Source organism: Tripterygium wilfordii, chromosome 11, assembly GCF_013401445.1.
Source record: "Tripterygium wilfordii isolate XIE 37 chromosome 11, ASM1340144v1, whole genome shotgun sequence".
NCBI lineage: Eukaryota > Viridiplantae > Streptophyta > Magnoliopsida > Celastrales > Celastraceae > Tripterygium > Tripterygium wilfordii.
Window position 1 is genome coordinate 13982462 of NC_052242.1, and position 229595 is coordinate 14212056.

The 229595-nt window shown below is 37.5% G+C and overlaps 37 protein-coding genes, 2 long non-coding RNA genes, 1 other non-coding gene and 5 pseudogenes across 59 annotated transcripts; 24 read left to right on the top strand and 21 right to left on the bottom strand.

Moving 5' to 3' along the window:
- Positions 1–1615: 1615 nt before the first annotated feature.
- On the top strand, positions 1616–4803 carry LOC120009093 (annotated as a pseudogene).
- A 4475-nt stretch (positions 4804–9278) lies between these two features.
- LOC120009088 (alcohol dehydrogenase-like 7) lies at positions 9279–12978 on the top strand. 2 transcript variants are annotated; one of them, XM_038859540.1, is made up of 12 exons: positions 9279–9492; positions 9571–9707; positions 9853–9899; positions 10043–10368; positions 10465–10547; positions 10652–10727; positions 10800–10867; positions 10958–11053; positions 11255–11419; positions 11503–11640; positions 11817–11841; positions 12931–12978. In XM_038859540.1, exons 1-10 carry the CDS (start codon positions 9450–9452, stop codon positions 11617–11619), a joined length of 1158 nt encoding a protein of 385 aa, XP_038715468.1. In that variant the 5' UTR covers positions 9279–9449; the 3' UTR covers positions 11620–11640; positions 11817–11841; positions 12931–12978. The 2 variants fall into 2 exon arrangements, with proteins under 2 accessions (XP_038715468.1, XP_038715467.1); XM_038859539.1 differs by lacking the exons at positions 11817–11841; positions 12931–12978 and having other exon boundaries at positions 9308–9492; positions 11503–11800.
- A 2134-nt stretch (positions 12979–15112) lies between these two features.
- Positions 15113–19545, top strand: LOC120009087 (annotated as a pseudogene).
- Positions 19546–22374: 2829 nt separating this feature from the next.
- Positions 22375–25324, top strand: LOC120009091 (alcohol dehydrogenase-like 7). Of its 3 annotated transcripts, XM_038859545.1 has the most exons (11): positions 22375–22393; positions 22966–23057; positions 23136–23272; positions 23417–23463; positions 23607–23932; positions 24029–24111; positions 24216–24291; positions 24364–24431; positions 24522–24617; positions 24819–24983; positions 25067–25324. In XM_038859545.1, the coding sequence occupies exons 2-11, from the start codon at positions 23015–23017 to the stop codon at positions 25181–25183; spliced, it is 1158 nt and encodes a 385-aa protein (XP_038715473.1). In that variant the 5' UTR covers positions 22375–22393; positions 22966–23014; the 3' UTR covers positions 25184–25324. The 3 variants fall into 3 exon arrangements, with proteins under 3 accessions (XP_038715473.1, XP_038715472.1, XP_038715474.1); XM_038859544.1 differs by lacking the exon at positions 22375–22393 and having other exon boundaries at positions 22825–23057; XM_038859546.1 differs by lacking the exon at positions 22375–22393 and having other exon boundaries at positions 22825–23057; positions 24364–24422.
- A 145-nt stretch (positions 25325–25469) lies between these two features.
- LOC120009098 lies at positions 25470–29094 on the top strand. Of its 3 annotated transcripts, XR_005470597.1 has the most exons (8): positions 25470–25763; positions 25879–26002; positions 26313–26387; positions 26729–26947; positions 27214–27288; positions 27376–27485; positions 27626–27765; positions 27845–29094. It is a non-coding gene; the product is annotated as an uncharacterized LOC120009098 (long non-coding RNA). The 3 variants fall into 3 exon arrangements; XR_005470598.1 differs by lacking the exon at positions 26313–26387 and having other exon boundaries at positions 25476–25763; positions 27380–27485; XR_005470596.1 differs by lacking the exon at positions 26313–26387 and having other exon boundaries at positions 25478–25763.
- A 2535-nt stretch (positions 29095–31629) lies between these two features.
- Positions 31630–36103, top strand: LOC120009086 (alcohol dehydrogenase-like 7). Its single transcript, XM_038859537.1, has 10 exons — positions 31630–31849; positions 31982–32118; positions 32407–32453; positions 32960–33285; positions 33412–33494; positions 33585–33660; positions 34089–34153; positions 34584–34679; positions 35331–35495; positions 35752–36103. Exons 1-10 carry the CDS (start codon positions 31795–31797, stop codon positions 35866–35868), a joined length of 1167 nt encoding a protein of 388 aa, XP_038715465.1. The 5' UTR covers positions 31630–31794; the 3' UTR covers positions 35869–36103.
- On the bottom strand, positions 36091–40421 carry LOC120009097 (neutral ceramidase 2-like). Its single transcript, XM_038859553.1, has 7 exons — positions 39485–40421; positions 38927–39135; positions 38292–38838; positions 37722–38214; positions 37392–37455; positions 37115–37284; positions 36091–36749 (listed from the first exon to the last, which is right to left on the bottom strand). The coding sequence occupies exons 1-7, from the start codon at positions 39871–39873 to the stop codon at positions 36195–36197; spliced, it is 2427 nt and encodes an 808-aa protein (XP_038715481.1). The 5' UTR covers positions 39874–40421; the 3' UTR covers positions 36091–36194.
- Positions 38658–39253, top strand: LOC120009099. The gene is made up of 2 exons (XR_005470599.1): positions 38658–38794; positions 38951–39253. It is a non-coding gene; the product is annotated as an uncharacterized LOC120009099 (long non-coding RNA).
- A 1293-nt stretch (positions 40422–41714) lies between the features above and the next one.
- LOC120009095 (dehydrin ERD14-like) lies at positions 41715–42817 on the bottom strand. Its single transcript, XM_038859551.1, has 2 exons — positions 42463–42817; positions 41715–42362 (listed from the first exon to the last, which is right to left on the bottom strand). Exons 1-2 carry the CDS (start codon positions 42706–42708, stop codon positions 41991–41993), a joined length of 618 nt encoding a protein of 205 aa, XP_038715479.1. The 5' UTR covers positions 42709–42817; the 3' UTR covers positions 41715–41990.
- A 133-nt stretch (positions 42818–42950) lies between these two features.
- Positions 42951–46499, top strand: LOC120009084 (pentatricopeptide repeat-containing protein At1g14470-like). Its single transcript, XM_038859535.1, is given in 3 exon segments — positions 42951–44131; positions 44133–44367; positions 44370–46499. Coding segments are annotated over 3 exon segments (1986 nt in total). The 5' UTR covers positions 42951–43918; the 3' UTR covers positions 45908–46499.
- A 469-nt stretch (positions 46500–46968) lies between these two features.
- LOC120009096 (indole-3-acetic acid-induced protein ARG7) lies at positions 46969–47884 on the top strand. The gene has a single exon (XM_038859552.1). The coding sequence runs from the start codon at positions 47397–47399 to the stop codon at positions 47757–47759; it is 363 nt and encodes a 120-aa protein (XP_038715480.1). The 5' UTR covers positions 46969–47396; the 3' UTR covers positions 47760–47884.
- A 145-nt stretch (positions 47885–48029) lies between these two features.
- On the bottom strand, positions 48030–50775 carry LOC120009085 (4-coumarate--CoA ligase-like 5). The gene is made up of 5 exons (XM_038859536.1): positions 49513–50775; positions 49053–49198; positions 48779–48846; positions 48449–48551; positions 48030–48336 (listed from the first exon to the last, which is right to left on the bottom strand). Exons 1-5 carry the CDS (start codon positions 50723–50725, stop codon positions 48223–48225), a joined length of 1644 nt encoding a protein of 547 aa, XP_038715464.1. The 5' UTR covers positions 50726–50775; the 3' UTR covers positions 48030–48222.
- A 1749-nt stretch (positions 50776–52524) lies between these two features.
- LOC120008964 (NADH dehydrogenase [ubiquinone] 1 beta subcomplex subunit 2) lies at positions 52525–54435 on the top strand. 3 transcript variants are annotated; one of them, XM_038859373.1, is made up of 4 exons: positions 52525–52736; positions 53195–53240; positions 53325–53366; positions 53920–54138. In XM_038859373.1, the coding sequence occupies exons 1-3, from the start codon at positions 52630–52632 to the stop codon at positions 53364–53366; spliced, it is 195 nt and encodes a 64-aa protein (XP_038715301.1). In that variant the 5' UTR covers positions 52525–52629; the 3' UTR covers positions 53920–54138. The 3 variants fall into 3 exon arrangements, with proteins under 3 accessions (XP_038715301.1, XP_038715300.1, XP_038715299.1); XM_038859372.1 differs by lacking the exon at positions 53920–54138 and adding an exon at positions 53584–53608; XM_038859371.1 differs by lacking the exon at positions 53920–54138 and adding an exon at positions 54178–54435 and having other exon boundaries at positions 52528–52736.
- A 5118-nt stretch (positions 54436–59553) lies between these two features.
- Positions 59554–62115, bottom strand: LOC120009882 (4-coumarate--CoA ligase-like 5). Its single transcript, XM_038860609.1, has 5 exons — positions 60812–62115; positions 60499–60644; positions 60345–60412; positions 60108–60210; positions 59554–60006 (listed from the first exon to the last, which is right to left on the bottom strand). The coding sequence occupies exons 1-5, from the start codon at positions 62034–62036 to the stop codon at positions 59893–59895; spliced, it is 1656 nt and encodes a 551-aa protein (XP_038716537.1). The 5' UTR covers positions 62037–62115; the 3' UTR covers positions 59554–59892.
- A 948-nt stretch (positions 62116–63063) lies between these two features.
- LOC120009121 (cytochrome P450 734A6-like) lies at positions 63064–65511 on the top strand. Its single transcript, XM_038859583.1, has 4 exons — positions 63064–63569; positions 63866–64110; positions 64385–64748; positions 65020–65511. Exons 1-4 carry the CDS (start codon positions 63078–63080, stop codon positions 65437–65439), a joined length of 1521 nt encoding a protein of 506 aa, XP_038715511.1. The 5' UTR covers positions 63064–63077; the 3' UTR covers positions 65440–65511.
- A 3631-nt stretch (positions 65512–69142) lies between these two features.
- Positions 69143–71505, top strand: LOC120009122 (annotated as a pseudogene).
- A 1794-nt stretch (positions 71506–73299) lies between these two features.
- On the bottom strand, positions 73300–76721 carry LOC120008844 (annotated as a pseudogene).
- Positions 76722–77644: 923 nt separating this feature from the next.
- Positions 77645–78316, bottom strand: LOC120008845. The gene has a single exon (XM_038859202.1). The coding sequence runs from the start codon at positions 78314–78316 to the stop codon at positions 77645–77647; it is 672 nt and encodes a 223-aa protein (XP_038715130.1).
- Positions 78317–80161: 1845 nt separating this feature from the next.
- Positions 80162–86427, bottom strand: LOC120009584 (serine/threonine-protein kinase BSK1-like). Its single transcript, XM_038860231.1, has 9 exons — positions 85801–86427; positions 85563–85698; positions 84761–84894; positions 84480–84585; positions 83370–83455; positions 82299–82487; positions 81563–81727; positions 81364–81477; positions 80162–80685 (listed from the first exon to the last, which is right to left on the bottom strand). Exons 1-9 carry the CDS (start codon positions 86143–86145, stop codon positions 80428–80430), a joined length of 1533 nt encoding a protein of 510 aa, XP_038716159.1. The 5' UTR covers positions 86146–86427; the 3' UTR covers positions 80162–80427.
- Positions 86428–92846: 6419 nt separating this feature from the next.
- LOC120009604 lies at positions 92847–94075 on the bottom strand. Its single transcript, XM_038860257.1, has one exon. It carries the CDS (start codon positions 93899–93901, stop codon positions 93011–93013), a length of 891 nt encoding a protein of 296 aa, XP_038716185.1. The 5' UTR covers positions 93902–94075; the 3' UTR covers positions 92847–93010.
- Positions 94076–97401: 3326 nt separating this feature from the next.
- LOC120008988 lies at positions 97402–97674 on the top strand. Its single transcript, XM_038859407.1, has one exon. It carries the CDS (start codon positions 97402–97404, stop codon positions 97672–97674), a length of 273 nt encoding a protein of 90 aa, XP_038715335.1.
- A 1960-nt stretch (positions 97675–99634) lies between these two features.
- Positions 99635–101856, bottom strand: LOC120009767. Its single transcript, XM_038860463.1, has 2 exons — positions 101172–101856; positions 99635–100653 (listed from the first exon to the last, which is right to left on the bottom strand). Exons 1-2 carry the CDS (start codon positions 101727–101729, stop codon positions 99880–99882), a joined length of 1332 nt encoding a protein of 443 aa, XP_038716391.1. The 5' UTR covers positions 101730–101856; the 3' UTR covers positions 99635–99879.
- A 3369-nt stretch (positions 101857–105225) lies between these two features.
- Positions 105226–110567, top strand: LOC120008846 (annotated as a pseudogene).
- A 2474-nt stretch (positions 110568–113041) lies between these two features.
- On the top strand, positions 113042–118995 carry LOC120008421. Of its 2 annotated transcripts, XM_038858733.1 has the most exons (11): positions 113042–113657; positions 114283–114374; positions 114471–114664; positions 115174–115213; positions 116347–116428; positions 116569–116646; positions 116755–116880; positions 117532–117653; positions 118250–118289; positions 118418–118492; positions 118652–118995. In XM_038858733.1, exons 1-11 carry the CDS (start codon positions 113377–113379, stop codon positions 118815–118817), a joined length of 1296 nt encoding a protein of 431 aa, XP_038714661.1. In that variant the 5' UTR covers positions 113042–113376; the 3' UTR covers positions 118818–118995. The 2 variants fall into 2 exon arrangements, with proteins under 2 accessions (XP_038714661.1, XP_038714662.1); XM_038858734.1 differs by lacking the exons at positions 118250–118289; positions 118418–118492; positions 118652–118995 and adding an exon at positions 117865–118235.
- A 772-nt stretch (positions 118996–119767) lies between these two features.
- On the bottom strand, positions 119768–125554 carry LOC120009580 (O-fucosyltransferase 16). The gene is made up of 10 exons (XM_038860223.1): positions 125114–125554; positions 124980–125030; positions 124759–124849; positions 124440–124516; positions 123581–123669; positions 123252–123435; positions 122395–122576; positions 121511–121613; positions 120836–121167; positions 119768–120747 (listed from the first exon to the last, which is right to left on the bottom strand). Exons 1-10 carry the CDS (start codon positions 125288–125290, stop codon positions 120306–120308), a joined length of 1728 nt encoding a protein of 575 aa, XP_038716151.1. The 5' UTR covers positions 125291–125554; the 3' UTR covers positions 119768–120305.
- A 1206-nt stretch (positions 125555–126760) lies between these two features.
- TRNAL-UAG lies at positions 126761–126840 on the bottom strand. Its single transcript has one exon. It is a non-coding gene; the product is annotated as a tRNA-Leu (tRNA).
- A 1237-nt stretch (positions 126841–128077) lies between these two features.
- On the top strand, positions 128078–132274 carry LOC120009619. The gene is made up of 7 exons (XM_038860271.1): positions 128078–128465; positions 128745–128834; positions 128974–129054; positions 129164–129295; positions 129989–130207; positions 131476–131568; positions 131836–132274. The coding sequence occupies exons 1-7, from the start codon at positions 128223–128225 to the stop codon at positions 131995–131997; spliced, it is 1020 nt and encodes a 339-aa protein (XP_038716199.1). The 5' UTR covers positions 128078–128222; the 3' UTR covers positions 131998–132274.
- A 1800-nt stretch (positions 132275–134074) lies between these two features.
- Positions 134075–136868, top strand: LOC120008847 (stemmadenine O-acetyltransferase-like). The gene is made up of 4 exons (XM_038859203.1): positions 134075–134199; positions 135382–135406; positions 135597–136364; positions 136446–136868. The coding sequence occupies exons 1-4, from the start codon at positions 134075–134077 to the stop codon at positions 136866–136868; spliced, it is 1341 nt and encodes a 446-aa protein (XP_038715131.1).
- A 4173-nt stretch (positions 136869–141041) lies between these two features.
- On the top strand, positions 141042–142645 carry LOC120009620 (stemmadenine O-acetyltransferase-like). Its single transcript, XM_038860273.1, has one exon. It carries the CDS (start codon positions 141113–141115, stop codon positions 142475–142477), a length of 1365 nt encoding a protein of 454 aa, XP_038716201.1. The 5' UTR covers positions 141042–141112; the 3' UTR covers positions 142478–142645.
- A 1293-nt stretch (positions 142646–143938) lies between these two features.
- On the bottom strand, positions 143939–145450 carry LOC120009621 (stemmadenine O-acetyltransferase-like). The gene has a single exon (XM_038860274.1). The coding sequence runs from the start codon at positions 145448–145450 to the stop codon at positions 144092–144094; it is 1359 nt and encodes a 452-aa protein (XP_038716202.1). The 3' UTR covers positions 143939–144091.
- Positions 145451–148864: 3414 nt separating this feature from the next.
- LOC120009622 (DNAJ protein JJJ1 homolog) lies at positions 148865–151027 on the bottom strand. The gene is made up of 2 exons (XM_038860275.1): positions 149717–151027; positions 148865–149273 (listed from the first exon to the last, which is right to left on the bottom strand). The coding sequence occupies exons 1-2, from the start codon at positions 150894–150896 to the stop codon at positions 149251–149253; spliced, it is 1203 nt and encodes a 400-aa protein (XP_038716203.1). The 5' UTR covers positions 150897–151027; the 3' UTR covers positions 148865–149250.
- A 564-nt stretch (positions 151028–151591) lies between these two features.
- LOC120009624 (carboxypeptidase A6) lies at positions 151592–156595 on the bottom strand. The gene is made up of 11 exons (XM_038860277.1): positions 156366–156595; positions 155866–155923; positions 155674–155784; positions 155391–155528; positions 154838–154907; positions 154706–154761; positions 154312–154437; positions 153438–153577; positions 152424–152496; positions 152274–152348; positions 151592–152118 (listed from the first exon to the last, which is right to left on the bottom strand). Exons 1-11 carry the CDS (start codon positions 156509–156511, stop codon positions 151804–151806), a joined length of 1308 nt encoding a protein of 435 aa, XP_038716205.1. The 5' UTR covers positions 156512–156595; the 3' UTR covers positions 151592–151803.
- Positions 156596–157316: 721 nt separating this feature from the next.
- LOC120009623 (stemmadenine O-acetyltransferase-like) lies at positions 157317–158907 on the bottom strand. The gene has a single exon (XM_038860276.1). The coding sequence runs from the start codon at positions 158843–158845 to the stop codon at positions 157532–157534; it is 1314 nt and encodes a 437-aa protein (XP_038716204.1). The 5' UTR covers positions 158846–158907; the 3' UTR covers positions 157317–157531.
- A 3485-nt stretch (positions 158908–162392) lies between these two features.
- LOC120008848 (stemmadenine O-acetyltransferase-like) lies at positions 162393–163763 on the bottom strand. Its single transcript, XM_038859204.1, has one exon. The coding sequence runs from the start codon at positions 163761–163763 to the stop codon at positions 162393–162395; it is 1371 nt and encodes a 456-aa protein (XP_038715132.1).
- A 2269-nt stretch (positions 163764–166032) lies between these two features.
- Positions 166033–170031, bottom strand: LOC120008850 (stemmadenine O-acetyltransferase-like). Its single transcript, XM_038859205.1, has 5 exons — positions 169920–170031; positions 168751–169724; positions 167161–167288; positions 167047–167104; positions 166033–166110 (listed from the first exon to the last, which is right to left on the bottom strand). Exons 1-5 carry the CDS (start codon positions 170029–170031, stop codon positions 166033–166035), a joined length of 1350 nt encoding a protein of 449 aa, XP_038715133.1.
- Positions 170032–170661: 630 nt separating this feature from the next.
- LOC120009898 (probable acyl-activating enzyme 1, peroxisomal) lies at positions 170662–173019 on the bottom strand. The gene is made up of 2 exons (XM_038860625.1): positions 172697–173019; positions 170662–172381 (listed from the first exon to the last, which is right to left on the bottom strand). Exons 1-2 carry the CDS (start codon positions 172892–172894, stop codon positions 170918–170920), a joined length of 1662 nt encoding a protein of 553 aa, XP_038716553.1. The 5' UTR covers positions 172895–173019; the 3' UTR covers positions 170662–170917.
- A 1608-nt stretch (positions 173020–174627) lies between these two features.
- LOC120009214 lies at positions 174628–175659 on the top strand. The gene is made up of 2 exons (XM_038859686.1): positions 174628–174904; positions 175002–175659. The coding sequence occupies exons 1-2, from the start codon at positions 174796–174798 to the stop codon at positions 175508–175510; spliced, it is 618 nt and encodes a 205-aa protein (XP_038715614.1). The 5' UTR covers positions 174628–174795; the 3' UTR covers positions 175511–175659.
- A 77-nt stretch (positions 175660–175736) lies between these two features.
- Positions 175737–178805, bottom strand: LOC120009213 (dolichol-phosphate mannosyltransferase subunit 1-like). Of its 2 annotated transcripts, XR_005470650.1 has the most exons (9): positions 178599–178805; positions 177715–177814; positions 177572–177605; positions 177401–177477; positions 176903–176928; positions 176634–176798; positions 176436–176550; positions 175907–176072; positions 175737–175873 (listed from the first exon to the last, which is right to left on the bottom strand). XR_005470650.1 is itself a non-coding variant. In XM_038859685.1 (8 exons), exons 1-8 carry the CDS (start codon positions 178694–178696, stop codon positions 175968–175970), a joined length of 720 nt encoding a protein of 239 aa, XP_038715613.1. In that variant the 5' UTR covers positions 178697–178805; the 3' UTR covers positions 175748–175967. The 2 variants fall into 2 exon arrangements, 1 of the variants encoding a protein (XP_038715613.1); XM_038859685.1 differs by having other exon boundaries at positions 175748–176072.
- A 146-nt stretch (positions 178806–178951) lies between these two features.
- Positions 178952–181598, top strand: LOC120009215 (small nuclear ribonucleoprotein SmD3b-like). Its single transcript, XM_038859688.1, has 5 exons — positions 178952–179187; positions 180533–180585; positions 180672–180738; positions 180829–180885; positions 181175–181598. Exons 1-5 carry the CDS (start codon positions 179029–179031, stop codon positions 181235–181237), a joined length of 399 nt encoding a protein of 132 aa, XP_038715616.1. The 5' UTR covers positions 178952–179028; the 3' UTR covers positions 181238–181598.
- Positions 181599–182149: 551 nt separating this feature from the next.
- LOC120009216 lies at positions 182150–184940 on the top strand. Its single transcript, XM_038859689.1, has 3 exons — positions 182150–182360; positions 182485–182603; positions 184577–184940. Exons 1-3 carry the CDS (start codon positions 182279–182281, stop codon positions 184688–184690), a joined length of 315 nt encoding a protein of 104 aa, XP_038715617.1. The 5' UTR covers positions 182150–182278; the 3' UTR covers positions 184691–184940.
- A 40-nt stretch (positions 184941–184980) lies between these two features.
- On the bottom strand, positions 184981–188689 carry LOC120009212 (cyclin-B2-4-like). 2 transcript variants are annotated; one of them, XM_038859683.1, is made up of 12 exons: positions 188431–188689; positions 188218–188283; positions 187995–188130; positions 187657–187716; positions 187510–187555; positions 187276–187401; positions 187055–187180; positions 186245–186334; positions 185920–186141; positions 185724–185822; positions 185453–185631; positions 184981–185358 (listed from the first exon to the last, which is right to left on the bottom strand). In XM_038859683.1, the coding sequence occupies exons 2-12, from the start codon at positions 188270–188272 to the stop codon at positions 185214–185216; spliced, it is 1284 nt and encodes a 427-aa protein (XP_038715611.1). In that variant the 5' UTR covers positions 188273–188283; positions 188431–188689; the 3' UTR covers positions 184981–185213. The 2 variants fall into 2 exon arrangements, with proteins under 2 accessions (XP_038715611.1, XP_038715612.1); XM_038859684.1 differs by having other exon boundaries at positions 187657–187713; positions 188431–188688.
- Positions 188690–193435: 4746 nt separating this feature from the next.
- On the top strand, positions 193436–197543 carry LOC120009036 (catalase isozyme 1-like). The gene is made up of 8 exons (XM_038859476.1): positions 193436–193544; positions 193927–194023; positions 194573–194850; positions 195296–196072; positions 196245–196334; positions 196762–196829; positions 196930–197023; positions 197271–197543. Exons 1-8 carry the CDS (start codon positions 193530–193532, stop codon positions 197328–197330), a joined length of 1479 nt encoding a protein of 492 aa, XP_038715404.1. The 5' UTR covers positions 193436–193529; the 3' UTR covers positions 197331–197543.
- A 132-nt stretch (positions 197544–197675) lies between these two features.
- LOC120009035 (protein NLP4-like) lies at positions 197676–204312 on the top strand. Its single transcript, XM_038859475.1, has 5 exons — positions 197676–198657; positions 199404–200417; positions 201374–201421; positions 201511–202471; positions 202565–204312. Exons 2-5 carry the CDS (start codon positions 199968–199970, stop codon positions 203452–203454), a joined length of 2349 nt encoding a protein of 782 aa, XP_038715403.1. The 5' UTR covers positions 197676–198657; positions 199404–199967; the 3' UTR covers positions 203455–204312.
- On the bottom strand, positions 204158–223619 carry LOC120009033 (NPC intracellular cholesterol transporter 1). Of its 10 annotated transcripts, none has more exons than XM_038859466.1 (39): positions 223395–223616; positions 222530–222582; positions 222144–222243; positions 221854–221961; positions 220905–221021; positions 220227–220377; positions 219414–219661; positions 219077–219265; positions 218782–218855; positions 218585–218702; positions 217392–217475; positions 216956–217051; positions 216693–216794; positions 216148–216216; positions 215044–215139; positions 214858–214965; positions 214283–214396; positions 213841–213924; positions 213612–213740; positions 212332–212590; positions 212058–212201; positions 211895–211941; positions 211391–211474; positions 211207–211275; positions 211054–211130; positions 210513–210582; positions 208966–209115; positions 208181–208249; positions 207781–207925; positions 207566–207630; positions 206982–207047; positions 206496–206589; positions 206345–206381; positions 206135–206192; positions 205899–206009; positions 205314–205381; positions 204831–204897; positions 204676–204744; positions 204158–204424 (listed from the first exon to the last, which is right to left on the bottom strand). In XM_038859466.1, exons 1-39 carry the CDS (start codon positions 223461–223463, stop codon positions 204344–204346), a joined length of 3939 nt encoding a protein of 1312 aa, XP_038715394.1. In that variant the 5' UTR covers positions 223464–223616; the 3' UTR covers positions 204158–204343. The 10 variants fall into 10 exon arrangements, with proteins under 10 accessions (XP_038715394.1, XP_038715393.1, XP_038715398.1 ...); XM_038859469.1 differs by having other exon boundaries at positions 204159–204424; positions 212332–212530; positions 223395–223614; XM_038859465.1 differs by having other exon boundaries at positions 212332–212530; positions 214858–215139; positions 222144–222237; positions 223395–223617.
- Positions 223620–228525: 4906 nt separating this feature from the next.
- Positions 228526–229392, top strand: LOC120008851 (DNAJ protein JJJ1 homolog). The gene has a single exon (XM_038859206.1). The coding sequence runs from the start codon at positions 228526–228528 to the stop codon at positions 229390–229392; it is 867 nt and encodes a 288-aa protein (XP_038715134.1).
- Positions 229393–229595: the final 203 nt, after the last annotated feature.

Genomic DNA, 229595 nt, shown 5'->3' on the forward strand with positions numbered 1-229595 from the left:
CATGTCAAATGTGAATCTAGGCATGTGATTAGACCATGCGCATTTAATACGCGACCAGAATCCCCACCATGTGATTAGATCATATGATCCTAAAAATCTCTCAAATCTATGTGGTATTAAAATAATCATTGATTAAAAATACATATATAAGATTCACTTCACATCCAACACTCCACATTTAAGTGAGGGTCTTTTGTGGGTCATTTTTTTAGAATCTCTAGCATTATTCTTTTGAAAGTAGCAGATATGCCGAACAATTTAAATAGCAGAATGTTGCATGAATGTTTGGAAGGGTTTGGTTTTACTGATAAATTTATGTTGTATAACATTGTGCGACAAATTACGTGCAGGGATATTATGCAGATATAAATGTAAAAAAATAATAATAAATTTATAAAATAAAGCTAAATAAAGATTATTATTTGTAAATAAATTTACTCCATTTATAATAAGTATCATAAACGTTTTAATGTCCATAAAAGTTAAAGATTATTATTTAAAACATCATACTATATAAGAGAAAAAAGAAGATAAACCCAAACAAAAAAGAGCAAAGAGGAGACCCATTTCACCAATTGGTTCGACTAAATTGTCCCATTTCATCGGGCCTTGTGGACAATCTTCTCAGTGTCCTCTTCGACTTGCTTGTCTCATTTCACTAGCTGGTTCGCGAAAACCGACCCACATCCCATTGCAATTTGGTGCCATTTTCCATTTCGCGTCGGGGAGGAAGTGGAGGAAGTCGGGGTGATGCAGCGATGGGAGTAGGCGGTGGTGACTGGTTGCTCATCCATATGGCGGTGGGAGTAGCACCAGCTGTGGTGATTGGTCGCTCATCCAGATGGCGGTGGGATAGCTTGCAGGGTATTTTCGGAATTCCATTAATTTGGTGAGGATAATATGAGGATAAATGTGAAAATGTTAGTAAAATTGTTCCGAGAGGGAGCATTTTGAAAAGTCTTTAAAATGCTAGAGTCTCAGAATTGATGCTCGAAAATGGTTGTTTGGTAAGCCCAAATCATTTATACTAGAAAGTGGTAGAAATGCTACCCAAAAAATTTTACCAAACTGGCCCTTACCATATGCAGAGAAATTGATTAATTTGGAATTTATGATATTTGACCTTTTTTAAGAAATGCAAAATAATAAATATGTAGAATAAATATGTTACTAATTTCCACATCCTAGAGATGTAATACATGCGCTTGGCCAGGAACAACGCCGCTTGTTGATCAAGATCAACAATCATACTATGTTCGGCCCAATAGTTTCTAACAAGTTGGGTCGGAGTTTTTGACTCACAAGATTTGATCCTTTAGCGATGAGCCCGGACCTTCACATGTCGGCCCGTCCGATTTTTTTAAAAAAAAAGATTTGAAGGTAGAACGAGGAGTGAATGTGGCAAAAACTCTGGTGGTTTAGTGGTTATGTTTGCATGAGACCTTTCTTCAACAACAAAAAAATCTTTAATTAAAAGAAAGTTGGCCCCGTTGGACCCTAAGCCCTATGGTATTTGTGATTCATGGTCCGATTTAAAAAAAAAAAGATTTGAAGGTAGAACGAGGAATAAATGTGGCAAAGACTCTGGTGGTTTGGTATTTATGTTTGCATGAGACCTTTCTTCAACAACAAAAAAATCTTTGATTAAAAGAAAGTTGGCCCCGCTGGGCCCTAAGCCCTATGGTATTTGTGATTCACGGGTCGGTGCGCCGGGCCCTAAGCGCCATGGCATCTCAGTGTTTGTCTATCTTCGTATTGAAGCACTATCAGAGAAATACATGGTGTACTGATTGAACATATATATATGTCGCATGGTTGTGGAAAGCGTGGGAGAATATGTGAATGATTTTACCGAAGGCGATGTTGTCATACCAGTATCTATGTCAGATTGCGGAGAATGTGAGGATTGCAGATCCCCAAAGAGCAACTTGTGTTCAAATTATCCATTTAAGTTCTCTCCTTGGACACCTAGGTACGAGACGAGCAGATTTACAGACCTCAAGGGACAGGTTTTATACCATTTCCTATTTGTGTCAAGTTTCAGTGAGTATACCGTGGTCGATGGGGTTAATGTTGTAAAAATCGATCCTGCCATCCCGCCGAATCGGGCTTGCTTCCTGGTTTGCAGAGTGTCCACAGGTATATTCAGTTTGACCTTCTAAGTAATGAGTGTTTCTGTCTGGTCACTGTACTTTGAAAATCTTAGATTGGAATGTGGAATTGTTACCGGGTGATCACGTTGATTATGGTTCTCGTTTTAGGCATTGGTGCTGCTTGGAGAGCTGCAAATGTTGAGGTAGGATCAACTGTGGCTGTATTTGGGTTGGGAATTTGGGATCAATTGGATTAGCAGTATGTTCATGCAAATATTTGATTGTTTTCTGTTTCATTATCTCGTCATTAGGTTGCTGAAAAAGACAATGGTTGTTGGTTCTTATTTAGGCTGCAGAGGGAGCAAGGCTTTGTGGTGCTGCCAGAATTATAGGAGTTGACGTAAATCCTGAGAAGTTTGAAGTTGGTGAGTAAATTCGATGTAGGTTAGCCTCAGAATGAGGAAGCAATACTTACTTTCTCTTATGAGAACTACCACTGTGATCTGCAATGCTAAAAGACCCATTTGAGGCCCTATATAGTGGAATTAGCCAAAAATAGGGTGGGGCTAGTGGCATAACACTATCTTGATCACCACGTCGAAACGACTACAACGTGACTTCTCAATCCTACTAGCTGGTTTTCTTGGTAATTATTTGCCACTAATCCTACATCGAACGAGGTGAACTAACAAGTCAGTACTAGCACAGTAGGGATAGCATTACAATGAGCATTTAACTCCTTCTCTGAAGCATGACCTGAATACTTTTCTAACAAAAAGGGCCTCTGCATTCCAGTGTATTGTTCATGTAATGTAAAGCCTTCTCCTGATAGATCGGTTTCTTGTGCATACAGGGAAAAAATTTGGTGTCACCGACTTTGTCAATCCTAAAAGCTCTGGGGATAAAGCCGTGAGCCAGGTCATCTTCTCTACCCATGGTGTTTGTGTTTGTTCTTTTCTCTGTCAAACGATAAACGTCGTGCTTTCGGTGGATAAAGTTCATCTGCACAATCAAATGATTATAAGTGCTTATATATAGAAGCAAAGTTTATCAGTATCTCTTCATCTAAATTTAAAAAATTGAGCGTGGGTTTACGATTGGTTTAAACTCTATAAGACCATGTGGCTTCATAGATTTGAGATGTGATCATGATAAAAAAAAAGTAATACATTTTTCTATATGATTTCCTAATAATTTGGGTTCTCTCAAAGCATCCTGCCTTTCTTGGAGGGTGGGAGATTATTTTTCATGCAGTTTGGTGAGGCTTAAATGTTGGTGTTCATTTTACCCTGTTTCTCAGTTATTTTTTTTTGTTTTCTTTTATCACACAAAGCAGGTGATTAAGGAAATGACTGGTGGGGGTGCAGACTATTGCTTCGAATGTGTTGGTTCGGCATCCTTGGTGCAGGAAGCATATGCATCGTCCCGAAAGGTCTGGCTCTTTCTCTCAGCCACAAGCAAACACAAGCACATTTTTGAAGTTGATAAAATAAAACATGATGAGTTTCTTAACTAGTGTGTTTGAAGTTGATTGTTTTAATCCAGGAAATTTCAGTAGGAAAGCTGCGCATAGTATAAGACCAACGTGAATGATCTTAAGTAATATTTAATTTATGGTAGCTGGAACTATTTCATCATCACTGGTTTCATGTATGTTTATAAGAGAATCAGCTAAGAAACAAGTAAGTTTTGGTTAGGATGGTGATGTTGACTGTGGTAACTCCTCGCAAATGCGGAAGGTCGCAAGTTCTACTCTTACACCTAGCAGTTTTGGCATTATTTCCTGCACCGTTATTGGGTGACTATTCACTGCTGCTTTTTTTTTTTTTTGAATGGTGATCAATAACTGTACTAAACATCCTTCTCCTTCATTTTGCACATGTGTTATGAGGCGATGCTTACTCTGTGGTGAATGATTAATTTAACTTCAGGGCTGGGGAAAGACAGTCATTTTAGGTTTGGACAAGCCGGGGTCACAGATATGCCTTAACTCTAATGGCGTCCTTCAGGATGGGAAGATCATCACTGGATCCTTGTATGGAGGCCTGAAACCAAAAAGGGATGTTCCCATACTCGCACAACCTTAAATGGACAAGGTACCTGTAACCACTCTTACTTTTCCTTTTATTTATTTCCTATCTTAAACCTAGTGGAAATAACTTTTGAGTTGCCGGTTGCGTCAGTTGACCTCTTACTTGCTCTTCATCTTGCCAGTAGCATAATCTTAACGGTTGTTCTGCATAATGAACTGATAACTCGTTGTAGTGAGAGGAATGAAATGCTTGGAGAAATTTAATCGAAGACGGGGTTTATTGATAGATGATCATATATGTGCCACTTTTCTTCTCAGGAATTGCAACTTGATAAGTTTGTCACACACGAGGTGAAGTTTGAAGGCATAAACAAAGCTTTTGATATGCTTCTTAAAGGAGAGTCTCTCCGATGTGTGATTTGGATGAACAAATGACACGTTTTTAGAATTGTGCGTAATTTGATCATGTGACTCGTTTTGACGTGGTGATCAAGCCCCACTCTTATTTTGGCAAATTCCATTATTTAGAGCCTCAAATGAGCATTTTAATGTTTTATAGATATTTTCGTAATTTGATGTTTTTTCGTTACTTTAATGTTGTAGCCGATCCTAGTGGTCTATCGTCTTTTGATCTTTTAGAATTCCATTGTATATTTCCTCCATGAAATGATGATTTAATCTTTTTCGCTGTTTTCGTCCACGTCAAAAATAGTATTATAATAAATTACACCTGGCAATTTCACATTATTTGCATTCCAAGGAAATGCCGTTGGCACTCATTTTGCATCTATGACACTTTAAATGCACTGGATACACAGTAAAGTATTCAATAAGAGAGACCACTGTTTCTTTGGATGAACCAAAGTGCCTCAGCCGGTAAAGCCCGGGCTGGCATCATCAATCTTGTCACTCAGTTGTTCTTTAGCAGACTCGAATAGTTCAATTGCCTTTCTGCTGTGATCTTTGTGCTTACTAATTCATCTGGATAATTGTCGATTAAAAGCCCATGTACGCCCATTCATATATTAGTCCATATTCTAAAAGCCCATTAGAGTATCAATGGTCAAAGTTGATACCCAGGCCCATGGCCCACACAAAGGTGGTCATTGCCGTTGCAAGAGGAGCGGTTGAAGTCGCAAGGTTTTCCACTGTCAGTGCAAAACGCTCCGAGCACATTTGGCGTCACATCGCCAACATTCGACTGGCAAAATGCACCAACAAATGGAGATTTATCAGTCTTCCTCACTTTGAAGCTTTGGCTCGCTGTTTTCTCGCACTTTTGCCCTCCAGTGGCTCTTATAGTCTCCGCTTTCTCCTGCAACTTGACAATGTCTTTATTGATTGATGTAGAGGAAGGTTTAGTTGTAGAGGGGAACCAGTCCTCAAAGAATCTAGCAGCAGCGCCTTTGTTGTCTCCACTGATGAGCTTGTTGTCTCTGCTCATGGAGGTTCCATGAGTTGCATACCAACTGAAGGCTCCAGTGCTATTCCGACTACCTCGATCAACAAATTTCAGAAGGGTCATTCCTTATCGACATTATCTTGATATCGAGCTCTCTCCTCTGCTGGATTAAACAGGTACGCGCTGGGACTTCTGTTTATTCCTGCGTTCTCTACGTCCCCTACAAAAGGCGCACACAAGGTGTTTGATATTTGGTTTGTCTGAAGAACTTTAGGGGGAAGTGGGTCTTGTGAAATGAAAAGCTTACCATTGTTGATGAAAATTGAGCCAGGCTCGAACCTGAAATGGACACCAGCAGTCACCTGGTCCATGTTGGCATAACCCATCATGTTACCCCGGCAGCGGGTCCGGTCATGTCATAGCTACCAACTCCGATCAGGTAATCGCGGTTGGCTCTTAGAAAAGCAGAGAATAATAACAAATGAAAGTACTAATTGGGGGTCTCTGTGCATTTTGCTATTATTCATGTTTTGGCATTGGACATCTTGATCTGCCACCAAGTTATTTATAGTGTGAGTATAGTCCATAGCTTTTGAGTTTCTTAGTTCTTTGTGATAAGAAGATTATAAAGGACAAGAAAAGTTGGAAATTGTTTTGTGAGCCAGCAAGTAGCATCTCTGTTCTTGGGTAACTCCGTATGAAGTTGGATCGACAAGGCATTGGCCTTGTCCAATATGGCAATATCATACAAATTATGTGATTTCAACAAAGCTTTTGAGCAAATCAGTCAACACAAACTAAGCATTTTTGTCTACTAATTCTGGACTTCTTGCTGTTAATTTGAAGGGGGGGCATGGTACAAGCCAGTGCTCTTTACAGTCATGTAATGGGTGTAATATTAATTAGTTTATAGTTATAGGATTTTTTACATTGCACTAGAAACAACTCTTATTGTTGCATATACCCTGGTGTTACTAAGATCCAATGGCTAAAATTGACGTCGCGTCATCTACAAATTTTAACAAAACAGAACAGAACCAGCCAGGACCATAAGAGAGGTGATGATATAAGTGTATTTGAACATTGTTCAAATTAATTTCCAAACCATATATTGTAGGTGCTCCAACAAAGGTGGGCCATCAACAACCTGTCAGACATGTGAGCATAGATGATTGGAATTTGGAAATCTCTTAGACATTGGGGGTGCTGGCCAAGAGGCTCCAACGGTTAAATAAGTAAAATAGAAAGCCAAGAGATGTGTGAATGCATGTGTGAGGATTTGATTGTGGTAGAAGACTTGGCGAAGAATAGTGTTTGGGGATCGAAGGTCCAATGAGGATTGCGTCGATCAAGTTTATTTCAGGGAGGGGTGATAGCATGAGCTTGATATTTTGCTAGAATAACGAACTTGGCTCTTCTAGGAAGGAGGTGAGCAAGGTTAGTGATGTAAGGTCAAGTGAAGATCAGTTTCGACTTTCGAGAGTGCTAGGGAGAAATGATTTGCAGGTGGTGTATGTTAGAAGAGAGGCCTGACATGATTGGATACTATGGAATAAGTCCATAAATACGACTCATCTTTTGAGATGGGACGGATATGAGTCTCGAGGCAAATTTAAGTTATGTGACAAGGCAAATAGGTGGTTGAAGGCTGACTTGTGATTGGTTATACGTAAGGTTGGGACCAAGGTCGAGGTCAAAACAAATGATGAGGGCGAAACGGATTCGAAACAACAAATCATCCACAAATTCCAAAACTAATCAAAACAACATTCGAAACTATTCCAACCTACGTCTCAATTTCGTGCCAATGGACATCAAATGGCTGCATATATCACTTTCCACATGCCCTTTTCATTCCCATTTTCTCCACATTTTTAATGGGTTCTGATGCCAAGCTATCTGTTATTTACAAATGTAACCATTAGCATAAAACTGCTGCTGAAACTATTACTATCAAACCATCGATTCTTAAGATTTCAAACCATTATAGAATGATCCTTGATTGGAGAAACTAAGAGAAAACCTTGAACTCCAAATAATATAACAATTTAAAGTGAACTCCAAATGATTGGCGTATATGTATAAATGTTTCTACATATACGCCTGTGCGCACGCGTAGAAACATTTATTAGCAAATAAATATAGATAAAAACACACAAATCAACCTTAGTTGACAGCCATAGCCGAGCAATAAAAGGGAGACCGTGATATTATATTTTAAACATGTTTTTTTTGGGGTAATGGGTACATGAATTAGAGATGGGAGTATAGGACTTTTAACTGTTATCCTGAATAGAACGTGAAACGGTGAAAGCATTGGTAATGCAAGTTTTGGTCACGAAAAGAGTTATCAAGTCTAATTCAATCATCGAATATTCAAATGTTCTGACTTATGAACTCAAATTTGAAAATTATCTCAATATGCACACCTAGACAAATTTTTGACAATTCAATGAATCAAACTGTTGATCTTCTTCTTCTTTCGAGCCTTCATCCCAATAGTTTGGGGTCGGCTACACAAGTTTATGAGAAAATTTCATTGGCTCATGCATAGGTTTGGCAAAGTTTTATGTCGACTGTCGATCTAACACAACGCTCCTCCTTTATCCGGGTTTGGGACCGGCTTTAAGAGTATGTAGGATAAGTTTGGCAAAATTTTAGGCTGATCTATCACAATCCTTCTCCTTTATCCAAGAGTCGAATCAAACCATGGTATAAAAATCAATATAAGAAATCTATCCATGAGAAATATGCCTTGAAACAAATTTTGAATTCCCAAAATGAAACTTATGAACATTGATGATTGAGTTAGAAATTGACAACTCTTTCTTTAACTAAAAGTTTCATTACCCCATGAAAGTACAATACAATAAACCATTCCACAAGTAGGGATGAAAATGAACCGGGCCGAGCCAGGCTTTGACAGGCCCTAAGCTCGGCCCCTTCCATTTAAAGGAGGCCCGAGTCCTATAGGGCTCCAAAAAGTAGAGCTCAGGCTCCTCCACAAGTGTCATGATACGAGCTGCTGTGATTGCAAGTTGCAACAGCCTTTTTGAATTCCTTTTAGCTCCACTTCATTCGAGTCGCATTCACCAATGCTGCAAGAAAATTTACATTCAAAATCGCGATATGCATCTCTCACTACTCCACCAATGCCTGCAGGACCTAGTTTCCGCAAAGCTGATGCATCAACATTCCCACTTCAACTCGATCTCCAGGCAGTGGTGTCTCCCAACACAGCGTTTGTCCACTACTCCTTCGTACCCGATTTGTCCAAATAAGAATTACATTCAAGGACTCTGTAAGTTAATATTCTGCTTTATTGATCAAGGATTTAACTGTGAAAACACCACTAGTTCCAGCTTTTTGAAAAGGAAAGGAGATAAAGGATCTCCTTGCCTTACACCTCTTTGCCTTTGCGTTTGCGGGTTTTTTTTTTTTACCTTTTTACAATGCTATCATCATGTTTTTGTAATAAAATTTATCTTTTCACATAAATGGGAAATCAGTTTTTGTTGTTTATGCTACAAGGTCCTTGATTTCAATCAATGTGAAGAAAGGACAACGCATATATGAGTCGAATTAGCCGACCATGACAATAAGGCGCATCTTTAAATAAGTTTGATGTATACTTTCATAGAGTTTGATTTAATAATATGTTTGATGTATACTTTTATATAGTTTGATTTGATTAACCCTCCATATCCACCATTGATTCCCATAATATTGGCATCTTGTGTTTGGTAATAAAGGTGGAACTTAAACGTTCACATCACATTCGTCAAATTCATTGAATCCGGTGTCCTCTTTAATTATTACAGATTAAATATAATCTCCATATATGAACCTGCACCTAACATTCAGCAAGTGCAGGAGTACTCAACCCCAACAGCTTGTTCAATCGTGTGCTTGATCGTCGGACATGGCTGACAAGGGGACTGCAGGGAACCCTATTCGGTGCAGAGGTACTTCTTAAAAACATATTTTTGGTGTTTTTGAGTTTATTATGAAATTAAATGGCGTGTGTTTATGATGATGTGCAGCTGCGGTTGCTCGCGAACCGGGGAAACCTCTGGTGATAGAGGAGATAATGGTGGCTCCACCAAGTCCTCATGAAGTCAGGATTAAGATCATATGCACTTCTCTCTGTCACTCTGATCTCTACTTTTGGCGATTGCCGGTAGTTGACTATAAATCAATCTCTCTAGCTAGTACATACATAACAGGCAGATTTAAAAGAAAAAAAAAAACAACGTTGACTTTCTTATAAATTTTGATATCATGCCATTCGATTTTTGATTTTGATATAATATTTGTTCATGAAGGTACTTCCTCATACGTTTCCAAGAATTTTGGGTCATGAGGCAGTCGGGTAAACTCCTTGAATCCCTTTTTTCATATTTTTTGGAGATCTTTCCAGTTTGCGCATTTGATTTAGGGTAAAATTTGATGTTTGGTTAGCAAGAAAGTTTGACACAGAGTTTCTGTTGATTGATTTAACTTATTATGTTATAGGATTGTGGAGAGTGTAGGAGAGTATGTGGAGGAAGTGACTCAAGGGGACATGGTTATACCAACGTTCTTGTCCGAATGTAAAGATTGTGCAGATTGCAAATCAGAAGAGAGCAACCTATGTTCAAAAATCCCTTTCAAGATCTCTCCCTGGATGCCTAGATATGACACCAGCAGATTCACAGACATCAACGGCGAAGTTTTGTACCATATGGTGCATGTATCAAGTTTCAGTGAGTATACTGTAGTTGATGTTGCCAATATTTGCAAGATTGATCCTACAATCCCTCCGAACCGGGCTTGCCTCCTCAGTTGTGGAGTGTCAACAGGTAATGATATGATATCAACTAGAAAATGATTAGTAGAATCATATGAATGAGGAGTGAATGGAGAAAGATAATTCGATTTTACGGTATTGGCTCTAGGATTTGGGGCTGCTTGGAAAACTGCAAATGTGAAGGCAGGATCTACCGTCGCGATATTCGGGCTGGGATCAATTGGATTAGCAGTATGGTCTAGCCTATGTTTTCAATAACTTCTCAATTTCATGTTTTATCACATTGACATTTGATAGGTTGCTGGAGAAGAACAAATTTTTGGTTGGTTTTTTAGGTTGCAGAGGGAGCAAGATTATGCGGTGCTGCCAGAATCATAGGAGTAGATATAAATCCTAAAAAATTTGAAGTTGGTGAGTGAATAAAACTATGAGTTTTCATTAAGCAAGATGAGATGGTTTATATTTTCTCATACTTCTTAACAGGAAAAGTCTTTGGACTAACTGATTTTATCAGTGCTGAAAAATCTGAGAACAGTAAACCAGTAAGCCAGGTATAATTCTTCCTTTTGAATCCAAGAGAAGGCTAGCTAATATGCCTTTTCTTTTGGCTTTGATCTTATTGTTTATGACATTTGGAGCAGGTAATCAAAGAGATGACTGATGGAGGTGCGGACTATTGCTTTGAATGTGTTGGTTTCTCACCGTTGGTGCGTGAAGCTTATGCATCCTGCCGAAAGGTCTGACTCTGTGTAACATTTGCATGCACACACGATATATAATGTTCTTGTAGTGAATTATTGCAGTTAGAAGTGACTATGTTGGTGTGATTGCCTTATGCGCACGGCCTTGATGGACCTTATTTAGGCTCATATGAGATGTTCAAAACGCGGTTAGCAAAAAATTTGTGTGTGTCTAATGTTTCTGCTATGTGATTGCAGGGTTGGGGGAAGACAGTTGTATTAGGTTTGGGCAAGCCGGGGGCAGAGATAAGCCTGGACTCTCTTGATTTTATTCTAGAGAAAAAGAGCCTCATTGGATGCTTGTATGGAGGTCTGAAAATTAAAACTGATATACCTACTCTTGTAAAGCTTTACATGGACAAGGTAATTAACGCATACAATACTTGGGTTTTTCTTATTTTCTTTTCCTCGTAATTACGTTAATTTTTGTGTTTTTTTCTCTTCAGGAATTGAATCTGGATGAGTTTGTAACTCACGAGATCAAATTTGAAGACATTAACAAAGCATTTGATCTACTCATTGAAGGGAAGTGTCTCAGATGCGTGATTTGGATGGACAAATGAAATGAGTTTCTTCTTCACCTGTTTTATATATATCTGTTTAATTAGCTGCACTGCTGACAGCTCTACGTCTTGTTCTAGCATGTGCAATGCTTGTTAGGCACATGTGTTATAAACGATGTGTACAAACAATGCTTGGTGTATAATCTGGTTATAAACAATGTGTAAAAACATCAACAGCACATAGCCACAGATAATATATATATATATATATATATATATATGTATGTATATATACGCGGCTGCTCACACACGGGATCCCTCATTTTCATTAATTTGCGGGATATGGTTTTTAATCACACGATTCATCCAACGCTCACAGGAGAGCATACCTCTGTACCCATTTTGAGACCCACTTCCATGCTTCTAACCCGTTTTCATGCCCATGCGATAACCTACGCCACAACTCTCACTTGAATCCTCACCCATTGAATCTCCATTTCCACTTTGATCTCGATCTGGTATGCCCACCTTGACTATCGATAGTGGGTACCGAAGTTGTACATTGGGTACCAAAGTTGCTCACAACAACCAATCTTGGTTAGCGTCGACGGCACTGCTAGGAACACACCCACGAACTAGGTATATCTGGACTTGATTTGTACTCATGGTATTTGACATAGGAAAAGCAAAACAACTAATATTCAATTCCAAAACAACTACAGCTCATGGAATTGCAGATGGAACCCCAAAATCTAAAGCTCATGGAATTGTAGAATTGGCAAAGTTCTCAAACCAACGTAGTTTGCATTTGAAGGAAGTTGCGTTACAAATTGAACTAAGAAATTATCATAAGACTTCGATTTCGACCCATGATGATCCCAAAAATCTAAACTAGGTAAGAATTGCATATTTGCACAATACCCATTTCTGAATTTCACAAAAATCCCCAATGATCCATAGGTTATCGCATGGGCAAGATTCATATGGATGACGTCGATTCGGCTTATCCGCAAGGGAAAGAGGAGGAACCAGATGAATAACAATGTCAAGGTGGGCACGATCTACCAGGTGGAGATTAAAGTGGAACGGGATGGAGATTCGCACGGGCAGCTGTGATGAAAACGGGTTAGAGTCATGGAAGTGGGTCTGAAAATAGGTACAGAGGTATGCTCTCCTGTGAGCGTTGGATGAATCTTGTGGTTAAAAATCATATCCCGCAAATTAATGAAAATGAGGGATCCCGCGTGTGAGCAGCCGTATGTATATATATATATATATATGTATATATATATAAGAGCATCTATAATCTGGTATTAAATAGAACAATATGCCAACATATATATATATATACCAATATCAAACCAAAAACAAATTGGAATAAATTTAAAAACTAAGTTATTTGTGTGGTAATGCGTATGAATTAGAGAAATTTGATTGAGGTAAGAAATTCTTGAGTATTAAAACGATTAATTGTCTGCCTCTCGTGTTTATAATTTGTTTGCAATATTGTCTCACAGGACTACTCAATCTCTTATTTTCAGTAAACAATCAATATATCAATCAAGTATCCAATTAGTAAGAAAATCAAACCCACTTGTTGATTTTTGGTGAGCTCGATCTGATTCATGATAAGATATGGAGATTGGAGGTTGCTTGTGTTCAAAAAATGTGAAGCAAATGTGAGATGAAAATGATTTTGCATACGTGAAGCTGGAGAAAATGTCAAATGATTCAAAAAAGGGAAGGCTGACTTTTCAACTCCATGTTACTTGCTGAGAAGGTGTTCCCACTTTTATGAGACACTTAATAATAATAGCGGGACCCATCAAAATATGGTCCCATTAAACCTCATCCTAGTAATTGCAGAATACGGGACCAGAATCCCCACCACGTGATTAGACCAGGCGCATTTAATAGGTGACCAGAATCCCCACCATGTGATTAGACCACGAGAAAATATTCAGTGGTTGCCGCACACCACGTCATTATGCTGACGTGGTGCGCATGCACCACTGAATAATTGACATGTGGAGGGATGAATCCTAGTCAATTATTTTTTCACTTTTTTTCCCTTGTCTTTTCTCTTACTTTCATCCTTATCTTCCTGTCAAGGGAAACAAAGCCTTCTTTTACTTTCATCCTTCTACGAAATGAATTTAAAAGTGACAAGAGGGTTCTATTGACTTGTTTGCTATGGTTCTTTTTCTTAGATTTTGCTCATGGCGACTAATTAATCTCGAATAAACAATAATTAATTAACCGGATAGAAATATTATAGTTGAGAGGCGGTGGTGTGAAATCTAGCGTTCTCTTGCTCTCGTTACTTCAATTTTTCACCAAATGGGTTTGGAAGAGGTTTTGGATTTGGATCTAGATCTAGATCTGGTAATGGCTCAGGATATGGTTAGAAGAGAGAGAACTGGGTTTGGATTTGGAACTCGAAATACTTCATAAGTTGAAAGCCGGAAAAAAAAAAGTGTAAAGGGTGCATGAATTCAACCATGGACTTGAAAATTGAGACTGGAAAAATGGATCTGAGGTTGAGTTGATAAGAGAGAGAGGAAAGAGATGGAGAGAGGAAAGAGAGGGAGAGGAGAGGTGTTGTGGATATGAGATTGAAGTGATAAGAGAGAGAGGAAAGAGGGGAGAGAAATCGTGCAGAGTAAAATTAGATTTTAAGTCATGTACATGTGTCAATCATTCAGTGGTGCATGCGCACCACGTCAGCATAATGACGTGGTGTGCGGCAACCACTGAATATTTTCTCTTAGAGCAGTGCCCATGTTGATGCACATCCCCACCATATGCATAGAAATTGATTAATTTAGAATTTATGATTTTTGACCTTTTTTTAAGAAATGGAAATGATAAAGATGCTAATAGTTTGTATCTCATTTATCTCAACTGTTGAGTTATACTTACATGATTTAATCATTCAAAGAATTCATGGACTCCACATATCTTATATGATGCACATGAAATCATGTGAGTATAACTCAGCCCAGTTGCTAGGATGTCTATCATAATTGTTTAAAAAAAAAACATAATTCATAGAAATCCTCCTTTTACCAAATAATGTAACTATATAAAATACAAATATACATGCATTAAATATATTACAACAGTTTGTATTTGGGCATATCGTCGACTCCATCAATGAACTAGTGTCTTTCTTAGAGAATACAAGCTTTCATTATGTATCTCGAATTTTTAATCAAGTTGTCCATACTCTTGTTAGATGGTCACAAGAGTTTGTCAAGGGATATCGAGTCTGGATAGAGGATTTCTCAACTTTTGTTGCTCCTCTCATTTCTAATGAGTATGTAATCCATGTTGATGTTCCATCTTAATGAAAGGATGTCTTTTTATCAAAACAATGTGTGTGTATATATATATATAATTTGATGTACATTTTAAATATAAAAAAATGTACGTTTAGGCAACAGGGCCTGATTTAGTAGGTAAACGGCCCATTGAAAGAGCAAGGACTTCGGCCCATGAAATGTCGGACTTTCTGAAATGGAAATTAACTAAAATTAAGATTATCCTTCTGCATCCGAAATTGTAGCTATAAAAACACAGAGGGATTTGCGAGCGGCATACCAATTTGGACTGCCTAGTTTTATCATACGAAACACATGCAGATATTTTCCCGACACAAAATTTTTAATTCCGACCCTCAACAACTATAAATAGCCAGCCAGAGAGTTTCAAAGCGACAAATAACAAGAGAAAAGCGAAAGAGGGAATTGATCGATCGAGAACACAACAGCGACTCTTCGCCATGGATAGTGGAAAGTCGACTAGCAAAACTGCAGGGAAGCCGATTCGATGCAGAGGTACGGACTGTTCATTTTCATGATTACCACTATGTTCTTATTGCATCTGTTCCGCTCCGTTTTCATGGCGGATTATGTATGTATGTATGTATGTGTAAGTATATGAGAATGTTGTAAAAGAACTAGCTGTATGTAGCTGCGGTTGCTCGCGAGCCGGGGAAGCCTCTGGTCATAGAGGAGGTTATGGTTGCTCCTCCAGAGGCTCATGAAGTCAGGATAAAGATTATTTGCTCGCCTCTCTGTCACAGCGATATTGTCTTTTGGAAATTGAAGGTATATTCTCTTATCAGTTACCGAAAATTCCTGGAAGTTGCGATCGAGTTATCCCAATTGCTAGATTTGATGCACAGGAAATTTGCGAGTTCTACATGTCCCGCATGATGCACATTAAATTCTATGTATACAACTCAACCACTCGGATAATTGAGATACTAGTTGCTGGGATCCCTATCATAATTGCATCAGTTACTGATATGTAATTCCTCTAGATAACATACGTTGATGAAACCATTTTGCAATTTTTACATGTCATGATTATCGGTTTTGTTTTTTCTTGAAGGAATTTCCGGGAATCTTTCCAAGAGTTTTAGGTCACGAGGCCATTGGGTAAGTTTGAAATTCCATCTTTTCACGATAAATTACAGATGTAAAATGGTAATTTGTATGATAAATATGTTACTAATTTCCACATCCTAGAGATGTAATACACGCCCTTGCCCCGAAACAACCTAACTTGTTGATCAAGGTCAACAATCATGCTATGTTCGGCCCAATAGTTTATAACAAGTTAGGTCGGAGTTTTAGACCCACAAGATTCGATCCTTTAGCGATGGGCCCGGACCTTCACCGGTCGGCCCGTCTGATTTTAAAAAAAAAAGATTTGAAGGTAGAACGAGGAATAAATGTGGCAAAAGACGGGTGGTTTAGTGGCTAGTGTTTATGTTTGCATGAGACCTTTCTTCAACAACAAAAAAATTCTTTGATTAAAAGAAAGCTGGCCCCGCTGGGCCCTAAGCCCTATGGTATTTGTGATTCACGGGCCGGCGCCCCGGGCCCTAAGTGCCATGGCATCTCAGTGTTCGTCTATCTTCGTATTGAAGCATTATCAGAGAAATAAATGATGTACTGATTGAACATCTATATATGTCGCAGGGTTGTGGAGAGCGTGGGAGAATATGTGAATGATTTTACCGAAGGCGATGTTGTCATACCAGTATTTATGTCAGATTGTGGAGAATGTGAGGATTGCAGATCCCCGAAGAGCAACTTGTGTTCAAATTATCCATTTAAGTTCTCTCCTTGGACACCTAGGTACTAGACGAGCAGATTTACAGACCTCAAGGGAGAGGTTTTATACCATTTCCTATTTGTGTCAAGTTTCAGTGAGTATACCGTGGTCGATGGGGCTAATGTTGTAAAGATCGATCCTGCCGTCCCTCCGAATCGGGCTTGCCTCCTGGGTTGTGGAGTGTCCACAGGTATGTAATCAATGATTGTTTTTGTTTGATCACTGTTATTTGATTAGTGATACATACTTTGAAAACTTAAATTGGAATTTGGAATTGATACTGGGTGATCACGCTGATTATGATTCTGGTTTTAGGCGTTCGTGCTGCTTGGAGAGCTGCAAATGTTGAGGCAGGATCAACTGTGGCTGTATTTGGGCTGGGATCAATTGGATTAGCAGTATGTTCATGCAAATACTTGATTGTTTTTTGTTTCATTATCTCGTCGTAGGTTGCTGAAAAAGACAATGGCTGTTGGTTCTTATTTAGGTTGCAGAGGGAGCAAGGCTTTGTGGTGCTGCCAGAATTATAGGAGTTGACGTAAATCCTGAGAAGTTTGAAGTTGGTGAGGAAATTCGATAGGCTACCCTGAGAATGAGGAAGCAATACTTACTTTCTCTTATGAGAATCACCATTGTGATTTGCAATGCTAAAAGACCCATTTAAGGCCCTAAATAGTGGAATTAGCCAAAAATAGGGTGGGGCTAGTGGCATAACACTATCTTGATCACCATGTCGAAACAACTACAATGTGACTTCTCAATCCTACTAGTTGGTTTCTTGATAATTATTTGCCACTAGCCCTACATCGAACGAGGTGAACTAACAAGTCAGTACTAGCACAGTAGGGATAGCATTACAATGAGCATTACACTCCTTCTCTGAAGCATGAGCTGAATACTTTTCTAACAAAAAGGGCCTCTGCATTCCAGTGTATTGTTCATGTAATGTAAAGCCTTCTCCTGATAGTTCGGTTTCTTGTGCATACAGGGAAAAAATTTGGTGTCACCGACTTTGTCAATCCTAAAAGCTCTGGGGATAAAGCCGTGAGCCAGGTCATCTTCTCTACCCATGGTGTTTGTGTTTGTTCTTTTCTCTGTCAGACGATAAACGTCGTGCTTTCGGTGGATAAAGTTCATCTGCACAATCAAATGATTATAAGTGCTTATATATAGAAGCAAAGTTTATCAGTATCTCTCCATCTAAATTTAAAAAATTGAGCGTGGATTTACCGATTGGTTTAAACTCCATAAGACCATGTGGCTTCATAGATTTGAGATGTGATCATGATAAAAAAAAAGTAGTACATTTTTCTATATGATTTCCTAATAATTTGGGTTCTCTCAAAGCATCCTGCCTTTCTTGGAGGGTGGGAGCTTATTTTTCATGCAGTTTGGTGAGGCTTAAATGTTGGTGTTCATTTTACCCTGTTTCTCAGTTATGTTTTTTTGTTTTCTTTTATCACACAAAGCAGGTGATTAAGGAAATGACTGGTGGGGGTGCAGACTATTGCTTCGAATGTGTTGGTTCGGCATCCTTGGTGCAGGAAGCATATGCATCGTCCTGAAAGGTCTGGCTCTTTCTCTCAGCCACAAGCAAACACAAGCACATTTTTGAAGTTGATAAAATAAAACATGATGAGTTTGTTAACTACTGTGTTTGAAGTTGATTGTTTTAATCCAGGAAATTTCAGTAGGAAAGCTGCGCATAGTATAAGACCAACGTGAATGATCTTAAGTAATATTTAATTTATAGTAGCTGGAACTATTTCATCATCACTGGTTTCATGTATGTTTATAAGAGAATCAACTAAGAAACAAGTAAGTTTTGGTTATGATGGTGATGTTGACTGTGGTAACTCCTTGCATATGCGGAAGGTCGCAAGTTCTACTCTTACACCTAGCAGTTTTGGCATTATTTCCTGCACCGGTATTGGGTGACTATTCACTGCTGCTTATTTTTTTTTGAATGGTGATCAATAACTGTACTAAACATCCTTCTCCTTCATTTTGCACATGTGTTATGAGGCGATGCTTACTCTGTGGTGAATGATTAATTTGACTTCAGGGCTGGGGAAAGACAGTCATTTTAGGTTTGGACAAGCCGGGGTCACAGATATGCCTTAACTCTAATGACGTCCTTCAGGATGGGAAGATCATCACTGGATCCTTGTATGGAGGCCTGAAACCTAAAAGGGATGTTCCCATACTCGCACAACCTTACATGGACAAGGTACCTGAAACCACTCTTACTTTTCCTTTTATTTATTTCCTATCTTAAACCTAGTGGAAATAACTTTTGAGTTGCCGGTTGAGTCAGTTGGCCTCTTACTTGCTCTTCATCTTGCCAGTAGCATAATCTTAACGGCTGTTCTGCATAATGAACTGATAACTCGTTGTAGTCAGAGGAATGAAATGCTTGGAGAAATTTAATCGAAGACGGGTTTATTGATAGATGATCATATATGTGCCACTTTTCTTCTCAGGAATTGCAACTTGATAAGTTTGTCACACACGAGGTGAAGTTTGAAGGCATAAACAAAGCTTTTGATATGCTTCTTAAAGGAGAGTCTCTCCTATGTGTGATTTGGATGAACAAATGACACGTTTTTAGAATTGTGCGTAATTTGATCAGGTGACTCGTTTCGACGTGGTGATCAAGCCCCACTCTTATTTTGGCAAATTTCATTATTTAGGGCCTCAAATGAGCATTTTAATGTTTTATGAATATTTTCGTAATTTAGTGTTTTTTCGTTACTTTAATGTTGTAGCCGATCCTAGTGATCTATCATCTTTTGATCTTTTAGAATTCCATTGTATATTTCCTCCATGAAATGATGATTTAATCTTTTTCGTTGTTTTCGTCCGCGTCAAAAATAGTATTATAATAAATTACACCTGGCAATTTCACATTATTTGCATTCCAAGGAAATGCCGTTGGCACTCATTTTGCATCTATGACACTGTAAATGCACTAGATGCACCAATAAAGTATTCAATAGGAGAGACTACTGTTTGTTTGGATGAACCAAAGTGCCTCAGCCGGTAAACCCCAGGGCTGGCATTATCAATCTTGCCACTCAGTTGTTCTTTAGCAGACTCGAATAGTTCAATTGCCTTCTTCAACTGCCTTTCTGCCATCATCTTTGTGCTTATTACTTCATCTGGATAACTGTCAATTAAAAGCCCATGTAAGCCCATTCATATATTAGTCCATATTCTAAAAAAGCCCATTAGAGTATTAATGGTCAAAGTTGATACCCAGGCCCACGGCCCACACAAAGCTGGTCATTGCCGTCGCAAGAGGAGCGGTTGAAGTCGCAGGGTTTTCCACTGTCAGTGCAAAAGGCTCCGAGCACATTTGGCGTCACATCGCCAACATTCGACTGGCAAAATGCACCAACAAATGGAGATTTTATCAGTCTTCCTCACTTTGAAGCTTTGGCTCGCTGTTTTCTCGCACTTTTGCCCTCCAGTGGCTCTTATAGTCTCCGCTTTCTCCTGCAACTTGACAATGTCTTTATTGATTGATGTAGAGGAAGGTTTAGTTGTAGAGGGGAACCAGTCCTCAAAGAATCTAGCAGCAGCGCCTTTGTTGTCTCCACTGATGAGCTTGTTGTCTCTGCTCATGGAGGTTCCATGAGTTGCATACCAACTGAAGGCTCCAGTGCTATTCCGACTACCTCCATCAACAAATTTCAGAAGGGTCATTTCCTTATCGACATTATCTTGATATCGAGCTCTCTCCTCTGCTGGATTAAACAGGTACGCGCTGGGACTTCTGTTTATTCCTGCGTTCTCTGCGTCCCCTACAAAAGTCGCACACAAGGTGTTTGATATTTGGTTTGTCTGAAGAACTTTAGGGGGAAGTGGGTCTTGTGAAATGAAAAGCTTACCATTGTTGATGAAAATTGAGCCAGGCTTGAACCTGAAATGGACACCAGCAGTCACCTGGTCCATGTTGGCATAACTCATCATGTTGACTCATCTTTTGAGATGGGACGGATATGAGTTTCGAGGCAAATTTAAGTTATGTGACAAGGCAAATAGGTGGTTGAAGGCTGACTTGTGATTGGTTATACGTAAGGTCGGGACCAAGGTCGAGGTCAAAACAAATGATGAGGGCGAAACGCATTCGAAACAACAAATCATCCACAAATTCCAAAACTAATCAAAACAACATTCGAAACTATTCCAACCTACGTCTCAATTTCGTGCCAATGGACATCAAATGGCTGCATATATCACTTTCCACATGCCCTTTTCATTCCCATTTTCTCCACATTTTTTATGGGTTCTGATGCCAAGCTATCTGTTATTTACAAATGTAACCATTAGCATAAAACTGCTTCTGAAACTATTACTATCAAACCATCGATTCTTAAGATTTCAAACCATTATAGAATGATCCTTGATTGGAGAAACTAAGAGAAAACCTTGAACTCCAAATAATATAACAATTTAAAGTGAACTCCAAATGATTGGCGTATATGTATAAATGTTTTTACATATACGCCTGTGCGCACGCGTAGAAACATTTATTAGCAAATAAATATAGATAAAAACACACAAATCAACCTTAGTTGACAGCCATAGCCGAGCAATAAAAGGGAGACCGTGATATTATATTTTAAACATGTTTTTTTTGGGGTAATGGGTACATGAATTAGAGATGGGAGTATAGGACTTTTAACTGTTATCCTGAATAGAACGTGAAACGGTGAAAGCATTGGTAATGCAAGTTTTGGTCACGAAAAGAGTTATCAAGTCTAATTCAATTATCGAATATTCAAATGTTCTGACTTGTGAACTCAAATTTGAAAATTATCTCAATATGCACACCTAGACAAATTTTTGACAATTCAATGAATCAAACTGTTGATCTTCTTCTTCTTTCAAGCCTTCATCCCAATAGTTTGGGGTCGGCTACACAAGTCTATGAGAAAATTTCATTGGCTCATGCATAGGTTTGGCAAAGTTTTATGTCGACTGTAGATCGAACACAACCCTCCTTCTTTATCCGGGTTTGGGACCGGCTTTAAGAGTACGTAGGATAAGTTTGGCAAAATTTTAGGCTGATCTATCACAATCCTTCTCCTTTATCCAAGAGTCGAATCAAACTATGGCATAAAAATCAATATAAGAAATCTATCCATGAGAAATATGCCTTGAAACAAATTTTGAATTCCCAAAATGAAACTTATGAACATTGATGATTGAGTTAGAAATTGACAACTCTTTCTTTAACTAAAAGTTTCATTACCCCATGAAAGTACAATACAATAAACCATCCCACAAGTAGGGATGAAAATGAACCGGGCCGAGCCAGGCTTTGACAGGCCCTAAGCTCGGCCCCTTCCATTTAAAGGAGGCCCGAGTCCTATAGGGCTCCAAAAAGTAGAGCTTAGGCTCCTCCACAAGTGTCATGATACGAGCTGCTGTGATTGCAAGTTGCAACAGCCTTTTTGAATTCCTTTTAGCTCCACTTCATTCAAGTCGCATTCACCAATGCTGCAAGAAAATTTACATTCAAAATCGCCATATGCATCTCTCACTACTCCACCAATGCCTGCAGGACCTAGTTTCCGCAAAGCTGATGCATCAACATTCCCACTTCAACTCTCCAGGAAGTGGTTTCTCCCAACACAGCGTTTGTCCACTACTCCTTCGTACCCGATTTGTCCACATAAGAATTCCATTCAAGGACCCTGTAAGTTAATATTCTGCTTTATTAATCAAGGATTTAACTGTGAAAACACCACTAGTTCCAGCTTTTTGAAAAGGAAAGGAGATAAAGGATCTCCTTGCCTTACACCTCTTTGCATTTGCGTTTGCGGGTTTTTTTTTTTTACCTTTTTACAATGCTATCATCATGTTTTTGTAATAAAATTTATCTTTTCACATAAATGGGAAATCAGTTTTTGTTGTTTATGCTACAAGGTCCTTGATTTCAATCAATGTGAAGAAAGGACAACGCATATATGAGTCGAATTAGCCGACCATGACAATAAGGCGCATCTTTAAATAAGTTTGATGTATACTTTCATAGAGTTTGATTTAATAATATGTTTGATGTATACTTTTATATAGTTTGATTTGATTAACCCTCCATATCCACCATTGATTCCCATAATATTGGCATCTTGTGTTTGGTAATAAAGGTGGAACTTAAACGTTCACATCACATTCGTCAAATTCATTGAATCCGGTGTCCTCTTTAATTATTACAGATTAAATATAATCTCCATATATGAACCTGCACCTAACATTCAGCAAGTGCAGGAGTATTGAACCCCAACAGCTTGTTCAATCGTGTGCTTGATCGTCGGACATGGCTGACAAGGGGACTGCAGGGAACCCTATTCGGTGCAGAGGTACTTCTTAAAAACATATTTTTGGTGTTTTTGAGTTTATTATGAAATTAAATGGCGTGTGTTTATGATGATGTGCAGCTGCGGTTGCTCGCGAACCGGGGAAGCCTCTGGTGATAGAGGAGATAATGGTGGCTCCACCAAGTCCTCATGAAGTCAGGATTAAGATCATATGCACTTCTCTCTGTCACTCTGATCTCTACTTTTGGCGATTGCCGGTAGTTGACTATAAATCAATCTCTCTAGCTAGTACATACATAACAGGCAAATTTAAAAGAAAAAAAAAACAACGTTGACTTTCTTATAAATTTTGATATCATGCCATTCGATTTTTGATTTTGATATAATATTTGTTCATGAAGGTACTTCCTCATACGTTTCCAAGAATTTTGGGTCATGAGGCAGTCGGGTAAACTCCTTGAATCCCTTTTTTCATATTTTTTGGATATCTTTCCAGTTTGCGCATTTGATTTAGGGTAAAATTTGATGTTTGGTTAACAAGAAAGTTTGACACAGAGTTTCTGTTGATTGATTTAACTTATTATGTTATAGGATTGTGGAGAGTGTAGGAGGGTATGTGGAGGAAGTGACTCAAGGGGACATGGTTATACCAACGTTCTTGTCCGAATGTAAAGAATGTGTAGATTGCAAATCAGAAGAGAGCAACCTATGTTCAAAAATCCCTTTCAAGATCTCTCCCTGGATGCCTAGATATGATACCAGCAGATTCACAGACATTAACGGCGAAGTTTTGTACCATATGGTGCATGTATCAAGTTTCAGTGAGTATACTGTAGTTGATGTTGCCAATATTTGCAAGATTGATCCTACAATCCCTCCGAACCGGGCTTGCCTCCTCAGTTGTGGAGTGTCAACAGGTAATGATATGATATCAACTAGAAAATGATTAGTAGAATCATATGAATGAGGAGTGAATGGAGAAAGATAATTCGATTTTATGGTATTGGCTCTAGGATTTGGGGCTGCTTGGAAAACTGCAAATGTGAAGGCAGGATCTACCGTCGCGATATTCGGGCTGGGATCAATTGGATTAGCAGTATGGTCTAGCCTATATTTTCAATAACTTCTCAATTTCATGTTTTATCACATTGACATTTGATAGGTTGCTGAAGAATAACAAATTTTTGGTTGGTTTTTTAGGTTGCAGAGGGAGCAAGATTATGCGGTGCTGCCAGAATCATAGGAGTAGATATAAATCCTAAAAAATTTGAAGTTGGTGAGTGAATAAAACTATGAGTTTTCATTAACCAAGATGAGAGGGTTTATATTTTCTCATACTTCTTAACAGGAAAAGTTTTTGGACTAACTGATTTTATCAATGCCGAAAAATCTGAGAACAGTAAACCAGTAAGCCAGGTATAATTCTTCCTTTTGAATCCAAGAGAAGGCAAGCTAATATGCCTTTTCTTTTGGCTTTGATCTTATTGTTTATGACATTTGGAGCAGGTAATCAAAGAGATGACTGATGGAGGTACGGACTATTGCTTTGAATGTGTTGGTTTCTCACCGTTGGTGCGTGAAGCTTATGCATCCTGCGGAAAGGTCTGACTCTGTGTAACATTTGCATGCACACACGATATATAATGTTCTTGTAGTGAATTGTTGCGGTTAGAAGTGACTATGTTGGTGTGATTGCCTTATGCGCATGGCCCTGACGGACCTTATTTAGGCTCATATGGGATGTTCAAAACTCGGTTAGCAAAAAATTTGTGTGTGTCTAATGTTTCTGCTATGTGATTGCAGGGTTGGGGGAAGACAGTTGTATTAGGTTTGGGCAAGCCGGGGGCAGAGATAAGCCTGGACTCTCTTGATTTTATTCAAGAGAAAAAGAGCCTCGTTGGATGCTTATATGGAGGTCTGAAAATTAAAACTGATATACCTACTCTTGTAAAGCTTTACATGGACAAGGTAATTAACACATACAATACTTGGGTTTTTCTTATTTTCTTTTCCTGGTAATTACGTTAATTTTTGTGTTTTTTTCTCTTCAGGAATTGAATCTGGATGAGTTTGTAACTCACGAGATCAAATTTGAAGACATTAACAAAGCATTTGATCTACTCATTGAAGGGAAGTGTCTCAGATGCGTGATTTGGATGGACAAATGAAATGAGTTTCTTCTTCACCTGTTTTATATATATATCTGTTTAGCTGCACTGCAGCCAGCTCTACCTCTTGTTCTAGCATGTGCAATGCTTGTTAGGCACATGTGTTAAGCCACTCTTGGTATATAATCCGTTTATAAACAATGTGTAAAAACATCAACAGCACAGAGCCACAAATAATCTATACCTATATATTAGGGAGAGGCTCTAACAACCCCTGCTATTATTTTGACACCTAAGCTTCTAAAACTCCCTCTTTCTTCCTACGTGACTCTCTATTCTTCTTTTATCCCTATTTCAGATGCTGACAAATTCTCTAATAAAATACCTACCAAGTAAAAAAAAAAACACTAAATACAAAAAACGAAACGTCTTCTACCTATCATGTCATCGTCGGTTCACTGATTCTCTCTCTATGTTATTATTCTCAAACATGGCCTCCGACAATTTGATCAACAACAACGCTGTCTTGAAAAAGCTTAAAGCCAATGAGGACTGCCGACGCATTCGATTTTGGTACAGATGGCTGGCGTGCTCCTCAATTTCGCGTGATTCATAGCTTGGTTGCGATCAGCCGGCTCAGGTTAGTGTAATAGTAATGTTTTGTGGGTCTTTGCCCTGTTTCCTCGATTAATTGATGTTTAATCATAATTTTGTGTCTAAAATTATTGAATCCTGAGTCTTTGATTTTGGTACAGATGGTTGGCGTGCTCCTCAATTTGGTGGGGGATGGAGTCTTTGATTTGCTGTGGGGGATGGAGTCTTCGATTTGCTATGGGTGTTTGGCCTGATTCATAGCTTGGTTACGATCGGTCGGCTCAGGTTAGTGGTAATCGCAATGTTTTGTGGGTCTTTGCCCTGCTTCCTCGATTAATTGATGTTTAATTATAATTTTGTGTCTAAAATTATTGAATCCTGAGTGTGTTCCACAACAAGCGAGAGGTATAGAAAGATTTTGTTTTTTGCTTTCTTTTATTGTTAATCGTTATTAGGTGATTGTTGATGTTTTCTTTTACATGGGTTTTATCTAATATGATTATCTATTTATTGGCCAAGAGATTTTATGAGTTCTGTTTTCTCTTCGATTGAGTTATGGGGTTTATTATGGGTTTGTCATCGATGTGTGTCATAGGTGAGGGAGTAGTGGGGGTTGGTCGACATAAGAAGAATGCAGAGGCCTGCGATGGAAGAAACCACCGCGCACTTGGTGATATCGATAATCTTCTTTGAAGTAGTTAAATCTAGAGTTTTTAACAGATTATTTGAATTTTGTGGGTATTAAGGGTTGCTGCCACTCACTTTCCTTAGTTTTCTTGTCTCTCTTCGTGTGATGGATTTAATTTTACAATTAAGCAAATAATCTTTTACTTTGCAGAAATGGATTAGCTCAACAACCTATTGTACAACAATAGTTATAATTAAACATGGCAATGCTGTGTGTATAGCCCTTTTTTTGGTTGCATGGCTATTTTTTTTTTTGGAAAAAAATAAATTTGTTGAGAAAAGCGGTAGATATGTTATAATTTTGAAGAAATTTTTATTTTTCAGGATGGTGTTAGGCTGTCAGATCAGAGTGTGTTTGATCTTGGCTAAAACCATTATATCAAATGCTACTACCCTTTCATTCATGCCTCTTCGACGATACATTTTTTTATCCGAGCAAGGGGATTAAAAACTAGGTCAACAATGAATTGCAGATGGCCAGATGATCATGCGCCATGACTCATGCCAATGGTGCTTAACTCTTGCTTTCTGGGAAAGTTCTAGGTTGCTGCTCCTCTCTTTCCTTTATTTAATTTTCTAGCGTCTTTTCCTGAGAGAGATTTTATTTTGAGATAAAGCAAATAATCTTTTCCTAGGCAGATTTGGATTAGTTAAACAAGCTATTGTACAACAATAGTTATAATTGAGCATGGCTGTGAGTCTAGCCTTACTTTTGGTTTCATGATGCTAATTCTTTTTGGTGAATTTATATATGTTAAGAAAATAGACTGATCTGTTTTAATTTTAATTAATTTCAATTTTGCAAGTAGGAGTGAAGCTGTCAGATGGAAGGGAGTTCTTGACCAAAACCATAATATGAAATGTTACTAGATCGGCTACCTTTGGTTAGTTGAGGATGCTTCTTAAAGCTTTTTTTGTTTATTTAACATTTTATCTAAACAAGTTCAACAATGCTTTGTTTGTGCTACAAGGAAGATTAATTTCAAGAGTATGTTAAGGCCCCATCCTTTCTTTCTACTCACATGTGTGTTAAAGCTGATGTTTTGGCTCCAGCTACAGGTTGTCACCATTTTCTCTGGAGGTAATTACTTTTTTTTATCATATGCTTCATCTATTAAGCACTTGATGATGCATTTTATCAGGGTAGGATTTGGATTTCAATTTTCCCTATGTGATATTCATTGAAAATTGTAGGTGATTTATGGTTTTTCATTTTGGCAGCTTATTTGGCCTTTGATGGTTTAGGTTCGAGCAACTGGAGGTGCCTGGCATAAGGTCCTTTTTTACCATGATAGTTACCTCAATCTCGGATATAAATTTTTCCAAGAATGGAAGACATATATTTAATCGTGACTATCAAGGTAGACTCTTTTAATATTGTGTTTGATCTGTTACTATTTTTTAATTGACTGTTGATTTCCTATATTGTTTCCTGGCTAGGTTCTACTGGCAGAGGAACATAATACCCTTGCAGCAAGTCCATCCAATCCACCGGAATTATGTGGTAATGCCTCCTTTTGTCTAAGTTAATTGTTATGATATTTTGAGGGATTATATCGTCCCTACACGAGCCCTAATGTTCAGAATTATTTTGATGTTCTGGCATAGTAGGTTTGTTTTATTCTCCTTCTCCTCTTTAATTTTTTTTTTAAAAATATTTTGTTTACCTAGAATTGATTTTAGGTTCAGTTCATCGGCTGGAGCATTCATTGTATAATATCTTCTTCTATTGACATACTACTATTATATAATATATACATCCAATGTATATATTCGTGGAGTGAATTTTGGATTGATTTCTTTTTCTTATGTTGTTTGGTTATATGATCTTTAATCTGATATGAGTTTGGTCATGTTTTGACATTTAAGGTATGATTGTTGGTTGTTTTTTTTTTTCTTGATCTTTCTGTCTTTAAATTGAATTGTTTAAATTGGGAAGTCATTGCATATGACAAACTTTGTGTAGGAGAAAAAAAAGTTGGTGTAGTAATTGAGGTCTTACTGAAAGAAATATTGGTATTGTGCTTCTAATCTGTTGGATGTTACAGATTTTACAACACAAAAAAATGAAGGGTCAAGAAAAGGCTCTGAGTCCTTAATATGAGTTTTGTAGTTGTCTTTGTTGTTGGTAACTCTGCAACCGACTCTCAATTAATATAATTGGTTTATGTTTCTGAGTTGGTGCTGATTGTCAATGGGAGATCAAAGGTGTAATCATGGTCCTCTATGGAGAAAAAAAAACAGGAGCCGAAGAGAGGAGGTTAAGGGGCCCGTGAGTCCCAGATTACAAATGGCCCAAGTCCTAGATAAATCTATACTTCCTCCTGGAGAAAGAAGACTAATTTCATCTCTGTTATCCAAGTCTTTCTCCTCTACTTGACTTGGTTAATCACCAAGTATGTCAAGTATGATTAGCCTCTTCGTGGTGATACAGATTTCTATTTGGTCCATTTTATAAGCAATTATGACCGAAACACTCTGATACTTGCATAAACCCGTTTGTTTTCTTTTTGTTAAGAGGTTCCTTTTTAATTTCCACAGCTTTAAAAATGCGTTTGTGTGCATACAAATTTGTGGGGCGATCAAACTCTATTCACGGAAAGTACCGGTGATGCTTAACTTTGGTTGCTGGGATTGTAAAATTACAATAAATTTTTGATGTGGTCATTGTAAATTTACCTTTAAAAAAAGCTGGAAGAATAGTTTTATTTTATTTTTATTTTAAAATTAACAATTAATTATTTATTACAATACACTTCTAATGTGTTTAACATCCTATAGTTTTACAATTTAATTTTTTACGACTGCACTTAATTGTTTTAAATAATTGTAGTCTTTTTTCATTTAACGTGGCCTTCAATTAAATAGCATGTCATTTAAAAAATTAGCTTATTATTGAAAATCATATGTATTACAATAAAAATAATAAAATCTAATCAAATTCAATTATGAAAAGTAATAGATTGTAAAATATTTGAATTAGTATAATACCAATTCATATAAATAATATTAACAATCAAATTCGACACTCACAATAATTATTTTTTTCCATATCATAATTATTATTTTTTTCATATCATAGTGTGTGAAAGTTGACCAAAGAAATTGAAATAAAATTTATAACATCTACAAAAACTAAGAAATAAATTCAAATAATATCTAATAAAATTTATAACATCTATAAAAACTAAGAAACAATTTCAAATAATATCTATATACTACATATAAAAACAGAGGCTCTAACAATTGCCCTCTTCAAAACCAATAATATAAATTGCTCTTTATAAATATGCGTATTATAAAATTTTTAAAACATATTTTTTTAATCTCATTTTATAAAAAAGAATAACAATTTTGGTATGAATACTTTTAACATTTTACTTTAATATAAAATAGAATCAACACTAGCCTCTTTATAGAACAACAATAAAAATGTAAAATACAATAAAATCAATAAAAACCAAGATAGATATATTGAAGGGTTATAACTTTTGGCCAACTAAAGACGACAAAATGACAATGAAATGTGATTAAAAATATTAAAAACTCAAAGAGGATTTAATAAAAATAAATAAAATTTAAAAAATAGTACAGTCTGGAACAGATAATTGGATGACTTCAATTATATTTGATACAATTTCTCATAAATAATTACTAAAAATCAAATCGACAATCAAAATAATTACTGTCTCCTATAAAAAAAATTTTGAATAAAGAATTGACACAAAACATAAAATATGAAATGCAAAATCTAAAAAATATGAGTTAAAATAAAAAAAAATCGAGCATCGCGCGGGATTTCGACTAGTATATATATAAAAGCATGTATAATCTGGTATTAAATAGAACAATATGCAAACATATATATATATATATATATATATATATATATATATATACACACTATAATATCAAACCAAAAACAAATTGGAATAAATTTAAAAACTAACTTATTTGTGTGGTAATGCGTATGAATTAGAGAAAATTGATTGAGGTAAGGACTACTCAATCTCTTATTTTCGGTAAACAATCAATATCAATCAAGTATCCAATTACTTAGAAAATCAAACCCACTTCTTGATTTTTGGTGAGCTCGATCTGATTCATGAAATGTGAGATGAAAATGATTTTCATACGTGAAGCTGGAGAAAATGTCAAATGATTGAAAAAAAAGGGTGGTTGACTTTTCAACTTCATATTACTTGCTGAGAAGGTTGTTCCGAACTTTATGAGACACTTAACAATAATAGCGGGACCCATCAAAATGTGGTCCCATTAAACCTTGTCCTAGTAAATCCCGAATACGGGACCAGAATCCCCACCATGTGATTAGACCATGCGCATTTACTAGCTGACCAGAATCCCCACCATGTGAATAGACCATTGCGCATTTACTAGCTGACCAGAATCCCCACCATGTGCATAGAAATTGATTGATTTAGAATTTATGATTTTTGACCTTTTTTTAAGAAACGGAAATGATAAAGATGCTAATAGTTGGTATCTCATTTATCTCTATTGCTGAGTTATACGCACATGATTGAATCATTCACAAAAAATTTATGGACTCCACATATCTCATATGACGCACATGAAATCATGTGAGTACAACTCAGACCAATTGCTAGGATGTCTATCATAATTGTTTAAAGAGAAAAAAAAAACATAATTCATAGAAATCCTCCTTTTGCCAAATATAATGTAACTATATAAAATACAAATATGCATGCATTAAATATATTACAACAGTCTGTATTTGGGCATATCATCGACTCCATCAATGAACTAGTGCTTTTCTTAGAGAATGCAAGCTTTCATTATGTATCTCGAATTTGTAATCAGGTTGTCCATACTCTTGTTAGAAGGCCACGAGAGTTTGTTGAGGGATATCGAGTTTCCAAACTTTTGTTGCTCCTCTCCTTTCTAATGAGTATGTAGTCCATGTTGATGTTCCTTCTTATTGAAAGTATATCTTTTTATCAAAAAAATATATATATACAATTTGATTTACATTTTAAATATAAAAAATGTACGTTTAGGCAACATGGACTGATTTAGTAGGTAACCAGCCCATTGAAAGAGCAAGGACTTCGGCCCTTGGAATGTCGGACTTTCTGAAATGGAAATTAACTAAAATTAAGATTATCCTTCTGCATCCGAAATTGTGGCTATAAAAAAGCAGAGAGATATTTGCGAGCGGCAAACCAATTTGGACTGCCCAGTTTTATCATACGAAACACATGCAGATATTTTCCCGACAGAAATTTTTTAATTCCGACCCTCAACAACCATAAATAGCCAGCCAGAGTGGGAGAGTTGCAAAGCGACAAATAACGAGAAAAGCGAAAGAGGGAATTGATAGATCGAAAACACAACAGCGAGTCTTCGCCATGGATAGTGGAAAGTCGACTAACAAAAGTGCAGGGAAGCCGATTCGATGCAGAGGTACGGACTGTTCATTTTCATGATTACCACTATGTTCTTATTGGATTTGTTTGGTTCCGTTTTCATGGCGGATTATGTATGTATGTATTTGTATGTGTATGAGAATGTTGTAAAAGAACTAGCTGTATGTAGCTGCGGTTGCTCGCGAGCCGGGGAAGCCTCTGGTCATAGAGGAGGTTATGGTTGCTCCTCCAGAGGCTCATGAAGTCAGGATCAAGATTATTTGCTCTTCTCTCTGTCACAGCGATATTGTCTTTTGGAAATTGAAGGTATATTCTCTTATCAGTTACCGAAAATTCCTGGAAGTTGCGATCGAGTTAGCCCTGGGTTTGATGCACAGGATTTAAGTGAATTCGCGAGTTCTACATGTCCCACATGATGCATATGAAATTCTGTGCATACAACTCAACAACTCGGATAACTAGGATACCAGGTCTTAGGATCTCTATCATAACTGCATCAGTTACTGATATGCAATTCCTCTATATAACGTACATTGATGAAACCATTTTACAATTTTTACATGTCATGATGATCAATTTTGTTTTTTCTTGAAGGAATTTCCGGGAATCTTTCCAAGAGTTTTAGGTCACGAAGCCATTGGGTAAGTTTGAAATTCCATCTTTTCACGATAAGTTGCAGATGTAAAATGGTAATTTGTATGATAAATATGTTACTAATTTCCACATCCTAGAGATGTAATACATGTCCTTGCCCCGGAACAACCTGGCTTGTTGATTAAGGTCAACAATCATGCTATGTTCGGCCCAATAGTTTATAACAAGTTGGGTTGGAGTTTTCGACCCACAAGATTCGATCCTTTAGCGATGGGACCGGACCTCTATCGGTCGGCCCGTCCGATTTAAAAAAAAAAACGATTTGAAGGTAGAACGAGGAATAAATGTGGCAAAGACACCCTTAGTGGTTAGTGTTTATTGTTTTTGTTTGCATGAGACCTTTCTTCAACAACAAAAAAAATTCTTTGATTGAAAGAAAGCTGGCCTCGTTGGGCCCTAAGCGCCATGGCATCTCAGTGTTCGTCTATCTTCGTATTGAAGCATTATCAGAGAAATAAATTATGTACTGATTGAACATCTATATATGTCGCAGGGTTGTGGAGAGCGTGGGAGAATATGTGAATGATTTTACCGAAGGCGATGTTGTCATACCAGTATTTATGTCAGATTGTGGAGAATGTGAGGATTGCAGATCCCCGAAGAGCAACTTGTGTTCAAATTATCCATTTAAGTTCTCTCCTTGGACACCTAGGTACGAGACGAGCAGATTTACAGACCTCAAGGGAGAGGTTTTATACCATTTCCTATTTGTGTCAAGTTTCAGTGAGTATACCGTGGTCGATGGGGCTAATGTTGTAAAGATCGATCCTGCCGTCCCTCCGAATCGGGCTTGCCTCCTGGGTTGCGGAGTGTCCACAGGTATGTAATCAATGATTGTTTTTGTCTGGTCACTGTTATTTGATTAGTGATACATACTTTGAAAATCTTAAATTGGAATTTGGAATTGATACTGGGTGATCACGCTGATTATGATTCTCGTTTTAGGCGTTGGTGCTGCTTGGAGAGCTGCAAATGTTGAGGCAGGATCAACTGTGGCTGTATTTGGGCTGGGATCAATTGGATTAGCAGTATGTTCATGCAAATACTTGATTGTTTTTTGTTTCATTATCTCGTCGTTAGGTTGCTGAAAAAGACAATGGTTGTTGGTTCTTATTTAGGCTGCAGAGGGAGCAAGGCTTTGTGGTGCTGCCAGAATTATAGGAGTTGACGTAAATCCTGAGAAGTTTGAAGTTGGTGAGTAAATTCGAGATAGGCTACCCTGAGAATGAGGAAGCAATACTTACTTTCTCTTATGAGAATCACCATTGTGATTTGCAATGCTAAAAGACCCATTTAAGGCCCTGAATAGTGGAATTAGCCAAAAATAGGGTGGGGCTAGTGGCATAACACTATCTTGATCACCATGTCGAAACAACTACAACGTGACTTCTCAATCCTACTAGCCGATTTTCTTGGTAATTATGTGCCACTAGTCCTACATCAAACGAGGTGAACTAACAAATCAGTACTAGCACAGTAGGGATAGCATTACAGTGAGCATTACACTTCTTCTCTGAACCATGAGCTGAATACTTTTCTAACAAAAAGGACCTCTGCATTCCAGTTTATTGTTCATGTAATGTAAAGCCTTCTCCTGATAGTTCGGTTTCTTGTGCATACAGGGAAAAAATTTGGTGTCACTGACTTTGTCAATCCTAAAAGCTCTGGGGATAAAGCCGTGAGCCAGGTCATCTTCTCTACCCATGGTGTTTGTGTTTGTTCTTTTCTCTGTCAGATGTTAAACGTACATGCTCTTGGTGGATAAAGTTCATCTGCACAATCAAATGATTATAATTGCTTATATATAGAAGCAAAGTTTATCAGTATCTCTCCATCTAAATTTTTTAAAAATTGAGTGTGGATTTACCGATTGGTTTAAAACCTATAAGACCATGTGGCTTCATAGATTTGAGATGTGATCATGATAAAAAAAAAGAAAAAAAAAAAGAAGAAGTAGTGCATTATTTCCTAATAATTTGGGTTCTCTCAAAGCATCCTGCCTTTCTTGGAGGGTGGGAGATTATTTTTCATGCAGTTTGGTGAGGCTTAAATTTTGGTTTTCATTTTATCCTGTTTCTCAGTTATGTTTTTTTGTTTTCTTTTATCACACAAAGCAGGTGATTAAGGAAATGACTGGTGGGGGTGCAGACTATTGCTTCGAATGTGTTGGTTTGGCATCCTTGGTTGAGGAAGCATATGCATCGTCCCGAAAGGTCTGGCTCTTTCTCTCAGCCACAAGCAAACACAAGCACATTTTTGAAGTTGATAAAATAAAACATGATGAGTTTGTTAACTAGCGTGTTTGAAGTTGATTCTTATAAAAAAAAGTGTTTGAAGTTGATTGTTTTAATCGAGGAAATTTCAGCAGGAAAGCTGCGCATGCCGCATAGTATAAGACCAACGTGAATGATCTTATGTAATATTTAATTTATAGTAGCTGGAACTATTTCGTTATCACTGGTTTCATGTATGTTTATAAGAGAATCAGTTAAGAAACAAATAAGTTTTGGTTAGGATGGTGATGTTGATTATGGTAACTCCTTGCAAATGCGGGAGGTCGCAAGTTCTACTCTCACACCTAGCAGTTTTGACATTATTTCCCACACGGGTATTGGGTCGGTCTGTTGGCCTAACTATTAAGTATGTATGTTGGGTTGAGAAATTCTCGGTTATCAAAAAAAACAGAGAGAGAACTAGCTAAGAAAGCATATCGGTATCACAAACGTATGATTGGATGACTATTCACTGCTGCTTTTTTTTTTTTTGAATGGTGATCAATAACTGTACTAAACATCCTTCTCCTTCATTTTGCACATGTGTTATGAGGCGATGCTTACTCTGGTGAATGATTAATTTGACTTCAGGGCTGGGGAAAGACAATAGTTTTAGGTTTGGACAAGCCGGGGTCACAGATATGCCTTAACTCTAATGGGGTCCTTCAGGATGGGAAGATCATCACTGGATCCTTGTATGGAGGCCTGAAACCTAAAAGGGATGTTCCCATACTCGCACAACGTTACATGGACAAGGTACCTATAACCACCCTTACTTTTCCTTTTCTTTATTTCCAATCTTAAACCTAGTGGAAATAACTTTTTGAGTTGCCGGTTGCGTAGTTGGCCTCTTACTTGCTCTTCATCTTGCCAGTAGCATAATCTTAACGGTTGTTCTGCATAATGAACTGATAAATTGTTGTAGCGAGAGGAATGAAATGCTTAGACAAATTTAATCGAAGATGGGGTTTATTGATAGATGATCATATATGTGCGCTACTTTTCTTCTCAGGAATTGCAACTTGATGAGTTTGTCACACACGAGGTGAAGTTTGAAGACATAAACAAAGCTTTTGATCTGCTTCTTAAAGGAGAGTCTCTCCGATGTGTGATTTGGATGAACAAATGACACGTTTTTAGAATTGTGCGTAATTTGATCAGGTGACTCGTTTCGACGTGGTGATCAAGCTCCACCCTTATTTTGGCAAATTCCATTGTTTAGGGCCTCAAATGACCATTTTAATGTTTTATGGATATTTTTATAATTTGGTGTTTTTGTGTTTTTTCGTCAATGTCCTGTCAAACGACAGTGTCCTGTGAGATGTGACCGTGAAATGTTGATTTAATCTTTTTCGTTGTTTTCATCCGCGTCAAAAATAGTACTATAATAATTTACACCTGGCAATTTCACATTATTTGCATTCCTAGGAAATGCCGTTGGCACTCATTTTGCATCTATGACACTGTAAATGCACTAGATGCACCAGTAAAGTATTCAATAGGAGAGACCACTGTTTGTTTGGATGAACCAAAGTGCCTCAGCCGGTAAACCCCAGGGCTGGCATTATCTGGCACTTGCCATTCAATGGTTGCAGTGCCATAGAAAGTAATATCTTCTACCCTCCACTTGAAATATAGACTGAAATCATCGTCATCATATACTGGAATCCACCTTTGTTCTTGAAGAATCTCCACCCCTGCAAATGTACCTTCTGTCAATAGGTCATATCTGGGGTTAGCACTCCAAAACGTGGCACTCGGCCTATCACCCTTCTTAAACGAGCCTCCCTTTGGTGGAATGACATCCTGTGCTATGTCGCCGAACTTTTTTCCGGGCGGTGGTGAGTCTCCAAAAGGGGGAAGTACTAAGCTGAGTTGGTTGGAGGAAAGATCTGGTGGTGAGATTCCGCTTGGTGTGTTCTTTTCTCCTTTTGCCATTGTTGTTGCTAGTTTCCTGAATTCTTGGATGTATGCTGATAGTGTATGAGGACCGTAGAGTGTCGAAGCTGCCTAAAGATTTCATTGCAAAGCACCAGCTCAAATCTAATGGTTAAACCGAACACACTTTTTGCAGCATTGAAAATCGATGAACTAGGGCCTGTCAAGACTACATCCCACATTGGATTGACATAACTTAACCGAATAGTATATAACTAAAGTGATGGAACCTCTCACACAAAAACAAGTTTCCTGGCTTAAGAAACAATAACATCAACTCAATAAATCTGTGCGGGCCCGTGACCTAGAGCGGATAAAATCCTTGATATATTTTGGGTTTGGATTTCTAACATAATCCATTTCATGTTCCTATATATGATGGATACTTGAAGTCTGAATGATGATGAGCATGATAAGTGAGGTTGTAGAATGCATACCTCGTAACGTTGTTGCTTATATTCTTCAAAGGTTGTGACATACTGTGAGTATGTGTTCGTGAGACCTGCGATAACAACGTGGGTTTCATTATCGAACTCTCCACCTCCATTGCTAATCAGAGTTTCTTTAACTGCATCCCTTAGTCGCCGGCCAGCCATTGTAGTGAACTCTGCAAATTTTCACCCAAAAAAAGTAAGGAAGTAGCTTAGAGATTTTTGCATACCAATATATAGGTCCTCTACTGTAGTGTTTTTTGCAAAGACTTGAGAGACAAACCTCCTGGTACGGAAAGTATGACAAAATTTCCCAATCTCAGCATTTGAATGGGAAGAATTGCTGGCTGCATTAATAGTCAAATACAACCTAATAAGAATTAGAAAATGTTAAACATTTCAATGTTTTTTTGTCCCAGCCACTCAAATGCTGAGATAGAATCGCGTGATCCATGTGAAATTATATGCGTCCATTTCAGTATTTGGGATAGTTGAGACGAAAAACAGTGGGATCCGTAAGTCTTATGAATGTCTTTGGTCAACATTTTTAAATAACGACACATATTATTGTAAATATATGGACAAAAAAAAAATATTTTGGGTCAGTCCTTACCGCCCATGCATAAGGCTCAAACATTTCCCCCGTGGAGAGTAAAACAAGCTTGGGCTTTTGGCAGTCCACTTGATATGGGCTTGGTTCTTTCAATAAGTCTCTTACTTGTTTCCACAAATTGTTGATCTGCAAGCAAGGGGAATTTCCAAGTAAACAGTCAGCAACTGGGCCATTGAATGTCAAATTTGATCCTAATTCAATATTGGGCCAAAGAGAACTATGACATACGGCCCATACCTCTGTATCACCTTGTTGAAACCCAAATGCACCAGGCCCATCAGTAGTTCCAGCCGCAAAGCCCGGTCCAAGAGCTGCGGGACATGTTGTGACCATGTTGTTTCCCAAGTCCACCGTGAGATCGGTAAAATTTAGATAAACGTGTCGATAATCAATCTTGCCACTCAGTTGTTCTTTAGCAGACTCGAATAGTTCAATTGCCTTCTTCAACTGCCTTTCTGCTATCATCTTTGTGCTTATTACTTCATCTGGATAACTGTCAATTAAAAGCCCATTCATATATTAGTCCATATTCTAAAAGCCCATTAGAGTACTAATGGTCAAAGTTGATACCCAGGCCCACGGCCCACACAAAGCTGGTCATTGCCGTTGCAAGAGGAGCGGTTGAAGTCACAGGGTTTTCCACTGTCAGTGCAAAACGCTCCGAGCACATTTGGCGACACATCGCCAACATTCGACTGGCAAAATGCACCAACAAATGGACATTTATCAGTCTTCCTCACTTTGAAGCTTTGGCTCGCTGTTTTCTCGCACTTTTGCCCTCCAGTGCCTCTTATAGTCTCTGCTTTCTCCTGCAACTTGACAATGTCTTTATTGATTGATGTAGAGGAAGGTTTAGTTGTAGAGGGGAACCAGTCCTCAAAGAATCTAGCAGCAGCGCCTTTGTTGTCTCCACTGATGAGCTTGTTGTCTCTGCTCATGGAGGTTCCATGAGTTGCATGCCAACTGAAGGCTCCAATGCTATTCCGACTACCTCCATCAACAAATTTCAGAAGGGTCATTTCCTTATCGACATTATCTTTATATCGAGCTCTCTCCTCTGCTGGATTAAACAGGTACGCGCTGGGACTTCTGTTTATTCCTGCGTTCTCTACGTCCCCTACAAAAGTCGCACACAAGGTGTTTGATATTTGGTTTAAGTGAAGAAATTTAGGGGGGAAGTGGGTCTTGTGAAATAAAAAGCTTACCTTTGTTGATGAAAATTGAGCCAGGCTTGAGGTTTTCATGTGCCTGAACAATGCTTTGCTCAATTGCACTGACAATGGCATCAAATGATTGCTGGACAAAGCCTAAAGAAGTAACAGAGTAAACCATATACTGTAAGTAACCACCTGGTCCGGCGTGAGTGTGGATGCCACTTATTGCCACATTTTCTTCTGTATACAAATCTCCAAACCTATATAATACACAAATTTCGGAAATTTGAGATACCTCGCATTTTTCTTAACATATAAGTGTATTGAATGTATATCTTGATGTGTAACTGAAGCACTTGGTAATAGTTTAGTTGGTTATCTCTCTAAACTTATGGTGTAAAGAGTCTCGCCCGAGATCGAGAGTTCGATTCGTAGCTGGCGCAGTTATTTCCAAGTGATTTGCGTGGCACGCCTGCCGAGTTGTTCTCGGTTAAAAAAATAATAATTTGATGTTTAACTTAGAGTTTTAACAAGTTTGGTTCAAAATGCTTTATTTGATCTGAACTTGAGTGCACAGTCAAGCCAAAAATATACATATATAGATAGTACCTTGATTTGATTCTCTCAAGCACTTTAATGGTGACAAGCTGAGAAGCCATGCCTGCGTCGAGGTTGACAAAGGCGAACCTTGCACCACCTTGGGCATTCTCTGCCACAATGAAGGTTCTTGCTCTGAGCCTGAAATGGATACCAGCAGTCACCTGGTCCATGTTGGCATAACCCATCATGTTCACCCCAGCAGCAGGTCCGGTCATGTCATAGCTACCAACTCCGATCAGGTAATAGCCGTTGGCTCTTAGAAAAGCAAAAGAAAAGCAGAGAATAATAACAAATGAAAGCACTAATTGGGGGTCTCTGTGCATTTTGCTATTATTCATGTTTTGGCATTGGACATGTTGATCAGCCACCAAGTTATTTATAGTGTGAGTATGGTCCATAGCTTTTGAGTTTCTTAGTTCTTAGTGATAAGAAGATTATAAAGGACAAGAATAGTTGGAAATTGTTTTGTGAGCCAGCAAGTAGCATCTCTGTTCTTGGGTAACTCCGTATGAAGTTGGATCGACAAGGCATTGGCCTTGTCCAATATGGCAATATCATACAAATTATGTGATTTCAACAAAGCTTTTGAGCAAATCAGTCAACACAAACTAAGCATTTTTGTCTACTAATTCTGGACTTCTTGCTGTTAATTGGAAGGAGGAGCATGGTACAAGCCAGTGCTCTTTACAGTCATGTAATGGGTGTAATATTAATTAGTTTATAGTCACAGGATTTTTTACATTGCATTAAAAACAACTCTTATTGTTGCATATACCCTGGCGTTAACTAAACAGAACCAGCCAGGACCATAAGAGAGGTGATGATGTAAGTGTATTTGAACATTGTTCAAATTAATTTCCAAACCATATATTGTAGATGCTCCAACAAAGGTGGGCCATCAACAACCTATTAGACACGTGAGTAGAGATGATCGGAATTTATTCTCTTGACGGCGGGTGCTGGCCAAGAGGCTCCAACGGTTAAATCAGTAAAATAGAAAGCCAAGAGATGTGGTGTGAATGCACGTGTGAGGATTTGATCGTGGTAGAAGACTCGGCGAAGAATAGTGTTTGGGGATCGAAGGTCCAATGAGGATTTCGTCGATCAAGTTTATTTCAGTGAGGGGTGATAGCAAGAGCTTGGTATTTTGCTAGAGTAACGAACTTGGCTCTTCCAGAAAGAAGGTGAGCTATTTATAGGTTATGTGGAACAAGGTTAGTGATGTAAGGTCATGTGAAGATGAGTTTCGACTTTCGAGAGCGTTAGGGAGAAATTATTTGCAGGTGGTGTATGTTAGAAGAGAGGTCTGACATGATTGGATACTATTGAATAAGTCCATAAATACGACTCATCTTTTGAGATGGGACGGATATGAGTCTCGAGACAAATTTAAGTTATGTGACAAGACAAATAGGTGGTTGAAGGTCAATTTGTGATTGGTTATACGGAAGGTTGGGGATCAAGGTCGAGGGAGAGATGAGAGAAGCAAGTAAAGTAACCCAAGTGACAGAAGCCGGCATTCTTGGCCGGAAGGCTCATGCATGTGAATTATTCAAAAGGGCGGGAACTGAGTTGTCATACCTGAGATGAACCTTGGGCTTAGCCTGTGGTCGTGACATGCCGTCAAGGTGGGCTATAATCTTGCATAATTGGCCAAATTGCTGTGCACAAATACTGGGCCATTGGCTGATTGGTCAAAAAAATATCCGGTTTAGTCATATCTGATAAAGTGGGTCATGACCCATATATATACATATCAGATCCGATCTCAGTAGAGCCCAAAATAGCGTCATTTTCCAATAGCCAGTTTAATAATTGCGGCCAAATGCTTTCTTATCACGAATTATATTTCTTAACCCATTATGAGATGTGACCCCCACTCTGCAGTCCGGAACCACAAGTCTTTAAAGACCAGTAGGTCATGGATAACTTTTTCTTTAATGCCATTTTTCCTCTCTTTCCCATGCTCATTTGAATCATTTCAGTTTAAAGCAATGATTGTGGTCACAGAATTGGAGTTGTATTCGAGTGTTTCTGGAGGACTCCATGCACAGGCATGATTTACATCCAAATGTCTTGACGACCCCACAGACATGAGTCATATGACACTCAAATACCAACCGAAATGGCATTTTATTCTTAGATTAGAACTCAATGTTGCATTATCTGATAAAGTTGGATCTTGACATTGGAAGGCCATCTCTGTTAGGTAAGTCATTATCCCAAGTTACTCACACCATTGACACCAATCCATACTAGTCCATTAAATGTCGAGAAGAAGTTCACAAAACATTTTAGGAAACTTGCATACACACACACACACATGTATATATATATGCACACGTACAACCATGTGAGTATTCAAACCAAAACAAGTAACAAGATCATGAATGAAAAACCAAGACTTTGAAATAAAACAATCTACCCAAAAAAAAGGAAGAAAGAAAACAACAGAACAAAGCAGACAGGGACGACCATGATCATCATTTCACAAAAAAACATAGGCGCTGTATTCTTAATGGGAAGCACTTTCTTTTTCTTTTTGCTTCTCTTCCTCAGTCTTGGCATGATACCCAGGAAGCTTTCCCTTGATCTTGTCAAGGAATCCTTTTTTCTCCTTGGCCTCTCCTTCATGAGCTGCCTCAGTAGTTGCTGCAGACTCCGTTGCTGGAGGTGGAGGAGGAGAAGGAGGGACCTCTTCAGTCTTCTTGTGCTGACCTGGTAGCTTCTCCTTGATTTTCTCAAGGAATCCCTTCTTCTCTTCAGAAGCAGCTGGCTCCTCAATTTTCTCAACAGGGACAGTAAAGTCTCCTTCATCAGGCTTCTTCTTCTTCTCCTTCTTTTTCTTCTTTTTCTCCTCTCCTTCGCCTTCTTCCTCATCACTTGACTGCGTCATTTGATCGAACAGTTAGTAAACAAGAAATAAAATTACATAAATAATTCCAACAAAAATGAAGTTTCACAAGGTCAATTCTTAAAGAACTCACAGAGCTAGAGCTGCTGCTGGTACGGTGTAGCTTCTCAAGGAGACTACCGTGCTTCTTCTCCTTCTCTTCCTCCTCTGGTTTATGCTCTGTTTCAGAAACCTTGACCTTCTCCCCAAACTCAGAAGCCACCGCCTCCTCCTCTTTCTTCCCCCCAAAACCGAAAAGCCCTCGGTCCTTGGCCTCAACGCCCTCATCACCAACAACAGGGCTGGTGGTCTCGATCTTCTGCTGGTTTTCTTCAGCCATTTTGATCAAAATCTAAACACAGAGACTAGTCTATTCCCAAGATTTGTTTAATAGAGAATACGTAGAAACGAACACTGAAAAGTAAAATGCTTTGTGGAGTGAGTGAGCTTTGAGACCAGAATGCCACGGCTTTTATAGCATCAAAACGACGCGGATCTGACGCGTTTAAGAGAAAAAATTAAAGCGAATGGGTACCCAATCAACCACTCACTGTAACTGACGTGCTCGTTGGACTGCTTCCCACATTCGTGAGCGTGTTAAAATATACCTACTCGCCTAATACTTCATCAGGTTTGTGCCACATAGTATGGCGAGTGTGTGTGTGTTAAACACGCTACCGACGCGGGCAAAACTCACAGTCAAAAGCTTAAAGAAGAAAGTAGAAAAGCTGAGGCCAGTAAAATCGAGAAACGTGTAGAACTACGTGAAGAGTTGTCTTGCGTAGGGCCAGGGAAGCGTTGGCCTGCGCTGGATAAATGTGGACGGTTGGTGTTAGGGACCCAGGCCACGATGGACTGAATGGGACACGTGGCTGGCCTTGAGAATTGTAGGTGACTGTGCGCCAACGACGACGTTTAAGTTGTTTTAAAACCAGTGTCGATGTCTTGTCGCAGATGGATACGTTACTTGGCAGGAGTCCACAAGGGTCGTGAAGTCATGAACAGATGGTCGGTTTAGTGTCGCTAATTACTTTGAAAGAATATCATTAATGATAATCCACGCTTAAAGGCTCTTGTCCTACTCCTTGTTATTTCACGTGAGTGAGTCCACGTGATGAGTACGATTTGCCTACCCATGATTTCCTTGGGTTGCGTGCAATATCGGTTATGAAGACCCATTGGGTAATACCTGGCTTCTAATCATGATGGACATCTTACCAGTTTATGGGCCATTTGGGTCAGGCCTGGTGATGTGAATTCTATTGTTGACTCACATGGGTTTTAATAGCCCAGCTCTTAATCAGGCCCATCATAGGTTCAAACCAATGACCATGTTTGATCTGATGCAAGCACAACTTCTTTTATTTTACTTGATGGATAGCTTTGCAGTCGCAGTCCAGGCCCAGCCCATTGTACATGGTTCGTGCCATTTTTCAATCACCATGGAACTCCTCATCAACCTATGGCTCGTCTCAGCTACCGGAGCGACGTGTTCGAAACTTTCTTTCCACTTCCCTCCATGGTGTTCGTTTCTTCACTTCGATACTTAGATGCACCACCAAATGGGTGCCCCTACCGAAGTTCTATCTCTGTATAAGCAGGTGCGATATTGTAGTTTAAGACACGATGTGTCTGTGTATCCAAGGTTGATCAGATCGGCCGGTGCGGGCGGCATTTTCTTCCATGCTCATGTTGTAAAATTGGGTCATTTGCGTGATCGTTATGTTCGCAACGTGATATTGGTTGTATATGGGAAATATGGTCCTATTGAGCTTTGCCAGGAGACTGTTCGATGAAATGTCTGAGAGAAGTCTTGTTGAGTGGAATACCATGATTTCTGGCTACTGGAAGTGGGGAATTGAAACAGAGGCGTGTAGACTCTTTTCTCTGATGCCCAAGACGAATGTTATTACTTGGACAACAATGGTAACTGGGTATTCAAAGATGAAAGATTTGAGTACTGCAAGGAGGTATTTTGATGAAATGCCTGAGAGAAGTGTCGTGATATGATCAGTGCTGGGATTCAACCTAATGAAACAACGTGGGCCGTTGTTGTCTCATCTTGTTCGTCTCTTGGTGATCATTGCTATGCAGATTCTCTTGTGAAAATGCTGGAAAATTATAAGATACGTTCGAACTGCTTTGTTAACACTGCATTGCTCGATTTGTATGCAAAGTTCAGGGGCATTGAGATTGCTAGAAATTTTTTTAATGATTTGAGGGTTAGAAATGCTGGTACATGGAATACCATGATTTCTTCTTATGCAAGGGTCGGTGACATAAGTTCGGCCAAAGAGCTCTTTGATCAGATGCCTAAAAGGAATGTGTTTACATGGAATTCAATGATTGCTGGGTATGCACAAAATGGGCAATCAACTATGGCAATTCGACTTTTTAAAGAAATGATTGCCACTAAAGAATTGAAGCCGGATGAGGTGACAATGGTGAGTGTTATCGCTGCTTGTGGACATCTTGGAGCTCTAGAATTGGGCAATTGGGTGGTTAAGTTTGTCACTGAAAGGAAGATCAAGTTAAGCATTTCCGGGTACAATTCATTGATTTCCATGTATTCAAAATGTGGGAGCATACATGACGCTGAGAGGATTTTCAGAGAAATGAATTCAAGAAACGTGGTTTCATACAACACGTTGGTTGCAGGATTTGCTGCTCACGGACATGGGGTTGAAGCAACCAAACTGATATCAAGAATGAAAGAAGAAGGTATTGAACCTGATCGTGTAACTTATATCGGTGTTCTAACGGCTTGCAGTCATTCAGGATTATTGAAAGAAGGCTGGAAAGTTTTTAATTCGATCAAAACTCCATCTGTTGACCATTATGCCTGCATGGTTGATTTGCTGGGTCGAGTTGGTAAACTAGGTGAAGCAAAGGGATTAATAGATGGCATGCCAATGAAGCCACACACAGGAGTATACGGCTCTCTTCTAAATGCTAGCCGGATTCATAAAAACCTTGAACTTGGAGAACTAGCTGCAAACAAACTCTTTGAGCTCGAGCCAAGTAATTCAGGAAACTTTGTTTTGCTATCCAATATCTATGCTTCCGTAGGGAGGTGGGAAGATGTTGACAGAATCAGAGAACAAATGAAGAAACAAGGATTGAAAAAGGTACCCGGTTGGAGTCGTGTGGAATATAAAGGTAAAATACACTTGTTCATCGTAGGAGACAGGTCACATGAAAGATCGGATGAAATCTATGAGCTACTAGCAAAGCTGAAAAAGAAGATGATAGCGGTTGGCTTCATGGCTGATAAAAGCTGTGTTCTGAAAGACGTGGAGGAGGAAGAGAAGGAAGAGATGGTTGGAATCCACAGCGAGAAATTGGCCATTTGTTTTGCTCTTCTTGTTAGCGAAGAAGGCGAGGCGATTAGGGTGGTGAAGAATATGAGAATCTTCTGGGATTGCCATTATGTAATAAAAATAATTTCAGAATTGGAGAGAAGGGAGGTAGTTGTGAGAGATAATAACAGGTTCCACCATTTCATTAATGGCCAATGTTCTTGCAAGGATTATTGGTAACCAGATGGAGGATCTAAGTAAATTATGAAACTCTACCTGCTCGGGAGGTCCCCTCGGCCTTAGATCGTGATCCTTCTCTCTTAGATACGGATATTCAGATTTTAACTGGGTCAGGAACTCGGAAGATTTGTACCTCTGACGTGTGTCAGATACAAGCCATGGAGTTTACATTTTGTCAGAAGGAATTAAATCTAATCTTCTGGTTTATCCACACTGATGATGTAAGTGTAAGTCTCCTGGCTTTTATTTTAGTATGCATCACAATGCTTTTGCTTCTATGCATGAAAATTACAAAGCAAGTGAGACTGGCTAGGAAAGAGAAACGAAGAATGCTTCTTCCTTTATCCATGTATACGAGGTCAAGAACTTTAGTATAGTGACTCCAACCATGTGGTTTAAATCGCAAGAGTTATTGGGCATTTGGGTCCGTTGGCTTCAGTTTATTGAATTTGTGACTGCACACGGGATATAATACGATTTGATTAATGAAAAATGGTGTGATTAGTGATTAATATTAGCAGGCAGTGATTATTGAAACACATGAGCCATTAGTTGGAGTGGTAAGAATAGTGTATATCACTTTAATAATAAGGGTTTGAATCCCTCTTTTCCAGAAGAAAAAATAGTGATTATTGAAATTTTTGGTTATTAAATCTAAAAAGAAATACTGTAATAGTTCCTACATATAAAGCCTCTTGTAAGGGTAAGCCATTAACATCGAACCACTAGTTGCAGGATAAAGGAATGTGTGTGTTTGAATCCTCTCCCCATTTTAGGAAAAAAAAAATCATTAAATAACCCACTTCAAAGAACTCACGGTCTTCACTCTTCGCCACAAGATAACTAAAAGTGAAAAACAATAAGGGCCCAATAACTAGACTAGCCCATTTTCTTGATCCGTATGGTGGCCCACCCATAGGTAGTTAATGGCCCATTTGATCCATCACTTAGCCCAGTAATCTACTAGAAACGGATTTTTCGTTGTCTTTGAACACTAAATAATTTTAAATCCAAAAGAAAAAAATTAGCATTTTCCTCTCTCAAGAAAAATGGATTCCCAGACCGAACCCAAACTTTGATGATGGTGAAGAAAAATGGGTCAAAATTTGTTGATCTTTCCGTCTGGGCTGTGGCATTACAATATTTAAAGAACTGTTTTTTTTGTATATTTCCTTCTAATCACTAGAAAGTAGAGAGCGGGTGCAACCACGTCAGTGAATCTTCACTCCTTTGAGTTCAGACAAAACTGATCCATGATCTTCATTTAAGGCAATTTTTGGCTCTTCCCACAATTTCAGAAGCATCTCACTCCCTCCACACATTACCAATCACCAACTTTATCACCTCCTCTCCCAGTCTCTTTCCAACTGCCTACAAATATCATATTAATTCAACTGAAACAACCCACCTACCTAATCTCTCAAAATCTTCATCTCTAACACTTGAACAAAGAAGGGTTTTTAAGATTTGTAATAAAAAACAAATTACTATGAAGAGTTCTAAGAAGCTGAGTGTGGTGATGGAGAAATGGAGAAAAGAAAAGAAGGGGCATTTTGCTGTGTATAGCAGGGAAGGGAAGAGGTTTGTTGTGCCTTTGTATCATCTGAATCACCCATTATTCAGAGTTCTATTGGAGATAGCAGAGGAGCAGTTTGGAACAAGAGTCACTGGGCCAATACAAGTTCCTTGTGAGGAGGAGTTTATGGACTACATCCTGTCTGTATTAAGGAAGAATCATTCAGAGGACGAAGAGAACTTTCCAGTATCCATGACTACCTGCCATTTTTTCTCTTTTCCCTCTCTTTGGGGCTCACAATCACCGGGAACGGGGAACCTTAGTTCTGTAAGTTGAGAATGGCGAGTGATTTTGACGGTCCTGGTGAGGAAGATTGACCATACCAAGGCCAGACTCTTGAACATGACTGAGAGTTTAGCCTAGTCTGTTCTGTTTTCTTTGTGCTACAGGATATCTATCACTATCTTTGAAATTTTCCTTGAGATTATATAAGGTAGTTTTTCTAATTCTGTGTCGGAAACTATGATGTAGATCAACATAAATTCATCCTGCTATCCAGTGGTTCAGCAAGATTAAGAAAAAGCATGACCAAACAATATAGTCACATTGGAAAAGAAAAAAAATTATATAGACCAAGGCGTCCTATAGCGTTATAACATTCGCATAATAACCATCTCAAACAAGGAAGTTAAGAGTCTAAATCCAAGATAAAGTAGGCAAGAAAAGAAGAGTTATGGCCTATGGGCATATAATACAAGGAATACTGAGTTAACGTACATGCTTCTGGGATAGTTCTTATTCAGAGTTTGGAGGTTGCAAGCTGTATCAGATCCTTCCTGAGGATCTTGCCGGATGCATTCTTAGGTATTGATGTTATAAATGCAACTCTCCGAATTCTCTTGTACGGGGCAACCTGCATACAACCAAGATTATGAATACAATAACCATCAAACAAAAGGGCTAAACTGGAGCACGGCCATTATATGAAAGGCCGTAATAACAACTTGTAATTCACAAAGGCACACCTGTCTTGCTACAAAATCCATGATTGCGCTGTCCGTCAAATTACTCCCGGATTTTCTTACCACGTATGCCATGGGATATTGCCCAACTTCCCTATCAGGAAATCTGTAAAAACAAGATACTACCTACACTCAGGCTAAACTTTTTCTCAAGAAAAAAATGAAAAAATGAAACAACAATTCATTAACAAGGAAAACAATTTTCTAGGAATCATTGTGCAAATTGTTAACAACCATGCCCTGGCTACGGAATTCAAACCAGGTATAGGAGTACAAGAACAAGAAGGGAGTGATTTCATGCTCCAAGCTGTATGTGTTAGAGCGAAGACTTACGGTATTACAGCAGCATCAGAAATTTCTGGATGAGTGAGTAACAAGGCCTCAAGTTCGGCAGGAGGGACCTAGCAATTCAAAATGTAAAAAATCAACACCCATCAAGCCAAATTCACGTGAGAGAACACGTGAAGACATACGGAGAACAACCATTTGCATGCAACATTGGCTTCACAATTGCATCCTTAATGTTCAAAAGGGGAAAGAAAAATTATTTTCAATAATTAAGCAGATTGAGGGATTCAAGGAAGGAACCAAGGAGCGGGTCATTCACCTGATATCCCTTGTACTTAATAAGCTCCTTTAACCTATCAACCACAAAAATGAAGCCATCATCATCAATGTAGCAGAGATCTCCAGTTCTTAACCATCCCTGTGAATCGAGGGTAGATGCAGTAGCTTCTACGTTACTAAAATAACCTGCAACACCAACCACCAAAGCAATCAATCAATCCTATCAGCAATGTTTCTAATGAAGGCAGAGTAATTACAATATGCATATCATGCCATTCATGATGGCAACGACCATGGTGATGATTACCAAGTTTTTTTTTAATCAAGGAGCATTTTTCAGGTTTACATGATATGAAGGTCATCAGGAATTCAGGAAAAAGTTAGAAGTCCCGGTTAACATGCGTTAATTTAAAATGTTATACAAAATCCCTGTTCTAATTTGACCCATCTAGAAAACAGACAACTTTTTAATGTTAATATATTTGAGCAAACAACTTTACCTTTCATAATGGTGGGACCTCCGAGCCAAAGCTCGCCTGTCCGATTCACTGGTAAAGCCTTACCACTCTCCGGGTCCACTATCTTCGCCTCCATAGACGTTGACAACATCCCAGCCGTACCGTACCGCCGGCTCTCCTCCAGCGAGTCCGTTGATGCTCCGACCCCTGTTGATTCCGTCAATCCGTATCCCTGTAGAATCGTCACCGTTGGATACTGCTCCACAAACCCCTCTATAACCTCCTTGCTCAATGGTGCTCCGCCCGATAAGACCCAGTTCAGCGAACTTAAATCGTACTTAGCCTTCACCTGATTGGCGCCGTTGATTAGCGCCACCAGTATCGGCGGCACCAAAGGGAGATATGTCGCTCTGTACTTCTGGATCGAAGATAGCATCTCGTGCATCTCGAATTTGGAAAGCACGACAATCGTCGATCCTGATGCCAGAAGGCCAGTAGCAAATGCTACTAAGCCGTAGATGTGGAACATAGGAACTGTGCAAATAAACGTTTGTTCTCCGTCTTCGAGATTGAATCTACTCAGAACGGTCTGTACCATAGCGATTAGATTACGATGAGAAGACACAACGCCTTTGCTTGCACCGGTTGTTCCAGAAGAGTAAAGCAGAGTGGCCGTGTCGTCCTGGTTGACTCGGTCCTTGACTCGGCTTCCACTGGGCTCCTTCTTCATCATCTCACTCAAATTATTCACTATTTTTACATTAGAAGTCGATTGGCTGCTCGTCCCGTCGATGAGGATGATCGGAAGAGAAGAAGCCGCGGCGAGCTTGGGGACGAGTTCCAGAGTCGTGAAGGCGAGTGACGCTTTCGAATCGGAGATCTGCTTGGAGATTTCGCGCGGCGTGTTGAGTGGATTAGTAGTTGTGATGATGGCACCGAGGGACATGACTGCAAGACAAACAACAGGGAAGAAGATGGAGTTCGGAGAGAGTAGCAGAATGACGTGGCCCTTGCGTACGCCCATCTCGGCCAGACACGACGCGACGGACTCCACAGCTCTCCATAGTTCAGCGAAGCTGAGTTTGCTGCCGGTGGCAGCATCGATGAAGGCGGTTCTGCCATGGTGGGCCCTAGACGCGATGAAAGTGGTGACGTCTAGAGACTGGTTCGGCGGGAGTGGAATTGGCTTGCGTTTGCTGTAGAAGACGGAGTTTGATTTGCAGAAGCCGCTCCTTGGATCGATCGTTTGCGCCATTGGTTCTCACAGGTTCTGTTTGTGCTGCTTCACTAAGTCATCGTTCCCTTTTTAAGTGCGCCTACTCGGGGGGACCAATTTGAACTTGTTGTTGACTCTGACTGAAATATTCACATGGCTTTCATGGCTGAATTCTGGCGATATGATGGAGATAATCTTTGGACAGGTGTACGGAGGAGAATGTGTGTTGACCTGCTGAAAGCCGCCGACAGTCAAATGAATTGTCCTGGACTCTATCAGTCGATTTTTTTCTTTTCATTTTTTACATGAATTTAACCAATCAATCAATTAATTATTTATGAATATTATGATTTTTCAATAATTATCAACTGATTTTATGTAATTTTTTTAAAAAAATAACCGATCTATTCATCTGTTTGATTAGTTATTTACGAATATTATGATTTTTCAATAAATATCAATTGATTTTATGTAATTTTTTTAAAAAATATCCGATCCATTCATTTGTTTGACAATCCGTTTTGTTTGTTTTTTTAACACCCGTGTTCTATGACATGAGTTTTCAATGGAAATACCCATTAGTCTATGTGTCTGTTTGGGCGTACTGTGAACTGTTGTACGGTGTAATGAGGTCTAAAACTATGACGTTGTGAGGTTAGTTCAAACGTTAATATGTTTGGCGCATCACTTTTAAAATTGTGATTCGGTGTTGTGAGGTATGTTTGACATATCTAAATTACAGTTATATTAGATTACTAATAATATTAATATAAAATCACTTAACGTTTACATTGTACATTAATTTAAAATAAAATAATTGACCTAATTTGATTATGTGAGACAATTCAACATAATTGTGTCCATTTGGGAGTGCTGTGAGGTGAGGTGCACCTAAAGGCAGTGCAAACACAATGTCAAACCTCACCTATATGATGGGTTGCAGCCAATAGTCTCTCCCATGAGCTCATGGTCTCGAACGTTTGAATTATAAAGTCATACTAGGGGTCGACATTGGCCCGACCTGGTTTTTTCGGGCCCAAGCCTGAGAATCTGTCTTTGGACCGAGCTTGGCTCTCAAAATGAGGCTCAGGCCCTGCTCGGGCCTTTTGGCTGAGTTGTACCCGACTTTTGACTATATAATATTTATATATGTATCTTTTTTTTTAGGGAAATGTATCATATATATGCATATGTATAATCTATATGTATTATATATATATAAACATATAGGACCCAAAACAATGAACCCCATTTGTCATCTCACTCGTCCACACCATTAAAAAGTTACCCTTATTTTACACCTATTACTTTAAACCATTATGTGAAAATTCTTCTATATATATATATATGTATATATATGTGCAGATAGTGCACAACTACACTGTCTGCATATATATATATATATATACACATATACAGATAGTGCACATTACACTGTTTGCATATGTATGTATATAATATATGTAGATATATACATATTATATATATATATATATATATATATATATATATATATAATGTACGTTGTCGAGTCGGGTTTGGGCAGGACTAAAATTGGTCCGAGATGTCGGGCTTTGAGCCTAATTGGACCCCATAAATCAAGTTCAGACCCGCCCAAGACGTCAGGCCTGGTATAATTTCAGGCCGAGCCTAGGCTCGCGGGCCAAATGGTGAACCCTAAGTCAGATACTCAGACCCTCATCAGAAGTCTTGGACGAAAACATGTTAGGCCCATTGATAGGCTGCTATTTATCATCACTCAATGGACTTTTGCCAAAAGCCCGGCCCACTAAGGGTTTCTTTAAGGCTTTTAGCCCAATATGAAACAAAATCAAAAAGGAAGATCGATTGGCACCACAATTTCACAAACAGTTGCTCTTCACTTGGCATCCGGTAACATATCGATCGTCACAGTCAGAGCTGAGAGAGCGAGAAGGAGAGAGATGGCAGGAGGCCACCACGGAGAGGGCGTCACGTATAAGGGCGTAACGTTGCATAAGCCAAAGCGTTGGCATACGGTCACCGGCAAGGGCATGTGCGCTGTCATGTGGTAATGCCAATCTATCAAATCCCTAAACCTACTTTCGATTTGTTTGTTCGAATTGGAAGTTTCGATCACTTTGACTGAATTTTATCGGTATTTTGGTTTTTTTTTTGTTGTGATCTGTGTATTCTGCTTGGTTTGGGTCTCTATTTCAGATTCTTGTTTGTTTTTTTTATGAGCAGATTCTTGTTGTTTTTGAGCTGTTTTTTTCTTTACTAGAACATTGTTGCCCCAATCGGAAATTTTCTAATGCAAAACAGTACCCTAGTTTATAACATCTGTTGATTGTTAGGTCGTGTTCTGTTGGTTTGAAAATGGGTTCATGGAAGTCCTCTTCGAGTTAATTATTGTCAATAAACTGATAGCAACACATATCTCCTGCTTTGTAATGAATTTATAATTTTATAGGTCATAGTTGAGATTGGGAATTAATATGGAATTATCTAATGTTTCCATTGTTTCAGGTTTTGGATCCTCTACAGGGCCAAGCAAGATGGTCCTGTAGTACTGGTAAGAGTTGAATTTTCTTTAATCTTTTCTGAAGTTGAGCTCTCTTTTCTATGACTTGATTTCACTTTCATGACTTCTTTTTAGGGTTGGAGGCACCCTTGGGAGGGCCATGGGCATGACCACTAGGTAACTTTTCTGCTTAATTACTTACCAGTCGATAGATTGGATATCGCGCATTTCTTGTTAGTTATCCTTGTTAGTGTAGAACAACTCTGTGAATGTTTGGCTCACTGGTTTGAACAAATAGTGATGCTCTTATTGCTTTTAATTGTTTGTTATTCCAAGGAGCATGATTTTTTTTTCATGGCAAATAGTTATGAAGAAACACGTTCTGGCCTTGCAGTTTAGAAGTATGGTCCGTGAGTTTTGGGCCAAATCTGGCTTTAATATATGTATCTGGTCGTGCAACAAGCAGTGTAAAGTATTTATTCTTTATGCATATATGTGCTGGGTGTGAAAGCCGTGACTCGGTTTGGTTTACTGCAGATTACTTATTTATGCCTAATGACCTCATTCACTATTGTGCTAATTATTGTTTGTCGGCAGTCGTTGGTGCAAATCTTTGGAACCCTATTCCTAAATGCAATTTTCATTTCACTCTTCCAAATCTCCTAATTCCTCTCATAACAAAAGTAAAAAACTTTCTTAGGTATGCTAATTATTGATTGCCAATGGCCAGATTGGGAATGAATTCACTCCTGTTCCATACACCGACTCTATGGACTATGAAGATGTGTGTGAGAAAGAGGAATGGAGATAGAAAAGAATTAGCAGAGGCTAAGAAATATGAAATCTAGGCCAGGAATATCGTGATTTCTTATTATTTTACTACAATATTTTACTAGAGATAGGTTCTTAATCATCATGCACTTTTTTTCCCGTATCATTAGCAAGAATTTAAAGGAGGTGATGCATTCTTTTGTTGTCTTGGTTGCAGGTACCCATTAAAAGAATGAAGTGAACAGCATATATGGTTATTTTCGTGGGTTGCTGGTACGGATTGTATGTGGAATGTGTTTGTTAGTTTCTCCCATTCAATAAAACGACTAAGATATGTTAACAGCTGTGTTGGTCAGACTGATAACTCCAATTGCATTATCTTAAGTTTGTAATCATGGATGCATGTTTGTTTTTTAAAGCTTTTGAAGATGTGCACTTCTATCGAGATTGGAAAATCATTTTGCACTTGCGTACAGATTTGTTTGTAAGGTAGTTAAAATCGCAATTTTGATCATAAAATCGTACGATTTTACGATCCTACCTATAGAAACCTGGTTAAATAGCAGTGGAATCGTAAGGGTTGTAAAATCGTACAAAATCACATAAATCGTGAGTAAAATTGTTAAAATCGGTAAAATAACATAAAATCGCGAGTAAAATCATTAAAATCTGTTGCAATTGTTTGTATTTCTTTTTTTCCTTTTTGTTAATTTTAATGTAGTTTTAGATATGTATTTGGGTGTAAAGGGACTCTGTCGGACCAAAATAAAACAAAAATATATCCAATAAATTTTATGGTTTTTTGGATCATTATTGAGAATTATTCTTAATTTTACATGGTATGTAAAATCCTATGATTTTATGATTCGGATTTTACACCCCTTCTCCGATTCCGATTCGATTTTACGATTTAACTACCTTGTTTGTTTGATACTTGATTTGCTCTATCCTTCCTGCCACACTTTGTGCTTCAAACTATCCTAAATGTTATGAGTATATGTGCCATGATTCGTTTGGCGCATGGTCATGGGAAAATATGGTTCTTTGCAATCCACAGTACATTCTGGGTGTGATTTATGTGCCACTCACATGTTTTAATTCCAATTTAAATTTCCTATTTTAGTAACATTTTTTTTCCGGTGTCTGATGATTTTTTACTTAATTTTCTTGCAAAACATTTATGAAGATCAAATTAATTCAAACAAGATTTTTGAGGCTTCAAGCTGATTTTTAAAATCCATTTATTAATGTACGTAAATTAGGTCGCAATATGTATATATTTATTTACTACAATGTAATGTTAGTGGAAGACTTATTGCATATTGGAGAGCTTGATGCATGGGTTAAAACTTTTTCATGACCTGTTATGTTATTGAATTTTCAACTGTTGTGGATAAAAGAGAGAATCATAGATGTCAGACACTCATGGACGAAACCCCTAATATTCTCATAGTGATCCCCTCAATTGAGCCACGGTTCCTTCATCTCCTCTTACTATTTTTATTGGTGTTTTTTCCTTTGATCTCACTAGAATTGGGGGTGAATATGAGTTTGTGGACCATTTGAATGTGACCATTTCTGTAGTTTGAAAGAAATGCGTGATTCATACATAAGAAAATCACACACTACAACTGCCTCAGTCTGATTTACAACATAAAACAACCCTTCATAGTGTATTATATACTCGCAATAAGAAAAGTGATCATTCATGATTCTTCATGGACTCAAGACCACCGCTTCCAGTATAAACCAACCTTCGAGTTTCATCATAGATTGCATCAACTATAAAATCCCAATGCTCAAAAGGATTCGATGAAAGAACAATTTTTTTAATGTATGAATCACGCGTTTCTTTCATACTACAGGAATTGTTATATCCGAATTGGTCCACAAACTCATATTTACCTCCAATTTTGGTGAGATCAAATGAAAGAACACCAATAAGACGAGGTAAGGAACCGTGGCTCGGTTGAGGGGAAAGGTTTAACAAGAGAAGTATAGAAGAGGAATTGGAGGTTGTTAGGAGAAAGCTTTCACGACTTATTACAGAGGGTTGGTTCTATTTAAGAGGGCCGCAGTGGGAGCAGATGGATGGTAAAAGCACCACATTTTTTTTAAGAGTGTGCAAATGCCATCTTGATTTATGTGTAAGAGAGAGAGAGGTGGTTTTGAAAAATGAAACTCTATGTACTTCACATCATTGCATTACCAAGACGCTGAAGCTCGGTGACACCAGAAAGCAAGACGGCTAATGGCCGGTCACCGAGATGACCGGCCATTATCATTGAAATAACTTGCAACAGGAGCAGCGGCAGATTCACAGCAACCATTGGTGCAGCTATCCGGCCCAATCTCTTCACTTCTTCAAAGAACACCTCCTCTCTTCACTTCTTGCTTGCTCCGCTTTATGTATAAACGCGGGCTGAATGAAAGCGGACCGGCTAGGGCAGATCGTATCCAAGGCGGTTAAGAAGCATATATTTGGGATCGGGAGCAACGGCATCAAGGATTTGGTGAAGAAGTTGGTCTGGGGATTGGTCACTGATTTTATGGCCGTAGTTGCCGCAGCAAACTGAACTTACCTTTGTCTGTCATGCCATGGGAGAGGGACGAAAGAAAGGTAGGAGAAAATGGACAAAACAAGTAATTTTGCGATGTTGATCGAGTTGTCACATTGCCTAATCATAGGATTTATTTCAACAACTTTGGATTCCAGCCCCCATCCCCTTGAATTGGAGCATTTCTTCGAAATGTGTGGAAGGTGGTCTTGGGAGGGAGAGGTGGTATTGCACATACAGTAAATAAGAGAGGGAGAGAGTAATTAATGAGCAACAGTGGTAAAATTTAATGAAGATAGTAACGTTTAACTGTAAAAAATATGATCGGATTTATCAGACTGATTTGTTTTTTACTCTCTCTCCACATGTCGCTTCTGCTTCTTTACGCTATCATCAGTAACAAAAACTCTTTTCATATTTTAATTAATAATTTAAATCAAATTTAAACTCTTTTAATTATCTTACTGTCTTCCTCTCAATATTCTTTTCTTACATCAGCATTTAATAATTTAAATATGTTTTGGTTTGAAGTGAAAATTGCACAAGTAAAAGCCCCTCAAAAATGATATATGTTTCGTGGACTTTTGAGTCTAGTGATATGTCGCACTTATCATTCCTACAACCCTCTCTCCTTAAAAGTTAAATCTTGTGAATGTTTTTTTTTTAAAAAATTATTTTTCAGAATATTGCGTATTTTAGTAACATTTTTTTTTCTATGTGTCTAATGAATTTTTAGCTAATTTTACTGTCAAACATTAATGAAGAACAAATTAATTCCAGCTCGATTTTTGAGACTTCAAGCTGATTCTTAAAACCCATTTATTAATGTACGTAAATTAGGCCACAACATGTATATACCATATATTTACTACAATGTATTTAATGTTAGTGGTTGTGGAAGACTTATTGCATATTGAAGAGCCTCGATGCATGGAAAATTTTAAAATCCCTCAACTTTTTCATGACCTGTTATGTTATTTGATTTTCAACTTTAAAATTCTCCATGATCTGCCTGGCTCAACTGGGCCCGATCCAACTTCAACTTATTAGTAACGACGAGTCCGGTAGCAGGGGAGGAGGGAAGGGGAGCTACAGCCTAATTTTGTTAAAGAAAAAATATACCACTTCATAATTCATGTGTGCATATATATATATATATGAAAGATCTGAAAGCTTTCTGGAGGTTTCTTCGTCTCTATGTTTTTTGTTCAAGACCTAACATTGGGTCTTTCTCTTGAAGACAGATGCTTTGTAGATGGGCTTAGTTGTCTGAGCCCTTCTCTAATTGGGCCTTTACTTTTTCTCTTTGGGCCTCTCTTTAGTTATATCCTTTTGGGCTTTCTTATCTTGAAAGCTCAAAATGTGTTACGAGCCCATGTGCTTATTTGGATTGAAGAACTTCCACAAGAGCTTCAAGCAGTTGTCTTCTTTAATGGTCTAGTGTAGTATGGTTTTTTCTAGATGTATTTTGTTTTGCTTTGTTTGGCTTTAGGTGTTTGGTTTTCGTCTGCCCAATAGACAGAAAAAGTAATCACGACAAGTGATTTCTGTATTGGATTGTATTCTATTAGGAGTAGGTCATCGACCTTTTTTCAAAAAAAAAAAAAAAACTCCCTACAAGCAGTTTCACTCTTTACTTTTACATGAATGAAATTATTCACTTATCTCTGTCCTCTTCCTCTCTAATTATTCTTCTTCAATCTTAAGATCTTGAATCTTCAAAACATATCAATATATCTTTTTATATGTATTTTTTAACATTATTGACATTGTTGTAAAATAGTCCAAAAAAAAAATTCAGGGACGTTGCGAAAGCCCATTCAATTTTTCTGGGCAAATTAAGATGCAATAACCCATCCCATCATCATTTCCTGACTCTGCGGCCTTTGTCCGGTTGTACACATTTTTGAGCTTGCGACCTTTATCCTCATTAGGCGGCTGATGATGGTATGATACAGTGAGAGATTGATGTTTTAATAATCAAACTAGACACAATCGGGTCATGAAAAAGTGGGTTCAAACCGGTTCACACTACACAAATGCATAACTTTTTTTTATTTTTTATTGTTGTTGTCACCAATCAAGTCCCTCCACACGTGCTAGAAATATGTTGGTTACTTTTAATCTTTGTCCCATACCCATACTCGTCGGGGCGTGATAAGCCCCGTCCTCATCAACGTTAACCGTGGCAACTCTAGAACTATATGTAAAAATCAATAAATTGAAGAAAAAAAAAATGAACGTATGAATCTCACAAATAAAGTTTTAAAGTAACATATCTATGACTTCATACTAATACAAAATGAACCTAGGAGGAAGTGTTGGGCTGATGGGCCTAGTTTCACAGGAGGTTCACCGTGGTGGTGGACACGTGATAGGGTATATATGTTTTTCTGTACTTCAAACTGAATTTTTATTTCCCAATTATTTCATATTCATTTTGGGATTTTTGTGGTAATTCAGGATCATCCCATGCAAAACCTATGATGAGTAAAGAGGAAATCAACGAGCTAGGCTCGGTCTTACTCATTAATCGTGATTTTAATTAGTGATTAGTGAAGATGTAAGCTTGTTTTGTGCATTTTAAGAAGATTACAGGAGAAACAGTAGGAGAGGTAAGAGCATTAGCAGACATGCATGCAAGTTCTTGGAAGATGACTAAGTCTAGTTTCTGAGTGGGCCCTTGTAAATGCTCATGCTTTTGGGGCAACTTTTTGACCTTTCAGGCCCAGTGCCGCTGCCAACCCAAAAGGCTTTTCTTATTTTGTGTGGCCCAAACATCGGGACCCGACCCGTCATGGTGTGAGAAATTGACCGGGCCAATTACGCGGATTGCAGTCCTAGGAAGCCCATGAAACTTGCCTCTTGTGGGCCTCATGTCATTTGCATTATCAATCAAGACAACCAAACCATATCGCATCATTATTTACTAAACTCTTATCAATTTCAACAAGTCATGATCTCTTCTTTCATTTGTTACGGGGAGTGTGAGGGTCCATAATGAACAAAGTCGCATGAACTTGATATATCCAAAGTAACCGAACAATTCAAAACGCATAATATTGTTAATGTGAGTGACTGTTTCTTCTCATTTTTCTCTATAAATTCACACTCCAACGTATTGATTCCATGGAGAACTCAACAACGCTACGAAAGGCAAGGCAAAGAGGCCGTGCCTACCTACCGTATGATCTTCGGAAACACGGCTGAGATCAGGCGTATGAATGAAGAAACAATATCAAAGTCAACTTCGTTGAACCACGATATCCTTCACAAAGTGGTTCCATTTTATTATTTGCGCTCATGAGTGTACGAGAAGACTTTCCCCTATTGGTTTGAGCCCAGGCCCATGTTGGATGTAGCGGTGCACTAATTCACAGCTTGGAGGTTGAAAGCTGAATCAGGTTCTTCCTGAGGATCTTCCCAGACGGATTCTTTGGTATTGATGTTATGAATGCAACTCTTCGGATTTTCTTATATGGCGCAACCTGTACATATTATCATCCACATCTTACACATATAGATCATCTTATGGAACACAACACAATACACACACACACACACGAATTTGCAATGGATAAAAACATACCTGCCTTGCCACGAAATCCATGATCGCACTCGCAGATAAATCACTTCCCATTTTTCTTACCACATATGCCATGGGATACTGCCCAACTTTCTCATCAGGAAATCTGGGAGACAAAGAGAAAGTGTGTTCATGTTCCTTTAGAATACTATATATATGTTTACGATTGGGAGCCCGCAGAAGTGTAAGAAAAATTAGAACACAAACAATTCAGATTAACGCGATAAAAAATAAGCTTACGGAATTACTGCAGCATCAGAAATTTCCAGATGAGAAAGTAATAAGGCCTCTAGTTCGGCCGGAGGGACCTGCAGCCACATAAGAGGAAATATATACCATTAACACAGAGCCATTTGCAAGTAATATTGGCTTTGACGATTGCAGGCGAGGTCACCTGATATCCCTTGTACTTAATAAGCTCTTTTAACCTATCAACCACAAAAAGGTAGCCATCCTCATCGATGTAGCAGAGATCTCCACTTCTCAACCATCCCTCTGAATCAAGAGTAGTTGCCGTAGCTTCTGGATTTCCAAAATAACCTACAGTACATCATAGCCAGACCCTCGGCATCAATTCTCACAAAAGAATATGTTAAGTTGTTTGGGAGGGCTGCAATACAGTCAGGGACAGGGAGGATTGCTATCACAGAGAATCCCCTAAAAGAAAGCACAATTGAAATAGACGATGAGGACAGCATGCACTTTACCTTTCATGATGGAGGGACCTCTGAGCCATAGCTCGCCTCTCCGATTAACGGACAAGGCCTCGCCGGTTTCAGGGTCTACAATCTTTGCCTCGAGACGCGAAGACAACAGCCCCGCTGTACCGTACCTCCGGCTCTCCTCCAGGGAGTCTGTAGATGCCCCAGTTCCCGATTCTGTCGATGCATACCCCTGCATAATACCCACCGTCGGATACCTCTCCACGAAATCCTCTATCATTTCCTTGCTCAAGGGCGCACCTCCTGATATAACCCCTTGCAGCGAACTCAAATCGTAATTCGCTCTCACCTGTTTCGCGCCGTTGATGAGCGCTACCAGAATTGGCGGCACCAATGGAAGAAAAGTAACATGAAACTTCTCGATTGCGGAAAGCATGTCGTGCAAATCAAACTTCGGCAGAATCACGAGAGTTAATCCTGATGCGAACATGGCAAGCGATGCTAGACCGTAGATGTGGAACATAGGAATGGTCAAGAGGAACTTCTGCTCTCGCTCTTCACGGACGATTCGAGCTACAAAGTTTTGTATCAGGGCGATTAGGCTTCCATGTGAAGACACCACGCCTTTGCTTGGACCTGTCGTACCGGAAGAGTAAAGAAGAGTGGCCGTGTCGTCCTGGTTGACTCGTTCCCTGACTCGGTTCTCGCTCGGCTCCTTCTTTATCATTTCATCCAATGTAGCAACGACTTTAACCTTCAATGAAGTCGACTGATAGCTACTATCGTCTATGAGGATGATCGGAAGAAGCGGCACCGTGGCGAGATTGGGAACGAGATCTTTGGTGGTGAAGGCGAGTGAAACTTTAGAATCGGCAACTTGTTTGGCGATCTCCTGTGGAGTGTTGAGCGGATTTGCGGTGGTGATGATTGCGCCGAGAGACATGATAGCGAGACAGATAACAGGGAAGAATATGGAGTTCCGGGAGAGGATGAGGATGACGTGACCCTTGCGAACTCCAATTTCTGCCAGACACGTTGAAATTGAATCGACCGCTTTCCATAACTCGACGTAGCTTAGGCTGCGGCCAGTGGCGGCGTCGATCAATGCGATCCGGCCGTGATGGGCCTGCGAGGCTATGAACGTGGTGACGTCTAGAGACTGGTTGGGTGGGAGTGGATACGGCTTCCGCTTGCTGTAGAAGATGGAGTTGGACTTGCAGAAGCCGCTCCTTGAATCAATCATGGAGGAATCGTCAACTTTCGACATCATCTGCTCTGCGAATTACTCTGCTCCATTGGATGGTATTGGTAGCAGTTGAAACAAGTTGTAATTCAAAATTTGATGAAATATGGCTAAGCACAGGGAAACTCAATCATTCAATCAAAGTTTTGGGTTTTTTTCTTTTAAATTTTTAATCCCAAGCATCTTCTGCGTTGGAACCCACTAGCCACTACACAGTTGCTCTGCAAATCGCTGGTTCGGTGGCTGTAGCCTCGGGTCACACGTTGTGAGCTTTTTGCTTACATAGTGCTTCCGCTTTAATTTATTTTATTTCTAATGCATCATAACCCGATAAATTAAACATCAAACTTTCAAATAATGAATCATATCCATCTGATGGGAATCAAAACCAATACGACAAAGAAAAAAAATTAGAATAATAACTAGATCTATCAGTGACACCAATCTTGACCTAAATCACAAGCAAGCCAACAAATAACAAATCAAATAATCAACAAAAATAAAACACAAAGAACGCAAAGATTTAGAATGGTTTATCCGATTAATTCGACCTAATAAGCTAGGTCCACTATGGTTGTTCAATTTTCACTATTGACAAGAATTAAGAATACAAATTGTGTCTCACTCCTCTATTGAAATCCCCGCACTCTCCGTTTTTCGCCCCTGGAATACGTACAAAGACTGCCCATGCATGCTCCTGGACTACGTACAAAGCATGCCCCGCTGGAGCGACTAAGGCACAGGTCTGAAGAGCATGACTGTCCAGGTCTTCTCGCAACTGCATCCTATTTATTTTATTTTATAATAAATATTGATGTGCTACTTGTATTATTAGTTTCAGAAAGAAATATTCTACATACATTGGATACCCATTTGAAGCCATAACATATTCATTTTTGTCCCTACACTGATCTGTTCCACTGTCCACTACAAGCAAAACTGATATCTATTATATTTCAACTTGTATATTTGGACATCCCCTATAAAAATATGATAAACCATAGCAACATGCCAACATCCCTATACCATTCTTGCATATCTCTCTCTCCCTCTCTGATTTCATCAAACATGCAGTTTCTCCTTTGGTATGCCGCTTTATACCTTCTCATGTTTTTGCTAGTTCGATTCATGCACTTATACATATGGACTCCACTGAGAATTCAGCACCATTTCAAGAAACAAGGCATAACAGGTCCTGGCTACCGTGTGCTGATTGGTAGCACCGGTGAGATCAAGCGTATGTACGCAGAAGCGCAGTCAAAGCCAACTAGTTTTCATCCCAATGCGGTCCTTCAGAAAGCGATTCCATATTACTATCAGTGGTCACGCATGTATGGGAAGACGTTCCTCTACTGGTTTGGATCGAAGCCCAGGTTGGCCGTGTCGGATCCGTACATAATTAGGGAGGCACTCGTCAAGACAAATTCGTCGTTTGAGAAGATTGAATTCTCTCCCATTGCAAAGCTGCTCTTTGCTCAGGGACTTACTGGGCTTAAAGGTGTTAAATGGGCTATTCATAGAAGGATGGCAAACGAGGCCTTTTACATGGAGAGAATTAAGGTAACCATTCTCACAAGTGAAAACTCATTTTTCTTTTCCTTTTTCTTTTTTTCTAATATGATTTTTCATAGTCTGTCAAAACTTAAAAAATCTCAAATCGATCTGACATAGCCAAGTTGAGTGATTTATAAGTAAAAACAAACTCCTATAACAATGTAAACACGTTTTTCTGAGCCTAAGTATATATCATTGACGAGGGCACACGAAAAACAAATCTATGTAGATTGTAGCCCAGATCAGACAATATCTTTAATGTATTTGGCATGAGAATTTTAACAAGTCTTGTCTCCTTACAGGGTGGTGTGCTGGAAGTTGCAGCTAGTACCACCAAAATGTTGGAGAAGTGGGAGGAAAGTAGAGGAAGAAAAGAAGAATTTGAAGTAGAAGTAAACAAAGACCTTCATGATCTCTTGGCTGATGTCTTGTCCAAAACAATTTTTGGAGGAAGTTTTGAAGAAAGGAAGCGAATTTGGGTATTACAAGATCAACACCTAGATTTATTCACCCAGGCTGCAAGAAGTGTTTACATTCCAGGGTTCAGGTCACGTCAACAAGCATTTCAACATTCTTACGGATTCCAACATTTTTTTGTTCCAATTATCTTAAATGCTAAGATAAACGGACACGATTTCATAAGGATCATGTGGGACATATGAGATCCATGATTTCATATGGATCATGTGTGTTCATCTCAGCATTTGGGATAACTGGAACAAAAAACACTGAGATCCTTAGCATTTTCACATTCATTTTACCTTGATCTTGTTATTCCTTTTCTATGCAAATCAATAGCTGTACACACTTGTTGCAAACAGGTTTTTGCCTACAAGGAACAATAGATTGAGGTGGAGATTGGAGAAGGAAACTCGCGAATTAATACGGGCACTAGTAAAAACAAATACTAAACTGGAAACAAGTTCAATGAGTTTGCTAAGTTTTCTGACGTCTTCATATAAGAATCACAACGGAGAAGAAGCAGCGTTGCCCGTTGAGGAAGTTGTGGATGAATGCAAGTCATTCTACTTTGTAGGGAAGGAAACAACTGCTAATCTAATTACTTGGGCATTGCTCCTTTTGGCATCGAATCAGGATTGGCAAAACAATGCGCGAGAAGAAATAATCGACGTTTGTTGTGTCAGTGGGATTCCAAGTGCAGCAAACTTGAAAGATCTTAAGATTGTAAGTTCATTTTCGATCATTGCTAATGACATATGTTTTAACGAAAAATGATAAATCTCAGTAGTTGGTATCCAGTTATCTCAGCTGCTGATCTGTTGGATACACAAGATCTAAGTGAATTCATTGGCTCCACATGATGCACATGAATTCTTATGCATACAACTCAATATATAGTTGGGATAATTGGGGTACCAATTGCTGAAATATCTATCAATATTACTATGTGTTTAAAACTGTACTAATTCTGTTTTGCATATTTATCATTGAATAGATGAACATGATACTGAATGAAACGCTTCGATTGTACTCGCCGATTGTGTTGCTGCAAAGGGAAACAACTCAGAAAATGAAGATAGGAGATCTTGACGTCCCTGCTAACACAGAATTGTTTTTGGCCGTGGCCGCTGCGCATCATGACACTGAAACATGGGGAGAAGATGCGGACAAGTTCAATCCGCTAAGGTTTCAAGCGTCTCAGAAAGGCATACCTCCGATCTTCCCATTTGGCTTAGGTCCCAGAAATTGCATAGGCCAAAATCAAGCTATTTATGTTGCAAAGCATGTTCTAGCTATGATCATCAAGGACTATTCATTTGCAACATCACCCACATATGTTCATTCTCCACATCTGCTTATAAGCATCCGCCCTCAATTTGGAGCTCCCATCCTCTTTACCAAGATTCAAAAATGAGGATTAATTTATATGTTGTTCTTCTGTTTGGTTTTCTAATGTAATGTTGAATAATAAGTTTGTTGAATGACTGCGTTTATGGAACTGCAATTATATCTACATTAATGATTCTGTCTTGCATAGGGAAGATCATAGAAAATTACAACCCTTTTGCATGATTGTCTTGTACATTACTTTGGTGGGGCTGTGGTGACGCACTTGCCCTTCAGACAATAACTACGACTCAAACCGAACATTTTACTATAGATCGATATGATATGATTTAGGAGTGACATGTTTGTAGCTTGGTTAGAATGATTGCTTTGGTGTTTTAGGGCTCTGTTATACTTGGTTGTATTATTTTTGTGTCATGCTTATCAATAAAATCAATCATTCTATCAAAAAAAAAAAAAATCGATATGATATCCTCACGCCCATGTATAGTGATGAATTTTAGAATGATTTATTTAATCTTAAAATTTTACTTTGAGTTATATATAAATGGATGTGAACTTTAAATTCATTTTCATCAAAAAAAAAAAATGTAAATCGAGAAATACGCAAATTTATCTAAGGTGCGACAAGTCTTTACAAACAAATCTCAAATAGTCTTTATTCAAATTTAAGACAGAAATATTTACAATTTTTTTTACAGATTTACTTAAATATTTGTAAGTATTTAATAATGATTCTTCAATAACTTCTCTTTATGTGAAGTAAAATAACTAATTTTTATTCAACTATAGAAATTTACATGAGTTTTCAAAAGTTTTCATTAATTTATCTTTTTTATATAAAAGTTTACTCGTACCTATGAAAGTATTTATATAAAAAACTTTAAATGGTTAAGAATTTTAAGTAAAAATCTAGATTTACTTATGATTCTGAAGATTTACCAACAAATATTGAAGTCTACGTGTGACTCTTAACTAATTAATTAAATGGTTAATTTATCTTAAAATAAAGGTATTTAATTAAATTTATGATTGCTTTTATCGTTTAGTTTTTAGTGCATTGTAATCGTAAGTATCACGTACGGTTTTACCGATTCTATGCTTAAATTCTCAACTCACTCGTTTATATCCTTCATGTTTCATTTGAGTACTCAATTATGTCCCGAGTCAAACTTCTTATGAGGATTCTTACGAAATTTGTTGATGTGGAATCCCGCCTCGGGTGACATGTACAACTCGTTAAAGTTTTTACAAAAATTTAATCAATATTTTACACCAGTGAAATTAAACAAAAAATATTTAAAAAAAATTGGTTCCCTGACCCAGCAACAGCAATGATTCCTAAATAATTATTCTTTAAACAAAGGTTAATAATTATTTATGCCTATGATAATTGTTTATAAAAATTTAACACTTATTGTTTCTAATATTTTTATAATTGTTTATAAAAATATTTATCCCTGACGCACATGATCGTACCAAAAACTACTCCTGCATCTGGCAATAACACTGTTTTTATAAAAATATTAATTTTTCCTTCTTAATAATCGCCCAATTGAAGAAAAGACAATCTACCACCCCATATGGGATGAGACATGTATATTCCAGATGCACCAGATCCATTATACATTAACTAGTTATTAAAAGATTAATCAGATATTATCCTAAAATATTTTGAATATAATTTGTCTTCTCAATCTCAAGTTAAGAGGTTGTGAGATCCATTACTATTTAAAATTCGTATATGAAAATTTTATAATGTTGGTCTGCTTTTATTTCACCAGATCTAATATACATTAAATAAGTATTAGGGTGACATAATCGAAGAAAGTCTCAAGGTGAATGAAAAGGGGGTCGTGATATTTGATGGAATTTCAATCGAAGTGTGAAAATAAGTAAGAGATGTGTAGGTATAATATGAGTAACTAAGGTGAGGTATATTATGGAATTTCAATTGAAGTGTGAAAATACGTAGGAGATATGTAGGTATAATATGAGTAACTAAGGTGAGGTACATTGTTGAATATTATTTGCGGATGATATGCTTCGAGTGAAAGAGATAAGTTTTGAGTTAATTTAAATTTCGAGATTTGGAGGCAAACCTTAAAGCCTAAACACAATTTAAATGAGCCTAAACATTCCACAACACTCCGCAGCCCTGGCGAATCGGTGTCACCACCGTTGTGGCTTGGCTCTAACTAGTCCCGGACTACCACTGCTATGCCAATATCACCACCTGCATCGCACAATTGCAACTAAAAGAAGTGGTGTACGCTCTAGTACCAATTGATATGAACCTTGGGTTCACATCCCAAAAACTAACTTGTGAGATTGGAGAGTCCAATGTCCATATAAACCCAGAACATAATCTCATATATACTTCTGATGTAGGACTCAAGTATCATACCTTGCAACTGAGATGTTAACAGGGTGAAGGTTAGGTTTGGATTGTGAATTATGGTAGGGCTGTTACTCTGTTGCCGAGTATTGGGCTGTGTGAAGCAGTACAAGTGTTGCATTGCATGCCAAGAATCATTTTGGGCTTTTGGGTGCAAAAAATTGGGCTTTTTCCCCTTATGGCGGTGGGCTCAAGTAAATTAAGGAGGCGGCTCCGTTTTTTTTAGGGATGGGCTCATGAAATTTTGGGCAAATTTTGACGGTATTGAGCTGCATGTGCTTGGTTTGCGGCCGGCTACAGTTTCGGACCAGGTAATGCGCTTAATTCCCATTATATTATTGCTTAAATTATGACATCACAATTAATTAAATTATAGATACGGACAAGATTTCCTGACTCGGCAACAGCAGTGATTCATCACTAATTATTTTTTTCAACATCAGCTGATAATTATTTATGCCTATGATAATTGTTTTTATAAAGATTATGCCTATTATAATTGGTTCATCTACCCCGCAAATGATTCCCCTCTATATTTTAAAGAAAATTTGTTAATATTAATTTTAATAAAAGCCAAAAATAACACAATATTGGCGCACACCAAACACTACTAGAGCCAATAACACACTTATGGTTCATAAAAATACTAATTTTCCTTCTCAAAAATCATGCAATTGCAAAACAAAAAAAAAAGACAAACTAACACACTCTAGGGGGCATGTATACAACAGGCGCACTATGACTACTTTTATTTCGCTAGATCTGATGTACATTAAATCATTATATTAAAAGAATCAGCTATTTTCATAAAAAATATTATCTCAATCTCAAGGTAAGAGGCTGTGAGTTGGATTGCTGTTTCAAATTCTTATATATCTATATGCATTCAAAGGATGGTGATTCATGAAATAGGGAATTGTTGCAAATGTGATGGCTGGGCCCATGAAGAATGCAAAAATCCGTCAATGAATCAACCTCATCAAGACAATTAATCTGGACCTTGTGCTGATCATTAGTGGCTTGATTCTAGGACAAAGATGGTGGAGAAACTATGGCAATCAGACGTGATTTCAACAGCTCATCTCATTCTTTTATAGTTTAATGTGAAACTTTGGCAAACTCATATGAATGCAATGATTATTAAATTTGATAAATTAAACCTCACCCATTCTTTTATACTTTGTTGGCAGGTGTGCCATTTGGCTTTTGCTTTCTTTTTTGGACTTTGCCTACGTATTTTTTCTTAGGCCATCCCTCCTAGTTGCCCTAATTGTATCTATATATACTGTTGCTTATATATATATAAATCAAACTGCATCCCACGAATCTACTATTGCATCTCCACGCTCCCTCTATCACTCTGATTTCATAAAATGTGCTGCTTCTTTGGTTCTTGGTCTTCTACGTCCTCCTCTTTTTGCTCTTTAGATTCATACACTCCAACATATGGATTCCGTTGAGAATCCAACACCACTTCCAAAGGCAAGGCATAGGAGGCCCTGGCTACCGTCCGATGTTCGGTAACACGGCTGAGATCAATCGTATGTACACGAAAGCACAATCAATATCAACTTGTTTTACTCACGATGGTGTGGTTCAAAGAGTGCTACCCTACTATTACGAGTGGTCAAGCATGTACGGGAAGACGTTCCTTTACTGGTTTGGGCCGAAGCCCAGGTTGGCTGTATCGGATCCACAAAATGATTAAGGAGGCCCTCATGAAAACTAATGAGTCTTTCGAGAAGGTTGGGTTCACTCCACTCACGAAGATGTTGTCCGGTCAGGGGCTTACTGGGCTTAAAGGTGCTAAATGGGCTTTTCATATAAGGATAACCAAACAGGCCTTTTACACCCTCACAAAGTCTTGAAAAAAAATCTACTAGATTCATTGAAATTATTTGGTATTAACGCTACTAAATATGAAATTAAGTGAAGAAATTAAAATTGAACCATGATCAATGGTGAATCTAGAAAATAGATTGAGGGGGGTTTGGTCAGTAGTGGAGCGAGGAATTTATACGAGGGAGAGAATGGTTGGCGGGATTCATGTTGTCACGAAATTTTTTTTAGGTCTATCTATCTATTGAAAAGTGACCGAGAATAAGCAAATATGAAATATATATATATATATATGATGGGTTTAAGAATTAGGATTTTAGGACTAAATCTATATGAAATGAGTTTTAGTTTTAACTTTTGAGGGGCTTTCACTTTTTGAGTGTTCGATCCTTAAAAGTTGATTTTAAAAAAAATTTGGGGACTTCAGACCCTTCAATACACATAAATCCGCCTGAACATGATTTATTGTAGAAAGAAACTACTTAATGCACATGAAGTTTCCTTCTTCTTTGACAGGGTTGGGAGCCAGAAATTGTGGCTAGTACCACAAAAATATTGGACAATTGGGAGGAAATTAGAGGAGAAAGAGAAGAATTTGAAGTAGAAGTGAACAAAGAACTACATGATCTCTCAGCTGACATAATGTCTAAGACAGTTTTTGGAGGAAGTTATGAAGAAAGGAAGCGAATTTTCTGAATTACAAGATCAACAATTGCATCTATTCACTCGAGCTATAAGAAGTGTCTACATTCAAGGATTCAGGTTCTTACAGTTTCTTCCATTTCAATACATTGTTAATGAACCAAATGTAGAATGCAAGCAAATATAAATTAAGACATTTATTTCATAACATGAACAGGTTTTTACCTACCGAAAACAACAGACGGAGGTGGAGATTGGAGAAGGAAACTCGTGAATCAATACGGAAGCTAATTGAAACAAACAGCAAAGTCGAAGAAAACTCGAAGAATCTGCTTAGTTTACTATCTTCCTCGCATAAGAATGAAGAGGATGAAGATGAGAGATTGTCTGTGGATGAAGTTATTTTGTAGGAAAGGAAACAACTGCAAATCTTATTACTGGGGCGCTTCTCCTTTTAGCATTGCATCAGGAATGGCAGATTAAGGTACGAGAAGAAGTAGTTCGCGTTTGTGGAGGCAATGGGGTTCCAGTAGCAGAGAATGTGAAAGATTTTAAGATTGTAAGTTAACTAACTTGTTTGCTAAGTCATCCCTCCTGCTTCGATACCATGTTAGTATTAGTTATTTTGACATTCAACCTAATAAATTAAGTTGTTGAGCATGATATTAAACGAAACACTTCGGCTTTACCCACCAATTGTGCTGCTGGTGAGAGAAACATAAGAGAAAGTTAAGATAGGAAGCATTGACATCCCTCCTAAAACACAACTGCTTCTAGCCGTGACTGCTACACATCATGAAACTGATATATGGGGAAAAGACGCTGATGAGTTCAATCCGTCGAGGTTAAAGAGTCTCGGAGCGCGCCGTGCAGCTTCACTTTTCCCATTTGGGTTAGGTCCCAGAGGTTGCCTATCTCAAAATCAAGCCATTTATGAGGCAAAGATCGTCCTAACTATGATCGTGCGACAATATTCATTCGTGGTATCACCAACATATGTTCATTCTCCAATGCTGCTGATAACCATGCGCCCTCAGTATGGAGCACACGTCCTCTTTAGCAAGATTCAAAAGTGAGGGATATGTCACTAACGGCTTCGTTTGGTAGAGCCTATAAGCTCTGAAAATAAAGTTAATAAACTCGTTTTGAGTTGCGAAAAATAAGCTATAAATTGTCACGTGTTTTGTGAAATTTATAAGTTGTGAAAAAGTCTATCATGCAATTTAAAAGATAGAATAAAAAAGTGTACAAAAATATGAGAACTATATAAAATAGTATTTATGATATCTTTTTTTTTTTGGTAAATTTCGTTCACCTTTATTATAATATACTTATTATGAAATTTCATTTTAAATTCAAATTTATAAATAACTAGATATTTTTATAAATTACTAGATATTTTTATTAAAACAAAAAACTGTACCAAACAGGCTAGTTGTTTGGTTTTATTAGCAGATGAAGGTATTGAATGACTTGTTAATATTAATTTTAATAAAAAAGAAAAAAGGACACAATAGGTGACGCACATGGTCCTTCAAAACATTACTCCTGCTCCTGCATCTGGCAATAACACTGATTGTTCATAAAAATATTAATTTTCCTTCTCAATAATTGTCCAATTGAAGAAAAAAAGAAAAACCACCACACTATATATAGTTTGCAAAAGGGGGCATGTATAATACAACAGGCGCACAAAAAGTGTTGATGGCACACTATAACTACTTTTATTTCATCAGATGCTGATATACAATAAACATTTGTTAAAAAAATCAGCAGTTATCCTAAAATATTTAGAAGATAATTTGTAATCTCAATCTCAAGTTAAGAGGTCGTGAGTTCGATTACCATTTCAAATTCCTATATAAAATTATGTTAACAATTTATGAACAATCTGTCAAGACTAGTCTCATATATGATTGACACGATCAACTGTGAATCTAAATACTTTGAAAACGGCCCAAGAAAACAAACATGTGTTGGCCTTTTGCATTGAGCAGACAATATCAACTATTTTGCGTCAACTATCATTTTTTACTTTTATTGAAAAGATTATCATTTGCATAATTGCCAACCTCTATTTAAAATAATTAATTATGAATTATTGTTCTTGCTGGGGCAGGAAATCTTGTGCATATCTATAATCTAATTTTGATGTGATATTTAAGCAAATAATAATGGAAAGCAAGTAGATTTTTTTACCCAGACAAAAAAAGTAGATTTTTTTTACACAAGTATATATGATATATTTTATAATGCGACACTTTAAAATAATGTATAATAAATAAATAATTGTGCATTGACGGCAATTTACACAAAATGTTTAAGGAGAAACAATAACGTTTTAATTGGAAATATTAGCAGGCCAATACCATTCCGTTATTTTTTCCCTTTTTTAATGGAGAATGCTATTATATAAGTTTATCTTTTAAACATTCAATACAAGCCTAATGTTGGTTCGTCAAGCTCGCATGTATAAAAATTTTCCTCATGACGACAAGGTAAATTGGACCAAAATTCGGTGCATGGCTAGAAATTGCATCTAATTGTTCAAGGCTTTTAAGAAAATAAGGGTATTTGTAAAAAAGGAAAAAAAATTGAAAGATGATTTTGACTTGTGAAAGTAATTTACAGGCCATCATGCAAAAGTATTTAATTTTATATGATCTTCCCCATGCAAGATAGAATCATTCTTATAGATATCATTGCAATTTCATATATGCAGTCACTCAATAATCTTAATGTTCAATATTATATTAGAAAACCAAACACAAGAAAAACTTGTAAATAGATACAAGGCCACCGGAAAATGGAGAGCACGAAAATGAAAGAACCCAATTACCGAGGTACAGCAACATACGTGCCTTGTAGTGGCGCTTACACAGGGACGAGTTCAGAGATGAAGAGCCCGTACAAGGTCAATCTCCGGTAAGACGGTGCTACGGTCCCAGTAAGACGGTGATAGTAGCAGAAAGCAAGGAAAAAATGAAAAAAGAAAAAGAACTTAATTTCATACAGATATAATTGCAATTCCATATATATACGCAATCATTCAACAATCTTATTGTTCGATATTATATTAGAAACCCAAACACAAGAAAACACATAAATTAATCCTCATTTTTGAATCTTGGTAAAGATGATAGGAGCTCCAAATTGAGGACGTATGCTTATAAGCAGCTGTGGAGAATGAACATACGTGGGTGATGTTGCAAATGAATACTCCTTGATGATCATAGCTAGGACATGCTTTGCAACATAAATAGCTTGATTTTGGCCTATGCAGTTTCTGGGACCTAAGCCAAATGGGAAGATTGGAGGTATGCCTTTCTGAGACTCTTGGAACCTTAGCGGATTGAACTTGTCTGCATCTTCTCCCCATGTTTCACTGTCATGATGCGCAGCAGCCACGGCCAAAAACATTTCTGTGTTAGCGGGGATGTCAAGACCTCCTATCTTCATTTTCTGAGTTGTTTTCCTCTGTAGCAACACAATCGGCGGGTACAATCGAAGCGTTTCATTCAATATCATACTCATCTGTTCAACGATAAATATGCAAACCAGAATTAGTACAACCAAAAACATATGGCACTGGAAATGATCGAAAATGAACTTACGATCTTAAGATCTTTCAAATTTGCTGCACTTGGTATCCCACTGGCAGCACAGACGTCGATTATTTCTTCTCGCGCTTTGTTTTGCCAACCCTGATTCGATGCCAAAAGAAGCAGTGCCCAAGTAATCAGATTAGCAGTTGTTTCCTTTCCTACAAATTAGATCGACTTGCATTCATCCACAACTTCTGTTTCTTCTCCGTTGTGATTCTTATATGAAGACGTCAGAAAACTTAGCAAACTCTTTGAACTTGATTCCAGTTTAGTGTTTGTTTTTACTAGTGTCCGTATTAATTCACGAGTTTCTTTCTCCAATCTCCACCTCAGTCTACCTCAGTCTGTTGTTCCTTGTAGGCAAAAACCTGTTTGCAACAAGTGTTTACAACTATCGAGTTGCACACACAGAAAAGGAATGACAAGATCAAGCTAAAATGAATGTTGACAAGTGTTGTAACTAGTAACCTGAAGCCTGGAACGTAAACACTTCTTGCAGCCTGGGTGAATAAATCCAGGTGTTGATCTTGTAATGCCCAAATTCGCTTCCTTTCTTCAAAACTTCCTCCAAAAATTGTTTTGGACAAGACATCAACCAAGAGATCATGAAGGTCTTTGTTTACTTCTACTGCAAATTTCTCCTTTCCTCCCACTTCTCCAGCATTTTGGTGGTACTAACCGCAACTTCCGGCACACAACCCTGTAAGGAGGCAAGAAAACCTTCATGTATGTAACTCTGAAATTGTAACTTCAAAATAATTGAAGGTAAACTTGTTGAAATTCTCGGTCTAAACACATAGTTCTTCATGGGTCGTCATCAATGTCACTTAGACCAAGAAAATAAGTTTACAATGTGAGAAGAGCTGAATTTTGCTAATAAAATACTCGGCTTGGTTATGGCGGACCCAAATGTGAATTATAGTCGTGAGAAACTGTGTAAATTCATTAAAAAAGAGGTATCACTTGTGAGAATGGTTACCTTAATTCTTTCCATGTAAAATGCCTCGTTTGCCATCCTTCTATGAATGGCCCATTTAACACCTTTAAGCCCAGTAAGTCCCTGAGCAAAGAGCAGCCTTGCAATGGGAGAGAATTCAATCTTCTCAAACGACGAATTTGTCTTGACGAGTGCCTCCCTAATTATGTACGGATCCGACACGGCCAACCTGGGTTTCGATCCAAACCAGTAAAGGAACGTCTTCCCATAAATGCGTGACCACTGATAGTAATATGGAATCGCTTTCTGAAGGACAGCATCGGGATGAAAACTAGTTGGCTTTGACTGTGCTTCTGCGTACATACGCTTGATCTCACCGGTGCTACCGATCATCAGACGGTAGCCAGGACGTGTTATGCCTTGTTTCTTGAAATGGTGCTGGATTCTCAGTGGAGTCCATATGTGTAAGTGTATGAATCTAACTAGCAAAACCAGAAGAAGGTATAAAGCGGCATACCAAAGGAGAAGCTGCATGTTTAATGAGATCAGAGAGGGAGCAAGAGAGCAGATGCAAGAATTGTTTAGGGATGTTGGTTGCTTTGGTTGATCAGATTTTTATAGAGGATGTCCAAATATACAAGTTGCAATATAATAGCTTTGTTTTGCTTTCGGTGTGGAAAGTAGAACAAATCAGTGTAGGGAAAATATATGTATTAATATATTATGGCTTGAAATGTGGATGAGGCTACAATTTTTTTAGTCAGAATTGCTATAATTCTCCCCCAAAATCATATTAAATCTTGGTTTAAAATATTTTTATTTAATATTTTGGATGCTCATAATATTATAATATAATAGATTTTGAAAGAAAATCTCGACCTTAAATCTAAATTTTTTTATGATGACTTGAGTACATTAAAATAAAAAACTATACAGAAATAAGGAGAGCAATCAAGGATGTAACAGACACTAAAAAACAAGCCAAAGAAATCAACAAAAGTCCAAAGAGGGAAAAGGAAAAGCAATGAATAATAGCCCCATTGGGGAAAAAAAGTCGCCTTGCAAACCAAACACATGGAGCTCAATGTCATTATTATGCTATGTTTGGTTAGTTGTGGGAACAATAATGAGAATTGGAACGAGAACATGAACGGAAATGGAAACGAGAATGAAAATGAAAATGAGAACAGGAATGAGAATTTCAAGAATTCCCATGTTTGGTTGGTGAAGGAATTGCGACAGTAACACTATATTCCAATTAGAATGCATTACAAAGGAACCATCAATTCCGGACTGGAACGGAATTGAGACTTCCGTTCCGGCATCAATATGTAAACCAAACATTGGAACCATGTTTGACTCGAAATTGACCGTTCCCATTCTGGCCGAAATGGTGGTACGAAACATAGCTCATTCCACCTTCATAGCAAAATTAGCCCAAAATTTCATATCTATAAGCAAACGGAACCCGTCTCCATAATTAATAAGGGGAGCCCACCATCATAAGCAAAAGAAGCCCAACTTCTTGGGCTTTATTGGGCCTCGGGCCTTTCTTCTGTGCCAGACTGCCATCTTACTGCTTCCGAAATATATAATTTTTTTTTTCATTCCAATTGAGATTTTCAACCCAATATACCTGATATTGAAGGAGTTGTTGCATCGGATGCCCTCAACCTGTTCAGCTGCTCCTCGATACTTACTGTCCTTGGATGTGATCTGGATAGCAAGCTGATGGAACGAAAATGGCAAGAAGGTTTAGAGGTTTCAACTTTCAATGAAGGCATCCATCTTCTTCTTTAACAAAAAAACTTATTCTCTCTCTTTGATCTGGTTATAAACTTGTTTGTTGCCGTTCAAGGCAAAGCGAAGACTGCAAAATTTATATACAAGAGAGTTAACATAGAGCTTCTCATTATACATACCTGCATTTGCTGTCATGTGAAGAGCCTTCCGACACCCTACCAACTACGTCTGGTCATTGTTGTACCTAATTAGAGCATCATTTGATCATTAATACATATTCAAAATGATAAATACATACTGCATAATTCAGAGCAAAAGCTTATAATCTAGACTAACCATGTGATTTTATAAGTAAGGTCTGAGAACACTGTTTCCAACTACATTAGCATGATCCTTGACAGAAGGCTAACAACTCCATTAACAATGACTTTACACAAGTGTGCGTGCGTGTGTGCATTTTCAAAAATGCTGCCATGTCTCTTAGCAGAAGAGGAATCAACAGCACAGATTGATCATGTAGCAGGGGAACATACCGAATCTTGACAAGAAAGGCTATGCATCGATCTTATTAGCTTAATCGATGCTATTTAGATCGAGATCTCATTCAATGATCATACTTTCGGGAAACTAAGTAATTATCATATTTAGAAGGCAGCCTGCAGCATAATCACATAATCATATATTGAAAAAAGAGAATGCAGTTTGAGAAGAATATCAATATTGGTTTGTGTATTTTTACTTGCTGTATGTACAATGAGGTCAAAATTTTGAGATGTAAGATTCCCACTGAAGGGTTGATGGTTATATCAACTACTGGTTGAGAATGTTGAGAAGGGAAACTCTAGTTTTCATTAGTCTTCTACAGACACAGTCCAACTCCTCCTCTACTTCTCGGATGCTCGATTCAAGTGCTTCCAATCCTTTTAATACATTTTGCACCAGTGAAGAATTTATAGTCTTAGCTGAAGTTAGAACAAGCAGATCCGCTTCAATTTTCTCCACTTCACTGGCATCAACTCCATCACAAGTTACACGTTTGGAACGCATCAATTTGGAGAAAATAGACGTCGACCAGGCCTTTGGACTAGCAATGAGAGATGATAGAAACTTAAAACACAGCAAGACTAATTTCTTCTACTTCTCTTAATGTCTTGATCGGGCCTGTTGCATTTACTATAGTGCACTTCTTTTCCAACTTCAGGTTCCTGAGGGACACCTCAATGACTTTGTTAAGCTTCTTCTTGGACATCATATAGGCCCTAACTTCATTTGCCAAGCTAGAATCTCCTCCTTTTCTTCTTCTCAATGATGATTCAAGCTCTTTCACGTATTCCCTCATCCGTGAGAAGATATCTCTGGTAATATCACAACTGTCAAGTAGTCTTAGAGATCCATGCAGTACCTCTTCTACATTTTGATTGCTTCGTTCTTGGTTGAGAGTTTGTTGGGTGAGTGGCAGTTGAAGCAAATCATCGATGGAGTCATATAGATCCTTCAGGCCTCTGAATTTGTGGCGTACTGATGTAGATGCTTCCTTTGATGCCTTCAACCTGTTCAAGTGCTCCTCAAAACTGAGAGTCAGAGGATGCGAGCTAGAGGGCATGCTGTTAGAGCGAACATGGCAAGAACCTTCCATCTTCTCTTTAGCACGAGAAATCTCCAATTGCAGATGTATTGTTGTTGTGAGAAGATGCTGGCTAAACCTACTTGTGCCTGTTATATATAGAAGAGCAAGAGAACACACAGAATCACGCAGCTCCAGGCTAGCATTTGCTGTCATGTCCTTGAATTTTCGACAGTCCTTGAAAATCTCTCATCATTGCTTCAATAAATGGAATATCCAGTGGCATACAAAAATATCTTGTCTTACTGCTTCCAGACAGTGAATCATCACTGATCAATATTACCAATAACTATGTGCAATGCACAGACACCACAGCAGACAATGCTGATCTTCCCTGAGCTCTCCTACACAAATCGATCATGTGGGTCTTGCCACAGCCTGAGAACCAGCAGACAATGCTCAACTTTCATACAATAGATCATGTAGCTCACAAACCACATGCAGCATTATGCCGGGTGTCATGTGAGCAAGAGGAATCTTTGCAGAATTGGTTCGACAAACCAAAGTTAGACGTGCGGGTGAAAGGAATGCATTTAATCAATCAACTTAGCTCAAACAGAAAGTTGACCATCTAACCATAGATGATAGAACAATTAAATATAAGCTAAGCATGTGAATGTACACAACCCCAATTCAGAAACCATAATGATGCACAGCATAATTTATTGTTTCAAACCACATTGGCATCAAATACGACAAGTGATATCATACAAAATACATTATTGATGAGCAAAGGTGGGATGCATTAGTTCATATCACGCTATAAACATGTTGATGAATCAGTTGAAAAATAGAGAAACAACCATAAAACAAAGGGAGGTCGTATGCATTAGTTTCACATTGTTCAAAAGTTCCAATAAAATAAGTAGAATCCAAACGAAAAAATTGCACATGAAGGTGTGTTTTTACCAAACAGAGTGATTGAAAACTATACTGGAGCGGCCATGGATGCATTGGTTGTCTCCACTTCTTTGGCATCACCTTGTTCTGTTCATTTGCTACACGTTTGGATCGTAAAAATTGAAGACAATAGACCAGCCACTAGAATTCTTTCTCAAATTTCTCAGTCGCGGAGATATGGAGATGAAAGAGATTCGTTCAAAGGAAAGAGTCATTTATTATTCTTCTCTGTCGTCTCGAGTTATCGACAATGGCGACGCAGTTGGAGTTTTCAGATAGCAACGCTGTATCCGCAGTTGTGCAGTCCATTTTCAACAGGCAGTATTCGCGGCCCAATAAATTTTTAATGGGTCAGGCCCAAGACATTGGAAATGGATCGAAGACAGACTGCGTAGAGTAGTCCATAAATAATGGGCCTTTATTGGGCTTTTCCAATGAGCGGGCTTCTCGGATCGAAGCACTTCAGAAGAGGATGGACTGTTTGGGCCTTTCACCTTGAGCAAACTGAGCAAGTAGAGACCATCAGTTGGCCTAATTAATCCATTCGGTTGATCACTAAGCTTCTGTTAAGCTCCACATGCCATCAGAACAAAGACCGAAGAGAGACTTCTTCTAACTGATATGGCATCAATAAGAACTCGGTTTCATTGTTTCTATTAATTGATTCGGGTTCATAGCCTTAAATGAAGCACATGTTGGATTAAAAGAAAAAAAATCACATTAGTATCATCACTTGAATCATGGAATCACTTGGACATAGCCTAACCCGTTCAACCCGAGTTCAGAAGTTTGATTCTAAATTGGAATAGCTATTCCAAGTGGTTTGCATTAGACCGCGGCTCAACTAACCCGTCAGACAGACTTGTACATGGCTAACCTTACCCAAGTTTAAACTCAATGGATTGTTCAAATGGCATGTCTACTGAAGTGTTCCGATTTTAAAAGTCACTCGACTTGATTTTATTTTTTTTAAACGAGGAAACGGGATTCGAATCTAGTCACTAGAGTGATACCACCATCCAGTCCTTACCATTCCAACCAATGACGTGAGTGTAAAAAAAAAGTCACTTGAATTATGGATAACTAAGTTATGACAAAAGCTGCCTAAGCGTTGCTTTGTTCCACCCATGAAAGTATCATCTGTTTCAGATGGCACGTCCACATTAAGAAACCAATTGATTATTTCAATAATCAGAAGAAAAAAATATCACAGCAGTGACCTTGGAAGAACGGTTAGCTCCCTCCCTCTACTTTACACGACATAAAACCACATTCCCAGCTTTCATTTTACATAGACCGCACCTTTTTCGTTACAACCATCACAATTGATCAGAACCCAAGTCACAAAAAGAATACTACAGATCTGCTTAAGAAGGTCCTCTCCCACCTCTTTGCTTCTTTTCTTCTAATGCAGCAGCCTCGTTCAACATATCGGCTGCATCCTTGTGCATGTCCAGCTTCGCAAGGGCGACAGCTTGCATATAAAATGCCGTGGACCAATCAGGGTAAACATATTGTGCTTGCATTGCATCACGAAGAGCAGCATCCGGCTGATCACAAAGGAGATGGCAAAGACTTCTCCGCGCATAAACAGTTGGAGAAACCATTGTTCCCACATCTATAAACTGCACATATACAACAATGACATAAGATGAGCACCGACAAGAATGGAATGTAATTCTTCCGCTCTTTTATCTTGGATCATAATTGATGAACTTCAATATGCAGGACATGTTTTGAGTCGATACCTACTCTTATCGGTGTGGAGCAAAAAATACTTAACCCTAGGACATCCATAAGACTTCACAATCCGATGCGATCAAAATCATTAGAAAACTTATGATACACCCACAGCCTACTACTGGTATGATGGCATTCAAAAACACAAACAAATACCCATTAACATGTCCAAACATTGCACTTTGATCCTTTAAATAATTGGCCTGTTTCTCACAGGTTTAACGATTTACCATCATATCGCTTCCCTCCATTTTAAACGGTGATCCTTTCGATCCCAACATAATTTTTTTTTTCATTTTTCTTTTTCCACTCATATAAAAGGAGGTAACTTAGTTTTTAACGAACACCAATTCAGACCAGCGACCTATATGCCAACCACCCAAAGCATATGCCACAGAATCCACGCTATGGGCCGCTAACTAAATAACAAGCACCACGGCCATCATGCACACACCGTGTCATGCAAACTTAACAATTGGCATCAGCAACAGAGATTCCATCACAACAAAGAACCTCCAAAAAATAACACCAACTCATCAAGAAGAGGGTGAAAAATTCCACACCTGAGAATAACATTCTATAGCAGTTTTGGAATCTTTGTCACGAAATGCAACATCCCCACGCTTCCTTGCCTCTAACATGTCTCTCATTTGTTGTGTCCACTCTTGAAAAGATAACTGAAGAAATTTGTAGAGAATCAAAAAATTCAGGATAGAATGAAAAAAACCACCCATTGCTCCAGTTTTCAACAGTTCAGATTACCTCATTGGTCCCTTCATCATCCTTGTAGTGTGTCATTACCAATATCTGATGGATAGCTGTGAGGTCCATTCGCGAACAGGCATCTCCCATCGGAGAAAGAGGATGTTGTGGAGTAGGAGGTGCTTCCTCATGCTTTTGGATTCCCAACATTACATGGGATGGAACCTGCAAGCAAAGAGTTATCATCTCAATACTACCAATAGTGTTACTCACATAACCATCAAACTAAAATGAGTTAAAACGATGTAGAGGGGCAACTGAAAATAAGCCCAGCAAATAATGATGACGTTTTCAAAAAAATAAATAGCAGTAAAACTGCTTTTGGCTTAAGTTATATCCTCGCCATTTCACAAAGTTACTTATTGCAAAATGCACACACATAAAGGAAATGCAAAATCCATCAAAAGCTTGCAAAGTCGGTGTCTTCTTCCGATTATATCCTTGTCCTTAACAGCAGAGACTGACTAGAAAAGGGAAAAAAAACTAACATAGGAAGATTGCATAATGAACATATCTTGTGATAATGGAGATTTCGAATTTCACAAGTGATTATACATTCTTCATGATAAAAGAATATGAGAAAATCTACTCAACATGGATAAAACAATGCATTTGCTTCGGAATCCATAACTTAAAAGTAGTCACAAAGTGAAACACAAAAATGAGAAGGAGACAAGAATGAAAAGCATCAAATGAAACAAGTCAAAGGAAGTATAGAGTCCAGAAGATAGATTACTTCTGGTTTATTTTGCAGTGGGGCAAGTGTTTCAACAAGATCTTTGGTATTTGGCCGCTCCCTAGGTTCATACTGCAAGCATCTTGAGGCAAGATCAAAGACCACAGTTGCCTCTTCGTTTGAAAAGTTCCCCTCCAAATGTGAATCCATTAAGTGAAGAATGTTTTTGCCCCTTATCATATCAAGAGCCTTCAAACAGACAAAGCATAAAATCAGCATACATAATGATTTGAAAGTATCCCTAATGTTACAAGGTGATCATCCCAACATGAACCAACGAAAATAAATTGGTTTTTCTTTTCCTTTTTCAAAGAAGACAGAAATTAATGTTAACAAATCCAACTTGAACACCAAAATCGCTCATCATCATCATCCAAGCCTTTATCCCAAAAGTTTGGGGTTGGCTGCGGAGTATATGAGAAAATCAAAGGGAATCTACTACGTGTATTCGTTTCCACCATTTATTTCTATTTAGGATCATACTTTCATCAACTCATATTGATTACTACTTCAAGCCATGTCTTTTTAAATCTTCCTCTACTTAGTCAAATTTAGTGAATTCATTTTAAATCTGGGACATCCTGAAACGATGAGTGTATTTCCAAACTATTCCCACAAACATATCGAATTATTGGTAAAGAAACTGAAATTAATTGAAAATCAAAAGATTCGTTTAAGTATATAAGAATTTAGAAAGTGATGAGACAAATTCTGAATCTTGGTAGAATCCCTGCCCTAGATAGCTACTGACAAGGATTAGCATAATAGCCAAAATACCACAGTTCAGAAATAACAACATAATTAATCTAATATTTAAAGCTGTCCCCTATATATGCTTTTAATAGCGTAAAATACTTGAGCCAGATCATGATTTGAAGTCGACGCACAAACGTCCAAGAATTGGAGACAATGTAGATCAACACAATTAACCAAATATAGTCAGTGTAATTATCTTAGCCCGTAGTCAAAGAAAGTAAATATTAACTCCATGTCCAACATTTCTATGAAGCTCAATTGTGAAACAATAAAATTGTTCGTTACAGCTGCCCAGCAGAGCAGCTGTATACTTACATGACTAGGAGGGATATGTTTTCCACTGAGAAGATCTAAAAGAACAGTCCCAAAGCTGAATGTAACACTTTCAGGAGTAACCCTTCCTACAAGGAAGATATGATTAACGTTTAAAATGTAGTAAAAAATATTAGTAACTGAAGCAAGCAAACAAAAATTGCAAATCACATAACCATGAGTGCTCTATGTCAAGAAAAGTAATGAACAACATAACTTATTTGGAAAACAAACACGAGAAAATAGTGCATCCCAACTATTTCGACAATAATCAGGGTGGTGTCATATTGTAATCAATAATCATTTCGTCTCCTTCTTTCTCAATTATAATTAATCGGGAGTTCCTTTGCAAATCTTTGCCCGACATATTCGTTTCTCTAGTCTGGAATGATATTTTCCTGTATTTCAAATTATTGTCTACCATAAAAGCCTTGAATTGAAAGAGGAAATTTATGAGCATATATAATGCAATCCATGCAAATTCAAATTCCAAAAAAAATCTTGTCCGAATTACCTTGCGCAATTCCAAAGGCATTTCAAGTTTCGCAAAAAATATTTTTTTCCAGGTAAATGATAAGCCAGTTGTAATAATCATCACAAAATCCCATCCAAAGGTCAGCTACTTTATCCCATCCAAAGGTCGGCAAAGTTGAAGCACTTATGCAAAGCTCTATCCAGCCTTGAACTTTTGTGTTATGTAATACACTAATACTCTTACTCTTCAGGAGCCAAAAGGTTTGATCATTGAGCGCTCCCTTCCAGTTCTTTCAATGCAAATGAACTTTCCCCATTTTAAGACATAACAGATGTTGAAAATAATGTTAATAAATTGGATATATAAAAGTAGAGTTTCAATGATTTGCGATCACATTAAGGAAACAAGGACAAGAAAGAAGAAGACAAAAGTATGAGGAGTCGAGATGGTTTCATATGGCCTCTTTCACTATAACTTTTGCGTTCCAGGGGCTTTACTTATCATTTAGAAGTTTCTCACATCAGGAAAGCAGCTATGCAGATTTTCCAAATCAAAATATTGGGAAAAGAAATCTGTCTAAGCATTTAATATTTAGAAATTATGCAAACAAAACTTAAGAGTGAAATGAAAAATTATACCATTTCTTAAATACTCAGGTGGTGTATAAGCAAGGTTGGTGCTGTAACTTTTTCCATCCCTACTATTTTTCATCAAGCCAAAACACGAAAGCCGCGGATCTCCACTCTGCAGAGAAAACAACAAAGGTTGGCTCCAAAAGACCCTCCAAATGACATCTTGAGAATACCAAAAATGTTCAAGTATGCAAAAGTAGAAAGAAAAACCCCAGGCATAGAATCATGCCAATAGGCCCAACGTACAAATCAAATTCAAACTAAATAAAACAGAATTGTTACAAGACCTCGTCAAAGAGAACCCTGTATGCATTCAAGTCATGGTACAACGGACGACCTTCGGAACTACAATAGTCCAGAGCCTCAGCAATATACAGAGCAACTCTCAAACGCATGGCCCACTCTATTGTTTGATTTTCCCCTGCAAAAGAAAAATGTAAAAGTGAAATATAATTTACGACCAAGGTCGAGCATGTAAGGAAGAACTCATGGAAACATTTGTTCACAATCTTTGAAAACAATTGATTGAAAGATGGATACAAATATGAAATGAGTCTTCATGCGGAATATTCAGTGAGTAAGGGATTTGTCAGTCAATCTTAAAGTAACTTGCGTAAATAACCCTCGAAGAAAAAACTTAATTGCAACAGTAAATAACTGCTACCTTCCAATCATATTTCACTTCACATGTTACCAATGTTTCCTCTCAATCCATAGGACTATCAGGCAAGATTGCCCCATCTAAAAAAGGATTAGATGGCTTTAGTGGGGAAGCCAGTAGTATTATCCTACAAATGCAAAAGGGATATCTATGAACCCAAATCTAACTAAGAATTTTGAAAAGTTTCCAACAATTCCACGGCTTCGAAGTTTGAAAAAATGTTTTGGCTCATTATACATACAACTGTAATATTGATAACCAGGACTTCAAAACTGCAGAAGCACAATTCATGATCATAATAATAAAGTACACGCTGGAGATTCTTTCCATATTACCTCAATTATTTTGAAATAAACAATTAATATCTACCAATGCCTCCCAGATTGGTCATATATTGAATAATCAAAAATGAGAAATTCCAAACATACAGTGGAAAAGGTGTTTCGCAAGGGTATCGTTGGGCATGTACTCCGCCACCAGCAGCCTCTCGTCGCCATCACAGCAGTAACCTATCAAATTTGCAAGCCACTTATGCCGCAACTGCCCGACGCCCCACGCCTCATCCTACGTATGGAACAAAACATCAAATAGAATCAGAAACCCTAGAAATCCAAACTCATAACAGGCATAAGAACCCCAAAAGAAAATTGAAGAAACGACGATTACAACGAACTGCTTGGGATCGGGCCAAGCCAATTTTGTGAATTTCTTGACGGCAATCCAGCGCCGATTGTTCTGGTTCTGTAGACGCCCCTTGTAGACGACATTGGGGGCTTTCTCACCGCTCTCAGAAACAATAAAGTCAGGGCTGAAATTATTAGTGGCCGCCTTCAAATCCGCGAGCGAGAACTCGGCGAATGCGGGCACACCGCCGGGACCGACGCCTCCGGTGTCACCACCGTTTGCCGGCGGAATAACGTTGCTGTTATTGCCGTAGGTCTGGCTCTTTCGTTGGTGAACTTTGTCTTCCGTGATTGATTTCCTTAACAAGGACGACCCGCAACAACCCATAACTCGTCCAGAGTCAACTCAGCTACCCCAAAACCTCCACCAGCACTCTGAAACCAGATAATGAAGATCAACGACGTCGTTTTATTATCACACACAGAGGAACAGAGAGCTGGAAGAAGAGGACGGGAGGGTTTGTTTGCGAGTAATGAGTAGGAGACAGAGATCTTTTTTCAAAGAGCGACGACGAGCTTGTTTTGCTTTCTCATCGCTTCCTTTACAATCTCTCTCCCTCTTTCTTCATTTTTTCCTGCGCACACTGACAAAACCCTCTGTCTCCTTCTCTGTTTCCTACTGTTGAAGATTGTCCCTTTTTACCTGTTGAAGGGTAATTTAGTAACTAAACAACCCGCGAACTTGTTGTCTGCCTCTTTAACATCTCGCGATATTCTCGCATTAACTTCGAATGTTAGTTACGTTATTACAACATATCAACTTTCTTTAACAACTTCAATTAAGGTCATCGAAATCATTTTATCATTTCACCTTACATTTTTTTTATTTTCCATTCAATTTAATTTGTTGTTCAATTACCAATCTTCAATATTTTGCTTCTTTGATACATAAGAATATAAAATCCGAGTGGGAATTGAATTTTAATTTATTGTTGGGTTACTAATCTTCAATATTTTCCTTTTGGTACATAAGATTATTAATTAGAAGCACATAGGTTCACTTAGAAATCACTTCATGCATTAGATACACCACGTGATGTTGGTGTTGACTTACAATTAAAACTATTACCAATTTTTTTTTTGTGGTTTGTTCAAATCAGTGTTATTAGGATCGACTCAGCTCAACGATCGAACTGATTCAATTAACATTTTTAATAAAGTCAGCCTATAAAATATGTACAGCCCAACTCATTTATTTTATCATGAAAAAATTTAAATATGTAAGATTTGAATAACTTATCAAATATTTAATAGCTCAAATAATTTTTCATTTTTCTGATAATTTATACTATATTATTAATATATATCAAATATTATGTTGTTATTATTATTTATAAAAAATATATATATATGGGCCAATTAGTTGGGACCAATCAATTGAATGCACGGGTCGATTTTAATGATACTAGTTCAAATAGGGTTTTTCTTTCTACTTTTACTCAAATTTCTTGACACCGATCACATTTGTTTTGTACATCTCTCATCAAATAGCTTCATTTCCTTCCCTATCCTACTCTAAAATAAATTCATTTTATTGCCGTAAATCCACCGCAACAACAGCAAGTCGGCAACATGTCAAACAATAACAATTTAGCTTACTTTTCAAATAATTTTTTTTTGTTGGCAAAAATCTTACAATATTAATTCACCTATTATATATTATTATTTAGTAATATGCATGGGGCATGAGTTGAACGAGAAAATGCTTGTATGTTAATCTCGTTTGTGACTTCTGAATCAAGGGCTTGCGTGTCCTTCCGACATTTGCTGCCTTCACTCACCACGTACGGCGGCTTCTTGTGTCGTATATATATCCTCATTAAGTTAGCATAAAAAGCTTGTAATAAAAAAAATAACAAAAAAAAAAAAGTAAACGTAAGAAGGACCTTATTCTTTTTCTTTTCTTTTTTTTATGGAAGGAGGACCTTATTCAGTGTATAAGGAAATATACTCTCTTTGATTTGGACACTCGTAATTGGCATCATAGGATCCAAGAAATATTACACAATAACGTGGATTAAATCAAGTAATTAATTAATTATAGGCAGCTCAAGTCAATGTTCAGTTTACTATTTAGATAATATCATAATGCATATTAGAGCATTTAATTATTAAATATTAAATAATATTTCATGTAATATTACCTACGAGGGTCGTGTGTGCTTCCACTTCTGCGTATTTTCTAGTAAGTCATTGATTGAATTGAACTTTATGAACCATATGTTACCACGCCACAGAGCTTCTCCCTAAAAATAATAATAATAAGAATTTGCAGCGGTTGAATACTCTCATACTAATCGTTAGATCCCGACCGACTAGTAATTTAGACAAAAAGAAAAAAAAAATTGTGCGGCCTAACTCTTTTACAAAATGCCATTTTTGTCGAAACTAAACTAAAAGTCATATAGTCCGTGATACAAATGTCCCACATTGATTAGATAGAGGACTTGTGATTTATTTATAAAGAGGACAAATTCCTTCTTTAATCAGCCAACAAGTTTTATAGGTAGTGACATATTGGACTTGTTGGTTACAACCAACCCATATGTGGATAGTGGCTGGGCTTGTGTGGTTGGTTAATGAATGTATGGGCCTGCTAGGTGTGGGTATTAGAGTGCACCTGACCTGGTTCTTATCAATGGTATAAGAGGTGTTCGGTCTCTGCACATGTGGGTGTTTGGATCTCCCTTCGTCTTATGGGACTGGACTGGACAGCCACAGAAAGGGCTACCAGTGGATCTGGTGATACGGGTAAGGACCCCAGCCCAGTGAAAGACCCCCATACCCCAGCCCAGTGAAAGACCCCCATTGAGTGCAGCTGACGTGGGCGTCTGCTCAGTAAAGCGGGGAGTATTGATACGAATGTCCCACATTGCTTAGATAGGAATGTCCCACATTGCTTAGATAGGAGACTTATGTGGGTGTTTGGATCTCCCTTCGTCTTATGGGACTGGACTGGGCCGCCATGGAAAGGGCTACCAGTGGATCTGGTGATAAGGGTAAGGACCCCAGCCCAGTGAAAGACCCTCATTGAGTGCAGTTGACGTGGGCGTCTGCTCAGTAAAGCGGGGAGTATTGATACGAATGTCCCACATTGCTTAGATAGGAGACTTATGTGGGTGTTTGAATCTCTCTTTGTCGTATGGGACTGGACTGGGCCGCCACGGAAAGGGCTATCAGTGGATCTGATAATACAAGTAAGGACCCCAGCCCAGTGAAAGACTCCCATTGAGTGCAGCTGACGTGGGCGTCGGCTTAGTAAAACGGGGTGTATTGATACGAATGTCCCACATTGCTTAGATAGGGGACTTGTGATCTATTTATAAGGAGGGCAAATGTCTTATTTAATCAGCCAACAAGTTTTCTAGGTAGTGACCTATTGGGCTAGCTTGTTGGTTACAACCAGCCCATATGTGGATAGTGGTTGGACTTGTGTGGTTGGTTAATGAATGTATGGGCCTGCTAAGTGTGTGTATGGACGTGCACCTGGCCTGGTTCTTATCAGTTCGATAATAATTACTCAAATCAAATGTGTTGGGAGTTAATAGGCTGCCATTGGAGGTTAGGCGATCCTTTGAAAAAAAACTATCAATTTTCTCGGAAAGTGACCACTCTGTCCAATGCCAATGAACCACAAAACTGATCAGAATGTGCCAATCTTCATACATTGACTATTATGATAAGGTTAATCATATTTTAATTAAAAGAAGATGGTACTGTATTAAACAAACAAAAAAGGCATTTAGGATTACATGAAATGGGCCTGACACGTCAAAAGATATTTTAAAGTTAGTATCAACACCTTGCAATCACTGAAGTTTCACAATCAGAACAGCAAATTTGATGCAGATACCACATTCTATGGCTAGGGTGGCATCATCCAACATCCCAACTTTTTTTTTTTTTATTTATCTGATAACAAGCTTTAATGTGAAGGCAAACTACGGACAAGCCGTTAAAAATGTAGGCGGTACGTCCTCTTAAGTATCGACTAATTGGTTACTTGAGTACTCACTCTACTATCACTAAGAAGTCATGGATTCGAGAGAGAGAGGTGATCATTTCCTGAAATAAAATACTTGTTTAAAATACATGCGGACATCGCCCAAAGCGTACAATACCTTAGTGGGAGTACATGAAGTCCTCGTCCATATTTTGCCTCCACCCTTAATATGTTAAGAAGGTGACACTAATTAAGAATTGAACACGACTTCCTAACGGGGAAGACTCCCTCAACAGCTAAGGAGTTGATACTTGAGGGAGGGCTGGATTGGTGATTTGTATGGACGTTAAACACATGCATGCTTTAAATGGGCCCAGTAAGCACATGCATGGTTTAAATGTGCCCATTTAGTTGTCATTACTGGGCCTATGGATTTGATATTGGACCAAGAGAGCCTGTGTTATTCTAGAGCTTTAGGGGCCTGAATTCCATTAATTAGTTTAGTACAGAGGCCCATTATCGAGCCAGCACTCAAGACTGAAGAGAATGAAAATATACTTTGGAAATACATTTCGGCCCAATCGCTTGAAGGGTGCCCATTTGGGTAATTTATCGGCCCAGTGATGGCTGCAGAATAATAATGCACTAATACCATCTTGTTTTGCAATCAAATTAGCTTCATTATAACATACTCAAATGTCCCACATCATAAAGTTAAGTGTTTTATAAGTCAAAGATCTAACACCTTCCAATTGAATATGATCCTTTTAAAGGACAAACCGCGCAGGCATTAGGTACAGTGTAGACAATACACCTACAAATTGTTTGGGTTGCATTTTCTTATATGGTATCTGAAAGAGATCCAACTACGATTTCATATTCACTTACCTCTCTTGTTTAGGTGGGGTACCAATACCATAAAGATCCTAACACATATAACATATTTGTTGGGTCACGCTGCAGGGGTGGAAGTTCGGTTTGAAACCGGAAACCACGAAACCGAATATTTTCGGTTTGCTCTTTTTATAAATCGGATCAGACCGTTTAATCTGTACAATCCATTTTAAACCGGACCGAAAAATTCGGTTTGGTTTTCGGTTTTTTCGGTTTAAACCGGATAATTATTTAGTTATTTAGTCATTTAGATATTAGACTATTAGTTATTTAGTTATGTACTTACGTGACTTATGTCTAGATTAGATGATGGTTAATTACTTAATTAGATTATATTAGCATATAAAAGTATATTACATACTAATTTGTATATATTATTACTTATATAAAACTATAAAAGTATTATTAAACCTAAAATACTATTCGGTTTTCGGTTTGAGACCGAATTATAATTTTTGAGACCGGACCGTAAACCGTAAACCGAAAACCGATTAACTTGTATTTTCTAACCCGAAACCGGACTGTAAACCGAGAAACCGGAACAAATGATTATTTTCGGTTTGGTTTACGGTATGGATTGCGGTGTGGTTTGGTTTTTTACACCCCTAGTTACGCATAACTGAGTCTACAAGTGTGGGGACTGTGAAAGTTGAGGGAAAATAAATTGTTTTATAAATCAAGGTGCAATACTTCTACAAGTTGTTTCGGCCTTTGGGTTGACCCAAGCACGTTTTCCTAATTATCACACAATGTTTTAATACAGAACTAAACTCTCAACCATGGACCTTAGAGACCCACAACTGGCACAACAGTTACTAGTTAGATCTACATATTTGTTGTAGTTGTCATTTTTGTATTGAACTGCAAAGACATGCTTCAAAGTTATGAGCTGAAATTGGTTGTCAATGCCGGTGGAGAATATATATATATATATCCACTGCTTAGAACAAAGTTCAAAGGAAGCTAACTCCAATAATAGCAACCCATTAATATATGGTGTCTCTCATTCAATTGCATGCCTTTACAAAACTGCAACAGATGATCATGGCTTAATGATGAAGAAATGATTTGACTATATATAGTCATTTATATATGTGCTTTTTCCAGTAAAATATAAATCATATAGGTCTTGTTTGGGAGTGCTGTCAACTGCTGTGAGGTGCTGTGCGGCGCTGTGAGTTATAAAACTGTGGTGCTGTGAGGTGAGTTGGAACGCAAAAAACTGTTTGGCGCGTCACTTTTAAAACTGTGGTGCGGTGCTGTGAGGTGCGTTTGAGGTATCTAAATTACGGTTATATTAGATGACTAATAATATTAATATAAAATCACTTAACGTTTACATTGTACATTAATCAAAAATAAAATAATTGACCTAATTTGATTACATAGGACAATTCAACATATATTGTAAGCGTTTGGGAGTGTTATGAGGTGTGGTGAGATGCTGTGAGGTAAAAGTCTGTGGTGCTGTGAGGTGAGTTGGAACGCAAAAACTGTTTAGCGTGTCACAAAAAACTGTGGTGCTGTGAGGTGCGGTACACTTGAACACAGTTGAAACACACTGCCAAACCCTACCATAATTGATCAGTTGCGTCCAACAAGCCCATGTGATGCTTTGTTGCAACTTATCATGCTCCACAACGTGCCGGCTTTACACCTATATGAGTTACATCTCACACACGTTTTTAAAATTTGTTGCTTAGACTATATCACTAGAATTGTTTTTAAGTTACCAAAACGATCCATGCAAATTTAGTGTTTGGACATATAATATGGACCTAAATTTGGGCATTCAGACCCACACAAATCGAAATTTTTTACTTGACAATATGATAAGTTTGGTCAAAATTCATCACATTATCAGAAAAATATTACTCCTAATGAGAATCAAATTTGCAAGATCCAAAAACAAAAAAATTGGTATTTGCTAGGAACAACATAATGGATGCAATTAATCAATCTACCAGGACTTTATGAGTCCATAGGATTTGATCACAAATAGATTATTTATTAGGTTATCACTCAAGTGGTTACCTTACTAGATCATTATAACGCTACAACCTATATAAATTAGAATATGGGTTAACTTCATCTTCCATACATACATACACATATATTATGATGATTGAGTGTACTTTTGGTTGAAATATTTACCCCATATATTGTCTTAAGAATATGTAATTCATTTCAAATTGATCGAAAAGATAGCAAAATATTATTTTTTCCTTAATGTGTACCCAGTCATTAATATTTTACAATAACTCAAGAATATACACTATTTCAGTATTTTGCTCATATTTAAATAAATAAAAGAAAAAAAACTGAAACAAAATTACACCTCTAATTGTATCGGGTTTTATCTGTCCGTAAGTGTATTGAGTAGTGAAACCTTAGACTTTATCAAACCTCTAAACACTCTTTCACTACAACTCTCAATCCTTCCAATGCAACTCTCTAACTCTTGCATTCTCTTCAAAACCATCTTGATTTCTTCATCTTTCTTCTTCTTCAATTCCAACAAACTCTCCGCTCCAATTTTTTCAAACTCTTCAATCCCTCCTTCAACCTTCACCTTCTTCGACAATCCTAGTCCAGAACGCCACGACTTCCTCGCCCCGAACGACGACGAGATTCCGTTAAAAAGCGTCGTCGATACCAATGCTGTCACTTCAACTACGTCTCCGGTAACACCGGCGACTTCAGCATCACCGACGGTGATCAAAGCCGGTGCAGGAACCGATATGGATCGGACGGTGGACACGAGTTTGTTCATTTCTATAATCAATCTCTTACGGGCTTTGATGTACAACGCCGCTTTTAAATCGTCTCTTTTTCTTATACCCACCTGAGACGCCGTTACTTCTTCGTTGAATGATAAAACGGAAGTTCGGAAAATGCCGTAAACGTCGACGAATTTGAGAAAGTCTTCTAGAAGGTTCTCGACTAAATATGGCTGGCGGCGGAGGGACTCTTGAGTTTGAGGGATTTGGAGGAGATCGTCGAGTGAGTCGTGGAGGTCTTTGAGCCGGCTCAAGCCGTCGCAGATCCAAGCCGAATTACGGGTTTCTGGCTTGGAATTAGACCAGGATTTCAAGTCGTTGATCTCATCTTTGAGGTGGGAGATCAACGGGTGTGATCTGCATGGGAGACTGACGCATCTGGTGTGGTGAGAGATTGGGGGTTTTGATGGACGGTTGGGATTGATTTTGTTTGGGAAAGAAAATGAGCGACTGAATACGCCTACCATTTTTGTTTACACTCTCTCTATGGAGTTCTCTGGTGAAGAGAAACAATGGAGCTGCTGGTGCATATAAAGGCCTGGAAAAATAATTATTAATTTATTAAAAAATAATTTCATAGATAGAGAAGCACACGAGGGGGTGAGGTGAGAGAGTCCATGAAGGGGGGACTGGATCCGCTAATAACTACAGAAGTAGAGTTAAACGAGGCGTCTTGGTTGTTTTTTGTTTCATTTCGTGGAGAGGAGACAAGTCTGATTTTGACACTCTGGCGGCTGTTTAACGTATAGTCTGGAAACAACTAGAGTGCAATTTGTTTGAACATTGGGAAAAAACAACAGAGTTAGAAATTCTAAGTAAAAACACATCAATAAATATTTTTCTTTTTGAGTCACAAGTTTACACCGATATATTTTCTTAGACCGTCTTCGTGATACTTAGACTTATAAAATATGTTTGTTGTGTAAGGGGTTGTACTTTGCTTATACTCGGTTAAATATGACCAATCCGACTTGTGATTACACATACGTATTGACAAAGAATAAACTCATCGAGCAACTTGTATTTGTAAAAGCGCGTTATTGCTGGATCAGGCATTAATCTCTGTTCAGCTCAATCTAGATAAAACAAAAAAAAAAAAATAGTATTGCTTAGACCATCCACAGCAAATACTCTAAACAAAAACTCTAAATTTACAGTAAAAGTACACTTTCCACAGATTTACAGTTTATCTAATAATATCACCACTCAACAGATACTCTAAACCATACTCTAAATTATTTAAATATTCTTTTATACTTTCAATTTTTATTATTTAAACTCAATTTCTTTTACATTTAAATCAATTGACATAATAATAAATCAATTGATATTTCTTTTACATTTATATATTATACTTTTATTCCTCAAATTCTTTTATTTGTGATATTAATAATTCTTTTTTTTTCTCTTCATCGATATTTATTAATGATTAATGAATTTAATATGCAATTGGTTGAAAACATAAAATAAAAAATTAATTGTGTGCGCTACAAAAGCTGGAAATTTTAAAAGCATAAAGAATTTAGAAAGTATAAAAAAACAAAAGAAAACTAATATAATACTTAAAGAAATGGGACCCACACCAATTAAAAACAATTTCAAGGATTTCCAGTTTGCTACAGTAGCCTGTGCATTTGCAGTGTTACTGTGCAATATGCAGTTTTACCGTTTTGTTTACCGTATCTGCTGCATACCACTTTTTTTATAAATAGTAGACAAAAAACTGGGAAATTGCAGTCGCGTATCTGTTTAGCGTCTCTGCTGGAGATGCCCTTACCGCGTGATTTCTCAGAAGCCAATGCATTGTTCATGTGGGACTTTATTTTGTTGGGATTTTCAATTTGACAATATATTGTTAATTCATTAATTACTCAAACCTGGAACTAAATTGGTCGAATGATGAATACCCGCCACACGGGATGGGTGCCCAAGTCTAGCATCACAAGTTTGGGCCTAACTCTCTATTGAAAACCCAGGTTGACAATAGGAGGTTTGTCCTCCCTTATAAGCTAGACTCCAAACCCACCATCTTCCGATGTGGGATTCTCATCATCGTGTTAGGACCTCAATGAAGATTACGCGGTTATATAACCTATAATATGATTGATTGATTACCTTTGTACTATGTTGAATTTGAAAATTTCGTGATTTAATATTGATAATCTGATGTTGCAACGTATATACGTTCAAAATTGTGTAGAAAATTATGATTAATTATAAAGTGGTTGAAGCTATAATTATATGCTTAAATAGTATGCTGCAATACTAGGAGTGTACGATTATCATCTAATGGTTTGGGAGGTACCAAAAAGAGGTCACTTAGTTCGTACTTGACCGGGTTAGGCATAATTACGCTTAAAGTTTGATTCCAACTTTTAACATATTTCTTTACGATATTTCTTCACAGTATTTCGGCCCAGTTAGACACTTTTGCACAGTGGAGTGCAAACCGGGGATTGAATTTAATATTAGGAATACAATTTGAGGTGGCATACCTAGCTAGCTATATGCTAGTTCAAAGGTGCTCGTTCAAATATTCAAACTTGCACTTGTAAAACAAATGGCCAAGCTGTCGTTTTCTTTATTTCAAATTGTATTGCAATTGGAGTAGTAGTTAATAAAGATCTATCTAATTAAAGCCGAAATGCAAGTCAAATTGGAGCTTAAATTAATGGATCCCAACCGTGTTAAGTACTAATCGTTGGCCATCTGACCTTCCAAGCTGGCCATGCACGTTGTGTATTCCTGTTTAGCTTCCCTTAGTTTTGGAACTAGGAGGGAGACAAGCATGCTCGGCAGCCAGACATGACAGATTGGCTTCTTAACAACTTGTTTCTCAAATTAATATTAACATCCCACTCTAGTTGGGGTCGTTTTGAAGATGAGGTTCTCATTAATGAATTCACAGATTCTTTTGTGCTAATCACGTTTTTGTATTTCCAAAAGGGAGGATAAAACAGTTCATGAATCCTAGCTCTTGTATTGGCAATGACTCATCCCACGTGGACATGACATGATTATAAGGCATCTTCATCAATTAGAAACACTCAAAATGCATGCAAATTAGTCTCAGGCACACTTTAATTATCAACTCCTCTTTATAATGCATGAATAATTAGAAATGTTACTCGATTAGGTACATAGTCTGGCGCAAAAGATGGATTAGAGAACTCTCAAGTAATACGGATCGCGTTTAGAATTTCCATCTAATGATGAAAAAGTATGATAAATTTTAAAAATGAAATAATAAAATTATGTGTGATGTGAAACACCTACCATTTCATTATATGAGAATTGTAAACTCTGGAGAATTGGATAGGCCCAAATCCTCAATAGAGACTTTAAGGGACCAAGACGTGTGTAGAGGCAAGCTCACGCATTTATTTCAAGATGGATCACGGCTCCCCCACTCGAATGTATGACCTTGGTGGGAGAGTGAGTAGCCATATGACCTACTAGTTATTAACAGTCACTACATGACTAATTAATTCGTGGTCGTTACAAGGATAAGTGGTGGTTACATGCCGACCACATGGGATGTTGCCATATGAATGGGTTGTTACACGAGAGGTCACTTGATGGTTGGTTACAATCCCTCGTTGTTCTGGCGGCCTTCATCACGATCTCGTCTTTGCCTCGAACCTTGATCCCAAGCTCGAACCCATCTGGCCGAACTCTCTATACGTTGCAAACACATGGAGCTTGACTGCTTGACCATTTCTTGGCTATAATTATTCTGCCATAATTAGGCCAAATTAGTTGGTGGGCTTTCACATTGTGGGTCCTCATGTACTATACCATCAGCCCGGCCCATGCCAGTATGCATGCAACGCATTACGTGGAAAGCGTAGAAAGAGCCACCTCACATCACCCTGAACGTACGTGTCTTCGGGTTTCGAAAACCGAAACGTTTTACGAAGGCCAATATAACACTCGAGCACGAAGAATCAAATAATCGTTGAAGAAAATGGAGAAAGAACGTGAAAAGAAAGAAATAGAGGAGGGCCAGAGGCACCAACTTCCTCAAATGTCACCGATAAAACCGGTGATTAGTGAAGCATATGGCGGCGGTATGTACGGGAAGGAGCCTGGAGAACCGGTAAAAGAAGGGCAGCCACCAGCGAGCGACACTCAAAGTGCTGATGGGCCGGTTGAGGAAACCACCGAGCCGAAGCACAAACCTCCGCCTTCTACTGGTGACCGAGATCTCGATATCACTGGCCAATCTTATATTCAGTGACTAATCGTCGTTGATTTGTTTTGAGTTTTTATCTTCTGCTTTTACTTTTATTTTTGAACTTGTCATTGTAAGAATGTATAGAGAGAATTTAAAAATAATAAAAAAAAAGAAAATTTTCATTTTAGTTTGATATTTGTTCAGTCGAGGGCCTCGAGCGGCTGTGGACTGGTGTGGTGTGTTGTGAATTATGTTGGGCCTGAGGCTTGAAATCTTCTGAAAATGGGCCTAAACAAGACCATCCCAATACAGGAATAGACTCACTTGTTGGGCTTGAGTTTTAAACTAAATTGCCCAAACCTAATTTCACATGTTGTAGGCCCAATAGGAGTAACTTCTTATTTGAGACTTTGAGAGTGGCTGATAGGAAAAACCCACATGAGAAAATGACTAGAATTAGGCACTTTGCACAAGAAGCACCAACCAAACAAATGATAGCTGGTGGAAACCAAGTCTCCGCAGAACAGTGGAGGATAATATGGGTTCTACATAGGATCTGGGCTGGGCTCTGCAATTCCTAGAGTTTGGAATTCGTATCCAGTGAGGAATTCCTAGAGCCGTGAATTCATATTCAATGTGGAATTCGTATCCAGTGTCGCACATTAATATGTCTTTTTCTTTTGCACCACATCACTCTTTCAAAAAATTTTGACACTGTTAGATGCGAATTTCAATCTCTGCTGAATTGTAGAGTTCCCTCATCTAACAACGGAAAGACAGATTTCATACTTTCTGTTCTATGAATCATAGGCGTTCAATAGTCCGCAGCCTCTGTTTGGTTAAAACCGGATTACCGAACCATTTTTTAAAATTTAGTCGGTTATTTAGGTTATATGGTTTAGTTCGGTTATTAATTTTGTAAATTTCGGTTTTCGGTTATGAATATGGAATATAAGTTTTACTATTAAATCGAACCAATTTAATCGAAATATATAGAATTAATAATTTTTCTTATATTTTATATATGTTTTAGATATATATATATATATGTACATATGTGAACTTTTATTTAGATATATACATGTTATAATTTTTCATAACTTCCTCCTAACTGTATGTCACCATGATGCCTCTCGAAGACTTATAGATCACACTGTCCAAAAGGTAAATGATAGCAACCAACAAACGCATCAGGGTGGTGGGGGAAAATAGTCATGGAGGAAGCGGTTGTTGGTGCTAATAATGACGTGAAGTTAATTGAAAAAAAAAATGTAATTAATTAGAGTACAGGAGTTGTTAACTTGAAATATAAACAAAGGGCATTGTCAGCGCCTTAACTGAAGTTTGGTGACTTCGGTCGCACTCTTGCATGATTATGATTCAAATCTGTTACGTTACCTTACGTTACGTACGTTTTTCTAATGAAAGGTTCAATAGACTTTTTGTTGACATATAAATATATTATAATAAATATAATGATGAGATTTATCTTAGACTTATAATCCCATGTCTCTTGGTATTTTCTATGGATAGAAATAAAGTCGTTCGGGCCTGATGTATCCACAGTAAACCGATAAACCTAAAGAGGACCATATTTGTTGATTTTAGTGGCATAAGATTTCTGATATGATATCCAAACAAAGTCTTGATCGTGTTAGACAAGCCTATCCAATTCACAAATGCATGGAGTGTTATACTTATAATCTCGCATCATTTGGAGAACACCAAACAATGTGGTTTATAAGAAAAACTTATATTCCTCTCAATCAACAAAGGCCTTTTAATAGGTTCAAGTACCGTTAAGTGAGACGGTCCATAAAAATAAAGTTGTACGTACTAATCAGTAAATTCAAAACCAACAATATTTTACAATATTTGTTGTTCGTTTAATTTTTTTTTAGTAAAAGGTAGATGATTAAAATTGTTTAAGCATTCAACGTGATTGATGACTCCTCTCACACCCTAATTTGGTCCTCTCACACGCTAATTTTTGATAATATTGATTTAGAAAACTCTATTAGCTTCAAGAATTTCAATTAAGTTTTCAAATTATCCTCAACTAAAACGTCTAATATTCTACTAGTATCCAAGATTGGATCGGTTGAACTACACCCTATCTACTTGAAAAAAAGGAAAAAAAAAAAACAAAACAAAGTATTTGGTATAGTTGCACAAAAAAAATTGGTAATTACTGTAAATCCAGAAGTGACCACCTTACTTCTCTATTTTTACACAAAACCCCAAACCCTTCACTTGCCCTCTCTGCGTTTACGTTGTTTCCAGACCAAGCTTGCATATCTCCTCCGCAGACGGCGCCTCCCAGTTCAAAGCCCGCCTCTTCATCTCCTCAAAATCACTCACACACTCTTTCAATTTCATCTCCTTCACCCTCTTCCGCTCTGCGGCTAGTCTGTCCCCGGCGACCATATCAAAAACCCTCTCCCAACCTCTCTCCCACTCTCCATGGGCATCGCATAAATGTAGAGTCCCGTTCTCCCAATTCGTCCAGCTCCAACTTCTATCAAGCCCTGACATGACAGCCTCCACACAAGGCCCTTCACACACCGGCTTGCATGGCCTACATTTGGCCCCGCTTAACGGACCCGGACTCGACAATGCCGCTACGGGCACGCCGAATCGGTTTGGAGGGAAGTGGTATTCACGGTCCGTGACGATGCAGAAGGGGAGGCGTTTGCTGAGGTAAGGTATGCCGTGTGTAGTGAGCTGGGCTTTAAAGGCGGTCTCCGAGTTGAGTTGCCGGAACCCGGCCGAATCCAGCTCTGGGACAAAGGAGAGGCGGGAGAGTGCTACGGAGGTGGTGTTGAGGTCGCCGACGCCTAACCGGTCGTTGAGACCGCCGTAACTGGATCCCGGCGGGACAACGTACTGAGCTGGGATGAAGTTCTCGGGGGTTAATGGTGCGTTCCAGTAACCGTCTACTCGGGTTCGGACTATCCAGTCGTACGTGAAGTTTTTCTGTTTCTGGTAAGACTGAATCAACGTGAGGCATCCTTCCACCAGATTAAAGTACTGCAACAGTCCCTGAACAGAAACCAGAGCGACAAAAAACTCTGAATTTACGTTCATACCCACAATTCTCTGGTCGTACAATTGGAAAGGAACAACTGTAACATTAATGTTCGTTGATATTAGTTGTTGTAACAAACTAGATTGGTTTTCATAATAAGTTGTATCAATCAGCTAAACTACCGTAAAGTTATCTTCAGGAATTAGATAGGAACGAAGATCAATATGGTTGTAACCATGCTGTATTTATACAGAGAATTGAATACCAAGCCGTGCGGCAAAATGAGCTCCATGATCATGACTTTCCCGTGATGCATTCAGTAATTAATTAAGAAATTTTCTCGAGAAATTTTGGAAAATTAAAGAGGGAGGAAATTCTATTAGGGCTCAATTTACTTCAACGTATTGCCTACTTTTCACTGTTACATCACAAAAACTAGATGAATCATGATTATACTAAGGTGATATCAGAATAAAAAATCTGTTTGTTTTCCAGGAAAAAAAAACAGAGAGAAGGAAGAGGAGAAATAAACCTGGATGCCATTGGGCGAGTCGGCGGAGGTGAGGACTCGGACTTCCGAGTCGGTTTCTGAAATCGGCTTCGGCTCAAAGATTTTGATCGACGCTAGCCGGGGAGCGGCTTTCAAGAGAGAGAACTTGAAGGCATTCTTGTCTAACGGACTGTGCAAGAACAGGTCCGCATTAGGGTACACCTCAAGCACATTTTGTATAATCGACGGCCCGGTAAGTTCGAACCTCCGAGCGCCACCAACCAAACACACCGCCGTTTTTGACATATCCAAATCCAACGGCCTAGCCTCTGTGGATAGACTCAAATTCGCTGGCGCAATAACCGGAACAGAACTCAGATCATCATTAGCGGTCGAATTATCCGTGACATTGCGATTGAAGAGGAAGAAGTATTGAATGGGAGAGAAGGAGGAGAAAGGATTTACAGGGGTAGAAATAAAAACGAGAAGAAACAGAGAAAGTACGATCAGGAAGAGAAGACGCCAATCGAGATCCGCAAACCATTTCGTTAGAGACAGTTTGGTTTCGCAATCGATCTTCTGTGGGCTTATTCCTGCCATGGCTTTCTTCTTCGTGATAGCCTAATGAAGTCAACTGTTGGCTTCATCCATGGAAGAGAGATGGAAATTTACAGGAGTCTTGAGATTCTAATGGCCTCTGTGAGAAGAAAGGTGACGTTTGGTTTGGTATGATTTGGTGATGTTTGGTTTTGGCGTGAGAGGATGATCCCAATATGGTAATTATGCTGTAATTGAGGGGCAAATGTTCCTAACATGGCTTGATATATGGCTAGATTATTATTTTGTTCCTAACATATATGCGTTAATTTCCTCGGTGGCGGATTCAAACTGGAAAGCATTCAAAATTTTACCAAAACAAAAAATGGAGAAAATTCAAAAGCTTTCTGGAAATATATCCGACTATATGGAATTGTTCCAGTGCGACTTATTTGGATTTCAAAAAGCTATTTGTCACAGTAATTAGGATATCAATGATCTCAGTTACTGAGGTGTATGGAGGAGATTAAAAATGCAAGTGATGGACCCCACTTGTACTTTTAATCTCCTTCGTACACCTCAATAACTGAGATCCCAGTTGCTAGGACAAGTAACAGAGCTGTTTGGATTTTCACGATAAATGTCAATAAGCCTATTACATTTTCTTTTTTTTTAATCAAGAATGGTATAATACGAGTTTACTCTTTGGACACCCGATATGACCTAAACTCATATCGTCATGCCCACATGTTCAAAAGTTTCCCACATAAAAACCTGATAAAATTTGATCAAAACTCAATGGGTGGCTAGAATGGTATTGTTTACGGTAGGAATTGAACTCCAAACCTCCTGAGTGCATACGATTAAGCATGAGATACATTTATCAACTAGATTATCATCCAAATAGTTATATCGTGAGAACCACGAATAGCTCAGATGTCACTCATGTGTATGATATCTCATAAAGATCTCGAGTTTGAACCTCCCAATCCCCTTCCCTTAAAAAAAAAAGAAATTATATCGCATTTTCCTTCTTCATCTCCCAACTATGACAACCTTCTAGTCTTTGTTTTCAGGCCACAAATACTGGGAAATAATTTGAACAACTTCCATTCTTCTTCATTTTGCTTTATAACAACTAATCAACAGAAACAATAGTCACCTAAGAAAGTTATTGCTTTTAATTAGTTTTCAAGGAAGTTACTTTTAGTGGGCCGTGAGCTATCCTAATAATGCCTATTTTGAGCCTTGGATTATTTGGGCCTTAAACTGATTTAGTTTTTATAATGGACCTGTGGACATCTCAGAAAAAGCCCATATCATCCGGCCCACATGCATGTAGTAAGATATCTGCCGGTGACTCGATGGAGTAGACCGAAGAAACCGAGCTTCCATTAATCGTCATACCGATGGTGCAAGCAATGCATGGAGGATCGTTGGGCGTTGGTTATGGCTTAAAGTATCAGGTTATCACAGAAAACCTAGCCATTCGCTCTCTCAACTCTCTAAGATCTATTTGAATATCCTAATTTTGTATATTAATACAATCTGCTGTTTAGGCTCGGTGCTTATCAGACGTCAAAGCAGACACAGATCACACCAGCTTCATTGCTGGAACTCTCAGTCTAAGAGAGGAAAATTGATAGATTTAGGCGTACACAAGAGGGAGGTGAATTGTGTCCCCAAATTCCAAGTTAGGAATCCCCTTTAAAAATTCAATCAAATTAATGCCAATTTAACAAATAGCACATAATTTGTACTCTAATGATTATCCTAATCAAGATTCAATCCAATGCACAATGTGAATCATTGAATATCAAATAATCAAGAATTACAAAACCAGATTTTTCAAACAACACCTTGCACACAGATTTTGCAACACAGATTTCACTTATCAAACGATGTCGAAATGCAACGAAATTTTATGTGAAATATCACAACACCTTGATAAATACTATATCAAAAATTCAGATTAAAATTCAAAGTCTAGCTATGTGAACAGTGCACGGATAGATTAGTGTTCCAGAAAATTCTGTAATCAAAACACTTAACCTAATGGTTTAGGGAAACCTTCACTACTACAATTAACAACCTTAAACAAATGATCACCACACAAGGGCAGAAAATCAGTTTTAAAGCAAGGTCTTGCAATGACCAAGAATAGTTTAGAAAGCAATTAAACACTTAATCAATCAACAAGCAAACAATGCAATCAAGAAAGTTGACACAACAATTTATAGTAGTTCAGAGACCCTTCTCCTACGTCTACTATCTAGGTTCACCAACCTAGGATTTTCCAACTTCCACTAAAGTTGTGGTTTTCACAAGAGCTCCACAAAAACTCACAAGGGTTTTAAGGTCACCATTGAAACTGAAGATTTCAAGACAATCCTCAAACTTTACAACTAAGGGTTTCAAGTACTCTCTCAAACTCAACCTCAACAAGGTTTGTGCCCAATGAAGGGATACAAGTGTTTGGTACAAATGGTTCACTCAAGGTTTATACTAAGCAAATAGGGTTGAGGAACACTCAAGAATCACAATATCACCTCACGGATTGGATAGAAAATGAAGAATAATGAGGACTTTCGAATATGAAAATACAAAGATAAATGAGAAGCACTCCCTCTTTGCAAAAGCAAAATAATGAGGAAACCTTTAGAGTGGCTTGGGTAGAAGCTTGGATTCAATAGCACAAAGTAACTTGAAAGCTTGATTGTAGATGTGAGTAAAGCAGGTTCTTTCTTGCACAAAACTTCTCCAAAAGTGAATATCGGGCAAACTCTTTCTTTGATAGAAATGGGGCTTTCATTTACAGCCCTTGGATCTTCTTTGAAAAGCTGATCTTAACTGTCCATATAAGCTAGCATCCATAGCCCTTAGATGAGACTCAAAATTGATCTCAACCTTACATATTTTAGCCGTTGCATTTGTCCTTTAGCTTCATCAGTTGTCTTGTCACAAAGTTGTACTTTCTCATCTTAGCCCTTCAATATACAACTGGTCATTGGATCAAAGAGATATAGACTGTAAGCCTTGTAAAATCTGATCATTGACCTCAATAAAGGAATCAGGTGCAAGACCTTGTTTGACGAAGACAAGAGATCCTTCACTTCAGCACATATGTTCTCCTTCACGTGACCAAACATGTCCCAATAGCAAGGCTGACCCTTCACACGTGCTTGTAATAACATTCTTGAAAAGACCTTGTTGGCAACTTCATAGCCAAGCAAATTTAAATATGTATCTCTCTTGAATTCAAATGGGCTCTTTAACATTCCCTCCAATCTTTAAGCAAGCTTCTATGCAACTTTGTACAGACTACAAACCTAAGATCAAGACCATTCTTGGGTAGCTGGAATACATTACTCCTCAGAACTGAGCTCTAGACATAACTGAACTCCCAATTGATTGTACCTATAAAGAATTTTGGTGTATAGACACCTCATTTGGCTTGTAAGCTTGTAAAAGCTTCATGCCTTGCACTTAGGTCAATCAATAGAAATAGGATTCAATAAATTCTAATTTATGTATGATAAATCATACTGAGCACTTTAGAATGTACATGTCAAATTTCAAAGCAATATTCCTTCATATGGTCATTCAATATAGAAGAGAAAGCTCAAGTGCTCAACTAGCACAGTTTCAGGTTTTCACAGATGCAACAACTTCGAACATAAAATTGAACAGTAAGAAAGTGAAATTTGATCATTTACTCTGCATATGATGTGTTCATTTATGTCTTAACTAAATTTTAGTTCAAGAAACACATTAATCAGAATTCATATGGCTAAGTTATGGCATTTAGAAGTTAGCTTGTGCAGACTGACTTTTCAACAGTTTTAAATGCACAAGACATATCAGGTTCCAAGTCACTCAAGTCACTTAAAATATGATGAATTATGATTATAAATGTATGTTATGATGTTCAAATATGATTTCATGACTATCTTAATCCAATAGTATATTCTCAGAAGTTAAGCTTGATTATCAATACATATCAATTCACTTACTTGACATATTTACAAATTCATTAAATAATCAAATAGCATGAGATGGTGAATCATCAAAACTATACATGCAAGACCTATGGTCCAACAAGGAGGTTTGGATTGCTTAGTTTATGAAGTTTTTTTTTTCTAACTGATTTAGTTATTTTTCTGAGAATTGGATCTAATCAGGTTGAGTTTTATCAGGTGCATTTGATTCGGCTTTCTTCAGGTGGAACCGAGCTCGTATGCGAGGGTTTGTTTTCCCATCCGAATGAGATTTGGGATCTCGCTTCGTGTCCCTTCGATCAACGCATTTTCTCTACTGTTTTCTCCACGGGTAACTGGTTATCTTCATCCGTATTTTCTGGCATTTTTCTTTTCTCAGAAATGTATTCGAGTGATAATCAAATATGTATGGTGTTGGATATGCATGTTTAAGTGCTTGATTGTGATGCTGCGTGTTGTAGATGTATATTTTATTTTAGAATGGCTTGTGAACTCTTAGAGTGTGTTTGGATTGAGGGATTTGGAGGGAAAGGAAGAGAAGGGAGGGGAGGGGAGGGGGAGAGAAGGGAAGGAAGGGGAAGAGGGATTATTTTTCCCTTCCCATGTTTGGATAGATAAAAAAAGAAGGAAAGAAAATTTGTTTAATTTACTAATTTATCCTTATTTTTATATTAAAATATTATGTACAAGGGTAAAATAGATATTTAACTTACAAATGACTTAATTGGTAATCCCTTCCCTCCAAATGACTCCATTTTGGAGAGAAAGAATTTTAACAAAAATTTAATGAAATCTTCCTCCCAAATCCCTCCCCTTAATTTTTAATAAACTATCCAAACAAGGGAATTGGAAGGAAACTCTATTTCTCTTCCTTTCCCTTCCCTCCAAATTCCTCAATCCAAACATACTCTTAAACTGGTTTAATTTGTCATCACATTTCCATGGGAACTACTTCGTTGTATGATTATGTGATTTTACTTGGCTCTGGAAGGTACTTCTTTCTTTTACCCAGTTTTGACAATATAATTTGTTATTTCAAAAATGATTTTCTGGACTTATAAACTCTAGTGCCTTCTGAGTTTTTCCTTGCCTACAATTCTCTTTAAAGTACGTGGTTCTGAAGTAGAGATGAGTTTGAACTTCAACGTGCTTCCATGTTATTGAAGGTGAGTCATATGGAGCAGCAATATGCCAAATTCCTGAATTGTATGGTCAGCTCAGTTCCCCTCAGTTGGAAAGAATTGCCTCCCTTGATGCACATGTTGGTAAGATTAATTGGTGAGTGTATTTTCGTTTTGATTGCATACATCTTATCCTCTGCTGCATATACTTTCTCATTGCATACATTGCAGTTTCAAATTTTACTGTCATTTGTTTGGCACATTGTAGTCTCTGGTATAGCACAATTCTTCAATTCTTACAAAAAAAGTTTGAAATACAGTATATGAAATGGTCATAAAAAATTATCTAATCCTGTATTCAACTCTCAAGGATTCCCCGTTCATGCTTCTGGTTATCTGGTATCATTTAGTGCCATTGGTTCGTGGGTGCGCTCATGTGGTGGTAACTGATACCTTGTATGTTGTTTTGCACTTGCAGTATCACTGAGAATGTCCGTTTATTAGTCCTTCACTTCTTGTAGATTATTGCCTGTCTTTTGTGAGTTGCAGGACATTATTTACTTACTAGTCGAATGAACCTTATAGTTCATTACGGATTGCTGTAACAATTCCATCACGTATAATTTTTCTTTCACATGCTGTGTAATTGCTCACAGCATCCTTTGGTGGACTTCTGGAAGACATGATAAGTTGATCAGCGTTGATGAGGAAAATGTTGTCTTATGGGGGTTGGACTGTTCAAAGAAGTCAGCTCAGGTGTATTTCCTACCACAGTTACTAAGCTTTGGCTATTTATTTGGAAAAACAGACAAAGTGGTGTAGAGGAAGACCTTCCTCCCTTTTTCAGGGCTTGCGAGTTTGGATGGGGAAAGATGGGGAGTTTGGGATATCAAGATATATTCATTATTATATGCCTAATGCAGAGCAATAATGATTTTAGTTTTCTAAACGCATGCTGATACTTATTTAGATCTTGCTAATTTAGGTGCAATTGAAGGAGTCAGCTGGTATGCTGCACTCCTTATCTGGCGGAGCATGGGATCCACATGATGTTAACATGGTTGCTACAACTTGTGAATCCTTGATACAGTTTTGGGATCTTCGGACAGTGAAGTATGCTCTTTTATCATTTTTGTACGATAGGTTTGTTTATGGATAAACTATTATCCTACCAGCTTTTTTTCTATAAATGTCTTCGTTTTATAATACATATGTTGTAGTTTTAGTCCTTTTACTTGATTTGGAAAACCGTTACTTCTGATTAAAAAGATTTGTTACTGCCAGATGAAATTATTAAAAGAGAGATGGGGTGGTGAGGAGTTGGGTGCGGGTAGAGTTTCTAAAATGAATGTTTCTTACTTCGTAACCAAAGAATGGGATTAATGCTTACAAGAGAAGTTCTTTATTTGATAGTTTTTTGGAAAGCTACTGACTTGGTGCTTGTATTTTTGTGCTCTGTGTATTGCATTATCTTCTTTGGCTAACAGCAGGATGTATGCTTTTACAGGAAGACAAATTCAATTGAGCGTGGCCATGTCTGAAATGTTGACTACAATGAAAAGAAGGAGCATATACTTGTAAGGTGTTAGACTGCTGCTTTGGCCTACCTTAGGCATGCTTTTTCTTAAAACTATATGTCATCATCCCAGTATTGAAAACTTTGATTGGTTGTTTAATATGTAGTAAACCAGGTCACTCGTATAATTTTCAGTTGTACTTATTTGGGAGACGGATGACCGTATTTTGCAAGCCAAATATCTTACCGTGTTTAAAAATTATCCTTCTCCAATTCTACGATGAATTAATTGCAGGTTACTGCAGAGGATGAATCTGGGATATACATCTGGGATCTTAGGACGCTAAAGGCTCCTGTCCAAGAACTCCTTGGTCATACACACTGGTATTTTACTCGCATACTCTTGCAGTTTTGATCTCTTTCAACACGTTTATGCCTGTAAAAACCTGCTGTTTGTGCCTTATGTGCAACTTCTCTGTGCATTTGTTAATTTATCCATTTGGATGTCCTTTTTCCAACGTGGATAGCTTGTAGTCAAGTACTTGCAGTTCTTTGACTCGACCTATTTACATTGATGGCAGGACGTGGGCTGTCAGGAGTAATCCTGAGTATGATGGGATGATTTTGGTACTTATTCTCGCTCCATCTCTCTCTCTCACACACACACGCGCGCGCACAAAAACACCCACACAGAGAGAGAATGCACTTAAAAACGATCATGCTTGCACATATTCAAATCTTCACCCGTGAAGGGTGCATCACTATGCACATGTAATAGAAAACATTAGGCATCTGTTGATTGTTTAGCAGCTTGTATTGTAGGTTGGATTATGTGGGTCAACCATTTCTCATATCCTTCATTCGTGTCTTTCGGATACAGCATTGTGATAGGAATTACCTTAGTGATGTGGAATCTGGATCAATAAGACAATTTATCATTTCTTTGTTGCTATGATATTGATATCTCTATGACCAATAGTGATGTACTAATGTGTTGCAGAGTGCTGGTTCAGACTCGACTGTCAATCTCTGGCTAGCTTCTTCATTTAGTAGCAGCACAGAGCTGATGTCTGAAAGGTCTTACTTTCAACTAACTGTCTTTTCTTTTTCTTTTTCCTTTTTATTCCATCGCCGACTTGTTTCCATATGGGATTAAACCTGATACTCTTCTCTCTTTGTGATAATTATAGCCGAGTTGAGTCACGTACAAGGAAAATGGATCCGTTACTTAATTCATACAATGGCTATGAAGACAGTGTATATGGTACTATCTGATGTCGTTTGAATATATATGACTGTAAATCTTAGACTTGATTTTACCAGCATGTTATTGCAATAATAGGCCTTGCTTGGAGTTTGCGGGAGCCTTGGATTTTTGCATCATTATCGTATGATGGGAGGGTAAGAACATCTAGAACCTGTGTTAAAGAACAAATTATTGTCCCTTGAAAAAAACATTGAACTTTGCAACATTGCATAGCTTTAAACTTATTATTATAGGAGTTTTAGGGCAAGAAAAAAATTCTGCCCTTGCTCTTAAAAGGCTAAAACAAAAAACAATGTTATTTTTAACCTTCATATGGGAAGCATAAGCTGTATTGAATGACTGCCAGAGCCAGACAGGCATATGTTGTTTTACTTGTTTTCCCATCTCGTTTAATATCTGTTCTTATCAGTTTAACATCTCATTAGTTTGAAATTTGAATGATTTTCTTGCCATACAGGTAGTCGTGGAATCTGTAAAGCCCTTCCTCTCCATAAAATAGATTAAAAAGTGACTCTGCATGTTCTTTTCGGTGGGTTTCCACTAATTAGACAGTGCCTGGGTGGAGACCTCCTTTGAAGCACCAGATCTTATCATGGTCAACAATGTTGTTGCTAGGTTGATATGGTTAACAACATTGCAAATCAAAATAATTTTCCTAGTCAGAAACAGGGTGCCGTCAAGACATTTAACATCGGTTTCTTGTTTAGTCTCCATTCTGAGAGTCCAGATTGTTACCTATCGTTTAACACAACTACACAAGTTGTAAGGTTCTTTCTGTGCAAATTATCGTTTACCAGCCCGTGCTTTTGTTTCTTACTCAACATGTGTCACCTTACAGCTGCCAAAACATATTCATCTGTGTAACCTAATATTTTATTTTCCCTTTATGTGCTTCCCTTGATTGTTTCTGGTGAATCCAGTGAATAAACAGGATAGTAAGCTGCTATATTTTGTAGCTAATTTGATGTCTGTCACAGCAAGAAAGAGCTTTTGTACATATATCTCCCCTTCTCGGGTTTAAATTAGGTTAGCAAGATTCGGCTATAATTCATTTGAGCAAAACTAGGGGCTCTCAGCGCTTATAGAAGTTTTATGGATCCAGTGTGTTTTGTCTGAGCTATTTCAAATGTTGAGATAGACGTTCCAGTTATCTCAAATATTGCGATGGACGCATATGATTTTCTACATGACTCTTGGTTATCTTTGCTAGCATTATGGACTAGTTAGGTAGAGCATTTGTAAAGTATAGATATATCAATAGAAATTGTGGTGGTAGAAATGTAGGACAATTTTAGTTGCAGATATGTTGTTTGAATGTTAGATAGTGTTTGGTTGAACTTTTACTGTTAACATTTGTGTTGTGTTGCATATTAGATAAATTACGTGCAGGGGTAACATACATTTTAGTTGTATAGCTGTATCGAAACATACAAATTTTATAAAATAAATAAATGTATTTTAATTAATTGAAGATGATAATAAATTATAAAATAATTAATAAATTATCAAGATAATTAAATTTAATTAATAAATTATTTATTAATTAAATGAGAAGGATTTTATTAATAACACTATTCACACATATGTGGAACATATTTCACGTGCTCGTTTTTTCTTTTCAAACATCACATTTATTGGATGTGCATCACATGCAATACGAGCAAGACGGTTAGGGGAGGTGAGAGTGGATTTCGTACATTTAGGTCATATAAGGATATATATGGTAAATCATTAATATACATGGGGCAAGATTGAAAAAAATTGGGTAAAAAATGTAAAATTGTTCCCAGATGGAACATTTCAAAAAGTAGTAGAAATGTTTGAATAAAATGTCTCGGAGTATGTGTTGTAAAATTATTGTTTGGCAAGCCTGGAACTAGATATTAGTATAAAAGCTTGTGAAAATATCTAGCTTGTGAAAAGCTAGATATTTGTTATCGTTTACATGAGCTTTTGTTGTCGATGGTAAAGTTGTTAAAAAAATTATGTTAAATTGAATCGATTGTCAAATTGATCGTTTGATCAATTATTGTCAAATGTATATTAATGAAGATCGACTAAAAAATCGATAAAACTGTCAATAATCAATCGATCGGTTGATTAAATTTATGTAAAAATCGATCGAGTTGAGGGGACATTGAGCTTATCCAAACAAACAGGACCCAGACGAATCAGATTACGTCTTCTGTTTCCTTGTTCAACAACAGGGGCCCAAGTGCTCTCGACCTGTCTTGCTCTATTGACACGTGGTGGTACATGATACCATTCATCCTCCCTGCCACGTAGTGCAAGACACGCAAGCTTCCACATTTTCTAACTTATCGTGAATCATAAAAGCTCTTGGTCAACAGGTACTTGCCATGTCATCCCCTCGTACGGTTATGACACGCGGATGACATAAAAGATAGAAACTCCACGTTGGAAACTTGAAAAATGATCCTTTGGATAAGATGAAAGATTGAGGCTTGCTTTCAAACACGGCGAAGAAAGGTCAATTTTTGAATCCTTGTAGCAAAGATTGCCTCTTGAGAGATTCCAGAAGTTTTTTTGAGTGTTTGAAACTTTGAATAGTTAGCAGCAATGAAAGGTAGATTGATTTATACGTTATAACATGTGGTCAATCTCCGTTTTGAATTTTTTGGCCAACAAAAATGCCCTACTTCAATTATAGCATTCTTTATTGAATATATGCTTATAACAAATCATTTTCAATATATATTCACTATATTTATTAGTTGGCAAATTGCAACTTATCAATACTAGGACACAAGACGAAATCTGAATTTTTTTTAATATATCGTGGTGATCCCTTTCGACTCATTCAACAGAGTAAACTCTCAGACTGGTCCACAACACCTTCAAAAGTTTTTCTATATGAGATCAGTCCGTTGGTATTTTATTAGAGACTGTGACTCCAAAGTGTTTATGAGAGCAGAGCTATAAAAAAATAACCGACAAAATCAAATCAAACAGTCGATTATTTTCTAAGACATATTTAGTGAATGGTTAACCATTGAAAGACCGAAATAACTCCCCAAAATCAATCGAACTATTGGATAAATTATTTTCAAAAACAGGAAAAAAAAATCGACTAAAGTCAACCATTTACACCCCTAGACGAGAGGTTTTGAACTTAAGACACATGGATTTCATGGAATATCATGAATCAAATCGGCCATTCCTTTGGTGTTAAGACGAAATCAACCTTTGAATATTTAATCTTTAACTCTTAATTATGATATTTGCAAGGTTTCATATATTTGAAGTCTAAAATCATATATGTTTTCGTCGGAGAATCAAAATGGTCATATATAAGGCAACATTCCAAACGAAAAAGAAGTAACAACTGACGGTTCAGGACACGCCACGTGGTAAGTCCAGTGTGGCATAGATACAAAACCGGATAGTGGGGTCCGCACTGCTCACGTGTATGATTAATTAAATCTCGAGATTCGCAGCTGCCATGGCCGCACTACAACAAGAGGAGCCCAAGCCCACCGATCTAAATCTCTCTCAACTCTCAAACCTCCATTTCTCACTCCTCTTCAAATTTTCCAAGACAAAGATTCGACCGATATTCTCTCGTGCTTTCTAATCTATTTGGCTTCTCATTTCTTTCAAATTCAAACTATTCTGTTAAGCAACTACTCTGGAAGTCTCCTTCTCCAACTCTACTTCCACTTCTTCGGTTCTTCTTCTCTGCACGAACTTTTTTGTATATCAGACCATCTCTGAGCTTCGTTAGGGTTTTTGTAGTTTTATTTATAGTTCTTGTTTGTTGCATACTGCAATGGCGTTTTACTAATTTATGGCGGCGTGTTCTAGAGGTTTCGCGAATTTCAAACTCGGGAGATTCGAGGTGTCGGTATCTTCTTCTCCTTTGCGTTCTGCTGATGGAATAGTGTTGAGGAATAGGAAGAAGAGGAAGGATCGAGTTGCGACGAGTCGGATTAGTTGCTGCTGCTCTGAATCGGCGGTTCCGATTGGGAGAAGCGCCGGACCATGTAATAGCGTAGAGAAGGTCGAGGAAAAGAGGCATCACCGCGTCCGAATCCAAGCCAATGCTGCATTGCCCTTTGCTTCTCCTCCGTAAGTTACTGTATCTCTGATGACCTTAATTTTTTGGTTTGTATGTCACTGAATTTTCAGTTAATTTACTTGTTTTGCATATTGTTCCTGTCAATTTTTCTTTATCGCAGTGGAAGAGCGTGAAATCTGACGTTCTTAAATTATTGAATTGATAAATTTGAAAATAGGAGACGCTCTTTAGAGGGAAATATGTTGGATTGAATCATTACTAGCGTAAAATTAAGGGATTAATACATACTGATATTTCATGAGATCATTTGAAACAGCGGAGTTAATTTCATATAAAAGCACATTCAGTGATCCAACTGTGTACAATCGGTGTCAGTTCTTTATGGAAATTCTAAATTTACGCTTGTGTAATTTCATTTATCATGTTTCCTTTGTCTGTTGGAAGTGGACAAATCATTATAAGTTCAATGAGTCACAGTTTTTTTTTAAGCAAGTTGAATGATTCATATTTTATTTGAGCTGTAGGAAATGGTATAGTAGATATTCTCTAAGTCTGTAATGTTTTTGTATTATAAATATTGCAGGCTTGAATGATTCATAGTTTATTTGAGCTGTAGGAAATGGTATAGTAGATATTCTCCAAGTCTGTAATGTTCTTGTATTATAAATATTGCAGGCCTTATTTTGCTTCCAAACAAGACAAGTTCAACCCTCGTTGCACCCCTAGAAATTCTGGCCCACAGTCCCGTGACACTCCACCTAAAAGAGGTAATTCCAACGATACACTTGTTTTGATTGACGATGTTCAATGGTGTTCGTATAGCCTACTAAAGGATGTTGAGTTTGTTTGCTCCTTTGCTGTAGACACTGGTATTGCCAATGAGAAAGACTGGGGAATCAGCTTGTTAAACGAAAACGTCAATGAGACTGGCACCAGTGAAGATGGCTGTACCTGGTATCGAGAAGGTGGGGAAGACCTGGGTGAAAATGGATACCGATGTAGATGGACAAGGATGGGTGGGCGATCCCATGATGGTTCCTCGGAATGGAAAGAAACGGTAAAATATTGTTTTGACTATTTTTCTCTGTTTTCTTTGGAATGTTGTAAGGATTTACGATTAACTGTCAAATTCTTCTAGCAGCGTCTAAGGTCGTTTGCACAAATATTTCGGTTGACATACTTCTTAGTATTTTACATTTTCCAATGTCAACATTGCTTGGGACTTGGGATACAGGATTTGATGAAAGGAAAAACAATTGTATATATGTTGACTGTATTCCTCTATTGATGCTTTAAATTTTTGCAGATGACTAAATATGTTTATGAGTATGAATTTTCCACCTCTGCCAATAGTAATAAAAATTGATGGGTGAGCATGTTCATGGTTTTGATTTTTGTCCCAAGAAGTGTAAAGGCTATGCTTTAACTTTCTGAAAAGAGATCTCAACTGCAAATCAACTGTCATGGCGTTATTTACATTCCATGACATCAATATTATTTTTATAACTCAGTTAAGTATCATCCCAGGTGGATGCATTTAATTGGGTTTATTGATCTCCTTGACAGTGGTGGGAGAAAAGTGACTGGAGCGGATACAAAGAGCTAGGTATGTTATTTCTCATTTCCCAGCCATTTTGATTTTTATGTTGAGTAATTGATGTTAACTAAAGACAGCTGTTACATCTAGTTTAGATAGATGGTGCATATACTGGACTGATTGAATTTGTATGGTATCGAGGCTTTTGAACTAATTTTGCTTAAGTTAACCCTTATAGCTTCTACTTCAATTGATAGCCACGGGCATGAAATGACGTATTCCTTGCCACAATGAGATGAAGATTTAAAAATATAATTGAATGTTTTTTTTATGCACCTTCCTTGATTATTTGTAAAACCAAGTTATCGGTGAAAGGATTAATGCATGATTCTAAAGTATCCACCAGTGAGCTTCTTCTTGTTTTCACCCATAAATTATGTTATTTACAATTAGTATCAGCATGATAGAGGACTCGAACCTAGAACATTAGCATGACTTTTAAGTCTTTAAGGACTAGGCTACCATTAGGCCAACAAGTCGTTGGTAATTATCTAGTGAGTTTAACTTACCTTTCTGAACTCTTTGGCTCCTTTAAGTGTTATGTCTGCATGCATTATCATTCACTAGTTTTGGAGATATTTCGGCTCTTGTTGATTTAGAAGAAACTTTGTGAAAGGAAATTGTCGAGAGGTATTTTCTATGACATTCAGAAGTGTAGTTATGTTTTTGAGTGAACCATTACTCAAGTCTTTTAGCACATTATCTTGAATGCACAAACCTCTCTCATAAGAATCTCTATGCCCTTGGTTCTTTTGTTTTAGTAACCTGCTAAGTTGCTAACTATGCCATAGGTAAAGCACTTGTAATCGTTTGAATGTTGAATGTGTCGTTATGCATGTCCTGTCTTATTATGATATTTCACATTAACATGTATTCAGTGTTTGCTAATTGGCAAGTGAAATGTCCCTTTTGAAGTATAGTGTGCATGATACAGCTCTCATTAGCATGGCTCCGTCTACTGCCTTTCTTTAACATTGGTAAAATTCATCTTTATATACATCATCTGTTTGGCTGCACCCTCTGTTTTTTGCCTTTGATATGGACAATATTACTCTATTCTAGTCCTCCAATTGTTTTTGTATATAGTCGAGTTTCTGAAACTTTATATACTAATTTTCTAATTCAAAGTATATGTTCAATAGGTGTGGAGAAATCTGGACGCAATGCTGAGGGTGATTCATGGTGGGAAACATGGAAAGAGGTCCTCTATCAAGATGAATGGAGGTTTGATATTTACCGTTCAGTGTCACTATATCAACAACAATAACAGTTTTAAGTCCTAATCTGCCACTTCTACCACAAATTGAATAGCTACAGTTATCATGGATAGAAAAATCCATTAATCCATGTTCCTGTTCTTCCAGTAATTTAGCAAGAATAGAGAGGAGTGCACAGAAACAAGCAAAATCTGGCACTGAAAATGCTGGATGGTATGAGAAATGGTAAGCTAATGTTATGATCCATGACAACTATTGTAAATATGTTTTATGTACTTATTTGAGCAGCTAAAGGTCTCTATTGTTTGTTGAGATACATTCATTTGGACCCAGGTGGGAAAAGTATGATGCTAAGGGCTGGACCGAGAAAGGGGCACATAAGTATGGTAGACTAAATGAGCAGTCATGGTGGGAAAAGTGGGGAGAGCATTATGACGGAGGAGGATCAGTTCTCAAATGGTTTTCTCTAACTCTATTTAAATAGTTATTTGCAAATTTGTATCACTCTTGTCATGTGTGTACTAAGTTGCCATTTGTCTGAAGTCAGCAAGTGAGGCATACAACTTTTCTTCAGTCACTTACAATGCTGTAGCAAGCAATAGGTCAGCATGTTAGTAGATAGGCAAGCCACAGTCTAATTATAAAATATTTAAAGCCAATAAACTTTGATGTATGATTGGTTCTATGCCTTTGAGGACCATAATAGTTATAATATAAATGGTGCTTGAAAATTTCGCATTTTACTCAAGTTTTTAAATAGTAGAAAGAAGAAACATATCATATGGTTGAAACCATGGAAAGAGCCTTCCCAAATTTCTGCGGCATGGTGCGTTTGTTTTCTCCCCAGACCTCATACTGGTGGGAGCCTTGTGCAACGGCAACCATTTTTAGTACTCATGCAGGAATGGATTAAGGTTGAGTTTAGCATTAATTATTCTTAGCTCAAACTTTATTGGAATGTAGAAATGAATAGATGGAACTAAAAATAAAGAATTTCAAGTTCTGCCTAAATTGATTTTTGTTTGTTCTCCTGTTCTTTTATATTTCAGACTCCCAAGTTGAAGAACTCTCCTTTTGTCATATTGAATTTCCTTTTTCTGGACTCCTCAGGACTGACAAATGGGCTGAGACTGAATTGGGAACCAAATGGGGAGATAAGTGGGAAGAGAAGTTCTTTGCTGGCATAGGTTCTCGTCAAGGGGAGACGTGGCATGTGTCCCCCAGTGATGAACGTAAGTGAAATCTTACACCGTATCACCTTGTTATACACATTTTTCCTTTTAACTAATTATTGAATTTCATTCTTCTGCTTGTTTCTCTATTGCTGAAGCCAATATTTATTGTTATTATAGTGATCTAAGAAGTAAATTGCTTGCAGATTCCAAAGTTTACTATTGAGTATTTGTTGTATTTTATCTCAAGTAACTTGATACTGTGTCACAGTCATACAAAAGTCATTCATATCCGTACCAGGAAATGCACGACTAACATTAAATGGTCTAAGAGCTCAGCCACAATCACCATTCCAGGTTTCTTACTATGTCAAAGAAACATTAAGCCAGTGCAGATTCAGACGTAATTGTGTATCATTTTCTTTGGAGGATAAATTTTATGAATCCTGTGCAATCATTTGTTTTCTGATACCTCCTGGAGAAGAGCATTAATGGAAAAAGGTTTTTATCTTGCTGAAAAATATAGATAGAGAACCTTCTTGCTCAGAAATAAATTAGATACATGTTCATCTATTGAGTTGCTCATGTTTGTTCTTACATTTTTACTCTCTAAGTGCTTCCGTGTACTAATGATTTTTGCATTTTCTTACGTCTAGGTTGGTCAAGGACGTGGGGGGAGGAACATTTCGGAAATGGGTATGGAATTGAAATTAATTCTTTATATTCGATACATATTTCCTACATATTGAGGCAGGCAATATACTCTTGCACATGTGCTGCTGCTTTTGACAACTACTAACACATAACTTCTCTTTCTCTGCCAGTAAAGTTCACAAGTACGGGAAGAGCACAACAGGTGAAAGCTGGGATATTGTTGTGGATGAAGAAACGTATTATGAGTAAGAATATGCATTTTTATTACGTTATCTGGACATTTTACATGAAGAAAACGAATATTTGCTATTCAATTAAGATAGCCTATACCTTCAGAATAAGTTATAGAATGTGTTATCTGCATTGTGCCAAGTGCCATTTACTAGGTTTTACTTTGCATGAAGGGCTGAACCTCATTACGGATGGGCCGATGTCGTGGGTGATTCAAGCCAATTACTATCCATTCAACCCCGTGAGAGGCCACCCGGTGTCTTCCCAAATCTTGATTTCAGGTCATCTCCTCCATCTCCCAACAACGATGATCCGCCGGGCACGCTTCCCCCTGCTTAATGAAGGTCTGATTTTCACTTTCCTCTATTTTGTTTTGGCAGTTTTTAATATTATCTTGTCCAATTGCTTTGGTTTCAAAGATGTATTTCCACTTGTTGTTGGAACAATTCTGAATTATTGTTTGATTTATTCATTCTTTCCATATTCATTGCATATGATGTGGAGCTTGGACTATATTCTTGACATCAATTTTGCGTATGATCTGAATTGACCATTTTTCACTTCAAAAGTTAATAGTTCGCTCAAGCCACCTAAATAATCAACAGCAGCATTGTTGGAAATGGCAAACCATTGTGTTCGCAGTTCTACGAAGAATTTTAGTGTATACTTGACTTCGTTTGATAGTTTGGCACGGGCTTCGGAATATGTAGTATCATTTAGTCTCTTGAAATCTAGTTGGATGTGAATATGCCACGAACTGCTTTGTCAAAAAAATTGATGTCGACAATGCTGCAATTAATCCGTGGGCGCCTGGCATGATTTCACAACCCCACCCCACCCCACCCCCAAGAGTAGCAGAAGGCGTAGCATAACCAATGCAATGCGAATCGTGGATCCCGGCGGTGCGCTTTTACTGCCGGGCTGGATTTGGATGGGCTGGGTTGAGCTTGGGCCTGGACTGTCTGGGATGGGTTGGACTTGGATGGGCCGGGGTGGTTGGGCTGGGCTTGTATTGGGTGGACTTGGATGTGCCGGACTGGGTTGGGCTGGATTTGGATGGAATGGGCTGGGCTTGGATGGGCTGGAATGGATGGGGTGGGTTGGGTTGGTATTGGATTTGATGGAGTGGGCTGGGCTTGGATGGGCTAGGCCAGGCCGGGACGGGCTTGGATTGGCCGAGCTGGGCTTGGATGGGCTGGCATCATATATATTTTGTCGTAATAATTACTTCATTACTTAAAATCAAGAATAAACCCGAAAACCCATTGCAGCGGGTAAGAAACCAGCTATTTTTGAAAATGTCTAGTGCATTAACCGTTGTCCAGGCTATCTGCAATCACAAACAGCATTAGCGTATAACGATCTAGAAAAATTCTATGCAAAGCACTGGATTACAATACATCAAAAGACCAAAAGAAAATCCCACCTAGAAAGAATTTCTAGAAGCCAATTGGAGTGATTTATCAATTCTCCAAAGTTTCTAGCAGCTTACAGTAATCAAACTCACTATATTTCAAAAGAGACAAAAAGACGAGCAGACTAATTGATTCAGCAGTAAGATTACCAGCCTTAAGGGAAGGAGCACAAAATCGTTCCTCTCCTTCAACTGTAACAACACTCAGCTCCTCTTCGCAACCTCTGTTTTTTCTTCCCAATAGAGACTCACCAAACAATCTGTCTTCAGCAACTTGCCAATGTCAATATCAGCTATCACTATTTATTCTCCCAGTCTTGTCCGTCCTTGATCCCCTCTTCTTCAATATACGAAAATGTAAGAGATATGACTGTCGACACAGAATTCTTATGAAACTATTTTACAAGGTTTGTTTAGTCTGAAAGCAACTCTTCCAACTCAGGTTCTTCAGAGGTATCTGTGTCATAATCAAAATTTGTAAAATTTAATGGAGCTAGATCTTGAAGGCCACCCTGATCATCTTCATCTGTATCGGGCGATTCTGGCTCGTCATCCACATTCTGAGCCTGACTCATTACATAATCTTTTCTCGAGGCTTCAGATTCTTTAACAAACTTCCTAGGTCCTGAATTTCTTTGTGCCATGGCATCAGGATCTTCACATATGCATGTGGATGGGTTCTCATGAAATTCACCCCTGCCAGGTCTCACCTCTTTAGGCTCTCCGATGAAGCCCCTCTGATCCCTACGAACTTTAGAAGCAAATGCTTCCCATGTCATGTTTTCTTGGTTCAGAAACGATCTATAAAGTTTTTTAGCATTTGGACGAATTGTAGGTTTGTGGCCAAAATACCTCCTGCAAATTGAAGGCATGAAAATCAAGTCAGAGGTTGCAGGGAACAATCATCTGAAGTACAGAAAGAACGAAATGGAGAAATAAATACCTTCGTCCCGCTAATATTCTAGCCATGTTACCATTGTTATTCGTAACAAATACGTCACTTTCATCACATACAATGAAGTCTAGTGCAGCCATTCGAGAAGAAAACAAAGAAAATGGTTGCAACTCCTCCTTGCTGGCTAGAGTTTCCTTTGTATAGAAATTTGGGAACAGTACTTTTAGGGGTGCCAGCGTCTCTTCCCCTCCATATACCTCTCCAGATGCCACATACAAATGGACCTCACTACCATATCCCAGTGCTCTAAGCATCAGACCAACTTCTTTAGGAGTGAGTGGACATTTTCCATGCCTTCTTTCCTTATCAGGATTGCTCGTCTGTCAATCAAACAGAAACAAATCAAGAATAAAGACTCAAGTTTACATCCAATGTGTATGTCATCAATCCTCTCCATAGTAGAGAGAGCTCGCCTTATTTTGCATCTTAATTATGGAAGTAACACTCCAATTTTGCAAAACGCTCAACTGACATTTCCATATTGTCCCTTCTGTTTATCACCTGCACCTACTTTGTGAATTGAATAACTAAAGAAGAGCCCTCTAACGCAAAATTAATGATAATTTTATTTTAATAAAGCTCAAGTTCCCAATCTTGGATTGTAACAAAGATTTAAAACAGGATCTATACTGGACAAATTTTACAGGCATACTTGAACCTTACATGTAAAGTCTTCCACCTCTTTCGTATTGCAGCAAGTTCTTTCCTTTCCTTTTCACCTCCACCATAATAGCACCCTGAGAATGCTAACATATCAGGCTCAAACCTGTACCAAGAAAGATTTAGTTGCATGACAGTGATAGTCAGCATAAACATGAATTCTGAATGGAAAAGCAACAGATATTACACACTAGCCCTTAAACATGAACCATGTGCACCCTAGTTGGCATTCTTCACAATTGTTTCTATACATACATACATAAGCAATTACCGGATAAACAAAAGATTCAAAGAGAAAGGATATAGTATATGTAAACATTCCATTAATCTAAAGTTCTAAACATATGGCAAGATTCTTCTAAAACGAGTTGCCCTTTGATCATTTAAACATTCCGTTAATTTAAAGTTCTAAACATATGGCAAGATTCTTCTAAAACCAGAGTTGCCCTTTGATCATTTACATATACTCACTTCATGTCATCGACCTTTCTTTTGAAGTGGCAAAAGCAGGGTTGTTTGTACATAACTACATATCCATGTATATAGCATATTCATTTTTCCAACTGTGAAATCTGTCAGATGCCAGACAACCCCCGAGTTATATATGCACTGTAACGCATGCATATGTACATATACATGTAAACATATTGAAGTAATAAAAATATTTCCATGAATTTAAGCAGCCAAAATTAACTTCATAGTTTCAATTTCCACTCGAGTTTGACATATGTTACAACTTACATATTATCCATAGGATCTAAGAAACACACGACAGTCATATTGTCACAAAGATTGAAATATAATAAACTGCACGAAGGTACCCAAGCAGTCAAGTGACTGTCATGGAGTAACCAGAGAAATATGGAAGACCAAAGATCATAAAGTACCTCAGGTGCAAGGCAATATAATGCTTGCTTTTCCTTCTCATCCGGTTAACCAACTTTTCCCCCATTTCAAGGATAGGATCCGTAAACTTCAGAGCATGATAGTTGACTCTACATCTCAACTTCTGAAAATCTGTATCTAATTTGTTCGAAAGCCTGTAATCAAACTTATTGAGCTGGATAGCCTGTCACATACAAAAATAATTATAATGCAATCAATAAGTTATGGTGTCTAATTATCAAGTGATTAAGTAATTAATAAATGGATAGTCTAGAAGACAGGATATAACTCAAGCTAGTATAGATTAGCTGCATGAAACCATGGTTCTATAGAAAGATGTTGTGATTAAAATGCATGTCGAAATCAATACAATAATGAGTGCCGATTTTGAAAATAGGAGAACAAGTTACGGGAATAAAGAAGTATAGAATATTATCCCAATCCCATGGCAGGACATTTATACAAACTAAATATGAACTAAACTAACAAAAAAGACGCTATTTACTAATAAAAATAGAACAATGGAAGAAAAATGATATTTTTTTTAAAAAAAAGACAAAACGAAACAAAAGGAAAAGCAATAAAATTGTTAGCAGAATCACAATGAAACCCTGCTCTTTTGAAGAAACAAGCCTTGATAATAACTGAAGTACATGTAGAAATGCCAATTAAAAAAAGTAAAAAGCAAGAACTACTTCCTTTTAAAGTAAGTATCAAAGAGAGAGTTGAACTTACATACTTTAAGAAAGAACAAGTAAAACACAATTCTAATCACATCTCACCATTCTATCACCTCTCTCTCCCTTAAAACTATAGTTGAGAAAGCAACCAGGAAAGTTTGGATGGAATTTGAACTTACATGCCTTTTCAAAAGAACAGGTAACACACGATTGTAATAACATCTCTCGTTACACTTCCTTGGAACACGCATTGAATGTGGAGTCCAAATTTTCCCTCCCTTTCTAGGGAGATTCTTTACAACTTTAACATCTTTTGACAGAAATGATATAAACCAATCAACATCAAAAATCTCCGGAAAATTACTGCACATCATCACAAAATAAGTATTAGTCACTTGACAATTTACATTGTATATTTGTATGATTGTAATAGATGAATACATAGAGAAAAAGGATTACAGTTTCTAAAGATTATCACATTTATTTATATATATGATCACTGGCAAACCTTGTGTCTTTCCAGAAAGATTTCTGGTCCAGCTTTGGTATAACCAGAGTAGCATTCAAAATTCGGGCAGCAACAACAGCATCCGTTATCTGCAATAAGGAGAAATTTTCAATAGTGACTCTATGGATGTGAGCACTCCATTTTTTTCGTCCTTTTCCCTCTTTGTTAACATCATGGACGCAAGTGCAACATCACACAAATGTCATGACTTTTAGCTTTCCAATGATTTATGAAGGTTTAGTGTCAGTAAGCTCAAATTGCCAGAAACTACTTTGCAAAAGTAAGGGAAACATGTACTAACGAAGATAATTGAGATTATTTTTCTTTTGTTTCATAAAGCTTGATAAAATGTTAAACACTTTGATATCATGTTCTTGAGTAAAATAATATGAAACATGCCATTAGGACCTCCACAGGAATGAAGGAGAAAATTGCACTGGATAAATTTAAAATAATACATAATAACGAGTAATCACTGATGTTAAAAAGCATCCTGAAAATTTTAGGAATTTCAATAATCATGGTGACTATAAGGTTAACACATAATTTATTAATTAATGTGAGCATCTCATATGTAAATTATGTTCAGTATTCATATGCTTGCTTAAATAAAAAATATAAATCAACAGAACCACACTGTTTTTGGTTTGTCAACCAACAGCAGGGATTTCAGCATCAGATCAGTTGGTACAAAAAAAAGTTTTCAAATATCATAACTTAGATTTTTAGCAGCCTAATCGAAATGAACCTGTCACTTGTAAAGAATTCAACGCTATTTCAAAATTCAAACATACAATCACAAAATCTGAACTAATAATAGTCTAAGTTACAATAAATTTACAGGACAGAGGAAAATTACCCCAGTTCTTTGTTGATTTAAGCCTCCACTAGTTGCAATCAGCAAATATCGGTTTGGATGTGTAATAGCATCAGCATCTGTCATAGGAATGGACTAAGTTTAAACATGGCCATGTGGTAAGATCAAACATAGAAAAACCTTAAACAAAAACATTAACACACTCGAGTTTTCTAGTTTTAGGCCTATTTACAATATGTAAAATCAGAATCAGTCAGGTTTCAACATAACCTTTGGAGACGCACAGTGTATAGCAAATAAGCTTAGGAATATTGAATAAACAAATTAATTAACAACCAAAAGATGTAATCGACACACTAACTTGCAAACTTGCGGCTCGCATTACTGCATCCATAGAAGAATTTTGAATTTCTCGAACTCCACATACTGCGATTCAATTTTCCCCCACCGGTCTGGTGCACAAAATCGAAAAGGAAAAAAGAATCTCATTAAGTAGAACAAGATCCAATGAAACCTAATACTAAGTGATAAACGTAATTGCAATCTAACTAAAACAAAAAACTAAATAATTGAAACCCTAACCGGAACAAGAAACAGCGGAGCTCCAATCACGTCCTCGTTCACAATGTCGAACTGAACAAACAAGTAACAAAACACGATGAGAAATCCCGAACAAATGCACAAAGATTCATCAACACAGATATAATCATACATACGGAGGATTGATAACCGCCGCCGTGGCGTTGGTTCTGACGGAGACGATCGACGGGAGAGGGAGCGAGGAAGGAAAGGAGTCCGAAGAAAATCAAAAGCATGAGTAAGATAGCGGAGATCACCGGGATCAGAGAACGGAGGCGGTGGTAGTAGCACTGTCGCCGCCTCGGCAACGCCATTCTCTGACGGTCTCCGCGCGCCCTCTCTGGTTGTTTCTATAAATTGAAAAAATGAACGAAAATATTGCTCTTATATAGAGAAGAAAAAACGATGAAATCTGCTCGATAACTAGGACAGCGCCCTATTAGGGCGTGAGGAGATAAGGACAAAGGAGTCATGGCACAAGGCCGTAAAGAAATCATAAACGGCGGGAGGGAGGTTCCAGATAGAGGTTTTAGGGGTCGAGAAGGAAATGACAGTGCAATCCAGAAAGAAACGAACGTCCGCTTGACTTGAGATGGCTCTTTCCGATTCTTTTTTTTCTCTCTCTTTTTTTTTATTATTTTCCTTTAACCTCTCTTTTTTTTTGTTCCGAGCCGAGCTTCACTGCATCTAGTCACGTACTCGTCACGTGATTTCTAATCGCCTTGACAATCTTTTTCTTAAAAAATTTTTGGTTCGAATTTTACTTATTTTTTAAAAAAATTTTAATTTTTTTTAAAAATGAGTTAGTTTAATACTTTAATTGATGACATAAAATTTTAAGGAAATCAATTATATATACACACACATATAAACAAGGTCCATTGGGCGTATGGGGGAAGGTGGGAATCCAACTAAGATAGTAGATATCAAAGAGAGGTGATTGGGTTGACAATTGATTGGATTAAGAATATGTATGCTCAATATTAGATTTCAATAAGAAACAATTCTCAATGGTATTTCAAAAAAAAAAAAACTAAGATGGTAAGTGTTGTATTTTTATTATATGTTATCGAACAAACTCGTAAAAGTTTTACTCAAATAATTATGAGTGGTAAAATTATGTCCGGTTCGGAAAATCGAATTTGTTCTATTCGGATTAAATCAAGTTTGAACAAAAAAAATTGTCCGAGTACAAACACATAAATCTTGTCCAGATCCTAACCTGAATTAAGTTATTGTCCGATTTACTTGTCTAAATTTAAACCAATCTGTATGCAGTCAATTAAGTACACCCGAAATGAAATTCAATCTAGGTTAGGGTCCGAACATGTCCGACTCCTACGCACAAGTGGCTTAAAAATAATAAAAATTTGATAATTGGTACGTCCAAAATCCAATCCGGATTAAGGTTCGGACATGTCCGACTCCTACTCACAAGTAGCTTGGTCCGGACATGTCCGACTCATACCCACAAGTAGCTTAAAAATATTAAAATCCAATCCGAATTAAGGTTCGGACATGTCCGACTCGTACCCACAAGTTAGGGTTCGGACATGTCCGACTCCTACTCACAAGTGGCTTGGTCCGGACATGTCCGACTCATACCCACAAGTAGCTTAAAAATAGGGTCCGGACATGTCCCACTCCTACTCACAAGTAGCTTGGTCCGAACATGTCCGACTCATACCCACAAGTAGCTTAAAAATATTAAAATCCAATCCGAATTAAGGTCCGGACATGTCCGACTCGTACCCACAAACAAGTTAGGGTCCGGAAAAAAAAATTGACAGCTGTGGGATTTGAACCCACGCCCTTTCGGACCAGAGCCTAAATCTGGCGCCTTAGACCACTCGGCCAAACTGTCTTCCACCGGTTAGGCTTCACAAGTTTAGTAACTAATTGTGTATTGCTGAACCCTACAGTGAAAGAATATGAATTTTGTACTTGTGCAAATTTTAGATATTCGAATTGTCTCATTATGTTTACACATTTTGATAACTCACTAGGTGTGTTAATATGAAATATCAAATTTTGATCTCCTAACTAGAAATATTCATTTTCTTACTAACTCCACAACTCCTGAATAGGTGGTGTTTTTTTCAATTACAGGGAGATGGAATGGGAATGTCAGAATTCGAGATCTCTATGAAATATCATATACATGAATATTATATCAACTACTCGTCATTCTCCTCCTTAATAATGATTGTAAACTACATTTCTGATACAAAAACATTAATATACTATCTAATTAGCACTAGTATATTGTGTTCTTTTGAGATGTCACCTTCAATCATACGTGGACTCCATTGCCGCCTCATGCTAATATCAAAAAAGTTCCAGGTTCTTTCATCTGCTGCAAATGTTTTTAACCATAAAAATGTGGAATAATTGATAATTGAAGCTTCATTCATAATACACGACAAGCTGCCTTTTGAAAATACAGAAAACCAAGATCATCCGATCCCTTTTCAATTGCTATCTGTTGAGAGATTTCTCATGTCTTTCGTCAAATGACAAATCAATGTTCATATGAAAAATCTTGTTTTACAAGCAAGGGATCGACATTATTTTGAAAGCAATAGATTATTTCGTTAAAAAAATAGCCACGCTCACTGAATCATACAAAAAAATCTGATAATCTCACAAAAAATTATCACAAATTTTAGTATTTTATCACACGTAAAATTATAGACAAATTTTTATGATAAAATATTCGTCGGCCTCTATAAACTTATGTAGTGTCAAGATTGTTGGTGTTGGGTGACTATTGAGTGGTGATGGACGGTTAAGTATTTGTCATATATCGTCAAGTGAAAAAATGTGAAGTATATAATATAATAGACTAAATTTTCTAACTTGTAACGTGTTTTTCCTTATTCAAATTAGTATGGGCTTTGTTATTGGGTATAGGAAGAGAAAGTCGTACGGATTCGTATGTGTGAGTGCAAAGCAGACAAAGGGTAAAGAAATAAAAACCGATAATTAAAAATTCTAAGTCATTAAATCATTTAGAGGATCATAGAATCTTCACAGCCGTAGGATTTTGAGGAATCCTAGGCACTGTATGTTGACACATGTTCACAACGAACACAGCTTGACTTTCTTAGGCGACAGACAAATAGACCCTCGCCATCTCTGTAATTCTCGCTATCTAAAATGGCAAAGCTTCACTAAATTGTATGAACTAGGGTTTATAGCAGGTTTTACCTTCTCTTCCGAATTTTTTCGGAAGGCCAAGGCTAGATGAATTCCCTTTCACTGAGATCCTCCTTCTTTGTGCCCAAATTTGCATCATTTCCTTCCTGTATTTGTTCTTCTTCATTTGCAATTCCTGTAACCGGTCGGTCTGCTTCTTCGATAAGCTACCCGATAAAGTGGAAGATTGAAGGAAGATTTGCATTGAGAGTTCAAGCGTACGATTCTTCCAAGGAAGACTCTTCTGACGGCAACAACAATGGTGATTCCAAGCCCTCTAATGGCACTCTGGTAAGGGATTTACTTATTTGGTTCGTATATGCGAGCTATTTCACTCTATCTTGAAGTAATGATATTTTATCGAGTTTAATTGAGTGTACATTGATTGAGCCCCCTATTTGACTATGGGTGGTGATATTGAAATGGGAAGGTGCTTAAGCTGCTTGGTTGTGCTTCGGTTACTTTAATGATAGAAATCATATAATATTTGAATAGGGAATTACAAATATGGCTTTGTTGTGAAGAAATGAAGTTTCAATGGGATTTGAATTGCGTTCTTTAAACCGACAGCCTAGGAGCAGGAGAGACATTCTGTTAGAATACGTGAACAATGTCCAGCCAGAATTTATGGAGTTGTTTGTAAAGAGAGCACCTCCACAGGTTGGTATCATCTTCATTCACCATCTATAATGTGATACTAATATAAATATAGAGATTTGCATTCAAATACCTTGTTTTCATAGCTTTCCTAGTTAATTAAATCAGAAAATGAGATATTCGAAGTGGCTACTTGTTACAGGTAGTTGAAGCAATGCGCCAAACAGTGACCAATATGATTGGAACACTACCCCCGCAGTTTTTTACTGTAACGGTCACCACTGTAAGTATGATTGAATTTGGACTTGCATATTAGAGCTGGTTTTGTCTTTTAACAGACACTCTAGTGATTCACGTATGTTTCATTGTCCAATTGGATGGATCTTTTGTAGGTTGCAGAGAATCTTGCGCTGCTCATGTATAGTGTCATGATGACTGGATATATGTTCAGGAATGCCCAGTATCGCTTCGAGTTGCAAGAAAGTCTGGAACAGGTTGCTCTACCTGAAATGCAAGATAAAAAGGTTTTCATGCTCTCTCTTCTCATGGCAGGTTCCTTAAAAAAATTGACTTTCTAAATGTTTGCTGATGCTCTCAACTGTTTGGCATAATATCGGTGCCAAAAAATGCTACAAAAGGAAAGGCACTGGGCATCTTGTCTTCAAAGCAATCCATGTTTGACCGCCCCTGGATTTTGTACGATTTGGGCCTAGGATTGCAATGGTGCAAAAATAGATGTCAGTATGTCACAAGTTCAATTCCTAGAAATAACCTCTCCACATATCAACCCTTCAGCCTCGTACGGAATTGCCATTGTTTTTACGATCGGTTGTTGAGTACTTTAAAACCAATGCATTTACATTTTACAGTGTACTATTTTGTGGCCTCAGAGGATTATTTGGTATAGTTTTCCAAAAACATCATAGCTCACTAGCTTTTTTTAGATGAAATGAATTTCATTTTCCTAAGTCAATGGAAACTGATTATTTCAGACGGTTGTGATGATTATTTGGTACTCAAGCATGCAGCTCCAATTGCATCGTGCTTAGAATTTTTTTTTCTAACCATGATTATCTCAGAAAGTTGTGTACTGTTTTCTAACATTTAGATAATTCCCAATGACTGGAAATCATTTGGAACCTTCAACTGTCTGAATCATGATATTTAATCAAAATTCATATATTGCAGCTGATAACTTGTTCCCGTCGCTGTTATAGGATGAGCTTGATTATGCACCTGCTACGCAGAAGAATGTAACTGGCGAAGTTATCAGGTGGAATAATGTTTCTGGTCCTGAGAGAATGGATGCTAAAAAGTACATTGAAATACTTGAAGCAGAAATCGAAGAATTGAATCATCAAGTTGGTAGAACATCTTCAAATGGACAAAATGAGCTATTGGACTATCTTAAGACTCTTGAGCCCCATAATTTAAAGGTAAGAGATTTTTTTGAAAATTATTTATCTTAATTGTCTTTAGTTCTGTAAAGTGATGGCGCGCTGCACTGGAATTCCCACTTGCTGATATTACTCTGGCTGGTTATGCGGAGAGGTCAATCATTATTGGATAATCCAGATCGTTATCGTAATTATTAGATATTTTATATATGATATATAATCAAGGTAGTTAAATCGTAAAATCGAATCGGAATCGGAGAAGGGGTGTAAAATCGGAATCGTAAACTCGAATCGTAAAATCGTAAGATTTTACATACCTTGTAACATTAAGAATAATTCTCAATAATGTTCCAAAAATAACATAAAATTTATTGGATATATTTCTGAACCATATTTTTGTTTTATTTTGGTCCGACAGGGTCCCTTTACACTCCTTTTACACCCAAATATGTATCTAAAACTACATTAAAATTAAAAAAAGGAAAAAAGAAATACAAACAATTGCAACAGATTTTAACGATTTTACCGATTTTAACGATTTTACTAGCGATTTTATGTGATTTTGTGCGATTTTACAACCCTTACGATTCCACTGCTATTTAACTAGGTTTCTATAGGTATGATCGTAAAATCACGATCAAAATCGCGATTTTACTACCTTGTATATAATAAACAACTTAAAGCCCACATTATAATTTCTGCTATACCAACTACAAAATCTTATTAGCCTTCCATCCTTGATAAATCCTATTGTCTTTTTTTCTCGCTCTAAAAGCCCTTTTATCTAAGCAATCCAACAAATAGTCAATCAAATAAAAGCAACTAATCCATACCATTACTAGTTATTTCAATTTCTGTTAAGTGACTTAGAGTTTACTCCAGTGAGGACGACATTGTATTAAAATGTTGAAATATTGTTGGTTGCCAAATAATTAACCCCATACTTGTTTCCGGCTCCTGTTCTACCTGTTAAGATTGGATGTGCTCTATGCTGCTACATTATCGATTTATCGTTATTATTATGCAGATTTATCTTATCTATGAATTTGTTACTATTACTTTAAGTAAAAAGAAACATCATCTGTGCACATGGCTCCCACAGTGGACGCGGGGGGGGGGGGTGGTAAGGGACTGACAAGATGTACAAAGACCTTATCCCACATAATATGTGAAGAGCCTGTTTCCAAAATTGAACTTGTTATCTCTAGGTTATACCCTAGCATCTCTACCACTGTATTACATGTTTGCATGTGATCCTCAATTTTATTGGCTCATTTTACTTCTAATTAAATTCTAACATTTTGTAGGATCTGACAAATAGTGCTGGAGAGGATGTTGTGCTTGCGATGAACACATTCATTAAGCGTCTTTTAGCTGTTTCAGATCCCGGACAAATGAAGGTTTGCTGCTTTATTTAACTCAGCTGTTCTCCATTACCACCCTGAATGCAATATCATTGGTGGTTAACAAATTTTGATGCATTGGATGGATAAAATATGCTCTGGCTTCCCCAAAATTTGTCACGGGAACAAACATTTAATCTTGGGCGAATTTAATGTATTGGGCCTTTGAGCAAGGTTCAACATTCTAGATATTTTGTCATGTTCTTTTGTGTAAACTCTTGGAGATCATCTTTTAACCTTCCAAACTCTGGTATCTGATTACAGACTAGTGTGACGGAAACGAGTGTTCAAGAACTTGGCAAGCTGATGTATTGGCTGATGATGGTTGGATACAGCGTTCGCAACATTGAAGTTCGTTTTGACATGGAAAGGGTGCTTGACACTACACCGAAGCTTGCCGAGTTACCCCCAGGAGAAAACATCTGATACTGGTATAAAACTGCGAACACTAGATGTTATGGTAAAGCTATAGCACATAATTGTCACTGCTGCACTAGCACCTGACAATTTTGGTGTTTTTATGGTTGGACGGCTGCAAGCAGTGCCTACACAAGCCAAAGATGACCGACCACTTGACAGCGCTGATTTTGCCTGCTGCAAGGATGTTGGTTTTAACTAGTTCAATAATTTATTGATGTTCTGTTCAGAAATGAGCTCTTCCATTTGAGTACACCGGTGACAGCATAAAGGTTCCATTTAAGAATCTCGTCCTTTAAGCGACATTCAACTTAGAACTTTTCGCTACCCGTAGGGCTTTCTTGTGAGGGTGTTGGAAACTCCATGCAAGTATTTTAGAAGGCAAGAAATGAAGAAATTTAATAAATTCCCCCGAAATAAAATGACTCGAGCGATGGTCTTCAAAGTTCTTTTTTCTTTTTTCTCGTTAATCGGTCTTTTTCATATGAATCGTTTTTTTTTAATCTTTATTTTCAGCTATACATCCTTGATTAATAATATTTTCGTCATTTTTGTGATACTAATCTAGATCGTCTATTTGACAACCGAAAGTATAGTCCACTCTCTCACCCCTCAATAGTAAATTCACATGGTCACATAAAATATCCACAAAACACATGAATCTGATAAATCCTGAATCGAAGCCCGGTGTAAAAATAATGTTAAGAAAGTCTAACTACTAACTTAATTATTTTAACCAATGATTTTTTATTCATAAACTCTATAACCTAAACATTAAACAATTATTTCTAATTCTAAAATTTTAATATTATATTTTTTAAAAAAAAATCATGATTTAACATGATTTTGAGAGGGAGTTATAGTTAAAAATTGGAGCAACTCCTAACTCGTAGTGTGGACAAGTGTTTTGCCAAGTCGTAAGTGGTTAGAGAAGTGTATAACAAATATGAATGACAGCTGTCTTGCCAAGTGTCAAGAGAGTGGCAAGAGTGTTAAGTGTATGATTGAAACAAAATAAAAATAAAAATGAATGACAAGTGTATGATCGAATAAAAAATAGGTTTAAGTTGTTATAATTGTCTGTATATGAGTTCCACCAAAATTATGGTACGCAATTTTCCGAAAATTGCTTTTCCTAATATTTTGCATGTTTTAAGGAAAAAAGATAAAATCTAGGTATTTCCATTCACATTCAATTATTTAAAATACCACTCGGTTTGTTTTCGTTTGTTTTTGTAATTTTAAGAAGCTCGTCATAAATCAACTACAAGATTTTTTTTTTATTATGAATGTTTTGATATGGTTTAGGAGTTCAATGATATTTTTTTTCTTCTATCCGAAACAAAAATTAAATTGAATCTAAAAAAAATGAAAACTAAGGATCGTTACACATAAACACAAAACATTCTATGTATGTATTGTGATGAATTCAATTTCAGAAGTGATAGGGATCCCAATAAAAAGCATATCAGTCATCCCAATAATGGATGTGTCATTCTCTGATTCAATCACAAAGTTTTGTGGGTTCCTACACTTACATCAATCAAGGAAGAAGCTCTACTACTGGGATAACCAAGTTTTGTGGGTCCGCTATTTACACTCGAATTTGGACTCTTTACACAATTTTTTTTAAAAAAATTAAGTTTATCAATTTATCCTTATATGAAAATACCTTAAAACCTATTAACTGTTTGCTACTTCCAAAAACTCTGTAAATTCATGGCAGCAAGAAGAAGGAGAGATAGGGACAAAACATGCTATATATGGTTGCCAAATTGACCAAGCAAACAAGCTTGTCCTGTATATTAAACCCATCTCTCTAATTTTGTTTTCGATTGGCAGTAACGCTGGCATTGGAGGTGTGCATCGGGATAGCATTGGCAACTTTGTTTCATCTTCTCTGGTCCAATCGGCTGTGCTGACTCTACCGCTGTTGAACTTCAGGCAATACCAATAGCTCTCCAACTCTGTGTCGATCGCGACTCAAATGAATCTTGTAGTTTCCTAGTGGAGTCGGACTCTTTAAACGCCATCACCTGGATCTCAAAGAAGCCTTCTATCCCTTGACGATTAGACTAGGATTTACATGCCATCTTCAATCTGCAAAATCGCGTTACCTGTCTCCTTTCAACATGTTTTGAGAAAGGCAAACAGCGTGGTTGATTCCTTGGATAAAAAGGGTGTTGACATGCCTATAATGCTTATTTCCCGGTTAGATATGTAGCCTAGTTGCGTTCGTCCTTCTCCTTAATCCGTTTCTCTTTCCTTTCTAATCAAAGTCTGCGCCTTTTATCAAAAAACATAATGGAGATGAGAGACTAACCCAAATTCTGTTGTGGGTTTGATTTGATGATCAATTATTTTATACTCAAAACATGTCCGGTTTGAATTTTTTCGGAACTACTAATCTTTCTAAAATGTGAATGAGGTTATGTAATTAATATGTAGGAAAGGTAATTTGAGAAATTTAATGTGTGTATTGAGAAAAAAAATTGGGTGTATTAAACAAGTGTGTATAAAGACTCCAAATCTGTGTGTAAATAACGGCTCCCCATTTTTAATTCAATTTTTGTTTAAGACAAAAATATTATTAGATTCGTAAATCCGATTAACACACATTCATTGTTTTATTTTTAAATTTAAGTATCTCATTATCATTACAGCAGGATCTGTCATAAAACAATAAAGTGAGACTCCCGGGCACCCCAATTCCAGAGAACAAGCACATGGAATTATTATTTTCTGCTAACCGTGTATTATTCTGAACATATGACCATATGGAAACAACAATTGAAAACAGTTTTTGTCAGGTAGTTAAAGGATCCATTAAATTGTCACGAGGACCAAGATTTTATCATTATTTTATTTACATAATAAAGTAGCACATGAACAGCCAAAAAGAAGCTGATTTTATCGCTTCAACCAAATAACAACAAAATCCCGAGGAACCACAACCCCCACACACACCCCACCACCTCAAGGTCAACAAACGTAGCCCAAGACATCATTAACTCCCATATAACACCAAGTCAAATTCACCGGTGCAATAACGGATCGTTAATTGAGATGGTGAGTATTTTTATAATTATAATTTTAGGGATGAATCATTATTCAGTCTAATGTGTGTTAATGTCATCTTATATTATCTCCCGTATTGAGTCTCGGTCCAAATGTCAACTTATCAATGGGATTGTAGGGTCTTTCATGTAGTTCGAAATTCATAAGTCAATTGTTTGATGGACAATTGAGTTGATTTCACGTTTACAAAAAAACCAACGGGGCAATGCATGATTGATCAATTTAAATTTAGTTCCCAATTCCACATTTAGCATGTGCACAGGTTCCCCAACATGTCTCTTATAGTCTTATTTTCTGTCAAACTGTGTGTCCTAGCTATGAGAGCTCCCCAGCTTTTTTTGTAAGTTTATTATATATTTGTGTTCCAAAGTGAAATCTGGGTGAAATCAAATAAGCCATAGCCAATAGAGAGCTTCGCACGAGAAGAGTAGGCATCAATGGAGGTGGAGAGAATATCCAAAGCTCTTATCAAACCCTCTTCTCCAACACCCAATCACCTAAAAAACCATAACATCTCTCTCCTGGATCAGTTTGGCCCTCCCGTATTTGCTCCTGTAGTCGTCTTCTATTCTGCCAACCAAGAATTCCGCACTGTTGTCGACTGTGCCAATGGTGTAGCTTCAAATGCCATATCCAAGAGATCGCAAGGGTTGAAACAATCTCTGTCAGAGGCATTATCTCGTTATTATATCCTCGCCGGTAAGGTTAACGATGATCTTTCTATTGATTGTAACGATGAGGGTGTTCCTTACATTGAGGCTAGAGTTAATTGTCGTTTGGATGATTATCTTAGCCAACTTGATGTATCAACGCTCCTCAAATTTCTTCCTGAAGAGGTACCAAAGCTTGTAATTTCTGGATGTGAGCTGGTTTTGGTACAGGAAACTGTGTTTGATTGTGGTGGTCTTGCGTTGGGTTTACTTCTTGCACACACCATTTTTGATGCAGCTACCATTAGTGCATTTCTTAGAACTTGGTCTGCATTTGCTCGAAGGTCCATTGAAGAAGCTTTTACCCCTAATTTCATTGCCTCATCGATCTTTCCTTCAAATAATTCATTCCCAAAAGATGCAAACAGTTCTGCTTGGGCTGCTGTGCTCCTTAAACCGGGCAAATGTGCTACTAGAAGATTTATATTTGGTGGGTCGGCCATAGCCAATCTGAAAAAGCAAGCAACAAGCTTGGCCGTGCAGAACCCTTCACGCGTAGAGGTCGTGTCTGCTCTCATCGTTAAAGGTTCCATGGCTGCATTGAAGGAGGTATCAGGAACCCAGAAGTCAATTTTGAGGACTTGTCCAGTGAACTTGCGGCGAAAGGCTACACCACCATTACCAGAAACCTGTGTGGGTAATTTACTTCTGTTTGCAGCCCCATTGTAGAAAGGAAATGAAGATCTGGCTGATTTGGTGTGCCAGATGAGGGAAGCCATATCGACAATCGATGATGATCTTCTGAACAGCCTTAAAGGAGAAGGAGGGTTGTCGAAACTTCTTGAAATTGTACAAGAGCTTCGTGAATTAGGATCCGAATCTCTTTCCAATGGAGCAGAACATATTGGGATCAATAGCTGGTGTAACTTTGGGTTCTACAATGTTGATTTTGGGTGGGGAAAGCCCTTGTGGTTTCCATTTCCTGCTTTATCAGTCAAGAATTATATATTTCTGATGGATACGAGACAAGGCGATGGAGTTGAAGCGTGGGTGTCGCTGGATGAAGAAGTCATGGCGGTCCTTGAACAAGACAAGGAGCTCCTCTCTCTAGCCTCCATGGATCCTAATCCTGCAGTGCTAGCCAAACCTTGACCTTTGATCAATGCCTTCCCTTTGTCGTTGTTTCTAATTTCTTTTTCCAGTTCTCCTTTAGATACTCTGTTCAATGCCTTGTGTTGTTGCCTGTTAAGAGACATTTTAGTTCTCAAGTGTTTGTATTTACTTAAGAAATGCATTTCACAATCCAATATTGGTCTTTTATATAGATAAAATCAATGACCATATCAGGAAAGTTGCATAGGAGAAACAGAAACAGAATTTGCACAGCTTGATGAGCCTAATAAACAAAATATACCAAGAACTCAAGGTGATTTTGGCAAAGAGCCTACGTAGATGCGAGAAGTTCTAACGGTCAAGTAAGTGGAATTGCTAAGGCTAAGGTGATTTTACATCTTTTCATGACATAAATAACGTCCTTTTTACATCTTTTCATGTTTATGTTTGTTTTGGACTTCTAGAATAATATATATGTCCATAATTTTCTCATCCATAAATTTACATATTCTATGTGACATTCTACATAGACATGCCACATAAATTAATACAAAAATAAACTAACTTTAGTAAAGAAGTCATAACATGTATGTTTCTCTCTCCTCTAATAATTTTCATCTATCTTTCTTCTCTCCTTCATTCTCTCTCCTTCTTCTCGATTCTCTCTCCTCTAAAATCTCTCATTTTCTTCTCTCTCCTTCTTCCTGATTCTCTCTCCTCTAAAATTTCAAACTCAATGCCGCTTGTCATTCGTAGTAAACATAATCCCCTTATCATTCCGCCTACTTCAGACACTTATAATCAATGACTCAGATTCAAACGAAGTTGGCTTTGTTTTGTCTATTTACATAAGAAAAAAAACAACGTAGAATTGAGAGCCATTAATATTTGAGTAGGCCCACTCAAAAACACATAACATAGGCCTATCATGGATGTATTAAAGGATGTAGATATATCCAGGTAAAGGGTCTGTGGATAAACCCTTTATGGATGTATTATGGGAGTTAAAGTTATTAGATCTACATCTTCAAGGTGGGGTCCATGGGGATCATGAACAAATACGGTTCTATACGACTAACGTTGAGACTTACTATGTCTAAATCTTATGGGTGAATTCATAAAGCATGATGTTTTTGAGTGGTCCAAGGCGATAATCAAAATTTCTTAAACTTGCTTATTACATTGACAGTGTAATTAATTACATTCAAAGTGTAATAAGACCCTGTCAAGCTTATTAAGTCATTAATGTCAAGTTTAATAGTGTCTTATTACATTGACAGAGTAACATTTACATATAAAGTGTAATAAGCCTCTGTCAAACTAAATAAGTCAACACTCTCAAGTTTACTCACCAGTGGCTTATTACATTGACAGTGTAACTAATTATATTGACAGTGTAATAAGAACTAACCAAGTTTAATAAGCCACTACTATATGTTTAATAAGCACCTACTAAATTTAAATGGGTCTAACTTATTATTTACATTACATTAATAACTAGTTATGAAGTAACAAGATATTGAGGTCACAAGTTGTTTTGCAGATGAGTTACAGAACCTAATTACATTGTCCTACACACTAATTAAAATTACGCACTGACAATGTAGTTAACTCTGTACATACCCATGATTTGAACTAACAACTCTCCCCTAAATCATAGAAGAAATAAGCCCAAAACCCATAATATACCCACAATATAGCCATTGACAACCCTCAGATTAGCACTAACAAGCCAGATTACCATAAGCAAATCCATAGTTACAATGTCCCATTTGTAGCCTCTGATGACAAAGCCCTTGTGGTAGCATGAATTCACAGACCGTAGACACTCTCAACGAAAATCATCAAGAGATAATCCAAGTGAATGGCATGTCGATTTTCTAGGCTGATCACCAAAGGCAAAATCTGTACCTCTACGAATCTGACTAGAGAAGAAATAGTTATATTTAATTGCAAAGGACAAATGGACTAGCTAAGGTTCATCAAAACCAGATTTTTACAGCTTGCATATGTCAAGAAGATTTTTATTCGCGAACCATGGATTTTTGGTCTGCGCGGTGGATTTCGAGCTTCGTCAAGAAGATTTGGGAGGTGAGGGTTCCTGAAATTCGACATTATGTCTGTTGCGCCTAGTTACAAGTGAAATTAGGTTTTGTTTCTCTTTTTTTGAAATTGTCATGTCAACTTGCATATGTGGCATGGCATATCAGTTATGTAAATTTATGAATGTATTATTTATGGACGTGTTGTGTTTCGTTTGGATTTTTATTTTGAGCTTTTAGTCTTCGTGATTTGACTATTCTTTTTTGGGCTTTTAATCTTTATGTTTGAGCTTATTTTGTGTTGGACTTATTCCTTTTGCTTTTGAATGTCATTGAATACAAAGGGGAGAAAAAATCCTATGAAAACTCTTCACTTCATCTATTCCAAACTCTTGGCATTCCATTGGAATCAACAAGGTTTGAGATTATCTTCTGCATCAGTTGGTATTAGAGTGAGGCCTAGGTGTGACGTATGTAGGGGGTCACACGAGAACATGTGTCTTTGAGAAGGGGAGAATGATGTGGTCATTCCTAAATCTCTCATCGTCTAGATAGGTCCTTACGAAGTACTTTATATAGACAAACCCATATTCCTTAACTAGCATGAGGCATTTTAACATCGTACAGGTTGAAACCTAAAGCAAATAATATTGTGTTAGTGGGTTGTGCGTCTGCCTCACGTGACTTACCAATGGCATATGGGTGCTAAGCTGTATAGGGCTTTGGGCCTACACCTATCCCTTGAGGTCATGGACCTGTTGGAGAAGTTGAGAATGCCACGGGCCTATATTGGGCCGTTGGTCTCCCAAGCTGTGGGTTTATTGGACTCTTGAAGAGGGCATGCGCCTGTTGAGTGACTGCTTGGACAATGGGCTTTTGTTGAGTCGTCGATCTCGCAGATCGTGGATCCGTTGGGCTCTAGAGGAGGCTTTGGACCTGTAGAGTGACGGCTTAGGCCGTAGATCTATGTTGAAAAGAAGGTTGTTTATCGGTTGACCTATGGGTTAGTTACTTCCACAGTTAAAAAACTGGCTCACTATGAGATAAACTTCCTCACAGAATGAGCTTTCAATACGATCTTTTATGATAAGGCTACAAAAAAAGAGCAACAAAAAGCTCAATAATAGCTGGTCCTACCCTGCAGCATTAACTGCTCTCCCAGTCCACATTTTTTTGTTCGCGCACATGCATCACATCATTGAAAAGACCACCTCAAGAGCTTTGTGGAGGGCCAGCACACCGACGGCCCATGCCAACAGTCTCAACTACATTTTTAAGGAGTAGTAGTGCGGAGAATCAGGAGTGACTCATATGATACATATATGTGATATTTCATAGAGATTTCAAATTCGGACCTCCTCCATCCCCGTATTAAAAAAAAAAAAAAAAAGCAGTGCCTTACCTCGCTAGCATGACCCTCAAACTCAGTTTCCTCCAAGTTAAATTTCTCTTTGCTTAATTCACTGCTTGAAGGTATTGGAACATCCAATCTTGAAGAATACAACCTTCATTCAACAGTCCTCTTCATAAAAACATTCCCATTGGGTTCCATGTCCACATGTGATCCTCAATTTTATTAGCTTATTTTACTTCTAATTAAATTCTAACATTTTGTAGGATTTGACAAGTAGTGCTGGAGAGGATGTTGTGCTTGCGATGAACACATTCTTAAGCGCCTTTTAACTGTTTGAGACCCCAGACAAATGAAGGTTTGCTGCTTTATTTAACTCAGCTGTTCTCCATTACCACCCTGAATGCAATAATATCATTGGTGGTTAACAAATTTTAATGCATTGGATGGATAAAATATGCTCTGGTTTTTCCAAAATTTGTAAGGATAGGGGGCTCTGAGTCCTTGTTAACTCTAATTTTCTCTCCAAAAATATGTTAAATCACGAATTAAATTGTGTTATTGAATATTTTAGTACTCATAATGTTATAATATAATTGATTTTTTTTAAAAAGAAAAAAATTCTAAATCTTATACACCATCGACAAAATTGTCTACCAGAAGCCTAAATTTAGGCCTCCAATTCCACAATTAGTATGTGCGCATGTTTATCAACATGTTTATCTTATTTACTTAAAATAAGAGTCAAAAGGTGTGTCCTAGCTAACGAGAGCCCGCCAATTCTTTTGTTTTATTTGTTTTGTAATGCATTTAAGTTCCAAAGTGAGATCTGGAACCAATCAAATAGGCGATAGCCGATAGGGAGTTGATCAAGAGAAGAGTGGCCATTAATGGAGGTGGAGAGAATATCCAAAGCTCTTATCAAACCCTCTTCTCCAACACCCAATCACCTCAAAAACCATAAAATCTCATTCCTGGATCAGTTTGGCCCTCCCGGATTTGCTCCTGTAGTCGTCTTCTATTCTGCCAACCAAGAATTCAGTACTATTGTCGACTGTGCCAATGGTGTAGCTTCAAATGCCATATCCAAGAGATCGCAAGCGTTGAAACAATCTCTGTCAGAGGCATTAGCTCGTTATTATATCCTCGCTGGTAAAGTTAATGATGATCTTTCTATTGATTGTAACGATGAGGGTGTTCCTTACATTGAGGCCAGAGCGAATTGTCGTCTAGATGATTATCTCAGCCAAATTGATGTATCAACGCTCCTCAAATTTCTTCCTGAAGGGGTTCCAAAGCTTGTAATTCCAGGGTGTGAGCTTGTTTTGGTACAGGAAACTGTGTTTGATTGTGGTGGTATTGCGTTGGGATTTCTTCTTTCGCACACCATTTTTGATGCAGCTACCATTAGTACATTTCTTAGAACTTGGTCTGCATTGGCTCGAAGGTCGATTGAAGAAGCTTTTACCCCTAATTTCATTGCATCCTCTATCTTTCCTTCAAATAATTCATTCCCAGAAGATGCAAACGGTTTTGCTTTGGTAGGTATGCTCTTTAAAACGGGCAAGTTTGCTACTAGAAGATTTATATTTGATGGGTCGGCCATAGCCAATCTTAAAAAGCAAGCAACAAGCTCGGCTGTGCAGAACCCTTCACGTGTAGAGGTCGTGTCTTCTCTCATCATTAAACGATGCATGGATGCATTGAAGGACATATCAGGAACCCAGAAATCAATTTTGAGGACTTATCCAGTGAACTTGCGGCGAAAGGCTACACCACCATTACCAGAAACCTGTGTGGGTAATTTACTTCTGTTGGCGACCTCATTGTCGAAAGGAGAAGAAGAGCTGGATGATTTGGTATGCCAGATGAGGGAAGCCACATCGACAATCGATGATGATCTTCTGAACAGCCTTCAAGGAGATGGAGGATTGTCGAAATTTCTTGATTTGATACAAGAGCTTCGTGAATTATTTTCCGAATCTATCTCCAGTGGAGCAGAACATATTGGGATCAACAGCTGGTGCAACTTTGGTTTCTACAATGTTGATTTTGGGTGGGGAAAGCCCTTGTGGTTTCCAGTTTCTGGTTTATCAGTCAAGAATTATATATTTCTGATGGATACAAGACACGGAAATGGAGTTGAAGCGTGGGTGTCGCTGGATGAAGAAGTCATGGCAGTCCTTGAACAAGACAAGGAGCTCCTCTCTCTAGCCTCCATGGATCCTAATCCTGCTGTAATAGCCAAACCTTGACCATTGATCAATGCCTTCCCTTTGTTGTTGTTTCTAATTTCTTTTTCCAGTTCTCCTTTAGATACTCTGTTCAATGCCTTGTGTTGTTGCCTGTTAAGAGACATTTTAGTTCTCAAGTGTTTGTATTTACTTAAGAAATGCATTTCACAATCCAATATTGGTCTTTTATATCGATAAATCAATGACCATATCAGGAAAAGTTGCAGAGAAGAAACAGAGTTTGCACAGCTTGATGAGCCTAGTAAGCAAAATATACCAAAAATTCATGGTGATTTTGGCAAAGAGCCCATGTTCATCAGAATATGTTCATCGATCTCATCATGAACAGAAGGCATGCAGAGGCATTGTTTCTATAAATAGAAAGCCATCAGTACCCCTTTTTTTCTTCTCCACTCCATCATGTCAATTACTCTGTTGTCCTGCTGCTTCACCATCAGTGCCAGTGCCAGTTTCCTCACACTCTTGTTGTACTCCTTCCTCGATTTCGACTCCATCTTCTCATCATCAAACCCCAATTTCATGACCGTACTGAACCCTAGCCAATGGTCATAAAACCTCCTAACTTGCCCAATCGGACTATCCATGCACCCTATCGCTGGAGGGACCGCAACCGAATCCCCCAACCAGAAAATTCCGCCTCTATATCGCATATCCTGTTGAATTGATCGGAGTAGAAACCCGTGCAACAATCGCCGTAACCCGAAAAGTCGGCCTTGGACATGGAGGAGATAGTTGCCTGCTAGCGCTCGAAGATGTAAAGAGGCGCTTATTCGGGTCCTTAGGGAACCTGCCTCATGGGCCACTCGTGGAATTGGGCCTTAGATGATGCCCCCTTATCCAGTCCAGGTTCAGAATCTCATTTCACATTTGCAGACATATTTTATAGTAGCCTTTTTGAAAATTTTTAAGTTAATTATAAATTTTGGAGATGAAGAATTTTGACAAAAATTTAATTAAATAATCCTCCCAAATCCATTCAAATCCCTTCCTTTAATTTTTTTATAAACTATAATTAAAAAGAAAGTACATTTTCTTTCTCTTCTCTTTTCTTACTCTAAATCTCTCAATCCAAATACGCTCTAAAAGTGATAAAAACCATGAGATCCTTAGGCCATTTAAAATTGTGTCTACATCAATGGAATTACAAATTTCACCCATAGCTATCACTCACACAATACAACAATTGTATAACTTCAATTTGTGGATATGCCTCACAAATTACTTCACTCTTCTATGTTTTCATGCAATAAATTTTCTTACATGCATGTGGACCCATGAGGCACGCAAATGAAATAAATTGATACTTTGTCTTTCTTGGTGACTAATTAGATAGAGAGACTTTGTTCTTTGTGTGGAAAGTTGAGACATTAGTGTATCATTATCCCTTGTGGAATATCTATGAAATTTGTTTTCATCTTCAATTGGAGTACTGAAGACCAACACATGTAAGGACACAGATACTCATCTTGATTTTTTTTATCTCTTCGATCTCTTAAATACCAACTAACAGACTTGAGCATGAACAACACTACCAGGAACCGAAAGGAAATACATAGTTGTAGTAGAAAGACAAAACATCAAACACAAAACACAAACAAACGAAAGGAATTGAGATCAAAGGTTTGATACCAGGGAAATGGGTTTTCCTAGATCTAATGGAGTTGGGTCGATGGATGCAAAAGAGAGAAGCTCTTGATCTTGCTCAACCACTGCCATTACTTCTTTATCCAATGAAACCCAAGCTTCAATTCCATTTCCATGTCTTGTATCCATCAGAAATATATAATTCTTGAACATGGAACCCATGAATGGAATCCACAAAGGCTTCCCCCATCCATAATCAACATCGTAGAAGCCAAAGTTACACCAGCTATTAAGCCCAATATGCTCTGTTCCAGAGGCAGACAATGATTCGCGAAGCTCTGTTATAATCTCGAGAAACTTCGTCAACCCTCCTTCACCTTGAAAGCTCTTTAAGAGATCCCCATTGATTTTTGATCTCGCTTCCCTTATCTTCCGCACCAAACTATCCAACTCTTCCTCCCCTTCTGATAATACAGTCGCGAAAAACAGTAAATTTCCCAGACAATTTTCAGGTAATGGAGGCGTCATCCTTCTTCGCAAGTTCACTGGGAAATTCATCAAAGTTGGCCTATGGACTTGATGTTTTACCTTCATGGCAGCAGCCATGAAGGATTTAAAGATGAGCGCGGAAACCACCTCTGCCCGCGTTGGGTTTTGCATGCCTGCGCTCGTTGCTTTGGCCTTAAGATTCACCATGACCGATCCATCGAAGAGAAACCTTCTTGCAGCAGAATTGCCTACTGTAAACAAAATAGACGCCAAAGAAGAACTATTTGCGTCTTGTGGAAATGATTCATTTGGGGGAAACAGAGATGAAGCAATGAAGTTAGGAAAAACAGCTTGGTCGCTCGAGCGCCGAGCAAGAGCACTCCAAGTTTTAAGAAATGAACTTAAAGTGGCTGCATCGCAAATACTGTGCCACATGATAAAGCCTAAGGCAATGCCGCCACAAGCGAACACATTCTCCTTCACAATAACAACACGAGTCCCTGGAGTCGCCAATTTAAAAGACTCATCTGGAGCTAATTTGTCGAGCGATAATACATCAAGTTGGCCAAGATAGTATTTTAAAGAACAATTAATTCTCGTCTCAATGTAAAGAGCTCCTTCGTCGTCACAATCAATGGAAAGACTATCCCTAACTTTTCCTGCGGCGGGATAATAACGAGCTAATGTTTCAGACAGAGATTGCTTTAAGATTAGCGATCTCTTGGAGATGGAATTGGCTTGGAAGGTGTGGTGGTTTGCAGAATAAAAGAGGAGTATGGGGGCATACCCGGATGGGCCGAATTGATCAACGAGAGAGATCTTGTGGGTTTTCAGGTGATGTGGGGTTGGAGAAGCAGGCTTAATGGACTCTTTGGAAATTATCTCAATCTCCATTGTCATTCTCGGAGCTTTTTTGCTTAATCTGCTCAGTTTTTGCATTATATATAGTGGCACGGCGACTCGATGCTTTTTTAAAACTAATTAGAAAATAAAAACAAAATATAACGAGAAATGATAAAAATCCCAACAATTGGTATATCTGTTATCTCATTCGTTGATTTGGAGCAGATAATATAAATGAATTTATGAGTCCCACATGATATGACGCACATTAAATCCCGTGCATATAATTTAACAGATAATTGAGATGTCAGCTATCATTTTGTAATTTGGATAAAATGTTCATTAATCATAGAAATACACGTAAAACATTCAGTTTCTATTTTACCCATCGGAAACTTCCAATCTATTTTTTTTTTGGGTGCTGTTTTAACTAAATTTGACCCATGAAGCCGTGGTGTAGTAAAAAAAAAATGTTTATAGTTTTATGTCTGGATCCTTAAAATTACGAAAACAAACCGAGTGGTATTTTATGTCCTCTTTAAACAATCGGATGTGAACAGAATAGAAATTCTCCTATGAGGTACTAAAGTGAGGTTCTAAAATGAGGTTTTAATTTTTAGAGTTTAAAATGCTTTTGCTAAAATTTAGAAAAAATATATTTGTATTTTAGACGGTATTCAAATTCAACATGAAAAGTGAATTATAATTCTGAATCATTGGATATAAAATAAAAGACATTTCATACACTTTTCAGGTTGCATTTTATTTTTGTTTTGAATAAAAAATATATCGTTGGATTCATAAGACCGATCAAAATACAAATATATTTTTTCAAATTTTTAAAAAATATTTTGAACCATAAAAATGAATTCCAAAAATTAGAACTTCATTTTAGGACATCACTTTATGAGTTACAAGGATACCTAGATTTTATCTTTTTTCCCTTAGAACATTCAAAAACATTTGTCTTTTCTCCTTAAAACATGCAAAAATTTTTGTTCTAAAGAGAATCAAAACAAAATAGTGGCATGCACAACACGATAATCTTGATTGTACCTATATGGAAAGTTTATCTTTTTTCCTTAAAAGATGCAAAATTTTCGGAAAATTGCGTACCATAATTTTTGTGGAAGTTATATACAAGCAACTGTGACAACTTAAGCCTATGTTTTTGTTCGACCATACACTTGTCATTCATTTTTTTTGTGTCAATTATACACTTGTCTACACTCTTGCTACTTGGCAAGACAGCTATCATTCATATTGGTTTTAATTATACACTTGTCTAGCCACTTGCTACTCGGCAAGATACCTGCCCAGACTACTACAAGATAGGAGGTGCTACAATTTTAGTTATAATTTTTTCAAAAATCATGTTAAATCATAATTTTTTTAAAAAAAATATAATATTAAAGTTTAGGAGTTAGAAATAACTGTTTAAGATTTATATTCTAGGGTTTATGAATAAAAAGTGGTTGGTTCGGATTATTAAGTTAGTTATTTGAACCTTTTAACGCATGTGCATGGGAAGTTGCAGGTTCTAATTATAACATTCACTTTGGTGCTATTTTGAGTTATTTTCGCATTAGGCTTCGACTCAGGACTTATCATACTCATGTGGTTTGTGAATATTACATGTGGCCCGTGAATTTACTATTGAAATGGAGTCCAGTGGGTTCCCTCGTCACTCAAAAAAAAAGTTTAGGATTTTTTTTTTTGGATTTACTATATTTTAATATTATAAATATCAAAATATTCAATAACACATTTTAATTTATGATTTAATGTATTTCTGAGGGAGAATTGTAATTAAAATTGGAGCACATTAGTGGAGCCCCTATCCCCCAAACTACTCAGCAAGAAACTTGTCGTTGATTGAGATGGTGAACTTGACCTGTTATTTAAAATTGTGCAACTTCCAAAATTTAAAATGATAACACATTTGTGATTCGAAGATATAACCACTGATCCACACATGTTTCATGAGTTCAAAGATGCAAAACTAAACTTATATCTCGATTAACATCAAAGACACGTTTCAATACTGATATGCCAATTATATTCATATAATTGTGCATCATTTTACATGAAATCTTGCATTGTTTTAGAGTTGTCTTGGATTAATTCTGCCTAAAGAGTGTTTAATTTTGTAATTCAGGTGTAAGGGCAATCATGGAAGAAAATGAGCAAATTGGAGAGAAAGAACCAGGAAGAAGGGACACTGAAGAAATCCGATCGATCGGAATTGTGCCCGATCGATCGGACCCTGCTGAATCAGAAATGAGTCAGAGAGAAAATCCGATCGATCGGGCATTCTTCCGATCGATCGGCCAGAGTAGCCTCGTGATTTTTGGGGCCTTTAATTGTCCGAAATTAACCTAAAGTCAAAAAAGACCAACTCAAAACGACAGAGAAGTGTGAGATAAACGACTCTGGGGTCGTGGGGAGTATAAGAGGAGAAGTTTTTAGGTTTTGAGGGGTCGGCACTTTGAAGGGAGTTCTCTCAAGCTTGGAGGCAGCTTTGGACAGCAGCCTTGGGAGTTCAAGCAGGAATTTCAGGGGTTTCCTTTAATTTCTTCTCATTTCTTGTATTAAATGACTGCTAGTGTGGATTTCAAGTTGTATTTCGTGATTGTGAGGAACTAATCCTCTCACTAGGGGTCCTAATGGAACCCCTCTTTGAATGTTGAATGAACTTGGTTATTAGTCTTTAATCTCTCTTATTGTTGTTGATTTTCTATGGATACACTTATTGCTTTCAAATGCTTGATCACCATTTGAATGATTTTTAGCTTGGGTTGAGACCGAAAGGATAGGCCTAAGGTTGCAAGAATCCACAGAAAACATAAGTTGAATGAACCATAGAAATATAGGTTTATGACTTATGCAATTGTTAAGTGATTTCCATTGTTCTTAATGGGTTTACAATATACTAATCCGAGTGTTAGGAATAACACGGATTTATATTGAAAACACATTCGATGTATCTAGGAATAGAACATTGAATAGAGTGGGAAATTGATTGTTAACAACTAAATTGAGAATTGGGAATCAATGAATCAATGGAATTCAATTGGATGAGAGGTGGTGAAATTAAGAACCCTAGTGTTTAATTTTCTTGGGAACTAAATTGTTACTTGTGGTTGGTTAATTGTTCAGATTGTTACTTACTTAGTCGTCTTTTAATTACTTATTAGCATTACATAAACTATAATCAACATTTCACATTGCCAATTAGTGTACTAATTATTTGAATTGACTTTGAATTTGAATTTGCCAAAATATCTTCGTGGGAACGATACTCTACTCATTCTTTATTATTTGTGCGATTTGTCCGCTTGCGAATAATTTTACAACAAATACTCAAACCAAAAAAGATATTCATCCCAAAAATTAATATCCCAGTGATCTCAGTTGTTGAGGTGTATGGATCAAAATTAAAATGCATGATATGAGCTCCACACACATTTTAAATATTATCTATACACCTCGACAATAGGGATTATTAGGATCAAGCATTTCTCTACCCAAGGTTCCGAACCAACCCCTAGACTTTAACATGTAAAGATAGTTGACTATCAATCACCAATAAAAGAAAAATCTTTAAATGCACAAACCAGCCCTGAACACACTCCATCTTACTCTTTATCTTTGTATCAACAGTATTCAACTGTACGTCTTCCCATACTCACAAATTTTTTGAAAATTTCCATCATTAATTTCTTCTGAAAATGGAACCAACCATACCAAACAAAGTGTCGGCCGGTGTGAGGCTCGGAAGATCTACTCACGACTACAAGTTACATTATTCATGGTGAGGCATATGTCCTGAATGTAGTCCCAAGAACCAGGACAGATCAGAGTAGAGTATCCAATTTCACTAAAACATATGAAAACAGAACAGTATAAGTAGTTAGCTACTCAAAAGACTTCTATCAAAAAGTACTCTCTTTTATCAAACCGAACAGTATAAAGATTAATGTTGTCAAGTTCATCATCTCAACCAATGACATATTGTTTGTTGAGTTTGTGATACTTAAGATAAGATCATAGAAACTTGGACAGAATCAATGCAAGTTTAAAAAACAAAAAATCTCTGTTATAACAAGCAAATGCATGAGAAGAACAATTAATATGGTATTTAATCATTGAACATTATCCTGCTACTTTTAATAGTGACATATGACCCATCCTTGGCAGAACAATCTCATCTTATCTTTTATCCCAACCAAAGGTTGATTCATTCACACATTCACTTAATTTCTTAATCTGCATACCCATCACTTAAAGAAAACCAAAATTTCTAAGAAGCAAGAAACTCACATGACATGCTCCTCCATTTGTCACTTGTCATTTTCTTAACAAATTGTTGGCCTAGTTCTCCCACACCATCTTCTAATTCAGCATCATCATCTTCCCCAAAAGACAATATTCCCAATGTTCCTGTAACCCTAATCCTATGCTCCTTGGACTTCTTATGATAGTTCCATTGCTTCTTACTCTTGAAACTCCTCTCACACACTATACACAACAACTTACCACTCCCCTCATCATCATCACCACCCATCTCTTCTTCATTCTCTTCAATTCTACTACTCTTTTTTGCCTCCTCCATTTTCTTTAGTCTCTCCATCTTTTTCTCTACCATTCTCTCCCTAAATTTCCTCAACTCCTGCTTCTTCTTTGTACCCATCTCGCTCTCTTTTTCACTTATCTCCATCTTCTCCACCAATTGCTTTATCTCCTCCTCCTTTTTCTTCCTCTCCTTCTCCTTCTTCTCCATCTCCAATTTCTCCCTCAATTGCCTTGTCTCCTCTTTCCTCCTCTCCCTCTCGCTCACTTTTCTCTCAATCTCGTCAATTACTCTTTTGTCCTTGTACTTCACCATTCGCGCCAATCTCCTCACACTCTCATTGTACCTCTGTTTCTCCTTCTTTTTGGTTCGCCCAAATTCAATGACCGTACAGAATCGGAACCAGTAGTCGTAGAACTCCATAACTTGCTCATACCGAGTACCGAGATTCCCTATATCCGGAGGCTCCAGCACCTCCAACGCCGGGTCACAATCAGGCCCGAACTTCTCCACAAAATCCAGCTCTGTCTGGTAAATTTTGTTAAACACACCTGCGTAAACCCTGTAGAAGCCCCTCCCGGTGTGGCCGTAACCGGTAAAGACGGAGTCTAATGGAAAGGAAAAGAAGTCGGGGACTTCGAATCCGGGCTCATTGGCGCCGTATTCGACGGTCTGTCCAGTGAAAGGATCTCCGTAACCGCCTCCCGAGTTGTAGACCGCGCGGGAGTTGTCGTTGGAGAGGATCTCGTAAGCTCGTATCAGTTTTTGAAATTGGGCAGTGGCTTCCTCCGACTCCACCCCGGAATTCACCGATTTGTCCGGGTGGAGCTGCAAGGCAAGTTTCTTGTAGGCTGAGCGGATTTCCTCCGCCGTACTGTCGATCGGAATGCCGAGGACGTGGTAGGGGCATCTGTCTTCCTCTAACGCCATTGTGATTCGTAAGAGGGAGGAATAAACCCTAAATTGAGTGGAATTTATGACTGAATTGAGAATATTTATAGTAGACACTGTTGAGGATTCCTAATTCTTCCATACAATTTAACAAAAACAAGGATTTCTAATTCTTGTGACACAAGCAACCACCTTTTTGTTAACCTTCAGAAATCGGAAATTAAACTCGAATCAAATGCATAAACACCGAAACCTTGGACTTGAATGGGCTGATGGGCTTATAGAGGTTTACTCCTTTGAATGGCCTTTGGGCTTTTAGTTGTGGCCTTTGGGCTTTAAAACCATGTACGACCTTTGCAATTTAACCAACTCTAGTCTTTACTGCGATGCAGCACTGAACCTTTCTAGCTTAAACTTGTAATTAGGACAAATTATTTTTTTATTTTGCTGAAATTAATAAATTATAACTCCCTTGCTCACTACTTCTGGTTATTTAATATTCAAATTACTTTATGCACCATCTCTCGGTAATGAAGATTCGGTATGCTCTGTTAAATTATTTGCTGTTCTGACATTTGATTACTAACATTTAGGTCTGTTAAGAAATACCGTCAAAATCAAAACCGATTAGCCGGTTTTTTTAAGAAAAAATTATAAATTTTTTGACTATAAACAAGACAGAACAAAATGACCAAAAATTGAAAAAATAGACAAAAACCTACCGTTCGTATAAATTTATCGGTTAAATTTATGTAAAAAAAATTGAAAAATAATGACTCCAGAATATCAAATGTCATTGGGGTCTTAAACGATTGAAATATATGCAGGTCTATAACTAAAAAGGAAATCTATTTTACACCGTGGGCTAAAAAATACATGAACGAGCAATTCTTTCAAAAGAATGTAACTAAAATCTCTTGTATGCCTTTCTTCAGGATAAAATTCGTCAGAGAGGCATTGCTGGAACAGTTGGTCTACCCTTGCTTTTTGAAATTTTTGAACAGAACATGAACATCAACAAAACTGAAGATAACAAAAACAACCTGAAATACGTTCTTATCTCTTGCATTCCAAGGTCAAGAACCTCCATCTTCTTTCCATATCTACTACTCCTCTCCATTAAGTAGCCATCAAGATATTCATCGATGGGTATCGATTTGTCCAAATTGGATGCGAAGTTCTTCGGTCGTGTTTCATCCAGTTGGTGTGGTCCCAACTTAAAAATTGTGAAAAAAGCAGCTGACCACTCATTCAGAACTCTCTGAACCCAAAATGGATAATGTGTGTTAAAGGGATTTTTTCACACGGTTCAACATTAATCAACTGTAAAATCTCACGAGACCAACTGTGATGATGATGAGGAAGGAATAGAATTAAAACAAAGAGCAGTCAAGTTTTAAAACCAAGATAACATACATTGAAAGTGGAAAGGTCAACAGGATTGAACATCTTAAAGCAGTCCTTTGATGAGGCCGTGCTGTCTCCATAGATCTACAAGCCATTGCATAAGATTAGATATACCTCAAAGTTAAACAATTATCTGAAAAGGGTTCACGTGTTACAGACCTCAAAAGTGAAAGCCATGGGCACCCCGATCACATCATACATGTAATCTGTTGCAGTCCCATGTGCCAGATACCTAAAATTATTCAAGTTTTAGAACTTCGGAACAAAAATAGGCAAAATGGAGCTATACAGTTATACACTCAACCCAGCGAAATTCTAGTTTATGTTTCAGAAACATGCATTGGTTGTAATTTGTAAGTACAATGCTTTTCAACAGTTGTGTCCCTCTTGTTCCTTCTCTCTCTTCATTCTGGCCCTAAGATTGCATTCCAACTTAAGGGAAAGAATCAAAAAGTTATGCCAAGAGAACAATAAAAACACCTACCTAAAAAACCTACTACTAAGCACTTTTAAGTTCTGACAAAGGAAAATATCCTAACAAACCAAAATTAACCCCCAAAATGTTGTGCACTGCTTCATAGTCTCATAACCGCATATCAAAGTATTGCAAATGCTTTATTGGATGTAAAAAAAATCTTTTGTTATGCTAGGGCATTAAAGAAGAAAACCAGACGTTATGACCAGCAGCCATAGTGAAGCTTGTGGCACATCGCAAACATAGGGAAGGAGCAAGAACTTTATGCTTGTGTAAGGTAATTAATAGCAGTTTGCAACAGAGTATCAAGCAAGAAAGGCCTGGCTTGAATCAAGTGAAATAAGTTCTTGCCAAACCCTCTATCTAAGCTTCAAATAACGGTAATTATATAAGTATGAAAGTGATATAGATAATGGCGAAGTCAAACGTCAAGAATAGCAGCATAACAGTGAAAATTGTGAAAATAGGCCATTATCGGAAGTCGAGGTTGGATGGATTCCTAACATATAGGATTTTGTTTTTTATTCAACATAGACTCCCAACAAGTTTTCTTAATTTCCAGAATGGTGACTTCTAATACATTTTTTGGACTTAAAATGAACTTGGCCCTGAAGCAACCAGTCATTATGTTTAGCTGATCTAGAGACATGCTTTCAAAATAATATTAGGTTCTGTTATGAATTATAAGTAAAACAAACCCGACGGAGCCTCCACCGGACCCAATCATGCAACGCTTATGACAATGAACTTGGTTCAGCTCATCCAGTAAAAACCTCATCCGCTGTGAAGGCAGTCCTTCGGGGGTAGTGTTCTTGTGGTCATATGGCATAAACAAAGCCTGTACAGAAATCGAAAAGCAGCTTATATATATTTCTTAAAAACCTAAAAGCAGAACATATAGTACAAGAGAGAAACTCTGGACAAAAGCATGGCAGAGCCAAGCTCGGTCCAGTTGGTGATTCAATAGACCATCTAAATAAAGCTCAGTTAAACTCGAAGCAAACAATGCAACTACTAAGAGCTCAATTAGGAAACCAACCGACTGAATTTAACCAGGACAAAGCTAGTTGACAAGCCTCATTGATTATGCTTTCATTCTAATCCACCCTCATTATTGTATCAACTCAGTGAGAAAAGTCCCTTTAATATACACACTTACAAACCAAACCTGTAAAGTAGGGAACTCCTAGAACAAGTTATATGCAAATAAAACAATTATTCGTACACTAAACATCACCTACGATTACAAATGCTAAACAAATTTTAGTCAACTATGGCTAAGTCGCCCATGAAGCATAAAAAATGATTTATCTAAATTTAAGTTCAAGTAAGTTACTGCACTTATGACCCCAACCATTAATTGAATCCCCCTGAAAAATGGTAAAAGGTCATAAAGTTATTCATACAACTAGAAAACTTCAAAATTAATAAACCACAAGTGATTTCCAAGATTGAAAATTTGCACTATTGCTGCACTCAAGGGTGAATTGTATTACCGCAAAAAGATTAAAACTTCTAAATCATTTCAACAATCAGAAACAGGCAACATGAAAGAAGAAATTCTATACTAACCTCCATTCCAGAGTGCACGTTAACCCAAATGTGAGGATCAAATGATAAGGCAAGTTTCCGCATAATTTGTGTTTCAGGCTCACTAAAAGGAGCAGTTCCAGGATTCTCTTCATATGGATCATAATCCTATAATTGGACAAGAACAAAAAATGAGATAAAAGCATCCTCATCTTTTATTACTTTCTTATCTTTCTGTTTTTTGGAGAGAATGACAAATATTGTAGTATGGTACAGAAAGAAAGTTCAACCGAAGAAGTCAAAAATTAGTACAGAGATAAAAGCAACTTCATCTTAGAAGGTCCTCTTATGCATAAGTAGCCAAAGGAATAATCACTAAGAGACTCGAGGATTAAAAATTGTTTATGTAGTGCACAAAACAAAGAGGTACATGAACCTTTTCCTTTTTGCCCCAGTCTACACCCCAATTACGATTAAGATCAACTCCCCTTCCTGCAAAAATGAAATAAACATAAGCACTTCTAGGTCTCTTTGGGAATAATATAAAAGAACAAATCAATTACATCACCATTTCTCCTCTCACAAAAATCTCCCACTTCGACAATTTTGCGACCATTTAGATTTTCCATTGCCACCACCTGAAATGAAGTTAAATTTCAGCATTCTAAAAAATATGATGGTCAATAACATGGATCCTCAAAAGTGAGAAAAAAAATTCATCAGATATTTCTTATTGAGTACATCATGCATCCTTTTAACTTCGCTAGTGTCCACACCGCAAATGAAAAAACTTGGGAGTGCCCTTTCTGATAAAATTATTTTGTCCTTTCATAGTATTTGGTTCTTATACACATAAAATAGGGCTACAATGTCTTCACCACAAAAATCAGTCCAGAGCAAATAAATTTTAAACATATCCAAACCATTAGGAATTTTAAAAATAGTCTTTTAACTAAGTCACAAGTTTAAGTAGAAGTTTTCTTAGTTGGTCCCATGATAATAAGATGCTTATGAGAATAGAACCAAATCCACAATGATAGTGCAAACATGCAACATTGATGTTGCAGCTACCTTAATGAATACTATAAAAGAGCTGCTCCACATTTAGAAATGAAAGTCACCTTAATGACCAGATTGTCGAGAGTCATGTTTAAGGAAGATGGATCCATGTTCGGGAGAAACTGTTCTTCGCTTAAGATTGACAGCATCCTCAAGGCAAGCTCAGATGTAATGAGCTCCCTTCCATGCTGCCCAAAACTCTGGAAGACAAGGAATCATCTGTCAAAAAAACCAGCTAAGAAACTGAGATTATCTATCCACTAAACGTAAATACGTAGATACGCTACCATTTTTTTCCTGGGGCCTATTTTCTTATATAAGAAAAGTCGTACACAGAAAACTTACAAGGAGGATCCGAAACTTTGATCTGTCATCAGATTCCCTCCCACTCTGGCAATATGTAACTACTGTAATCTCTGCATTATAACCTTTATTTCCAGTTTTAAAGGTGTTTACCTATTGAAATCAAGAACACTAAGAAGTTTAGTAATAATAAGAGTGATAGCCAAGCTGAATAAGATTGTCTAGACAGCATACAGATAGTTTATCTGGATGACGATGGACCAAAGTTGTTATTTGCTCCATCAAATCACTACTGCAAAATCACAATGAACAAAATAAATGAGAAAAAAGATTCTTGTGACTCTATAAACTATAAAGGATTTATTCCTGTCTTTTCCCACAATACACTAGCTTATAGAAAGTCCAGCAATAAAACAAATTAACTTTCTCAATTTCTAATTATAGAAGAAATACAACAACACGGGCAAAATCCGTTTCAGGTTACTTCCTGTACTCTAAAGCTTATAGAAGAATCCATATATATATCCACTAAAATCAACATTCAAATGTTCAAATCAAGGTGTAAACTAAGACGATTCAACAGCAATAATTATTTCCAAACTTTCAATCTAATACACCAAATCCTCGGATTCAACTGAGATACAAAGAATTACTCAAATCCTCCGTGAATACAAGTAGAAAACTTAAAATAAAGACAGACAAGTAAAGCGGCTGAAAAAGTCGAAGGAATTTGCCTGGAATGGTAGAGATCGTGATTGATGGGCGTTAACGGATGTCCGGTGAGATTGCCTTCCACAGCATCGCCATTAGCAGCAGCGAAACCTCGATTACAAGAAAAGAGGATCCAAAACAAATGGAGAACAGAGAGGAATCGCGCCATGAAAGAAAAGCAAAATCAATCGACTTTCGTTCTAGGGGGGAAGAGAGAGGTTTTGTCAGTTTGTCTCTGGAATTTGGTTTTTCCACGTTCAACGTACAATTTGTTTTATTTAATTTTATTTTCTCTTATTTTCACCGTCAGCAAATCCAACGGTGGTGTAGGCTTCTGTAACTTTAGTGGAAAAACCCCAATCCATTTGTAGGGACCCACCACTACGCCACTAAAACCAGTGGCAGTGATTGTGATTTGTGAATTGTGATTGAGTTGGATCCTTGATGCCGTTAATGCTTAATGATGGACTATCATGGTGCTGCAGCCCATACTCGCCATGTCAGTTGTGTTCAACAGTTCAATTTGATTGCCAGACAAAAAAAAAAAAAAAGGTCCATTCGATTACTCTCAAATCTTGTCATACATGGGCCAGAAAGCCCATTTGATTACAGTCATGACATAACCCAACTAGGCCTGGGCCATTCCATTTTGGATTTTTAATTCAAGGAGGCCTATGCTGAAATAGCCATGACCCAATTCAAAACATCATGACCTTTTTTGGCAATTTGGTATCAATAAAAAAAATAGTCGAGACCTCCAATTTATGACCCTCATTAGATGTGGAGCGTTGACAGTTAAATGTTAAGTTAAATGGACCCTATATTAATAACTATAGGCCATGCCACATAAAATTGTGGGTAAAATGTGAATCATAAAGTGAGGGTATTATCATTGCTCATCAATAAATTGCATTTTTTTTTCCTTTCTTATAAACAAGGCCAAAATGGTTGCTTCCTTTTAGCCAAAAATCATGTAAAGTAAAAGATCAAGAGAAACCACTAGCTTTCAATAACATCAAATTTACGTAGTTATACTTGTTCTGAAGATAAGGATTGGGCACGTAATTAGCATTACAATGCTAGATGAACTAGCTATGACCCTAAAGTTGTAAGATTATTACAAGTTCTTTTTGGCTTCTAAGTGAAAAGTTGAGCAGTTAAAGCTCACACCTCATTAACTTGGCTTTGACTAACGAATATGTAGAGGACTTGTGTCCAAGGATGCAAACTCCATGAGCTCTGGATTGTGTTCCAAAATCTCCATCTCCTCTTCATCCAATGTCACCCAAGCTTCAATTCCATCACCAGACCTTGTATCATTCAACATGATTAAGTTCATGAACACTGAACCATCCATGCCAAAACTGCTGACCCAAACAGGTTTTCCCCACCCAAAATCAGCATCATAGAACCCAAGCTTACACCAACTTGAAAACCCAAAAATGTCTACTCCTTGTCTTCCCAATTCACCTATTTCTTTAAAGGAATCCGATATCACAGAATTCCCCTCATCACTTCTTAGCTTCTTAACAAACTCACCGTCGATTTTCGATATCGCCGCCTTTACTTCACCAACAAAATGATTCAGTCCAGGCGGCTTGTGCTCGTCCATGCATCGAGTGGCTGCTATCCAGAGGAGATTCCCCATCGAATTCTCCAATGTGGGATGTGGTATTCTTCTGCGCAAATTCACTAAGTGAGTCAACAGAGAAGGCCTTGGAGAACCATGTTTTTTCTCAGAGGCATTCATCAAACACTTCCACAAGAAACCCGAAACTGCCTCGATACGAGTACAACAGAATTTCAGATCAACTTTGGCCTTAAGAGAGGTTATTGCCGAGGAATCAAACACAAACCTTCGAGTCCTACACTTGCCTAGTCGGAACAATGAACCCCACATGACTATCGACGAGTCTCGGAGCCATAAATCGCTTGCAGGAAACACAGAACTGGCAACAAAGTTAGGCAATAGTGCTTCATCGCATCCACGAGCAGCGCCAGACCATGCCTTGATGAAGGTGCTTAGCGCAGCACCGTCGAGCACCTTGTGTGATATACATATGCCAATCGCAATGCCACCGCATTCAAAAACATTCACTTGAAAATTACTCACAAAAGTCCCTGCAGATTCCTTCAATATCAGATCACAGGGAAGGAATCTATGTATTAACAAGAGATCTGGATTGGTAAGGAAGTGATCAAGAGTACAATTCACTTTTGTTTCAACATAATAAGCTCCTTCGTCGCTGCAATCGATAGAGAGGTCATCGTTGATCGTCCCGGCGAGTGGGTAAAAGTGAGTTAGTGTTTTCGACAAAGATTGCTTTAGCAAGTCTAGACTAATTACAGAGTCGCTATTCGAGTGATAGAAGAGCACAATTGGTGCATATGGAGATGGGATAAGGTGATCAAGAAGTGAGAGCTTGTAGTTTCTAAGTTGTTGAGGTGTTGGAGAGGATGGTTTTATGGTTTCTTTGGATATAATCTTTGCCTCCATTTTCATCGTTGGATCAAAGGCAACTACAACTTGGACTTAATTTATAGAAAGACTAATTGGGTATTGATAGATGAAACTTTTGCATAAAATGTTAAGAAACACCAATAGACTCAATTGTTCAAACTTGATCATTATTGTAAGATATATTATTTTAGTGCACGTCCAATCCATCCTCGCTTGATACCACTTGTTGGAAAATATCAATGGATTCACTTGTCAAAACTTGACTATTATTGTAAAATATTGTTTGTCTTCCCAAGTTCGAGTCCTACACATCACAGGATGTTTTAGGATGCATGGCTTTAAAACACATCTTATTAAGTCAAAGAAATCACGAACTTATAACTTGTTATTAGATCTTATTTTAACGATATGAGACTTTTTTTTAGCATAGAATAGGTGTATGTATGGTGCTTTGTTTTGTCTTGTTCTTAGTTCTTGAAGGAGCGAATATTCCAACCATTGGTGCGACTCCTACTTTGAAATTTACAGATAAACTGTGTGTCATTTTCACTCTTACGATTATTCCACTGGAGTAAACTGTTTTCCGTCAACGGAGCATTAAAGAAACAAGTGGTTGAGAGAACTCTCATAATCTTGATCCTCTTACGTGCCACAAATCACAATCATCCATTAATATGGCATGAATATTCAACAGACAAGTGTGGGTTGACCGATTGAGAGTGTTAAGTAGTGTGGATTGACCAGTCCAATAGATAAAAATAGGAAGCATCGACATGACACCTCGAGAATTAATGCCGCTTGGACACGGCAAAACCCTTCACGACTCCACTCAAAAGCTCACGTCTGCTATACTTTCTCTAGAAACGATGGTGACATTTTTTAAGTCGATAGTCTAGTTGGAGAATTTCTCTTTGTGCACATCTTATGGATTTGGGAAGTCATGAATTCGATTTTCACTTGTGAGCAATACTCATTTGGTCACGTCTTGGGTTTTGGTCAAATTTATCATGTCGTCAAGTGGAGAGCTTACACCCACATCGAATGTTAGAAGGATAAATTTATGTGATGTCATTCTCGGTTAAGGGAAAAAAAAGAAGGGGAAGAAGATGGTGACATTTTATATTATCATAAACAATCATGGTCATCATTGAATCTCTTGCCGTAAACCTGTTTAGGTTGTTTTATATGACCAATGTGCCGCCTACATTGTCTGTACAAAGTTACTTATACTTTGGGACCTAACTTCTGCTGCAACTTCTGTTTTTTGTGCTGTTCACATAAATTATTTATGTTAGTTACAGTACTGGCTTAGGCATTAAGATATTGATTAAAAAAATTCTGTGGTCCGCCGGTTGCGGATCAAGTGTCAATTATTCTGTATAGATATATACAGAATATATATATATATACACACACACACACACACATATATGTAACAAGATAGATTTGTGTATCTTTGATAATTTCGCCAACTGTGAGTCATTTTTTTGAGTCTTTGACCATGATGTGCCAATAATGAAAGATGAAGCCATAAGCTCATCTCTATTCTCCATTTGCCTGTGCTTATTTTGGGGTCAACAAAAGTGGCGACTGACAGTTGGAATTTTTTGAGTTGGATTCCGACTGGTAAGTGGTAACAATATCAGAATATCTATGGGGTCACGAGGATGGGGGCTGAAATCTCTATTTGCTGGAATGCTTAGAATTTTTTGTAAATCTGAGTCATTGCTTCAATCATATGGTCATGAGATGAACAACTCAGCATAATAAAATTATTTTTTTTGTACATATTGTTTTTTCATCTTCGGTGATGCTACATATCCCAACAAAATATTGTACCAAAAGCATTTCAATCTATGTGGCAATGACACATCACCATGTAACATGAAAAGTAAATGATTTGTAATTTTTGTAGACAAAAGTTTAATTTCTTTTCTTACATATGCTGACATCACTGATTTTTTTTTTTGTTAAACTAAAATTCAAAACGTTTTATCTCTCAAAATACATGTTAGCATTCGAAAAAATTAGATATTTAGAATCAACATGTCAAACTCTTTCCAACAAGATCCATTGTCGACATGTTTTAACGGGTCATTCTTAATTACATTGTTTTTTTAAAATAGTGTAATAACAAACTAAATACTGAAAAATAATGTAATAAAATATGAAAATTTAAAAAAATGTAATAAAAATCTGGAATACTTAAAAAAACAATTTCAATGTTTTTAAAAAATAATGAAAAATTATTAAAAGATTAAAATTAGGCAATTAAAGGTGAAATTTAGACAAAATTCATGTTCCAAAGAAACATAAAGTCTTGTTTCTATAATCTTACCGAAATTACATTATTCTTGAAAACAATGTAATTATATGTATATCATGATAAATTCCATTGTTTATTTTAAAGATATTGAAATTTAATAGTTTAACATATATATTATTCACAAACAATTAGAATTGATCAATTGTATTATATAATGCATTGTGTCATATGTTCTTTTTGTAGTTACATCATTTTTAAAAATAATGTAATAACAATTTGGAACATTAAAAAACAATGTAATAACGATTTAAAATACTTAAAGACAATGTAATAACATCTACAAAACTCGAGAAACAATGTAATAAATCGAAATAAAGACAACACCAGAGCTGCCAGACCCAAAATAACCCCATCAACAAAGAGTCAATACGGTTGTACACCCATAAAAATCCATAAATCTATGCATATACGTACACTCTTAACATATCCACTTGTCCAGCTCCATATGCTTGGCCATACAGTCTCTAAAGCACTCCCCATGCCAAGCTAATCGATGGAACAACAAGATTTGGTTAGTTTCGATTCCAATTTCTAATTACTTTATGCTTTTCTATCAAAAAATTGAAGAAATGAAATCGATGCACCATGAAGCCGAAGGAAAGTCTGGCAATGATGGAGTTCTCAATGGAGACCGCAATAAGTTGGAATGTGCCGACTTGGCCAACAAAGAAGAGGACAATCGATTGCTAGGGCGACGGAAGCGAAATATTGGTCGTCGAGAGAGTAAAGCGAGAGAGGTCTATTGAGCAGGGTAGAAATAATGGTGCACAGTAGGGTCTCAACTACCTAGAGTGACGGGAATGCATGCCGTGGACTGGTTTCAAAAACATTTCCAGATTAGCAATCCTAGTCAATTAGCCATGTAGACTGGGAAGCTGCTAGGATGAAATTTGCTGGGATATTTACACTTCTCGTTTCATCTTTCATCCTTTCTTCTACCTTCTCTTGCTTCTCCAGTACTCCTCCCATGGCGGTCAGATGAATCAGGGCTTACCTTCTGCCAAAAAATAATAATTCCAAAACCATAAAAAGAACGATGGACAAATTAAGAGTCGGCTAAGATGAATCAGGGCTTTGCCACAATAAAAATAAAAAAAAAAAAAAAAGTCTCGTAGTTACTTTAAAATATTTTCACTCAACTAAAATCAGCAGCTAACTTAATCACAAGATAAGACTCTCATGTCTCAACAAAATCAACAACACCACCACAATACATTGAATAGAAACGTCCATTATAACAGCAAATCAAATGTAAGGCATTAGTCAAAATTTTGACATGGACGAAATGATTTTCTTGGGCAAGCTAGGGTTGGGATTGCCTAGTTCTAAAGGACTTGCGTCTATAGAAACCAGAGACATGAGTTTGTTATCTTGTTCAAGCACTGCCATCACTTGTTCGTCCAATGACACCCACGCTTCAATTCCATCACCATGTTTTGTATCCGTCAGAAACATATAATTCTTGATGCCGAAACCAGAAGCCGGAATCCACAGAGGCTTCCCGAACCCAAAATCAACACTGTATAACCCCATGTTACACCAGCTATTGAGCCCAATATGGACAATTCCAGAGTCGGAAAATAATTCATCATGAAGCTTTCCAATAATCTCAACAAGCTTCAACCACCCTCCATCACCTTGAAGACTCTTCATAACGTTACCGTTGAGTTTCGACAAACTTTCCCTCATCTTCCACACCAACCCATCAAACTCTTCCCCACCTTTTGCCATTAGAGTTGCGAAAAAAAGTAAATTTCCCACACAAGTTTCAGGTATCTGCGGAGTAGCCCTTCGTCGCAAGTTGACTGGAAAATTCATCACAATTGGGATTTGGGTTCGCAGTTTCACCTTCAATAATGCAGCCGTAAAGCTTTTCAAGAGGAGTGCTGAGACAACCTCTGCTCGAGTCGGGTTCTGAAGGCTAGAAGATCTTGTTGCTTGGGCCTTAAGATTGGCTATAACCGATCCATCGAAGAAAAACCTTCTTGTAACAACGGAGGGGCTCCATTCGAACAAACGAGATGCCATAGCTAATGAATCTAGATTAAAAGAAATATTTGGAGGAAAAATAGTTGAGGCTGTAAAATTAGGGAACAAAGCTTCTTCAACAGAGTTTCTAGCAAAAGCAGACCAAGTCTTAAGAAATGCACTTAGAGTACTGGCATCAAAGATAACGTGCCATGGAAAACACCCTAAGGCCATTCCACCACAAGTGAAAACATTTTCTTGCACAATAGCAACAGGAGCTCCTGAAGAGACTACATTCGAAACCGCATCTGGAAATAATTTGAAGATCGAAGAGACCTCAAGATTGCTGAGATAGTCATCTAAACAACAATTCAATATTCTTGTCTCAATATAAAGAACCCCTTCATCGTTACAATCAATTGAAAGATTGTCCCTAATCTTTCCGGCGACTGGATAATAACGGGTTAGTGTTTGTGAAAGAGATTGTTTTAGGATTTGTGATCTGTTGGGGATGGAGTAGTCTTGGTTTGCAGAGTAGAAAAGGAGTACTCGACCATAACCAGAAGGTCCGTACTGATCAAGGAGGGAGATTTGATAGGTTTTGAGATGAGAAGGTGTTGGAGAAGAAGGTTTGATGTACTGTTTGGATATGATCTCAATCTCCATTATTTCTTACTCTTTTGGAGCTCGAATATCGATCTCTCTTGCTTTGTTTATTTTGCTCCAAACCAATTTTGTGACTTGTATTTATATTTGCATATGTATGTAGTGGGCCTGCAGGTTGCCTATGCATTAAGTCCAGTTCATACTGGATGTCGACTCCGCAATTCATTTAAAATTATAGAATCTGTACAATTTGAATCTAATAGTTTGTGAGGATGTCGACTCCGCAATTCATTTAAAATTATAGAATCTGTACAATTTGAATCTAATAGTTTGCGAGGTGTATAACATTTTTGTTTTTTCATTTTTAAAACTCATCTGATTTTTTCTCCATCATTAAACGTGAATTGTAAATTCTAGAGAATTGCGGAGCCGCCAAATCCATTCATACCACCCAGATGCTCACTTTGGTTGTTGTGAGACGTGAACAATATATATAACAAATTTGTATCGAATCCTTCAATGTTGCTACTCTCTTTTTTATATTCATGCCACCCACATGCTCACATGCTACTGTCTTTTTATGTTCATCAAGAGCTTCCTTCAATTATAATATCCGGCCTCAACTTCTTGACCTAATAATTTTTTTTTTTAATTCCTTCATTTTTTATTTCTTGACTCGCACGCCTCTTCTTCCTTAATTCACCCACATCTTTTGTCTCTTTTCTCTCGTTCTTTCACATGCATCTTGTTTTTCTTCCTTCCAAGTGTGCAACCCTTAGACGTTTATTCCAAACCCTACCCTAGCTACCAAAATTACTTTCTTGATCCTATATAATTTGATTAAGGCTTAATTGTGATTTTTAATCTCCAAGCTTCTCTTTCTTGTGATTAATTAAGGCTTAATTGTGATTAAGTCTGAAATTTCACAACTTTTTTGCAGTAATGTTTTTGAATATCAAAATCAAGAAAAAGTGCCATAATATATATCCATGACTATTTCAATAAAAGGAGACAAGATCACCTCAAATTTGAGGTATAAAACTAAGTGAAATGTCGGACTCATTCATTCCACACTTCAACCCGTCGGATACGACAATTACCTTTAATCAATATGTAGTGTTGGATATTAAGTGAGCTCAGAACCTCAAGATAATAATAAAACTCTTACTTATGGCGGAGATAAATAACGAGATTTAATTCAACGAGTAATCACCTCTTAATCTATCACAACAAATTTGGACCTACCCTTGCTGTATGTTGAGGCAAACCCTATTAGGCTATGCTGTAACTCCAATTCATGCCAACCCTATGCAGTTATGCACGATTCTCACTACGATTTGGTGGTTGTGAGAAAATATTCAATCATCTCGGTGTATCAGAACCCATAAAATAATGAAAATTCATGAGTTGTATACCAAATCATGAGTGATTAATGGGATGATAGTTAGTTTATATATAACTCAAATTTCAAATCATTCTCAACCACTCATGAATTGATATCAATCTCCTATGAAGCTCACATAACTATATAAAGGTCACATAACACTTGACGACTAAAACAACTTCATCACTAATTAGCTAATCTAAAATTGACTTCATGGCCTCTTATGGGTACCTACAAAAACAAGAACAGGTGGCCCTTCGTGACAACTTCTGTTTTGGGATCTAACTTCTGCAGCAACTTCTGTTTTTTGCGCTGTTCACATAAATTATTTATGTTAATTACAGTACTGGCTTAGGCACCAAGATAATGATTAAAAAAACTCTGTGGTCCGTCGGTTGTGGATCAAGTATCAATTATTCTGTCTAGATATATATCTATATACATATATATATATACACACACACACATATATGTCATCTTCAATGTGTCATTTTATGATTAAGGCATGTATAATATGATTAACAAGATAGATTTGTGTATCTTTGATAATTTCGCCAACTGTGAGTCATTTTTTTGAGTCTTCGACCATGATGTGCCAATAATGAAAGATGAAGCCATAAAGCTCATCTCTATGGGATAGGGGGGGCTGGAATTATTCCAGCAATTTCACCCCATCTCCACCATCCAATGTAAAAATACATTGATTTGACAACACTACACTTAATACATTCAATGGTGGAGATGAGGTGGAATTGCTGGAATAATTCCAGCAAATCCTTTTCCCATCTCTATTCTCCATTTGCGTGTGCTTATTTTGGGGTCAACAAAAGTGGCGACTGACAGTTGGAATTTTTAATTTGAAATCTGAGTCATTGCTTCAATCATATGGTCATGAGATGAACAACTCAGCATAATAAAATTGTTTTTTTTGTACATATTGTTTTCTCATCTTTCATCCTTTCTTCTACCTTCTCGTGCTTCTCCAGTACTCCTTCCATGGCGGTCAGATGAATCAAGGCTTACCTTTTGCCAAAAAATAATAATTCCTAAACCATAAAAAGAACGATGGACAAATTAAGAGTCGGCTAAGATGAATCAGGGCTTTGCCACATTAAAAAAAAAAGAAAAAAAAAAGTCTTGTAGTTACTTTAATGTTGGACCTAGGTTACACAAGAGGAGGGGTGAATTGTGTCCCCAAATTCCGAATAGGAATCCCCTTATATCAATTTCACAAATCAAGCACCACACTAAGCACACAAAGTGAGTCTTACTAATACAATTGTCCTAATTTATTTCCAAGCAAATCAAATCTTCTCTTTAGACTTGTAACTTACGTATATAAGGCGTCTAGATGCAAAATCTTATCAATTTAATCAATGGCAAAGTATAATTGCACACAAATGAGTCTATATGAGCAATATGAATAAATTGCACAATAGGAACCAATTGAAGCAAAGCTTCTAACAAGATAAGCACTAGAAAGTACTTAACTTGCAATTTTACAGAATAATAACAATATGAATAGAATAAACAATAATATAAAGTAAATACAGATTAAATATAATTATGGTTAGAGTATATTAGAAAAATAAGAATACAATAAATAAATAATACTTGGTTAGATTAGTGTTATGTTAGATTAGAAGAGTTAATGAAAGCTGTAAAAGTAAAGCAAGTAAAGAGCACACAAGTAATTTATAGTAGTTCGGAGACCCTTCTCCTATGTCTACTACCTAGGTTCACCACCTAGGATTTTCCAACCTTCACTAAGGTGTGGCTTTTCAAGAGCTCCACAAAACTCTTACACAAAGGTTTCAAAATTACCCCAACTCTTCCACAATCTCACAAATATAGTACCCGGTTTGGGTTTTACAAAGATAGGCTCAATGATTCACTCACTCAGTGTTTGCACTCAACAAACTAGGAGGAACTCTCAAGAGATTTTAAAGTGAGGCTCACGAATAGAGAATCGGATTTGAGTTTAGAAGAGCTCACAAGAAGAGAAGATTCTTCACACCTGAAATTGCAACAGCAATCGGTGAAGATGAACAATAAAGATTTAGTTGTGCACACCTGTGTTTGCACTCAGCAAACGGTGAAGCAAGATAGAAGAATATTATATGAGCTTGGGTGAGAAATTGAGAGCAAATAGCTTTGATAATTCTAACATTTTCTTGTATCTTCTCTCTTGTGCCGAGCAGCTACTTATATAGGCCAAGAAAAATCATGTTCCCATGATTTTAGCTCTTGAGAGAATCATCCATAAAGTCGACAATAATGTCTTGATTCTTCTCTTTCAATTTTGAAATTTTGCCTTGCAAATATCTTTGGAACATGTGACAGAATCAACTTCTCTTGACTTGTATAAAAAGAAAGCTCCATGATCTTCTCTCAATTAGACGCACGAATTTGAAACGTCATAGTATGAATTCAGCTTTGAATTTTGCACTTGTAATTATGGTAACATAATCAACTTCAAATGGACAAAGTCTTCTCTTCAATTTTGGAAACCTCCTTGAATTTGGCCCTTCTTTATTCATAGAAGAATCAGCTGCAAAATCTTCTCAATAAATTTCTTGTGATTTTGGTAAGTCAATAAGAGAACTCCTTGATTTGATTTCCTTCATTTTCTGGCCTTGAATTGCATTTAATTTCAGAAAATAAACTCTTGATATCAGCTTCATATAAAGAATATTCCTCCATATGGTCTCCGTTGAATGAATGAGAAGTCCTTCTCCATTGATTTCGGATAACAAGTAAGGAAAGTAAACCTTTTGCTTTTAATCTCCAAAATATCACCAAGTCAAAAAATTTCTCATGGAAACTGAATCCTCCTCTTTAATATAGATCACGCGTCTTGCATATGTAATGAAACATTTTATATTTGAACTCTTGATGAAGTCCCTCTCAACTTTCCTAAAAATTTGCTTGTAAACTCATTTGAGTTTCATGCTTGAACCATAGGTTAATTGAGATTAAATAATTAAAATATAAGCATATAATATCATAACATATATAGACTAATGTGCATGTAAGTTTCCAGCTCAAATAAATATCATATAGTCATATAATAAGTCACATAAATCAATCGGATAATAACATTGCGCAACAATTTCAGACAGATATTTGGGCAACGATTTTGAGCAAAAAGAAGTCAAAATTTCTTAATCATGTCTTCATAAAAAATGTTTATTATGATGTAAATAATGTCTCTACCAAATTTCAGTTTAATCCGAATTCATTTGATATAAAAATGATCAGTGAGTTCACAAGTAGGTTTAAGCCGTAGCAATAAAAACCAATTTCAAATTCAATCACTTTGCAATTAAATTCATCACATAGTGCATGTAATCAAATAGCATAATAATATTGGATCACCAAAATTAAAATGTAGGACCTTTGGTCCAACACAGCTAACCTAATCACAAGATAAGACTTTCATGTCTCAACAAAATCAACACCACCACCACAATACATTGAACAGCCACATCAGCAAAAGACAACATCTTTGTTGGCCCAATAACATTTTACCATTGCATTTGCCCTTATGGCAGCAAATCAAATGTAAGGCATTAATCAAAGTTTTGAAATGGACGAAACGATTTTCTTGGGCAAGCTAGGGTTGGGATTGCCTAGTTCTAAAGGACTTGCGTCTAAAGAAACCAGAGACATGAGTTTGTTATCTTGTTCAAGCACTACCATCACTTGTTCATCCAATGACACCCACGCTTCAATTCCATCACCATGTTTTGTATCCGTCAGAAACATATAATTCTTGATGCCGAAACCAGAAGCCGGAATCCACAGAGGCTTCCCGAACCCAAAATCAACACTGTATAACCCCATGTTACACCAGCTATTGAGCCCAATATGGACAATTCCAGAGTCGGAAAATAATTCATCATGAAGCTTTCCAATAATCTCAACAAGCTTCAACCACCCTCCATCACCTTGAAGACTCTTCACAACGTCACCGTCGAGTTTCGACAAACTTTCCCTCATCTTCCACACCAACCCATCAAACTCTTCCCCACCTTTTGCCATTAGAGTTGCGAAAAAAAGTAAATTTCCCACACAAGTTTCAGGTATCTGCGGAGTAGCCCTTCGTCGCAAGTTGACTGGAAAATTCATCAAAATAGGCATTTGGGTTCCCAGATTCACTTTCAATAATGCATCCGTAAAGCTTTTCAAGAGTGCAGACACAACCTCCGCTCGCGTTGGGTTCTGAAGGCTAGAAGATCTTGTTGCTTGGGCCTTGAGATTGGCTATAACTGATCCATCGAAGAAAAACCTTCTTGTAACAACATAGGGGCTCCATTCGAACAAACGAGATGCCATAGCTAATGAATCTAGATTAAAAGGAATATTTGGAGGAAAAATAGTTGAGGCTGTAAAATTAGGGAACATAGCTTCTTCAACAGAGTTTCTAGCAAAAGCAGACCAAGTCTTAAGAAATGCACTTAGAGTACTGGCATCAAAGATAACGTGCCATGGAAAAAACCCTAAGGCCATTCCACCACAAGTGAAAACATTTTCTTGCACAATAGCAACAGGAGCTCCTGAAGAGACTACATTCGAAACCGCATCTGGAAATAATTTGAAGATCGAAGAGACCTCAAGATTGCTGAGATAGTCATCTAAACAACAATTCAATATTCTTGTCTCAATACAAAGGACCCCTTCATCGTTACAATCAATTGAAAGATTGTCCCTAATCTTTCCGGCGACTGGATAATAACGGTTTAGTGTTTGTGAAAGAGATTGTTTTAGGATTTATGATCTGTTGGGGATGGAGTAGTCTTGGTTTGCATAGTAGAAAAGGAGTACTCGACCATAACCAGAAGGTCCGTACTGATCAAGGAGGGAGATTTGATAGGTTTTGAGATGAGAAGGTGTTGGAGAAGAAGGTTTGATGCACTGTTTGGATATGATCTCAATCTCCATTATTTCCTACTCTTGTGGAGCTCGAATATCGATCTCTCTTGCTTTGTTTATCTTGCTCCAAACCAATTTTGTGACTTGTATTTATATTTGCATATGTATGTAGTGGGCCTGAAGGTCCGTACTGATCAAGGAGGGAGATTTTATAGGTTTTGAGATGAGAAGGTGTTGGAGAAGAAGGTTTGATGCATTGTTTGGATATGATGTCAATCTCCATTATTTCTTACTGTTGTGGAGCTCGATCGATCTCTCTTGCTTTGTTTTGACTACAGAAACTCCAGCACTGGCAGAAATAGACCACAATGATGTTTCCATATGCAGTATGCCCACCTTGCTATTGAGTTGCCTATGCATTAAGTCCAGTTCATGCCACCCACACCACATGCTCATTTCTTATCATCATCGGGTGGTTGACTTGTGAGATGTGGATAACAAATTTTTGAAAATTTAGCAATTTTATTTATTTATTAGTTGGTTTTGGATCAAAGGAAGATCATGTTCAAAAGGAAAAGGTTAATTTGTGTTGTCCTCAATAAAATAATAATTTTCTCAAAAAAAAAAAAATAATAGTTAACATCCTATCTTTAACATGGGAAATTTTCGATCAAACGAAAACATAGGAGGCTAGTCCAATAAAAAAAGTTCATTCCTTAGAATGATGGGCACCACAGTTTATGAACAATATCCATTGATTTACAATCATATAATAATAATAATAATCAATACTATTCTAAAAGAAATTCAAACTCAGAAATTGAGGTTGAATCAATTTACAAGCAGGAATCAAGGAAGGAGAAAGCATGTAAAGTGTTCCACTCGAATAGAATACATTAGCCATTAAGAGAGAACCATACTTCAAGCAAGTTCAGGTAATTATCCGAAATAATCTTTACAATTTGCTGGCGGTTCTTTTTGAAATGCTTCCCATGGCTTTGGCCTTCTCTTTTAGAACATATTTTTGAGTCTTTCCAGTTGAAGTCTTTGGCAAATCCTCGAAAACGACAGTCTGGGGGGCCATATAATGAGGCAAGCGATTTCGACAGTACCCAATGAGTTCCTCAGGACTAGCACTACATCCATCCTTCAACTTCACAAATGCACAAGGAGTTTCCCCCCAGTGATCATCAGGTCTTCCAACAACAGCTGCTTCAAGAACTGCTGGATGACTAAATAGCACAGCTTCCACTTCAATTGTGCTTATATTTTCTCCCCCAGAAATGATAATGTCCTTTGAACGATCCTTCAGTTCTATGTACCCATCCGGGTGTTTCACTCCCAAATCCCCACTCCTAAACCATCCACCTTTGAATGCTTCTTGGGTTGCTTTTAGATTCTTTAGATATCCATTCATTACAGTGTTGCCTCTGAACATAACCTCTCCAATCGTTTTCGCATCAGGAGGTATACTTTTCATGGTAATCGGGTCTTTTATATCAAGTTCTTCCATACCTAGATGGTGCAAACCCTGCCGAGCCTTGATCTTTGCTTTGGCCTCTCGAGGCAGCGAGTCCCATTCAGGTTTCCAAGTACAAACAGTTCCAGGACCATATGTTTCGGTCAAGCCATAAGAGTGTGTAACAGCAAATCCTATTTCTTCCATATTGAAAAGTACTCTGGGAGGTGGTGGTGCACCACCTGTCATAACGGACACCTTCCCCGGAAGAGGCTTTTTCTCATTGTTTGGCGCATTGATTATCATATTCAGCACTGTCGGTGCACCACCCATGTGAGTCACTTTGTGCTGAACAATGTTGCTGAAAATGTCTTTAGCATTGACATTCCTCAAGCAGATGTTTGTGCCTCCCTGTGCGGCCACTGCCCAAGTGAGGCACCACCCATTGCAATGAAACATCGGAACACACCATAGGTACACAGGCATTGAGTTCATCTCATTGAGAAGGACAGCAGCCAAAGAATTTAGATATGCACCTCTATGACTATAGATAACGCCTTTTGGACTCGAAGTAGTTCCGGAAGTGTAATTGAGAGAGATTGGATCCCATTCATCTTTTGGCCATCTGATCTCAAAATCCAGCTTTCCCATCGCCAACACATTCTCATATTCTAAAGCAACTTGAGATGTGGAAATGGTGCTAGCTGGCCGATTGTATTCTGTGATTAATATGATACGGGGAAGCTTAGTCGCGGTTTTGGATAGGATTTCAAGTGCTCCCCGAGCAATATTGAGAAATTGGTAATCTACAAAAATGATTTTGGCCTCTGAATGTTTCAATAAAACAGACACCATTGCCGAATCCTGGCGTATGTTGAGTGTGCAAAGAACTGCCCCGGCCATGGGAGCTCCAAAATGCAGCTCATACAATGCTGGAACATTTGGGGCTAAAGCAGCAACCTAATTCGATGAATAAAAATCAAACTGAATATATATGCCAATTAAAACAAAAACCTCTACATACATCAGGTAATCATATATTATGACCATAAAGTATTCACTTTTATTCAATGAGAAACAGATCAACCAGAAAATTAACAAGATTTAACAGGAACCCATTTCAGCAAATAAATAAATAAATTCAATACCAAATAATCGCTACAATATATCATTAAAATAAGCATTTAATAAACAAATATCAAAATTACCATAAAAAAAATATTTGTCAAAGGATTAGAAAGAAGGAGGAGGAGGAGGAGGAGGTGAGGGGCATACGACATCTCCAGGAGAAATTCCGAGTTGATCGAGAGCTGAAGCAAGTCTGATGCACCGCTGGTGGGTCTCCCTCCATGTGTACTTAACGTCCTCATACACAACGGAGACTCTGTCTCTGTAGACGATCGCGGATCGTTCAAGGAAGCTGATTGGAGTCAGAGGGACGTAGTTCGCCGAACACCGGCTCATACCCTCCATCTCTCTCTCTCGCTCTCTGTGTACGAAGCTGATCAAAGATAGAGCCTCGAGGCTACCTACTACGGAAAGGTCAGCCCGTGTTTATTTTATAGGAGTAGCAACTTTTGGGCAAATATAACCTTTTATTTGGCAGACCCAAAGAATACTCCAAATTCTTCCACTACAGTTGGATATGAAAAAACAAATGTATACGCAGTGGACAAAATATACCATTTGACTGGCTAGACCCAAAGATATCTAGATCATTTTTTTTTGTTTTTGTGAGAAGGAAACAACGGAAAGCATAGCTCACCGGACTCCACCTGGATGAAAATCCATAAACTACATATAATACTCACAAATCACATGAGTTGGTTAAATCTTAGACCGAAACTGAGTACAAAAATAACATCAAATTACATTAGAATGAGTGTTAGAACATGTCATCTCTTACGCAAATACGATAAGAGGTTCAAACAACTAATTTAACCATATCAACCAACCTTTTTCTTCTTCTTTTTGTTAGCTAGATCATGCAACACAAACATTACCACATGCCCTCACTTTCGGTTTTCATGCTTTAGTTGTGAATAAAAGTAAAGAATATTTTGAAAATTGAGTGGGTTCTCTTGCAAAAGCTGATTCCAATTTGTAAGTAATGGAAACTGCTTTTGGTGTGAAGATGTTTACTTTACTTTTTTACGCTCCATATTCCCCTGCTTTTTTTACTTTACAAAGTTTGGAAACGAACAAAAGAGGCCTAGTTTTGGATGAGATGCGTTAAGGGTGGTTGCCATTGTACTGTCCATTCCAATGCCTGATGCCTCCAACAATGAACAAAATGAATTGGTATTTGTGCCTCATCCTAACTCTTATCATTAAAAAAAAAAACACTCTCATTAAAATTGGGCTTGGGCTTGGGCCCATTTAATCATCTCACCCCTTAGTTAGGACATACTAAATTTTGGTCCATTATGTTTTTTTGTTGTTCAGAAATAAGCGCACTTGAACATGTTCAAACAACTTTTAAATCCGCAGTTTTAAGGCTCCAATTCCTCTTTTTGGGTATGAAATGACACTGTGTGAATCAGCCGTACCCATATGTGTTGAAAAGGATCACAACGGGGTATTCAATTTTCTGCGACCATTTTGGGTCGGCGAAGGGATGAGTTTTGAAGTTCTCTAGGCGATCTACCTATTGTGGTGTTAATTGTCAGGAACAACGGCTCGGTTGATTGGATCTAGGCGATTTTTGTCCGAGTGATTTGCAACTTCTAAGCAATTTTCCTACTAAACTAATGATCATTGGTGGTCGGATTTTGCCTAACCTAATCGATCATTAACCGAGTCACCTCTCGTTAGTACCACAAAATAGTAATTAGAGTTGAATTAATACTTAATTCTAATTATTTTTGTCGGCTATAACCATAATGCAAATTCATGTTGAATAATGAATTTTTATGACAACTTGAAAGGTCCATCTCTAATTATATTTCTTCCTTGCCAGCCAGGTCTCATACTTTTCGATTATAGTTTACAACTTTATATTTTTTTAATATCTATTATTTGGAATTTCTAAGCTTTCAAAATCACTATAATCACATCTTTCCCCTTTTTTTTGCCTTTCAATATAGAAAGCTAATCACATGATTGCGTATTGACCCCTCACCTAACACCTTATACAAATCTCAAAAAATTCTAGACAGTTGGATCAAAAATATGACCGTTGAGGCGCTCCCATTCTCTCTCTTTCTTCAAATTTAAACCGACGCCTTGTCCCTAATAAAAGCCAGAAACAGAGAGAAACAAAAGTTGAAAAGCAACAAAATCGGTCAGAGAATTCTTCTGGCGTTCGCAGTTCAAATCCTCCATCGTCGGCTACCTCTCTCTCTCTGTAGACAGTTTTCTCTGAATCTGATCGGATGTCGAGGATGAAAATCGATCGCAAGCCACCACTGGCCAAATCGCCGATTCGACTCAGGCCTAGACGCTCCGTTCTATCAAACTCAAGCTCTCTGCAAACCCCACCCGGTATAGCTGATCAAAAACATTAGATCATACACTATATTTGCACTAATTTCTTCTCTCTTTTTTTATGGGTTTTAATTAACTTTTTTATTTCGATTAGGTTCGTTGACGAAATCACAGAAACCAAGCCGGGTTTACGACATGGAAGAACCAGATCTCCGACCCGAATACAGCACCATATCGTGCGAGTTACAGGCTCTGGCGAAGAAGGTCCAGAACGAACTGGGAGGCATCGCCGCTGGGAGAAACACCGACACATCTCCGTTGTTCGAGCGAGGCAGGTTCTATGAAGAGTACTCCGCGAGGAGGAACGAGAGGTTGAGGAGAAAGAAAGGCGAAGTAGGGAAGGAAGCGAAAATCAGTGCTCCATACAATCTTGGAGTTACGGTGGAATCTTCGAAGAGAAGGGACACGAAGAAGATTGAGAGCTTGAGAAAGTCGGTATCTGCTGCATTCTCTGTGGAGAGGACCATGGAGACGCCGAGGTATATGCTGAGAAGTATGACCAAAGAGAACAAGAAGCCTCCTCTGCCTTTGGCTACCTCTGAGAGGTCTTTGTTTGGTGCAGAGAAGAAACTGGGTACTGCTCGTAGGGTCAGGAAACTATGAAAACTTTTGTCACCAACGAAGCAACAGAAACAAGATTGAATCTTTTGTTTTTCAATCTAGCTTTGGGGAAAAGAAAACTTGTTGATTTGGGGTTCAAATCTGGTTCAATAGCCGTGGTAAATATTATGGAGCAATTTTTTTCTCTGGTTTTTGATAGAGTCTTCAGTTTTATCGACACAAGGGTGAAATGGCTTCATTGTAATGACAGACTCTTTGTTAAGAGTTGTTATGGAAATGCAATTTACGACTCGTCAATGTGTTGTAACATATACTTTCCATGCTCGAAAGGTCAGAGAGCGGGAGGAAGAACCCCCCAGATGATAACATAGGTTTCGGAGTCACAGTTTACTAAACCAAAAAACCAAGATTAAGAAAATAAGGGTAAGACCTAATTTATAAATTAGGGTAGAACCCGGATCTCCGACCCAAACACTGCACCATATTCACCGATGCATCTTCAAGTTGTGACCAGAAGATATGCAAGCCCTTTCAGATATTCAACAATTTCAGATCCTCCAAGCTTTGAACTTCCAAATACTCTATCAACAAAGGTAATTGGAACCTACAAGTGCGTGCCAAATGCAAGTCAACTAACTGGTTTAAGATTAAAAAGTTATTCTACTTGATGAGCTGAAAAGGAACTTTCTAAACAATCTTAAAAAAAGAAAAGAAAAGAAAAGAAAGGAGGGTGAGGAAGAAGATGTTGTGATAGTCAATCACTCATCATAGACACCCATTGTATTTTACATCAGGTCTCAATTCCTGATTTCCAAACAGAAAATTGATTATAAACCCAAAAAATCTTCTAAATGCACTCCACTTGAAGTCCCAAGGGCCAACTTGTATAATTAACAAATTCATGAGACCTAACATCATGAATTCAAGGAGGATATAAACGTTAACCATGGTGTTGCAAATTAATTACCTCTTCAACGTGGTAGCCCTTCCTACAAGCCCGGACAATCATCTCCATTTGAAAGACATATCCTTTACTGACACAGGAACTGATAACATCTTCAAGTACTGACTTCCGGTAAAGCCTTCAACAACCAAGACAACATGTTTTAATAGAGAGGATAAAGCAAAACATCACGGGCTTAATCCTGTAAAATTGTTAATATACCGGAAAGATCCAGTCAAATCAGATACACCAGGCCATAAAAGCGTGTGTGCAAGAACATTGGCTCCTCTACTTGTCAATTTGCGCATGAGATTCCATCCATGTACACCACCACCCTTAACGTACCGAGTCCCCATAACTATATCAGCATGAGTCTCTAACTGTTTCCTAACGCATTTGAAAGAAGATTACCACCAGAACCTCTTCAAGGAATCATGTGTCTACAGTATAATAAAAGCAGGTTGAAAGAAAAAGGCACAAAAGTTTCTTACTTGATGAAGCTAGGCAAGTACTTTGGCTGCACATGTCATCAAATAGGCATATTAGATCATTACAACTTCAAAAACGGCTAACGCAGAAAGGATAAGTAATGCAAGGATGGATTCAATGGGCAGAGAGCATAACACATTCTTTTAGACTACTTCGTTTTTTTAATTCTATTTCAGGCATGCTCAAATCACAAGCACAATATGCTAAAAAAAAAAAGAGATGTTTATACCCATAAAATCTGAGCTGCATTAGATGCTCTCAACCATTAAAAAGGAAACTAGTAGACATTTGGGGAATGGAAAACATGGGTTGAATCCCAGCCTGGAAGCAGGTACTAGAAATGAAAGATCATGTGTTGAATTCCAGACTGAATACATGCCCTAGAACCTGTCACCATCCTAGGTAAGCAAGACACTCAGCTGACCAGATGAATTGATCATCTCGAAGCAAGCAGTTCAACTTGAGTCCAAAACTATCATTTGCATGGCAAGTAACCTTACATGGTGGGATAAATCAGCATCCATGATCACAATGAAATTTCCAGACACATGCTTCAAACCATGGATGTAAGCTGTTCCTGAATAAATGTGCAAATAGGATTCAAATGCCAGCCTTCTGTTACGTAAACTTACTAAAAATGAAAGAAAAACCAGAAAATTATAATTTCATACCTAGCCCGAGCTTCCTAGGTCTAGGTCTTAGTAGCTGCATAATCAAATAGACTGACATGAGGGTTGTTACATGAAGATAGAAAGAAGTGTTAGAACAGATCTATCATTGTGAAGTTTCTTTTAGTAAAGGCGACTCCACTCACAATGCGATCTTCTCCATAAACATGTTGTAATTGTTTTACCACTTCTTGTGTACCATCAGGACTTCCATCATCGACAACAATAACTTCAAAATCCACCTCCCTAAAAGCAGGTAGAAAAAGTTATGTGGTGTCACTGATTCAGTATTTTTTTAATATCAAAATGAATAAATTATAAATACCTTAAACACATATCATTGGCAATTTCAGAGTCTTAGAGGAAAAAAATGAATCTTTGCCAAATCCCTCTTTTTTTAAAGGATATTGCCAAAGTGACTCAAGTAAGTCAATCATGTGGAAAATTAACAACAAACAGTGAAACGTATCAAGCCATTCTCATTGCACTCACCACCTCTTACCATCTTCTTTTGCTCATTATCAAGCAACTTGCCGTTCACATTGCAATCCATACACATTAAAAACCTCATCCCAGTACATCCCCCCCCCCCCCCCTCCCGTCACCCCTGTGGCAATGAAACACCCACCAAGAAGAATTCCCAATTTGCCTAACTCGTCCAACTTAACTCCACCTTGAACCCTGAACTCATTCATCTATCACAATCATACCACTTAATTCGACGAGATTCAATGATATAATCCTCAAAAGTTCTTCTAATTCCCCTCAATGTGGTAGTGTACATCTCACAACTGCAGTTTCTCACCAGTGAACAGCTAATTAACTATACAGTTACTCTCCAACGACCAAATACATCTTGGGTTTACTGTGAAACTACACCCAGAACCTTTAGTTTAGTTTGAGATCTAATTTAAAAGAATCAAATCCCTTTTCGGCCAGAAAATTATTATCAAGAACCCAATAACCTAAAATCAAAATCAAAAGAGTCACACACGTCAAAAAAGGGATGATGAGGGTGAAAATTATGGACCTGAGATGCTTGAGGATGAGGTAAACGATGAGGGCAATATTGAAGCGTTCGTTATAGGTTGGGACTATTATGCTGTACTTATTCTTCTCTTTCTCCATGATCTTTCTTCCCTAATTGAGAGACCCCGAAGAATAACCAGTTCGTTCTTTTTCTCAGAGAATTCACCTTATGACATGAGTGCCTTTTGAGCTCTTGAAGGAGACGACTCCAAACCAAAGCCCACTATTTTCTGTCATTGGGTTGGGTTTTCTAATGGGCCTAAGGAACTACAGTGAAGATGAAGACCTTGAAAAAGACACAAATACCCCGTAGGTCTGTGTACGGCGCGGTGACTATATAGCAAACGGTCCCGGCGCAGTGTAACAGACAGCGAAGAGTCTGGGCTTAATTAGGGTTTTGGTGTAGAGAGAGACGAAAAGAGAGAGAAGCCATGAGCAGAAGCTTGGGGATTCCAGTGAAGCTACTGCACGAGGCTTCAGGGCACGTGGTAACGGTGGAGCTGAAGAGCGGAGAGCTTTACAGAGGGAGCATGGTCGAGTGTGAAGATAACTGGAATTGCCAGCTCGAGAACATCACCTATACTGCGAAGGTACATTTTTAACTGTAAATTATCTGGTCCATAGCCTTTTCCTTCGATTCTGTTTTTCTGCTTTCTAGTTTCCATAAAACCCTAGGTTTCTAAGATTGCTTGATCATTAGCTTCTTGAAATGGGATTCAGTAGGTTTGATTTGGTAGACGAGTGAAATTGATTCAACATTGAAAGCTGTTAGTAGACCCTAATAGTTGATTTCTGAGAACGGCTTGAACCATGAGTATTGGATGGACCGGGTTGCTAGATTTGCACTGTGTTTGTAGTATTATAAAATATAAAACCCTAGTTAATTTGGCATGTGATGGTTTCGAGATGCGATGATAGTCAAGAAATTATGGATTGTAGTCGACCTCTGAACGGCCCATGATGAATTCTGAAATACTGCAATGCCACTTTCTTTGCTGCCTTTAGAAAGGAATTATTAATGTTTGAGGATATGGGTTCGAAGAGAGTTTAACGCTCGAGTACATGGCTGCATCTGGCATATTAGATATTCATTTTGTTTGTCATGAATCTCTTATAGATTGAAAAGCCTTCCTGTCCTGTATTGATATGCACAAGAATTAGGATATAAATGCTGGCTATTAAAGTTTTACTCTGAGTTGAAAATTGATATAATAAACCTCCTACACTAGCGGATGTGGTTAATAAGTCACATAAGTTCCCGGCTTCCCAAAGGTATTATACCCAAATGAAAGATTGTTAATTTTGATAACATTAATAGTGCAGATGTAGAGATTTCAAATTAATTTTTTGGGCTTTCAACCCTTTATTGGGCTACATTACTAATTGAGGATTATCATAAGGAAAGCACTTCAAGTTATGTGCATTATCATGGTTGAATAAGCCTAGGCGTGATGATTCTTTATAACAGTTATTTTTATAAATGTGAATGTGGTTTTCATACATTTTAGGATGATGGTTGTTCTTGATTAGTGAGCCTATTTCACTTTGATATTTTGGAAGGTATATTGTTATCTTTCTTTTGTTTATGGTACGATGGATCGTGCAACATAGATGAACACACTATCCTTGCTTTGATAATACCGTGTTTCTTGTAAATGATTATGTGTGGGTTCCCCCTCCTCTCCCCTCTGTGTCATTTAGTTCTCTCTTGAAGAAAAAGTGCTCCTGATTCGTGCTCCTATTTAGTTTCTTCTGCATTAAAAAGAGTAAGTGATTTTCATCATAGTCATAGCAACTTATATGTGACTCCACAATTGGCTAGAGTGTTTCAATTGATTTTGATGTTCCAAACTTCAGCTTGAGTGATTATTATTTTTCCTTTCAATCCATATTCCCGAGATCTTTTTGATTGACTTTTTGTTGGCCCCTTCACAGGATGGGAAGGTGTCACAGCTTGAGCATGTCTTTATTCGAGGCAGTAAAGTCAGGTATCTAAATTATTGTTTTTTCCCCCCTTTTCTTGCTTTAAGAACCTAGCTGGCATCCTTTTGACAACAATTTTCATTTTCAACAGGTTCATGGTCATACCGGACATGCTGAAGAATGCTCCGATGTTCAAGCGTTTGGATGCCAGAATCAAGGTTTGCTACCGCTTCAATGTTTTCAGATGCCCTCTGTAGTGTACAATTGACATATTGTTTATGACTCATGACAATTCTTTATTTTCAAAGGGTAAGGGCTCATCACTTGGAGTTGGTAGGGGCAGAGCTATTGCCATGCGAGCTAAAGTGAGTTCTATATTTCTTTTATATCTTACTTCAGGTTTTTTTTTCTCGTTCTTTATCACTGGGTATGCTTCGGGGTATAATTGAAAGGATAATGAATTAATGATACAGTACATGCACTTGGTTTGCAAGTATGCAAAATGTTCCAAATAAATGGACTAGATTGGTGGTGTTCAATACTTCAATTGTGTATCAGATAACCAAAACTAGGGGTCCATGCTGTGGGTCAGAGTTTGAAAGTTTGTATGGATGAAAGTTGCCTGAACTCTAATCTGTCTGTTTTGCTTTTCAGGCTCAAGCTGCTGGACGTGGTGCAGCACCTGGTAGAGGTGCAGCGCCTCCTGTTCGAAGGTAGTTTCCCTCCTATGGCTCTTCTCCCCCCTTCTGTTGGGAGCAATCATTCCAATCTATCGACTTGAGTAGTCTCTAACCTACGGAAGGTGCAAGAGGAATGGCTCTCGTTATGCTTTGAGAAGGAAAAAATGTAAACATGGTACTGGATCATGGAAAATTGCTAGGCTTCTTGTGTTTGTATTAAAATGTCAAATTGCTTTGCTGCCATCATTTGGATTTTGGATCGATTTTGCTACAATATGATGGTATAGTCTTCTCTAGGTGCTTTTTTATGAAAGCACGGGCTCTTGTGCAGCCCCAACTTTATGAAAATAAGTTTTCCCTAAAGCCTATTTGCTTGACCTTCCAAAGGCAATTTAGTATTGGAGAAGGAATCCAGGAGGCTGCAGTACTCGGCAAATAAAAAATATGTATATATATATTATATACATGTTATATTTGGGCATAAGAAATTTTGTCTCAAAAACTTGTTAGAAGACCCATTGGAAATATATACATATTTTATCCCCGATCAATGTGAATAGTTGAATGTTAAAGTGGGTTTTATATATATGTTTATAATCAATGATTATTTCACATGCTGCATAAATTTGGGATAAAATGCGGATCATATTTTGAGTCTCTAGACTAACGAGAGTTGGCTTGGTTGACAATCAATTAGATTAAGCATATGTGTGACCACCCAAGATTCGATTTCAACTATAAACATAATTCTCTTTGTTATTTCAAAAATATTTTGAGTCTTAGCATTATTAGTGATAAAATAATTTATTGATATTTTGTACAAAGGTTGAATGGGCTTAAATGAAGATTTGCTGACCAGGACACCAACAAGGCCCAAAGTTCCAAGACAATAAACCGGCCCAAGGATGAAGAATACCAGCCCGTATTAGGGCACTGAAGATTTGATAGACCAAGGCATCAGGAAGCTTTGAGGGGACAGAGAACACAACGAAGAAGACGAGGCCAGCAAGCACTGCAGGCAGGAGTGAGGGCGCGAAGACGTCACTGGAGCTTTATTGGGGTCGGCAGGTAGCATAGTATGAGTTCGGAGACCGATAAATCTGTCCCTAGCCGTCACGTCCCCTTGGTCGCCAGCTTCGACGCTCTCTGGTTCTGCTTTTGTACGCATTCCCTTCCTCCTCTCTCCTTTTACATTTTAGGGTTCCTCCCTTCTTTATCCTGCTTTCGATTATAATATTTGCGTGTGATCTGTGGACTAAATATACAAATTATCATTGGCGACAGCTCCAGTGCATCAGTTGCAGCAGTATTATCGACTCGGAAAACTTGATAACTGTTCAGAAAAATGGAATGCTCTCGTTGACTGTTTCGTTCTCAAGACCAAACGCTCTGGAGAAGTTCAGGTCCCTTTCTCTTTTAACTTGTATACATTACTTTCCGATCCAAACACTCCAATTTTGTCATGGAAAGGCTTATTGTTTTTTACCAAGTTTTCTTCAACATGATAGTTTAGCAATGCTTGTTGTCTGATATGGGAATTTAGCAGAGTTTGAATTGGTATTTTTTTTTGGAATTCTGCAAATATGTTTGTTCTTGTGCATTTTTTTGTTCCATATGTTCTAATCTCTTTGTTGGGAATTAATTTCTCGAGAATGAGCAGTACTGCTGCTTGTGACAAATATAGAATTTGAATCATCCAATATTTTCGTTGATAGTTAGCTGTAGTTCATCAAGAGAATCTCAATTTTTGTCAGTCTGCCTCAATTTATTGTATAAGCCTCAAATTGAGTTGACGACCAAGATTTTTCTGGATTGATTAATGGGCCCTTGATGGCTTACAATTCTTTAGATTAAAACTTCTCGGGAAGTAAAAGGGGTTTTTTAATAAAGTCACTACGGTCATACATTTCATCTTTCCTGTAATATCAACTTCTCAGGAAGTAAAAGGCATTTAGTTTTTCGGTGTTTGAAAATAAGAAATTTTCATTTGGTATAGTTTTACGGAAGTACTACACATCCATAAACTTATATAAACATGTGGCATGCCTATGTGGCTTTTTTAATAAAGTTCGTTTGTTTTATTTAATCTATGTGGCATGCTTTTCTGGCTTGTCACTTAGATTATGTAAGTTTGTGGATGGAAAATTATAGACATATATCATTTTGGATAGTTTTACTAGTTAGTTTTCAAAAACAGTCGCTACGTTTGATGACATGAAATTGGAAGATCTTCCAATCTATAGTCATAGCGAGTAGGCAACCCTTAGCTGTGAGTTTTTTTTGGAGTGACATTGCTGACAGGGGCACAGAATTGTAGAGTTATGTGAGATTAGAATGGATGAAGATTGATTGATTAATTTGCTTGATTATGCTTTCAGTTTCCTTTTCTCTCGATGAGACATGACACCTAAGAAAACGGTTGGTAGTTGTAAATTTCACTTTATTATAGTACACTATCATGTCTTCTCGAACCCATGTTCTTTGATTTTAAGATAATTGACCAACTGTGTGAGAGTTTCTTACCTTGTGTATGAGTCTGCATATCATGTGATGCCTCCAGCAAAAACTGCTACATTGGTTTATGAGAGGGTGGGTATCAAAAGATTTGAGAAGGAATTAGCATCTATGTGACTACTACTACGTGGGAAAAAACAATAAGAAAAGTATATCTATATGAGTTAGTATGCCAGAAACACAAAAGCTGCTGCCTGCTGTTACAAATGGTATGAAATATTTGTGCCCCCACTCTCGAACACTCTCTGGTTCCTATGTTTCCACATCCTTTTCCAGATTTCAAAGGGGATACTCGTTATGCTGCAATTACAGTTTTCCATGAGTATAAATCCATGCTGTAATTTTTCTCCCTAATTCATGCACTTGTTTACTGAACAGAACAAAGACCAGTTATATCAACAACAGTGTTCCATGTATATTTTGTCCAACAATAATGCAGTAGAAGATGATTAACTGCTTGTTGCGTATAGTGGATCTATTTGGGATCACAATGCCTCATCTTTTAAGGTTATCGAAAGTGGGAATCATCTCCCAAGTGGATTCTCAAACAAAAAACACATCTTTTGTAGAGCATTCTGGATAGTTTTCCAAGAAGAGGTATTGCGAAGCCCTTCTTTCTTCGTGGTGGTTGCAGAATATGAAATGGGAAGCCCACTTCTTGGCCATTCTCTGTTTGCGATGAATTATTTATCAGGATAGCTTATGACTGAAGTGCATAAACTCCATTCAGAGGCTGTTTTCCTCATCCTTTTTGTTTTCTCCGCCTTTTTGCTTTTCGGCGTAGAGTACTGTCGCTGCATTAGCATTTATCGCAATACTTGAATCAAGCTTAAAGCTAACTAGCTGAGATCTCTGAATGCAGGAAATATTAGAAGCTCGCGAAAAAGTGAAGCGCCACATATGGACCTTCCGGACACCTGAAGAAGCATCCGTACATTGGAAAGGATTATTTGGGCATCTAGATGATATGGAATGATGAGAACACCCAGCTTTACTGGTTCCTTAAAAGATGCAGATGGTCGTGCTTTGCCTTTGTCCGGCTTTAGGTCGGGTGTTTCTAAAATAATTAGTATAAAGATTAAAATGCGGGTTGATCTCAACCAATTGGTGTATGGGATCTGGACATAGAGCGAGGGTTTGTATTTTCGTTCTAGTTTTAATTCGATTCATATCAAGCTATTATATTAATCTATTCGCTGCGGGCTGTTTGCTAGTTACATTCAAAATGATTCTCATCAGGCACATTTGTTCATCAAATGAATTCATAAAAGAAAGACCATGAACGTTTGTTATTTTTACTCCTGGCAAAAAGAAGAAACAGTTGTGTTCTCTACATCAACGCTCAAAAAAAAAACATACAAAGTGACTCACTGGGCACGTATGTTCATGAACTCAATGAACCTCCCCCTTAAGCTTCTACACAGGGCAACTAAAGTTGCCGCATTTCATCTTCCACTCCACCATTGATTGGATAAAAACTCAGAATATCTCTTCCTTTCCTATTCTGGGACCTCCATGAGAAAGCTGGCAGGCCGAGTTTTAGCAGCATAACCAAACTTTGATGTGCAATACTTCCGGTGGACACCCGTTAGCTTCCCGGTTGCTGCATTTTGATGGAAAGTAGCCATCATTCTTGAGCATTCCCTGGAAAAAAATAAATAGAACCCAAGGGGACAAACAAAGTTAGTCAAAACAAACTTTCTTTCAGTGGGAACCCCAAAAGGTAAAAATGGCTTACAGTAGCTGCTCTTCTGAGTAGTTGGAGTACCACTCACTGGTCTTACTCCATTGTCTAGAGCCACTCAGAGTACAGTGAGCTGTGTAAATTGCAGCGGCAGCTAACAAAGAAGGTGGAAACTTGAGCATTTCATACTCGACAAGGCAAAGCTCGATCATGAAGAACGAGAGTAACTCGAGCTGTTTCAATGTCAATGTCATTCATTTAATCAGAATCTTTCAACCATTACAAATTAAATGCAAACTTAATCAACTAATGTGAATTTGCAAACCTTCTTGTCGGCTTGGGTGGCTTTCAGAAACCTTCTCATAAACACATATGGAGTGGGAACGGATAGATTAAACAGCAAGGTATTGATCATTAACTTCTCCTGCAGACATTTAAGAACTTCAGTATCGATCCTTCATTGAAGCGAAATCCAAAAAACAATTCTTGAAACATAAATTTTTTGGTTTGAAAAGGCATACCATTTCAAGCACTTCTTTTCTGCTGTAAGCCTTGTCAGATATCAGAATGAGATCTTCTACAACCGGGACAGATACTTCTTCATATTTGCATGCGAGAAGCATGGCAGTAACTCCTACAAGCTGAAGTTTCTTCCTCACCATTGGTTGAACCGCTAAAAATCGATCAATGAGATTGATGGTAAGATATAAGGTCTCCTCCATTAGCTCAAACTTGTAGTGCACCTGTTTAATTCATTCAAACGAACTCGTTAGCTCATTGATAAGGATGGTGCCTTGTTTCCCAAGTATGCCATCATTCCAGTAAATATCAAAGGATTTTACTTACCTCGATTAACCAATCAATGAGAATACCTCTCATTCTCTCATTTATGTCAAATTGCTGCAACATGTAACTCGGTGAGACACAGCCGGATGCCTGCATGTAAATTTTGAGAAAAAAGTAGTTACTTTCATATCCTTTTGCTAGGTTGATTAGAGAATCAAAGCAATTGCTTTCTTCCTCTCTCAATCTCCAAAAGGGAATGGCAACAATATCAAGTTCCATTTTTTATTGTCCATGCCAGAACCCAAAGCACGCCACTCATTACGTTTAAGGCCGTTTCCCGTGATCTATTCATCTGCACTATGACTAATGAAATCTATCTACCCCAGCACTGTGAACTCTCATAGAAACTGATAGAACAAAAAGAATCTCTAGTCTTCTATGAGACTATCATTCCACATGATCCAATAGAATGAATAGATAGACTAGAAATCAAAGTAATTTGCTTTCTTCCTCTGTCAATCCTCTAGAACAGAACTCCAACCAAACATGCCAAATTTTAGGTCCTCGCCAGAACCCAAGACGGTGCATTTTCAGGCATGTCACATAATCTATTCATCTGCACTGACTACAAGATCAATTCCCAGCACTGTGGATTTTCAGACAAAATAAATGACGGAAAAAAAAAAGTCAATTTCTATCCTTCTCCATGAGCACATCACAACTAACCATTCAACATTTGTCACATTATTGGGTCTGTTAAACTCAATCCCTTCAGATAACTATAACCTTATCAAACTGACTTTGAATTAACGAAACATTTTGCTGTTACACAACTCATGTAAAGCAACATTATAAAAATTAAGCAATCACCTCGGCTTTCTTGTAAAATTCATATAAATCATCAATGTACTCGACAACTGCAAGTGGATCCTTCTTATCACAACTGTCTATATCCACCACTGCCTCTTCAACTACATCTTCCATTTCAACCTCCTCCTGCATCAGATCACAACATTAATGGCATCCGGAATGAAAATTCAAAACCATAATTCATGAATGCACTCACTACAAAAAAAATGGTTTTCACATACCATGCGGTAAATCTCTTCCAGCATTGCTTCTGTATGTTGCACAAACATTGGTACATCACCTGCTGCCTTGTGATCCTCTACATCAATAATAGTACTATCTTCTGGCAGGAGTGAACTCTTAGTTTCCTAGTTAACGCCATCAGAAAAGAACCATTATATTCTATTCTCATTTTGCACCCTATGTATATCCATACATATAGCCAAGAATTCCAATTCTTTGCAATCAAGAGTTACCTCCAGTTTTGGTTGTTGCAAGTTAGCCATCTGGGCAGCAAACTTCCTAAACTTACAGCAAAATTGATAACAGCAGAGCTAATAAGTAGATGAAGTTGTGAATCACATAAAAAAGTGTCTCAAAATCCAAAGACGTTAGTTACTGACCTAGTAATTGGTCGATGAGCCGGAATAGGTGGATTCTTATCACATATTGCAGCATTCCTTCCAAACATCAAGAAAAAATAACAATATAAATTTACTATGATATATGAAAATCTGGATATTCTCACTCTCTTTGGTTGATGTAAGAAAAAAGGCAATGATAAAAAAAGAGAACTCAAAAACTAGGTCTCAAGATCCAAATCCCTTCCTTTTGGCTAAGTTAATTGACCATAACAACACCAATTGGAAAAAATAGTTGACGCAGTATTTTGTCTTTTTCTTTGGTCTATTTTTCTCATGAACCAAATAAGGTTTTAGGAATTAAGGTATAAGAAAAATACTCTGCTAGTCCTCTCTTGTTGACTGCACAAGGATACGGTGGAGCCCCAATAATGTTTCGGTTGATGTTGCTCAAAGCTCTCCGGTTGTGTCCTGCTGCGGCCGTTGGAAACTTCCCCACTCCTCCACGCAAGCCCCCTGTAGATTTTAATGGAAATTTACAAATTTGAACAAAACAGGTCGTCCCGAAACAACATCAACATCCATGGCTTTGGTTTCATTTACCTTGAAGATTTTGGGGCCCAATAACTCCTGGGTTGTTCTCATCCGATCCAGCCATATTTCTGCAGTCTGTACCATGAACCCATAAAAGATAATCCATCAAACGCCCTCAGTCAGAAAACTTCAAAAACGTATCAAATTGCAAGAAACGCGAAAGACCCAATCAAGAAAAAATATCAAATACCAAGACCCTGAACATGAAAACGAAAATCTCACCTAGCAATTCAAGAATCTCCCCAGAATTTCTTAACCGATTATGTGAACTTTCGACCAATACCCAATCAAACACAAAGCGAAATTGCCCCGGTGTGCCCCTCTGTCGTCGATCGTCAAAAAATCAAAACCCCAAGAGAGAGATAACCACTCAAAAGAATTCCATTGAATCCTGCAGTGGAGTGTGATCTCTCTCTCTCTCTCTCTCTCTCGCTCTCTCCTCACTGTTTGTCCTTTCTCTCTCTTTCGCTGTGACGAACCGTATATCCGCAATTGAGACGGAAACAGCGGATATATGTCCGCACATGCCCTACGACCAATTTTTTGAAACTAACGGCTAGTAAATTGTAGCCGTTGGATCTCACCCAGATTAAAAAGTTCTCTTTCCTTCTAAGAGTGCCCTTAACGGTTACCTCAGCATGTGGTTTTCAAAATCAGCCTCTTATGTCAACATATTCTTTTTTCTATACACACTAATCAAAGCCTCTTTAAAGGGTAGGTTGCATTTAAGGTTGATATGGGTTTAGGGTTAACGATCCCTTAATTAAGTAATTTTGGATAAACAACAAAATCCCTACACCATGCATGCTTGATTAATTTTACAACAAACAATACATCAACCCCATAAAATCATTCACTTGAAAGGAGATTGTTATTATGTGACTGTGTAGTTATATTGCTTATAAAAAAATTTGTAGTTCTTTTTCTTTTTTCTTTAATGATGTTGACTTAGTGATAAGAAACATGATTATCATACACTTCCATTTAAGTTTAATCCTCTCCAAAAGAGTGATTTGACAAATGAATTTTTCATAAATTTGTCCAGCATACATGGCTTGTAAATTATTACACATATTCAATGGTTTTACTTAGTATTAAGGTTGTTCAAAAAATCACTAAAATCGGAACCAACCGTAACCGAATCAATTGTTCGATTTTTTCTTTTTAAAAAAAAAAATTACACATTTCTCCACCAAAAACCGAACCAAAAAATGAAAAACTCGATAAAACCGATCGCTTGATATGTTAAAAAAAAAATCGATCGAAATAGATCATGAACACCTCTGCTCAGTATATACCGGAATGATAACAGATGAAGTTTCCATTGAAAAAAAAATGATTAAATTGCCATGTAACTTTATCATACATGTTGTAGAGAGGAGAGAAAAATGGATACGCTCTTGAGCACTAAGAACGCGCAAGGGCACGATTTCGTCCTTTACACTTGGCCAGCTTCCACGTCCTCCAGCTTTTTCCGTGACACGTGGAAATGACCTTTCATTACCGTTATTCCAACACTGAATGAGACGGGTGCCGGGGCTCTGCTGTAATAAAATTACAATAGGCCCCGCTGTAATGACAGTTTAGGATAAAAAAAAATTTTATTTTATTTTGAAAAAATTATAGATGTGTAGTTTATGGTCTAACAAATCCAACGATATATTTTTTGTTCAAAACAAAAATCATATGCTACATGAAAATGCTTAACAATTTTAAACGGTCGGATATAAACTCAAAACATTCGGTGTCTGGATCACGATGAATTTGATTTTTGTTTCGAACAAAAAATATACCGTTGGATTCGTTAGATCATAAACTACACATCTATAATTTTTTCAAAAGTCTAAAAGTGCCATTACAGCGGAGCCTGCTGTAATTTTATCTGGACCCACTTTTATAAGCCCCCACCACTGACGATCAGCACCGTTCAGTCAAAAAATCCTTCACGGTTGAGATATGCGTAGAACAAAGCTGTCAGGTGCGTGTTTGCGTGTGGGATTATTTTGTGAGTCTTACCGACAATATGTGCTGGCAAAACTGCAAATTACAGTGGTGCCTAAGAATTTTAAAATATTTTACTTAATATATTCTTAAAAAAATAAATATTCTGCAGAAAACATTGTAGAATGCATAATGAATTAATACTATTTTGTGCATGTACGGTTGGTCAATTATATTTTTTTAATAATATTTTACTGTGTTAATTATAAAAGATCGAATAACCATTTATTTTGTTCCGGAGAATTTGTCTGAACGTCGAAGAGTTGTTGAAGCTAAGCGTAATCATTACATGGGTTTATGTTAGGAGTGTTAAAAAAAATCGTAGAAATCGAAGCAATCGTCAAACCTTCAGATTCTTTTTTCTACTATCTGAGTCAAGTACATGTTTTGACTTTTTATTAACTATGAAATTGGCTCCAAAAATATATAGTAATTGTTTAGTTGCTTACAGTTTTTGTTCTGATTTGAAGTGATATAAATTGAAGAGTATGAAAAAAGTGACGAAAAACTTGTCTTAAGACCGTGAATGTGGCTACTGCTGGGCTCATTGGGGATAGCCCATGAAGACATTGAATGGGCTGGCCCAAAGGAAGAGTTCATTTAGACCTTATAATTGAATTAATATCCGGTTTGCCCCGATCCAGATCGAGCTAATGGGCTGCAATTAAAGAGAGAAGGAACCGGGTGGGTTACCATTCCACCGGTGTTGGGTGGGCTTGTGGTCAATGTAGGTGCCACTTCCTCCACGGCTCCACATTCTATCAAACGGGTTGTACCTGACTCCCTATCACCGGGCCGTATTTAACTGGCCCGATTGCTACTTGTAGGGGTGAACATCGGGCTGGATTCCAGGTTATTTGTCTGGATTTGACCCGACCCGATAATTTTTAAGAGGTCCATGACCCCATCCGATTACCCTATTAAAAAAATTCAAGTTATTGGGTTTCGGGTCACCGGGTTATCGGACTACTGGGTTCGGATTGGGTTACACCCGGTTAAAATTTTAAATTAAAATAAAAAAGTACCGTGTTTGCACGAGTACCTGCTGCAAGTGCCTCGCTTTGGAATTGCTCAGCCAGTTTCCTCAGATTGTCCAAGTTATCAAGATCCAATTGGTTTAGATAGGTACTTTTGCAACGTATGGATGGTCTAGAGCGTCGGCACCATGGATTTTTCATGACTGGAACTCCTTAATCAGTTAATCCGGAAGTGAATCGGAAGAAAGAAGGAAAAAGAGCACTGTTAGTTCAATGCTTCCTCCAATATTGGAACTGGGCTGCCCCACTTCAAGTCTTGTTGGAAGAAGGAGTGCAGTGTAAGCAGGTCATTTTCGAGAAGAATATCCTACAATTTCTTAATTTGAGGAGAACCACTAACAACCCATGTGTTCACATCTTCCATGAATATGTTGGCTCAGTCTTAGCTTGCTAATTAAATCATAGTTACCAGCTTTAGCTTGCCAATTAAATCAATTTATCTATGTTCTTGTGTCACAACAGGTAAGAAAGATTTGAGGTGGGCTTGTCAATATCCCACATCGAACAAATACAAAGAGAAGCACAGGAAAAAAGTCTATAAAATGACATAGAAGCCCGATGGTAACTTGTTCATGTTATTAAATTGTTATTTTTAATCTGGTTATCTGATGACCTGATAACCCAAAAATCTTGGAATCAATTACTCGGAACCCAATTCTATTAGGATATAATCAGGTCGGGTTTGATCCGGACAGATACCAAATATTTTGGACCTGTTTGATAAGCGTCGGGTTGGTTTTGGTCACAGGGTCGGTCTGGGTTTGGAGGCCCGGTGTTCACCCCTAGCTACTTGTTTGCCTCCAGTAGGGGCCCAACCCTCACCATTAACAAAGCTAGTTGGCCCAACTCAACCTCCTCTTTGTAAGGCAAATGCAATGGTGAAGTGGTATTGGGCCAACAAAGATGTTGTCTTTTGCTGATGTGGCTGTATTGTAAAATGTGTTTTGCTTATGTGGCTGTATTGGGATAAGTGTTTTGCTGATGTGGATGTATTGATATTTAATGTTTTGGTGTAGTTTTGTTGTGGATAATATGGAGGAATGGAATGTTGTTGGGTTGGGTGGAAAGAGAAAGTGTGTGGGAAGAAAAAGTGTATAGAAATTTGTGTTTTGCTGATGTGGCTGTATTAGAATACGTGTTTGACTTGACTTTTTGTGTAATAGAGGTGGGACCGGGCCAACAAAAATGTTGGCCTAGTAAATTGTTTCTTATTGCATTTGCCCTAAGTTTGTCGGGAATCTAGCCCTTCAAACTTCAACACCCAATGTCGATGCAAATGATGCTCATAAGTAGGCTAGCCATGGATGTTCCACCATAAAAATGCAATATTTTGGGACCCTAATCAAAACCAAAACAATGCTGATTCAGGCCTAGCCTTTTGGGCTTTGTAATCGATCTTCTTATTTAATTAGTTCAGGTTTTGGGCCTGTTATCCTCCACGATAAATTACTACCCAAATTTGGAATTATTTTGGGATATGCATTTATGCTTTTGGAAATTTTACTACTAATTGTTGTGACTTGGACGGATAAGGTCATGAGGGCTTGCCTAAATTGGGATTGAGCAACTCTCTCATCCTTCTAAGGTACAAAATAAATTTTAAAAAGTATTAAACAAAAAATATATAAAATTTTGACCATTATATTTAACCATTAAACTTAGAAAAAATATTGACATGGACGGATAAAGAAAACGATGGGCTGCTATTTTTATAGAATAGTATTCATCCGAAAATGGAATATCTACCAAAGAAGCTTAATTAAATTCCTCTTTTAATTGTTTGATTAGAGTATCACGAGTAATTCAAATGAAAGAACTCATGTGTTTAGTATCTCATAAAGGTCTCGAGTTTGACTCTCCCCATCCGTTGGGACCCCTTCCCTTGTAATAAAAAAAAAGTACCACACCACTAACTAACGTAATTATAGAAAGATAATATAAGTATGATATGGAAGTAAATTCATTTTTATATGGAAAATATGTTTAATTAGAATTTTGGAATTATGGAAAGATAATATGAGTCTGATATGGAACTATTTTTTATTTTTTATATAGAAAATATGTTTAATTGGAATTTTGCTTTTTAGTTGCTAAAGGAGATTTATCTCTGTTTTTGTCACGCGAGATATTCACTCCAATATATCGTATTCCTATGCCTACGTGAGATTTGAATGGAAGCGCGAGCCAGCCACGAACCCACTATAAAAGAACCAAAACCAGCACAGTAATATATTTCTGCTTTTCTTCTCCGTTTCTCCTCAAAATCTTCACATACTGCTAGCCATGGATCCTTACAAGGTACTGATCTCTTATGATTTATAAATCGTGGACTTGCTTGCGTGATTTGTTTTCGTATTTGATTCATTTGATTGCATTAGTAACTCTTCTTCGATTCTGGTTGATTTAGCTCTCTTTTTCTCTCGAATTTGTGTGATTAACTTCGCGGATTCGATTTTTGATTTTATGAGCGGTGATACGTGTGTTGATTCGGTTTCTTTGTATCATTTGGTTGCTAACAAAGCCAATGAAAGGAGTCGATGAGAACAAATAATTATTTGAAAATAATTGATAAAGAAAATGATGATACTAATTATTTTAGTGCAGGAACTAAGCTAGATTTGATGTTATTTTTGTTGTTCTTATGTCAATGACTCTGATTTTTTGCCTAATCATGATGCAGAACCTTCCATCAAGTGCTAACGATTCCCCCTACTGGACAACAAACGCTGGTGCTCCAGTCTGGAACAACAACACGTCATTGACTGTCGGAGCTAGAGGTATTGATTGAATCTTGTCAGCCTCCTTTATCTTTCTATTCACGCCTTCTACTTACTACGTACGTGTTTGTCAGTATGTCTAGTTGCATGATTTTTGACTTTAAACAATATGACCGCCTTGTCGGTATGCTGAGTAAAATGGACCCAAATCCCGTGGAATGTTTCTGTTTATATTATGATTCCTTCCTTTTTCTTCTCCTGGCATGTGGTTTTGGTGTTGGGGGATTCATCTCACAAACTTTTTTTGTTTTGGCCCAGGAACCCATGCTGTACAAGTGCCTCCATGTGGTTTAATTTGTTAAGATCAATTTAATGTTAAATTAGTTGAATCTTGACATGTTTAGCCAATGGCGTAGTAATAGTTGATATTTGACGGCAGTAAAGATTTCATGTTTTTTTCTTATCATTCAACACTAGTTCAAGCAGGGAAATTGGTCGACTTCTTCACTGTGATATGGAAAAAATCAATTAATTTGTAGTGGAGTTGAATCTATTGATTTGTAATGTTGTTGATTCGTTGTTGAGAGATTTGGTTTCAACTCCTAACAGGTCCAATCCTTCTTGAGGACTACCATATGGCCGAGAAACTTGCTAATTTTGATAGAGAGCGGATCCCTGAGCGTGTTGTACATGCCAGGGGAGCCAGTGCAAAGGGTTTCTTTGAGGTCACTCATGATGTTTCCCAGCTTTCCTGTGCTGATTTTCTTCGAGCCCCTGGAGTTCAGACACCTGTCATTGCCCGTTTCTCCACTGTTACCCATGAGCGTGGCAGCCCTGAAACCCTGAGGGATCCTCGAGGCTTTGCAGTGAAGTTTTACACCAGAGAGGTGAGGGTTTATTGAGTTTCTTTGTGTTACTTCTAAATATTGGTTGACAGCAAATGTACTTAAACATATTGGGTGACAGCCATTGTGTCTGGCATCTGTTGACAATGTTGCCTAATTTGATGCACACGGATATGGTTATGGATGTATGTATATCTGGCTTTTGTGATTCTGCAAAAACTTTGCATGTATGAGTGAATTTTGATGGGTCTGCTGTTAAATTTGGAAAAGCTACGCAGCATTGTTAAAGAACTCGTCGAAACTCTAATAGCTTCCTTATCTTTGAATTGATGGCTGTCTTACGTTTTACATTTGTTTAAACTTATTGGCTCCAGTTTTATGTTCTTATGTATAGCACAGATGTATTAGCTGTAACTAAACAGCTTTCTCAAGTTTGTAGCTGTCTAATTCTTTTGTTTCACAGAGTGACGTTTTTGTTTTGAACTAGGGTAATTTTGATCTTGTGGGAAACAACTTTCCTGTCTTCTTCATACGTGATGGTATAAAATTTCCGGACATAATTCATGCCTTTAAACCGAATCCTAAGTCTCACATCCAGGAAAACTGGAGGATCCTTGACTTGTTCTCCCACCACCCAGAAAGCTTGCACATGTTTACCTACCTCTTTGATGATATGGGTATTCCACAAGACTACAGGCATATGGAAGGTTCTGGAGTTAACACCTATACTTTGATCAACAAGGCTGGGAAATCACACTACGTGAAATTCCACTGGAAACCCACATGTGGCGTTAAGTGCTTGTTGGAGGATGAGGCTATTAAGGTTGGAGGATCGAATCACAGCCATGCCACCAAGGATCTCTATGACTCGATTGCTGCTGGAAATTTTCCTGAGTGGAAACTGTTTATCCAGACAATTGATCCTGATCATGAAGATAGATTTGACTTTGACCCACTGGATGCAACCAAGACCTGGCCTGAGGACATCATTCCCTTGCAGCCAGTTGGCCGTCTGGTCCTGAATAGGAATATTGATAACTTCTTTGCCGAGAACGAACAGCTGGCTTTTAGCCCCGCCCTTGTCGTTCCTGGTGTTTACTACTCAGATGATAAGTTACTCCAGCCTCGGCTCTTCTCATATCCTGATGCCCAGAGATACCGTCTTGGATCAAACTATCTGCAACTCCCTGCTAATGCACCCAAGTGTTCCCACCATAACAATCACCATGACGGTTTCATGAACTTCATGCACAGGGATGAGGAGGTATTGAGCTGTTCTGTTTGTACATATAAAAGTACACATACATCATATATCTGATGTGAAACACATGGAAGGAAACTTAGATTATCAACTGGAACTGGCAGGCAGCATCATATATTCACGCTCATGTTTTGTTTCTTATTATTCTGATCAGATGTTCTAATTGTATCTTTAGGTCAATTACTTCCCTTCAAGGTATAATGCAGTTCGCCATGCTGAGAGATTCCCCATTCCTTCTAATGTCTGTACTGGAAGGCGTGAGAAGGTATGTTCTTGTCATGACATTCTATCCGGCGATCTAATTGAAATTCTATATATGGTTGGCGTGTGAGTTTTCTGATACTGGCACTTGTGTAATTTTGTGCCTGTAGGACTTCGGTCTAAAGTTTAATTTTTGTTTCATGCATTCCATTGGTTTTAACTGTATCAAAATGGTTATGTTTCCTAAAAGAAAATTGAGAATCAACAAATGTTACATGGTTAAGTTCATCTTTGCTAGATTGCTAGAAAAAGAGAGTGATATACTGGCAAGTGTGAGAGTAAAGCATTGACTGATGATTTTCATTTACTGTATCGAAGTAATTAATAGGTTCTCTACTTCCATCGTGCACTGCTCATCGATGTCGTTGCTGGAGTACCAAAATGTTTGATAAATCAATTTCTCTGAATTCCAATTAATTGGCCTAATGCAGCGCACCATTGAGAAGGAGAACAACTTTAAGCAACCTGGCGAGAGATACAGGTCCTGGGCACCAGACAGGTAATCCATGTTTACAGGACTGGTTCGGAAATTATAATGGTTCATTGGTTCCACAAATCATAACAACTCATCTCTTGTTGCATTCTTTCCCGCTTTCCAGGCAAGAACGATTCATCCGCCGATGGGTTGAGGCTCTATCTGACCCTCGTGTCACCCATGAAATCCGCAGTGTCTGGATATCGTATTGGTCTCAGGTAAGCCTCTTCTTCATTTTCACTTTTCTTTATAAAACAATCTGCTACTACTACTACTACTACTTAAAAGTAGAAGAATTTATAGCTCATATAAGAAAAGAAACGACAAAGAAGACTAATTATAGAAGTTGAAGGCTGAATATTTGAATTTGAAGGGGTGACATTGTGCTAGAACTTATGAGATCAACAGGTTGTTGAAACCAGCAGTTTTCTTCTGATATGGTTTTTCGTGTTTTATGTGATTCAGGCTTGTCAGTCTCTGGGTCAGAAGTTAGCTACTCGTCTCAATATGAGGCCAAGCATCTGAATGTCACAACCACCCCCGGAAGTTTTGGTCTGCAGAGTGGGCAAGGACTGGATGCCTTGCAGGTCAGCGCGGCAGCATAAACTCAAATGTTAATGTTCGAATGTTTTGATTACTCAAATATGTGCTTTAGTGTAACAATAAACAAACTCAGCATGTCATAGGATCCTTTAAACTGAGATTTTATCTAATAAATGATAGTTGTGCGCTTTGTCATATGGTGGTTTCTTGATCGTAGTTTTCCTTCCATACAATACCTAGTTATACTCATTCAAATCATCATAGTACTCATTGTCAGAAATTCAAACTCTCATACATACTAACAATATTGTCCGTTACCCAACCGACATGAGATTCCTAAGACTTATGATTAAATAAGTAACTATTTAAGGTCCTTTTTTTTATTATATAGAAACTATTTAAGGTCTTAACCCTCAAAACCAAAATATTCACAAAATCTCAGGTCTCCGATTCTTTTGAAGCTGAGATTACTTGCCGTATATGTCAAAGCATGTGGCCTCCCATGAACAAAACTATCAGCTCATGTGTTCCAAATTCTGTGGCAAGCCTGGAAAGTATTATTTTCAGAACCTTCAACTAAATTTGGCATCAATCAAGCACATTTTGGGTGCCTCAGATGGACCAGATTGCTGAATTCAAATTGTATGTCATTCCACCGAGACTACTACTCTTGTGGCCACGCACTTAGTTTAAATCAACTTACCATATCGTAAGATTGAGAGTTACTGTGTGCAAAAAAGAAAAGCATACTCTATATCATTAAATCAATATCCAATTAATTAAGGTGCTCAAAATATGTACTTACCGTGAATCCAGCTTGAGATCCAGTTGGTATTTTTTGTGGGTGAGAGCTAAAATCCATTTGACAGTTTCAACTCCGGTACACAGAGACAAAAGGCCGAGTATTCCCCCCACTCTGCAGTCTGAACAGTCGTCCTGCACCGGTAGCTTTCTCTAACTTTTTATTTTTAAATTTGATGAATAAAACTAAAAGAGAGATAGATATAGAGACAGAGAGACAGAGAGGAGGGAGAGGCAGAGGGTCGTAAAGAAGCATCTAAAGAATGCAAGTGCCCCATACGAACCCCTTCAATGTTTGGACCTTTTTACCACTTTGAAGAAATCGGATTCCACTCTCAATAATGTAAATTTTTTATTGTTTAATTATTATTGTAGTTTACGTCGGAAGAAGAATCCTCTTGTGATCAAATTTATTTTGAACTACCTGAAGAAAGAGACTGAGTCATAGATGGTTACGTATGTGAAAGAAGGTTGTTTCTTGTGGAGGTGATTTCATGGATGATGAGAGGTATTAAAAGGGCTTTCGCTAGATCTTTTGTCTGTATTTGGTTTTGTCGATTGCTTCATGTCATGTTACTGATGATTTGGGTCTATTTGAAACTAGTGATATTATTATTTCTACACATTTCAGGTATTTCTTATCATCTCTAATCTCTCCATTTTTTTTTTCCGTGTTTGATCAATTTGGGTTGTAAACTTTATTAGTTCTGGGATTATGGCTAATGGGTTCATTCGCCTTTTCTGTTGGGTTACTTACATGTGTTGATGAAAGTGTTCCAATGGATTCCGTTGGTAGAACTGGAATCTTAAAATCAGAAGTGAGAAAAGGCATCTTCGACTATTTGTAGACAGTCTGTGGAAAGTGGTTGCTTTAAAAATATTTTTTCTTCTTTGATGTGGATTTAATGTTACTTTGGGAGTTATGGTGGTTCTTGAATTGGGGTATTATTTTTTAATTGGCCATGGTGTTAGCTGTTGATGTTTATATTGTTGTTTCTACTACCTTATTGCTATTTGGATGTGGAAATGAGAAAGAGAAATCTACAGCTTAACATCATATACAGTCATGGTTCTTTATCTTCTTGTTAAGCTTACAGTCAATCTGAGTGTTTCTTTTGAAGGTTTCTGGGACTGGTATTTTTATCCATATGTTCTTTCTTCTTCTTTTTTCCTCCAAGATTGTTCTCAATCTGGGATTTGATAATTAGGACAGATAGGATTTACTATTTACGACTTGGCTTCTGTTTCTGGTAGGTATTGTCTTGTTTAAAGTAGATCACAATTGGAAGTATATGATCTCTGCAAACCGAGCAGAATAGAGTCTTTTTGGTTGGATTTCGAGGAAAGATAGATATGGATGACGGTGTACTTTGTCCTGGTACCATGTTGGGTGCTCAATTTGATTCTGATATGGACTTTGACTACATGGATGAACTACTGTTAGAAGGATGCTGGTTGGAGACAACAGGTGGATCTGACTTCCTTCTTCCTAGCCCCTCCAATGATGCTGCCTTCTTTGATACTTCATTTGTATGGCCTGGTTTAGAGGCTAACACTTGTGATCTAAGCTCAAGCCCATCCCATAAGAGAAATGAAGAAGGAAGGCAAAAATCATCATTGCTTGGGAATTTTCCTATGAACGAACCGCAAGACGGTTGTCCTAATTCTCAATCGCTTGGACAAAACGTGGTTAATCCTACTGTTACTGAATGCTATAGCCAGTCATGAAATACAGTTGGTGGTTCTGAGCTATGCAGAAGGTGGTGGATTGGACCAAAACCAAATCCAGGTCGTGGATTTTCTGTAACAGAGAGATTGATGGAGGCGATTGGTTGTATAAAAGACTTGACGAGAGACAAGGATGTTCTTGTACAGATATGGGTTCCTGTGAACCAAGGAGGGAGACGTGTTTTAACTACCCATGACCAACCTTTCTCACTTGATCCAAGCTCTCGCAGGCTGGTGAATTATCGAGACATTTCTATACAGTATCAGTTTTCAGCTGAGAAAAATTCCAGTGATGTTGTTGGATTGCCTGGTCGTGTATTCTTGGGAAAGATTCCAGAATGGACTCCTGATGTTCAGCTCTTTAGAAGTGATGAATATGCACGAGTTCGTCATGCTCAAGAGTACGATGTTCATGGAAGTCTTGCTGTGCCTGTCTTTGAACAAGGTAGTACTGCTTGCTTGGGTGTTCTTGAGGTTGTAACAACTTCCCAGAAGACCAAGTATCATCCTGAGATTGAAAGCGTCTGTAAAGCACTTGAGGTTTGTTTCCTCTTCTTGTTTTGAGAGGTTTTCTTATAAATTGGTGGATTATTCTGTGTTTTTCAATTCAGCACAATGAGGTGTTAACTGGTCCCACTGCAAATAGTTCCACTTCTGTTTTGATCATTGATAAAACTTTTTAATAGGTGAAATGCACGTTTAACCGTATAATGCTTGGCATAATTTACAATCCAGATTATTTAACTGTAGAGTGTTTTTTCCATGATTTCATTCTTCCGAAATCAAATAAATATTAGAAGTTCTGGTTATTTATTAGAGCTTCTTACTTGCGTTATTTCCACAAACTTGCACGCAATGGTTTCATGATCTCTGGATTAAAATAAAATGCTTCTGCGAAGTAAAATCTAAATTTAATATCTGGATGTGCAGTTTATATACCCTCTCATGAAATGGGATTGGAATTTCTTAGAATCTTTGAATTATAGAGAACTTTAATTCATGCAAGAAAGTGGCTTTGAGACTTGAGATGATTAAAATTGAGGCATGCATGGCAACCAAACCATACTATTGTTAAGCGTCGCCCTTCTACAATTTATAGCTAATCTATATGTAGATTCCTGTTTGAGCTACACTACATCAAGGAGTTAAGGCACCTCTGTGCATGGGTTTTATTCTTATTTGATTTGGGAAAGACGAGAGTTTCCATGAATATGAGGGGTGGACTGCTTAAATTGACTTTTAGCTGTACTGCATCGGCACTTTTTCATTTTTCAGATTGCTTATAATTTCACAGAATACAGTAAGAAAATTGATTCTGATGTCATCTTCCGACTACTCTTTTCTTGTTTCTACTTGCATCATTTTCTAGTTTTTTGTTTTCTGAAGTCTGAACGCTTCTAGCTTCTGTTTCTCCTTGGTTACATTATGTAAACATTGTGTTTTTCCTTATATGGGCAGTTAAGCTTTCTGATTGGATATATCTTGTTCTCTTGCAGGCTGTTGATCTTAGGAGTTCCGAAGTTCCAAGCGTCCAGAATGTCATGGTAGTTGAGCTATTGAGGGAAAAGAAGATTAGTTTATTTTAAATCCCAATTTTCTTCTTCGAGTTCATTGGTGGAAATCTCTTTTTCAGGAAAGTGACAAGTCCTACCAAGTTGCACTGCCAGAGATTCTGAAGCTTTTGAAATCTGCATGTGATACGCATAGATTACCTTTAGCTCAAACTTGGGTCTCATGCATCCAACAAGGGAAAACAGGATGCCGGCATTCTGATGAAAACTACTTCCAGTGTGTTTCCATCATTGATCATGCCAGTTATGTTGCTGATCCAAACTTCAAGGCCTTTCACGAGGCTTGCTCTGAGCATCACTTGTTAAAAGGTCAAGGTGTTGCTGGTCAAGCATTCTTGACTAACGAACCTTGCTTCTCAAGCGATGTAGCTTCTTTTGCAAAAACCGAGTACCCTCTTTCTCACCATGCAAGGATGTTTGAGCTACGGGCAGCTGCTGCAATACGTCTTCGTAGCATCTACACTAGTAAAACTAACTTTGTCCTAGAGTTCTTTCTCCCTGTGAATTGTCGGGAACCTGAAGAACAGCGCAAGATGCTTCATTCACTGTCCACCATTGTACAATGGGCTTCCCAGAGCTTACGAGTTGTATCAGATAAAGAACTACAGGAAGAAATTGAGCTGCCAGTTATTGAAGAAGTACTCCGTTCGGATGATGGGGAGAAGATGTTGAATCTCAAACACTCTCTTTCAGAAATGTTTCCTCCAGAAAATTTGTCCCGGAAGGGCTCTCTTACTGAGGTCCAACAAAACAGTACAGTTGTCTCATTATCTCAGGATGGAAAAGAAAAGGGCATGATAGAAGAAAAACCCTCAGATCGCAGGCATGGTCTAAGAGATTCTAACCTAAATGGAAGTGTTGAGTATGGTGGAGATTCTACTTTTGGTGAGCGTAGCTTCTCAAGTGAATGTATGGATAAAGCAGAAGGCAGAAAACATACTAAGGCTGAGACAACAATCACCTTGCAAGTTCTTCGGCAATATTTTGCTGGTAGTCTAAAAGACGCTGCAAAGAGTCTTGGTGGTAAGCATTATTGTAATTGAGCTATGATTCGTCTGATATTAGGCTATTGATTGCTTTTTATTTTGACGTATATTTTCCATTTTGTTGTTTCAGTTTGCCCCACAACCTTAAAACGGATATATAGGCAACATGGGATAAACCGTTGGCCCTCAAGAAAACTCAAGAAGGTTGATCAATCGTTGAAGAAAATCCAACTTGTAATTGACTCTGTTCAAGGTGCCTCTGGTGCTTTTCACATTGGTTCATTCTATACAAACTTCCCTGAGTTTGCTTCTTCAAAGCAATTGGAAACCAACACCCTTTCAACTGAAAAGCCAATCGATGATCCAACACCATCAAGCTTGATGCCCAAGGGAGGTGTCTTCAGCTCGCAAACCACTGCAACAAAGTCTCCTTCCTCCTCATGTGGTCAGAGCTCCTGTTCCAGCCACTCTCGTTCTAGTGGGACAAGCCAACATCCTTCTGCAAGTATCAATGCTGGTAATGAGGAGCCAATGGCTGGAGAAAACTCTGGTGATGCTGTCCTAAAGAGGGTCAGAAGCAATGCAGAGCTGCTTGCCTCAAGTAAAAAAGAGCTGCAGCAACTAAGCAGATCCCAGAGCCATAAATCTCTCAAGGAGCAAGTTGCTATGGGGAGTTTTCCACTGTCCGCCAAGAATGTTGACCAGGTATTACAACAGATGAATTCTCAAGAAGTGAAAGTCTCATATGGAAATGAGAAAATCCGGTTCGGGATGCCTAATAATTGGGGACTTGCAGATTTATTGCCAGAAATCACACGAAGGTTTAGTATAGATGACATAAGCAGGTTTGATCTTAAGTATTTTGATGATGACTCTGAGTGGGTGTTATTGACATGTGATGCTGATTTGGAGGAGTGCATGGATGTATGTCAATCGTCACAGAGCCACCCAATCAAACTTTCCCTTCAAGTTTCTCATCATTTCCTGGAAAAATCTGTGGTTAACTCTGGCCCTTCATGATCGTAAGTTGCTCTTAGGTCATTTGCAATGATATCAAGGTCTTCATATTAGAAGCTGATACATGGTGACTTGGTTAGCATATATATTCCTGATTACTGTAAATAGAGACTCATGTACAAATGGTTTGGAATAGCAGAAGGTTTCAGCTGGAACGCAGCCTGCATACCTTGCTCGATGTTTAGGGCAAGTACTAGGCGAAAAGGGTATTGGCAGTGATCAATTTGGGTTTCAAGTTTCCACGTGACGTGTAGTAGGCCATAGACTTTAAAAAGTGTTCTAGGCCAAATTAGCGTATTGCATCTGAAATGATTATCGAAGCTTGTGAAGTGTTTCAACAGAAGACGTTGAACCATGTTTGTACCTCCAGGCAGAATAAAACGATGCAAGGAAAAGCTTCATCATCCTCCTTAATGGAGAAGGGTGGCCTAACTGCAGCTATGTTTCTTTCTTTTTTTTTTTTTTTTTGTATTTAGATGTATACTGTGATCTTAAATCAGAAAGAAACAGTCGTCTTTTCGTTCAACTTCTATCATGGATGTTGATTGTGTCTACGATCTGGAAAATTTTATTGGTGATTTTCAGGTAAGTGGGAGTGAGGGTTCGAATTTGGGTATCACACAATTCAAATATATACCTTTTTCATCTGAAGGGTTGGCAAAAATCGGCTTCTCACTACTAACAAGGAACAAAGAAAAACATGACAATGTCACAACTGATGTTTTGGTGTCCTCTTCATTTCCGTGAAACATCGAGTTATTTACATGTTGGAAACCACTCAAGTGTCCAATTGCATCTGATGTTATGTGGTTCTAGGCATTTCTACCCAAAAAAGAAAAAGAAAGAAAAAGAAAAGAAAGACAGTGTTCCTAAATAAAAGTCTGCTGCTTATCTACGAGGAAACTGATGGCCGATCTTCTTGCTCCTCGACCAGTATACCTCTTGAGGGTGGACCAAAAATGCTCAATACCACCTGCAAAAGCAAAAACCTTTAAATGTTACAGACATGAGTTTGATCGCTCAATAGAAAGGCTTGCAGTGAGAAACGAGATTCCAGATGTGGTTTCCAACTACCAAACTCTATAACTTACAGGTAGATTCAATTTATACTCTGAAAAAACCATTTAAATACCATCCGTGATCAATCTTGATAAATAGAAAAAAAATAATGTATGCTATTTGAGTACAACAGGAATACATTATAAGGGAGCTCATTCGACTTACAGGTAGGAATACAAGCCCGTGTAAGAAACCAAGGAGGACCAATGCCAAGTACATTTGAAAGTAATAAACCTGCGCCATGTAAAAGGGGGGAAATTTTAAATATGGTGAAGAATATTGTCAAGGGTCAATAATAACTGAGTTTTAGGAATAGAGACCACAAAAACTTCACTCCTCGAGAAGCAAAGAACAATAACCCCAACTAGCTTTGTTAGTGTGATTCCACTGCAGAGTACATCAAATGTCAACAACATATTTCCAGGAACTTTAAAGAGGAAAGGAAAACAGGTTAGCTTTAATGAGAAAACATAACCATACATCAGAACTCAAAAGAGAACACGGGTGTTCAGTTGAAGTAGTTCAATACCATCACTTTGTATGATACATTTTCAAGTACAAACACCAAAGTACTCTTCTTTCTTTTTCATGCAAACAAAGGCTGATTTCATATAAACTTGGGTTCAGCAAATGTTAGATTGACTGTATAAAGCAATGTATGAACTCATTTCTTTTGTTTGCTCCAAAGATATAGGACATGAGAAATAAAAGTAGCCATTTATAAGAGCTCACAACAAATGTGATGTCATCAAGTACAGAAAAAAAAACATATTAGATTTCAGCGCCAAAAGAAGAAAATGCACCTGAAAACAGAAGCCCCCATAGTACCCAAAGCTTCCTTCATTCGCTGATCTTTATCCCCACTGCTTACCTGTAAAAGAAATGTGTAAGAAGATCCTTGTTGGAGCATCAACATGATACTAACAAAGACTCTGATTATCACAAAGAGATAAGATTTCAAGAATCACAATGAACAAAGATTCAGATATCATGTATCCCACATACTTTTTTCTAGATAAATTATGGAGTTTGTATTCTTAATTTTTGAGGGAGGGGGAACTGAATCATGAGGAAAAAAGATAAATTATGGAGCTTGTAACGAGTTGGACACCACTAGGTCACAAACTCCTTCATATCCCAGCATAATAACACTTAAATGGCTCAGTTAAAGAAATCATGAGGAAAAAAGATAGACAAACATAGATAGTATAATAATGTTCTTGACTAATATATTGCCAACAAAATGGATTCTAACCAAGGACATTGTCAAATTTGTAGAATTAGAGTAATATTAATATGTATGAGGTTATAGCTCACGATGCATTCCATCCAAAAGAAATTAATTGTAGATGACTTGAGAGAAAATGGAAACTGATAATTTTACTTACGGAGAAAGTATGTGTTATGTGCACGCAGAACTCAACAGCAATGCCAACCGCCATAACCAGGTTAACAACAGAGACAGCATTTAGTTGTATTTCCAGAATTGCCATAACACCCTGTGGAGTTTCTTCTCATAAGCAGATGGCGAAAGCGAATAGATGGCAACACAAAATGTTATGACATATATTAGACTCTAGAATTATACGAGTCCCATGGATGATAATCAGGAAAGAAACAGTACCATGAGATCCACAACGATCATTACCAACACCAACAAAATGATTGCTGAACTCCATAAACTACATTCAGTAAAAGCAAAGATGTGGCAAATTATTATATAGTTCAGTGTGAAAGTGACAAAAAAAATCAAAGCCCTACTGCTGCTGCTACTAGGATGCCAAAGCGCACGAATACCCATGGCATTATTTAATAAAAAGGTTAGCAAACAAACCTGCATGTGATGACTAAACAAACAACAAATACAGCACCTGCCATATAACAAGGTATCCAGTCAATGGAATAAAGGCATCTGAAGAGTATATCAAAAAGAAAATGAGTTCATACATCAGTTTATTGATGTTTATTTCTCCAGAATTACTAACCAATGGCGATAGAAAGGTTGATCAAAGCAGTCCTCCATATATCAAGATATTGCTCAAAAAACAAATAGAAGACTGAATATGGGAAGATATCAATCTGCATCAGGGGAAAAACTGTCAGTTTTAGTCACAGCTATACCAGTTACAGCCAGCGACCATTTTTTTCTACTGGAAAACAAAATGAGGCTCCGAAAAATCGCTGAGATATATTCATGCATGACTGAGAAATTGAAGGTTTTTAATTACTGAAAGTGGTGTAGTAAGAGCTTAGAGCTACGATAATTTTAAAGAACAATCAGCAGCCCCGTATATGGACGAAGACAATATCGATTAACAGAATCTAGTTTAATTTCAGAAATCTTTCAAAGGGCAGTAGTACCTGTCAACTTTTTTTTTTTTTTACTTTCATTTTCGTTAGTGTTATTATGATGATCATGGAGAAGCATTGAACTTGTACTGTGCATTCAACGAGTAAAATTAAAATATTACCTTCAAAGCAGCAGACATCCTTGCGCTAAACTCTCGAGCAGCCCTCAATGAACTTATATAGTCAATCTATCATGAAAATTTTGTTTTATAAATCATGGTAGTACTCACAATCACAAAACAGTATGTTAGAGTGTAAAAGGCCCACATTGATAAGTTTGAGTAAATTGATAGGCTTATAAGTGATTCCCTCTCCTCTCTAATAGGTCCTTTTAAGGGCCACTTGTGAACCAATTTTAACATGGTATCTGAGCCATGAAATTGGCCCTCTACCTTCCCCAATTGTTGTTGCCCCGGCCCCCTAGTGTGGACCTTTGTGTGTGAGTAGTCCCTACTATTGGGGGGCCTTGTTTGTTGTGCACGTGTTGTGCCTCCCATTGTTAGGGATTGTTGAGCCCACAAGTGAGGGTGAATGAGTGTAAAAGTCCCACATTGATAAGTTTTGAGTAAAATTGATAGGCTTATAAGTGATTCCCTCTCCTCTCTCTAATAGGTCCTTTAGAGAGAGTGCGGGTCACCTATGAGCCAAATTTAACATAGTATATTATAAAGACGTCAACTCTAATCTCAAAATATGATGGTCTTACCTGCTTGTTCAGGGGTGTGTGATAAGTACGGAAGGACGATGCTTGAATAACACCACTTTCATAGCCTGATAGCACATAAGATAAAAGTTAAAACCAAATTCAATCAACAACCCATAAATGGATTGAGCCACTAACATTCCCCTGCATTCACCTATGAACATTCTTAAGCATCAAATGGAAAGCAACCATAAAACAACAAGAATAGTCACACAAACCTTTCAGCTCCACACTGCTGGTATAAGCACCATGGCCACCTTTCGCACAATCAGAAGAAGGAAGTGCGTTGAGAAACCATGGAAGCTTCTCCCTAAATTGTGCTGTAGATGGGCGATCATTATTCAAATCTGAGTGACGAAAGCACTGAAGAATAAATTGTGGACATTAGACCCAATCAAACAAGAAATGTTAATGCCTCCTCAAAGGACCCACAAAAGAACAGCAAAAAAAAACTATCGTGCACAAGTCTCACACAGGAGCAAGGTCGGGGACAAGCAGGATGTGCACAAACATTACCCTCACATAATATGTGGTCCCCACAAAAGCACAGTAATCATAAAAAATTTATCAGAAAACAAAAACAAGTCAAAGATCACCAATATAGGGTATGAGATTTACCGTGGTACAATCCTTGCATACGCCACCACCCAGGCCACAAGAACCACTATCAGAAGAACAGCATGGAGGCTAAGGAGGAAAAATGGTTACAATAACTTTAGCAAATTCAGTGGCATTGTTTATATGAGAAAAAAAAATTGGAATAACAATATTTGGGGGGGCGGGCGGGAGTATAAGGGCAACAAAGAACAACATCCACAAATGACACATCAAGGTTACCTTTAAGGCCTTAAAATCGACCAAGTTTTAACACAGTTAAGCATCAAATCAGATTCTCATGAAATGCTACCAGTTTCATGTACAAAGATGGTGGGTTGCATTGCTGTAACAAACTGAATAACGAAAAAAATCATAGACAAATACATGATTTCATTATATCTATTCATTGTGATATCAATAAACATAACGCCTTTGTGAATGATTTCTGTATGTTGCGTTCTCCAGAGGTTTTGCCGTGAAGGAAATGAATAACAATGCAAACAGTATAGACTTCGTTTATTAATGTACAAACAGCATAAGACAATAGTAGAGTCAGCCATCTACATGATATATGTGCATATATAAATCTATCTGACCAAAAGAAGAGCCATCTTGATGATATTATTTGCCTGGGGGAAATCAGGAAATGTGATCATAGACTAACCATTATAAGGGGGAAAAGGGACTTAAAGATAACTAGCACATCATATTAAACAGCCAGCTAAGAAAAATAGAATGGGCTAGATCTAATATTTTCAGGATGATTGCAGTAGGATAAAAATTTCTAAGAATATTTGGATCAGGACCTGATCATCAGGGGGACAGTAACTCGCATTTGTGAACTTCCGACAGCAACCAAATGCTTCTGGAGATATCCAAACTAAGAAGTCATCCAGCCAAGAAGCTGCAGGCTTTGCAATGTGGCTAGATTCAGGTTCCTGAGATGCTCTAGCAATCTACAGAAACAAGAAGACAAAGAACTTGCATGTTAGAAAATACAGAATTGCATCATCTGGGAAACCAGTAGGTATAAGCATTAACATTCAATTGACCACTGAAGCAGAAGAGTTGATGTTACCATCAAGCTTGGCAGCCTTCACTTCAATGCCCTTACTTTGGCATCGGATTTGCGTGACATGAATATACACAGAATTATATTGAGAATTTAGAAGCAAGTTAGACAAGCTTATGAGCCCTATGGTTCATCTCCACATATCTAAGGGCTGATCAATTGTCTCCTCATACATCTTAATGAAGCAAATATCACTATTTTATAGTGGTTATTTAGATATTATTAATTATAAGCAGTAATATTAATAATTCCCCCTGTATGGCATACCAATAATGTAGAAGACAAACAAATCCATGTTTTGGTTATAAAAAATTAGAACTCTATCCTACAAAGAGTGCACTTGTTTAAAAAAGCAAAGAGTCCAAGGAGAAACAATAAAGACTTCGCGCTGCTGCTTCTTTTTTTGTTATCTTGCCGCACTTCATGTGTATAGATTGAAGTTTCAATACTAGGCAAATCAAAGATTTTTAAATAAATAAACAAGGCATGGCACCCACAGAAAAACCACAAGAATCTGGGAGCAACAAAATTAATGTGTCCACTTTGAGTTCAGGTTAGTTTTACGGACATAAAAGGAAAGAAGGATGTAGTGCATGGAGTTGAAATTGATACGTTTGTGTAGGAGGAGAGCCTAAAAAGAGAAGAGGGAGACCAAGAAGACAAGGATGGAAGTGATGGAAAAAGACATTGACTCTATAGGATTAGGCAAGAATGTACCTTGAATTCATGTAGACAACCCCTGCACTGTTTAGGACAAAAGTTTTATTTCAAATGACTAAGTCAGACAAGAGGACCTGAGGACACCTTCTGTCAGGATGAAGGGAATATAATGTCATAAAGATTTTGACATATTAGAAAAGACTTATTAGAAAAGTGTAGTACTAATTTAGTTTTTATCCGAAATGACTTATTAGAAAAGTTAAGTTTTACCATGTCAAGATACATTTTAAATCGCCAGTTGAGGCACAGCCAAATACTAATAGGTTTACCATTTAAAAGAAAAGGGAAAAAAATGCATATGGTGAGTTTCCTTTCAAAAGGGAAAGGAGAACATAAACTAAATAGTAAACCAACACAGGTAAACCACAGGATCAAATAATCAAAACAGTCATAGAACATGAACCATGTGTTGCATTGTATTAAAAGGATGAAAGTGCATCAGGCGAAAGTTTAAGCAGTGAAGAAAAATGACTCATGGAGAGCCATCTTACATGAAAAGAGATTCATTAAAACAATATCTCAGACCTTTATCAAAAAAAAATTAAGGATAAAAGGTCTTGCCTCATTTAAAAGAGAATTCGCATCACATTGGCTAATGGAGCACAACTGGTTTGTATGCCTTGATTCTGAGCTGCAGAGTATATCACTATTAGTTTGGTGTACAACTTACAGAAAGATTAAGACAGAATTTTAGGCCATATGCAGTATATGCCGCAAGAAATAACTGAATGCTACGGGAGGAAAAAAAATCTTTTGCTACCGATATAATGATGGCATTCACCAACTCAAGGTGATTCAGATATTATAGAATAGTCAAATTAAAAGATGTTTAAAAACTGCAGCAAGCAAGAAAGCAATGGTTTTCTGATATTTAATGTCAGATATCTTGGACCTAACTTGAAATTGTGTAAAATTTTTGTTAGTAGGGACATTTTTCATTTTTGTCTTCTTTCTTACAAGTACAGATATGTTGATATGAGCCTTAACATTTGAAATTATGCATGCACATAATCTTATGTGCTAATGAGCTCCAAGCACAGCAGGATAGCAATGACCAATATCAAAGTAGAGTAAGAAGGAAGATTGAGGAACCCTCACTTACCTATAATTGTAGCTCTTCACAACAAAATACAGCGGTGGACCAATTTTGAGATACTTTGAAATATCATCAAAATACCCCTGGAAGAATTAGAATTCCGGAGTCAGCACATTGCCCCATATAGAGTAGCACAAAATGGTATCAGAAAAATTGGACCTGAAGATACGAATCTCGTGGCAAAACAATCTGCTGTTCCAGACCAGGTTCAACCCTCGTAGATAATGCCTACAAGAGTCGGAGAATGAGAAAGTAACATGAGAACATTTGAGAGGCACAGACAGGTTAAGGACAATAATGGCATTAAGGTAAATAGATAAATAGAAAGCCCAGAGAAACTCACAATGCTAGCAAATGCAAATGCAACAAATAAGAAAATAACTAATATTTTGACTCCCCAAAGACTGAGTATGGGTGCATGGACCTCCTGAAGTCAAAATGCAATAAAACAGGATTAGAAATTGGTAAGAGAACAAATCACTGTAACAGAAATAAATCCAAATTGCCCCTAAACTTTTATTTCAGCTCAAATATGAATAAAACATGAAAAGCACAATAACAATGAATAACCAGTGACTAGGAAGAAAAGCCAACAACAGCGGTTAACACCAAAGTGACAAAAAAGGACCAAACAGCTAATTTTACTGTTGGTAATTTTTTCCTTCTTTGCACTGGGGGAGGGGTGCAGGAGAATGACCCTGCACATGGTACTGGCTATGTCCTACATCTAGGAAACAATGTATGTAATCATCCGTCTGAATGAGAAAACAGAAGCCAAAAAGATTATTAGAGCTAGCCTTCAAACATATGGAATTCATGAGAACTCTTTAAGAAACAAGGTCCATACCTTCATGTATCGAGCCAACAGTCCAGGTCGTCTCCCACCACCAATTCCTAAGCTTCCATAAGACATTCCAATCAATTTTCATATAAAATTCTACTCTTGCAGCATTAGAACTGTGTGAAGCAGGAAAATAAACGCAATTGCCAAAAGATAATCTCTAGAGTACCATTATCAGAATCAGCATATGATGAAGAAACTTTCAGACATGGAAAACAATCTACCCTCTTATCCTCGGCACGCAGAAAGTCAAAGACAATCAAAGAAACGAAAGCAGTGACTTGCAGAAGGAAGTCCAACAGAACAGCCAGTGCTGCAAAGGAATGCGTAGTAGATGTTTGTAAATGACCCTTACCCAGAATATTCTAAGAAGTTGGTTAAAGCAAAATTATACAAAACTAATTTCACTGACATATGGCAAAATGAAGTTACATCTAACCAACCTGCAAACATTGAGAATACACGGCAAGCTGGCATAGGGATGAAGCTTCCAACTGCAAATGCCAAAACCTCACATAGACTAGCAAGTGTTATGGATGGTCCAACTTCTACAAGAGCATTGCTTATTTGTACTTCCAATGGCAAATCCATAGGTTGGCGCTTAACAGCATGCACCAATATGCACATGTTATCCACCCCAACCTGATTTGACAAACAAATTAGAAGAGCATGCACCAATATGCACAGGTTATCCACCCCAACCTGATTTGACAAACAAATTTGGGAAGCATATGCAATAGCATAATTTCCCAATCCAGGATTATAATTTTCAAAGTTGTTTCCTTTAAGCAATGACACAGTATTTAAATTGAAGCTACATCAAATTTAAAGACTGAGAGCAAGGTCCCAATTTAACGAGTCAAGACCAGAAAGATCGTCACCATTTCAAATCACTTCCCCATAACCATGTCAACATAGCTCAGCTTGCACCAGTCCTGCCTCTTCTCTAACTGAGCCAACTGTTTGAGGGCAGAAAAGTTGGTGGGAAGGCCCCCTAGTCCTTACTTTTCTAAAATAAGTGAACTACTTCAGTTTATTTAATAAATGAATCTGTGCAACTCAACTAAGACAAAGAATTATCACAGAAAAAAGATTAAAAATATCGTATTTACTAGGACTCAACTTCACAAATTGAAACTTGATTAGACTTTAATCCAAAAGACTACCATATTGGTTTAAGTTACCACCCATTTTTCTGAAACCCAAGATTCACCCTTTGCACACTCGACTTGGGATCAACACATACCATATCATGACGTGTGACTCAAATCCTATTGCATATTCAGCATCTAGGGTGTGATAATAAACTTATATGGGATAGCTGCCAGCACAATCATTTTCCTTTGTCCAGTTGATATAAGATTTATAACACTGTAAATATTTTTTTTAATGGGACATTCGTAAATTAATAACACCACCATCAATATAAAAACAGTAAATGCAGTATGATTAACTATGACAATGATGGGAAATACAAATTGCATTCTGTTCCCAAAAAATTTCGGTAAGTAACAAATTGTGTAACAAAATTGAAATGTCAATAGAACAAAAATAAAGCTCGGCTGAAGGATATATTTGAGTGCTAAAAAGCTCAAAAAAATGAAGAAGTAAAAGAAGAAGAAGAAGAAAGAAAGCATATATTGACTTTTGGCCTGGAACATAATATTTACAGATTTAACTGGAGCAAACAAGATGTAGAAGACACTAAAGGGTTTAAACTTACAGCAAGGACTAGAAATGGAATAACTTCCATGATGATTAATGTAGACTTCACCCCAATGGCACTGAAAAATCCAACTGAGCCGAGAACAGATAGCATGACTAGCACAACTCCAGAAAGACCAAGTAACACCTGGAATCAATTAGATTGTTTTACACGAAGAAAATGCACAGAAATGAGAATCATCCTGGAACAAGTAATAGGACGGTCAAAATCTTAGATAAGATGGTACCTTAGATGAAACGTAAAAGGAAGATAAGCGTGGTGAATCACCCAAAGTCAGGGATATGTAAGCAAACATCACAAGATAGCTTATCTGGAATGAAATGATGTTCAAACGTTAAATATGTGGCAGAAGAAATTTCAATCACCATAAAATGCAGATACAGTAAAAAAAAAAAAGTAAACTCCTCTCGTCCACAAGGCTCCCGCAGTGGACAGGGTCGGAGACAAGCATGATGTACGCAGACCTTACTTCCCATATAATATGTGGAGAAACTGTTTCCAAGAATTGAACATGTGATCTTATCGTAAAACACAGATTTTTAAACATAATTGTTGAATAATGATTGATCCATAAAGCTCAGTGGTCAAAAGTTATATTGATTTTTACATAAAAATAGACTGAGCGGTATTGTTATAAAGGAAAAGGTTGTAAATTAACAACTACTCACCAATATTGTTACGACATCTGCAGTACTTTCTCTCTTTAGCTCTTCCTCAACAGAGCTTTCGGAGGAAAAGGAAACAGTTAAATTATTAGACTGCACCATTGGCAATATCTCATCCTGCCACATAAAAGTACGTAAGCTACAGGTACGAACAAAATCAAAGCATGGAAAAGATGTTGTCACTAGAGCATTAGGAATGTTGAATGCCCAATTTGGGTAAGCTATATCCGTCCCATAGTTTTATCATTATTATCAAGGAAGGATCCGTAATTAGTATTAGGACTAACGGAGGAGTTACAAACCCGATCCTATTTGTTATAGTGATATATGAACTCACACGACATATACAAGGTGAGCGCATTATTTGCGGATGATATAGTTTTAGTGGATAGGACAATAATGGGAGTTAACTCATAACTCGAGATATGGAGGCCGGCCCTAGAGAACTTTCAAATATTAAGCACATCACAACAACATTGTATAAGATTCCATCAAAGTTCTCTATGAAGAAGCACATAAGAACATGAATTGAACAACATCATTTTTCTTAGAATTGAGACTAAGTAGAGAAAACAAACCTTGATTAACTGAACAAAGGCCTTCTCCCATGCCACTGCCTTACGAGTTTCATTCGCTTCCCTATCGATTGCATTGCTTACCGGATAAGTTATTACAAATGCAGATGCCTGTGCAGTAATATCATTTAATGATCGTATGCAATGATCCAACCGTTTTTGCAACTTCCAAGCAATAAAAATATTTACCTCCGAATAATTGTTCCCAGAAAAACCTCCCAGCGCAGTGCTTGGGTCAAGAGGTGCTTTGAATGCACTCAAACATGAGTCTGCAGAGCTATAGTGCTGAAATAACAAATAGTACATAAATGCCAAGTTCCACCAAAAAATAAGAAACTATAGAATCAATTGACGAAGATAAGAGGACATGCGGCATGAAAGAGACCTCAGAGTGAAGTTATAAATATTTTTCAATTCAAATTGAAAAGGTGAGAAAATATGGAAAACAAAAGAACAATAAAGCATACTTAAAATTGGTAACAATGTCCAGATCAGATACTTATCCAATGCAGAGAAGGCAAGCACGGAAAACTTTGATGCCTAACCATTCTCAAACTCATACATTGCATCGTGCAATTTTACAAAAAGGTTAGTGTTATGGGCCATATGGCCAGACACTCATTACATCGCCCACAACATCAATTAACATTTTTGAAAGGCTTGTCTTTGAGTAGAATTTAAGAGTTCAGCTAACATTGTTTGAGATAAAAGGCTTTGATGATGAAAATCAGATCGTTATATTGCAGACCATCAGATTCTATCAAACAGGTTTGAATGCATGCCTATCCCATATCAAGTATACCATTTTTTATTTGACCATCTTATTGCAGTATCAGTTCTCCTCTATATACACCGAATAATATCAATAATTTGAATGATCAGATCACAAACAGCACAGTTAATTTTCAATTTGAATACAGCATGGAATTCCGGTGCTTAATCTTTACCTAGCTAATATATCACTATTCAATTTACCAAATGGTATATTACTACAGGACACTCTTTGCATAGACTGCAGCATAAATTAACATTTTTATGCAACTATTTATGGGTCAAAATGGAACATCCATAATGTCAATCCTATAAATTATCTCAATACATAAAATAAAATACAAAATAAAACGTTCTATCTCAATTGCATCACCTCTGGCATCCACAAAAGTAAAAAAGTACATAAAGCATCCATATGGTTAGATAAATTAAATAAATTGCACCCCAAATGCTAACTTCTTTACAATGGATACTTGCTCTCATGCTTTCAACAAAATGGAGATGGAGATTATGAAAATTTACCTCAAAACAATACTTCACATGGTCAATGCCCCCATTATCATCATAGTTTTGAGGATCCATCTTAAAATACTATCAGCAGAAAAAGAATTAAGGGACAGCATGTCAGTCCCCAATAACCATCAGCATAGACATCATATAGAGCATTACCGAGGTGACGAGGAGTAAAAACATAACCAAGTGAAAATGGGTTGAGAAATGGAAAAAATGTCAGTCAATCACTCAATCTATGACAGAAAATATTTTAACAACTTGAGAATATATTAAAGGGGTAAAATGAAATGTTAAAAGGATACCAAAATTTTATCGTCCCTTTACACTATTCAAACCATATTTCTTACAGGACCTAACAATGCCTTAGAGGATATACAGGGGGACTGTAACAAGATGAACTATAAAGCTTAAGTATTGGTTACCATGTGATAAATTAGTGACAACTTACAATTTGCCTTTAGAAAGAGGGACCATCTACAAGGGATGCTGTTTCTGGTCAAACGAGAAAATTTAAAATAAATATGCAGATGTACAAAATAAAGGTAAGAAACCACCTGTAGAACACTCTGGGTTGCACAATCCTGGCCTAGTGGCTTCATGCAAATATCATTTAGAGATATCATCGTGCCAGAATAATTAGCACGAATTCCATCAACCTGTGTAAAGTATTATTAATGAACAGTTGTATAAAAAATCAATTGTTTTATTATAAGAAAATATAATCAGTGAATGAATTGAAGAGCAATCAGTAGAATTATATTACTTTTTTCCAATATATCAAAGTTGCATTTAAAATATTGCATGACAGAATACATGCCTTCTTCTGTATTTCAAATAGTAACTTAATGTTGCTTTCCGACACAATACTTGGAAGTTTGCCTTGCACAGCATCTGAGTTAGTTGATAAAATTAGCTGCACAAAGATTAAATTAATTAATTTCTTCCAAAAATTAAATAAGATTCTTCCAAAGGGGGAAACTGCCAACAGCAAATTGAAGCAGGAAGAAATTCAACGTGCATGTGACTTTGACAAAAATATGGGCATAAACTTTGACAAAAATACTACCATTTTCAAATCAGTCTGAGGACTGGGAACAAAGAGGCAAAAGAAATAAAAGAAAAAAGATAAAATCAGAGTTGAAGATAGAAAGACAAAACATGTACAAAGAAGAGGCTGTTCAATTGATAAAGTAAGATTGGGGGGGGGGAGAGAGGGAGAGAGAGAGAGAGAGAGAGGACAAACAAAGAAGAACCTGTTCAATTCTGTAGAAGGGGGCTAGATGCTGGTCAAAAAAATGTTTCTCTTCAGCAGCTTTGCTCCCAGGCCCTACCCATAGCTGAAACAGTACAACTATTAGCCTTTGACAGAAACATAAGGCTAATTACATTAACAAAAAGATGTATTAAGAAAAAAGAAGTGTGTACATATATATACGCACACACTTAATATTCAGCACTCCAAAGGCTTCCCACAAATAACAATAGCACTCTGATATGTATTAATATTGGGGCATAAAAGGAAATTACAATGCACGTTCTCATGAAACTATTTTTCGATACCCATTGGTCCCAAATTCCTATTTTGGACTCCCGCAATCATATTTTGAATTATTTTTGGTGAACTCCTCTGCTTTCTGCAAATAAACATCCTTGGTCCTGATGCAGAAATCCTCATTAGAAGAAGATTTCCTTTAAATTACATCTTGTAGGAATCCTTATTAGAAGAGGATTTTCTTTAAATTACAATTTGAAGGAATCCTTATTAGAAAAGGATTTTCTTTAAACTACGTTCTTTTAAAGAGTCAAGGAATCCTTTGTGGAGAAGGTTTCCCTTTGGGTCCTTTGTTCAAGTCATTACGTTTGTCTTGGTCAATCAAGTTTAGGAATCCTAATGCTTCCTTAAACCAATGGTTAACCTCTATTTAAAGGCTTGCCTTGGGAAAAAAGAGAGTTTTATGCAAAATTGCAATAGGAGGATTCCTTACCCGTTAAGTGAGAGACTGATACACAACCGGTAAAAGTCTAAGAGTCTGGTGAGCCTATTCGACCCTACCTGAGAGATTCAAGACAGTACCATTTCTAAATTAAGGGAACAACCACGGTTCTTGTTCGCTGGTTGTTCTATTTCAGCTTTAAAACATAGGGATTGGGAAATTTCTGTCCTAGGATTCTTAATTTGGGGGTTAGAGTTTCTATTCGCTCAATCCTAAGCAAAATTTACGTAAGTAGTTTTAAAAACTATACCAGGTCCTAGTATGAGGATTTTCATTAAAAGTGGCAATGAACAAACTTCAATAAGATCTGTACTAGAATTAAGCTATTAATTCAATCATACATCTGTTATATTAATTATCATCAGTCCAACAGAGTGTTCATGAAGGTTATAGCAAGCAGAAGAGTCAAACATCCTTCCTATAAGATAGAACTTCCAGGTTCCATGTCATACCTTCTCAGGTCGTGTCTCAACCTTGAAACGAATTAGACCTAAGCAAAGTAGAAGAACTGCAGTCACCGACAAACTTAATACAAGAATAGGATTTCTAGCAACCCAAGTTCCATATCTCCTGCACGTAAATTCGTAAACTACAACATCAAAAGACCATTCTATTTAACAAATGTATGAACTTTTGAATAGGCAATGACCTGTAAAACTTTGACATATATACTTGCACAACTGAAAGTTGAACCCGGTTCTTAATTTGAGGAGCATCTTCCATCTGATAGTTGTTTATTCAAAATGGTAGAAGAACAGAAAATTAGACATGAGAACATTAGCACGAACAACTACCTTAGTGTAAAAAAAGTATCAGAATAAATAAGTAGTTACTAATCCAAAAAAAGGAACAAAGAAACTAATTAGACCAAGCTCATGACTGAAAAAGCTACATTGAAGCAAAAATGGCTCTGAAGATAAAGTTCACTAGTAAACTATACGCACCTGCATAGGAAGGTTCTCATCCTTTTGCCCAATAGCAGAATGAAATTTACTACCGTCATTGACACTCAACATTGGATTCATTCTTGAAGTTTGGCTCTTTTCTCTTTGCCGATGAAAAAATCCCCATCCCAAAAACACAGATGCCAATATGATATAAAGGATTGCCAAAGCAAAGTCAATGCATTTGGCCTACACATTTTTCAATGCAAAACAAATTAGCAAAACAAATACGGAACCCAGAGATATACAACTTACAAATTTATATTCATAATACATGTATCAAAGACCAACAAAAAACACAATTTCCAAATCTTAAGTAGTCTTGATAATGTTTCACCTTAAGAGATCCAATCCTCACTGTACATGAGCGCCCTTTGTGGGTAGTAGCAGGGGCCATACTAGTACACATAGATGATGATGGGCAATCACCACAAGAACAACCCAGTGAAGTATCACCACATGAATATGTGGTAACATTCATAGGTTTCATTCCCGATGACTCAGGAACAGCTGGCAGGAAATTAATGGCATATGGTGAACCAGGTAAATTAGGGTCTGCTCGTCTACCAATAAAGGCAAACCACTCTGCAAAAGACAACCACAACGTAGAACTACAAATTAGAGGAACATATATAAATGGGGCAATAATTTAGAACCACAAAGGGCAATCTCCTTCACTCCCTTGTCACCGAAGGATGAAAAGAACACATTTTGAAAGAGCCATCAAAAACAAAGAAGTATGATGCGGCAAACTGTCATTCAATTTTATCTCATTACTATCCAAATCACTTTGCAGGGAGCCAAAAAACCTTAATATATGGATTGAGTAGTCAACAATGACCTTCAACTTTTTGTCATGTAGAAGCAATGCCAGCACCCTAATCAATTTTCCCGTAAGTCCATAAAATCCTTCATTATGCTCTGTGTGTGTGTGTGTGTATTTGTCATGTTGTAGTGTACTGTATAATTCTTAATGAAAAAGCAATAACTGGCTTTTTGCCCCTTCTCTTTTGAGACTTAGGGCTACATAATTTTGTCTACCTATTTTCCCTTTCCCCCCTTTTGGCTCTACATCTGTTTATGTTATCGTTTGTGTAAAATCAATAGATGAGGGGGGGGGGATCTAACAATTTTTAAATTAGCCACTAACCTTTGAAATTTTCAGCACCAGCACCAATGAAGTTTAAAGCTCTAGTATTCATTGTACCAAACTTTACATCTTTGCAAGAGTCGTATAACCCTTCACCAAAAGCATCAGTTATGTAAAAATCAATCCCATTGACGGTCAAATTGCTATTAACCTGAAACAAGGACAAGATGCTTTTAAACTAAACTCTTTAACATAAGCACTCACATATCTGTCTCCAATATGGTTGACACAACCAAAAATAGATGAAAGCTACTACTTAAAAACACATATTGTTGGTGGCAATTCCACTTTTTGTCTCACAAGTCAAGTAATTCATCTGAACCACAATGGAACAGAAGGGTAATTCAAACTATGTTTTATTTTATGGGATATCTTGCACAGCGAAAATATCAGAGACCATAAGCAATGTACACTGGTTGCTGTAGTAATTTCAGTAAATTTGCACTGGTTGCTCTAGAAATTCAGTAATTTTATAAAATTGCTTCTTAAAAATTTTAGACGCTGACTCATATTTCAAATGAAAGAAAGTATCTTTCTCAAGTTGTATTTACTTCAAATTGAAAGAACAATTTATTTCTTCTTTATGATGTGAGGGCTTATTTTCAGGGTGCAGAACCATACAACACCAAGGATAGTTCTCTTGAGATACGACCTTAAATTATGGTTGAGAACATTAACCTTAGAAACAGAAGTCACATTGATGAACAAACTCTGATTCGGAGAGCACGAAAGCTCGCAAAACAAATTCAAGAAGTTCCTCAAGCATGCTGGGCAGCCAACTAGAAAAGGAATTGCCTACAAAAAGCATATACATTAAAATATAATATACATACAGGAAATGAAGATCTCTGTACATTAAAACATAATTTGTATGGCAGCACAGAAAGTTGTAGAAAAAAAATAGAGACAAGCAAACCCAAAGTTGATGGGCTCTAAATTAGACAGTGCTTATGAATTCCAACCAATACTCAAATATTTAAATGTAATAAATAACAACTAATACATAACTTGTTTATTAAAAAAACAACTTGTATATGACTTCCCATTCAATAAAACCTAAAATTTGAGCCACCTTAGATTACAATAGGAAGAGAGAATAAAGACTAATAAATGGAGGGGAATTCAGACAAAAACAAGCATCAAAAAAGTAAGAAGGTTTTAGTGTGCGACATTTACAAGCTAAAACATCTAGTTCATACTGACAGAAACATTGAAGTTTCTACAAAATGGCATTTTGATTTCCCACCATATCTTATCTACCTTGCCAAACTATTTGCGACAAAAGTTTCGAGATGATGCATATCCAGCAATCTAAGTACAAGGGAAAGAATCTAGGTCTTTAAGTGATTGGAAAAGCAACATAGCACAGTATCACTACATTATCATAGTTTCCAGAAATATTGAATTATTGAATGTCAAAACAACAGGCAGCACCATACAGGACAAGTTATTATAAATTATAAAATATTTTCCCAAGACAAAAGTAATGAGGTGAGAATTTCGAAACTGCAAATTGATATCAATGCACTGTATTGTACAACTAGAAGAAACTTCAGCCTTACCTTAAGTTAGGAAATTACCATGAATTAGGAGTCGCAAATTATCAAGTATTCCAAAAATATCTCACCTGCTGGACTTGTGACCGTAATGTGTTAAATTGAGCTTCTGTACAACAAACGTTTCCGGTGATTGTTGGGCACAAACTTTGGATCTTTGATGAAAGCAAATCATCTGGCTGAGAAAGAAAAAAAAAAAAAACATAATTATGGAGAGCTAAAAACACGAAGAAACTTCAAACACAGATATGCATCTATCCTACCATGAAACAGGAAAAATAATAATCACATCCACATAATGCACAGTTTTCAATGATCAAATGAAGTCCATGCGGCAAGAATTTATAGTCATGACATATACCTTAATGGAGGGGGAACCATAAGGGCAGTTTAATACTTTTCCATCACTTCGCGCGCCACAAATGTCATGCATTGCACAGTATCCTTCATTATGTCTTACGCTAGTCAACAGGGAAAAAAAAACTCTCAATACTTATTTTGACCAAGAAAGCCTAACTTTATTTTGGAAAGCGATTGTAGAATGAGAACAACTAAAGAATCATCTGGATTAAGTACATTCCTTTTTCTTTCTTTTTTTTTTCTTTTTTGAACGAATATGAAGTCTCATGCTTAAATCAAAGTTTTGAAAGGGACGTACTTCTGAGGTTTTCACCTACATTCTAAAAAGAGAAGATAAACAAAACTGTACTGAAAATAAGTTTTTGATACTACTCCAAAGAGCCTCACCTGGACACGGCCGTGGTCTTCTGTGCATGGACTGAAGTTACGCTAAATAAGAGCTGCCAAAAAAATAAGATAAATAAAAATCGGGAAATCAGCAAAATCAAAGAGTAATTTATTCCATCAACTCCTAAATCACATATTTATACGAAAAAAAAAATCAGTTAATTAAGCAGAATGTCCCATGTCAAATTGTGGTTTAAGTTCATGATATTATTCTCTCAAAAAAAATTAGGCAGAAAAAAGAAAAAGAAACTCTCTTGTCAGGCTCCAGTTAAGAAACAGAGCAAAAAAACACAAAGCATGTGCAATTCATATTCACTCTCTGGTTCTTTCAAATCACTGAAAGTTCTTGTCAGGCTTCAGTTAAGAAACATGGCAAAAATAAACACACACAAAGCATATGCAATTCATATTCACCGTCTGCATAAAGAAATAAATGCAGTTGGACGCTTCATTATCCTCTCTCGTTCCTTCAAATTTTAATTGTTGTTGAGAATTCACAAAATCACTCCATCCTGTTCTTGTCAAGCGGTTTCTTTCGTTTACTCAAGAATCAAAACAAACAACCATAAGTGGTTGCCTCTGTTTCCTAAAAGTTCAAACAAGCAACCAAAACTCATAAACGGAAAGAAAAGTAAGGAAGAACAAAGAAAAGGACATGAAGAAAAAATACGTAATGCATCTCGCTTGCTCTTTCAAAATTATTTCAAATTCATCGTTACGCTACAATACGAAAGTACCACATCTTATTTTCTCGCAATTTCCTCCGTGTTCTCAAGAATCAAACAACCAAAAGCAACGTTATAGAAAGAGAAACAAACCAAAATATAGACAAGGGAGTGACAAAAGAATCGATTTTTAGCCTTGCCTGTAATGTCATGACAGACACAAGAAACCCTAAGCGAAACCTCATTGTTCTCCGGAGGAGCAACTCCATTCCAGGGGATGAACACGAGCTCCGTGTGTTATGTGTGAGAGAGCCGTTACGCGGTTATGATGACAGATCCTAACAGTATTTATAGCTACTCAGTAACTTCACTACTGACAGAGTGAGAGCCTCTCTTGAGATTAGGAAAGTTCACGCTATTGGAGGGGCACTTTAACCGTCTGCTCCGAGGGACGGTAACATTGTTACGCTTTTATTTACCCAACTACCCTTGCTTTCATTGACTTTTGCCGGGGTGGCATGTTTTGTTTCCTTTATCTAATTTCGTGTAGTCTTGGTATTTTTCCTCGGGGTAATAATTATAGATACAGGAGGAGCGCTATACATGTCAGTATTTATCATTCCAAAAATATGTTAGGAGAATGATAAATGTTGGGATTTTTATTATTTTTGTTAAAGATGATGCGGTGATTTTGAATTCTGATGGTAATTTCAATAATTTATAACTTTTTTTGGTAAATATTTATGGGTGAGGGAAAGAATTATCCAGATAAGTAAATAATTAAGGATAATGGTGATAGGATTACTATTTAAACATTTTTTAAGAAAATTATTGAATCCCACTTTTTGATTTTGTTGGAAGGGAAACACTTGTCAATTCATGCACTTTCACTTGCTATTCTAGATACTGGACAGGTGTGACATTAAATTTAGTGCTCTGCAAGACAACCGGAGAACGGAAGCCCAGATGACCAATTGTGACTAAAACCAAAGAGAGTGGTGGAGGAAGAGGAACCACACCCAGACAAAAAATAATAATAATTAAACAAATATATATATATATATATATTCACATTATAGTGTTTTGTCTTTTGTAAGATGATTTTGGTATGTAATAAAGATGCATTTAGACTTAAATTTTACAGTGTAAGATCTCATGACCAACTTTGAGAAGCCCGAGGCATTTCATGGTGCGAGTGCCGGGAGGTTGGTGTAATAGTCGTCAGACCACCAAGTGTCATTAGTTCATAATTCTTTCTTTGTGTGGTTAAATAATTGCTAGTTTGAAGTTGGGGAGATTGGTGTAATAAATTGCTAGTTCATAGTTCTTTCTTTGTGTGGTTAAATAATTGCTAGTTGGAAGTTGGGGAGATTGGTGTCATAAATTGCCTTCTAGAATAATAGATAAAAAAGGACACGAGAGATGAAACAGACCAAGCACTTGATGAGTCGTAGTAGTTGGTGACTTGGTGGAGATAAGATCATCTGCGAGTGGGGGTAATGATATCTGGCCCACGATCAACTTTGGGGCAAGAGATATTCCATAGTGGGGCCCAAGAAGACTTTTAAGACCTCTTTGTAGGGCCCATTTAGTGGTTTATTTAGAGGCCCATTCATGGTCATGATTATTGATTAACACTCATTGACATTTGACGTAATCATAGCAATCGGCGCCAGGCCACGCCTCGATCATGCTGCTGCTTCATGCAAAATTCACATTAAGCCAGCTGGTTTGTTTACACAAACACGTATTTGGAAGCTTGCGTAATTTCATAAAATTTATAATTCACATATAATATTGAAGAAAAAAATAAGATAAAATTTTTAAAAATAGATAAATAAAAACGTTGTGTGATTTTATATACCTCTTAAATCATTATATTTAAATTGTAAAACTCAAATGAGTAGAGGAATTTCCAAATCCTTTAGTCAAATTTTTTTTTTGATAAAAAGTAAAGTATAAACTCATTCAATCACAATAAACGTTATACCTGACGTCATAAAACAGTTTAGGAAAATTACAAAAAGTTGTCCAGCGCCGCTGCGGGTGGAAATCTGTGTACCATTTGTTAATTAATTTTGGACCAAATAAATACCGTGTGCGGTGTGCCCCAATACCATGTGCATGTCAACTCACTCAAATTAACATAAACCTACCAAAAGGGTTTTTTTTTTCTTCTTCTTTTTTTTTAATGAGGAAGAATAATGATCCAAAGGCCTTTTATATGGTGAATTCGAGAGCAGTGATGTGGCTCAACAAATGTTTTTCCGAATGAATTGAAAGTTTGCAACACTCAACCAACGACATAAATGGAACCAGAGTACTGAATGGAGCCAGCTACATATATACATATACATATTGTGTGTGTTTCCCAGTACTGTGTGCCAGATTTGACGAGGAGGCCTTTTATGGTGACTTTTGACAAAACATGGTTGCTTAGTTTTCAAGCGTACACAAGTAGATGGGACTTGGGAGTAGAACAAGTAACTGTCTAGACGTTATGGTTCATAATTGACCAGTTCACATTAATTCACACTCTAGTTATGAGTAAAGTCCGCCCAACTGATAACAATAAACACAATGTTCAAGCCTGGCCCATTATTACTATTATTCTTATTATTATAATTATTACAATTATTATTGTGGGGAATGGCTCAAGTTGAAGTTGCTGATTTGTGGATTAGGGTGAGTTGGCTAGAGCGGGGAAGTATTGCACTCGAGCGAATAGGTGCAAAAGCTGGTGAGCATTCATCCGAGAGTTTGTCGTTCGAGCTGCTGGTTTTCTCGCTTGAGCGACATATGTTGCTGCAAACTCAAGGGAGTTTTCTGATCGGGCGAACTTTGTTGCGCTCGAGTGAAATCGCAACCTGTTGCTTTATTAAGCTGTTTCGCAAAACAGAAATGAAAAACTTTTTAATCTATGTTCTTGAGAGATAGTGGAAGAGGGCGATAGCTAGAAGGTGCCTAAATCTTGTGAAGATCGATCATATAATAGTGGACTATTGTTAGACATATAATCTCGTATTAAGTCCGAACCAAGTCATTTTGTTGTGTTGTTACTCTACGATATATGCAATTTGTGCTTGCGTGGGTTGATTTCACTACAATTATTATATATCGTCTTTTAATTTGACACTAATTTTTTGGATATTCAGATATCAGAGTTTGCACTGCACAGTTGCAGTTTCTAGTGATCCAAGAACTGGGATCTTGGACCACCTTGAGAATGGGGCAATGGGCTGCATTTACATCCTCATTTCTGTAGATTATATAAAAGCAATTGTCAACTATGAATTATATATATATATATATATGTTTTCAAAGAAAATATATAATTTTAACTTATCATCATAAGATCATGATTGGCATGGCATGTCCATATGCTTTAACCAGTAAAAAGATAGATGAGTAGGTAAGGCATCAAACAAAGGTGGTGTGCAAATTCTAAATTGGTTTCTCATGATGAGCAAAGGGGATAGGGGTGTGCATCATGTTTGATCGTACTTATTAATTTTGATGATTAGCTGTTTAGTACTTTATTTTTAATAATTAATTAATTGATGGATTGTGGAATCAAATCTCTAGGTTAATTATTCGGTCAAATGAGCTTTTCTCACATGCGGTGGAATCATGGGACTTTCTTAATTGCTAATTAATTTAAACCCAAATACGATACTATTCACTTGTAAATTAATCTAAATGCTATTTACTATTGATTTAACGATTTAGGTTAATTAGAGGTTGATTATTATTGTAATTAAAGCCAAATTCATCGGTACAATTGATTTAAGAACACTCATTACACTTGCATCACTTTGAATGTCCTAGCTGTGAATTATCCAATTAATTTAAGGATTTTGAACTTGTGATACCATTGATCAATTTTGTAGGAATGAACGCTTAGTCTATCTGTTAAAAAAGAGTATTCCTTATTTAGAGATTTCGATTCTTACTATATATATATATATATAATTATCACTCTGCTTACCTGTCATCCATGGTTTGCGAGATATTACATGAACCCACTTGTATGCCCAATGCGAATCCACATGCATGGTTTTGGGCTGTTCTTTGGATAAATGCTTGGAGGCTCTTCAACTTGGGCTTGTTACTTCTCTTTAAGGCTCAACTCATCATTTATGGACTTCACTATATATCTGTCATCCGAAGGTCCATTGACAACAAATTCAGAGCAATCAGTACAATTCACTTGCAAAAATGCATATTAACCATTTAATTTTTTTTTTGAATTCTTTAATCCTAAGTCCATATTGTATATTAAATGTTTTGATAATTTCCTTTAAATAAATAAACCATTATTTTTTTACTTTAATCATAAACGATTTAGTCTATAATTGTTGAAAATTTGATACATATCGAGGTTTGAACGGGAACAACAACATTTCAATAGATGCATTTTGCAAGTGAATTATATTAACATGTACCCATAATAATTGCGCTGAAAATTTCCTCATTAATCCATTTGAGCTGACTTCCCATGTGTTATGTATGGCAAAATCAAGGTTGTAAAATCCAATCTGGGAACAAATTCAGAAAGGATTTGGCCATTTGGGGTAGGATTTCTCATGATGATTCTGGTGGTATATTTTCTGTTTCAAACAAAAATCAAATTCATTGTAATCAAATATTGAATGTTTTGAGTTGGTATCAGACGATTTAGAATTGCCATGTCTTTTTCACTATTTGATTTTTGTTTCAAACAGAAAAATATACCGTCGGATTTGTCATACTAAATACTACATATTTATATCTTTTTTGAAATTTTTTAAAAAAATTTGGGGCACAGAAAGAGTGTATGGAAAAACACTGGACCAACCTGAATCCATTCATAAATGTGGTTGGTGCCAGGTTGCTTGACAATTAAAGACATTAATTATATTTTTTAAAATAAATTTAAATTAATTTTTATCTAGGAATGATTCTCAATAACTTTACGCTTTTATTACATTAATTTTAATCTAAACTATGATATTAATGATATTAAATTTGATTTCTATATTATTTTTTTTAGAATTTTGCAAATTAATAACATTAGATTAAGGTTAAAGTAATAAGGTTAAGAATATTTTATTTCCTTTTCCTTATTATTTTCTTCCCTTATTTCGATTAAGACTTGAGTTACAAGAATTGGTACTCCTCACATAACTAGGGTTTAATCGAACAAAATTCTGGCCTCCTCTCTTTTGTTCCCCTTTGAATTTATTGATCTTCCTTTTCATTCATCAATAACTCGGCTCGATTTGCGTTTGTCTTAAGATTAACAGAATTATCTCCTAAAACAGTTTTTCTTTTCCCAGAGAAGAAACGATGATGTCGAAGAAGATCAGCAGATGCTACTACGCCGTGATTGGTCTCCCGCCGGAGTGTACGGCGGAGGAGATCCGATCAGCATACAAGAAGCTCGCCTTGCAGCGCCATCCGGACAAACTGATCCACTCTGGGTTGAGTGCGGAGGAAGCCACCGCCAGATTTCAAGAACTCGCCCAAGCCTACCAAGTCCTCTCCGACCCGAATGCCCGCACCTGTTACGACTCCAAACGGTACCAGGTCCAGACCCGACAACCCAAACCCTCCTCTGCATTCTCCAACTTGTTCCGTTCCATGTCTAAAGCAACCTTCTCGGGTTACGGCGACACCGATAATGGATTCTACAAAGTCTACTCGGATATATTTGACAGAATATACAAGGCGGAGGTGGATTTCGCGATGGATTCGGGGTCTGTGCCTGAGGCTCCGGGTATGGGGAATTTGGATAGTCCGTACGAGGAAGTTGAAAAGTTTTACGAGTATTGGACCGGGTTCGATACGGTCATTGAATTCGGATTTGAGGAGAAAAAAATGGAGTTGAAGGCGAGGGAGGTGTACGCTCAGAGAGTGAGGAAATTTGCAGAGACGGTGAAGAGTAAGGACAAAAGAGTAATTGACATGGAAGAGGGGAAGAAGAAGTTGTTGAGGAAATTGAATGAGAAGAAGAGGATTGTGGAGTCACATTGTGTTTTGTGCGATCAGAAATTTAAGAGCGAGCAGCAACTGAAGAATCATAAGCAGTCTAAGAAGCACAAGCAGAGAATGTCTATGAGGGATCGCTATCGAGACGATGATGATAATGACGAGGAAGAACAAATGATCAAAGAATACATGAACTTCATGTTAGATAAGGAAGAAGATGTCAATTGACTTTTTTTTAATAAAGAAATTAGTTTTTTTCTTTTCTAAAAAAAAAATTCATTGCAACGTAAGATGCCATAATCCCATATTGAATTGAAATAACTTAACCAAGTGATATTCAAACAAAGTTCAAGCACATCTGACACACAACAAACGCGTTTTCTTAGCCTAAATAATAAGTATTACGGAGATGACCCAGGAGAACAAATACT

What these genes read in the sequence shown, in the direction of transcription:
- LOC120008845 (XM_038859202.1), bottom strand. Translation starts at nt 78,316, where the DNA reads ATGACAGCAAATGCTAGCCTGGAGCTGCGTGATTCTGTGTGTTCTCTT.
- LOC120009035 (XM_038859475.1), top strand. Translation starts at nt 199,968, where the DNA reads ATGGAGGCGATTGGTTGTATAAAAGACTTGACGAGAGACAAGGATGTT. An exon ending in GCGTCTGTAAAGCACTTGAG is followed by an intron (nt 200,418 to 201,373) that starts GTTTGTTTCCTC and finishes GTTCTCTTGCAG; the next exon opens with GCTGTTGATCTTAGGAGTTC. An exon ending in CGCTGCAAAGAGTCTTGGTG is followed by an intron (nt 202,472 to 202,564) that starts GTAAGCATTATT and finishes TTGTTGTTTCAG; the next exon opens with TTTGCCCCACAACCTTAAAA.
- LOC120008421 (XM_038858733.1), top strand. Translation starts at nt 113,377, where the DNA reads ATGGCGGCGTGTTCTAGAGGTTTCGCGAATTTCAAACTCGGGAGATTC. An exon ending in CCTCGGAATGGAAAGAAACG is followed by an intron (nt 114,665 to 115,173) that starts GTAAAATATTGT and finishes TCTCCTTGACAG; the next exon opens with TGGTGGGAGAAAAGTGACTG. An exon ending in TGTGTCCCCCAGTGATGAAC is followed by an intron (nt 117,654 to 118,249) that starts GTAAGTGAAATC and finishes TCTTACGTCTAG; the next exon opens with GTTGGTCAAGGACGTGGGGG.
- LOC120009580 (XM_038860223.1), bottom strand. Translation starts at nt 125,290, where the DNA reads ATGGCGTTGCCGAGGCGGCGACAGTGCTACTACCACCGCCTCCGTTCT. An exon ending in GCGGCGGTTATCAATCCTCC is followed by an intron (nt 125,031 to 125,113) that starts GTATGTATGATT and finishes TTGTTTGTTCAG; the next exon opens with TTCGACATTGTGAACGAGGA. An exon ending in AGAATATTAGCGGGACGAAG is followed by an intron (nt 120,748 to 120,835) that starts GTATTTATTTCT and finishes TTCAATTTGCAG; the next exon opens with GAGGTATTTTGGCCACAAAC.
- LOC120008988 (XM_038859407.1), top strand. Translation starts at nt 97,402, where the DNA reads ATGGAGAAAGAACGTGAAAAGAAAGAAATAGAGGAGGGCCAGAGGCAC.
- LOC120009898 (XM_038860625.1), bottom strand. Translation starts at nt 172,894, where the DNA reads ATGGAGGGTATGAGCCGGTGTTCGGCGAACTACGTCCCTCTGACTCCA. An exon ending in GAATTTCTCCTGGAGATGTC is followed by an intron (nt 172,382 to 172,696) that starts GTATGCCCCTCA and finishes TCATCGAATTAG; the next exon opens with GTTGCTGCTTTAGCCCCAAA.
- LOC120009623 (XM_038860276.1), bottom strand. Translation starts at nt 158,845, where the DNA reads ATGAAAATGGAGGCAAAGATTATATCCAAAGAAACCATAAAACCATCC.
- LOC120009088 (XM_038859540.1), top strand. Translation starts at nt 9,450, where the DNA reads ATGGCTGACAAGGGGACTGCAGGGAACCCTATTCGGTGCAGAG. An exon ending in TCCTAAAAAATTTGAAGTTG is followed by an intron (nt 10,728 to 10,799) that starts GTGAGTGAATAA and finishes ACTTCTTAACAG; the next exon opens with GAAAAGTCTTTGGACTAACT. An exon ending in ACAGTAAACCAGTAAGCCAG is followed by an intron (nt 10,868 to 10,957) that starts GTATAATTCTTC and finishes CATTTGGAGCAG; the next exon opens with GTAATCAAAGAGATGACTGA.
- LOC120009619 (XM_038860271.1), top strand. Translation starts at nt 128,223, where the DNA reads ATGAATTCCCTTTCACTGAGATCCTCCTTCTTTGTGCCCAAATTTGCA. An exon ending in TAAAGAGAGCACCTCCACAG is followed by an intron (nt 128,835 to 128,973) that starts GTTGGTATCATC and finishes TACTTGTTACAG; the next exon opens with GTAGTTGAAGCAATGCGCCA. An exon ending in CAGATCCCGGACAAATGAAG is followed by an intron (nt 131,569 to 131,835) that starts GTTTGCTGCTTT and finishes ATCTGATTACAG; the next exon opens with ACTAGTGTGACGGAAACGAG.
- LOC120009215 (XM_038859688.1), top strand. Translation starts at nt 179,029, where the DNA reads ATGAGCAGAAGCTTGGGGATTCCAGTGAAGCTACTGCACGAGGCTTCA. An exon ending in ACATCACCTATACTGCGAAG is followed by an intron (nt 179,188 to 180,532) that starts GTACATTTTTAA and finishes GCCCCTTCACAG; the next exon opens with GATGGGAAGGTGTCACAGCT. An exon ending in GTTTGGATGCCAGAATCAAG is followed by an intron (nt 180,739 to 180,828) that starts GTTTGCTACCGC and finishes TTATTTTCAAAG; the next exon opens with GGTAAGGGCTCATCACTTGG.
- LOC120009097 (XM_038859553.1), bottom strand. Translation starts at nt 39,873, where the DNA reads ATGGACCATACTCACACTATAAATAACTTGGTGGCTGATCAACATGTC. An exon ending in CTCAATTTTCATCAACAAAG is followed by an intron (nt 38,839 to 38,926) that starts GTAAGCTTTTTA and finishes CGACTTTTGTAG; the next exon opens with GGGACGTAGAGAACGCAGGA. An exon ending in CATACTTTCCGTACCAGGAG is followed by an intron (nt 37,285 to 37,391) that starts GTTTGTCTCTCA and finishes GAAAATTTGCAG; the next exon opens with AGTTCACTACAATGGCTGGC.
- LOC120009212 (XM_038859683.1), bottom strand. Translation starts at nt 188,272, where the DNA reads ATGGCTGGATCGGATGAGAACAACCCAGGAGTTATTGGGCCCCAAAAT. An exon ending in AACAAGAGAGGACTAGCAGA is followed by an intron (nt 187,717 to 187,994) that starts GTATTTTTCTTA and finishes CTTGATGTTTGG; the next exon opens with AAGGAATGCTGCAATATGTG. An exon ending in TACTCAGAAGAGCAGCTACT is followed by an intron (nt 185,359 to 185,452) that starts GTAAGCCATTTT and finishes ATTTTTTTCCAG; the next exon opens with GGAATGCTCAAGAATGATGG.
- LOC120009622 (XM_038860275.1), bottom strand. Translation starts at nt 150,896, where the DNA reads ATGGCGTTAGAGGAAGACAGATGCCCCTACCACGTCCTCGGCATTCCG. An exon ending in CAAATGGAGGAGCATGTCAT is followed by an intron (nt 149,274 to 149,716) that starts GTGAGTTTCTTG and finishes CATATGTTTTAG; the next exon opens with TGAAATTGGATACTCTACTC.
- LOC120009085 (XM_038859536.1), bottom strand. Translation starts at nt 50,725, where the DNA reads ATGGCGCAAACGATCGATCCAAGGAGCGGCTTCTGCAAATCAAACTCC. An exon ending in AGGTCCCACCATTATGAAAG is followed by an intron (nt 49,199 to 49,512) that starts GTAAAGTTGTTT and finishes TTGGTGTTGCAG; the next exon opens with GTTATTTTAGTAACGTAGAA. An exon ending in TGGATTTTGTAGCAAGACAG is followed by an intron (nt 48,337 to 48,448) that starts GTGTGCCTTTGT and finishes GGTTGTATGCAG; the next exon opens with GTTGCCCCGTACAAGAGAAT.
- LOC120009036 (XM_038859476.1), top strand. An exon ending in TCATGCACAGGGATGAGGAG is followed by an intron (nt 196,073 to 196,244) that starts GTATTGAGCTGT and finishes TTGTATCTTTAG; the next exon opens with GTCAATTACTTCCCTTCAAG. An exon ending in GGATATCGTATTGGTCTCAG is followed by an intron (nt 197,024 to 197,270) that starts GTAAGCCTCTTC and finishes TATGTGATTCAG; the next exon opens with GCTTGTCAGTCTCTGGGTCA.
- LOC120009033 (XM_038859464.1), bottom strand. Translation starts at nt 223,463, where the DNA reads ATGGAGTTGCTCCTCCGGAGAACAATGAGGTTTCGCTTAGGGTTTCTT. An exon ending in TATGCAAGGATTGTACCACG is followed by an intron (nt 207,926 to 208,180) that starts GTAAATCTCATA and finishes TTTATTCTTCAG; the next exon opens with TGCTTTCGTCACTCAGATTT. An exon ending in TGATCGTTGTGGATCTCATG is followed by an intron (nt 206,010 to 206,134) that starts GTACTGTTTCTT and finishes GAAACTCCACAG; the next exon opens with GGTGTTATGGCAATTCTGGA.
- LOC120009216 (XM_038859689.1), top strand. Translation starts at nt 182,279, where the DNA reads ATGAGTTCGGAGACCGATAAATCTGTCCCTAGCCGTCACGTCCCCTTG. An exon ending in CGCTCTCTGGTTCTGCTTTT is followed by an intron (nt 182,361 to 182,484) that starts GTACGCATTCCC and finishes CATTGGCGACAG; the next exon opens with CTCCAGTGCATCAGTTGCAG. An exon ending in AACGCTCTGGAGAAGTTCAG is followed by an intron (nt 182,604 to 184,576) that starts GTCCCTTTCTCT and finishes CTCTGAATGCAG; the next exon opens with GAAATATTAGAAGCTCGCGA.
- LOC120009214 (XM_038859686.1), top strand. Translation starts at nt 174,796, where the DNA reads ATGTCGAGGATGAAAATCGATCGCAAGCCACCACTGGCCAAATCGCCG. An exon ending in CTCTCTGCAAACCCCACCCG is followed by an intron (nt 174,905 to 175,001) that starts GTATAGCTGATC and finishes TATTTCGATTAG; the next exon opens with GTTCGTTGACGAAATCACAG.
- LOC120008847 (XM_038859203.1), top strand. Translation starts at nt 134,075, where the DNA reads ATGCCATCTTCAATCTGCAAAATCGCGTTACCTGTCTCCTTTCAACAT. An exon ending in AGAGCTCCCCAGCTTTTTTT is followed by an intron (nt 135,407 to 135,596) that starts GTAAGTTTATTA and finishes CTCCTGGATCAG; the next exon opens with TTTGGCCCTCCCGTATTTGC. An exon ending in CAATTTTGAGGACTTGTCCA is followed by an intron (nt 136,365 to 136,445) that starts GTGAACTTGCGG and finishes GCCCCATTGTAG; the next exon opens with AAAGGAAATGAAGATCTGGC.
- LOC120009621 (XM_038860274.1), bottom strand. Translation starts at nt 145,450, where the DNA reads ATGACAATGGAGATTGAGATAATTTCCAAAGAGTCCATTAAGCCTGCT.
- LOC120009121 (XM_038859583.1), top strand. Translation starts at nt 63,078, where the DNA reads ATGCAGTTTCTCCTTTGGTATGCCGCTTTATACCTTCTCATGTTTTTG. An exon ending in TTTACATGGAGAGAATTAAG is followed by an intron (nt 63,570 to 63,865) that starts GTAACCATTCTC and finishes GTCTCCTTACAG; the next exon opens with GGTGGTGTGCTGGAAGTTGC. An exon ending in ACTTGAAAGATCTTAAGATT is followed by an intron (nt 64,749 to 65,019) that starts GTAAGTTCATTT and finishes ATCATTGAATAG; the next exon opens with ATGAACATGATACTGAATGA.
- LOC120008850 (XM_038859205.1), bottom strand. Translation starts at nt 170,031, where the DNA reads ATGGAGATTGAGATCATATCCAAACAGTGCATCAAACCTTCTTCTCCA. An exon ending in GTACGGACCTTCTGGTTATG is followed by an intron (nt 169,725 to 169,919) that starts GTCGAGTACTCC and finishes ATTGTTGTTTAG; the next exon opens with ATGACTATCTCAGCAATCTT. An exon ending in TTTGCTGAGTGCAAACACAG is followed by an intron (nt 167,105 to 167,160) that starts GTGTGCACAACT and finishes TTGCAATTTCAG; the next exon opens with GTGTGAAGAATCTTCTCTTC.
- LOC120009604 (XM_038860257.1), bottom strand. Translation starts at nt 93,901, where the DNA reads ATGGTAGGCGTATTCAGTCGCTCATTTTCTTTCCCAAACAAAATCAAT.
- LOC120009096 (XM_038859552.1), top strand. Translation starts at nt 47,397, where the DNA reads ATGAAGAGTTCTAAGAAGCTGAGTGTGGTGATGGAGAAATGGAGAAAA.
- LOC120009882 (XM_038860609.1), bottom strand. Translation starts at nt 62,036, where the DNA reads ATGATGTCGAAAGTTGACGATTCCTCCATGATTGATTCAAGGAGCGGC. An exon ending in AGGTCCCTCCATCATGAAAG is followed by an intron (nt 60,645 to 60,811) that starts GTAAAGTGCATG and finishes GATGTACTGTAG; the next exon opens with GTTATTTTGGAAATCCAGAA. An exon ending in TGGATTTCGTGGCAAGGCAG is followed by an intron (nt 60,007 to 60,107) that starts GTATGTTTTTAT and finishes TAATATGTACAG; the next exon opens with GTTGCGCCATATAAGAAAAT.
- LOC120009624 (XM_038860277.1), bottom strand. Translation starts at nt 156,511, where the DNA reads ATGGCGCGATTCCTCTCTGTTCTCCATTTGTTTTGGATCCTCTTTTCT. An exon ending in TCGACAATCTGGTCATTAAG is followed by an intron (nt 154,908 to 155,390) that starts GTGACTTTCATT and finishes ACTTCATTTCAG; the next exon opens with GTGGTGGCAATGGAAAATCT. An exon ending in CCATGGCTTTCACTTTTGAG is followed by an intron (nt 152,349 to 152,423) that starts GTCTGTAACACG and finishes AATGGCTTGTAG; the next exon opens with ATCTATGGAGACAGCACGGC.
- LOC120009086 (XM_038859537.1), top strand. Translation starts at nt 31,795, where the DNA reads ATGGATAGTGGAAAGTCGACTAACAAAAGTGCAGGGAAGCCGATTCGA. An exon ending in TTAGGTCACGAAGCCATTGG is followed by an intron (nt 32,454 to 32,959) that starts GTAAGTTTGAAA and finishes TATATGTCGCAG; the next exon opens with GGTTGTGGAGAGCGTGGGAG. An exon ending in CATATGCATCGTCCCGAAAG is followed by an intron (nt 34,680 to 35,330) that starts GTCTGGCTCTTT and finishes ATTTGACTTCAG; the next exon opens with GGCTGGGGAAAGACAATAGT.
- LOC120009767 (XM_038860463.1), bottom strand. Translation starts at nt 101,729, where the DNA reads ATGGCAGGAATAAGCCCACAGAAGATCGATTGCGAAACCAAACTGTCT. An exon ending in ACTCGCCCAATGGCATCCAG is followed by an intron (nt 100,654 to 101,171) that starts GTTTATTTCTCC and finishes GTTTCTGTTCAG; the next exon opens with GGACTGTTGCAGTACTTTAA.
- LOC120008964 (XM_038859373.1), top strand. Translation starts at nt 52,630, where the DNA reads ATGGCAGGAGGCCACCACGGAGAGGGCGTCACGTATAAGGGCGTAACG. An exon ending in GGCATGTGCGCTGTCATGTG is followed by an intron (nt 52,737 to 53,194) that starts GTAATGCCAATC and finishes CCATTGTTTCAG; the next exon opens with GTTTTGGATCCTCTACAGGG. An exon ending in AAGATGGTCCTGTAGTACTG is followed by an intron (nt 53,241 to 53,324) that starts GTAAGAGTTGAA and finishes ACTTCTTTTTAG; the next exon opens with GGTTGGAGGCACCCTTGGGA.
- LOC120008848 (XM_038859204.1), bottom strand. Translation starts at nt 163,763, where the DNA reads ATGGAGATTGAGATCATATCCAAACAGTACATCAAACCTTCTTCTCCA.
- LOC120008851 (XM_038859206.1), top strand. Translation starts at nt 228,526, where the DNA reads ATGTCGAAGAAGATCAGCAGATGCTACTACGCCGTGATTGGTCTCCCG.
- LOC120009213 (XM_038859685.1), bottom strand. Translation starts at nt 178,696, where the DNA reads ATGGAGAAAGAGAAGAATAAGTACAGCATAATAGTCCCAACCTATAAC. An exon ending in ATGCTGATTTATCCCACCAT is followed by an intron (nt 176,929 to 177,400) that starts GTAAGGTTACTT and finishes TGACATGTGCAG; the next exon opens with CCAAAGTACTTGCCTAGCTT. An exon ending in AGGGCTACCACGTTGAAGAG is followed by an intron (nt 176,073 to 176,435) that starts GTAATTAATTTG and finishes ACGCACTTGTAG; the next exon opens with GTTCCAATTACCTTTGTTGA.
- LOC120009095 (XM_038859551.1), bottom strand. Translation starts at nt 42,708, where the DNA reads ATGGCTGAAGAAAACCAGCAGAAGATCGAGACCACCAGCCCTGTTGTT. An exon ending in CCAGCAGCAGCTCTAGCTCT is followed by an intron (nt 42,363 to 42,462) that starts GTGAGTTCTTTA and finishes CAAATGACGCAG; the next exon opens with TCAAGTGATGAGGAAGAAGG.
- LOC120009620 (XM_038860273.1), top strand. Translation starts at nt 141,113, where the DNA reads ATGGAGGTGGAGAGAATATCCAAAGCTCTTATCAAACCCTCTTCTCCA.
- LOC120009091 (XM_038859545.1), top strand. Translation starts at nt 23,015, where the DNA reads ATGGCTGACAAGGGGACTGCAGGGAACCCTATTCGGTGCAGAG. An exon ending in CAGTTGTGGAGTGTCAACAG is followed by an intron (nt 23,933 to 24,028) that starts GTAATGATATGA and finishes TATTGGCTCTAG; the next exon opens with GATTTGGGGCTGCTTGGAAA. An exon ending in ACAGTAAACCAGTAAGCCAG is followed by an intron (nt 24,432 to 24,521) that starts GTATAATTCTTC and finishes CATTTGGAGCAG; the next exon opens with GTAATCAAAGAGATGACTGA.
- LOC120009584 (XM_038860231.1), bottom strand. Translation starts at nt 86,145, where the DNA reads ATGGGTTGTTGCGGGTCGTCCTTGTTAAGGAAATCAATCACGGAAGAC. An exon ending in ACAGGGTTCTCTTTGACGAG is followed by an intron (nt 84,586 to 84,760) that starts GTCTTGTAACAA and finishes TTTTCTCTGCAG; the next exon opens with AGTGGAGATCCGCGGCTTTC. An exon ending in CACTGCAAAATAAACCAGAA is followed by an intron (nt 81,728 to 82,298) that starts GTAATCTATCTT and finishes CTTTGCTTGCAG; the next exon opens with GTTCCATCCCATGTAATGTT.